Raw genomic sequence first — 288,358 nt, forward strand, 5'->3', positions numbered from 1 at the left:
GATGCCACCCTGTGTTTAAAATATAGGGAGCAATTCATGATACTAAAACAATATTATGGAATTTGACACCAGTGCTAAACTTAGAAATAAATGATGACATGTTTCAATGCTCCAACTCATTCCATTGGAACACAGGAATACTCTGGATGAGAATGGGAAGTTAGGTTTTAGTCTAAGTCCTGTTACTAAGTTCCTTAGTTCTATGACCTTGGGTATTCTAGTTATTATTGTGGGTCAGGAACTTGGGAAGGGCTTAGGCTAGACAGTTCTCACTTGGGCTCTCTTCTGTCATTGAACTCAGATGTTAACTGGGTTTAGAATCATCTAATGGCTCAGCTGAGCTGGACGTCCATGATGCCTCACTCCTGAAGTTAATGCTAGTTGTCATCTGGGAGCTCTGCTGAGCTGTCATCTAGAATACCTACATACGGCCTCTTTAGCTGGCAATGTCAGGACAATAGAGTCCTTACATGGCAGCTGGCTTCTCTAGGGTGAGTGTACTGCATGGACATTTGTGACATAGTCTTGGAAGTCATGTAACATCACTTTTCTTATACTCTATTGAACCAAGCATTTGCAAGTCACACAAATTCAAAGCAAGAGGACATGGTCTCCCACCTCTCCATGGGAGCAGTGACAAAGAGTTTTGTGGTAATACTTTAAAACCACCACAAACAAACACTTTACAGTATAGGGGTCTGTCTCTCATCTGTAAAATAGGACATTATCGCTAAGACTTCTCTAGTACTTAAAATCCTTGAAGCAGTTTCCTTTAATTATCTTTATTTATTCACATCAATGTTGATATGCCGTTTCCTTTTTAAAAATATTATTAAAAAGACTATAATACATAAAATTAGGGAGGAAAAAACAGAGAAAAATGTTTCCTTTTCAATACCCTTCTAATTATTTTACATTTTGAGTTGTTCTCTCTCTCTCTCTCTCTCTCTCTCTCTCTCTCTCTCTCTCTCTCTCTCTGTGTGTGTGTGTGTGTGTATGTGTGTGTCTGTATGTGTGAGTGTGATGATCTCACCAGTTCATGATTTGGGAACTTTTTTCTCAGAATTAAAAGAGCCAGGAAGAGTCTGGAATGTTGTTATAAGTGGCATCAGTTGCCATTATAACTAAACATACCATGTAGCAGTAAAATGTAATATTCTAATTAAATTGTAGTGGTTATTATTCTTAGATTACAAACTCAAATGTGCAAGAAATATCACAGGAACACAGGAATACCCTGGATGAGAATGGGATGGTTTAGAATTTATTTTCTATAAATCTGCTTAATTTTGATTCTTAATCTCTATCCTGATGGGCTCATGGAAAATTCAGCCCTTATTTTTGGAACCACCTTCCCCACTAATTCCTGAAGTTTTCCCATTGTTCCAGATTTTATGCAATGAGAACCAGGGGCCAGGGCTTGGGGGGTTTCTGCTTCTCAGTTCTCAGTGAAGCCTGATTTTCCCTTCAGAGGCCCATTATCCCAGTTGCTAGGTTTGTTCAGGTCTGCCTCTCCTCTGCTTCCTTGCTGTGCTAGGGACTTGGGTATTTTCTTGGGAGAAACTGAGTACCACAGGTTTAGATTTGCTTCTCAGTGCACCATGGGCTTTTCCTTTAAAGCTCACCATGCCCTCACATTCCTGCCCGGAAGAAATGGGCAGGGGCCCTCCTCTCCAGGGAACTCAACTGTCACTCCTTCAAGTTTGAGGGATTCTCTACTTTCTATTTCTTCCTTCATCCAAGCTCTGTTCCTGCCCTTTCCCCAACAGACTTGGTTGCCTATCAATTTAAATTATTAACCTGAATTATTAGCAACCAAATAACTAGTTCACTTAATCTTCACATCTTCCCTAGAGAGGAAAATATTTGCATTCCATCTTTCTAGTGTTTCAAAGAAAGGGAAGAGGAACAAATTGATTATTTTTCCATAATGAGAGTGAATGTTCACATCCTGCCACAGAAGAATGTATCAGGCTTATTTATATGCATTGCATATCCTCCAGTATAATAAAGGGAATCACACTTCCATCTGATAGTTTTCTGGAGTCTGTGTTCAACCATTTCCTAAATCTCCTGGGTCTGATGGAAGAACAGCTTCTTTCATAGCTGATAACACTGAAGAAATACCAAAAAGAGAACAAAATGACAGACATAGGGCTTATTGTTGGGATGAGATAATGCAGGCCTGATCCCTTATTTGCTATTTCAAATCCAAAGCTCTAAAAAATATAAATAAATTTCCTAACTCATTTGGTTTCAAACCCTGATGTCAGGCTACTTATATATAGTTGCTACTTATCCCATTTAGGGTGAATATTTATGTCATATGGCAGAAATTTTAATGTGTTTAATTATGGAGATATCACTTACACCACTCCTTAAAGTCTCACCTAATATCCACCTTGTCATCTTTCGAACAATGCCCAAATGTCTAGATTTCTAAGTCTATCTGACTCTGAAGGTTTTAAATAGGTTTTGGGAGAAATGTATATACCAGTAAGTTTCTTATTCATGATATTTCTTTGCCCATTCAGTCTAAATCATGGAGAATAATACAGTGGGGCATGATGATTTCTAGGTAGGTTTGCTAAACTGAAAAGGAAAGTTTTCTTTGAATTTCAAAAGCTTGCAGTGGACTCAAAGCAAGGAGGAAAACAGGTTGCATCAGAACAAGGCTTCTTCCTTCTGTTCCCACCACTGAGTCTAGTGGAAAATTCCCCAGCCGAAGGGAAATAAAGGAACTATGATGAGGGAAGAGATCCACGGGGCTGAGAATCAGCAGCTTTCAATGGTTAGGAGCAGAGTAAGGCTACAGTTCTCCTTGCCAGCAACCTTGCCAGCATGTTTAAGTGAAAGCAAGTCTCAGATTGCACAAAAGCAACTCTACAAACTATTTTATAATCTCGAAAAAGTCCCAAATCTCTCCTTAGGTGATGTCATCATACTTCACACTTGAGACAAAATCAGCAATATTCTAGAGGTGTGAAATGTAGCAATTTTACAGTTGAAATCTGACAACCAGAATCTTTCAAATCAGTACCTGAACACTGTTTTAGGAGCAGACCTCAAATATCATTCTGAAGGATCCAGACTTCTGGGCCAACTGGATTCTGTTCATATGAAGATAGACGCTTCACAATGCTTCTAATCTATTCATATATCTTGTATACTAATGAATACCTATTTCACCAATGAACACCTATTTGTACATCCATTATGATAAAAAAAAATGTCTCCTATTGATAAATAAAGGTAGGTAAAATATTTCTAGTAAAGGTCTCTGGAGTGTGACTTTTGATTATATACAAACTCACCATCTTTGGAATATTTTTTGAGATTGGAGTACCTATCCATCCTAGCGCTGTATATTAAAGTTATCATCCATATACACACACACATATATATTTAATGTATATGCTAAAGCATTTGACAGTAAAGTACAGACTACAATTCACTATCTGAGGTCTCGTGTGGGTGACCCCTTTTCAATTTCCCAGGGCACTCAGGAGCCCTTCAAGTTGGACCGTGGGACACAGGCTACCTAGAATGATAATGGCATTGGTATTTAGCTAAAATCCTTTCAGATTCTCAACCTCCACACTTGAACTTGTTTGGGACTGAATGCAGTCATCTGAAAGTCTTTTCCTGAACTGCGGAAGCAGTGTACTTTCTCCAGCTCTTTCTGGTGGGCAGAAGAGACCCTACTTTAGGAACAGAACTGATTTCATTAGAATGCCTCTTCACTATAGGTCCCCTCTGGAGTACGCTGCGTCATGATTCCTGCAAGAAGTGTCTCTGCCACTGGCACAAGCAGTGCAGGAAAAAACTGTTAATGCAGGCGATATCTTGGGGTTTTGTTTTATGAGACAAGTATTATGTTGACAATATGGATCCAGTGTTAGAGAATTATATCAATCACATATGAATATTGTGTAAAGAAATTAAATTATTCACAAGTTTTACAGATATTGAATGTGATTTCTTAAAATGCTAATCCTGAATTTAAACTCAAATTTTGGACATTCAAAGTTTTAACACTCAATAATACAGAAGTGATTAAATTACAGTCAGAGGATAATCATATAGACAAGCTATACAGACTATACTATGTGTGATCTAATATTATGTTGAAAAGAATCACAAAGAACATACAGTTTCACCCTGTTTGAAAAATATTTTATGTCTTACTCATGTGTTTATGTTCATTAATTCATCATTTTTGCGTTGATATCTTTTTAAGTTATTTCCCATTTTCCAGCATTATTAATAATGCTACAATGAATATCTCTATGTAAGTTGGTATTAGTATATTTTTTACTTTTTAAGACAGACTTATAACATGAAGTTATAAATATTTTTATGGTTCTTAGCATTGCTGGCCAAATTATTTCCCTAAATGACTGTGTCTATTTTTAGTCCTACCAACAACAAATGAGAACATGTATATCATAGCACATTCATTGGTTTGTGTATTACCACTCCGTTAATTTCATATTCCGCTATTATACATCATTATTGCTACCACTGCATTTCTTTTATTCATAAAAGGTTAAACTTTTTTCCATATATTTATTTAGAAATTATAGTTTACTGCTGAGAATTATCTGTCATATTCTTTACATATTTATCTCTAACACCTAAATGATTTTATGAATTATATTTGCCACAAACACTTTCCCAGCTTTTATTTATTTTTTTATTTTGTTAATGCGTACTTAATACATCCACATTTTAAAATATGTACGGAATTAAATCACTCTATTTTCTTATGAATTCTCCTATTGCATTCGTTTTTAGAAAAATAACTGTCTTTCTAAAGATCCAATAAATGTCTAATTCTATTTTCTTAGGAATTAAATCACTCTATTTTCTTATGAATTCTCCTATTGCATTCGTTTTTAGAAAAATAATTGTCTTTCTAAAGATCCAATAAATGTCTAATTCTATTTTCTTAAAAATTTTCTGTGGCATTACTTTTTAAGAGTTAATTATATGTTCTCTCTAGAATGTATTCAGATATATGGTGTGGGCTTGAGAAAAGATCATCTATATGTTTTTCTAATTGTTAAACAGATGCCCCAGCATCATTTAACATGAGCATGAGGGTGAGACATTTTCATGTATGTTTGCCTTGTGTTACATTATTGAGGACATAGTAGATTTTTCCCTGAAATGGAAACTACTTCTGGACTGCTTTGTTCCATTATCCAGATTCCCGTATAGGTCTGCTATAGCTGATATTACTTCTAATTAATGTTTATAATTTTCGCATCTAGGTCTTTAAAAATATTATAGCTTTTGTTGTTGTCACTGTTTACTCATTTTGTCATCCATTTTCCTAAATTATTTTATTATGAAAAATATTAAAAATCCAGCACATACCCAGGACCCATACCATATATTCAGAGTTGGTAAATGTGTTTTCATGCTTGATTCAGAAATTAGCCTTTTACTTAAAAAGAAACAAAACATTACAAACATACCATCACCATCTGTGGAACGATACTTCTTAGTGCCCAGTCTCTGTCCCAACTGACCTTCCCAGAGTTCACCCCTCCTATGGTTTAAATGTGACTCTATTCTAGGTAGTGTTAGTGAAAAGTTAAGCAGCCTATGACTCAAGGTTAGTGTATGGCTCTAGTCTTATACTCTTGTGAGGAATATTTAGAAATCAAAATCATACTTACCCAAGGAAGAAAATTTTTCTGCACCAAGTCAAGTCTAAATTCATTTTTTAAGGAGAAAGTTTTCTTTTTTTCTTCAGGGGCACATTTACTAACCAGAAGAACATTTAACATCACAGTTTCTAGCATATGTTTGAAGATTAAAGATTACTTAGGTGTTTTCTCTAAGACAGAGGTTAGTTGTTTTACATTTATTATCCAAGTGTTCCTTGAAATAAATTATCTCCAAGGGCAAATTAATGCACTTACCTGCCAACATTTCCTTATGTTCATAATTATTTACTGGGCGATTATTGTGTGCTAAGGCTCCAATGGATATTCTATCTTAATTTAAAAAAATGCATAGAGATATATAATTACAAATAGTGATATGTATATTTTAAGAAAATCATAGAGAGCTTATCCCCTTTTGGATAGGTGGAGGACAGGCAGAGAAGGCATCCCTAAGGAACTGAGACTCAAGCTGAAATCTGAACTGGAAGCAGAAATTTAATTAGGTAAAGAGGAAAATAACATTCTAGGAAGAAGGAGTGGTATGTCCAAAGGCTTTGACATGTAGGGTGAAGGGAGGGTGGGATCTGAAGGAAAAATCATTTTTCTGGCCCTCAGTAGGAGGGAAGAAGCACAACATAAAGCTCGACTACATGGGAGTTGGAAGAAGGCTGGGCTTTGGCAGCCACCTGCAGAATTTGATCTTTATCCTGAGAATTGAAATCACTTGCCTCTATACAGCTTAACTATCAGGACTGAGATCACTTACGTCAACATGATTTAACTGTTTGTTTCAGGAGATTCTAGCTCAGAAAGTCAAGATTGTAAATCAATGAACGACTTTACTGTTTGCTTTAGCAAATTCCTGCCAACCAATTTATCCAGACAAACACTTGACTCATCTCTCCCATCAGGCAAAAGAGTGCTCACCTTCAGAAACGACTTGCTTATCGCATAACAGCTTATTAATCAGGACTTGAGTCAAGACTCTCACCTTGCTGTGCCTACAAATCCAAAGCTATTACATGATGAACTGTGCCCTGATCAGTTTGCCTTGAAAGATCCACCTTCACCCACTTGAGCACAGACCTACCTGAAGCCTGTAAATATCCTCCTCCAACTTCACCCTTCTGAGATAACGCTAAGGTTCTTTTAAGGCAGTGTTTTTCCCGCACTGAGTAGGGCTAATTAACTTTGCTTTGTTTGACCTACAGGTTTTCTGAGACCCAGTTCTTGATGCTTTTGTTAGCTAAGTGACTGTGGGATGCCAGACACCGTCAGATTGGTAGGATTAGCCCAAAGTAATTTTTTCCTCTCCACATTACTACAAGAAAGTGAAGAAGTTTAGAGCTTGGGCTCTGGGGTGAGGTAGATTTAGATTAGTCTCTTGGATCCACCACTCACTCGTTTGATAACCTTGAAGAATTTTCGTATTAAACTATCTGAGCCTCAAGTTCAATTATAAAATCGGTATAATAATAAACCTCACCTAATGGGGTTTTGTGATATATAAATAAGACCATGTAAATGTACTAGCTGGCAGAGTACTTGGCATGTAGTACAGACTCAGTGAATGCTAGCTATTGTTAAAATCATCCATGGTTTTCTGCATTAGACGATTGTCAAACTTGTGGAATTTGGCCATGAGAATTGTCATAACTGCAGGACTAATGGGTTCAAGAAAGGAAACCTGTATTATTTTTCTACTTTTGGCTACTGTTTATTTTAAGGGCATGGGTATCTAGTGCTTCATTTGTTCTTGACAGTTATAAAGGGAGTGGACAACAGAATGAGAACTGAGACCTCTCCTTTTTCTCTACTTGTGACTTGATTTTAATCTGTGTTTTCCTTTGTGCTGTTAGATAAGTTTTCTCAGTAGAGCCAGTCAAGAGTCCTCTTACCGGAATGCTTCTGCTAGACTTCACTTCCCAAAATCAGAAGCTTCCTGAAAGGGGGCTTTGTTATACCTCCAGTTGAATTAAGCGAGTTTAATTTAATTTTCCTTGAGTTAAACTGTATAAAATAAATCTTCTACAAATTAGAACACATCAAACCAGTTGTAAATGATTGAAATGAATTTCCACGAGATCAAGGTAGCTCAAATGGAATGTGATTGAAGCGAAGAAACAAAATTGCTTCAAACTATAATCAGGCCAGCTCGAATTATAGTAGGTGGGTTCTGACCAGTTTAAATCAGGAGGAATCAAACTGGTCCTGAAGAGGTTAAATTTAATCTAATTTTTCCCATTCAAAATTGGCTTTAATTGAGTTAAGGGGATTAAGACATTTCAAGTTGTATCAAATCAATTTCCAGTTGGATTCGATAAATGTAATTGGGGTAAAACTAACTCTGCTTGAACCAGACAGACTTGAACTAAACTGGATTCCAAATAGTTTAAATGGAATCAGACTTTATCAACCTGGGTTAATTTCTGAGCTGTATGAAAACAAAAATGCTTTATGAATTGGTGCCACCCAATGCATGTGTTACAGTGGCAAAGTCTGTAAGTTGCCTACATATTCTCATATTTTTCTTTACTACTAACAGAACTGCTTATTTGGTTATGGAAAACAACATATGTAGTTAAATAGATGATGATGATGATGATGATGATGATGATGACGACGACGATGATGATGATAGATGATAGACATAGATAGATAAATGATAAACTCATTAAACAAAAATTTAAAAACTGTATAGCTCAGTGTCCCCTATAGAGAAATGTGGCAAATGAGGACATGGCGGATGGGCCTCTGGGAAAGTCAATTTCTATTTCTTGCTGCCCGAAATTTGGAGGAGATGTCAGGAACCACAGTGCCCAAATTACAACCACAAGTGAAACTTGATGATTACATCCATCTCTAAGGATGCCAGAGTTAAAATGTAGAAAGATCCAGGGTCCTTGACAACATGGTGGAGGTATCATCCATCTGTTACAAATCTCAATATTCACCAATCTTGCCGAAGGCTTTAGCTGCAACTGCTTGTCTTGTACTCTCTACATGACGGCTTCCTGGGGCCATGGAAGTATGGTCAGGATTGTCAGGGAGCTAATAATGGCCCTTGGGACAGCCCTCGATTAATTAATTTACCAATGGATTAATAGTCTATCCTCTTCACCCATCTGATGGGAAATCTGAGTTATGTTCTACGCCCTTTCCCAGAGGTCACGGCAGGGTCCAGCCTCTGTTGTTCATAGCATTAAATTTGCACATTAACGTTCACTATGCTGATTTCCTTCCCTTCTCTGTCTCACTTTATTCCCCAAACATTTTAATCCCAGGAAATGAATAGGCCGCTTGCTCTCAAATCTTTGTCCATATCTGCTTACGGGGTAACTGGTTGTAAAACACCATCTCTGGATTGTCCACCTTGGGACTTCTTTTGAATGAAGAAAAATAAACCACTCTAATGAAATCAGAATTATTTGGGTTTTCTGTTACATGCTGTTGAACCTCATGCTCTGATCCAGTTAGCAACGTGATAACTTCCTTAAGTTTAAATCCCTTGATGTTATTGAATCTTTCTTCAATAAAGAACCATTGTTGAATATTAAAAGCCAGAAGAGGAATTTAAAAGTCTTGTGACTGAACACAGTCCGATGGCTACTAGAAGAAATATTGATAATTATATCTAAACACTTATTTTTAGCAAATAAATGGCCTCTACATTGTCAATTCTAAAGTTCATCTCAGTTCTTACTTGACCCATCCCCAGGATTTGATACGATTGATCACTCCCTCCTTCTTAAAAAACGATTCTTTACTTTGCCTCTGCCAACCACTCTCGGTTCTTTCTCTGTCTCCTTGGCTGCTCCCTTCATCTTGAACTGTTGCCCCAAGGCTCAATTCTTTGCCTACTTCTCCTTTACGTCTACAGATACTCTAGATCGTTGCATCTAATCCAAAAATTAGAAATAAAATCTCTATTATTATGGCTTTCAAATTTATATATTTGGCCCAATTTCCTTCCACCAGTTGAGACTCATAAGTAATTATTTATATCAGGTTGGCTGACTTACAGACAGCTCAAATTTTCCATGACCAAAACCAGGTAAAACCATTCTTCCTGAAGTTCTCGTCTCAGTAAATGGCAATTCCTTTCTTATCATTGCCCAGGCCAAAAGTACATGAAACTACTCTTAATTTCTCGTTTCTCTTTAAACACTCCACTCCATTAACCAATCCTAACAACTTTACATTTAAGTGCCTCTAGAATCGAACCTCATTATACCTTTTCCTTCACTATGACCCTAGTATAAACTATCATGATTTCTTGTTTGAACTGTTAAAGTTGCCTCCTATTTGGTCACTCCAAGACCATTCTTGCCCACATATACCTTATCCTCCAAACAGTAATTAGAGTGATCCTTCTAAAATATAAGTTGAGCCACTCAATACCCTATTTATATTCCCTAATGTGTTTCCATCTAACTCCTGTAGTATCCAGCTACAGGGCCCAGGGTACTGACTCTTAGGTATTTCTTTAACTTAATCATCTACCACTCACCCTTCCCTCTGCTTGAGCCATACTGACCTCCACGTTGATCCTCACATGTACCACTTCAGGTACCAATGTAGCTCTTCAGGCTTTTGGCTTACCATACACTTCACCTGGAACACCCTTTCCCCAGACACCCACATGGTTCTCTCCCTCACTTCCTTAGTCTTCATCCAAATGCTACCTTACAGAGAGACCCTGACAAACCAACTTTTCTCCAACAACACACCTCGCTCTCACTTTTATACTATTACTTTCGCTTTTTTTTTCCTCCAAAATACTTATTACCACTTGACTTGTTACACATTTACTTGTTGGTTGTCTGTTCCAACTAGATTGAAAGCTTCAGAAGAGCAGGAACTTTTTCTATTGTATTCACTGCATATCCCCAGAAACCAAGATAACTGTTCAGAACATAGTAGGCACAACTATCAATGTGTTTAATGAGTAAAAAAATTATAATTAACCATTTATTGAAAAATTCTTCACCATTCAGTCAATACTTGATTGGGTTTCCTATATCTTGACATTTTAAGGGGGAAAAAAATGGAATTTTCAAAGTATCTGACAGCGGTTGTTTTTTCATTGATCAAGGAGCTTTCATCTCTCAAAAAAAAAAAATTAAAAAAAAATAAAAAAGGCTCTCCTGAAGCTGATCTGTGGCTACTGTGTTTCCCACGGCTTGCCTAGTAGATGAAGAAAGACTAGACAAGAAGTAAATCCATACTGTGGTCTGTTTTTTCCATTTAATCAAAAAACTAAAAAGCAACTTGAAGCCTGCTCTCTCAATTATTTAGCAAAAATGCCAACCAAGTCTAATTCACTTCACAAATGTATTGGTACAGCTCAGTAAAGAGGAGGTGACAGAAAAAAAAACCACTAAGTTTGTGCTAATGTTGCTTTTTATTTCATGAAACTCAAATTATTGCGAACATCAATTTCAGGAACATTTTAGAAAAACATTAAGACAAAAAGGCAATGAGAAATGCAAAACACACACACAAATACCTATCATCAGAAATTGAAGTGATTCAGAGAAAGATTAAAATGTTCTTTGACCAATGGAGATATTAAGAAACCATACACCCCAAAATAAAAATATGAACTAAAAGCAAAGAATACATATCTGCTTTTTACGCTTCCAAATTTAAATGACATAAATTAATAACAGAGTATTAAAAGATTATTGAATGTGCTAAGTCTAATACTTGAACACTTGTCAATCAATTGCTTTCCAAATCAGAGCTCTAATTAGATTCATAATTTTACCTTGCTGAACTCTGAACCCATAACTCTGAATTCTGTTTCAGAGTTATTTCTTAGTTAAATAAGATTCTCCTAGAACTCTAGGACCATGATCAGAGACAGAATTGCAATCATCCACTCCAAGGAGAAATGGAGAAGGTGTTTACACTGGAAGGTTTCTAATTCCCAGACCCTCTGCCCCAATATAAACTACTTAATCATCTACACATTTCAAAGCCTGAGAAAGGGAATGCTTTATCACCCTGGACTTCATTCTGGTTATTTCCTACAAGCAGAGAGCAAGCAAAGGAATGGGCCCCTCAAGTTAAAAGAGGTACATATTTAGGGACATATATCTAATGTCTATGCCCAACTCACGGCACAATGACTTTGAGAAATGAATTAAGACTATTGCTTTCATTGAAAGGGCCATGCTAAAATGTTTGTCTTTTATTCTTATCTCTAAATAACTTAGAATAGATAATAGTTAATTTTAACTTTTGAGAATAAACCATTCAGTCTGCATAAAAGATACATCTTTAGAAAGTAAACATCTTATATATTTTCTCTTCTAAAAAATAACTTTGATATCTCTCTGATGCCTCTAAACATTTGTGCTACCAATGCCACAGCAATATTTTCAAAGACCAGCTCAGGGACCACTGACATATTAGATATTCATTCCTTTGCTGCAAAACATCACAGTGATGATTCAGTCATTACAAAGTTTCATTAAACATTATAAGGTTCTCAGATTTTACTTTGCCTCAGAATCACCTGGAGGGCTACTTAAAATACAGAAGGCTGGGCCCCACACCCAGAGTTTCTGATTCAGTAGGTCTGGCATAGGGCTGAGATTCTGCATTTTAAAAAAGTTCCCAAGTGATACTGATGCTGCTGGTCTAGGGACCACTTTGAGACCAACTGCTTGAAATTATTAATGTGTGTGTTCTTTAACGAGCGACGAAAGCTTAGAACTGGGGCCCTACATAGTACTTACTAAACTCTCTTCAATTCTCTATCCCATGGACAGTCTTCAAGAAAACATATTTTTATAGCAACACAGTAGTGCCCAGGGAGCTACAGAGTCCTTAACACTATTCGCTTAGCATTATGGTTTTGCTGGGCCTAGATGGGGTGCGTTTCCTATTTCTTCCCAGAAGGGCTATAATTCCCTATGTGTCCCCAGATGCCCTGGATCTGTAACTTTCCCCAGGTCAGGACTCATGCCTCTGGGGGACCATAAGCCACAGCTACATGTCTCTACCCAGTAGGTCGATCTCATCCAGGAGGAAGTCCATGTCCTCGCGGCTCACTTGAGGGCTGATGACCACCTGACGGAAGAAGTTGACCTTCCCTCGGTGGGGCTGGTAGCCCAGCATGAGGCTTCCCTTCTTCATCATCCTCTCCTTAATGGCTGGGGCCACCTGCATGGGAGAGGACAGGTGGAGGTGAAAGGCCAGTACACAGATGCATCACAACTCATTGGACTCAGCCATTTGATATTTACCAGGCATCCACCGCTGTGGGTTTTATTCCCATGTACACAACAGGGTTCACAGTAATAAAATCATCATCATCATCATCATCATCTACTGAGAACTTATGACATGTGAGAACCAATTCAAGTGCTTTAGATACATGGATTCAGTTAGCCTTCGCAATAACCCATTAAATAAGTCATTAAAATATTTGAAAAAGTGGGCCAGATCTATCTCATATATAAAATTATTTTCTATAAAATCGGTGTTGTATTTTGGTCTTCCTGAGGGCCAGCAATGTGGGGGAGTAAAAAAGAAACAGTATGAGTTTGAGCATTAAGAGGCAGAAGGTTGCTGAAAAGTCCTTCAGTAAAAAATAAGTAACTTAGGCCAGGAATTTTCCATACTATTAATATGCCCATTTGTAGATGAGGAAATTGAGGTGCATGGAGATTATGTAAATAATATGAGGTCCCATGTTCAGTAAGTGCAAGAGCCAAGATTTAAAACCAGGCAGTTTCACTCAGGCCCATACTCTGCCACGTAAATTATTACGTAATGCTGCTTCATTAAAAACAGATCAGGTATCCTCAGGGGTCACAGTCTCAAAAGCGTCAAATGTTACATTACCAAATTTGTCCCAACTAAAAAAAATACTCTAGTTTTTCTTGAATAAATTCTTGAATAAACTCTTGAATAAAAAAAAAAATTAGTCATAAATGGGGGGAAAAAACCACAAAATAACAGCCTTGCATTGATAGTCTACCAAGAAAAACACTAATACAGGTATAATGTGTAGTTCTATTTTGAAGACTAACAGTTTATTAGTTTATTAATAGGACATATGTGGAATATAAATACTCTGTTATTAAGAGGTATAAAGTTACTAATAAAATTGGGAAGCCCATATTTTAAAGATTTCCAGCTAACGTGAGAATGGGCCCTGATAATCCAAATGCAGATTTTTCTAAAATTCTAATGTTTGAAGAAATTAGTCCAATTTAAGAGCCACATAGGGAAAACGAGTCCATTTTCAAATCAGTTGTATGACCACCCAAGAACTAGGTTATTACTTTAAAAATAATTAAGAGTGTACTTTTGCTGGCTTAGAAATACAAGCAAAGGTTTTCTATTTTCATTTTCTTTTAACTCCTTAGAAATTTCTGAGCATGTTCTATTGAATATGTGGAAAATAAATATAATGTGTTCCTGTCTTCGCTTTCTCAGAAAGATGAGATTTAGCTAATCCAGAAGGGAGAAATGCATACATAAATAACACCAGGCACAATGTGCTTGAAAATTACTTAGGTGACAGGCATCAATGTCAGTTCCCATGAGCCTCTCTCTGAGCATGGCCATCCCGCACCTCTCTATTTTTTAAATATACCTATGTTTTGTCAGATACCCCCTTGAAGCCATGCCAAATGACTTCATTTGACACTCGATCTGTTCTAAAACTTATGGAAAAGTTGGGGGGTTTTAGATCCCTGGAGATACGACGTGTTGGACTCAGCCTTAGAGCCTTCTCGAAAGATATTCAAAGATAATTTTAACTAAGTACGTTTTTCCTTATGTGCTAATTTTGGTAAATAAACTTTGCAAAGCATGGACAACACTATTCCTACAACAGCAAAACAAACACCAATTAAGCACAATCACATTGCCATTCCAGCAAAGGAAAGGAGTTCTCTTAGAGTGTGAGACAGAAAATATATGAGCGTGAAAGAAAAAAATGTAGAAAAAGAAGATGAAGTCACAGATCGAGCTGGGGAAAAATGTGAGCCTTCATGTTCTATAAATATCTGGAAATGTGTCACAGATTTTATTCTGAGCTTTTTAGAGATTAGACAAACAGGGGTAAGTAAACATCTCTGATCTCTTTGCAAAGTTTAGTGACACGTGGTCAGTGGATCCTGTAAGTTGGAAGCTAACAGATAACTCTCTATTATGCCTGTGCATATCTCTTTGAACCCCTGAATTTGAATGCTCCAAGTATGTTTTCTTCCAAAGCCCTTTATGCAAGTCCCGTTTGTTATTAGAATTATAAAATCTAGTGAAATGATATGTAAGCCAATGGAAGGTGAGTACAAAAAGAGAATGCTTTTCATAAAAACTAAGTTGAATCCTTTGGGAAAACTAGATAAAAGGGGACTACTAAACAAAGCCCCAAGTTAGGTTTGCTAAGAGAATTGCAAAAGCTTTTAAACAAAATCTTAAAGAGTCCAGACTGAGTCTACACACAGATAGTACACAGGGGCCTGCACACTCACTGCACTTAAAGAAACCTGAGCTGGATATGATAGGTGATCCTTGAAGAGTGTAGTTTATGCAAGAATGGTGGAGGCTCTCGAATCATCAGACCTTGAGTCAAGAAAAGCCTCACTTGCTTTTGGAAGGCATTCAGAAATCTACTTGATGGGGGTGAGGGGCGGAACTTTACATCAGAAGGTGGGGAAATAGAAGCACATAGATGTGCTTTAATTTAAAATGTTTGATTTCTATACACATCACATGTTTTTCTAGGATTATTTGCTTTTACTGACCAATCTTTATCACCTTAGGTAGGGTTTCTAGAGTGAATATGGATGTGAATGGGTGTGTGTGTGTGCATGCATGTGTGTAATTTAAACTTCTAACCTACCATTCGTTGCTCATTTATTGCTCTTAAAATCCTCCTACTTGGTCACAGAGCAATGCGGAACCATGGTATGACTTAGGCTCATGGTATGACGAAGGCACATTTTTTTTAAATCATAGAACAAGAGGCCTCTTGATATAGACTGAAGGTCTGAGAGCAAAACACATTAGTGCCTGTGCTGATGAATATTAGGAAGACCTGGTCCACCTGGGACAAATGTCTGGCCAGGAAAACCACAGACTATCAATTTTAGAGCTTAGAGATTGTGATTCTGTAAAAAAAAACAAAAAACATTAAATCAAAACTCCCTTCATATTCATCTTCATCCTCCTCTAGGTACACAGGGTATAACTGGCTCTGGTATGTTTTAGCCAAATTTAAATTTAAATTTTAGCCAATTTTAAATTTAAAACAGGTATGTTCTTGGCTCAAACCTAATTTGCAGTGTCTATTTCTGTTTACTTTTCAGTACCTCTATTCTTCCCCCAAAGTGCTATTTTGTGCCTCACGTTTGGAGAGCACCAGAATTTTGATTCCAACTCATAATGCGTCAGAGGCTCACATGAGGCTCTGTTAGATTTGCAGTTCTTATAAGCGAACCAAAAATATTTTCTAATGTGCATAAAAAAAGGTAACAGAAGAGTCCTCAATATTTTAATATAAAGATATTTTTGATCTTTAAATTCTTGCTCTTGTATAAGGCATAAGACTGTGCTTCCATGGACAAAATTATGGTATAAGAACCAAATTTTTAGGCCACATTTTGTCACTAACGTTCAAAAATGATAAATAAATGACTAAATATTTATGTGACTCGGAGAACCAGCTAAGCGAGGGTTTGACAATACAACACATTTTATTTATGTATCCATGCATACAAGATTAAGTTCTAGAGAGAACTACTTCTAAGCAAGAGGCCTCCTTTCTCTATGAATACTTTTTGGGGAAAAGAAGCCATAAGCAACATCGAGGTTGATATTGATGGAATCTCTGTCACAAGTTATAATTGTAGTAGTAGTTGTTAACAAATTTTTTACCAGCTCTTTACAATTTGCAAAGTGCCTTCACATGTTTGATTCCCATGAACTCAAATTAAAGTTTATTTAAAAGACACTCATATATTTGCAATTTAGGCACCAAGAATGCTCTCATTAACAACCAGCTTATCACCTTTGCACTTAAAATTAAGTCAACCATGTGCTATTTATAAAGCTCCAGGCATAATCCAGTGCTCGGTAACTTGGATAGTCTCTTTTGCTGATCGCAGCAGAGAAACAGTATAATCTGACAGCATGAAATACTCGTAGGGGAAAGAAAATATGCACAAACCAAATGTCTCTCTATGGAGGGAGCATGCATGGAGGAAAGCAGTTTGGCAGGAGTGTGATTCCTTTCCAGCTTTCAATTATTTTACTGCTGGTTTTCCTTCAAATTGTAAATCAAGTTCTTTTCTTATGCCTCAGTGCACTGGTCCCTGCATCTTAAGTGAAGGAAGATCCTGACATTTCCATTTGGTTGCACAGGAACTTAATCGACACGTTTCTATGGGATTGCTCCCCCCCCCCCCTTTAAATAATGCTCCAGCAATGATTTAGTCATTTAAACAGATTTTTGTTGTCATACCCTGAAGCATTAAATAGAATTCGATATTTAAAAGTTGCTTAAACCCAGAGAAAAAATAAATAAAACAACTCCGTCAATCTGGCCAAGGGTAATAATTTGATAACGTGTAACCAACCAGGCACCATAATAGCTTCTTATTAAAACAAAATTGTAATGTCCATAACATGACATTTCTTTTTAATTGCTACATACTTAATATTAACAGCAACACTTTTTTTTCAACATATAAAGTGTTTCTCAAATCATCTGCAAGGAAATCTATTTTCCCAATGCATTACATACATACTTTTGTGACATACAACAAAAGTGAGTTACTAATGAAATCTCATTACTAAATAAAAGTGAAATGAAAAAGACGTAAAAAATACAAACCCAGTTTTGTTGTTTTATTTTTAAATTCAACAGTAAATTTTCTCTCTTAGGTTGTCACGAAGGTTTCTAAATAGTGGTGGTGTCCCCCAGTTCAAGGATCTGCATGGGCTGGAGGCCACACTTCTAGGAGTGATGCTGTCTTAACTCCTTCGCTCCTCGTGGGTACATATTACTTGAATCACAAATCCTGTTATTTTGCACACTGATTTCTGCTTGTCGGCACGGTCGCCATCCCATCTTGAATAGGGTTTTGTATCCCACCACACCGCCATGCCAAAGTTTACCTAAGCATCTCCCAATTGTTAAATCTTGGAACTGCTCCCATGATGATGGCATTTCGGTGAAACCATGGACCCCATCACGGAAGCCCTAAATCAGTTCTTCAAAGTCTAGTCCAGAGATCGTAAAAGTAAATGGATCGAAATGTCCTAGACTTTAGGACCTCTATACAAATTTTCCCATTATTTGCTATTAAGGTAAAATAGTCACATTTCATCTATAAACATGGGGCAGCATAACATTCAGGGTGTCTGAGAAGACACACCCACAGTTAAAAAGGTGATCCTTTTGTAGCAAATGTGAGAGGCAAAGAATACGTAAGTTATTACTATGACTTTAGACAGCGATGCATTCAGAGCTTCTAATGAATCCAGAGAGATTTCACTAAATTCTCCCCTAAACCATAAACTATGTTCCTCAAGCTACAGAAATGAGAGCTGTCTCCCCAATTTCAGTTTAATTAATCTACATTCCATTTTCTCCAAGGAAGCAATGATTCATTGAGGAGGAGGAGGCTAAACTCATAATAATTTGCAAATCTTGTGGGTAGAGCAGGCAGAGTAAAAACTGAAGAATAAATCATGAGTTTTATTATAATTAACATTTTTTGTAAGAATATCTTGCCTAAAAGAAAGTTGCATCAGATGTGGAAAATCATCTATATTTTTTTCTCTACATAAGAAGTCACTTGAGTTTTTAATTTCCCTATATTTACACTAAACTTCATATGTATTTAGCTTCTTCTGAATTCCCTAAAACAGAATTTATAACCATATTAAAGCTACTCATTGCAATACATGGTTAAGCAAATAAACACCGAGAAAGCAATATACTGAGGGCCAATATAGCTGCTATACTTGAATGTTAGTTGTTCTAGGTCTGGGGTAGCAAACTTTGTCTGTAAGGTACCGGATAATAAATATTTTAGGCCTTGTAAATCATACAATCTCTGTTGCAAATACTCAGCTCTGCCACTGTGATATGAAAGCAGGCCTAGACAATCTATAAACAAATGAGCATGGCTGCATTCTAATAAAACTATCCAGGGGCAATGAAATTAACATCATGTGATTTTCACATGCCATAAAATGTTACACTACTTTTGATTATTTTTCAACCATGTAAAAATGTTAAGGACATTCGTAGCTCCTAGGCTACACATAAATATAAGCCAGAGTTGGCTTTGGACATCACTTACTGACTCCCTGGGTCAAAATTAAAAAGATATTGTTATGGGATGTAAAATGTACCCCTTCAAAAGAAGAAGTACGTAGAAAATTATGTCCATTGGGCTTCTTTCAGAAGTTTTACATTGAGCCAAGAAATGGTAAAGGTTTTCTTGACTCTCCTTCTTCAGAAGAGCATGAAACCAGAGCCACAGATGGGCGGACAACGATGCCACTTTGGCTCTCTTACAGCACAGTTATTTTTGAACAATCACAAAAAGGAACTTGCTTTATACTTCCCTTCCAAATAAGCTGGGTTCCGAATAAGCCTCACCGTTTGTGTTACCTTGAGATGGTTCTTCTGAGTAGGATATTAAAATCTAGCTCATGGAAAGAGTTCGCATGTCCATACTCTGTGCCTGGCACTCAACCCAAAACTGTTTCTGAAACTTAAAAAAACAAACGAGCAAACTACATATCTCATTTCCTCATTAAGTCACTTTTTTTGGGTTAAGTTAGAGGATTTTCTGATGCCAGACAGAGATGCAGTGTACATCAAGGTGGGGGCCAGAATTCAGGGTATACAAAGTATCAAGTGCCAGAACTTAAATTGAAGAATCGTGGTCCAAGAGAATAATCAGCATGCATACACCATTTGGAGCACTTGGATGGGCTTTCTGCTTCAGAGAAGGGCTCAGGCCAGTGCAGTGGCAGCCTAGGAAGCACACAAAGTTTTCTCTGCCTCGCTGAACTCAGGATATAGTCAACACAAGCTGAAGACCAGTTAGCCATCTGAGAAAAACTGCCCTGGAGAGAATGCCCAGTTGTGCAGATATGGAAAAAAGAAAAAAAAATGTAATCCCTTTATTTGTTCATTAATTTCTCTGATATCTGTCTCCATAAATAAAGCATCATGATGGTCCTTTCATGAGCCAGTGAAAGGGAAGGTCATCAGAACACCCACATTGGTTCACAAAGTCTAAACACAGATTTACATCTCTGTTTTTCTTTTGGCATCAATTTTTAAAGAAAGTATATTATCCAGTGGGAAAGTGTATCTCATAAATTTCTGATTATGAAAGAGCTCAATATATGTCATATATAGGAACTTCCTAAAACTTAAATAAACATTTTTATCTTTCAACCAGATATCTGAGTTTCCTCGACTGTAAATAAGAACTGGCTTTTCCGTCACACATGCAACTCAGAATATATAGAGTTGAAATGGGTTTTGACTTACGCTAAATGTATATCCTCCAATTTGTAACTTCTGTGTTACCCAAAGTGGTTATTGCTAAATGAACAGCTGTTGAAATAATACACTCCTTATGGCCTAAACATACTATAGTCCAGAGTAGAAAGTGATTTCTTTAGTCTTATATAAAAAGTTCTTTATGATAATGGTTAGCTTTACACGTTTAAAATGTAGTAAATGAAATCTCTCACTTGATACAGATAAAACAGTTGTCACCTCACAATACAGAAACCTTTCCTTTGTATTTCCAAATATATTTGAGTAATTTGTTTCTTGCCCCAAATGTGGTATTCTATACTGAAGAGGCATTTGCCCTCCCAACGCGGTTTACTTTCGTTTAAAATTTTTTTCTGATTTCACAGCCCTGAACTGCAAACACTTTGGTTATGCCTGCTCACACAGTGTCTTCCTCCCATCAAGGAAGAAACCTGCCAGAACGACGACACAGCACCTCACAGTTCTTAGAGCACCTGGCAATGCAAAGCGGGGAAACTAAAGCCTTCTTAATTGTGTCTAGGTATCGTCTAAATTTCTGCTTTTTTATTTCATACTTTAGTCTTAGGTAAAATGATCCTATTTTTCTGTCATTTTGTCAAGTTACATGTTTTCCTTTTGGAATAGGGAATAGCTAAAGAATGTTTTTTGTTGTTGTTGACAATGACTTGACAAGTACAGTAGAGGCTGATTCTCCCATCGCTCTGTGTAGAAGGGGGTCACACTACACAATTTGGTACGTTATCTGCTGGGGCAATTATTTGTTGATGCAGGATTTAGAATACTTTCTTAAAATCCCAATCAAATTAAATTACTGAATATGTTTTTTCTCTTACTTTTTTAACTAAGTATTTTGGCCATATAGTCTTATTAACAAAAGAGATGCAAATGTTTACAACTTAATTCAAAACAACACAATGCCCTTCAACTACTGACTGGACAAATAAATGGTGGTACATCCCTACCACAGAATACTATTCAGCAATAAGAAGGAATAAACTACTGATGCAACATAGACGAATTTCCAATATATTATGCCAAGTGCAAGAAGCCTGACTCAAGAAGCTAATTACCATATGACTCCATTTATCTGGCATTCTGGAAAAGGCGAATCCACATGCATGGAGGACAGATCAGACAGTGCCAAAGTTTGGGGCTCAAGGTGAGGGGCTGACGACAAAGAGGCAGCCTGGAGCAATTTTTAGAGGTGATGGAATTGTGTCATGTGTGACTACAGTGGTGGATTCATGACCACTGAATTATAAATTCTGTCCTAAGCTGAGCCTTTACATGATTTTTCTTTATATCCCTCAGAGCCTAACAGAAAGCCCTGCCAGCAGCTAATGCTAGGCTCTTGTCAAAACTCGCGGTACTGTAAACTTTAAAAGGTGAATTTTACCTGTACGTAAATTTTTAAATAAACAAATGAGTTGATTTAAAAAACAAAAGAGGTTCTGAGAGGACATGTAGTTACATGAGATCAGATGAATAACTTGAGCTCCCAGTGCCCCGGTTTCCTTATCTCTCAGCAGAAGATGATAATAATAGTACATTACTTCTTCACAAGACTGATAAAATACAGACTATGATACTATAAGTACAGCATGTCATACTGTAAAGAAACAGATAGGGCATGGTGGACATTAATATTCTTATTCAAGAAAAGTCCAGAGCACAAACTCTAGAAAAGAAATGGAACTCAAAAGTGGGATGTTTCTTTCCAGTTCTGCCACTAATTACATGTCCTTAAGCAAAACACTTAATTTCTCTGTAGGTCTGAAATGAGAAAGGTCATGTTCACCACTCGAGTGCAAAGGGTGAAGGTATTTTAGATGCAGGCACTTGTCGCTCTTCTTCACGGTAGACTAACAGAAACTGTATGGCTCAAGGTTTTTTGGAGACTCTCCAACACATCAGATCAAACATTCAAATGCATCCACCATAGTTAATATATATAATTCACATATAACTATAGAAGATTTCAGTTGAGTCGTGGTGACTAACATAATCTTACATTATGTTTGATTTTGTCATATTTCTTTTATCTTTTGGAGCCGTTTTTAAAAACTAGTAAATATTCTTATATGCCCCTTTCAATATATGTCCCATGCTTGGTTCACATTAGTGACAAAACACCCAGTTCCCTCAGGGCAGACTTAATTTATACCTATAATCATCACTATCAGTGAGTTTAGATGCTAAGTTATGTAATTTAGACTAACCATACATAAACCAACAGACTTGAGAACCAATTCCTGAAATTCTGTGTGACTTTTGGCAAATATATAATTGCTTTGGGACTAACATTCCTCTTCTATTAAGAACTGATAATCCCTTGTAGGATTGTTATGTAAACTAAATGAAATAATATATATGGATGCAGCAAGCATAGAATTTGTCATCTGCTAGGCAATCAATAATACAAGCTGGAATTATTAATTTCTTAAAATGAATTGTTTTTAATCAATTTACACTCACACCTGGTCTTTTATTACACTACTTCATTATTATCTCTTGAGACATGAGCATTTGAAAGTGTTGTGAAAACATGACTTGTAATTTATTCTTTCTCTGAAAAGCATCTAAACGGTATTTAAACAATTCTGAGAGTGTGAGTTAGCAGCTTTAGAAACCAAATCTTGTACCTCGGTATGCCACTTCTGTATTAATCTTTTATTTTAGTTCCACGTTTTCTAACATTGACAAAGTAAACAACTTTTTCCCTTTAACATGCAAGACAGTTTTGATCATCTTGGCAAATTTGTGGGGTGCAGGGGGCAGAGGCAAGGGCAGAAGCTTTCCATTGAAATGTATTGTGCACAAGAATGATTTTCTACTGTATTCTAGAAATTTCTAGAATTCTGTATATTTTGTAAGCGTGAGAAGTTTTCAGAATACAGAAATATTTTATAAGAAAAATTTATTTCTTTGGACACGTGAAAAGGTCACATACCAAAAAGGTCATTTGTCTCAATATTCATGACCTTGTGTCTAAAACTGTATGGTCCCTGTGCTGTCCTGATACTTCTATTTTTATCAAAGAAACACTGAAAGGCACTATTAGGTGCTTCCCAAATGTGTCTGATGCTACAATCACCTGGATCCAGGCCCTAATCCAGAGCAACTGAATTTGAATCTCAATTGGATAGGCTTGGTGGTCTAAACATTTACCAGGTACCTCAAGTTCTTGTTATCATGACTTGAGTTTAGGAATATGGTGAATGACAGTGTCTTAGCTAGGACTTTGGAAGAAGTTATGGTAGGGTGTGAGGTCAGAGGTGTTTTGGGCAGGAAAAAGACAATTTCGAGAGAGGAGGAGAGAGGAGACTGGGAATCTCCCCTTTTCGAACTGTCTATGTCAATTTTATAGTAAAATAAACCAGCGACCTTCAAGGAAGTAGGCAGCCAACTTTCCTGTTAATCATAAAACCTGAAAAAGTGTTCAAAACACTTAACCATGGCTCAGGACACAATAAAACTCTTTGTTTTGATTGCTTGAAGAATCAATTTGCCTCTTTCAATATATTTTCCACCATCCCTTACATATTCCGCCCTCCCTGTCCAATTCATACTTTACTCTTTTGCACAACCCTCACTCATTTCCCCTAATATCTGTCCCCCTATAATTTAGAGGTGAGCTGCATTGGTGTAAGTCTTCCAAGCTTAAATTATGAAAAATTGGTGGTCTATAGCCCATAAAATCCTATTCTTCTGAGAGATCAGTTCAGCTTGGCAGAATATGAAGAATTAAGCCACACTGACTGGACATACCTATTCTCAAATATAGATTTTTACCCTTATTTTCCTCCAGAATATATCTCAAAATCAGACATGCACAAAATGGAAAAGTATTTCAACTTAAAACATCCCAGTTTTACCCTTTCCAATGCAGAAGAGCAAAGCCACAAAAGCAGAGTTTAAAATCCCAGAAAGACCAAAGAACACGGCTTCACATTTGGTGTTTACAACGTAGAAATGACGATGACAGCAATTCCAATAAACCTAATGTCAGTCATATATTCAAGGCAGCTGAAATGAATAGTCATAAAAATAAACCACACTGAACCAAACACTTTAGCTGAAGAATGGACACAATAAACATTTTTCACACTCTATAAAGCAAAAATTTAATACTCAATTGTGTCATAGCAGCCATCAGGGCTAATAGCTCCTCGGTAACTGTTGTGGGCCAACTCTCAAATCTTTGCCCCTGTTGGGAGATCTCTACATTGTTCCTTAAAATAACAAGTTATTTGGAAATTCTCAGCCAGGAGTGACACCACTTCTCTAGGGTAATTTGGAAAGGAGTGTGAGCATCTTGGATTGTCGTGATGATTACGGAATGCTATTTGCACTTTATGTCTGAAGGTTAGAAGTGCCAAACACTTCACAATGCTTACACTAAACCTGCCCATGGAAGACATGCCTACCCAAATGCCACGATGCCCCTGCTGAGAAACACTGGTCAGGAGCCCCATGGGCTCAGGAATGCCTCCTACACTTTGTCTTGACTTCTCTGGTCCTTTCAGTTTCTCTCACAAGTTATTAATCTTGCTTTGGTCCAGAACAAATGACTAAACTGATGGGTCAGCAAAGTAAATGAGATCCTCAGAGACAAAAAGTACTTCCTTGTGGTTTCTCTTAGATTCTTTTTGTTGTTGTTTTATTTTTATTTTTTCTAGCTTTAATGATTGGCCAATAAAGATCATATGTATTTACAGTATATGATGTGATGTTTTGATGTACGTATACACTGTGAAATGATGACTCAAAGATTCTTAACATATTCAAAGAGTATCACTCAATCTGAAAACGGGACAATCCCAGGTTTCAATCTAGGTCTTCTGGGCAGTCGTCCAATTTTTCTAAATGCCACGTATGGCCATTTTAGCAGGGACACAGCTTGGAGGCCCTCAAGTTGCTCCCAGCACTACCGCCAACGACCGGAAGTAGATCGGGTTCCCCAGCTTTTAGCCACACGGATGCTCCGCTCATATCTCGCGCACGCGCTCTGGCATAAGGAGCACCACAAACACTGTCCAGAGGATAAAACATTCTGATTCCTTTCCCACAGGTTTTCTCAGGGTAACTTTCTTTCCTTTCAATATTTGGCAATGGGCAATTAGCAGCTGAAATTCTGTCTTTGGATTCATTCCATGTCAACAAGCCTCTAACAGTGAATGAGGCTGTTTGGGGCATAACAAAAAAACCTCGATAGAGGTACAGGCACAGATGTGGGAGGTGGTCCCTGTGTTGGCACAGCAATCATTTTAAGATGTAGAACCTGTGCATTAGGCTTGGGAAGCTTAGCTTCCTTAGTAGCAGAATTATTGGTTTTTAGAATAAATTCTGGGGCCTGACAAGGCAGGGAGAAAAAAAAAGGAAGTGATCCCATGGCTCATGTTGCTTTATCCTGACAGATATCTTGCTCTAGTACAGTCGCCAAGGCATCCGAATTATATCTCAGAGAGGTCCCAGCAGCCTGAACCCACCCACCTGCATTCACCCACCTGCATCCTTGTCTTGTTTATAGTTTTTGGCACTGATTATTTGCTTTCGGAGTAAACAGATTCCAAATTGTCTTTTTGATCTTTCTGGGGTCGAATATAGATATTCATTGTCCATCTAAGAGTTGCACACACAGGATGTACTCCCGCTTCTCCTTATGGTTTTTTTTTTTTTAACATCTCTATTTATAAGTAGTTCTCATATCACTGCACTTCTTTAGTCAGCTCTAGTGCATCCTGAAATGCCTGGTTTTTCAACCTCAGAGGCAAAACCTAAACTTTTAAAGTCAAATGTTTCATGTACCTTACTTTTTTTTTTATTGACTCAAAGAGAGCTACTATAAAGATATTTAAAAATAATTATTGTTCCTGTATCACTCAGAAAAATATTAATAAAATGTTAAGCATTAGGTGTTCCTCATTGAAATCTATGTAAACACTCAAAGTTTTTACAATTAATGCTATAAATATTAATCGACAGCTTTTAACACCAATCCATTTTGATTAGTAACAAAATGGTTTAGGTTTGCACTTTTTGAGCAAAATAACAAAAGTGAATTATATATTCATGTTTATGGAGTATGCTCAACACTTTTTTACCTAGTGTTTAAAATTGGAAGTTGTCTTTTTCCTTGAAGTCATGGCATTCTGATCACATTCCAGGGGTCTTTGGGGATTAAATCGAGCCCCACTTTACCTGTCGTATACTTTGGAGTCCTGTGTAAGAGTTTATTTGACAAAATAAGTTTGAATTAGGTTAGCAATGTATTTATTACTATTATTCAAGATCTATCATTTTGGAATATCTGAAAAATAGCCATCGAGATGTGGGTTAAGGGAACGATTCCGTCAAGCCCTGTCTGGGGCTCTCAGAGTCCACCATTCTTGACTAAGTCAAGAACAGTCAGAGAGAAACGTGTTGCTTTGCTAAAACTAAACTTCTTTTGCTTAAGAGTTAAGGATAAGTCATAAATCATCAAGTTATGTTTAAGCACAGTGACAATAAACAACTATCTTATTTAATTGAACCTTAAGTCTGTCCCAAACACAGCTACCTAACAAATCCATATTGCCTTCCAATCAAAGGGCTCTTTTGTTTCTCTCGGGTAATCATTATTCCAATCCTGTGCTCTCATGGCAGTAAGTCCCCAGGTTTTCAACTTATTCACTAGCCATTTGAATGTCTTCCTTTTGTGAACTGCTTGTTCATGTTCTCTACCTGTTTTAGGTGATCTTTTTCTTATTGGTTTAGAAGGATACTTTATTGTTAAGAACATCAACTATCTGATTCCTTTACATGTTGTGAAGTATTTACTGGCTTTTAATTTTGATTCTAGTTATGTACAGTTTGAATATTTATATAATCAAACCTATCAAATATATATACCTATATTTTTTTCCAGCATTGGTATTATACTTAGAAAGACTTAATGCACACCAAGATTAAATAAATATTTGTTTTCTTCTGATTTAGTTTTGACACTTAGAACTTTTAATCCATTAGAGCATTCCATTTGTATCGTGCATAAATCAGATACCTTCCTCATACTCCATTGAATCAGCAATCTCAACACCTTTGATGGAATGAGCCTGCCTTTCCCCAGCATATATTGGGAACAGATATGATTCCTATGAATATTTGGGCCTCTGCTTTCTATACTATAAAGTTGATATGTATATTGTTAAGTGTAATCGAAGCTATTTTATTTATTGTAGTCTAAAAAATATTAATTAAAATGTTTGAGAGGGAAATTTCCTTGTTAGTCATCCTTTTAAAAATGTTTTTACCTATTATTACCTGCTTATTCTCTTAGATGATATCTAGAAACATTTTCACAAGTTAAAAATAAAATTTAAAAAATACCGTCTATTAATATGATTAGAATTATATCAAGTCTGTCTATTAATTAGAGAAAAATTAATGTTCTCATCTAGAATTATGATGTTTCTCAATTTCTAAGTGAGGTAGTTTTTTAAAAAACAGCTACCAATTCTCTGGCTCTTCCCTCAAGGACACTTCCTGAATTGGAGCGGATTTGTGGCAGATTAGTTAGCAGTAGGAAGCAGTGGAGGCTGCATGGCCTCCAGAGTGAGGTCAGAGAGGTGTAGCGGTGTCCAGCTGGTTCTTAGGAACACTCACTCTTTGAAATCCAACTATCTTCAGCCCACCATGCTATGATGAGTCCCCGGCCACCTGGAGAGGCGCTCTGTTTATAATCCCAAATGAAGTCCGAGCCAAGGGCCAGCAGTAACCATTAAACATGTGAGTGAAGATGTGTCCAGAAGATTCCAGCCCCAGCCATGGAATCACCTTTAGCTATTTTAGTCTTCCTAGATGAGCAAAGGTCTGTCTGAATTCCTAACCCACAGAATCCATGAGCATAATAAAATGGCTGTTTAACGTTGCTGCTTTTGGAATAATCTACAAAACAGAAATTGTTACTGGAACATTAGGGTTTTTTTTTTTTTTGTGGCCTTAAAATTTTATAGTTTTCTTCTAGGTACTATATTTAAGTTAACTCAGTTATCTTAATATATTTTTTGCTACTGAAGTGATGAAATTATTCTGATTTAAAAGCTACCTTCTGATATAAATGTCAATTTTCTAGCTCCTAGTTTCTTACTCTTTATGTAAGAAAAAACTTTTTTTTAATATTTAAATTTATACTTCCACTATAGCAAATTTCTAAGCTTTTAATCTGATGTCCTTGGGTTGTATAGATGCAAAATCACGCAATCTAAAATGATTCGGGTCTTCTCCTTTTAAATATTTCAAGCTGATGTCTTTTTCTGGTCATTGCCTTGGCTGGCTCTCCCAGAACAACACTCACTCATAGCAGTGAGGACAGATGTTCCTAATTTGTAACTGAGATTAATGAGAAGAATTTTCGTATTTAATATATATGTTCATCTAAGACACCACATAAGCAAGCAAAAGAACATAACCACGAGATAACCTCTAAGGCTTAATGTTAATTTTGGAGGTCATTTAACATCTGTATATATTTTTAATTTCTAAGTTGTTTTTTTTTTTTAATTTTCTTTCTTGCTCCATTTTAAGTGGGAGGAATAATTTTGGATTGCTTTCTTGATTTACTTGTTCAGAGATAGGCGGAAAGTGATGAAAATGCTTTTTAAAACGTGCTTTTGCTTAGCTTTTGAAATAATGAAGTTCTGCTGAATAGAGCACTAAAAACGGAAAGAGCAACAGGCACCATGCGCTACACCGGCTGACTAATCCATCCCCTCAGACAGCTTTTGGAGTCCACGAATGCTACCTGCATTAAAGTTTTCAATCTGCGTGAGTGGATTATTGTGTGGCTTCCTGAAATAATCCTCTCATCTTTTAACACAGTTCTGACCCAGTTTGGGGAAGTATCTTTAATATCTTGTTCTGCTTCACTGACCTCCAGGCAGAATAGCCAGAAATATCTGCATTTAACAGACAACTTTCATCTTCGGGCTCACAAAAGGGTTAGCTTTCTTTAAAAAGGAAATTGAAACTTGTATCACAAGGCAGCTTTTTAGGTGATTTTATTTCTACTTTAGAGCCCTGACAAATAGAGGGCAGAGATCTGGAATAAATAAAGTGCCTCAGAATAGTGCGTAAATCAAAAGCTGTTGACTGGACCTACTTTTACCTCACCATCGATTATTTGTCAAGTCATAGGCACTCACCTTAGAAAGAAAAACAGAAACACATGTGTGGAAGACGACGTGTGGCTGGGTTGCCAGAACAAAACACAGAACAATAATCCACCCAGAAGACGAGTAGGATCGTAAAATGTTTACAGAAAGGAATAACTCTTAAGATTTTAGAACACGCTGTGGTTACCTAAGTGATGCTTAGGAGGATGGATGTTTTCTAGTTGGCAGATAGAGGGTTGATTGTTACAGCTTGCGGTTGATTTTATTATTGTTCTCAATTATTCAAAGGTCTTTTCTTGCTATGAGAGAATACATCCTTGCCTTCACCTGGTATCCTGTAGCAGGAGTGTGTATTACCACTCCATGAACATGTGACACATTCTGAGAGGGAACTTTAAGAGCTGTTGTGTGTTTCCACCAGCCCTTTTCTCCTTTCTCTTTGCTGTGAGAATGGCACGTCCCAGAGGGGGCTCCTCTTTCATCCAGGATGAAGACCAAGGGGCGGAGCAGAGCTGCCACTGATCCACAGTAGATGTGAAATGCAATGAAGAAGTAAACGTTTGTTATCGTTAACACTGAGATTGGGAGGACAGGATGGACGAGACGCTCACTTGTTGTAGGAACAAGTAAATTGAGAAAGTAATCCAAGTGAAACCTAATTAACATGACACAAACTAAGGTATATTAGGTTAGATCTTGGATTGAGTCCCACTTTAGAAGAACCCAGGTAACTCTTTTTTGTTTGAAAGTTTGGCTCTAACTAATTTTCCCTGCATTAGCCATGAGAAACTAAAGCCCTCAACCCCAAGGATACCACATACTGAGATTTTCATAGGCAAAGTCAAGGTGACAACTTGATGAGGCTAAGCTGTTGGCCAATGAGTATCTGCCTTCATAAAAGTGGTTTAGTCATGTAGAGAGAAAATATCAATCTATAGCACTGGGGTTGGTAAACTTTTTTTCTGTAAAGGGCCAGGTAGTAAATATTTTAGGCTTTGAAGGCCATACAGTTTCTGTTACAACTACTTAGGTTATAAGTAAAGGCAATCATAGAAAATAGAAAATATATGCATGTGGCTGTGTTCCAATAAAACTTTATTTACAAAAACAGGCAATGAGCTGGATTTTGGCTCTTAGGCTGACCCCTGCTACAGCATAAGAAAACCTAAAAACACACAAAGAAACAAACAAACAAAAATCCTAAAACAAGGCTAATGCCTTACAACCAATTTTATATGGTTTTGACATTAAAAATACCCAGTAGTCATTGAAGAACATAGATAACTCCCTGGTTTTCCCATATACATAAAACAGAGATGGTAACAGCCACTTTATAAGGCTTTTGTCAGAATTAATTAAAACAAATATAAATTGCTAGTGAGTAAGCTCTCAATGAATTTTGGGTCCTCTCATCTTTCCTTGTCCTGCTACACAAGATTCAGAGTGGACTCTCAATGAAGGCCTATTTAATATGTGCCAAATTAACGAATGAGGTCGAACAGTAAGAGGTGAAGCAGAGAATCCTGGAAGTCAACATCCACTGTGCAATTGGTTTGATAAGACAAATGTATGGTAACCAAGAGTAAATATTTATATTTGTCATGATTTACATGTCTATTAATTAGATTCCTAATTATATTGACCTGACATGGAAATACTTTATTTTCCATTCAGGGGTGTATTTCAAATAATAGATAATACTTCTGTATTCTATACCAAGTCATGAAATTCCCAAATACAGCTCTGTCCTACTTAGACAAAGGGCAGAAAACAAACTCTCAGTGCTATCTGCTCAATTAAACAGAAGTCAATTTTGTGATTTATTGGACTCAGACTGGAAAGTCAATTTTTTTTTTTTTTTTAAGCAACGAATCTCACTATGTTGGTCTATGTTCTGTTAAATATTTTTCTGTCATAAATAATCACGGTTAAATGTGCTCAAGAGCCTATGGACAAAATTCACTATGGGCCATAACGACAATTATTGAGAAAACTCAACCACCTTTTTCTCTTTGTAAACTTAAATGCCACCAGAGAAAAATCACGTTTATTTTTCTAAAACATTTTCTGCCTCATTTAAAAAATTTAAATTTATCTTCCAGTTCTCCTCTTGGAGTTCACAAATATTAAAATACTAAAATACCCTCCCCACCGTCTTTCCATTTCTTCTACTACCATAATAATGAACTATATCATTAACAACCACATAAAGTCTTTTCTATTCACAAGATGGTTAATCTGACATGCATCACATAGATCCCTCACAAGACGCCAAGGCAGGTATGAATACTTTCCTCCTGAAATGATGTAAAAGTAAAGGTAGAAATATTCTTTTGTGGAATCTGGGTATATGTTCAAGGAGACATGAACCTTATTCACAGAGTAGGGAAGATTTTTATGGCAAGTAAACTTGCTCTGAGGTGGCAGTATTGTTGTGTGCTTAAATAAATATGTGGGAAAGGGGGGACAGAGAAGGAAAATGACAATATTTATTTAATCCTAATGTTGACAAAATTCAAGTGCAGTGGTGGGTGGAGACAGTAGCATTTGCACCATGCCCTGAATCATGCTCTCTAGTGTTTCTGGAACATGGACAAATTCCCTTGGAATCACCTGGAGATGCTTGTCAAAATTATAGATTGTAGGATACCACCTGCTGTAGATCAACTAAACCTCCGTTCTCTAAGAAACTGAGCCTGGAAATAGAATTTTTACCATAATTTTCCTACAGTTCTGATGTGAAACCAAATATGGGAATGGCCTTACTAGAGGAAGGTGAAGATCACAAGAGATGCAAATAGTCCCCATCATCGGTATTTCTGTGCAGGCACAGAAAACGCCAACAGGTGTGTCTCATTGGACAATAAAGTGAAAAGTGGGCTAACGTTTCTTCTGAGAAGCTTCTTTCTATTTTACACTTTTCTCTCAGCTGAGAAAACTTTCTAAACCTGGATCATCAGACTTATCACACTCAGGAATACCAACAAATAAAAATGAGGTATAATTTGGGATGTAGGAAAAAAAATTGTCATTAAAATAATTGTCTACGGAACAAAAAGAACTAATCAAAAACCGACTCACAAATATAGAAGAGGATCTAGTGATGGCCGGAGGAGAGGAGGGTTGGGGGGCTGAGAGAAAGGGGTGAAGGGTTAAAGAAGTACAAATTAGTAGTTGATAGATGGTACAGGGATGGGGAGCACAGCATAGGGAATGCAGTCAGCACTAACGTAATGGCTAGGTGGAGGGCCAAGGAGAAAAAGAGCAATCAGGCGGATCATTTTATAAACTATATAAATGTCTAATCAATGTACTATATGCTTGAAACTAATAAAATTAAAAAATAATAATGATTGTCAACAAAAATTGCCATTAAAATATTTGAAAAAATAAACCAGATCTATCACATATATAAAATTATTTTCTATAAAATCAGCATTGCATTTTGGTCTTCCTGAGGGCCAGCAATGCGGGGGAGTGAAAATGAAATAGTGTGAGTTTGAGCATTAAAGGGAAGAAGGTTGTTGAAAAGAACCTTAGTAAAAAAAAAAAAAATGTAACTTAGGCCAGGAATTTTTTATTCTTCATCCTCCCAGCCCCGTTTGGGTACCTTGTAAAATTATAGCAGCTATATAAGGATGTCTCTACAACATGGCGCCTTTCAAGTTCCTGCATTTTTCTCTTTGCTCTTCAGATGATTTTCATTATCACGGGCGAGAACTAAGCCTTACACATGGAGCATATCATCAGGCCAGTCAACTTGAATCAGGCTCTGCTCTGTTTATGTTGACAGCCAAATGGTCACAATTAGAACCAGGCTGTTGTTCCCTCCCAGGGATCTTCACACCCAACTCATTGGGTTGCCTAAAAGTTCTTTTCTTCCTGGAGCTGCCTCTAGACCTCAAACATGTCATGAAAAAATTCAGTCTCTTTGGCTACTGACAATTAAGAATTAACTGCATATATAGCTGTCAGAATGATGATGTGTTTAGCTATCTGAATAATCTAACAGAGAGGAGAGGAGAGAGTGAGAGAACTGAGATTAAGTAGAGTCTGAAACTAAACACACTTAATAAGTCTGATAAAGGATAAATTTATATCTATTCATACACATTATTGGACAGTTTTATAGAATCTTCAACTCTAGTTTTTGAAAGATAATCTCCGATATCTTTTGTGAATCAAATGCATTTTTCAGTATTTTAAAATAAAACCCATTAATTTATCATTTCCTATTTAATGAAGACTCTAAACATGGCCATATCTAATGGAACATGGATTTACACATGAGGGCACAGGTCTATCATATTCTGTAAATATTTTCTATTCATTATCTATCTTCTAACCCACTCAGTGAACCTGGATGTCAGTTTCTGTAAGGACTGTGGCCTGTGGTTTGAACTGACTGCATTCAGCAGGAAGTTAAAATGAATTTGTTCTTGATTCACAGGGCCACTAATGATGTGTCTAGCAAAGCTTCCTGCCAATCACACAGAAATGCTTTCTGTCAAAATCACCCCAAAATATTGACAAGTGTGGCCTGCAAAAACAAACAAACAAACAAACAAACAAACAAACAAAAAGTTAAACAATATGCAGACCTAATCGCTTATTGGACAGTGAAAGGTCCAGTTATTCTTGAAGCCAGAGGAAGGAAGCTAGGTCAGTCACAGAGGGACAGCTTTGTGTTTCTCGACTTCTTCCTGGACAGAAGCAACGGTGTAGACTATGAATTGATTTGGAACACCACCTAGTGAAAGATGTGAGGAAGTGCATGAACATAGAAAAATCCCAAGTCAGATTCTGATTAACCTGATTAAAGGCTTTCTTTCAGGCTATTTTAAATGGTGTGATTTTTTTTTTTTTTTAAGTTAGGGCAAAAGCAAAACAGAAGGCCCACTGTGTAGCCCAACACAAATCAGATTCAGCTAATAACCTCATCCGCCTCTTGGGACAGAAGAGCCAGTTTCCTCTCTTAGCACTTTTCCATTGACTACTATAAGAACACAAGAGAGGCCCCACGGAGTCAGCCCAATCAATAGTCTACATCAGCCAGAAAGTCAGCATTTGGGAACGGCACCAACGGGTTTGTGAAGAATGATGCCAGGTCATCGGATTTTCAGACATGCATTTATCAGCCACGGTGTGAACAGTGTATATGTCAGAAGCTTTAGCTATCAGAAAATTAAAAATGTTTCTGGACCTCAATAGATTTTATCGCCAGAAAATCAGTACCAACAGTACCTATTTCACAGTGTGCTGCACACAAAAAGCACTCAATAAATATAACATCATTCAATAGCTAGAGGTGGCAGCTAGAATTTTTAACCAGGGAAGAAAGTTAAGTATAATGCAACTATTAAATTTTGAATTTTTCTATATAAAACTGTTTTCATTCATTCATTCATTCATTCACTTGTTCATTTATTTTGTAACCTTTCAGTGTTACACCCCTTGGTACATTGATCTGTGTGCTCTTGGCATTGAATAAAAGTTATGTGACTGTCTCTAAACTTCCAGTGGTGGTGGGGGGAAAGCAAGCAAAGCAACAATAAAGCCCCCAAGCTCAACATTGTGGTACTTTTACTATAATTGACTAGTTTCCAATGAATGTTTATACATCTCTTTCTGACTTTCAAAAAACCTCACTTCACCATTCTTGGTTGGAAGCTGGCTTTGTCATTTCTAGCTGCAGCTCTGAAGTTACACGTGAGTTTGCCAGTTGAGGCACCATGGTTTCTATGAGTAGCTGATTTCAGCTACTCTAGATGGAAGCAAATTCTGTTTTTGTGTTGCTCATGTTGCTGGGTTTTCCTTTTTAGGTGAAGAAAAAAAGCCTCCATCAGGTCTCCAAGCCTCAATTCGAGGCCACTGGAAAGATAGTGACTTTCCATCATGTATCTTCTCTCTCCAATCAGAAGACTGAACAGAATGTGGGTGGCTCTCTCACCTTCTCCTTCTGACTCTTCCATTGCTTGACAAAAGGCTAATTAGCTATCATTATCTAAATCTGGCCATTCACTGACTAACCCATGCTTATTCTTAGCAACAGGTGACTCCTGGGACATTCTTCAAGAAGCCAACACTTTAAACCAGTTGGACTTACATCGAACCTGGAGAATAAAGGAGTTTTCAAACATTTCAATTGTGCTTTCCTTATATTTATTTGTGGCCCTTCGTCTAATAGGGAGGGAAGATTTTTACCTGGTAATAAATTCTCCATCTGTTAGATAATACTTTAAAAGCACCTGCGGGCAGGTAGAATGGTGTAATGCCTCTTAGTGGCTTAGAACTTCACAGTCCATTGTCACTTGCTCTAGCTCAGCACCTTAAACAAAGATACCACTGAGGCACTCTACTGAGGAATAATTAGGAAAAACGCATCATCTGTCAGGGAGGGGTAAGAAAATATGAAAACAACTATCATATGAAACATAATGGGTTAAATATCATAATTGAAGAACAAAATGTGATGGAGATTTAAGCCAATGATGAGGGAAGATGGAAAAGAATGCTTTGGGCAGGAGATTTTGTACTTTAGACAAGGTCCAGAGTATTGCTGGCACTCAATCAGTTGTGTGGTAGGTAGGCGACTTCTTATTAATCAGATTGAACTACAAGAATTTGCAAGCGACTCTTTTTCTTCTTCAAAGTTAAAAGCCCATATAACATCCCTCTCACTCCTGCTCTGACATGTTTTCAAGAACGAGAAAGAGTTAAAATTACAATCAAAACAGCTTATGACTAGGGATGCTGATTTGCTCAGAGGAGTACTGATTTATGTATGTTTTTCTGGTATGACTATTAATAGCATTCACTTCACTTTCAAAAGAGTCCTGAGTTGGGCAGTACGTTCTCTGGTCACCAGACACACAGCGACAGTCTGCCTTAGAAATGCTGTTTAAGCGGCACACATGGGTGGGACGCATTAGCAGCGTCCCCCGGATCCACTAGCATGTCAGTCTCTCTCCGGCCAGGTTTTTAAAACGTCTGGTCTACTGAGAAACCACACAACCAAAGGTGAGGCTGTGTGAAATGCATAGTGGCCACCGAGTGGGTACCAATTTATATTTCCAAATGATGGAAAAGTTTACTGGATAAAATTTCCCATCTCTCTCTTCCATTTCCCCCAACACCAATCTTCTGCCACAACTGCTAAATGAATTGCCAATAACAACACACACACACACATGCACACCCCATATACAATGCACATGCATATATGTAACCTTTTGTGATTTCATATTGCTCGATTTAAATTAGTATCTTCTTCGAACTTCAGTTTCAGCTCGAATCAAAATAAGTGCTAATTCACTTGTCCGACTTACACAGTTCATTTTTTTTACTTACAGGCCCTGATAAAGCCTATAATAAATAGAACATGATATGTTTTACGTATTTTTGGAAGACATGGGTCATCAATTGCACCGCAAGGTCAACTTTTATAGCAAACATAAGAAGGTGTGTGTTTTGGTGGAGAAAGAGCTATTTCATAGGCAAACTGAATGTACCAAGCAGAACAGAAAAAAAAGCCCTCCAGATTTTGAATGGAGGTGTCTATGGAAAATAGGCTAGAAGGAAAACCAAAAGAGAAGTTATGTGAGGAATTATCTTCTCTCCCTCCCCAACCTTATTTTTACATGTACCGAGGAACTCAACTGGATTTGTGTTGCACTGGCGCCCCCCAATGGCCTTACCATTCCACTGCTCGTGGTTTTAGAGGAAAGCCCTCCGGAAACTTTTTCACAGGCTTTCGCCAGGGGCTGGAGAGGAGGATTAAAAGGCAAGGCTTAAACCTAGCTTCCCTCTTCGCCCCCAACCAACGTGTTCACAAGTGAATGGCAAAGGGCAGCGAGGCCAAGGATGAAACAACAACAACAACAACAACAACAAGGCTTGCCTATGGCTGTTCGAATAAGATGGACTGGGATTCTGAAATTAAACCCAGCAGGCGGAACGCTGCCCCAGGCCGCCGGCCGGACCGCTGAAACGTCTTTCATTACAGCAGTGACGGTTTCTCGCTCCACAGCACGAAGGGACCGGACTGAGCCCCTCACCGAGAAACTTGAGCAAAAGACGCAGCGCCGCTGTGGTGCTGCTCACTGGGCTTTCTCGGATAATTGTAGGGTTATTACCATAAAACCTACTGCCATAAAAAACAACTGTTTGGTCTTTTAAACTTCGCGGAGGGCATAGTCACGAACTGAGTACTAGCCCGGGCAGGCATGAGACAGAATTGAACTTCCTTTCATTCCGACACGGTAGGGCTTACTTCTGCCTATCTGACAGTTAGAGGGTGCAGTTCACACAAAACTCATAAATGGGGTGCTTTGCATAGAAATGTAGAAATTTATGGTACAAGATGACAGGACCAACAGTGGAGTCTGTGCCACAGCCAGCCTCAGCTTTTAGATAATGCCCTCCATCTAAAATTACTACAGTTACTGTGAATTTATGATAGCCATAGAGATGAGGATGAAATGAGCCACCATTTGGTTCTTTAAGCCACCAGAACCATTCAGAGACCCAGTCTCAAGAAGTTATAAGTGACTCTCTCCCTGTCCTTTCTCTATTAACCTCCAGAAGGGCACGAATGTTCTAGAAGAAACTTCCTCCATCTCTTAGTTCATTTATGGGTTTCTAGAAAGTGTTGGTGTCCAAAAATTTGTTGTGAGATGTTAATGACATGTTAAAACAATCCAAATGTTGGGAGTGTTTGCTCTATTTAAGTTAACAGAATAACTCTTTCATAAAGTCTCAAAAAATAAGTGTTAAAAATGGTAGATGGAAGCTAGTATAACTAGAGGACAGCAAACTGGTAGGGCCCTTGAACTCAGCTGAGAACTGAGAACCTTCATTCTCGCCAGTTTACAACACCCCCATCATCAGTATGTATTTCACTATTCCATTTTAAGCATATTCAGATTCTTAAACGAAGTCACAACAGGCATCTTCTTAAACCAACTACTCTTTAAAAACAGCTGTCACTGACAAGAGACAAATGCAATGTTTTCTCTTATTGATGAAACAGCGATTTACTGCCTTTGTGATTTCAATCTGTTAAATAACCCTGTAAAATATTAACCACACTCCAAAGCCCCGCCCATGATCTCATGTGAGTGGAAGGAAATTGCCTTCAGATTGGGTGAGTGGAGACAGTTGCAATTTACATTAGACACTTCATACATAACAGCATTTTTTTTTCTGACTTTTATTCCTTCGATTCAGAAGTCCTAGAAAGCAGCTTTCCAAGTTCCAAATACATCTTTACAAACACAAGGGACAGGTTTGTATATATTGTGCATTTTGCTTATTTATCTTGGCTAACTGGGGGTTTTACTTTTGTTTATTTTTATATTTTCTTAATTTTAATTTTTAGGGGAAACAGAGTATAATACTCTCTCAGGTAGTCCTTTTTTTTTTAATCCTTAAAGAAACCAAATTACTTCTGTTAAGGAAGGATGGTTTCTTATAGAAGAGCGATTAATGAGAAACCCTTTTCCCCACCCACCACTGAGTTCATCAAACAGAACAAAGACCAACAGACTTAAAAGATAACTTGTTTGCCCTTCTCCTGAGCAGAACTTAAATCCATCCTCTTAACCCCATGTTTACCTGTGGCATGAGGCTTACAGGAGATCCCAGCTGACGTTTGGGTAATAATTTGAGGAAACCAAAGTTAATCTAGCAGCCCAGATATAGACTACCATAAAAAAAGAAAACAATGAAAATCCAATTTGCTTCTAAGCTACTAAACCTATAATGGTATGTGCTCCTATGTATGCTTTACCTAATTTATAAATTGCAAGAAAACAGGCTGTTTCCTTGTATATTTTAATCCATTTATAAGATCCTTCACTCAGTACCTTAATGTTAGTGGGCCCTGCAAAAAAAAAAAAAAAGTAACTGCACCCTTAACTAATCAGAGAAGAGAAAGCGATTCTTTAAAATGACATCAGTATTCCATAGGAACATACTAAAAATCATGGCCATCCACAGAATTTCCTCAAGTTGCATCTGAGGGCCACTTGCCTCACCAATTTTATTTTCTATCTTCCAACTTCGAATGATGAATTCAAGTAGTGACACACAGGCTCCTGCAAAAAAGCATCTGATTGAAACGTGGCCTCCAGATGAGTAAAATCCCTTTTAATAAAAAGAGAAACAGAGGTATATGGGTTTGCATTTGAAGTATGACTCGGTCCTTTTTCTCTTTATCCATGGGCTACGAGTCCAGTATAGCATAAGAGTCAGGAAGTCCACTATTTATTTTTATCAAGACGTGCAAGCCTTTGGGGGAACAAAATATAATTTTGTCCAACTGATAAAATAAAAGTTATTAATTAACATTATGTGACAAATTCCTTCAGGATAAAAAAATGGAGTATGTTGTAGCTACGATTTGAGAGTATATTTAGCCATATACTAATGATAAGCATTATGAAAACTAGGACCACAGGAATATGGCAACGAGTGGCTCCTGGAGAATGCCAATGATAAACTCTGAACCTGAAGGAGCCAGACAGCGCCAAGAACATGGCGTCCAGCTTCTACAGATCAGCTGACGATGATCAAGAGTGTATTATTTCAATGGCTAAATATTTAAGCTTCATGGAGTAGAAGATGTTTGACTGTAAATAAGCCAAGAATACAAAATTAGAAGGAAAAAAAACACCCTGCCTGTGAAATTATACTGCAGACATAAAATCCCAATTGCCTGAGAACTCCAGTTTTTTAAACGCTGTGGTTGACATAACAAATTAAGCAGTGTAATGTTTACTATGTTTCAAGAGAGAAACTGGCACATGTAAAGATGTAATTACCCAATACATTTTTCTAAAAATGAATCTTAACTCTGTGCGATGAGGGGGCAACTCTGCAGGGCACTGGTTGATTTTCTTTTTCTTTTGTTAAAACCGTCTCTTGTGTGCTTGAGAAGAAATAAAAATTGAGCTTCTTGGATTCTTAGGCAAGTAAGGTAAGACTGTGGATGTGGAAACACTTGTCAAGCCATAAAACACTTTGTAATGTATAAAGTTGTAAAGAAAGTTGTGGAATGTGTGCAAATATATGACTTATTTTCTATCCCTGTACTATTGAATGCAATGTGACTTTGACATTCCTCCCATCAAGAGGTAGAGTCTATTCCTCTACCACACCTCTACCCAAGCTGTCTGTTTCTTTGCAACGTTCTCTGGTGTATAAAAAATGGCAGACATGATGCTGTGCTCATTCTGAGCCAATGCCTTGGGAAGTCTTGCAGACTTCCATTTGCTTTCTTAAAATCTTACCACTGCCAGGAGAAAGAGCCCAGAATGGTTTGATGGAGGATTAGAGATCATTTGGAGGAGAGCTCAGATGCTCCAGCTGAGACCACCCTAGTCCAGTGTACAGCAGAGAACCCAGCCATAATCAGCAGAGCTGCCTACCTGAAACACGGCTGACTGCAGGTGTAAGAGGGAGCTCAGCCAAGGCCAGTAGAACCAACCAGATGATCTGTAAATTCATGAGGAGTAACAAAACCTCACTGTTTGAAACCACTGATTTGCGGTGGTTTGTTAAGTAGCAATAGCTAACTGATAAAGCATTATACAGGTACCCCTCAGAGGTCTTGTGGGGTCAGTTCCAGATGACCACAATAAAGTCAGTATCACGATAAAAGGAGTCACACAAAATTTTTAATTTCTCAGTGCATATAAAGTTATCTTTAAACTATACTGTAATCTATTAAGTGTGTGATAAGCATCAGGTCTAAAAAGACAACATATATAGATTAAATTAAACAATCCTTTATTGCTAAAAAATGCTAACCATCCCCTGAGCCTGATGGAAAAATGGCACTCACAGACTTGCTCAATTCAGGGTTGCCACAAACCTTCAATTTGTTAAAAAAAAACAAACAAACAATATTTATGAAGCACAATAAAATGAGATACAATAAAATGAGGTGTTCCTGTAGCTGCCTACGAGTCCTTGGGAACATGATCAGAAAATGTGTGAGTCCTGAGGATCAATGACAACTGCGTTTCAGCATTTCCCTCCAGCTTCCTCGGCATTGCCGGGGTGGTCAAAGCGACAGTTCCTGGCTGACCTCAGGGCTAAGGGGGAGAGGTTCTGATCTCAGCAGAGAAACTGCTCTAAGTTCACAGAACACCATGTGAACGGCTGTGTTTCTGCTTCCAACATGCGATCTAAAAAGAAAATAAGAAATGGCCTCCTACATCCTATCGAATCCCTCTGTAAGTATGCTGCCTCAGTAAGAGCCAAATATGCAGGCGGGCCTCTTTTTAAATATAGCTTCTGAAATCAACCTACCCAGTCTCACATTTAAAAATCAGCTGATACAGGAAACCAGTGAGGGATTAGTTAGCGAAAGTAGAAAAGAGAATACATCAGAAGCTAGAGCATCAGAAGCCTATAAAAACCGTAAATGCTCAGGAAAATGTGCATGGAAAGTGAAAAGATAATTTAAAAAGAAACAAAAAGGTAACCCATCAAAGTCTTCTTTATAACCAAGTGTGTTCTTGCTCACAGAGCTCTAGCCACATATAGCCAAGACTAATGTAATACCATTAGTGAATATTCTGAGGATAATTACTGGCCCATGGATAAATGTTTCCCTTTATTTATGCTTTGTTTGCATTTTGTTTATTCCCCATAGCTTAACCTCTTCCACGGAGTATGCCTAAGCACAGGATGAGGGCCTAGAACTCCAGTCATTCAATTATTTCTCATAATTAACAGATCAGATTCACAAAGTTATGAGAACTTGAAGGAATTGTTTGGCTCCTACAAATATATCCTGACCCTTGCTTAAAGGATTCTCTTTTTATACTATACCTTCTGGATACCCGGCCCTTCCTCTTTCTTCTTTATTATCAGAAAACACCAGCAGCAAAGCTGTTCGAACTACCAATAGACCAGCAAAAACTGAGAAAAACATTTGAGCTTAAGATGAGAAAGCCAGATACCTATCAACAATGACTACAGATGATGTTTACTGAGTACTTTAACATGGACTGAGCACTGTAGTGTTCATTCATTATCTCGAATTTGTCTTCTCGGCAATTCCATTAAACCCATTTTACAGCTGCGGCCTGGCAAAATACAATAACTTATCCCAAAAGTCTCATAGCTAGTTATTAATAGAGCCAAGAGCAAAACTAAGTTGGTGATACCAAAGCACTCTCTCCACAACCACTTGAATCTCAAGATTTGGCTCCACCCAATAATCTTTGATTTTGAAAATAACGCTTATACAACATGGTACAACATACCAAGTATTGTCAGTTGCATGAACCAAATGTTTCATCTTTCCGAGTGAATCCCTTCACTTGGCAGTGGCTGGTCCAGCTTCCTGCAGAGTCCCTGTTGATCTGAAGAGTTTTTTCTTCAGGCCACTCTTTGCGGCCTCTCCCAGGTCTGCTCTTTGTCAGATCACCATTGTCTACACTTTGCTTTTCATTCCGTTTCTTCACTTCCCTTTATCAAGAACCACAGTGTCTGGGCTTAAGAACTTCAGGATCGGACTGGCTCTGCCACTAGCTAACTAAAACTAACTAACTAACTAACTAACTAACAGGAGATGTTGGGCAAGTAACTTACCCCTTCTGAGGGTAATAATAGAATTTACTGCATGAAATGGACTAAATCTACTGCATGAAATGGACTACACTTATTAGCAAAGTGTAAGATAATATAGCAAATGCTCAAAAATGTTACAGAAAAATAAGTACAGCCTTCCACGAACATACAGATTTGGAGGGGGAAGAAAGTTAAAACTATGCCTAGATTCTCAATGCTGAGAAAAAGATCTCCATGGTGACCCCATTCAGGAGGACTCCATTGTATGTACATAAAGCAAGTCATCTTTATCCTTGTTTCCTGCTTTACAATTCATAAAATACTTTCATAGACAGAATTCTACACAATCCTTGCCATAAGGCAGCACTTTATAAGACCTGGTACAAATGCCACCCTCTCCATGAAGTATTCCCTAAGCTTCCTGTAGAAAATTTAGGGATTGATTTAGCCCTAGAGATCAATCCAATCTCTTTCTAAATAAAGTCCCTTTTTGTACTACAGAGCCTTATACATTTTCAAGACTCCCTTGCAGCTAAGGTGTCTGATGTGATTGACAGCCAATAAGAAGCACTTGTATAAGCCATAATTTCATAATTGACTTCAGTGGGAGAAGAGGCATAATGACAGGATCCACTTTTGCCAAGCAGATTACACCGGAGGCAACTGATTTTAGTCCTGACATCTCTTGCGGAAGATTCACAATTCAACCAACAGCCCACTTCAGACTAGGGCAGGAGCAGCAGCTCCCTGGGAAGCTCAGTCCTGGGTCACAACTTTGAAACAGCTGTCTGTTTAGACCTCCAATGTTTATGCAAGTCTTTACTTCTCTATGAATCCCTTTCTTCTTAAATGAGCTAGAGTATATTTTATTTGCTGCAGTTGATCCTTAAGCAATCACTTAGGAGAGGAATTCTTCTTGGCCTCCTTTCTGTACTCATGCTACTTTGTTCCTGTCCTTAATTTTTGTGACACTTGACTTTTCATTATGGTAACTTTTCAATATGTGTGTTACTTCTTCGAATTGAAAGATAATTGACAGAGGACATTATGTCATTTCCATCCTTGATTTTTACCTTGGTGCTTCACACTGCATTTGGCACCAAACTTATGCTGAATCAAAGTGAGACAGGTTCCCACAGTAAAACTGTGGCAGGCGAACGACTGATTTTGAATTATCACTAGGCTTTATTATTCCATGTTCTATATCTTGTTAAATTACGCCTAAAGTGCTAGTTTTAAAAGTAACCATCTTTGTTTGTGGTAGATTAGGTAACGCTCCAGAAATATTTATTCTCACCTCCTCATTTCCATAGGAGTAACAAACTTCCCTGCTCCATTGATATTGATTTTGCCTATATGGCTTGATTTGTGGAGGAGTATAATCTCCACCAACTTTTAGTGTTGGGTTCAGTTATGTGATTTGCTTTGACCAATAATATGTCAGCAGACATGATATGACAGAGAGACTCTTGAAATGCTCTCATGCAGCTGGGCTTATGTTCTTGGGTCTCTGTCACTGTCATAAAAACATGCCCAAGAGGGTCCACTGCTCCAAGGAAGAGCATGACGGAGTCATATTGCAGAGCCACTCCCGGCTGAGTCCAGCCTAAATTAGCCACCCAGCATTTCCCTCTTCCTCTGCTCATCTGCAGATGCATGAGCAATAAATGCTATTGTTTTTGCATCACTGAGATTTTGTGGTGGTTTGTTATACAGTATTATTTTAGCAATAAATCATGTTCCTAGAAAGGCAAAAAAGGAAATTCTCCCTTTCAAAGGTCGGATGCATTAGAAAGAGAAGGTGCATCTTTTATGAAGTTAAATACTTCCCTCTCACACCCCCTTCCCTCACTCCCATCTTCCTCATTGATACCCATCTCCTTCATTTCTATACATTGGCAAGGCTCTAGCTACTTTCTGACTTTACCTTCCCTTTTCACTCTCCTTGTGCCGTATCAATAAATGTTACACAAGAATTTTACTCCTCTTCCTTAAGTCGTCTTCTCTCCTTTAGGTATCATTTTCAGGGACCTGTATCACTCTCTGTAGAAAGCTCCCAAACTCTATCCCTGGTTCCCAAATTTTCCTTAGGTCACAGCCACAGAGTTCTAGCTGCCAAAACACTGTCTCCAATTGGTACTCTTCCTAATAGTTGTCACATGGTACTCCCAAAGCCACGGCCAGCAACTTCTTCAAACTTAGTCTTCTGTTTCTTCTTTCTTTTATTGACCATCTCTCAGGTCATCCATACTCTTAAGGTTTTTTTTTTTTTTTTTTTAGGCAAGGCAACCCTTGGTTAACCTCACAGATTGCAACAAGGACCTGGTCAGTTTATAATCCTTTATTTTTTTATTTTTTATACCTACAGAACCTGGTCTTCATAGGTGGTCTCCCATCCAAGTATTAACCAGGCTCGACTCTGCTTAGCTTCCAAGATCAGACGGGATCGGGCTTGTGCAGGGTAGCACAGCCATACATTCAAAAATCTTAATATTAATAGTTAACTTCCTCTCACCAAACCAAACTAAAAATTTAGTAACTGCCAAACACCTTGCAAGTGAATTATATGTGTTTCTGATAAGTACGCAAAGAATTTTTAGGTTTGTGGGAATTTGTAAGTAAAGGAATGCTATTTGGAATAATTTTGTAAAGCAAGGAGTGACTTTGGTAATGTGACTTTGCCCTGGAATGTGTTCTCAATTTTCAGGATTTTTACTATACACATTTTTTTTTTTTTTAAATTAAAGGCACAGCGGTGATGGACTCACCTATATTTAAAAAAAAAAATAGTGGGAATTTGGGTGGGGGAGAAGGGACGTATGGAAACGGAAGCCATTCCCACTATCAAAATTAAAGGCTGGTATCTTGTGTTGTCCTATTAAAAAATCAATGCCTAATAAAAATGTAAGCAGTATTAACCCAGACTAGCAAAACAGGGATTGAAATTTATCATGCAAAACAAAGACCATAAAAATTTTGCAGGTTGATTTCTTTTTCCATTCAGAAAGAATACCACACTACCAGTTTTTATACCGGCATTTAACAAAGAACCTCCAAAGAGATCCTGGGTGTAAATCACATACTGTATGCTTTATTAATTGTTTTAGAAGATTCTAGCTATCTTCCAAATCTGGTTGAATTTCCATCTCATTGTGTACTATTAACAGATGTTCTGTAATAATGGATAGTGATGAGAATTCTGAGCAAAGCCCCCAGGGAGAAGCAGATAGAGCTTATCAGAGCACCTTACCAAGTTGCAGAGCTAAAAATGACTCAGAGAATATTTATTTGATGAATTCTAGAAATGAATGATGGCTATGTTTACCAAGTTTCTGTGAGGTTTACTGACAAAACAAGTGGTCAAGGCTTCTTCCAAGCACCCACTGTCAGGGGCACACACACATTTTCACATTCCATTAACTGCAGAATCTGGGGTTTTATATGTTTATTTTTACTGCATGGTATATTTTAGTTCTTGCTCCAGCCAAGATTTTTTGTGCAAATGGAAATTGAGTGAGATTCCTTTCTGACTCTGTAGTGACCCTCATTCTTTAACCCCCAATTTTTTGAGTCTAGACCAAACTTTATCCATTTGAAAATACCAATGCTTAGCAGACGACAGTGATGTAAAAGGGGACTAGAATGAGATTTTCAGAGGTGTGTGTGGTGGGGCGGGGGGATCAGAGAGAAAATGACTTTACTGGACCAGCGTTAAGCTGAAAAATCATATTCCAACACTTATTCTACACTATACCCACCATAGAGTATGCGCCCATACACAACTGGGGTAAAACCTAACCGTGAGGTGCTATCAGTTCTCGGGTAGCCTCAATAGGGGGACACTTTCATAGGAAGCAGAGCATGTTTCAGAGATAGATAGTAGAAAAAAATCTGAACTAAAACGAAGAGAGATTTAGCCATCTGCAGTCAGAATTATATATTTTGGCATTTTAATTTTTTTCTGCATTCTGAACTGATGACAATTGGCCAACAGAACATCCTTCCTGCACATCAAAACAGGCTGTATAGCAGAAGCCAGATTAAAAAAAAAATGATCCCAGTGCTTCACTCCAGACCAACCCAATCACTCTCAGGATAAGTAGCAGTCATATTTTTTAAAACTTCTATGGGTGAGTTAATGGGCAAAGAAGGTTAAAAAAAACTACATCTCTAGGAAATCCCTATAAACATATAACTCAGTCACCCAAAGGGGTAACACATTAGTTCATGCCCTTATTTACTGATTCATTTGCTCAGCAAACATTTATAATGCATCTACCGTGTAACAGTAGCAATGTGAGAAAATGCAAAGATGTAAGAATACTAAGAATCACCCTCATTATGAAACACTCAGTACGGTGTCAGAACTGGCTTCATGAGTACGAAATCTGTGCCTGTGCACAGGGCTCCGAGCCGAGAAGAGCTGGATGTTTCATCCCGTGCTCTGCTATCACCGTCTTGAACTTCTTGATCCTTTTGGAACAAGGGGCTCTGCCTTTTCATTTTGCACTGGGCTCTGCACTAGCCAGGCTTGAAATATCAAGGATCCGATATGGCTAACCCCAGTGGGACACACTGCCCCACCTTCTCCATCTCCCCTTCCATCAGCAGTATCATTAATACAAACAGGTGCGTCTTTGTTGATAACGGGGTTTTTTTAAGGTATCGTCTTTGTGCTGAAATGCATCGGCTATTGCCTCCTATGGGTAATTTACATGGTCTGATCCTCCCTCCCTTCCCTGCTTACCAGTCTTTTCCCCCCCCCCCCCCCCAAATGTTGCTGTCTTATGGTAAATGCCAAAACAGGGTACTTATACTCGAGTGTCAGAAAATGCTTCCTGGACAAACCGAGGGGTCAACAGCCCAATTTTAAGGTGGAGCCAGACACAAGAATTCCCTATAAACTAGGCTGAAAGCCATAAGTGGCTTAGAGAAGACTGGATCGTAGCCATATTCCTTCATAGGAAAGAAGTAAATATCTCTGAGGCGTCGAGGAGGAAATTGCATGTGAGGTAAGCTGTAAAGAATACTGAGGTGGAAGAACACAGGAGCAAGACGCCAGGGACAAGGGGCGCAGTGCGCGAAAATGCGAGGTGGTGAGAATACTGACATTCTTCTCCATTACTAAACACCGAGCACCGGGGCTGGCTTCGCGGGTCTGGGGCCTGCGCGGCACAGAGGGGCCCACACTTAGAAGGGCACGTGCTTGTTTTAATGCTCTGCTGTCACTGTCAGATTCTTGATCATTTCTGAAAAAGGAGCCCTAGATTTTTATTTTCCACTGGACTCTACAAATTATGTACCCTGTCAAGCGATGTGTTTGAAAAGACAGTGGTAGGCTGACTTTCCAAGTACAGACGGGGGCAAGCAGCTCAGCTGGCTAGAGTACAGGGGACATGAGGATGAGCAGGAGATAGAGCAAGAAGGTTGAGTTACACTGGATCGCTGCGGTCCCCGAATAATTACGGACTCTTTCCCTTGGGACAAAGGGAAACATGGAGTGACATGATCAGGGTTGTATTTTGGAAAGTTTATTATTATAATAGTGCATACGGTTATTTGTATTGGGGACAAACACAATAAGGCATGAAAAAGACACCTGAGGCTCACATAGCCCTTCAAGCATGGGGTAACAGGATTAATAATATTGAAAGCTAATGTTTATGAGCACATAATCTGTGTCAGATACTGTACCTGGACTATGCTGTTTAATCCCTATCTTAAAGGGTTAAGATAGCCCTTAAGGTAGGTACTTTTTATTATCCCTATGTTATTGATTTAAAAAAAAGAGAGAGGCAAAGGTAGTTTAAACAGCTCGTTCATGGTTACATGGCCAATGAGCAGCAAAGCCATCATTTAGTTAGCTCCTAGACCCAGTGATCTGAACTACAACAAATATCTTAACCAAATGCCTTTTAATTTAAAAAAGTGTTCTAAAATACATGTAAAAATGTTTAAATATAATATTAAAGAGTGCTGTTTTTAAAAAGAACCAAGAGGGTAGAGTTTTAGCAGCTTTGAGAATCAATTATAAACCAGCATTATTTAAAACCTTTTGTTCCTGGCACAAAAACAGAAACACAGATCAATAGCACAGATTGGAAAATCCAGAAATAGAATAAAATGTTGTAAAAAAATGTAACATATGATAACACAAGCTTCCCATAATAAAAAGTGTTAAGAAGAATTATTTAATAAATCAAATTGGAATAATTGGATAATAACTGGGGGAACTGATCAGGTATGATCTGTATTTTTATACTGTATACAAAAATAACCTCTACATGGATTAAGGAGTTAAATACAAAATATTAAATGACAGAAAACCAGCAGGAGATGGAATAGAATATTTATCAGATTTGTGAAAGAACGGTAACTTCGGCTTTGAAGCAGTGGAATAAATCATGAAGGAAAAGACTGACAGATTTGAATACATAAAAAATTTAAAACTTCTGTACAGTGAAAACAGCAAGACTAAAATAAAAAGGACATTATACTGAGGGCAATATTTGCATTCCAACTGACAAAGAAGGCTTTAAAACTCAAACTATCTCTATATATATCCTCATTCAAAATTATAAGAAAAATAGATCTCAAAATATAACTATGTAAGATTTGGAAAAAAGATGAATACACAGAGGAGCATAATCAGTAGAGAAAAAAATAAAAAACTGTTCAGCCCACCAAAAATTAATACAATAAAAATAAAGCAAACCTAAGATTCTTCACCTTTCTAAATAACATTTCTTCCCAGTCTGGCAACATCCAATATTGCCACAGTTGAATGGAAACTGTGTACTCATTCTCTACTCGTGGCACCATAAACAGATAACCACCTTCTTAAAAATCTGGGTCACAATACATAGCCAGAGTCAGGCTCAAAACCACATTAATTTTCATAATCGCAGTCACATACCGAGCACTTCATCTTCTGGAAATAATAAAAGCAAAAGTGGACGTGAGCGTGAGATGCTCATCCATTATTGTTTTTAATGGCAAAATACTGGAAACGACACGAGCGCCCAAAATTAAAGGAATGGTTTCATAAGCCGTGAGACAGACTATTTTATAGGGAAAGATGTCTTAAGCTTTTCCTTTAAGAAGTTTAATCCAAAGAGATGACAATAGAGACAGAGGTAGCTTGAGGTGAAGTGATATTAAGAGAAAATCATGCAATAATTCCTTTAAGGGTGTCAGAGCCTGAGTGTGTTCATCAATTCAGGGGAGCAATATATGAGATGGGGAAAAAAATGAAAACGTGAAAAGGAGAGAGAGAGAAAAGGAGAAAAGCGGAGAGGGTTGGCGGGAAGGGACAGAGAGGGAAGGTGGTGACGAGGAAGTCCCAGGCAGGACACTCGAAGTTGAACACGGAGATGAGGAACATGCCTCCCTCTGGAGTAAAGATGAACGAGGAGAAAGAGAAACACGCTGGGAGTGAAGACGAGGGTCAGTTTGTTCCTCTGGGAATGTCCTACTCCCGCGAGGCGAGCCTTTCCTGGAAGCCTTGACTCCAGGGATGCTGTGATTCGGACCATTTCCTACCAGCGCTGATTGAGCCAGCGGTAATGTGTCACTTCCCAGCTAGCAAAGGAAAAGTGAGCACAAGTGCCACTAGGGGGCAGGGTTGGTACTGGCAAAAGGACTTCAAAAGATACCGGACAAAAAAAAAAAAAAATCTTTCCTTCAACACAGGGTCCGTTCTTTGTTTTGCAACAATGAATATAACTTCCAGAGCATTTCCTTATTTCCTTAGTGCCTGTGTTATGAGTATGAACTTTGCTCCATAAACTCAAGTGCCCAAGAAAGTATAATTACCTAATATCCTTCAAATACAATTAAATGTAACTTCAAGCCACTGTCCCTATTAGGCCAGGTTAAAAGACAATCTCAGTCATTGCCATGAGCCGCATAGCCCCAAAGGTCCCGCAGAGGTCCTGGGAGTCTTATCCAGTGCTAACTTGTAGGTCCAATAATATGATACACTCATGACCGGAACCAACAGGATCCCTTGATATGCTGCGACTACGAAGTCCTTATCTGTTAAGGATGGGCAGATTCCAACAGCTGGAACACACACACAGACACACAGACACACACACACACACACACACACACACACACACACACACACACACGAACCTCCTTAGGGCACTCAAAGAAGGGAGGCTGGGAATCACCCCTCCCTGCGGAACTCTGGCCTCCCGCTCCTCTTTCCGCTCCTCTCTCCCTGTGCCTCCTGTGCCTGCCTCTCTGCTTGCGAACTCCTTGCCTTCCTCTAGGAGTCTCATCACTGGCCAGCTGAGGCTTTCAGAAAACCTAGGAAGACAGATATCTTCAAGAAAGACCTGGAGCCCAGAGTCCCTGTCTAGTCCTCAGGAGGTAGAAAGGAGAAAACATAAGAACCGAGTACACTCATCTACTTTGTACTGCCACGTTTGCCACAAGGTGACAGTTCTTAAAACTTATTTATAAATCTGGCAGCACATGACAGTGAGTTTTGATTTGTTCCAGCAGATGAGCCAGAACTTGGGCATCCCTCATAGTTGACGATGGGCCAGGGAATGACCATCAGATTGGCTGCCATGGAGGGACAAAGACAAATAAGGGACATACCTTAACCTCGAAGAGCTTCCAGTAATACAGATACAGAAACAGGTAAGTGTGGACTCATAAATTTAGGTAAGACTTGCAAACCAAAAGCCTGAAGGCCAGATCCCACTGACAAACATGTTGTCCAATCTGTCCATAGAGCATCTCTTAAAAAATAAGAAGGCCTGCCACCCCGGACCTCCATTCCCACATGGCAGTCCTCATTAGGAGCTAAGCAGGGGCTGCTACCTTTCGCTGGGGCCACTGCTCTCCAGTTTTTCAGAGTCCCCATCACCCCCAAATGTATTATGCCCAGTCTGATGTAACGTCTATAGGCATTTGGGTTTTCGACCCCTGAGAAAACTAAATAAAATTACTCAGGACACAGGGGTGTTTCATACAGACTAATTAAACTTCTGCCTTTCCTCAGTGCTCACCCTGACATATCTGGAAATTTGGAATTATTTCAAAAAGGCTTTAAGATTTGAGTAGAGACTAAAGAAACTGGAATATTTAAGTGTAATCAGCTGGGTTCGTATGTAAGTGTTAGAGACAAGGCCAGTTGTGCTCCTGGCTTAGAGCTAAGTATACTAATCCTTATGTGCTGAACAGTAAAACTAAGGTACAAAAATATATTTGTGAAATACAGATATTGCAAAATGCAGTTCTGTTCTTTGGCCCCATTCGCCATCGCTGGTATCCAGAGTTCCCGATCAGCCAGCCAGTCGCCAGCGAGCAAGAGTACACTGGTGTGAGTGAGCTGAGGGGGGCCACACGCAGAAACGTTCTTCTTTCAGAACTAGTGTCGTCCTGACCTCAGGCCTATGAGCTCAGCCTCAGGCTACAGAGACACCCGGCTTCATTTTGCTCAATTTTAATTTTCGACAGATGGGCCAAGCTCAGAACTTCTTCCATGGTAAATCAGAAAAGCCCAACAAAAACAAGAGAGGGGAGTCCATTAAACATAGGAGAGAAAAATAAAGGAAAGAAAAAGTAACTTTTAACAAGGACATCTTTCCTGGTCTGTCTTTACTGGGGAGTTTAAGTTACTACCCATGAAAATGCCTCTCTATGCGCCTGAAACTAAAATTTAAAAAACAAAAAGCAATATAAATAAATTTAATTAATTAACAACAACGATTTAAAAATTTCATTCTCTGTGTTGAAAGGTATTGCTTACTACAAAGGGCAAGTCATCAACTTCTGCATTGTGTATGCATATCGAATAAGAATGTTGTTGGAATATTTTGCTCGTTAAAACTTTATAAATCCAATAGAGTAAAGCTCTTTAGAAAGACTATAACTAAACAACTAGGGAAGAGAGATGAGCGTAAAAGCCATAAAAAATTCAGAGTTCCCCATGTCCTCAGCAGAAGGGACACCTCAGATTTCCCAGCTGATTTCAAAAAAAAGCCACACCTCTATGAGACGTACCTAAGTGGCTCCTGGACCCTTAACTGCAGAACGACACAAGGAGAAACTGATTACAAATAGTAGTATATCTGACAAATTGTAAATAATAACATCTCTACCTGAGAGAATACATAAAGTAACAGCATTCTATCTCAGGTCTTCATAGTTTTGGGGAAAAGAATACAGTATCTACAAGAAACAGGAAATTCATTAATTAAGCATTTTTCTAAATCTGCATTCTAGCCACTATCGGAATTAAAGCCTCTCAGGTCACATTCAGAAATAGTTTATTTAAAAAACACTTCTAAACTAGATTTTCCTTACATACAAATTTTAAAGAAAGTGCAACTTTAAGATGAGTGATATCTACTAGGAAACAGAATTTTTGAAGCATATACTATAAGTTCTATATCATAGTGTTAAAAAAGAAACTTGTCTTTGAAAATTAAAAACAAAACAAAACACTGTTGCACTTTTAAAGAAATGCATGTTTTTAGTTCACAATCTAAAAATGAGTGATTGGATATACCAACGGCACAAATGTTGATAGAAAGACAATTAGAATCAGGATTCTCAAAAACAGACAGAAGCTCTCAAAATGCATTTAAGTTCTTATGCACATTTGTGAACACACACACACACACACACACACACACACACACACACACACACACACAGCAGAACATCATGGAGCATAGCAGAAGGCACCAAAGCCCCAGTCACAATCCCAGGACATCTTCACTGTGAGGCTCCCACAGAAGCACATCACCCTATCCAGTCTACGCAGTCTCATATTCAAGTGCTGTCTGTCAATCAGAAACATACCAAGGAGAACACTACGTTCTGTCTAAAGATATCTGCAATACCATATCAAGTTATATGCCAAGTAAGCAATAAAACAATAAGCCCACCAAGTAGATTCTAAGATTTGTTCCCCATCTACTGTTGAGGAGAAAGGGGTCATTTATAAAGTTGTAAATGACTAACATTAGTCACAAATCTACAGGTCATTAAATAAAAAGAGTTGAAATGACTATGCATGAGTACAAAAAGACAACACATTAATTACTGTTAAGAATGTAAATTTTTTTGGCATAATGAAGAATTATTCATAAAATGTCAACAAAGGAGAAAATCTTCAGAATGTTGAGTAATGATGAAGCAAAACAAACTGATGGAACTTTCAATTACATTCTCTGGGTCTTGCGCTTTTCAGTTTACCTCTGCAGGCAATCCCCAATGATCTTGGCTTCCATATCTGATCACTGGGGTGAGGCATCAGAAGAAACACGCACACATTAACTGATTTTAGGCAATCACTTTAGAGAGCAAAGTATTACTCCACCAAAATGCTGCAAGCTTCAGGGAGCCCTGGGAAGCCAGTTGAAGTTCTCACTACAGACCACAAGTGAAAATGCCACTGAATTTAAAATCAGTGCATATAGTAGGGGTATTTTAGTAAGGAGAGAGAAACAGATGGAAAAGAAGAAAAATTATATATTACGTCTGGGAATAAGTCATGAGAGAAAATAGTTTGTAAACTAATTAATTGATTGAACATTGTATAATCATGGTCTCCAAATAAAAGTATCCCCTGTGGTGTAAGAAGAAAAGACGAGAATATCTCCTAATAGTTAACAAATTTTAATTCGTCTTTTAAAAAACATAGTTTGTGGATTATACACACACACACACACACACACTATATAAAGTGATACATGTTGATAATTCACACACACACTATATAAAGTGATACATGTTGATAATTTTATAACAGTCAACACATATTGGGGTGAATGCTGAATTATTTTTTTTAACTGTTAGGAGTTTGTGATCAAAACTTGGATAGCCTTTATCTAGATAAGCACTCAAGTAAACCTATGGGTTCTATAAGTCAGTTACTCAATACTTTGGTTTATTGTTATTATTGTTGCTATTTTCACAAAAGCAATATATATTAATTATAGAAAATGAGGAAATTACAGAGAACTACTAGAGAAAGGAAAAAAATCACCTATAACTCTCTACTATATTTTGGTGCTTATTATCTATCCCTTATCTGACCATACATACTTTATCCGTGTTTAAGTATCTATATATAAGCATATAATTTTTCAAAATTATAAAACTATAGCAGCTGTCTTATAACTTTTTCATAAATAATAAATTATGAGTATGTTATTTAGGAACAGAATTTTAATTATCTATACATTAGAAATTTGCATAAAACTACACACTAATATTTACTTATTCTCTATAGTTGAATATTCAGGTTCTTTTAAAATTTTTACTATTTTAAATAATAGCTATAAACTTCTAAGTAGCTTTACTGCCCCCATAATTCTGTAACTATTTCTAAAGGAGATATTTCTATAAGTGGAATAGCTGGAAGAAAATAGGTGCCAATTTCAAATACGTGACGTGTTACAAAGTTGGTCTTGTACGAACATATGTGCCCATTAGCAGTTATGAGTTCCACACCATCCTCACCACACGAGGCATTACCATTAAAACCATGGTAATTTGCCAATTTGATTAGTGAAAGCTATCTATTACCTAGTTCCTAACCAGTTTCCTAACTAGTAGGAAAACTAGTGAAACTCCCCTGTTTGTTTACTCACGCAGGGGTCTCAGTACCAGAAGCCACAATAGATTGCGTTGAAAATACCTGAGGACCAGACATGGAAGCCACTGGATGCCAAGCAGATGGGCCTCAATTTCATCTTGTGGACCACTCATTCCCAAAGGCAGATTTGGACATTTGGGCAGATATTTCTGTTTTCACAATGTTTAGGAGTTGCTACTGATGTTTAGTGGGTGGGGACCAGAGATGCTAATAGCTCTGCCATGTGCCGAGTAGTCTTGAGCTATGAAGAACTATCTCATGTCTTGTATTTTCAAATGTCCTACTGGAAATGCATGAGCTGAGAAGCCCGATTACAATTATCCAAGCCCATAACTTAACTCTATTCTACATACTAATGCAAAATATTGTGCCCATTTTTAATAAATACTGTTTTCTGCTACCATGTACTCCAAGAAGGAAATATTTTCTTCACAGTTTTACTAAGGGTTGTGTACCACTTTTAAAAATCACATTGCTAATACCACACTATTTCTGTTATTCACATCATCAAGATCACCTTCTTATAACAGTCTGCGTTTGTTTATGGCTTATACTGTGATTCTTAGAGTACATGTGAGAATCTTATCACTTCCTCATGTCTTTTAATATTGTCACACCCAAGCATTCATATAATGAAATCCATGTCTTTATTATAAACTAAGTTATTTCTGCTTCTTGTTACATGTAAGGCCTTCTATTGCCTTTTACTAAATTACATGTAGGTAGGTCATAGTTTCTACTGTTTTCATTTTATGAAAGTAAAGGAAATATTAACAATATTTATTCTAAACAGTGGTGATTGGGTCTCTAAGGTTGAAAACTGCGGCTGCAGAGAACAGGAAGCTATTCAGAAGCTTCCAGCAGGAGAGTGACATGATAAAGCAGAGACGAAGGTATGAATGTGCAGCAAGTAAAAAATAAATGGGAAAAAGACGTGGCAGGAGGCAGAGACCAGAAAATAGGTAACTTCAGTCTGGGCAGGGAACTAATGAAGACCTAGAATACCAATGCCTCAAAGATTCAGAAAGAAGAGCATTTTATAAAGGACATCTTAAAAAGAGAAGTCGTTGGAACCCAGTGATTGAATATAGTGTCACAGAGTGACGGTCATAGTGTTATCAGACTACAGAGTGATTGTGTTCTCAAAAACGGTCTCGCACATGTGCAAATACCTTTGTAAACACACACACACTTCCGTACTCTCAAACTCCAGAGTCATTACCAAATAATTCCTCTCCTCTCCTGCTGTCAAAGGGAAGACTTATCACCCCACTGATTCTGAAATCTGACAGCTCAACCTGACACTTGGCTGAATCTAAGGGGCAAAGCCTTATTTGGTTTATGTGTTTGTTTGTGATCCTTCATCCACGATAGCCCCCAAATAAATTTCAAGTGTGTTTTAAGTGCATTCCAGGCTATAAATCATATATTGCTTTCTCATACTACAGTAAGCATAAAACCACATAGATCAACAGTAGATATATATGCCTCTTTTCTTTGCCAAGTTCATGCACACACACCTCCACAAAGAGAGAATGAAAGAGAACTAAGAATCTGAGAACCAATGATAATTTGTCTGCAGTGTACATGTTTACTAACCAGAAGCAACCACAACAATTAAAATAGAGTGAAATTAGACTGGACAAAGGAAACATGGTAGTAAATGGTAGAAACACACTTCCAAAACGAAGGGACAGAGAATCATGGATCTTAACCATAAGAGAGCCAAAGCTGGCATATACCGAGGATAGAAGAGTGTGTCCTGATTTATATTTAATTTTAGGTTAAGAATAAAAGTGTATTATATACCGAATTATCTGATTTTAGTTTCTATCCGCCTTCAGTTTTGAATTTTCTGATAATAAATAACATCAATATTTCTTTAAATAATGGAAGAATGAACCAAAAATATTTCCAAACATAATAGGACTATTTAGTTATCTAGATCCGTGTCTGTACATCAGTATCAAGTCAGTAAAACACAAGTTATCACATTCTTGGTTGCTTTTCTTAACAATTGAAATGTGAAAAAAATGGCAACAATTTCCATATCGACTCTGAGCAATATTCCACCCATTTCACCAAAAAAAAAAAAATAAAAGAAAGTCTGTCGCATTCCATCAAAGTAGAAAATGTCCCTAGAAACCTCACCATTAAATTCTCACATTGTCCAGTTCTTGTTTCTTTTATGGGTTACTTACCACCTGAAACGTATTCTTTAGCACTTTCCCATTCACAGTGTGTGGCAACAGTGCCAGACGAATCCCAAGGGCTGTGTTAACTAAGCCCCGAAGGGGTAACGGAGGGCTTGTGTCGGCAAAGGCACAGATAATGCCATCCCTCTCCCCCACCTCTGCTGCCCAATCTCAGGTTTGACAAAGGCAGAATATTTATATATTGGCTGTGTATCACGCTACAGTGCAGGAGGCTTCCTGAGCCATAAATAAATAGAAAATGACCTGAAGTTAAAAGGAGATGCTGCAGGTGAGGGTATAAGTGGCTAAAGCTTAAAGGATCCCTCTTCCTCCTAATTGGGCACAAATTCCAAGCTCCTTGTCATGCAAGACTAGGCGCCCATGCCCTACCCTCTGCCTGCTGCTCTCATCTCACCTCCCACTGCTGTTCCTTTGTGCCCCTGTGGTCTCTGAATCACACCCTCCTCTCTTAAGATTGGGTCATTATGATGTCGTTCTTCCTGGAATCCACGTCTTTACAACTGTTCCCTACTTATTGCTGAAGGCTCAGCTCTAGTGTCGCACATTGGGGTAGATATCCTTTCCCTCTGCTTTCACTGCAAACGGAGTTTATCTACAAGTAAGTCCCTGCTAGTTATCTTATGATTGTCTCTTTATTCATTTCTCCCCCAAACCCAAGCTTCTTAAAGGCAGGGACTGAGTCTGTTTGATGTTTTTATCCCCAGCGCACAGCATGGTGAGCACTCGGTAAATGTTTGTCGCTGCCCTGACTGGGAAGTTTTTCCTTTTCTTTCAAAGGGCAATTAGAAGGGCTATTGCCTATTACAGCTGTTAAAACTGTCATTGATTTCCCCTGTTGAGGGTAGGGAGAGGGTTGCAAGTGACAGCTTTTACTAACCAGAGTCACGAATCTAGCTGTGCTTGAGAGGGAAGACACAAGGGATAGACGATTACCTAACTTGGTACCAGCTGCTGTGAACGCTCACTCTGTATGTCAGGGCCACAGAATCCCCAAGGGGATTCCCACTAGTTCACTGCAATATACACTAAGTCCATGCAGCAGGGGAGTAGGATCATGAGACTTCATAGCGCCCATGGGTCTGGGTCAGAGGCAGGATTTAACTGGCAGTGCCATGCTAGGAGAGGTGTAGGTGAAGCACAAGAGTCCCCTAGAGCCCGGGGCTCCCCTTCACTCTGCATGGTCAGTTTGCACCAGATGTGTGTGAAGACACTTTAAAGCAGATTTTGTTCAACGATCAGTTGCAACTCATTACTGGCATCTCTTCTTTTTTATCACGTAGGCCCCTTGGGCATAAGATACAAGGCCTTTGTTGGTGGAAAGAACAAGAGTGCCAGATTTAGACTTTCCCCATTATCTCCAACTGAGGTGAGGCAAATAGTCACAGACATGTACTAGCATAGCTGAAAGAAGAAACAGCAGTTCATCATATAACTTTAATCTTGTGTCCTCTTACCAGATCACACTTTCTGAAGTGCCCTGTGAATTAGAACTTCTAATAAATTCTATATTTTACAAATAGCATAATGATCTTGAATTTGTGTATGTCAAGTATATCGACTTGTTAAATAATGTTTACAACTTTTTTGGCATGACAGATTTTAATAAACTAAGAGCCACGTCTCTAGTTCCTCAAGAAGTTCTTGCAAGTACAGAATCATTAACAAGCTCAATAGGCAATGGCATTCACTCTATTTCATTGAAAGGAAAAATACAAAACTTACCAAGTTAAGTTTTGCCCAGAACTCAGGTCCTTCTTCCATCTCTCTGAGGCTCGGCGGAATGTACCAAAAACAAATATTGGCATATTCAGGCTGAAGAGTAAGAAAATTTGAAAGTTGTTTTGTAAACCTAAGGTTGATTTTAGAACACAATTAAACTCTTTGCTAGTTTCTTTGAGTTATCATGTCTGTATTATGTTGATAACAAATCAGAATCTGATAGCATAGACAACCATCTGCCCTCCTTCTGATAACAGCCTATCAGGAATTTTTCTTCTCAGTCAGGTGCACCTAGAGGGTGCTTCCCTCTAGATAAGAGATCAGCACAAGATCAAGAATAAATACAATAAAGTTTGAAGCTGACTCCACCCAGTTCTGATGCTCAGAGCCTGATACATACATGCCCAGAGAGGCCCGAGTTCTTCAGATTCAATCTTAATCCTAAAATTATTACTTATACTCATATCCTTCCAATAATGATAGCCAAAGTTGTCTTCTATTACCTGCTACACCTGACATGCAAAAATCCCTGATTATCTGTGAGTTGATAACATATGACATAGTTGGGTTTCACTTAACCAGCCCTGCCATGATCCCTAGCCAGTTCTACTTTGGGAAGGGAAAAAAAGCATCACCTGGACCCCTAGATCACAAGCATCTGTTTTAAACATCAGTAAGAACGTGAACCAGCTAGAAGCCTTGCTCAGAATGGGGATTCTTCCATCCTTGTGCTTGGAATGCCCAAAGTTTGGCCAAGTTCATCACAGAAAAGTCTGATGAACTGGCATTTTAAGAAGCATCTCAGGCAATTCTGCAGTAGGTAGTGCATGGTCTGTGTGTGAGGAACTCTGATCTAAAGTGGTCGCAACCCAGTCACCTCCTCCAGTAATCTGCTTTTCTATCAAATGTGATTTGGTTAAACATTGGATAACATTCCAGAACAGCCTTTAGTCCAGCCATTGTCACATAGACAAAACCTTTCTCCACCACACCCTTCATCCTCACTGGACAAAAAAATAAGGCATGCCAAAGGCAATTACAAGACTTGTACTCAATGACCAGGTAGTTTGGGACGTTAAGGCTTTACAAATTACCTACACAGAATTGTGTTTAGTAAAAATTATGAGTCATGCCCACCAATCAGCACCATCCTTGTCTAATTCTTAGCATGGACAGTATTTCTAATGACTTTCAGTTTTCCACCACAAACACATTGTGCAGATAATAACCAATGTCATAATAGTTCTCAGTAACTATCACAGTTATGCTTCAGTATTAGTATAAAGCTTCAAAGTATTTCAGAAAGGAGAAATAGCTACCACCTAATATCTTAAAATCAAAACTGGTACTATATAGAGTTCTGATTTTAGTGGATTTTAAATCACAAACAAATGCCCAGAAATATTCCCAGCTCAACAAGATAAGTTCTTGTTCTGTTCATGCTTTTACCTTTGAAACCTGTAACATGCTTATTAGATTTGACAAAGAAAAAAAGTCTACAAATCTTCAAAATATAGAGTAGTTTAAAATGGAGAACTATGTAATTCGACTTGACTTCCACAAATATTAATCACAAGACTACAACAGTCTTTACCTATCTACACAATTTATGCTTGGAGTTCTGACTTATAATTGATTTGTTCTCTCTAGAGTTTACTGGTCTTCAAAATTCTTTAGTAATTTAATGTAAGATCTTTTAAAATAAAATAACTGTGGTTTATTAGAAAGCAGAAGAAAAGTATACTTATTGTGTGTCGCTAGGTTCTAGGAATTCATGTCTTTATGTTAACAAAGATGTTTTTCCAGATACCATTTATTTCAGTTATCAATTTCTCGCCTCTCAGCTACAAAGCCACCCTTTCTCTTTGTCTGACAATAATGGAGGTGGACTCTATAAATATCTCTCCTTGCCGTCAGGTCCAATCTCAGATTTATCAGCAGAGGGTGCTAGAGAGACTCTGAGAGGGAAAAGGTATCTTCCTGGTTCTGGTGTGCCCACCTTCTGAGCCTCCTGAAGTGTGCGTGCTTCTTTTCAGCAGCATTGGTGACCAGCAGCAAGTGCCCCCCCTGCTATCTTCCCCTAACGCCTCCCCTTTGTGTAGCTTCATGGCAGACTAGCAGCAGGTAGGCACCCATAAATGGCATTTTCTGGTACACTCCCCTCAGGTGGTTTCATGGGAGAGAGTAGCCCGTGAAGCACCCTGCCTTGCATGCCTTCTCTGGCACCCCTGTGAGTCGCTTGAGTAAGTTTTGGTACTGCCCTCAAAATGAGTTCTCCCAGCACCTCAGAAGGCGGATTCCTAGAGAACTGCACTGGTGTGACACCTCAGTGGACTTCTCTGCCATCCAGTGACTCACACTGTGCCCTCTGCAGCCCAGCTGGATCTCAGCCCTGGGAGCGAGCAGCTCTGCCTTGGTGCTCCATCTCACTTGTCGGGGCGATGGTTATTCTTTATATCTGCTATTCCTGTATTCATTAGTTTTTTTTTTTCTCTCTCTCTCCTGTGAGGCATTCTCCCATGACTCCAATCTCCTGGTAAATTTTTTTTTTTTGATTATAGAACAATTCACAAATTTCTGTGTCATCCTTGCACAGGGGCCATGCTAATCATCTCTGTATTATTCCAATTTTACTATATGTGCTGCTGAAGCAAACACGGTAATTCTTTATATTGCACTTTCTCACTTCAAATGACTGTGCAGTTTTTGTCTTCTTCTTGAATCATGATTAATACATCATTAAATTAGTTAGTCCTTTTCATTTGCATGGCAACATTATGAGTCACTTTGCAATAGTCTACCTGCTACCAGATCTGTTCTGTATTTTTTTAGAATCTAGAACTTTTGAATCACCTTTTAAAAATTTGCTTCCTTTAGTAAGATTCTGTTTAGGTATCTACCGAGTGACATATCCATCATTTCTTTTGCCCGGTCTCTTTTAGAATGGTGTGGCTTCAAGACTCTGACATTTGAATACTTATGAAGTCCTTCTGACACGTCATTTTATTGAAGGAAATTTGGTGCTCCGCTTGGTGGCATGCCTTTATTGTGGTCACTTCCAAAATTATTAAAGAGTTGGAAAAAATATCCCTTTACATATTCACAAAAATGCATTTGAATTATTCCAGAGTGAATTTCTTCAAGAGACCTCAGCACTGAAGAGTATTTTAAGAGTAGAACCATTCACAAGCCACTTAATTTCTCACAAAAATGAAAATTTGACATCTTGGGTGTCTTAGGAACACATTTAGTATGTTCTCCAATACCATGAAATTTAGAAGGCATAGAAATGAATCCAAGTGTCTAAACCAAACAGATGATAGTGTAGGGTACAAAAACCTGCAGTAATAAAAAGCATTGTCACAGTCTTTAAAAGTTCATGCAGAAGTAGAGAAATGTCACTAAAGAAAAGATGGATATATTTTATTCTGATTTTCAAGAGAAAAAAAAAAAGATTCTAAGAAAGAAAGCAGGTGTTTTGATGTCAATTCCGGCAAAGATTTGTGAGCACGTGATACGAGGTCCCTCAGGGAGAAAAGTCAATGGGCACCACAACGCGGTAGCTGGTATTCTCTAAAACTGAGTCACGTCAAGAAACTTAATCTTCTTTGCTTACAGTGTCGTGTAGATCACAATAACAGTAATAATAATAAAAAAAAAGCATCATGAGTTTTTATATGGATAAATACAGAGTCTAACACATAAATTGAAACAATTGATCATGCGAATGGAGAATGGAGAAAGGAGAAACAGTGGATATTAAATGACTTCAAGCTCATAAGTTTTAAATAGCTGATTAGATTACTAAAGATTTCAAAAGCAACGATGAAGAGAATGAAAAACTCGAGTTTTGTAGTCACTCAGATTTGGTTTGAATTCCAATTTCACCAGGTTTTTGCTTGGATAAGTGTCAAACTCTTCTCTGTTTTACCTTCCTAATGTATAAAATGGAGAAGACACTGTTTGCCTCACAGAATTGTTTTGATGCATAAAGAGGTCATTTATTTCCAATATTTAGTATAATATATGGTATACAGCGGGCACACTCTATTAGTTTAGTATTCTATTATTTGGGATCATATTGATAGAAAGAGATCCTTTTCAAGTGGATAAATGGCCTCACTAAAACCTGTGAGACACATCACTTTGTTAATTTCTGCATACAATATTTGAAGGGGAACATTAAAAAAATTAGAGCATGTCCAAAAAGGGCAACCAAAATGTTCAATTTAATAAAAAAAAATTTATATATTCCAGATATTGGAATAGACATTGGGATGAGAATAAAAGGACTTACACTTATATATGCATATCCCCAGGAAATCAAAAACTAGAAATGACACTAGGTACAGGCAGTTAAACTGCAATGTAACAAACATTACAAAAAAGAAATTTCCCATAACCCAAGAAACACCCCTGGCAAAGGGAATGGTGCACAGGCAGAAGCCAGTGATCAAGGAGGATAGCAAATACTTGGAATGAATAGATGACAGAGTATACTGAAGAAAGGTAAAGTTGGAAGTGAAGATAGATGACAGTCATTTCATAAAGGGCTTCCTCACATGCCATGCTTGGGAGTTGGGCTTGATCCTAGAGGCAATGGGAGTTACTGGAGAGTTTCAATCTAGGGAACAGATTTCATTTTAGAAAGGCCACAGTGGTCTGTAGTGGCTGGAGGGGTCTGAAACTAGAGATGGATTAGGAGATAGTGCCTACTTCAGAAGTGATGGGAGCCTGAACTAAGGCAGTAGCTATAGGAGTAGAGAAGGTACTCAAAATACATATACATAAAAGGGAACGGAGACAGCAAAGATGACATCAAGAGTTTTCTTTGGATGGATCATATTGCTAATGGTTCAATGAAGAATGTAGAATTTGGGTAAGAAAAACTGCTACACTTCAGATTTGGAAATGTTGCATTTGGAGTACCTGTAGGAGTCTAATTGAAAATTCCAGGACATGTCCACCTACAAAGGACTAGAGTTTAGGAGACAAGATAAGAATGGAGACATTATTGAGGCTATTGATAATAAAGCTCTAGACATTCATAAAACATTTCAGGGAAAGAATGTGAACACATGAAGGGCCAAAGACAAAGGAGTGAAGAACATTTCAGGGGGTACCCAGATGAAGAGATCTTCATATAGAGACTAAGAATCAAAAGTCACATGGAAAGGAGAAAAACTGGGAGAGAAAGTCAAAAGAAACCAAGACAGGAGAGAACTTCAAGAGGGATGGAGTGGATAATGTCATAAAATGCTGCAGACATACAACCAGATGATTACAGATAGTGCGATTTAGAAATTAGAAGGTTGTTGAGATCTAATAAAACTATGCAAAAAGGGAATTATCAATTGCAATGTGCTTGATACACATTAATAGTAGGGTTCAATAAGTATTAGAAAATGAGTAATTAGAGCTTTCTGGGAGAGGACTGTGACTTCTCTGACACAGAAAGTGTTCAGGCAGAGGTTGACCACCTGTTACAGATACTATCGGAGAGGTTTCCTTCACTGAGCAAAAAGTTAACTAGATGTCCTTGAAAATTCTTTGTGACTCGGAAAGTCTATAAAACTTAAATAACTCTTCCTAATGTAGAACTCAGGAAAAGAAAAGCAAAAACTTGAATAATTAGGACTCTCCCAAGAGATCAAAATAATATATGTGAATGATAGTATAAAAATGAATATACCTCTAGGAAAACATCTAGTAGATCTTAGATGCAACACAGGAAAACAGAGGTATGATTTTCAGGGGCCTATGAATAATGCAAAATCCATTTGAAATGATAACTTTCAATTATCTTTAAGAAGATATGCATTATTTTTGCTCTTTTCTGGAACAGATATTCGAGTACCGGACACTTTGTTTTGTTGTGTTCATTTACTACTTTCAGTGTTGTACTTAACACTCTCACTGCTATCTGCTACACAATGAAAATGTATACAGTGGTCCTCCCTTATCTATGGTTCCATTTTCAGCAGTTCCAGTTACCCACAGTCAACTGCAGCCCAAAAATATCAAATGGAAAATTCCAGAATTAAACAATTCATAAATTTTAACTTGCAAGCTATTCTGAGTAGTGTGAAGAAATCTCATGCCATCCCACTCTGTCCTACCCAAGATGTGAATCACCCCTTTGTCCAGCATCTCCACCCATTACACCGCCCACCCATTAGTCACTTAACAACCGTCTCAGTCATGGTATCACAGTGTTTGTGTTCAAGTAACACTTATTTTACTTAATAATGGCCCCAAAATGCAAGAGTAGTGAGTGATGCTGGCATTAGGATATACTAAAGAGAAGCCATTAAGTGCTTCCTTCATATGAAAAGGTGAAAGTTCTTGACTTAATAAAAAAAGAAAAAAAAAAAACCGTACGTACGCTGAGGTTGCTAAGGTCCACAGTAAAAACAAATCATCTATCCACAAAATTGTGAAAAAGAAATTTATCCTAGTTTTGCTGAGAGACCACATTCATATCACTTTCATTACAGTATATCGTTATAATTATTCTATTTTATTACTAGTTATTGTTGTTAATCTCTTACCGTGCCTAATTTATAAATTAAACTGTATCAGAGGTATGTATGTGTAGGAAGAAACGCAGTATATATAGAGTTCGATAATGTCTGCAGTTTCAGGCATCCACTGGGGGTCTTAGAACAGTATCTTCTGCATATAAAGAAGGGTTACTGTATATATAATTATAGACTTCGACTTTTCCTAAACTGAAAGAATTGCAGTTATACAAACATGAGCTCCAAATGAATCTCTGTATCTTGTAAGTATATATTAGGATTACATTTAATCAATCCAAATAAAGCATTTGTTAACAAAAAGAGGCTAATCAACTTGACACATGAAATTCAAGGTCTAAACTTACTTTATTTCTGCAAAGAGAATACATAGGAAAGAGGCGAATGCAGATGTTATTTAAACATCCTCATAAGTAGGCATTCTGGAGTATCACTGAAAAGCCACTTCCACTGCTTTTAGGCCATCTGGCTGCCATAGATGAAATATCCAGGGCAGAAGGCTACCTAATGATTAAAATCCACCTCGAGTTTCATTACAAGAATATGAAAGTATGTGGTTCCAAAAGAGGATGGTGAGACGGTACCTTCTTCAATTTTTAAGTCTTTAGGAAGAATATATAACTTCTAAATCGGTACATCTTTTTTCTCACCACTTTTTGTCTGTCAAAAACTGTGCAGCTCTGAAGTGTACAGCAATTTCCATAAGCAGTGTAGCTCCCATAGCCGGAGAAATAGAGAAGGCAATTCAAACTTAAGAAAGTAAAGAGGCAACTCAATCTCAAGAAAATAAAGATGGCAATTCAAACACAAGAAAATTAAAAAGGTGACTCAAACTCAAAGTCAAGCCAAGTGTATACACGCTGATGTATCTCTAAAAAATAGACATTTTCTTACATAATCATAATGCCATTATCATGCCTAAGAAATTATTAATAATTTTGTGGTATTATACAATGACCAGTTCATATTAGAAATACCCCAACTGTCTCAAAATTTGTTTTCTTACGACTGGTTTGTTCAAACTAGGATTCCGACAGCTGCATGCGTGGCGTTAGGTCGTTACATCTCTTCCGTCTCTTTCAACCTAAAGTGGTCATTGCAACTTTCTCTTTTACTTTTCTTCATTCCACCGATCTGTTTAAACCAGGTCAGAGGTCTTGTGGAGCGTCCCACATTGGAAATTTGTCTTCTTGCTTCTTTAAAGTGTTACCAGAAAGTCATGTGAATATGGATTCTTTTGCTATCTTTTGAAGTTCCTTTAAATCCCTGTTTTTCAGGAACTTTGGACTCCTTTGTAGCTAATGGTGGAAGCCAGTCAGAATTCTCTGGAGCTGGGTTTTCCAAACTTGTTTGAGGACCTGGACTACTGCAACGGTCTCCCAGTTTGTCTCATTTATTCTTTCTTTGTCCTCCCTTGATGCCCCTTCCTCGCCATTCCTCTCTAACCATGACACCCAGTGCAGTCTTTTAAAATGGAAGTTATACTCCTGTCTGCTTAAAACTTCTCCAGTGATTACACTTGTAATAAAAGCCACAGGCATCACCATGACCCACCTGACTCCAACCGATGTGGTCTCTGGCTACCTCTCCAACTTCATCAATTATTACAAACCGCGCCCCACCCCCCTTGCTTAATACACCTTTTGGCTCCTCAAACACATCCAAGTCTTATCAGCTTTAAGCCTTTGCCATCATTTATTGATTCTACCTAGAATGCCTTTCCTTCAGCCATCTGCAAGGCACGTTGTTTACCAACTTGCAGGTCTCAGCTCACACATAACCTCAGGGGGCCTCACCTAAACTACTCAGACCAAGCAATCCATCCTCCTCTCACATCCTATTTTACCATTTTACCCTGATTATTTCCATTATAGTACTTACCCCATCAGTATCGTCTAATTATTTATTTCTCTCTCATCAATTTGTTTTCTTAAGACTTCTCACTATCCGATATTTCCTATGTGTTAATTTGCTTGTTATTGTTTGTCGCTTGTTATTTTAATGTACGCACCATGAGAGCAGGGGACTTTCCTGCCTTGTATTTCCAGTGCCTGGAACTGTGCCTAGCACACAGCAATTGCTCAATAAATCTTGCTAAATAAATGAATAACAACAAAAAATAGCCAGATTGTTTATATAGGCTGTAATCTTTACATGATATTTACATTAGGTTAAAAACTGCTATTGAGTATGTGCTATAAGAAGATGTAAGAGAACCTCATACTTTATATTTCTTAAAAATCAGAATAATATTCCTCATATTTTCTAACCGCATATTTGAAGGAAAAAACCAATATCTCTATCTATGTGACCACCTATTTCTTATGTATAGGAGACACTGTAAACAACAAAATGACTTATTTTCCCCTTGTTCCAAAGCTAATATGCTCCCATTATTTTATAAAAAGAGAAAGCTATATGCATTATTGTTTATTCACTTAATTGATTTTTTTCATATGCAGACTCCACTATAGCACAGTTGAATATTTGCAGTACAATCATTATGCAATTTATATATCAAGAGAGAGGTCATAATTTATTCAGCATTATCCTTGGTAATTATTATTGAGCACTTTAATTTCCGATACTTAAGGCAAGTGTGTTCTCTGAATCCAACAAAGAAAAAATACTCCCTAATAGAGTAAATTAACATAATGGACCCTGTGAATTGAGCTAATGACTTGTTTCTAAGTCTGCAACACAAAAACCAATGAAATATAACAGATTAGAAAATTACCACCTTCATCACTGTTGAGTGACAAAATCACAAGCACAATTCTGCAATTACTTACTTCCATCAGTAACTTGAATCCTTCTCTTTTCTTGATTTCTTCTACTAGGTACCTTTAAAAAAAAAGTCAATAATATTTATAATTTGCAATCTAAAAATTCCACGAACATGACTGATATACAACAAAACTGTTATTTCTGATGCAGAGACAGGGCTTAGAAATACAAGACTTAGAAATAAGAGTACAAGTATAGATATAGGTATGGATTTAGACAGATACTTCTGAAGCTCAAGGAAAGGTATGTTTTTCGATGAGATTATGCTTCTCTCACATGTTAGCATCAGACTTTAACCCTTTTGTAAAATCCAAAAAAAGTAGATTGGATATATATCTCTGATCATATGGGCTTCATATTCTTATTCTAGATGGGGATTTAGCGTAGGGACTTAACTTACTTAGCTGGCTTGGGAGGAATGAGTTTTTGGTGTATAGTATTGCTTTTAAGTTCATTCAAGATCAAGGAAGGCCAGGGTCATCTTTTTCAAGGCCAAGACAGAGGGAAGGAGGATTGATTATTGGTATCATGAGGTTGTAGCCATCAACAGAATGTCTATGAATTCATCTTTAATGTCAGAGAAAAGAGAATCATCATGCCATATGCAAAGGGCACAGACACATGAGATACAGAATTTGATCAAGAAAAAAATAAAACTACATTAAAAATGTAAAATAAATTAACATTGACACCTTTCCCCTGGGCTTGGTTATTGTCTATATAAAAAGAGAAGATTTCTGAAATGATTGGTCTTAAAAACTAGTGATTTGATCAAGAGTCTGAAAAATCTGTAACACCTAACCTAATATTTCAAATTTGTGGGTCAAATATAAGAAAATGATTGGGGGTGCTGACAAAAACATATTTGCAAGGGTGTTTATTTCTATTGTGTAATAGCAAAAAAAAAAAAAAAAAAGGAAAGAAAATATGAGGAAGGAAGGAAGGAAGGAAGGAAGGAAGGAAGGAAGGAAGGAAGGAAGGAAGGGAGGGTGGGTAGGGGGGAGGAAGGAATGGAGGAAGGGAGGGAAGGAAGAAATATCACACCCAGCAATGAGGACTGGCTTTGAAAACTATGGTCCAGTCATATGGAATTATGGTACAACCATATGGAATTTAATCACATCACTAAATTATGTATATTCAATTAATATTTAAGGAAAAGAAAAAAATGCTCTCCTTAGGCCTCAGTTCCCTTACCTGTACAACTGAAATAACACACTCTGCTTTTCCAACCTCAAATGTTGGTGTAAAAATTTTTTAAAACATATATTAAAAAACTGGGACATATACAAACTGTGAAAATGGGGGTAGATATTATCACTATGTTCATTTGCTAAAGGCCATTCTAGAATGTTCATATGGAATACACCAGTTAATGAGACTCGGTTGTTTCCCCCCACACTTATTTGTATAGTTTTTTGCAAAAGGTTAAATATTGGTGTTTAGCATATAGATTATATCATCTTTAAATTATACAAAATATTATAAATATCCTATCATTATTAACTAGATAATATATATCATTTATTGTGAGAAACAGTTGTGTCCAGAAACACACACACACACACACATGCGCACACTCACAAAGTTTGATATTCTGCATACTTCTTTCCCTGAGTATTTTTTTAGGAGATGCAGCTATAAAGTTATGAAACTTTAGCACACTGTCTAAGTTACAGAAAAAGCAATTCCAGTGGTTAATAAACATTAGAAAAGTTGTCTGCACAAAGATGTGCAAACTAAACCATATTGTCCATGTGATACTGTAAACAAATTTTAAGAGAGACAATACCGAGTCTAGTGACATTGTGACAGAAAGCTGCTGCAAGTCTTTAAAAATTAATAATAGTCATATCTTCTGATTCAGCAAACCACTTTTGAAATGCTGATCTACCAAGAGAAAATCAACAATACTAAAGATATATATATATATATATATATATATATATATATATATCATACACACATACACACACACACATATATATACACACAATACATATGTGTATATACATGTTTACATACATGTTATTATATCTAAATCTATATGTGCATGTGTATGTATACAAAATAAGTAGAAACAAGATTAATATCCAGAAATTGGCAAATGGTAAAATAAAATGTATTATAACAATACAATGTAATATGATGCAGCTATTAAAATAAATGGATTATATCTACTTGGATTAAACCACAGGGATGCTTATGATACATTAGCAAGAGGTAAAAACAAAGTACTCAGAAATGTGCATAATATGATTTCACTTTTTACGAAATTATAATAAAGAAAGCAAAACTCATCCCTGTCCACGATTATATACGATCACAGAGTAAAGTACATAAGGATACATAAGGAATTGCTAACTCTTACCTAAGGAGGAGAAAAACAGGAGGCAACAGGGGTGGCAGAGATTATTAACTCTCTTTTCACACTTCTTTGCAAAGTTTCAAAGATGCAACTTCTTGTATAACTTTTGAAAAGGAACTTAATAAAACATAAAATGGAAACAGACACATACCATCTCCATCTACATGAGGAAAGCTTGCGGGCCATACTTTCTCTCACCTTCTCAGACAGAAACATACAGGCACTCTGTTAACTCAGAGCCAAAGCCATGATTTCATCCTGAGGCAGCCCTACACTAATCCTGGACAGCCAGAGCCTACAAAAAAGGTTTGCGTCTCCAGAAATCCTGGCAATGGCTACAGAGGATTCTAGTTGTATAGCTAATCAACTCTGTGAGTAGGCAAATTCTTTAACCATCCTGCGCCTGCCTCAGTTTCCTCATGCATGTAATGGAGATGTGAAACTAGACTGGTATAATCCTTCCCTAACAGATTACAACTGTATAAAACTTACGCTACCTATAGTGTTAACTTAAAGTATTTCTGTCAAACTGGCTAACGCTGCTCCTGGGAGAATGGCATCCTAAAACAGAGCTGAACCATTTCAGTTAAAACTGCTTCTTACAAACCATGTGGACCTGGGGTTTGTGTCAGGGTCATTATCCCCACTGCAGTCATTCTCAGAGACTATAAAGCCCTGTGTATCACTCCAACTGAGTTGAGGATAGAGGTGATTTGGGCGAAGAGTTGCTATTATAACAATAATAAAAGGATTATGCCAGAGTTCCCAAACCATGTTCCATGATATACCATGTCAATAGTTTTCCTATGTAAAAGGGTTACATTGTCAAATAGATTTGAACGATGTTGGCCATATCAGATAGATTGCTGTTATCTACGATTAGAAGTATACTTGGCTTAATACAAAAGGACCCTTACCGAGCTGGTCAGATGGTTCTATACTGTCATGAAGAACTAGGTGTTTTCTATCATTTCCTCCTGCGACATGCTCAGCATTAGCTAATCCCCTCATGGCTCCCAGATGCTGGCCACAGCTCCATACATCACACCCTTACACAACTGTGTCCCAAGAAGAAAGAGAAGGAGCTGGAGCACAAGCATTTTCTCTTCATTTCTCTATATGTAGGTAAGAATATTTTCCCAAGAAGTCTTCACAGAATTCTTCCTATATCTTACTGACAGAAGCTGAGTCAGATACCCACTCTTAAATTAATTATTGGCAATGGGTATTAGGTTGTACCATTGCTCCCAGCTGGAATATTGCTACCTAAACAAAATCAAGGTTCTCTTGGCAAGGAAAAAGGGAGAGTGGTTGTTGGGTGAACAATTAACAGTTTCTGCATACTGGTTAAAACAAAGTTAAAATGTTTCTATATTACAAGCCCCCTCAGAGCCTTTACGGTGCTAATGAACAACTGAATCTCCAAGAGAGGAATAACAGAGTAGTTAGCATTTCCCCAGCATATTTGACTATGAAAACATTCTTTGGAAGAACATTTATTATGATCTTCTGGAAGTCTATTATCCCACAGAGTGTAGTTTCAAAAATGTTAATTTAGAAGTGCCTCTTCTATAAGGTACCTTATGCTCTTCTTAAATACATGCTTAAATGAAATGAGTTTAGGGAGGGAGTCAACATAAGATGTGAGTCACTTCTGCCTACATTCATAGGGATGATTTATTCTTCACAACTTTTCTTTTCAATATATTTGGTAACGGCCTAAAGATAAAATACATTTTTTAAAAACTATTCTTGAATGACGCCAGCCGAAAAAAAAGATGCACATTGAGTTTTGGGACATAATGCAAGAACCATAAGTCACTCCAGGTAAACAGGTTCGAAAAGAAACGATAGTGTCATAACACTCATCACTGTCCTTCCCACTAACCTTAGCAAAAAGAGAGGAGAGAAAAAAATACATTAGAAAGAGTTTTCACCAATCCTTCCGGGCAAAAAACGCATTGCATTAAGACTCTGGCTTTATTTTGAAACATGTATTAATGATGATCTTGCTCTAAAACACTTCCCCTTCCTTTGATTACAAATGTTCTTCCAACATTAGAGACCCATAATTTTCCGATTAGTTAAATGAGTTTAAGACACACTTTTGCATTTTACTTGCCCTTTCACAGGATCTTCTTTCCTTTCTGGACATTGCCTTTCTAGTCCCTTTTGCAATTCACCAGCCACTTAGCATCTTCCTGGAGCACTCTGGACCAAGTTTCTCTCCCAGTCTCATCTTCTCATTTGAAATTTCTTGTAATGCACAGAGCCTTGCATAACTCTTGAGAGTTTTTTTCCACCTGCTTTCGGTATGCTCTGCATATACTAAGACATTGCATGACTTGTGTGATTCATCACAGATACCTACATACTACATTCTCTGGCAACTGTGATTTTCTTTAAAAAAAAATTACTAATATGAAAAATGAAAACGCTGGCCCTTCCATAGTCTCATAGACTCTCTCCATCTTGTCGCCTAGAGAAATACACTAGCAAGAAAGCACCAGTGTGTCACTGCTCACCTTTTCCATACTGACAACAATAAACCCCTCAGTATTCATGCAAGTCGGTGAAATAAATTCCATCGGGGAGATTGCAGGGATTGTGTGTCAAGGGAATAGATAAATGATACGCTGGAGACTTAACAAAGTACCAGAATGGGGAGTTCGTGAACTGTTTGTTGTTGTTGAAAAGACTTATAAACATGACTCTTCCCGATTCACTTTAAAAATTACCCCTTAGCAAATACTCCTTTAACCTGAGTGCCATAACAAAGGCCTAGAAGGGGCCCTCGGCAACAGGGGGCCCCGGGTGCCGTGAAACATTTTCTACTTTCCTAGTCAGAAATCAGAGATGCACCAACGCCTGCTTTGTGTTGGAGGTGGCAGTTTTAAACCTCACCCCTCTAAATTTCAACAGGACTTAAAAACTGCATGTTACTTTGGGTTCCCAATGTTACTGGTTTTCAAACCTGAGGAGAAGTAAAGTTTTAAGTCATTAATAATTCTTGAGAGAAATGTACTCTCATCTACTGGAATGACGAGGGTGAAATGAAAATTAGGAAAGCCTTAAAGATCTTCCAGGCGATAAATTTTATCTTCTTGCTGGATTTCTGACAGTTCATAAAGTAGGAATCACTGTCCTCTTGAAAATGTTCTTGCTTTCCCATGGGAAGAAGGAGCAAGCTGTCTGATCAGGGAGATAGAAATCCACTGGTACCTCAAAATCTGGTCCTTAACCCATTTGCTGTTTGCCCTCAGAATACTCTCTGGTGGCCCTTGTGGCTGCAGCATCTACCCAGAGATAACTCGCAGACTACAGTCCTAACCTTACCCCTAAAGTTAGCCATGAAATGTCTCACTTTTATTATTATTTTTGCATCTCTCTCTAGTATAGTGATAGTCTTAGAAACAAATGACACCATTCTATTTATAGCATTCTGTTTTTAGTCATGGTATTTCCATTTACAAAATACAGTAATCCTTGATCGCTACAAATGTCAAATCCCAGGACACGCAGCATTACTACCTGTGATGTTAAATTAATGCTGGCAGCGAGCTACACTTTTTTCCCCCCTAAACTGGAAAAGGGTTAAATCTTAAAGTCAAGGTACGAATTTCCAAACTAAGCTCCGTTTTGATTCGGGAACATGAAAACATCGTTTCTATGGAGTCAGAGCGATCCTGACTGCAATGGGGAGAAGAGTTTCACAGCTTTTCCATTATTGAAAAGACCTGACCTAGGGCCTAGGGAAATGGAGATCTTAGCTACATTAGGCTGCTGCTAACAGATGTGGACCCCAAACAGGAACACAATCCTCGTCGGCAGCTTTACTTTGCTAGAGTTCTAATCCACTGAAGGACATTCTATATCCTGAAAATGAAACAGTATTTCTTGGAAATTACAGAAATTATGCCAGGCAGAGACTTCTGTCCACAAATGAGAATAATTTTTATTGGGTAAACTCTAAATAAAGCAAGCGGTCTAGGGTCAGTGGGTGTGCTGGAAAATGGCATTTTAACTCTTACCAGTCAGTGATTGGAATGGAGTATGCTGGCTCACATAATCAATGATGTTCAAGAGCCAGACTGCGCTGGCTAGTGAGAGTCACTGTTAAATATTCAAGAATATTGCAAACCACAACTGTTGTCAGCTTGCAGTTTTCCACAGTAGGAATGTACACTGTGGAAACTGACAAATATTATAAATAGGGGCTTTTCCCCTCATCCTGAGAGCCAGTTTACCAGTACACCACTGCACATGGGCTCAAACAAACAGAACAGCTCCCAGAATTGAGAAAATGTTTCATCTTTTCTAAAGAGCAGAACCAGAAACCAACCAGCCAATTTGAAAGGAAATAAAATCATGAAAAAAAAAAAAAGACCTTATGTTGCTAACTTAATACAATTCTTAATCCTAGAAAAGCTTTCTCCAAGTTTGTAATTTCACATTCATTCCAAGTGACATGTGTAGAAAGACTCGGCTCTTGCTTGGTACTGGGGTGGGAGAACATCCTAGGAATACAGTGCTGGATATCAGCAATGTGCAAAGTTAAAGGGGGAAAAAAACCTATTACGAGTAACAGCATGAAAGAGGAGTGATTATCTTCCAAATATTTAAATATAGGTCACAGTCTGCAGAGATGCTCACTGAAATGTTAATTCCATTCAATTCAACTTGACAAATATTTACAAACAATAAGTATTGTTGAATTGAATTGAAATGTTAACATTTATCCTCCTGTGATATTTCTCTGCAAAACTTAGAAAATATCCTTTGACTATAAATTAAATTCTGCCCTGAGATGAATGTTAATTTTATAATACATATGATGATCAAATATTTATATCTAGCCTCTTTCAAGACACCTGTTATTGAATTACTTAGCAGCTTAGATAAAATAATGTGGAGGTTCTACCACACTTAAATAGTATGAGAAAATACAGAAAATTTAACAGAGCTTTCTGACTTTTATTTTAATTTAATGAGCAACCGTGAATATTTGTGGTAGACAGTTTCATTTTTTTTTACCACTAGGTAGATATCACCCTATTTCTGATAGAGGCGCTTTAACCCTATTTCTACTAAAGACACACTCCTCACCTAGTTTCAGTACATAGTCTATAGGAGGAACTGACAGTCTCCTCAGTACCAAGAGAGGTCATATGACTCAACATGACTAATAAGAACATGACGTTTCCCTGACGACACACTGATTCAGAGATGGACACTTGCCTCATCTGAAAATAATTAAAACTTTCCTCAGGATTGTTGAGAGTGGAACACTCTCTCCTTTTGACCTTGAACTCGAGCCTGGGAGGATATAGATCTAAAACTCCTGGCAGCTAACTTCTTACACAGGAATAAACCCAACATGAAGGAGGGCACGCCTGATAGATGGAGAGATTGAGGCCTCGTGATATTGTTTAGGCCCCTAGAATAAATCATTCCAGAAGTCATCACTACACTAGCTTATAAGTAACATGAGATAATAAATTATCTTTTTTTTGTTGTTTGTTTACAATACCTAGAGTTAAGGTTTCTGTTGCTTATCACCAAAAGAATCCTGATACAATATTTACGGATTTTTTAAACTACTTCTTAAGCTACAGTTGCCAGAATTGCTGACTTCCTACAGTCTTCTGAAAGCACCAAAGCCATCTTTGTACCTGTCCTTATATCCAAGCCCTTTGTCATGTAATCTTGCTCTTCTTCCTGCAAAATGTCAGTTTACTTCCTGCCTCTTGACATTGAGCTTGGCCATGTAGTTTGCATTGGTGATTGGAACGCTAGTAGATGTGATGCAATCAGGAGGCTAAACCGGGCTTGGCTTATTGGGCTTCTGTCAGCACCATCACAAGAACGTGTTCCAGCAAGCCTGCTGGTCCAAGGAAGATGCGAGACAGGTGGAGAAGAGACCCAGACCTTCCCCCTCTACCTCACAGCCACCATCGTATGAGATAAAGCCGCCCCAAACTTGCAGACCTCTTAGGAAAAAAAAATGTCGTCCTAAGATACTGGGTTTTCAGACAGTCTGCAGGGCATCACTGTTGCATAGAATGTTGTACAGAGTGCCCGTACGACTCCCAGTATAGAAAGAAGAAATTGTTTTAAATCTCTAAGGACATACTTTAGGTTTTTGGAAGTGAAACGTCAACAGGAAGTGAAAGAGAGATTATCTAAACTAGAGGTCACATGACGCCTATAGTGGCCAAGTATATAAAAAAATAATAACTAAAACTCATAGGCACTGTTCTCAGTGTTTATAAATATCGGTTCATTTAATCCTCATAACAATTATTTGAGATAGATGCTGCTGTTATCTCCATTCTACTGGGATGAAACTGAGGTACAGAAAGGTTAGGAAACTTGCGCAAGTCATAGTTGGTACATGGTAGAGCTAGGTTTGCATCCCAGTTGCTTGGACTCTATGCTGTAGTAAAATACGCCAGACAAAAAACAGCAGGGAGTGGAGAGGACTCGAATTCTCCAGAGAGCTGCACATCATGTTCAGTGGTTTGTCACCATGTGGGAATGAGAGCATTCTGATCTTTCGGTAGATGCCAAAAATCTAGATTTTTGACAAATCTGTTTTAAATATTTTAAATGTTTGATTTTTTTTAAAAAAAACATCATGAAGGTTAACTCTTTAAAGTCCAGGTCCAGCAAATCACATTTAAAACCAAGTTTGGTCACGAAACCAAATCTGGTCATGGCCTGCCCATCTGCACCTACTGACCCAGGCTTAGCAGCAGAGCCCTGTTCAAGTGGCAAACATAGAGCACCTATATCTCAAGAGCTTTTCTAAGGTCTTTGAAAGTGGTTTCAAAAGTTTCGTCTCTCATATTACAACACAGCAAGCAAGCCAAGGCATTCCCACGTCACTTTTACCTTTTGCCTTTATATCAGGCCTGCATTTTCAAGACCTGCTTTTCGGGTCCTTGAAGTCACCGTGATCTCTCTCACACCCGGAGGTTTGGGCTGTGTGTCCCCTCTGCCTGGCTCACTCTTCTCTCCTTTCTTCACTGAAGGTCGCTTCCCCCAGGAAGCCTCTGCCGATACTCCTCAAGAATATACCAAGGGACCCTCCTGAGTGGTCTGGAGCACCATGTACCCCTCCTTACCAAAAGTAGGTTCCTTTGTATTTTGTTTGCTTTGGTGCCTGAATGTGTCTCTTACTAAGCTAGGATCCTGGGGGGTGGGGCTAAGACTGCTGTGTTCATAATTCCTCACATACAGTAGGTGATGAAAAAGTGGTTATCGGATGAAAGGAGGACACATACAGCCCTTGTAAATATTACTTTCATTGGGTCTATTACAGACAGACGGACATGGACACACACACACACACACACACACAGACACACACGTACCTAGATAAAGCAAGAGCACGATTAACTCTTTCTTCAAGGCCTACTGTGCCCAGGGCCTTCCATGTCATCCAGAACTTGAATGCATCTGGTCTCCTACTACACTGGATGGACTTATCTCCTGTGTCGTAGCTGACATCATAGAATTTATCCTGCTGGAAGAGGTAAGATGCCTTGGCAGAGTAGCATTTCTTAAGAAGATCCTTTTGGATAAAAGAAAAAGAAGAAGAGGAAAGAAAGGTTGTGAGACTGTCAATTTTTAAAATATACTTGATTCAAAAATCAAATACCCACAAACATAACTTGTATGATATTCTACTATTTTGTGCCAAAGGTCTTTGGTCTTATTCTAGGACTGCCCTACATCAGAAGCAATAGGTATGTAGTAAGTTGGGGACACAGATTACCCACTATATTTCCAAAAAATTCTCAGAGTTGGGAACGCTAAGTCCATCCTCAACAAGTGTACTGATGAGTAATGAGAAGCACTGAGACAACTATGTCACCATCTGTATGACATCAAGGTGGACCGATTTCTTAAAATGAAAAAAAAAAAATCTATGTATAACTCATTCAAGGCTCCATAATGGGAGAAAAAACCTCTAACATATTATAGATACTTTATACAATTTCATAGGCAAAAAACTAGGCTTTTGAAACCTTTTCTTTTCAACTCATATCATATCGGAAAGGGCAGAAGTGACAATAACCCATGGATAAAATATCTGAGAAAAGATCTGTAGAAGAGTTAAAAAAGTGCCAACAAGTTTTAACCACCACAAAATATCGGCTACAATTCCAAAGAGTTTTGGAATTTGTATTTACTAACTGGTTACTTCTCGTCAAGCATTGGGCAATAATTCACCAGTTGATTATCATTCTAGAGTCTTTCCTTTGACCTCAAATGATTAGAGTTTAAGCCCTGTTGCCCTCAAGGTCATTTGATATCTGCAAAATCCTAGATTTTCTAACGTGTTCTTCATAGCCCCCATAATTCCTCAAGCATCTTCATTCCCAGAGAATACCTATTAGAACCATTTGACCCCCACCTAGCAAAACTCAACTACTCAGTGTTCCTTAACCACTAGATTATGTCCCACTATATCTTTGCTCACACACCTTGCTTGACCTTGTCTCTATTTTAAGATAATAACTGACACATTCAAAAGAATATATCCAGCATAAGTTCTAAAGTTTACTAACAGCAAACATTTTTCCCTCTTTAACTAGATCTGCCCCTTTTTTGGCTTCATCTCAAGTTCTCCTTTCACTCCAATTTCTTTATCTGCTCATCCCATTGGACCCACTTCCTCCTTTTACATCTGGCTGCATTCATTGGCTTTGCTCCTTCCTGCACTGAATGAACAGTCCGCATGTATCCTCTCCTAGTATGGCCAAGCAGGTTCTTGAGGGCAGGAATCATTTCTTATCTAGGTCCATATCCACAGAGTTTCACAATGTATTGGGCACAGAGGACCCTAAGAAATGAGAGTAATGATAACACTCCCCACATTCCACATTTCTCTCACATTCCCCTGACATGTAGTACAATCAGAATAAACACAGATATATAAACATCTCATTTGGTGCATCTTCCAAACCTCAACAATGCAAAACTATCAATGCTGTACAGGAAGCTACAGAGAAACTCCAAAAAATCATAGAGGTCCTAGAAAATGATCCCTCTGAACAGAAAACTTATTAAATGTATTCATTTGACTGACCAACTTGTACTTAGAGAATTTTAAAAATCTAAGGTATCACATTCTAAATAAAAGCATGTATTTGCTGTCTTAATAGTAATATTGTCTTGAGTGGACACTAATCTGGATATAATGTATTCCATTACCATAAAGCATGATTTTATACAATGTAAAAATATATATAACAGCTATAACCAAGAACTCCAAAATCCCACTTATCCAGTATCCAAAATAAACTGAGTGTAATATAATAATTAAAGAAATACTAGTAAGCCTTCAGTCTGGCTCTGGTGGATGTTATTAGCAGACGTCAGGGAAGAGTAGATTGCTCTGACCTGAACATTATTAAGGTAGAAAGAGCACCTTACTCTTTAAGCTACTTTCACTCTATCAGCAATCTCTCAACTCTGATCACAGCTGCCACCACTGCATTTCCCAACCCTCAAATGTCAGGAAATTTGGTTATTGTTTCCATAGCAACCGCAGCCTGACCATACATCATAACATTAAAAGGCCACTGCATATATTTTAAGGACAAAGCATGCACACACGCACTTGTACTCGCATCATGATTATAAATTTACTTTCGTCAACCATGAAAGATTCCAAAAAAATTCCCAAAGCAGATGAACTTTGCACATGTCTTGGACAAGTTTCAGTGACTTATTCTAGTGGTTGAAAGGGAGAGGAAGCCCATTCATTATCAGAAGACAAACTGCATCATCAGAGGCGAATGGAGAAGAGGAAAGCCAAGAAAACATACAGCAGAGTGAACGACTATCCTGCAGCAGTGACACTGTTAATTTCATTGCACTGAAAAATCCTCCTACCTTGGGAAGGTTTGGTAAAGAACAAGTGGAGGCTTGGGATTTACTTCCTTGAAAATAAATGAAAACTTTCCCCCCAAAAGGTTTTGCTTTGCATTTTAGTTTATGTTCTTGTATTAAAATGAACGAGATGTCTTTAGTTTGAGATACACACTAACTAAGGGAAGATGCTCAGATCTCCAGAGAAAACAACATTTTGGAATAAGTATAATAAAAGTTTATATTCTTCATGTTTTTAACTGTAAAACACTTAATTAGTTATTATTGCACTATCAAAGAGAAGGGCCATGTTTATATTGCTCATCTTTTTACACATAATCTTAGCAGGAAAATAAATACTAGTTATGTGAATTCCAAAGACAAGTATTCAATGAGAATACTAATTGCTTTATATTGTGATATCATCTCAAACAATTCTCAAGAATTAGTACACAATGTATTAGCATTCTCAAAGTGGCAAGTGAGAGAAATGCAATCAGAATAGCTTAAGTGAAAAGGGTTTTTTTTATAGGTTCATATTTTTAAAAATCCAGATATATATATATATATATATATATATATATATATAATATTCAGACACGGTTGGATCCAGGATTAAACTTGGAATCTGTCTTTTTCTTCTTGTTCTAGTTTCTTCTACATTGGCGTCATTCCCAAAGCAGAAAGCTGGTAAGAAGGCTTGGAACTGGGGCTTGAAGTGGGGCCTGTGAGCACAGAGGGAAGCTTCGTTTGGAGAGAGATGGGAAAGAGAGAAGAGACAGCCTCTGCCAGTGATGTTACCCAAGCAATGAGATGCTGTCAGCCTCCGTCTGAACCTTCTGCTGCTCAAAACTAGCAGGAAGCCAATTGGCAAGGGAGCCTGGGAAATGTGGTTTGCAGGAGTCAGGCCCTTTCAGAACAAGGCAGAGGAAGGCTGAAGAATAAATTATGCAGTAAAGAATTAACTGGCAAATGACAAGCACACTGCCTAACTACAGAAACAACTTTTTTCACCATTTTTGTTCATGACAGCTAACTTAGCACATAATCACAATGGTCAGAACCAACATTTATAAAGTTCTTACTAAGCGCTAAGCACTGTATATGTACAGACTCATTTAAATCTCATGTTCTATTATTTTTGTCAATGCCAATGCACTTGTGAAGAGACTGCAACACAGCAAGGTTTGGTTAATTACCGAAGATCATGTCCCTAGTAAGCAGTTTCACACCAAGGCTGCTTGGATTCAGGGCCTCAACTCTTCACCCTCTACTCTCTACAGCAAGTACTTAAATATATGTGGATGGCAGTGCTCCATAAACGCTTATTAAGAGTTTTTAAAGAGATCAGTGAAAAAGAAAGCGGCAGTAGAGAACTCAATGAATTTAGAGGTCAAAACAACTAACACCTGTCAGACTCTTTTTCTATTACTACCATTTCTGGTTTATTATTGGCAATATCTTGTCGATGAAACATTTTGAGATTTTTCTAAGGACTTGTGACTCTGGTGATAGTTAAGGATATCACTAAAAACACACAACGAATCAGTAGGTTGTATATTTGCCTTGTCAAGATCAGTCATCTTCGATTTCCACATGCCAGACCAGACTCTGCAGTCTCTTTCCCAGAAGTCGATGACCACATGGGTCTACTTTAAGTCTTCACTCCTTGTAATCACGTGTTCAGCTAAGCAAACAAAAGCTACCAAGGACTCTTCCCATTTGGTTCTTCCCATATTCTGTCCCACATCACCATTATTTAGATACAAGAAACTGCTTACACTTAATGCTTCAGAAAATGGGTGTATTAGTTATCTTTGTATCAATTAATTCATTCCAAAATTATGTATGGAGGACCCATTTTATGACAAGCACTATGATGCTAGGAGTTTGGGCATATGACCCCATTGGAAGTATTAAGCATCTAGGCAAACCATTTGTTAACTGAATGTGCAAACTAAATTTAGACTGTGAATAGTAGAAAAGCTGAGTTGTAATCTAGAATGTAAAAGTGAATTAAAAAAATAAAAATGAATTTTTAAAATGATTATACCTTCTGACACTGGCTTTATTTATTTATTGAGTGAACATTTTGAGAGGCTTAATGTATGCCAAAAGCTGTGCTAGGCACTGGTGCTGTAATGGAAATAAGTTGCTGTCCTTAAGAAGTTTAAGCTGAAGACAGGGACAGGAAAATAGACAATTAGAGTAGAGTGCTAGAACAGGGGAAAGAACAAGGTCTAAAGAGCATGAAGAAGGATCATCCTTTACTAACTTAGAGATGTTAGATAGGGCTCTTCAGAAAAAGAGATGTGACACTTGAGAGCTGGGAAAAAAAAAAAAGACACTTAGGAAAAGAGAAGATGAAATTAATTCAGTATGATTGGGGCTAATTAATGAGGTAGGCCATAGCTAGGAAGGCTGTAAAGGTAAAGAATAGCCAAGTCGTCAAGGATCTTAAATGCCACGGTAAAAATGATTGCTCATGGAATTTCCATATTACGAATTGAACTTCATTAGTGTTCTGGCAGAATAAAGTGCGAATCAGCAGATGTGGATTCTGCTTTTGATTTAGTCACTTGGTGTCAGAGCTCAAAGCAAGTGACTTAACGTCGTGGGCTTCATTTTTCGCATTGACCTAATGAAGATACTTGCTCTACCCACCATACAGGAATACTGTAAAAATCTGGTGACATAATGTTAACTGGTAACATTTCTCAGTCTTTGGCCAAAGTCTTCCCCACCACCTTTTCTCTCCTACATATTCCTGTACCTCTGGCTCTTCCAGCTGCCACCACCCATTCTCCCTTAGATTTACTTCTCTCCCTAGGAAAACTGCAGAATAAGATGGCAGCTCTAGACTTCCTTCCTCACTGTTTATGAAATGAGCATATTACGCCCCTCACCCATCTCCCCTTTTTAATGGAATGTATCTGCAAGTTTATAGTAGAACATGTTAATAAAATAAAAATTTATTAAAGCTATTACAAAAAAATCTTAGAGCAATAGAAAGCATTACCCATGGTATTCATCCTCCAAGTGGAGTTAAGCCTGACTTTGTTTAAGCTATCGGACATGATGGGCTTCCTAGATGTGGGTCTTTCCAAGTCTCAGCACGATTGGCACAGAAGACTCAAAAAGTAGAGTATAAAATGAGAGTGGGCAAAGGCATGTACTAGGTGGACTGAGGACAAAAGAGCCATCGAACAACCAGGTGTATTTTCAGTTTCCTTATGCAGACAGGGGAACGTGGGTATGTTGAGTGACTGCTGAGTCGTTGGTTGGGTCGAAGGAATAGAGTAAGCAAATAACAGAAATGTCAGTGTTATCAGACTGAAACATGGAAAAAGTGAGTGTATTAGGCTGAGCCATGAATAGTCAAGAAATCAAGAAAGAGAAAGCAAGAAAGGAAAGGAAAGGAAAGGAAAGGAAAGGAAAGGAAAGGAAAGGAAAGGAAAGGAAAGGAAAGGAAAGGAAAGGAAAGGAAAGGAAAGGAAAGGAAAGGAAAGGAAAGGAAAGGAAGGAGGAGGAAGGGAGAAAGGTGGATTTGGGAGAGAAAGAGAGAGAAGGAGGGAGAGAAGGAGAGAAGGAGGAAGAAAGGAAGGAGAGAGGAAGAAAGGAAGGAAGGAAGAAAGAAAGGGGAAAAAACAAAAATGTCCAAAGCTCATCTGCTTTGGGAAAAAATCAGCCAGGCCTCAACTTTGTGCACTTCTACTCACAGTTTCTGCATCATGCTCTATTTAAGTTCATCTGTAATCCAAAGCAGGTGTCCTTTCATTTGTGGATTCTTTACACATCTTTTATTTTTCTGATGACATTTCTTTGATCCCTCTTTTTAGGATTTATAGATTTAATTCATTTCCTTCTGTTGTAGCTTTTCCATTCTCAGTAGCAGTAGAGAATTGTTAAAATCACTTGATGTTGCATCCAGCTTTAGAAAGGAATATTTTTGATAAATGGCCACAGTTTTTCTTCGAACTCTCCACCCATCCATTTTTATTTGCCTTCTCTGCCATTTGAAAGGCTGGATTCAGACACATCGTGCTTCATTGGCTGCTTCAGTGTCTGCAGCAGGTTCATGTCCTGACTTACAGGCTTCAATTCCCAGCTCTGAATAGTTTTTTGGTCAATTGATTCAGCTTTTTTTTTTTTTCCTATTCTACTCAAGCATTTATTTCTCAGTCATTGGTAGCACCTACAGATCGGCCTCTGCCTCTGTCTTCAATTAATTCTCCAATTATTACTCCCCTCCTTTCCCTCATCACCTGTATCTCCTGGAAGATGTTAGGCACCGAAGTTCACTGATGCTTAAGGTGATTGTGCCTGAATTTCCGAAAAACTGGTGAACTGTTTGTCCCACTCTCTTCTGCCATGTGGCGACATATTTGAACTTGCTGTCCTGACATTTGGACATTTCCTTTCATACAGTCCACAGTTGCCTTCCTTGGCTCAAAATACTGTGTCCTATTAGCCCTGTTTGCAAAGTTGCTCAATGGACCACCTGATTGTGTTTCCAGAAAGTTTCTGGGTGCTGTGTGCTAAGTCCCCAACAACAAAAAAATGTGACTTCCTCTTCTGCTTCCTTCAGTTCTTATACATAATGCGTTTTAACTACACAGAATTCTGTGGAGTATGTTCCTAGAGAAAACAGCAATTCATTTATGATATTTTGAAATGAAAAGTTTTGTATGATACATCCTTGCATTTGTCCTCTTCCTTTGAGCTGTGGGTTATTATTTTTTTTTAATTTCGAAGTTACTTTTCATAGCTGAGTTCAATCTCTCCTTTCTTTAATACATTTGACGTACTTCTAAAAATCACCCTTTTCCACTCGTGTATTACTGAGTCGACAAACAGCTCCCACCGCTCTGGGCCACAGCTCCAGGTAGAAGTGGCGCAGGGGGGCGCCCGACCGTTCAGGTCCCGTCCCAGGCGAATCCCTTGCTGAGGAGACTTCACACCTCTTAAGGCCGCGGCCTCCCCTGGCTCACCTCCCTTCTCCGTTTGTCTCGCTACCTGCTCCTCCTCCCAGTTGCTCTACAGCCACCTCACGGCAAAAGGGAGGGAAGACAGAGCAGCGATTCTGCGCATGCGCTGGCAAAGCTCAGCCATGAACCTCAGGAAGAGGGGGAGGGACTGCTACCCAGGGGACAGGGCCCGAGCTGCCCGGGAGCGCAGAGCTTTCTCGATGGTGGTTTTCATATTAGCATCATGTGAACTGCTAAAAACAATCATAAGAGACAGATAACATTGCCTTGTAGATTCCCTGAGACTCCATCCTACCCCACAGGTGGGCTAACTCCAGCTGTTGTGTTTTCTATTCAAATGGCCTGCCTTGGCTCATGCTACAGACTTTCCTAAAATCTTGCAAAGGTTCACCAAACCCAAACAAACGGCATCTGGCCTCTGCGTGCTCTGTACCTCTTGCGGCAGCCGGCCTTGGTTCTCTGCTGGGCCTCTCCAGACACCTCCAAGCCCAGAGTGGTGACCATCTGTGGACTGCTTGGTGGCTCCTGCCAGGTGTCCCTCAGTAGGGCACAGGCTGAACCCGGACTGCAACGGGACCCCTCGCAGGAGGACCCTGGGTGGCACACCCGGTGACTATCCTTGTATGGAGGCAGAGCACCTCTGGGGGCCACATCTGAGGACAACACACCCAAAGAGTAGACTGGAGAGGCACCAAAGCCCTGCTAAAGTGAACCCCACTCCAGAGGGTCAGCCCCTCGCTGGCCAGTCCTCACAGCGAATCAGCCCAAGGGTTAGTCCCACCCACTGAGGTGCAAACAGCAACTAGGGCTCAACTACAAAGGAGGGCACACAGAGCCCATACAAGGGACACACCCAGAGCACCTGGCTTGGGTGACCAGGGAAACTGTGCCCCTGGGCCCCGCAGGACTCCTACTACATAAGCTCACTCTACTTTGAAGGGACATGTGCATCCATGTGTTCACTACATCATTATTAACAATGATAAAAAATAGGGAGGCAACCTAGGTGTCCATCAATGGATGGATGAATAAAGAAGAGGTGGTACAGGTATACAATGGGGCATTTCTCAGCCATAAAAAAGAATGCAACAACATGGATGGACCTAGAAGGTATGTGCTGAGTGAATAAGTCAGACAAAGACAAAGGCCATATGATTTCACTTACATATGAAATCTAAAAAACAAACAACAGAACAGAGACAAATTCATAGATACAGAAAACATTTTGATGGTTACCATATGGGCGGGGGATTGGGGAGTAAAAAATGGTAGTTACAAAATAGTCATGGGTATGTGAAGTACAGCATAAGGAATATAGCCAATAATATTGTAATAACTATGTATGGTGTCAGATGGGTACTAGATTTATTGGGGTGATCACGTCATAAGTTATATTAATGTCTAAATGCTATGTTGTACATCTGAAATTAATGTAATATTCTATGCCAATTGTATTGAAAACAAAATCTTATTATTTAAAAAAATTATAGGGGCCGAGAAGTTTGATACAATTTGTGGAAACCACTGGCTATCCTGGAATACCTAAGCACTTTGTCTTACTACCAAGGCCCTACTTCTACTTCCAGAAAGCCTCTTGGAAGATTCCAGAGAATTTTATTAAGTTCTAGACCTATAATCCAGAGAGAAATTTTCAGAGAACAGAGTACTTTAGTGGTAAACTTTAATTCCTCTATTTTCTTCTGAAGTATAATCTTCCTTATATACCCCTAAACAAGGGTTAGAATGAGCTGATTTGAAAATAAGAAAACTAAAAGATATTTTTAAGAAATGAAACTTAATAAGTTTAAGCAGTTACGGTGCCTACAGGAGAGAGGAACATTGGGCTCAGTGTCTTAGTATGTGTTTCTATAAATAAATAAGAAACATTTGATAGTGCAGAGATCACTGGCAATACCTCTGCATGCCCCACAAGCATTTAAAAATAGTGCAATTTGGCTTCTTTCTTAAGTCAGATGGTGATTTTCTAATTTTCTCTAGGCAACAATCAACATACCTTCTCTGTTAAGGATAATCTACAACAGTATTTTTCAAACTGACTATGACTCACAGTAAAAAGTTATTTTAAAATAATGACAGTATCCAGCCTAACATGCATGAAACAAACAAAAGTTTAACAGTTAAAATGCACACTGATATTTTTTATTCCATTCTATTCTGACTGTTCATTATAAAGAAAAAATGAAAAGCTGATCTGACTTACAAATGACTGTATAACTCAATTAGTACAGTGGTTCTTAACCCCTGATGATATTAAAATTATCTGAAGAGTTTAGGGAAAAAATACAAATGCATGGCCCTTACCAGACCGAAAAATTAGAATCTCTAATATGGAGTAAGGGCAATGTTATTTTTTTCAAGCTTTCCAGGTGATCCTAATTTGGAGCCAGGATTAAAAAACACTGCTCTGATGGGTCTTGACCTTAAGTTGAAAAATCCTGATCTAGCAGTTTTAGTCAGCATTAATTCATGTTGAGACTAGAGAACTCTGACGTGTTGCCTTTTTACAAGAATGTATAAACCAGGATGATTATCTGATTTCTTTTTGTACTATTAGTGCCCATTATCAAACTTATTTGTGTGTGACTAAAAGTGAAGAATGACTTTATTCTATGCACTGAAATAAAGATAATATTGGTTGGATACAGATAATGCCAGAGTCTTAATCATCTTTGAAACATACTCATAGATAACGACATGCGAAAAGGCCCCCACAAGCCTACTCTATTCAATTTTTTGATTTGCTATGTTTTGTAATATGGATCACAGCATCACTTGTTTTTTGAAAGTTTAATCATATCAACACTGATATAAACTTTCCTCGATCAATTCTGATGGGAGGGATTATGATCTTTGCTCTTCCTACGTTACTTCCAACTCTGAGTTTCTATAATTCTATTTGATATATATTTATTTACAGCCTTTGTTGTTGTAAAAGGGATTTAGGGCAGCTTGCAAAAATACAATATGATAGGATTAAGAGAGAAAGGGATGAAGTGGGAGAAAGAAAGAAAAAAAGGGCAAACCAAGAAAGATGAGGGAGGTAGGAGAGCGGGGGAAGGGAGAGGGAGAAAGGGGAGATCTAGGCCAAGAAAAAATGTGATGAAGAAATACAGTGAAGCTTAGAGTGATACATGTGCCCAAATGGCATGCTGGACAGAGAGGGAAGGGGATAGATTATTTGCTATTTCTTGGCACACCTGATAACGTGCATATGGTAAAAGCTTCTAGTTGTCATTTGCTGCTTCTGAGCTCTGAGCATTTACTGTATATCTACATCATTTTGCCTTATTGTGTCACCATTTCGTTCATCTATAAATTGAAGACAGTAATACTTCATGGCAGCCCACCTCCTGGGGATAAGTATTCATGGCATAATGTTTAAGTGAATGTCTGAAATTTTTTTTTATTAGCACAGGACATATTTCTTCAGTCTAGATGGCTTAGTTGCATCTCTCCAAAACAGGTGGACAGACATTTGAAAATGGTGTCTTTCAAACTGGACAAAACAGACACAGAGCCAGTGTGTCGCTTTGGACTGAAGCTAGAAGAACAATTCCATAGCAGAAGCACGATACTTAACAAAATCAATCTATGTGTCTGGCTTATTGTGATGCTTTTAACGAGGGCCTGGTTCCTTTTCAAATGGAGTTTTACACATTCCGCAACAAGGACACTGGTCTATATTTCTTGGAGTTTGAGCGTCCTCCAGGGGTCTGGCCTCTGAGGCTTGGAACAGAGCTGAGAGACTGATTTTATATGGGGGGTGGGGGGTGGGGAATGCTATGTAGGAAGGTAATTTCTGAAACACAAGTTCCCTGAGCATCTTTGTATAAATCCTTTTAGAGAGTTGTTGGATATTGTTGATATTACCATAACCACAGACAATCATACTTATAACTGGCCTTAAATAAAAATTTAAAATGAGTTAGAAAGTGCTTCATAAAAGCTTTGAATACAACCCAAGATGTACTGGACAAAACACTTTTCTCGAAGACTCCTAATAAAATACATAAATGTGCTAAAATGACAAAGAATATTTCCACTATACAAATGGACGTTTGTCCAGACAGAAGAATTTGTGCCTTCATGTGTCATTTACTCTTTAATTTGGACATAAAAAGTAATAAAAAAAAAAAAAGAAATTACATTCACTGAGCTCCCACTACATGGTTGGCAATGTACTGTACACTTCTGAACATGATCTCATTTATTTCCTCAAAAGAAGACATGTCTCCTTTTTGCACACAGAATACTTGAAGTTCAGAAAAGTGAAGCAACTTGAAAAAGTTACACAAAGCAGTCCCACACAAGGGCAGAATTTGAACACAAGTCATGCTGGGCTTCGAGGTCCATAGGTGGATTTACTCACCGAGAAATCATATTTAATCCCAGAATTTCAACTATGGTTTCGGAGACTGAAGAAGGCAAAGCCTTCTCCTCTGTATGTTCTAAAACATGGATGGGCAAACAATCACTGTAAAGGGACAGAGAGCAGACATGTTTAGCTTTGTAAGCCATACAATCTGTGACAGAACTACTCGACTCTGTGGTTACAGCACAAAAGCAGCCATATAGGCTACTTAAATAAATGAGTGTGATTATATTCTAATAAAACTTTATTTACAAAAGCAAGTGTCAAGCTGGGTTTAGCGAAGGGCCATAATTCACAGACCCCTGTTCTAAGACACATCTCTGAGGAGACAAACTCAGTAAGACAACCATTTCCAAGTTTGTAGAGGTAGGAGGAGCTAAACATTTACATAAAGGCTCCAACCCATTGTCTTTCATTTTTTATTAAGGCAAGCTTTTAATCCTTTTAGACAATAAATGTGCAGCTTCTAAAAGAGAACAGTTTATTTGGAAAATAAAGTTACTATGGTTTATTTTTCTTTTTGGTTTTGAGAAATGCTTTATGCAAATTCCGTCGGGAATAGCATTTGATGATCAAGACTCACACTTGTTTACAGTTTCTAATTTCCTTTGTTTTCCCCAACACCCAAAGAAGAAAAAGAAATTATTCTGTGACGAAACTGGTTAAATCTGGGTTCACTTCTGTTTTATTTTAAGATCGTATTTTATCATTTGTAATGGATCTTTGCTGAAATAATGTGGCAGGAAGGAATATGAATCTCGAACTGGGAGATCATTAAATGCCAACAGCAAGCAGAAGCTCTCATGGTCCAGGAGCAAAAAAGGAGGAGGGAGGGAAGGCAGAAAAATAGGCTTTCTGCTGGGTTAGAAGAAGAGGGATGAGGTGACATCTAGGATTCTTGGGCTCGACTGGTCTCTAGGTGTGAAAATTATATTTTCCAAACAAAACTCTAATTTAATGAACTACAAGTGTCCTGAAGGGGACATTGGACCAGGTGTATTTAGAACAACCTTAACTGCAAATCCTGGGAGCAAGTGACAATATCTACAGAATTTCTGTTCACCCTGAGCCAGAAGAGAAGTCAATGAGGTAAATCTACTGGCATGGTCTGAGGACTCAACTGAGTTAAGAGATTGACAGGTCAGCTTAACCAGCCTGTCTGGGTCTGTGGAAAAGAGTTAGAATAAGCAAAATCATTAGCAATAGTATTTCACTTTGTACTGATTCTATGAGGATTAATCCCTCAAATTTTGTCTTTCTAAATCAACATTTTCTATTTCTGTATATCACTGTGACTTTAAAATTCAGAGCTTTGGTTATGATACAAGGTTATTCCATTATCTGTCATCTGGACTTAGGAACATATGAGCTGTGTGATTGAAAGCACAGATTGTGGTGTGAGCCTGGCTGGTTCTGAATCCAAGTGCCATCCTTACTAGCTTTATAGCCTGGGGTATGTTATTTATGATTTCTGTATTTAGTTTCTTCATCTGTAGAGTGGGAAAAACAATAGTCCCATCTCATGAGACTGATATGGGGATTAAATGGGTTACTGTATTTATCCATTCGATATCTGTCCATCACACTTGCCAAGGCCTGCATTGGGCATAAGAACAGCTAAGGAGCTCTAGTTTGGTGTAGCTGACAGGCTACTGGTTTGACCAGAGAGAACTTTGTGATACATGCTAAATAAATGATTGGATAGAAAAGAGGCCTCTAACGCAGCCAGAAAGCAACTTTCCCCTTCTCCTGAGAAAGCTGATGCTTAAGTAGAGTTTTATGAGAGAAAAGTAGCACTCAGGTTGGCAAAGAAGAGAGTATCCAGTTTTCCATACAGAGGAAAAGACTTGCCTGTAGAAAAATAAATGTACTCTTAACGTGATATCCAAAGCCCTCCACATGCAACCTGAGATTGCTTCCTAGCCCCACCTCCCAGCACATCCCTTCCCAACCCTAGGCACCCAGCACATGTCTCTGCCTGGATATTGCCTCTCTCTAACCCCAAATCACACATTCTTAATCTCTGACTGTTTAGCACTTGTCATAAATCAGAGAATAACTACCATACATCATGGGGTGAAGGCTTTACCCCTGTCCCATATCCTATCACAAACATCGTCCTCAAGCCTAACACTGCTCAGTGTACCCTCCAGAAAGACACTGTGGGCTGATAGGTAGAGGGTCCCAGACCCATAGTGATCTAAAGTGAACCACAAATATCTTCTTTCTCCCTGCCTTGCAAAATCCATGAAATTGGTACAATAATGAGGGACAATACGTCTTCTCTATGATCTCATCTACCCTAGCACCAATGAATGACATTTTTGGTTCTAAATAATTATGATACATGCCTTCAATACAAGCAACCACCTTTCTCAAGAATGCCTAGAGCAGTAGAGGCACTGCAGAAAAAAATCCCCATATAGGGAAAGTTAAACTCCATGGGCTCCCATTAACTCATTGTTAAACTGTAAAGCCACGATCAGACTCTAGAGTACACTTAAGACTCCTGGCTCCACGAATTCACGCAAATGATGGATGAGCCATTTTCCAATTACAATCTTTTTAAATTAAGGAGACATTTGAAGAACTCCACTCCCCTGGAGATTTTCCTCTTAAATTTCAACTGAACCCTTTAAGTGAAAGGGGCCCTATAACTCTTAAAATTGCAAAATAAAACTTACTAGAGTGACTAACCCTGGGATGCTTGCTATTGCTACCTCACGGGCAGAAAACAATCTTTTCCTTATTATATATAAATTACTGGTTCTCACTAGCTTTTAGAAAAGCTATGTATTTCATTGCATTTCACTACATCTCCGGCAAGATGGATATTGAAATGGCACAAAGATTCTGACAGCACTCTAAATGAATGCATTGGTATTTCTGTAACTGGATGTCGAGGGTTTAATCTGCACCATGGTGCTGTCTAAAACTGGTAATAAAACAGAGGAATAATATGTCAAAATAAGATCCAAAGGACATATAATAGTGACATGTGCTACTCCATGACAAGAACATAATGAAATGTACTGGGAAGAGTGTAGCCTTATAAAAAAGAAGCTACGAACTTCTTTCTGACAATTGCTGTGGAGCTAGAGATGGGGAAAATATAATCCCTGTTCCCTGTTCTTTTCCATTTATGGACGAGGTTGAAAACTCAGCAATCTGTTAGTTCATTGTCACAGCAGGAGATTGAAGACATTTCTAGTAGACACAACTTGGGCTCTTTGCCCAGTTCACAATTACCCATTACTTCTCTTCTCATGCACAGAGGTGGTCACCTTACAGCACCCCTTTACCCCAGTCCTATGGTCCCAAATGACTATCATTTTGGATGTGCAAAAATATACTTTATTTTTCTGTAGCCAAAAAAATTTCTGTTTCCCAGCCACATTTATTTCTAATGCAAAATATTTTATCTGGTCACTTCCAGAAAAACTTAAATTAAGTCATCTTTCAGATCATTCAGACATAAAAAATGTTTCCTCTGAGACATTTCTTCTTGCTCTTTATTTAACATTATTGGGACATTCACAAATGCCACTGAAAAAAGTTGCCAGGTAAAATACAAGACATCCTATTAAATTTGAATTACATATACATTTATAAAACCAAAAATTTAAGAATAGCTTATCCAATATTTTAGATATATTTATACTAAAATATTATATATTATTTATCTGAAATTCAAATTTAACTGGGCATCCTGTATTTTCATTTGCTAAACCTGCTAATCCTATTTGGAGCTGGAGAGTGAACATCAGCTTCTTCAGGGTGATCACGGCTGTCCTTGTGCTGACTACCTGCTCCATTCCCAGCTCATTCCTAGGTGGCCTATAGACCTTCCATGGCCTCTGTTTGTCATAGTACATGAGTCATGCTCCTTGTTCCGTGCCCCTACTCCCAGGCTCCCTTGTGTCTTCTTGTCCATTTTTAGTCTCCTTTGGATGATCTCCTTGCCAGCCACTCTGAATCCTTGCAGGAAAACCGGGGCTATCTCAGGAATTCTTATGTCCAGATATAACCACCTGCAATCTATTTAATTCCTGCTTCCCCCTGTCGACGTGAGAGATAGGAGAGGAGAGCGCCTTCCCAGCTCTGAGTTTCACCGAGAACCTGAACCAAGAGATGAAAGAACCTCTATGCCCTGCACTCACAGGAAAGTTCTATCTTCTCTTGAATTCCCTGGGTTTGCACATTTATATTTAACACTTCCTTCCTCTTCAAATGCTTTTCTCCCGCCGCAATTCTCAGGACTGTTTACTTGGGGAGGAGGGGGAAGGTGCAAACCAAAAATTTATTCTGGTTGATAAAATATCCTTTCAAGAGTCACTGTTGAGTTTAAAAGAAAAATCTATCACTCTTCATCTCTGGTTTCATTCTGATCATCAACCAATGGTAAAACAAACCAGAATTTCATAACATATCTTAAGCATTTGGAAGGTTAAAATAACTTTAGTAAATCACTCTTGGCTCAAAGAGTAAATCAAAACTGTTATTATAGATTAATTGGAAAATAATTTAAGTGAGAACACTCCAAAATAAGGTTTATGGAGCTGAGGCAAAGCTGCCGTGTAAAACAGCATTCTTACAGAGCAAAATATGAAGAAAGGAGACAGAGAATAATAAAAAAATTTAATAAAAAATGTGAATTGAAAAATGAAGGCATGAAGTGATTCCTAAGAAGATTAGATAAACAAAATCAGGAAAAAATATTTTAAAAATGAATATTTCAGGCAAAGATATAAGACAAAAATTAGATAAAAACAATAAGGGGGTGGTGTATATTCTACTAATATAGTTGAAGATCTCAATAAAATATATTAAATATTTAAGAAAATACATTATAAAAATTGATTCGAGGAAATTCTTAATAGTTTAAAAAGATGGAAAAAAAATGAGCACGTAATTAAAGTATTATCTCCCCAGAAATTTCTGAGCTTGAGTTTTATTAATTTTTTGAGCATTTCTAAAAACTGATGATCTTATGCTATAGAAATTATTCTAAAGCAAAGAAAATAGTTCGCAACTGGCACTCAAAATACAATCAAACCAAGATGAAACACACATGCATAGGCATACACACACACACACACACACACACACACACACACAGTAGACTGATCATGTATATATAGGGGCAAAAATCTAACTATACAAATCCATCAATATATTAAAGCAATTTACTGCAATAAAATGAGGTTAATCAATTATGTAGAAAAATCTATTAACACATTTAGCTTTGTTCAAGAAGTAAAATGATAGATTTGCCTTATTAGATAAAAAAGGAATATGGTAAAATTCAATGCTCATTTATAGATAATTTCTCAAGAGGATTTATAAAGAATGTATATCTTAAGGCAATTTTAATAAAATTACAAAGAAGACAAAAGTGCCTTCTATTTACTATTATTACTGAACATATTTTTAGAAATTCTATCAGAGTATTATAATTACAACTGATATGAAGCTTAGATATTACGAAGAAAACAAATATTACAGTTATATATGAATTTGATTACATATTTAGAAAATGCAAGAGAATAACATTAAATCTCTCAATAATAATTTCTGAGAGATTTAACTTTATTTTCTTGCATTTTCTAAATATATGTAATCATGTGTGTATAAAGGGGTCAAATATATGGTAATGAAAGGAGATTTGACTTTGGATGGTGAACACACAATTCAATATACAGATGATATGTTACTGAATTGTACATTTGAAACCTATATAATTTTATTAGCTGATGTCACCCCAATAAATTTAATTTAAAAAAATTAAAATGAATAAATACTTTAAAATTGTCCTCTATACCAGCATTCACAGTTAGATTTTTAAAAAGACTCTATACATAATATTAACAAATATAAAAATTTATAAATAACCCCAGCAAAGCATATGCAGATTCTCTATAGAAAAAAAAAATCAAAATTCTATGAAGCTGAAATAGTTACAGGTAAAATAACATAATGTCTGTGATTTTCTTTTTTAACTCTACAGGGAAGAGTAGAAAAGGATAGATACGAAACTAGATTATTCATGACTGATCCTTATTGAAGGCATGTGATGGGTACATTGTTGTTTATCTCTGATTTCATATATGTTTGAAATTTTCCATAATAAAGAGTTAGAAAGAACATTCGCGTGAAATAGAAGAGGTCTGAAGAAATAGAGAGATATCATGTTCCTCGATAAAAAGGCTAAAATAATGCAAAGATATAGTAATATATTAATATACATCTAACTAAAAATTTTAAATGCTTTAACTATGGCTGGTGGATTACAAGCAACTTTTATATTCCTCATTATGTTTGCCTCTATGCTATTGTGATCATATATTGCTTTTAAAGTGGGGGAAAAATACTGATAACTGATATTTTAATAGTTGACTCTGCTGCAACATAGTTTTCTAGACCACTCTCTTTAGCAGGATTGTTCTCTGACCTGATCTATATTCCCCAAACACCTCCTTTTAACTATATTACATAATTACATAGAATTTATATTTTAATTATTTGCTCAACATCTATTTCTCCTACTAGCCTTTGAGTTCACTTAAGATAGAGATCATATCTTTTTCTTCTAACACAGAGGAGACTGAACAAATTTTAAGGTTGAATGAAAGAGGAATAAATTAATGAATGCTTATCCTCACTGGCAGCACTAAACATAGCTGATCATTAAAAAAAAAAAAAAAAAAAAAAAAAGCCCAAACCAGACATGTATCAGTAGGCTTCAGGAGACAGTTTGAAGGTGTTCGGTCTCAACAAGGGCAGTAAAGTAATGTGTTCTCTTGTTTAGGACACAAAGGTCTCCTCTCTGAAATGGAGGTAAAAGTTATACAGAGAAACTTCAAGCCTTGATTCTGGATGGCTAATTCTCCCATATGCTCAGAAAAATGAAAATAAAATCTTCTCTGAAGAAAGATAATGTCACTTCAGTTTTCACATTATTCTTAAAGGTAAGTTTTCAAATAAAATATTCAGTACATCATCAAAGATTAGAAGGCTAGACAATATGAGAGCTAGAAATCTCAATCTCTCTCTGTCTCTGTCTGTCTGTCTGTCTGTCTCTCTCTGTCTCTCTCTCACACACACACACAAAACAAAAACAATAGAAATAGAACCAGAAGGAGTCTAGACACTAGAGTTAATAGAAGCAAATTATTAAACTATCTTTAGAATGTTCATGGAGGTAAAAGCTGATCTTAAAAATGTTAACAGGAACTTAAAAAGACATATATATGTGACAAAGAATCGGTTAAATATTATAAAACTGTAAAGACACTAATGAAGTAAGAACACATGGGAGGATGTTAATAGCAGATTAGACATAGCTGAAGAGAGAATTGGTGAATTTTAAGATAGGGCATAAAACTATCCACAATGAAGCATAGAAAGACAAAATTATGAAATATACAAATAGAGTAAGAGACAAAAACAGTGAGATGGTCTAATACACACTTAATTGGAGTGCCATTAAAAAAAAAAGGGGACAGAGTCAATAAAATGGATAGTTTTTAAAACGTATGAAACATATCAATCCACACATGCAAGCCCAATAAAGCCAAGGCAAGATAACCTAAACAAAATTCATATTTAGAACACTACACATAAATAGCAGAAAGTTAAGAAAAATTTGAAAACCTTAAAAGAAGCCAGATAAATAAGTCATTTTACCATCAAAGAAATGGCAATTAAATCGTTAACTTTCTAATACAAACGCCAAAGATCCTCCCCAAAATTATAAAAGGTCTGAAAGAAAATTATCGACAGAATCTTATCCTCAGAAAAAAAATGAAACAAAGGTATTTTTAAAGAAGTGAAGTTTAACAGCAAATGCCACATTTTGATCCACTATAAAATTCCTAAATATGGTCTTAAATGAAAAGAAAAATTCAAATGAACAGGATAAACAAAGAAACATGGATATGGACAATAGACTAGTGGTTACCAGAGGGTAGAAGGGGTCAAATATGTGGTGACAGAAAAAAATCTAACTATGGGAAGTAAAAACACGGTGTAAATACATATATGCCTTACTGTTAAAATGTACAGCTGAAACTTACCAGATTTCATTAACCAATGTCACCATTAAAAAATGAATTAATTACAAAACAAATAAAAAGGAAAATTATACTAAATGAAACCTCAGGGATAAAACAATAAAGACATACACACAAAAATAGTCATAGAAAATGTTTGTAAAAGCCAAAAATGAAACAACCCAAATGTCCATCAATATGAAATGGATAAACAAATTGTGGTGAAATACTCATATGGAATAGTATGAAAGAGTGAAAGTGAACAATCATCATATTGTGCCATGACCTACATGAATCTTACAGATGGTAAGGTAAGTTTGAGCAACAATAGCAACAAAGTCAATCTGAAAAATACATACCACGTGACTTCATTTATACAAATTTCAAAATGGCAAGAGGAAACTATATGATCCGAGAATACGCAAATGCAAGGCAAAACTAAAAAAAAAGCAAGAAAGTCAATAACAGGAAGGAGTACATGGGGAATTTCTGTTCTTTGCCTTAATCTGTGTGGCAATTACCTGATTAGTCCTATTATTATAATAAATTAAAATGTTCATTTACATTTGGTGCATATTTTACACTTTTCTTAAATTTTCTTAAATAATTAAATTTAAATTTCTTAAATAATTAGATTTTCTTAAATGATTAAATGAAATAAAGACAAACGTCTTCTAAACTCCAAAAGAGCCCTCGGAATAAACAACCAGAGAAGATACTGAGTTCCTTTTGCAATTAACAAAACTCCCTAATTATAATTTACCAGCAAAACTGCAGAGCTTAAAGACAGGTACATTTGCTGCGTGAGTGTAAACGCACATGTGCTTGCATGTATGAGTAATATGTACCTTCATTATAAAAAATGTAGTGACTATTTTACAGTTTTCATTTTTCTACTCAGTCCACAATTTATTACATGCAGTAACAGTTTCTTTACAAATTAGGGTTTAAGTGCAATTATTAAAATTCTAAATAAAATAAATACATATTTACCACCTCTGAGTTATCTACAAAATTAGAATACTTCTCTTATTCACATGGACTTATACTGACATTTTGAACTGCCATAGAAGAAAATCCCGGGGCGGGGGGGGGGGGGGAACTGTCTTCCTGAAATTTTTTTGGCCTTGAAACAAGCTAGAAAGCCTAATTAGGAGTATTAGGTATGTTCTTAGATATCTTCTTTGGAAAATAATAAATATGACAACTAGAATTGTGCAAAGGAAAACAAATGGAATAATTCATTCCAAGAAATCAAAAGAGTCCCAAGTATTATAATAGAAAGTAGAAATGGAAGAAAAGCCTTGATTCAACAAGTAATAGTAAAATAAAAGGAGTGGGGGGGAGGTGGGAAAGGGAGATGCTTTCAATACTTTTAAAATAAAATGCTAAAACCGAATTTTGACCTACCCACTGAAGCAGGTGTATCATGCTAATTATGGCATAAAATTTTCTATTAGTTTCATTCTAGGTTTCTTTTTATGCCCTTATCCTTATGTTTCTCATTTCCCTTACATTTTAACTTATATAAATTTCCTACTATTACGGGACTCTAATATGTTTTGTCACAAAGCAGAAAGAAAAAATTCAATCTATAAATAGAATCCGCTTTCTGGGATATTTTTCAATTGCTAGATTTTATTGAATCAGAGATGACAAAAGGACAAAGGTAGAGTTTCACATTTTTTTCCTTTTTGGCCATTCCTTAGAAAATCTAAAGCCTTCTGTGATGATTGGCAGAGAAGCAAAGGTTGGGGTCTCATAGTGAAATGGGATGGCGGCCATGAAGAATGAATTATTTACCTGGAAGGGTATCAGAGAGATTCACACACTCTTAGGGTTCCCCAAAAATACACAGGCAGAAGATATTAAATCGAGTAGTGGGCAGCACCCTAACTCATTTAAGTCAAACTGCTGAAATAAATGTAGCTTAATCAGTAAAACCAGGTGGCAGCCACCCAAAGGTCTGAAGGAACTCAAGGATGAAATTGGAAAACTCTTGGCCAAGATGCTGCATCCAACATCATGCACAGCCAGCGACTGCAGACTGCAGATGTCATTCTGTTCATTAGAAGGGGTCAGAAAAGGACCCAGGGAACCTTAGAAAAGCAAGTATCTTTTCCGCTTGTCCAGTCTCCAAAAGAGAACAGCATCATTAGACTATAAAACAAAAATAACTTCCTAGGGGAAAGACAATATGCTTTCTGAAAAAAGAAAGCATGAGTCACAGATTTATTATTGGTCTCTGAGGCACATAGATAAAAGGCCAAATGTTGACACGGTTTAGGGTAAAGGCTTTTTTTAAAGTGCCAACATGAAATGGGATGTGAGGAGGTAATGGGCACATCAAACCATAAGGATAAGACAAATAATTTCTACACCCTGTCAAAAAAAATATCCTTTTGTACTAGCAAGAAGAGATACTCTTTAAGGCTTGAAAGAAATGATAATGGACACACTACTTCATACTGGAAGTAACAAATTTAGAACACATTACTATTTGATAGTATTAGAAAATGATATAAAGTAAGTTCACTTCAGGAAACATTTTTTCTGAGCCTTCTTGATTGTCAGGCTTTGTACTAAGTAGTGAGCCTAAAGCAATAAATAAGACTCCTTTTGGCCCTCCAGTAGCTCACAGTCTACTATATAGATGGTTACATGAACAGAGTAATAGTTTCTGCATTGGGACTTGTGCTCATTTATGACAAGATGCTGTTACTTAAAATCAAGTAGTATGATAACAATTATGAAATGACACACTCCTTGGAGCCACAATTCGCAAAGGATTTAATATACTAGGCTATATGCAGCATGGATCTAAAAGAAAAATGCAAATTCCTTGGTTAAAATTAATGACAATTGCAATAACAACAAATAAACCCTAAAACTCAATTTTATTGTTTTGTTTGGTGGGGAAAGACATAATGGATCTTTAACACATGCAAACGCTATCACTGGTCATTATATCTCTTTACGTCTTGGAGAAGGAAAGCAGACATAATAGGGGTGTTTGTTATGGTCAGTAACACCGTGTGTGTGTGTGTGTTTATGTGATGCATACATATATACCTACATATGCACAAATTTCCAAAAGCTTCATGAAAAGAAAATTAACTTTCATTTATTATAACTTAAAAAAAAATAGCTATTTACCAACCATGAATTTGATAGGTTTTGCCAGTTTTATGCAATACCTAACCTTCCTGAATAGTCTAAAAAGATTTTTCTCAGCTCAAGCAAGAGCATAAAAGATATGGAGAAAAATTTTGGCAGCATCAAGCACAAGAGATTGATATCTCTCCTGCAAGTCAAATGTTTCTACTTTCTAATCAGTTTTAAATACATACCCCCTCCTTTTTTGCTACATTAGCTAGGAAGCTTTCATTCCAAAGAAATTTATAATGTACTTGTATAGGGGGAGTATAAGTGTTCTCTGGCATGAGAGAAAAACACGTCTTTGATGATCAGATGGTTCAGTATTTTCAAACCATCTAATGGCACTTCCGTAGGAACTCCACGAGGATAAACAAGAGCTAAAACAGACAGCCCCATTAGAGGAGATATAATTTGTTCTAGGTTTTTCTAATAAACCTCTTTTCTCTTCCTTCTTTCTTTCCTTGCATAATTTTTAAAAAGGGCATAGAATAGTTGTCATTTGCAATGTCAATTATCATTCCAAATAGAAATTTGAATGGACTGAGAGATAGCATATTTCTCAGTGTGGTATTCCAGAAGGTATTCTGCCTTCTCTGGGGGGAACACATAGGGAGATTATATTAATAGCCTCCTTTTTCTTTTCTCTTCGTATAGCAGTGCTGGACCTACAGTATTGAATGGATTTCCTACTCTTCCTCCTGCAACTCCTTCTCATAAAAAAAAAAACTGGGACTACATTCCGAGCCTTTAGCAGAATGAAGATGGAAGGAAAAGAATTGCCAGCTTATCTCTTTTCTTTTCTATCTTATCATTTGAAATCTAAGTAGCCCAGAATTGCATATCAATACTTTTATCCAAAGAAGATCCCTGAGAAGGAATTATAATACATCAATAGATAAAATTAGAAGGAAACTGTTTATGTGTGTGCCTGTTAAGTGTGGGTGTCCAAATAAATGTCTTACCTATTAAATGGACAAAGCTGAATATCCCTGTGATGTCAGGGATCCCTCTAACACACACACACATACACACATACACACACAAAAACATTCATACTCTGTTAGTGAAAAGGTAAGCAATTTTTAGAAGGAAAATCAGGGGAAAAGTATTAAAAACCATCATCTAGCTTCATCATAGCTCTCCTACTTCTAGAATGTATTCTAAGGAAAGAATAAAGAACATACACAAATAGCCTCAAAGATGGCAGTCAAATCTGTAATAGCCAAAACTTAAAACAATCTAATTAGTCAATGATGGGGGTAGTCAAGTTAATTATAATATATAAAAACTATGGAATACTATGCAGCTAGTAAAAACGTATAGAATGTATACAGATGTGAAACAATGTTCAGTTTTATTAAACAAAAAAATTATGTTAAAAGCAAAATACATTACATTTTTTTAGATTAGGAATATGTGTACACATGTACATTTAAATGTTTAATATGCATAAGAAGAGATATAAAAAGCAATCTTCAGTTATTTGTATTGTCTCTTTTTCTTCATCTTTCTTCATATTTAAATTTTCTAATTTGTCTATAACATGCACACATTTCTTCTGAAATAAACATATAAAATGGATAAAATTTAAAAAAATTCAGAGTATCAACATACTCTTTATAAAAGAAATGTCCCTTAAATTGTAGCTGCTAGGTTAAACAGGAAGTCCTTGTGAGGTAATATTGGATGACAATGGTGGGTCCAAATAGAGAGGAATAATCTATACATGAAAAGTCACCTGATTAGCATGTTTTATGTTTTCATGTATCTGTAAGTTTTTGTAAAACTAAAACTGAGATTTTTCTGCATCCATGCAATCGATTCTTTGGAATATACTGCCTTTTATTTTAGATCAAAGCATCAAAATTGTCTTTGATCCCAAACAGCCATGCAGATCCAACATCTATATTTGAAGTCAACCTATTTATAATAACAGATATTTTTTTTAAATCTCTGATTTCCGTTTTTATCCCCATGATGCAAAGGTTAGTTAGTGATAGTACCACTTTCAAAGCAATAGCTCTGCTTAGTTTCTGAAGCAGCCTTCTTTACTAATACAGGAAATTAAAAATGCAAACACCATAAGCTAATCAATCAGGAAAGCAGCATTATTCATGTTATGGCTTTGAGGTTACAAATTAGGGAATTAGATTTTTTTTCCCCTTAACAGAAGTATGTTCACTAAGTAATTTGCTTTCTTTTAACTGGAGTTATCTCCTTCCATTAACTGGAGAAGTAAATTCAAATTAAAATCCCTATTTGTCAATTACTGCTGGAGGCATGCTCAAGCCTGTGTAAGGACCTACGCAATAAAGCTCAACAACTATAATTTTAATCATTGTTATCTCAAAGTTCTCAAAAGGAATAATTCAGGGTAGGGAAGAAATTGGAGATTTCTAGTTATTGCTGACTTAAAGGCAGATACTTCTGATGATTTTTAATTTATTTAATCATTAAAAATGTCAGTGAATTTAAATTTTCCTAGACACTGGGGATATAGGGGTGAATATAATAACATAGTCCCTATCCTCGGACAGCTTCCATTCTCAGGAGAGTGAAAGTTAACACATGAGCAACTGTAATTACAAATCACAATGAGTACTTCTGAGGAAGGAAGCACAGTTGGAGAAAAAATGGTGGGGAGATGCTATCTTGGTGAGTCTGGCCCTCTTCCTTAAGAAGGTGACATTAAAGCTTTGTCTCAAAGAATGACAGGCACTCGTAATACCCTTCTCTGGACTTTGTTAGCATCACTCCTTCCTGATTTTCCTACTATTTTCCTGGCCATTCTGAATCAGCTTTCACTGTGAATTCTTTCTTCTTCTATCCAATTTTTAGACTCTGATATTCCTCAGAGCTAAGTTATACGTCCTCTTCTCTTCTCACTCCAAAGTTCCTCCTAAGGCAAATTATTCCATTCCTATGACCTCGAAAATAATCTACATGCAAACGATTCCCTAATATAATTTTCCATGCTAGACCTCTTTTCCTAACTTTGGATCCATACATCAATGGCCAACATGACATCTTCACTTGAATATCATGGCATAGCAATTCAAATTTAACAGAGCCAATGCAAAAATCAATATATTTCACTTTTGAATATTCTCCTCCTTTTGTAGCCTCCACTTTTCTAAACAGGACTATTCACTGGGTTGCCGTATCACTAATTCAGGAGTGACAACCATGACACCTCCCTCTTCCTTATCTCTTAATACTGGATGATAATGACAGGTACTGGTAATTCAGCCCTGTCAAGTTGATAGCTAAACTATCTATTAAATTGTATCATGGTATTCCATCTCCTCTTCCATCAACTTTTGCTTGTATACTATAAGCCTTCACTTGCTCTTGTATCCATTTTTGCCCCCTTCCGATTCATTGTCTTAAATGCAAATCTCCTTAGATTACACCCTAGTTTTAAAATTCTTCCATTGCTTTGAAGATTAAGTCTAAAATCATTTAAATGGTCTCTAAGACCCTGCATGTTTTATCTACTCCCTAAACTTTTAGTCTTATCTCATGCCTGTCTTAGCATTACTCTCTGTGCTTCAGCAACAATATACTTCTTTCAGTTTCTAAAATAAAAAGGAACTTTCTTTCTTAAAGACTTTGCACATGTTGTTCTTCTATCCAGAACATCTCAGATCTCCATGCTATATTACTGCAGAGCACTACTATTCTCTGTATCAGATAGGAGTGCATTTGGCTGCAAGCAATAGATTACCCAAGGGAAGTAGTTTCATCAATAAAGACATTTATTACCTGTTATCACAGAAGGTCTGGAAATTGGCATTTCCAGAGTTAGTACAACATTGCAGAATCATTATCCAAAACCAAGACTTTTCCCTCTGCTCTGCCATTCTGTGCACACTCACTTTTTGATTCAGGACCATTGCCTCATGGTCACAAGGTGGCTGTCAGAGCTCCATGCATGATGTTGTCACACAACTGCATTCAAGGTAGGAAAAGGGAAGGAGTGCTCTCCTCTGTGCGTGTCACCCCTAGCAGAAAGTAAAACCTTTCTCAAGAGTCCCCATCGCATTTCCCCATATCATTTTGGCCATATCTGTGCCATAGGGTGATTCTTAGCTGCAAGGAAGACTGGTTACATGAGTATTGGGGCATAGACGGGAAAGAAGTCGGATTGGCTGTAGAATGCATAATCAACAGTGTCTGACACATTCTTTGGAGCATTTATCAAAGTAGTAATTAAAGAAGTAAATAGGTATATTTTGTTCATTGTCTCCTCAGTGATATTATAAACTCTTTGAAAATAGGAGATATGTCTGTTTTATAAGCCCAGCATGAGCACAGTGCCTGGCCTCCGTAGGAAATCGGTTACTGTTGGTTGAATGAATGAATGAATATGAAAGAGAATAACAGAGGCAGCAGATAGATACAACAGAGACAGAAAACTGCCTACACGAAACTTGAGTCGATTGTCATATCTCATGTCTCATGGTTCAACTCTTTACTCCAGTTAATTTGAAGTCTTTCACCAAAAAAAAAAAAAGAAGAAGAAGAAGAAGAAGAAAAGGCAACTTTTGAAAGTGCTCAGTTCTTTGCACAATGAATGCAATTTTTCTAACTTCTTAATTTTTGCCATGTGAGTACACATGAGTATTGTTGTTATTGAGATCCAGAAATGAATTCTTTTTTAAAAATATACTATTTTAATCCCCGTTATAGAGTTAGATGATGCAGAAAATTTTAAATTGCTTCAACTACATACATATAAATCAACTTTTGACTAAATCGCTCAAATATCATTCAACGGGAAAAATGTATAAAAACTAAAAAATTATTTAAAAGAGCAGTCATAAAGTTTTGGGCCTAAATTTTCCACTCCTGAGAGCATCACACCAACAGATAAGGATGTCACTCAAACTGGCTGATTAGAGAGAAAGAAGATATAAAATGCCTGGCACATAAAGGATGCTTGACATATATTTGTCCTTATACCTAGACCAAAAGAAAACCTAGGTGTACTCCTAACTTCGTCGTGTGTTAATTGTGTAACTCTGGGTAAGCTGAGTATGTTCTTCGATTCACAAATAATATAGTAATCTCAAACTACCTTTCAGTCATAACATGTAGTCACTCTACAATTTAAAACTTTAAATGAAAAAAAAAGTTAAGTGGCATTGAATATAGGCAATAGTAGCCAGCCTAATAAGACATGAAGAGGTAGATTAATACTCCCGACAGTGTTGCTATCTACAGATGCTGAATCTGTTCATAGTTTCTGATAAACATCTTGTATGGCCATCTTAAAACACAAAGGGCACTGCTATACAAATACCACAAAATTTTTTAAGAGAGTTGTAACTATCTACATATGCAAGACTAGGTTTCAAGTTTTAAATATGGTTTTCATTTGAAATAAAATTCCTCAAAAAGAGAAAATGACTTTAGCATTGGCAAAGGGAGTCCCCTAAGGAAAAAAAATGCAAACAGATGGCTGAGAAAGATCACCCACATGCTGCACACAGATCTTGAGGAGGCATTTCTAAGAATGAAGTGGCACTTCCCAGCCTGGGCCACGTCCCACAAGGATCCTTATTTAACCTACAGAAAACAGAGTTTATACCTCCAACCAAGAAGAACCTCAGCAATTCCTTTCCCACTTGCCTCACAGCAATCCAGACTAATTTCCAACTCTCCCCAACATTCCAAAAGAGGCAAAGTACCAACCACTTGAGACAATCCTCCAATAAATCAGTGTTCCATGATCGGCCCTGAATTAACATCCTCCCATATAAATGGGCTGTTAAGCCCCAGCTAAGCATATTAAGCATTCAATTTAATGTATGACATACATCTGTTCCACTTTCTCAGTGAGCAGATAACTTAAATCCTAGACTTAATCAAGAAGAAAAAAAAATCTTGGCAATGTTTAAAACTGAATTTTAAAATATAATCCAAATAAGGGTGAGTGAGACTATTTTGCTGTAACTAATGAGATTATATAATACCTAAATCAAATTCACACAATTACCTGAGCAAAAACCTTAGTTCTTTTATCTGAGTCTGTTTAGTTTTCCTTCTGATGCCATCAACATATCTATATCTGGCCCAAGGCACCAAAACATAAGCAAAAAATCCTCTATAAACACCTGTAATTTAACCCATCTCAATGCCCAAAGGTCATAGAGAAGAACTCACAGATTTGTCCTTTACAAGGAGAGCACAGCACTGAATTCCAGCCATCAGCATCTTGTGGGGGTTCCAGGCCACAGAGTCAGCTCTGTTATGTAAAACGAAGAAAAAGACAGGGTCGGGAGAGGACCCAATTAGTTTCTACTGGAGAAAATACTATCATTAGCAACACACACATTCGGTACTCACACCCAAGAAAGTGCTAGAAAGGAATCCTTGTTTGAGTAGTTTAGAAAGTTTGAAGCCCCCCCCCCCCACCGCCTTTAAGTAAAATAATTACATTGTTTCTTTGTTTTCAGAATGTCACATAAGTAGTCAAAGTCCAAAGAGATTCCTTTACCTGTGTAACAGGCACTGCATCTGGGAAACTACATTTACCTGTGGATGCCACGCAGAAGCCTGCGGTGCTTTCTTGACATCAAGGCTGAGCCGCCCCAAGAAGCCTGTTGAGATATTTATACAACCAAAATAATGTTATTTGTTTACCAGCCAGTTGTCATAGAGACCCCTGAGTGACAACCTCAATCTTAACCTTTTAAGTCAATGTTAACCAATGTATATACTCCAGGAAAGTTTGATTACCAGCTCTACCAAGGCAATCAGAGCCTCCTCACAGCAGATGGGCTCCAACTGACCCTCAGGATTTAAATTCACACATCATGAAGGATGTGTGAATTTATATTAACCTGTTGAGTTGTGTGTGGTCAAAAAGAGGTTTAAAAGACACAGTCCAGACACTCTTGAATCTCAGAATCTAAAATAGGTGACCTCTTTATAATGCTGAGATTCTACCGTACACAAGGTACAAATGCTGATAATGAGACAGGGTAAGGGCCTGGCATGCTGTATAATAAATGCGGCACGTACTTGACGAGGTGAATAGATGGCACCAGAGGAACTCATAGACAACCAGCACGAGCTAGGTGCAAGGTATCCTGTTATTAAAAAATCAGATCTTTTCAGCCAAGTCACTTTCAGAAACATTTGCAAATCAAAAATGTGAGAGTGAAAGAAAGGAAACCTGAGACTTCAGGAAGTTATTCACTGGAAAGGTAAATAGGAGCGAAGGAGAGGGGAATTGAGAATAAGGAGATGAAAGGATACCCCACGGTCAACAACTTTGGAGGGGAGGGAGGAAGAATCAGGATGGCCCCGGAAATTAAGCAGGCTTCTAAGTTTAATTTTAGGGCAGTGATTGCTGTGAGAGAATGTGAGGGGACCGGCTTGGGCTATGTTGGATGCTCTCCAAGGCTGTTTACACCACACAATATTGCATTGGAAATGGAGTTATTATCACCGTTTTTTTTTTTGTTTTTTTTTTTTTAACGGAAAAGTTAAGGTTCAGAGGTGGTAGATAAACTGCCCAAGGTCTCACAGGTAATAAAACCAGATCTGGGAGCCAAAGCTCATTATTTTTTCAAGATAGCATGATAATTTAGGGAGGGTGATAAGTTGGCCAAATGGTAGAGGGCAGCATGCAGAAAGAAGTGGCAAGATTGGGTGCACTGTGGATATAGAAGGGGAAAGAAATGAGTATTGCAAAAGCTGAGCCTAATGGTGAACAATAAAGAGTAACCTTACGTCCCACTTAAAACAGCTCTCATTCAGCGCTGGAACTATGCTGAGCGAGTCACCTAGGGTACACAATTTAAGGAGGAACTCAGCTCTCAGAGCAGGGCTCTCGTGTGACTTAAGAGCGAATGCCTCCTTCATTCAAGCCCTAGGAACCTCACTTTGTGTCACCTTAGTTCCAGCCCTGCTTTCACAGACTCCAATAATCCCATGGGTTCCCCAAAATTTATGAGCTGAAGGTGGTGTCTGTGCAAATCCCAAAGATTCCCAAGTACGGGAATGCTCAGTTGGGGCTGTCAGTCAAATCCCCTTCCTGCAGCAGTCTCTTCCCCAGTGGCATTCGCAACGGTCCACGTGTGACTAAAGCCTAGCAAGAGGCAACTGCCTGCAGCATCTAGAACAACTTTATCCTGGCCTACTAATTAAGGATCTTCAGTGCTGGATTTTGAGATGTTGACCTTCACAAACATGAAAATAACTTACGTATTAGGTTCTTTTATTTCCATCACACACTCTAACCACTAAATTGCCAACTTTTCTCAATCCTTCCTTCCTCAACTTCTTTGAGAACGTACCAGTGACAAGTAGGGGAAGGATTAATTAGGACTTGGACACACTCATTTATTCTCGCTCTTTCCACCTGCCTCACATACTACACTTGCACCTCTTCGTGTCTTGCACTACCCACAGCCTCCTCTTCCTCCCCCAAAGGTAAACAATATTCTCCCAATCCTGTGCGCTGGACTGAAGTTTTCAAATCACATGAATTCTTTCAATGCATTAGTTTGCCGGTTTACTGGTTAGTTCATTGGTTTACGGAGTGGTCTGGCTGGGTTAGGAGCAGCTCATCCACAAACTAATTCCTCAAAAGAAATGAAAGGAGAAAAACAACCCACTATTGTCAATGTTCTACTTCTATGTGCTTAACATTCTAAATCCAAACTCCAAAACTTGCAAAAACATCAAATGAATCACCTAAATGATGAAGGAGTTTGTTTTCCATTTCAATAAGGACCATCATTTATTGAGTTATTACTATATGTTAGGCACCACACAAGATTTTCCTTACATTTTTTTTCTTTAATTATCTAATAAATAAATAGTAGGACCAATCCTGAAAGGGAGGTGGAGGCAGGGGCAGAATAGAGATCCGGCAGTATGTGAAGCTCATGACTTTAGATAAAATGTTTACTACCCCCTGGGACTATGAATGAAACGGGGATGAATGTCTTTAGGAAGCTTTGCTAGGTCGGTGAGGCTTCATAGCAGCCATAGCCTCTGCTTCAGAGAAGAGCTGGACCAGCCCTGACATCTGATCTGAGGCACAGGCTGGAATAATATTTGCACAAGAGGCAAAAAATTCCAACAAAACTGAAGTTTTTTTCATTCCGTTGTTTAAAATGCATTGCAATTAACCAAATTTAAGACACTGTCAAATGTAAGAGTCGCTATATTTTTGTGTACCACTAAGGAAGAAAAAAATGACTTCAACATACCAATTTCAGACATGCTAAAAATGTTTAATAAATTACAGTATATACGCAAGGTGATCTGTTTTTTTTTTTTTTTTTGGAAAACCCAGAAGAATAAGCAATCATAATTAAATTTTTTTAAAGAAATAAATACATTTTCAATATATTAAAGGATCTTTAAATTATTCTTTAGAAAGTTTTCAACAGGGCAAATAATTATTGCAATTTTATTAATTTTTATCTTTAAAATTAATAAACTATGCATGGTATAAAAGGTTTCTTCAAGAAAAGCTACATGCCTCTGTATCACATTTTATCAACAGATTTGATACCTGCAATATTAAAGGATGGTGAACTCTGTCTCTGGTAGAGCTAATTTCTTTAATAGGTCAGATAAGCTGTTGTTGTCTAATACTATAGGCATTTGCTAGATGCTTACTATGTGTGAATAGAATAATTTGTGTGGCTGAGATATTTCATTATAGAAGTGTTGCTTTCAAAAATTCAACTTTTAATTTTAGAAAACCTAAAGAGGTTTTTATTCATTTATATAAATCACAATTCTCTCCAAGCCCCTTAAATCTCTTAATATCATTTCCAATTTATAAATTGCTGTAGTTACTGTTTTATGTAAACTATATAATCCATATTTAATGTTTCTTTTATGAAAGTAGAATTTTTAAGCATAAATGCTGATGTACTTTATTTTTTTCCCTTATTTCCTCAGTTACAGAAGTACTCATTTTATATTATCTTTTAGGACATAATGTATTATTATGCTTTTAAGTCAATAAAAAACAATAAGATATAAGTCAAAATGTAAACAGATACAAATATTACAATGCCATTTAAAGACGTCACAAATAATCTACCTGAAGTATTGCTGTTGTTATATAATAGAGCCTATAATTCTAGTGAGTTTGTATTACTGCTGCTTCTACCCTACATTAGCATACATTGAAGGAAAGCCGTGAGTTGTTGAAAAATTCTCTACACATCATGTCATAGACACTTTACTTTGAAAGCGTGAAATCATCCAAACTGTAACGTTATGTGTAGGTATACCCTCCAAATGCTCAGTTACCTTCCATTCAGCAAGTCATAATTATAGCCCTTTCTTTTTTCCGAAGGGGCTAATGAACCATTCACTCGCCAGACGGAAGCTCCCTAACGTCTCATCAACATGTTCAACAGCCCTTCTATTAGGGTGAATCAAACTAATTCACTCTTAGTTAAAAAAAAAAAAAAAAAAAAAGTTCAACAGCATTGATAACTGGCTGAACTCAACTTTTTAACATTAGATAAATAGAACGTTAAGAGTTAACTTTAATTAAGGAAAAATTTATTAGGAACAACCCCAAGACTTACAAAATTAATTAGGAAAAAAAGCCAATCCTTTAAGTTAGATAATTATGAAAAGTATAAGTTATCCCTATGCCTTCCAAATAATTATCTATAATAAATCTAGGTAAAACCTGCTTTAATTAGGGCATGAAATTTTGTAGTGCAGCTTTTCACATTTTCTGGCTGACTGGAATCACATAATTTTAAAGCTAGAGGATACTTTACAGACCACATCAGACATTTCCCTTTTTACAAATGAGGACACTGAAGCCAAGAGGACTGAGGTCACAATAAAGAAGAGGCCAACAGAATCCAAAACTCAGTCTCTTGACTCTATAATCCAAAATGCGTCCCTTATATGAACAAGGTTGTCTCAATGACAGGTTCGAGGGAATCAAAGAAAAATGATTCATGGGAGAAGAGGAAATAAAATCGAATCCGGAAAACAAACAAAATTTATATCAAGTCTTAGAATCATTTTCTTTGTACCTTACACAAAATGACATATCTATTTCCCCTAATTAGAAATACACATTTAAATAAAAAAAATAGCTGAGGATTTCACAAAAATCCTTCCCACCAAAGCTGCAAAAAGACTAGGAAGTTACACAGATATGTGCATACAGATGAACTTACATCCACGTGAAGCCAAAGGCCATGCCTCTCACAGACGTCTGCTATTTCCTCCAGAGGATCAAACGCCCCCAATACCGTTGTACCAGAGGTGGCGCAGACAAGAAATGGTGCTGCTCCCTGTGAGAAGGACCCACACATAAGAATTGTCAACATCACTTCTAAATTTGTCCTGTAATAGGTTGGCAAACGTAAAGGTGATATATATATATCCATAAATTCATTTCTTTGGAAATAATCATTAATTCAGTGAATGTTTTTAAACTTCTCCATTATATAGCCTCTTCTTATAAATAGATTAAGGAAACTGAGGAAATGCTGTGACAACACTAGTCCTTTGTCCCAATTTGGTATGATCCTATTTTTATTCTCTCTTTCTGTAGTATTTTCTGTTCTTATATTTCCCAGATAGAAAGTGAAGAGCCTCATCCACGTTGGCAAACTGCCATTCTGCGTGATTTCTACCTCCTTCTTGGGGAGAGTCATCAGGACCTCCTGGTGCCAGCAGGGTTACCCTTCTCCAAAATAAAAACACATGCATTTGGAAGACAAACAATCAGCTCCAGGGACAAACCACACAGGCCTAACTGTTTGTTCCCTTGTGAAGTAAGTGCAGTTATAAAACAAAAAATGTGCTCGGGTACAAATCTGGTGTCAGAGGGATGGAGTAACCTCAATGGGGATACTCTCTCCAAAATAGGTGCTGCGACAGAGAAGTCTGTTAGGATATGCTAGAAGGGAGAACTTGAGTCACTCCTGTCAAATTTTTTTCTCCTTGTATAGCTGATGGCGGAATCTTGTAGAGTGAACAGGTGCCAGCGGGAAATGGAGAGAAAAGGGAGAATGTGCGGACATTTGAAGAGGAAAATGGTAATTCCATCCAAGCTAGCCAGCAATGTGGCCCCATAAGGGATTTCAAGGCAACCAGGTAGAGGAGGGCCCGTGAGGTTGAACAGACCCATGCTAGCATGTCAGCAGAGATGTGCTGCTGGCTGAGGAAGTGCCTTTCTGACAAAGGTAGGAGAGGGGGAAGCAACAAGAAACCTAAGATTCTAGAGTACCCGAGGAATAAGGGACAAGGACATTTACTGCCTATCAAATTAATTTTTATCTCCATTTAGGATGGAGTCATTTTTTCCTCATTTTTATCCTGAGGTGCAGTTGTTCTTGTAAAATATGGTTATGTCCCCCTTTTTCAAATTTGCTCTTTATTTTTTAAAAATTTATTGATTTAAATTAGCTTCAAGTATACAGTACATTGGTTAGACATCTATACAGCTCATAAAACAATTCCCCCAATTGCTCCCTCCCTCCCCTGGCCCTCCGCCTAGCCACCATATAAATGCTAACTGCATTCCCTCTGCCGTGCTCCTCACCCCTGTGATCAACTATCAACTACTAATTTGTACTTTTTTAACCCTTCACCCCATTCTCCCAGCCCCCACCCCTTGCCTTGCTGTCCACTACCAAATTGTCCACTATATTTGTGAGTCTGTTTTTGATTAGTTCTTTTTGTTCCTTAGATTCCACATGTAAATGAAATCATATGGTATTTATCTTTCTCTGTCTGACTTATTTCACTAAGCAAAGTAACCTCTAGGTCCATCCAAGTCATTGCAATGGTAGGATTTCATTTTTTTAATGGCCGAGTAATATTCCATTGTATATATGAATTTCTTTGTCCAGTCATCTGTTGATGCATTTATATTGCTTCCATATCTCAGCTATTATAAATTGTGCTGCAGTGAACACAGGGGTGCATAGATCTTTACAAATTAATGTTTTGGTTTTCTTTGGATAAATACCTAGAAGTGCAATTACTGGGTCAAAAAGTATATCCATTTTTAACTTTTTTGAGAAACCTCCGGACTGTTTTCCATAGCGGCTATATGGTTATGTCCCCTTTTAACGTCAGGGGTCGTTTCCCTTGAAGCAGACTCGCTCCAATTTACCTGACCACTGGCAGAAATATTATTTCTCAATGGGACAGAGACAGAGCAAGGCCACTTGGTCCACATCTCAAAACTGAGATGCACATGAATCAAAATGATGGCACGCAATGAATTTATTTGCCATTTGGGAAGATCGTTGTGACACATAGAATCTACTCCTAGATTTAAGGTGTCTTTAACAGTTGAGCTTTCCTCATAAACGATATGACATCCTGACAGTTGTGAGAAAACAACTATGCAAGCTATTATAGCTTATTAATGACTTTTCCTCACCTTTTTAACAATCTAGCTATAAATATCAGACCCAGAAATTAAACTTTTGCAATCTGGAGTTAACCTTCCAGATTTTTTTTCCCCTTTCACATATCTCATGTGATTAATGAGAAAATCCAATGGAAACAGTATTGATGGCATGCTGCCAATGAGCTGTAGTCTCTAAGAAAGTTTGTCATTTCAAACAGTTACACACAAAAATACTTTCAAATATTCAGTGGTTATACTAGTTTTATCTTTTCATAAGCACTTTAGAGCTTCTGAGGCCTCTGTGGTTTTCGCCATCTTTGTAACGGCATCAAGTAAAGGTCACTGCTCAACAGATTTTTAATGGATTGCGGTTGGCCAGGGAATTGAATCTCAGCAGCAAAAAAAAAAAAAAAGCTGGTATACTATTTTCTACATCTGAAACAATCCAAGTTAAAAGCATGAAACAAAACAACTAGATCTGAAGCTACTGCAAAAAATAAAATAGTCGTCAGCTATATTATTATCTCAGACTGGATGCAAGGTTTGTCCTTAGTGTATCGAAGCTCCAGTGTTAACTAATTTGAAAGAAAACTGAGCAGAAACACCAACTCTCATTCCAATGCCCTACTTTTAAATGTGCCTAAAGCAATTTTAACTTTCTAAAAACTTCTCTTTTCAAGTTCTCAACTTTAGAATATGTCAGTTTTATGTACTTTAATTGTCAAAATAAACACAAAGTTACACAATGAAAATAATGACTGCAGTGGAATAAAACCCATCAAATATGCTAGAACATGAGTTCTTAATAATACTAAGAAAAGAAAGAAAAGGTTTGGGCTGTCATTAGGGAATGCTAGGCAATCAGCCCATTCTTCTGAACATTAGCAAATAAGGGGAAAGAAGAAAACACTTATCCTGCTCTGCCTTGTGCAAACTGTGTCCTTAGGGAAACCAAATAGGGATGAGAGAACATTTTCGTCATAGTAGTATGCCTGCCAATAAACGAAGGAGGAGTGAGAGAATAAATTAGAACGTCACCTAATGTAGTAGTGGGTCTAGCCAATGGCAGCCAAATCCATGAGGTGAGAGGCTGACGCAGAGCTCTGTGACAACAGACTGACAATATCGGAACCCACCAGTCGGTGTTGCCACAGAGACAGGAGACGTCTCCTGATGGAAGGACAAACTTTATCCATGAATCCCTCCTGTTAAAAATTCCGATCTGAATCTGATCTAGTCTCAAGATCTAGCTACCAAGTTATAGGAAATAAAGAGAACAGATGGGCAGTACAGAAGAAGGGGGGAGGTTATAGTTTCAAATTCTTGTTGTAATCTACAAAATTCATAATTTGGAAAACTACCAGGGCAATGAACTTGGTTTCTTCAACAGATCAACTGCAGGAGTTAAAAAAAAAAAAAAAAAAAAAAAGGAAAAGGGGGAAGCTATAGACAAGAAAAACTTTATGTGATGAATCGACCAAAAGCAACAGAGAGACAGACCTTGTATAAACACTTATTCAAACGAGCCAAGTATTTTTTTTAAAGTAATGAGAAAAATTTTAATGTATAGTAGATATATGATGATATTAAGAAGTTATTATTTCTTATAATGGTATTGCTTTAAAAATACATAATTTTTACAGATTTATTGAGCTGTTTACAGATCAAATGATATGATGTGTGGGGTTTGCTTCAAACTAATCTTGCGGTGGTGGAAGGGGATAAGGTATAGATGCACCAGAATGAAATATAAGCTAATGGCTGTTAAAATTGAATGAAGTGCACATAAATGCTCATTATATTAGCGTTGGATGTATTTCAAATTTTCCATAATGGAAAGTTCAAGATTCAAATAAGAAAGAAGAGAGAGAGAGAATGACAGAGAGAGAGAAGGAAGGAAGGACGGAAAGAAGGAAAGAAGGAAGGGAGGCAGGGAGGGAGGGAGGGAGGGAGAGAGGAAGGAAGGAAGGAAGGAAGGAAGGAAGGAAGGAAGGAAGGAAGGAAGGAAGGAAGGAGGAAGGAAGGGAAGAAGGGAGGGAGGGAGGGAGAGAGAAAGGAAGGAAGGAAGAAAGGGAAGGAGGGAGGGAGGAAGGAAGGAAGGAAGGAAGGAAGGAAGAAGGAAGGGAAGGAGGGAGGGAGGGAGGGAGAGAGAGGGAGAGAGAGGGAGAGGGAGGGAGGAATGAATGAATCATATGAACCATACAAAAGCAACTTCTGTAGAAAAAGATAAAACTAGGTTTAAAAAAGATAAAATTGGAATTTGATATCTGTTGTTCGCAGCAGAACAAAAAGGTTGAATTAGAAAGTTACCCGAATCAAAGAAATCTGATAATCTATATAAAACAACTATCGAATCCACTTGTCATCGGAATGTTTTAAAAAAAAATAAAGACAAATGTAGATCAAAGGACACACCTGAGACCAAAACATTTGCAATTAAGGCAAAAAAATTTAAGTACAGAATTTTAAACCAAATACAATAATCTGCATACCCTGGATAAGGTGATTTTTATAAAAATTTTTAAAATATAAAGAGTAAAGTGGCAGAAAGATAATATGAAAACTTAAACTTAAAAATAAAATATTCCTTAAGAGTGTGAAATCCTATGAGGGGAGAGATACTCAGATCCCAGCTCTGAAGCTGGGCTTTTTCATTTTTCGGAAATCACATCTGACTTTGTTGCTACCTGTCATAAAGGAGAGTAGTCTCAAGTTCCTTCAGCAACGAAGACTGTGGTGAGATGGGAGGGGGCAGTGAAGTAGGTGCCCCTAATCCAGCAGGCTTAGAGTCTGAGAAACAAGATGGCCGGCACCACGACAAGAACGCATCTAAAGGCAGGTGTCAGGGCCAGCCCTAACTAGAATATAGCACCAGGGCCGTGCCTTGCTTTCCTCACCAACAGACACGTCAGCTTTAGTACATTCTGGCAGCTCAGAGAGAAGGTTCTGCCAGAGCTGAAATACTAGACTGAGGCCCAATACAGCGCTACAGTTATACATGGGATTTGGGTGAAGCAACCCGGGAAGAGAGGTTGATCAAGAGTCAGGAATCACTCTGAATACAACCCAGAGACAATCGGTTTGGCCAGCAGAACTCTCAGTCAGGGGTTCTGTAGGAGAGTGGCTGCAGGGACCCTGCAGGAGAGGCTAGGTTCACCTTTTAAGGCTAATTCTACGCAAGAATCCTGAATACAGTGATGTCAGTGTTTTTAATAGGCTTCAGCCAAATGGGATGAAAACACCTGAGCAACTACACAGACCATGAAGAGCTAAGCACCTGGAAACAGAGCATCTGTGAGTGAGTTACCCTATTTTAACGCTAACATGCTCTATTCTCAGTCCCACACCTAGGAACAGGTCTGGTGGCTTGCATTCCCTCCCTGGCATTCTCTCCCTCATGCCCAGACACATGCACACATTTTCTTTCCCTCTTTCTTCTCTTTTCCCTCTCACCTCTTTTCTGGCTTGCCAGATTTGCTTCTCCAGTTCATCAGGTATCATTTTACCTCTATAAGACACAGATTTGAGACATTTGGTTACGTTTAGTAGTACACAGACACCAGTACTGCTTTTTAAAAAGTATGAATTTCCTCCTCTGCCCACCAGGCTTCCGGATCCTGTCCCCATTACCTTCCATCTGTTTCCACAAAGCAAACATTCTCAGTACCGATCCCAAGAAAGGAGGCTGCCTTCTTCATGGAGTAATGACACTAAATTTAAAAGGACAAGGAGGGAAGAGAGGGACATGAATATGTAGTATGAAAAAAATTATTGCTTATTATCTAAGTGAGTGTAAGTCACATGGCCAAGCCCAATCTTTGGAACATTATCTCATAAAAGAAAGAAAAAGTGGTAATTTAATTGAGTTCCTTAGTGGTTGAGAACAACTGACTTTGGTTGGGGGTCATAGAAACCAGGATTTAAGTCCAAGTTTCCCCAGTTACAGCTATGGAATCTTAAACAAAAAAAAATGTGCACTACTCAAGCCTTTGTTTGCTAATCTATAAAATGGGCATGCCAGTGCCTAGTTCATCTTTGTCACAGAATTAAATGGGTCAAGATACGTAAAGGGCTTAGCACAGAGCCTAGCATATGGAACAAACTTGGTCACTAGAGGTTACTGTTTTCCATAACACTGAGTGGAGTTGCTTTTGATGCTACTAATAAGACTTGGTATTAATGCGCAGAGAATCTGGTCCACTTCTAACTCGAAACCCTCTAAGGAGTGAGCAAGACTCTGTCTCAAAAATTTTAATCACAGACCGCAGAAGAATTTCATTATTTTCAAGAACAATGAGTTATAAATACTGATCAGACACTTGATGAATCTTGCTTAATACTGAATGTAAAACTAAAATCAGACACACGAGAATGTGACTAAAATCGAAAGAACAAAAGTAATAATAATTTATAGACACATTACTTTCTGCAGTCCTGGCATAAATGGGGCTAATGGCTCTGGAATTAGGCTTTGTCAATTTCTTATTGGAAAGAGTATATGTTTTAGATTGTTGGGCCTTTCTTCCCTACTATATAAAGCCTATAAAATCATTAACATTCAAACACTGGAGATGTCAGTCTTTATACATTAGAGTGGACAGGTGGTCAATTAATTCTTTTTCATGCCAGAAAAATTAAGGTGCTAAAGGACATTATTGCACCAAAAAAAAACTTAGTAATTTAATTTGTAGGTATGAATACATTAAAAGAGTAGTCATGCCTTCACACTTAACTTGATATATTCTCTCAAATGTGGTAATTTTTTTCTTCTTTTGTCAAGAGAGTTTTATTGTAAGCTCTTTTTTTTTTTTAACTCTGTAAAAATAAATGCAGAAGTAACACCATCAGGAAAAATAAAACCATCCTAGGTAATTAATTTCCAAATATCAAATAGGACATGATCAAAATGCCTGAAGGATGCATTCATTTGGGATGTTGCAAGAACAAATGCATAGAAGTAATAATGTACACGAAAACGTAGTTAATTCTCTACTTGCTACATCAGTCTGCCATAGCTAAGGTGAAATAGCTAAGGCCAGTTATTTCCCAACAAAGATTTGGGCCCTGGCAACCAAACGGCTATAGATTTCATAGTGATAAACAGTAGCCTACCCCACTGACATGTGCCAGTAAGGAAAATCACATTGCTTTGCCCTGGGAAACAGCAAAATATCCCCAAACAACAGATCTGTTCAATAAAACACTGGTAATCAGAATAAGGATAGTTTCAGCGGAGCTATATTTGGGTGCCTCAGGGCAAAGTATAGTCCAATATCAATCTCAAGTGCAGAGGAGGCAGATTAAAAACAGACTGTAAAACTGAAGTCTAAAGATCTGAAAGCATCAGAGGAAAAAAAGCCTGGAAGGGAAAAAAAGAGAGAGCAATGCTTCAATACGCCGAGTAGTTTCAAGAAAAAACCTAGATGGATAGAGTTCAGAAGTAACAGCTGCATTTAGAAACAAACAGTGGCTGCTCCCATTGCTGGCAGAAGATAAGTCAGCCATTCTAAGACCCAGTCTCCCCCCAGGTTTCATTTGTCTGCAAGAGACACAACAATCTCAATGGGTGTTCACGTCTATAAAGATAAAACAGCAGGTGCCTACGTGAAAGACAGAATTGCACTGATGTTCTCCTTTCTGGTTCCAGCAAGGATTATTTCTGTGACTTTAAATTTCTCAATGAGCCACTGCTTTCCCCTCCCATAGACTGTGTTCTGGACACTTGGACTCCTTCTAGTGATGACTAGTCTGACACTCATATTGGCTCTGGGTGGTAGGGAGAGCAAGGTCTGTGAATGTTATATGTTAGAGAATGAAGAAAAGGCATTTACAGGGACTTCTCCAAGAACACACAGCTGGTTCAGTTTCTAAAGAAGCAGAGCCAACGTCCAGGTGGACTATTCCATGCCCTCCGTGGCATCCTAAGAGCACCCGCTGACCTGTGGAGATGCCTGCAATAGCAGCCAAGTCCAGGTCAGTCTTGCCTAGAGAGCAGGGCCAGGAATAGGGTGAGCGAATGAGGCACTTTGGATACAAAATTTAAGGAGGCATTACCTAAAGACATGTACCCTGGACATCTCATTCACCTCGCCCTAGCCTCCGTCTGCCGGAGGACAACGGATCACTGGCCTGGGAGCAAAAAGAGTTTCTTTTCTCCCTTCACTCCTTAGTGGCAGACAATGATCCCTACTTTATACTGTTTCCCCAAACGATTTGAATTACAAACTGAGGATTTCTACAAATTCAAGGGATTCATCTTAACTTCTAATTAAGCCACACATTTATTTACTTTTATTACTTTTTGAAAAAAAAAAAATCCCCTTCTTCTTGGTTCCTATTTAGCCTAGAGGGGCTACCTTGGATAAGCTGACAGTAAAAGGATCTCTGTCATGACTTTCCGGGTCTCCATCTACAGTTGAATTATAGTCGAAACCCAAAATATGCAAAAACACATTCAGTGGTGGGTACATATATTCTGCATCTGATGGTGCAAGGTAATGAACCTGGTTAATGTGGGGCAGCATAAGAAGCGAAAAAGTAAAACCACCTAGTGGACGATATGGGAAAATAACCCCAAGGCCATAGACAAAGATCTAAAACAATAGGAGGGAGGGAAAGCAAAAAGATTAACATTAAGGTTTAAGACCATTTAGGAAACAACCTTATTTAATTCTTTGTTTTTAACTAAATAATAATTATTATTTAGTTATTATTTATAGGTTATTTAGTGGTGAAGGTGGTCATAAAGTATGAATTAAAATAATGCAAATGCTATTCTGATTCTCTTTGGCAAAGCAGGGACAGAAATGAGCTGTAAAGCAGAATCTGGTTGGGAGTGGAGGTTGAGAATATGTAGTCAAGATTATAGCGTGTGTTCAAAGTTATGGAATTTTTCTGTGGGATTGGCATTTTTATGTAAAATTCTTTTGTGTAATCTCTAGCCCCAGTGTGGTGGTGTTAGGTTCACATTAGGTCATGAGGGTCAGACTCTCCTGGGATTAGAGTCCTTAGAAAAAGAGGAAGACAGAGAGCTCTCACTCTGCCCACAAGCACGAACGGAGGAAAGGCCAGGTGAGGACACAGTGGTCCACAAGCAGGAAGTGAGCTCCCAGAGAAATAATTATCTGTTGTTTTAGCTACCCCATCTATGATAGTTGGTTATGGCAGCCTGAGCAAACTAAAACGCACATCTAGTCTTGGTTTTCTGGCTTTTTGCATATATATCTCCATCAGAGATTTCAAAAAAATATTTAGTGTTGGTTTCACAACCATGTAAGTGTTCGATTTCTTTCCACTCCCAATTTGCCAGCTACACCTGTGTTACTGATTTTCCTCAGGCATTTCCTTTTTCTAGGCATTCATAGAATCTTCCCCCTTTCCAGGGCAATTATTCCAGAAAAGACCTCTAGCAAGTTTTAAGTCAAATAAAGAAGGAAAAAGGCAAAAGTGAAAGCAGTGAGCTGATAGCATAGGCCTTTTTAATCATATCCAGCTTTCCTAGGCATGTAACTAGGAATTCGAATGCAGGAGGGGCTTTGCATTTCTGATATGCCTGGGTTCCCCAAATTGAAAAACCAAGGGTCGGAACCTAGAGAGGAAAACTCTACTCCATAAAATTCAAACAGCCAAGTATTTTTCCCAGATGTCCGTGTTCCTATTCTTTTCTTGCTGCAGGAAGAATGCCTAATGAAGAAGGGCCTTGGGGTGACTGGGTGAAGAATCTCAGCCTAGATGAGTCTCCCACGTGCCTCCCAACACCCAATGCCAACTTTGCATTTAGTGCTGAACTGACCAGAGCAAAGGTCAGACAGGACAGGAGGAAAACATGGGAGTCTCCAGGTTTTCTTCCACTGCTGACCTCTTGGTGCACAATTTGTCCTTTCATGATAATGAAGTGACTTTTTCTTCTTGAAAGAAAATAACAAATACAGAAAAGCCCAGCTGGAAATAACACAGAATTTTCCTATTTTCCCTGTATCATATGTTTGACAAGAGACGTAGGGTTGTTTCAGAAGGTACCAAAGCTAAATTCTTCCAGCCAGGAATATGGGGCAGAAGCAGTCGTAGAATGGAGAGAGGCACCCATTGGAATCACACAAAAATAGAAAAAGAAAAAAATAATATCTTCCTAATAAGATGGCATGTAAGCTGTGGGATCTATTCTGTCATTATAGCTGGATCATTCTCCTCCTAATAATATTAATAGCTAATGTTTTTGTCAATGTATCACGTGCCAGATGCGACTTTACACGCATTAACTCGTTCAGTCTCTGCAACAACCCACTAACCAGTAACTACTAAGCTCTTGTGGCTGCTGGGTTGCATTAACGGCCCCAAATTGTTTACTGCTCCCTGTGCCCATACCCTTTGGCAGACGGCTTTGCAGCAAATCTCCTTAACAGAGAGAATATTTTCCTGCTTCTTGGATTTGGGTTCCTAAATGTGACTTAGTTTGCCAAGAAAATGAAGTAGAAACGACAATGTACCAGTTCTGAGCCCAGGGCTCAAAGAATCCTGGCATGTTTCCATGCCGTTTTTTCCTCTGCATCACCGACACAACAGCACACCTGGACTAACTTGCTGGAGGGTGAGAGACAATGGCGCTGGGAGGACTCGCTGGAGTCATCCCAACAAAGCTGCTCTTAGATCAGCCATTGGCCAGCCAAACCCCAGCCAGGTAAGGGAGCACAGCGAGAGCAGCAGAGCTGCCAGCTACCCCGAGACTTGTAAGCAATGATATATAGTTATAGTTCTATGCCACTGGTTTGAGGATCATTTGTTAGATACCAGAGCTGATATGCTCATTTTTATAAATCAGAAAACTAAGGCACAGAGGAGTAAATCAACTTACCCAAAGTCACTCAGATAGTAAGTAGTAAAAACGAAATAAATCCAGGTAGCCTACTTCAAAATCAATGCCCCTATTCACAATCAGACCTTCTACTTTGATGGAAAATAAAATGAGATAGAGGACTGTGGCACTATCCAATTGTGTGTGTGTGTGATATGTTCACTATTAATGAATATCTCCCTTTCTTCTTGAAAAGCCCTTGGGTTAGCCATTCAAAGCGATCCATTTTATAAGAAAATGTGAGTAGAAGACATAGCCGAGATCAGTATCAGTCATCTAAGTTCTAATAAATGAGATACTCAAAGAAGAGATTCACAGAAAGAGACAGCACTTTCGAATTAAATCTTCTCTTTTCCTAAACAAAATGTTACAAACTATAAATTTTAAATAAAGGTGATGTACAAAATTGGGTGGCCAATATCGAACCCATCAGAATTTCTTTTGGAATGAAATACGATGTTACATTTAGGCATATTAGTCACATACGGAGAGGATAAAAGCACATCAGGAGTCTACAAACAAACAAGCCCTCTTAAATAATGCATTCTTAGAAAATCTATATCGGACATCAAAAATAATTTTTTACCTCTGCAGATGTGAAAAGGATTAATCTTGGCAACCCAGACAGCCCCTTTTCCTTAATATCAGGACAATATTTGTATCTAGCTAAATTCATGGCATACATATTGGACACTGAACCACCTGCAAAAACAAAATTGAAATGACATATTTATAGCATGAAGTTACAGCTCCCTAAGTGCTGACTCCAGTGGAAAGCATAAATGGCTGTGTCTGCTCTAGCCTAATGACAAATCACTGTGAAAGTCATCTGAACACCGCACCCCCACCCCATTACTCTTACACACTTCCTAGTCTCCAATTCCAGCAATTTCCAATCTCAGCAAAGTGAGAAGTTCTGGTCTATTCTCTTATTCCAGTTTTTCCAGATTAAAAGTTTCTATCTGCGAGCTCTACACCCAGGTACCCACAGTTAATAGTATTCTTTTTATCTGTCATCTGATCAATAAAATGACAGTATATGTTCATCTTTGGCTCCAAAAAAGGACTAGAAGATAAACAAAATGTGATTTAGGAACCTTCTCAAATAAAACTGATTTAAAACCTTAAAAACTTTTTATAGCCCTTCTAAATTCCCAATAGCAGAAAAATTTATTTGTGTTAGGTACGAATCCTCATTTTGTTTAGCATTTATGTCATTTATTTAGCATTTATGCAAAAAATGATCACTCTGGAGAAAGGCACAAGCTAGAGTCTCCCCAAGTAGCATTATTTCTTCAGTTATAGGAGAGAAGTAGTATTACTAATATGTAACTTTTTGCAATGCGTAAATCTGAAAAGAGCTGTTCCTCCTATAACATATTAATACATTTGTAGATGCTTGTAAGAGAAGGGAGATGGCAATAACTAATTGTACATACCTGGGTTAAATATTCCATCCCCTTCTTTCCAGCCAATAAATTCAATCATTTTCTTCAGAACCGCTTCTTCCACTAATAGAAACACTGGGGACACCTCATACGTATAACTAGATAGATATAAAAAACACTTCACTTCTATGACTAGAGTCAAACCATCCCTTTGGTGTCCCAAGAAATGCACATAGGGTTTTATTAAACCAAGAGGCTGCTGAAGTGTAGTACAGTCTTTGGAAATGTATCCATCGGAAATAGAGAAATACACAGTTAGTGATAATGCTAGTTGTGGTTAGATAAATGCCAGTAGTTAGTGGCCTTAGGGATATGCAAGCTACTGGAGCGGTCTCAATTTACAGAAAAGCTTCAATTCCATTGGGAGAGATAAAGATAGAGCATCTGGATCTTTGTGTTAGCCATGAACAGTGGCCCATTTATCCTGTGAATGCTGCTTTGGATGCGGGCTAAAGAAAAAAACATTGTCATGGTAACCAGGTTTTATTAGGTTACTACTGTGGGTAACCTAACAGTCAGCTCGAGAGAGTATACTTGGATAATACTCATCCTGAATTACACCTTCCTCCACCACACACCTGAGTTTATACAAATGGGAAATGCTCTGAGGGTCATCTGTTATTACAGGATGATTTCACTACAAAGCACTACCCAGATCCCCTGTCGATGAAGGATTTGTTGCTCCAGATGGAAGGTTGTCGTCAAGGCATTACTACGTTAGCTCCTTTAGAAATTGCCCTAGCTGCAAGGAGCCATCCTTCCTTAGGTCACGCCCTTTTCTGTGCTAGTCCCACCTGATGACTGGTCCAGCTGGAGGTATAAAGGCCTAGCCACGAGAGCCCAAGACAAAGGGCCTTTGCAGCTCCAGATGGGTCAGCCGAGATTGTCATTGAGCCAGCATCGCAGCTTGGCTCCTTTCCTCTGCCCACTTCTGCCTCCTTCCCCTCCCAACACTCATGATGATCCCAAGGGTATTCCTTAATAAACACCTTCCTCATAAATTCCATCTCGAGCAGCTTCCCATGGAACCCAAACTAGGACAGTTACCACGCCCAGTTTTGTCATGTTTGAGTCTCTTCACAACTTGAGGGTGACCAAATATCTATAACATCCTTCTCTAACAATGACATGCTTACAATAAATTGTATCTGAATATGTATGTATTCTAATATGTAAGGTAAGCAGACACATTTAAAGTTATAGTCACAGAATTTAATGTGATTCTTTTAACATCTGGAAGGGAAACTTTGGGAAGGAAGAAAAAAAACTACTATGTGTCACCCTCCCGTGTGGCAAGCACCTACAGACATTATGACATTTTCAATCATTCTAGGAAACCAATTTACACATATCAAAAATGTGGGGGGAAAAGTATATGTGTATATGTGCACCTACAAATACAAGTGCAATAATCATTCACTTTTTTAGAAGAAAAAAAATAATATTAAACCTGTCTTTGAAAACTGGCTCAACTGTAAACCAAGGAACAGGCCTGGAGGTGGGGGAGGGCAGTGCAGAATGCTCCCGCGGCTCCGTCACGTTTTGAGTGGATTGTTCAGCTTAGCAGCAGTTTAATACTTCAAAAACTTCTAAAGATTTCAGTTAAAAGAACCCAGATGAGACGTTAAAAAACCCAAGATGTATAAGGAAATGTTCAGAAAATTGTGTAATTTTCCTGTCTCCTGAGTCATCTACCACTTTAACTCTCCCGCCCACTGAAACCTGGTTTCATCTCGCATGACTCCACCCCATGTTCTTTAACTGAAGTCACCCATGACACCCACGCTGCAGATTCAGGGGACACGTCGTAGTCTTTGTCTTAGTTAAATACTCGACGACGTGTGACTCTGGACACACTCTCCAGCGTGGCTCCCCTGCTTTCCCACTTAAGCTTCCCTTTCTCCTTCCCCACTGCAAGCTGATCCTCCTTAACGCCCACTCCTAAGCCCTCGTCTCTCCTCGCTCTACACTCTGTCCCACGGGCAGTGCTTCTGTCTCCTGATCTGCTGTTATTCTAAGTGTCTCCACTTTTTCTCATTAAAATCACCTGTAGGGCTTTGCAAATATGATGCCTGGGAGACACCCACAGAAATTCAGATTTAATTGGTCTGGGGTTGGGACCCATGGCTCAAAATTTTTTTTTTTAAAAAGTTCCCAGGTTGCTTCTAATGAGCAGAATGGGTTGAGAATCACTAACTTAAGGAATTTCATCCGTGCCCACTATTTCAACTACCATCATTCACCAATAGCTTCTGAATCAATACCTTTCATACAGATAACAGAATTTCAGTCCCATTTATCTCTCAACTCGGTTGGTATAGACCCTTGGATAGCTGGAAATTATTGGGAATTCAAATGCTCACATTGAAAATTGAACTCTTCCTTTTGTCTTTTTCATCACGTATTTAAAAACTGGTCCCCTTTCCAACGCTTCTAATCTCAATAAATGACACTACCATCAACTCAGCTATGAAACCCAGAAACCCGGGCATCATCTCGTAAATCTCCTTTGTGTCCTCATTTCCGAGATCCAATATATTATTCAGTCTTTTCTGTTTTATCTTCTAAATACATTTTTTGGTCTCTATTTCTACCTCTCTCACCTAAGTCCAAGCTACTATAATCCCTCTCCTGACTAAGGTAACATCCTCCTTATTGGTTTTCTCTAATCCTCTCTCCACATTTCCAGTGATTTTTTTCAATAAGCAAATGGCACCTAATGATTTAAAAACCTTCCATGGCTTTCCATCGTACTTAGAATAACTCACGAACATGGCCCACAGAGTCCCGCCTGTCTGTCTCCTATCTATATCTCCAGTCTGCTTCTTTAGTATACCCCCGATAGCTCTATCACCAAACCCGCACCAGCCCTTCAGTTCATAGCATGTGTCATGCTGTCTCCTGCCACAAGGCCTTTGTAGATGCTGTTCTGTCTGTTTAGAACTCATCTTTCCTCTTTTCACCAAGTTATTTTTCCTCACCCTTCGGTTCTTAGCTGTAACTTCCTCAGAGAAGATTTCCTAGAGCACCCAACTAAGAAAAGTTATCCCATTTGCATTTAGAGCATCATGCACCTTTCCTTCTCGTGAAAATTGGAATTTTAGATTAATTTGTGTGGCCATTCTGATTAATTTGCAATGGAGCATCTCTCATTAGATGTTTTTGCTTCATGAAGGCAAGGTCGAGGTATGTTTTTACTCAACGTGTCTCTCTATCACTTAGCACTGGTGGCTTTTCATGCAGGAATAAATTAAAAGTTGCTTACTCAATTTTCTCATCAGTTGAGTGGAGATAACAATGCCTGCCTTATCCCCCTCACAGTACCACTATCAAATCAAACAGCTCTTTGAATACTGCTGTCATAAGACTGTTCCATTACTCAAGATGACACTGCACAAATGAAACCATTAACTAGAAATTTATGAAATAAAATTTCATATACTTAAAAACATCTCTAATGCATGTTCAGTGTAAAATTACAGTAAAATGGTACTTACACACTCGGGTTTAACGCTTCTGTCATAAATCGGGCCACCAAGGAGTAATAATCAAGTCCAGCATACAACTGGTTGAAAAATCTTGGATGGTCTATAAATTGAAACAGAGTATTTAACTACACAGCAATAAAAAAGGAAAAAAAAAACCAATAGAGTAATAACATAAATCTTTTAGACAATGAAAGGAGGTGGACACAAAAGAGTATACACTGCATGATCCTACATACACGACATTCAACGTCAGGCAAAGCTGATCTATGGAAATAAAGGTCAGAATTCTGGGTACCTGTGGGAAGGAGATATTGGTTAGGAAGGGGCTTGCAGAGCCTCTGGAGTGCTGAAAATGGTCTCAGTCTCTATCTGGGTGATGGTTACCTACATACACAGATATGTACAAATTCATCCCTCTGAGAGCTTAAGATTTGTTCATTTTACTGAATGTAAATTATACTTCAATTTAAAAAAAAAAACTTTCAAAACCTAATCATGCACAAAGGAAATAAATTAGAGCTCTTTTTTACTGAACAATATGTTTGTAAGTAAAACTTGAGTAATCTTTAAGAGTTTTGGTTTACCTGACCCAAACCAAAACCCTTAAGAAATGGGTTATTTGAACATTGTTTGTACATGTATCAAAGCCTGTTACCTTTATTCTCTGAAAATACTGATATTAGCTTTACTAAATTTAAACATATTTTACTCACCAACAGGGTTCACTTCATGCGACTGACAGTGAATGGCCTTTTTATTTTTCAGATTGGACCGTTTTTCATAATGTAACTGGCATTATGTAGATGGATTAAGATGTGATTCATTATGCAGCTTATATAAACTTTCTGATTCAACCTTTTTCAACGCAAGTTGCCTTTAAGACTCAAACAACCTCGGTTCTAACTTTTTTTCTTTTTTTCTTTTTTTTTCCTCCTATAGAAGATCTCATAAAGGTTCTTGGCTTTACACGGTGTGAATATTCACACTGAATGCCAGGCTAACTGGCTTGACATTCTCAATGGTTGGAAGCCCAGCATGACCAGGAACAAAGAGGCAGGAGGTCTATTTCTAACTTTGAATATTTGGGAACCATTTCGGTCAGTGACCTCTCATTACTACTTACAGCTTTGCTTTCGCTGGTTTCCCTCTCTTAACTAGAAGTTCAATGAAAAACAAAAGTTTCAGCAGAAAAATGTCTTTTTAAATAAAACATGGAAAACTTCCTCTAATCTGGCAAAGGAGAGCAGACATTGCTATAAGTAATTTTAAGATTTTAATTTTAGTTCTGTGTTAATTTATGATTGATTTCATTGGTAACATTATGAAAAATATCCAGTAAACTGAAAAATCTACTGTATTAAATGTCATTCTACACTTTTGACAGGCACTATAATAATAAGATATGCATCTCTGCTTTTGAAAAGCTAAGCGGGTTTTTGATACATATACCAGACTTTCCCAAGAGAATATAGACTAATTATTTTTAGCCAGGATTTTATTATGTTTCTTCCACTAAATTTAGTTCAGTGTCAGAATTCACAAAGCATAATGCCTGTATGGTCTTAAGCACTAGATTACCTTTGTATTACACCTGGAAATACATTTGGAAAGTATTCTCCTACTTTTGGAATTTGTTCACTGAGTATATAGGATATTAACAATCAGTAAAAATAGTACTCAGAACAAAACTGATATGTTATTGCATTTACAAAGATCACAGTGGTTAAGCAGTATTATAAAACTATCACAGCAAAAATTTACCATATACATTATTCATTTTTCTTATACCTTCCTAAAGATTTTTACTTTTTGATTCTGCTAGATTTGATAAAATAATTTGGTAATTACCAATGGCCAAGACTTTGTAAATATCTTTCAAACAAATCTATTCCTATTTATGTTAAAGAGATACCCTTGCATATTCTGGACCATCAAGATTTAAAATGCCTTACAAATTCTATAATCAAAATATTATTTGCCAGTTTGGATGAACATAAAAAATAAGTAGCAGTCAGAATATATGGTCTTGATTATAAATGGAGGATGGGGATTACCAAGGAGTAGATAATATTTATATGTGACCAGTAACAGCAACAGTTTTTCTATTAATCTAATTCTGGCTTTTATGACAAATCTGTAATAAAGATTAAATGAACCATATAAAAATACCAGAACCATTATTTTTTGATTCAGGTTTCTCATCCCATAAACACTGTCACACTCAGCTCTACCATGATGTAAATACATGCTGAAGAAAATGTAAAGACTTGTTAGAGGTACAGGTAAAAGTAAGTAAATTAAAGTTCTCACTAGTTTTGACACTGTAGCGGATAACATCCTGGCAGAGTTCCAGCAGCCTGTGGTGGGGCTCTCCTGTGTCTCTCAGTTCCAGATCAAGAAGTTGTTTCAGTTGTTCAGGAGGCCGCCATTCACAAACCTGGAGGTCCAGCAATGGCACAGTTAATTGAGCACCCGTGAGAGCCAAGTATTGAAAGAATGTTAGAAGCATAAACCCTACCTACCCTTTTGACACTTCTAGACAAGTGGGAGAGACAGGGATTGAAAGGTGTGACCGTAGTTCAGCATGAAAAAAGCTATCACAGAAATGCAGAAATCACTGGAACAGGTGAGGGGCCCCATCCTAGGTTTGGAAGGTCAAAGATTTCCTGGGGGAACCGATATCTAGATTGTTAAATAAAATAAGAATAGAGTGTACCAAGCAAAGATTAGGGGATGGGGTAATGCAAGGGACATTCTAGGTGGAAATAACGAAGTAGCAAAGGCTGAAATACGTATAAAGGAGCTCATGGCACATGGGGAGAATGAAGGAAGTTTGGTGTGGCTAAAACATGGAGTGTGAGGAAAGGAGAGGCAGGAAGTAAGGCTGGAATGCTAAATAACTTCCAACTAGTCTCTCTGCTTGTTCCCTTGCCCCATACGGTCTACTATCCACCAAGCACAGAGGGATCCTCTTAAACCGAAGCCATGGCCATTCCTCTGCTCAAATATCTCCAATGGGTCCCATGTCTTTCAAAGTAAAACTCAAAGTCCTTACAATAACCTAAAATGATCTGTATAATCTGCTTTCCTTGGCAATGTTTCCTTCCTGGTCTCATTGAACACGACTTTCCTCCTGACTCTGCCTTGCCACTCTGCCTCCTTGCTATTTCTTAAACATCCCAGGCATGCTTCCCACCTCAAGGTCTCTGCGCTGGCTATGCCCTTCGCCTGGAATGCTTTCCTCCAAATATTTTCATATCTAACTTCCTCACTTCTTTCCAAGTTCTACTCAAACGGCACCTTCTCAGTTACAGCACTTCTGGTCGCCTCATTTAAAATCTCAAGCTGCACATTATCTCTATTACCCTCTCTAACTTTTTCTACTCTGTTATTTTTCCATAGCACTTATGACCTTCCCACATTTATTATGTCCCATATAATCTCCATGAGAGCAGAGATATGGTCTGTTTGCCCATTCGTCCCAATAAGAGGATGCTCAATAAAAATGTGATTAATGAATAAATAAATGAATGAATGAAGAAATGAACATGACCCATATCATGTCAAGCTTTATGTGACATATTATAGAGTTTGAACTTGGCACTAAGGAAGTCATTGGAATTTTTTGGTCAGGGGAATGGTATGATCATATTTGTGTTTTGGACAATAACTTTAGTTGCTATGTAGAAACTCCAAGTAAAATTGGCAATAAGAAGTGACCATAATAAATCAGGCAAGAGGAGAAGATAGGCTGGATGAGGGTAAGATATCACAGGAATGAAGTATTTCTAGAGATTTTAAAAATGCAGAATCAATAAAACATGGAAATTGATTTCACAGTGAGGAGGAGGGACAGAGATGACCAGCATGACCCTGAGGTCTCTAGCTTGCTTGCATATGTGAGTTGATGGTCATGATGGGAAGAAGCACCCAGTAGTGGGTGAGGTGGGGCTGACGAGTTTTGAGAATATTTAGTTTAAGGCTTCTCAGGACATCCAAAAGGAGTGTAGCAGTTGGTCTAAAGCTCTCGTGAAAGATCAGGAACAGAGTTTCAGGCATACACTGTGAAAATCTCACAGAGATGGCATGGCTCAGACCGAACACACAGCTAAGGAGAAAAGGTGCAGGATCTCACCTGAGCAACACTACACTTAAGAAATGGACGAAGGGAGAGGCGCTCATGGGTGAGGTGGAGGACTCGCCAGAGAGGAAGGCAGAATCCTAGAAGAGTCCAGTGCTATTAAAGCAAAGAAAAAAGAATGTTCTAAGGAGAACATCCCTGTCAAGTCCTGGTGAGAAGCCAAATTAGATAAAGATTGAGAAGTGCTCATGGGATTTATCAACAAGGAGATGTTCTTGGCAAGAGCGATTTGATGTAGAGGTGGGAATGGAGGCCAGATTGCCGTGAAGTGAGGGTGTAGGAGGTGAGGAAATAGAAGGAGGGACGGAGCGTAGACAATCTTTAAAAAGTTTGGCTGTGGAGGGGAGGAGAGAGACAGGGGAGTAGTCAGGAAGTGAGGCGACTAGGAGGTGGGAGGCTGGGGGAAGTAGGAGGAATACCAAGTTGTCCAAGAAGTATGACATTTAACTCTGACGTTAGGACTACACAGGCAGAGGCAAATCGGCAGTGACCGAAACAATTAAAAAGAATAACTACTGATACACACAACAGCACGATGAATCTCAAATACATTTTACTGAGGGAAAATAGCGAGATTCAAAAGGCTACTTGTGGTATGATTCTATCTATCTGACATTCTGGAAAAGAGGAAACTACGGGGACACAAAACAGATCAAAGGCTGCTAAGATCTGGAGGTGAGGGCAGGGGCAGGCCTGACTGCAGAGGGGCACAGCAAAATCTGGGGGGTGATGGAACTGTCCTTATCTTAATTGTGGTGATGGTTGAATGACTTCACGAAACTCAGAAGAGCAAAAGGAGTAAATTTTGCTGAATGTAAATTATAATTTAATTTCAAAGTGGAGGAGGCGGGGACTGAAGAAGCATGTCTACCAAAGAGGGCACTAGAGTAATAATCTCGCGAAGTGTGGGGGTGTATCTGCAAGTTGCCTTTAAATGGTGTCCTGCTGGATCGCTGACAAAGCAGGCTGAGTTAATGGCATAAAAACTTCGCCCCTCCCTCAATCTCAACATAGCTTTCAATCCAACGTCACGTGGCTAGCCGGCACATCTACTATATTGTGATTGACTTCTGGTTTATTAATTGAAAACTTAGGATCATAAGCCCCGCTTCTCACCTGATCTCCCATTGGCTCTCTATAAACACTTCTTTCTAGGCAAAAAGGTCCCCTTACTATGTTAAATACATCTTGTCCCTTTGCAACTCTCTTTCTATTAGTTACCTTCCTGCTTTTTTTGACACACACAGGTTGATTTCTCTGCCCATCAAAATCTTATTTAACCTTCACATACCACATCAAAGCTCAAGGTGCCCTCTCCTCTGTGAAATTCCCAAAGTCAGCCCTGGTCACAGGCCGTTTATCACATTCTTACTGGGACTCCCTATTCTCTTGTTCAATGAAAACTTATCCTTTCAATTAGATTATAAATTCAGTTCAAAACTGAGCCTTTATCTTATTTTCCTTTATAACTTCCAGGGCCAAATATAATGCCTTACCCATAGCTAACACTCAGTTAATATTTAATGACTGAATAAAGGTCAATTTAAAAAAAATCTTACCAGAGGAATAGTGTGCTCCAAAGTTAAGCAGGTACAAAATATTTCACACGTACAGATAAGATCAGAAAATATGCAATTATAAATATACAATCAGGAAATATCATCAGTGATTTTCACCTTGAACATAGCTATTCAAAGTTCACAAGTCATTTCAACCTATTTTTCTATTAGTTTTCCCAAATGCATGTGATCAAAAATTCAGAATAAATACCACTTCGCCTTCAAAATGTTTTTTAAAATGACATTTATTTCTGACTAATAGAATTGGAATAAAAATCTCTTCTATACAGCCATTTGTTGATAATCCAATTCCAAGAGGAAAGGCGATCAATGTGATAAAGAGTAATTTAGGGATTTAAAGAGATATATAGAGGAGTCGCGCAGACTCTGAAGCCAGACTGCCTGGATGTTAGTGTCAGCTCTGATACTCATTAGCATGTGATCTTGGGCAAAGTACTTGTCTTCTTGGTGCCTCATTTTTTCCCTCATGACTAAAATAGAGTTAATAAATAGCACCTGGCACATCATAAGTATTCTTAAGAATAGATGTTATTAGTAGTGGTTCCCAGATCATTTTGAATCTGATTTCGAGCCAGAATTTGAAACCTAGAACCAATAATTGGTACCAGTCAGAAGTCATACTTAACAAGCCAAGATTTCTAACCTCAGTTCAGACAAGTTCCTCGTATGGATGCTCAGATAAATTTTAAAACTTTTCACACCTTTGTCTACCTTCTGCCAAGTTTTTATTAGCTACATACAGAATATGAACCAAAAAATGAAGAGCAAAGGGTATTTTGGAGAGTGTATAAATCAGACATCAGGTTATTCACAGTCTACATTGTTATCTAGGGTAGAAAGCTTGGTCCCTGCACTTCACAGCCTCATCTGCATAAGCTCTGGAATCCCAGGGAAACTTCCAACACACGATGGCTGGCAAGTTAGGAGTCAGCCATTCCAGGAAAGCAGATGCGAGAGGGGGCGGGAGGCGGGTGCAAACATTGGTATCTGGGTAGCCCCTTGAAACAAAGGTACAGAGAAGATGAAAGTGTGTGCTTCCCGTTTCCCTTACATCTAGCCATCCGGATTTGAAAAAAAAAAAAAAAAAAAAAACTATCTTTTCCATTCCTGTGATTTCCTATAGGTGCTTTTATTTACCTTCTCGTTGATATCTGTAGCCTTCGAAACCACCTGTTCCATTATCAGCCTACAGGCCTCTTCAACAAATTTTTCTCCTGCTTTTGCATCTGTTGTGGGACCATTCAGGACGACCCCATCCACGAGAACAGCGCTCCTCTTACTTGGAACCATCTCTTGTTGACCAATATCTCCTGGAAGCACACAAACAAATTCTGTTCAATCTAATTACGTCACACACACACATAAAAAACACACGAGGGTAAAAAATGGATCACGTCCCAAATTCAAATGGTGTTCTTTCTTTTAATACATTTGCATCATTGAAGCTGACAGTTCCTTATGATGACCAATAGCATGATGGAGTTAGGAGAAAAAAACTTATATTTTCCATTCATGTATCAACTTGTTTAGGATCAGAGAGTATGGTGGAGATCAAGAAATATAATTTTAACCCATTTTACTCACTCTTGCAAACGCTGTTCAAATAAATGCACGAAAAGATCTTGTAAACACAAGCTCATGTTTATTTCATGAACACACACTCTCTTGTAATTTTTTAAGGATTGCCACATATCTCCTTTTAGTAAGTCATTCCTAAAGAGGAAAAAATAATACTGACATGTCATTTCTCTTCACTTTTTAAGCCTGTGTTTAAATGGCTTTCTATATTACAGTCAGTGCTTTGTCCTCCTTAAATCTACTCAGCCATTTCCTTCTGAAAGGAGAATAAAAGAAAGTGAGAGGCATGACGGTTTGTGTAAACCCATATTTTAATGCCACTAAACTTTTCAAACTTGTAGTTTAGGCACAGGTAGAAAACTAGGACAGAAAACATTTAGGACTGCATACTGCTCGTCAGTGACTAAAGGTTAAAAGTCAGCATGGAAATCTATATTTGAGACTAAAGGTTACTGCCTACCCAAAATAGCCCTCCATAAAAATAATTTTGGCAACTTAATCCAGATATTCAACCACTGTCTGCTACAGGCTTCGATTCAATTGTATTTCTTTTTCTAATCAATATTTCTCTCTTCATAATGTTCAAGTTCATTTAGTTGTAGAAATTTACAGAAACGATTTTTAAAAGTATTTTCAGAACCACACCTAGCACAGTACCTTACTTATAATTTGTAAGACTGCCTTAAACATGCTGATGCTCTGTCTATATGTATTTCAAATATTTTTATACTGAGAGGTCTAACAGTATGAACATTTATTATGCTGTTGAGTCTTCTCCAAGTTAAATGTTTTGATGAAAATCTGTGGTTTATAAACCCTTTAATTCTATTACTGGAAAACTCAAATGGTGTCCACAAAGGGAGGTGAAAATGTCGCAGGAAGTTTCCCCACTTGGGGAGACAGAATCTGCAGCAAAGGCTCAATCTTTTACCCTTAGACTGAAAACGATCCAGAGGTCCAATGTTGAATTTTAGTTCCATCCTTCACTTTCACTTATCTTTCACTTGAAAGGATGTATTTAACATGGTTTAGGGCTAAATGTTGAAGCCCTAGAATTGCACTTTTAGATGGATATGCTCTATAGCTAAAGGCACTTTTCTCTTCTCAATTTTTAGGTCCTAAAAATAAATTGGAAAAGAGGGCAATTATTCAGGGAACCCTGGTTATGTTGGAAGGCAGTACTATTATTAACCACACAAAAAAAGTTAGGTTTTTTTAACCTCATTAGTAAGATTTCAGGTTTTTATTGTCCAGGGAATACCGTCCACTCTGTATCACTCTCAGATCAGTTTCTCTCTCTCTCTCTCTCTCTCTCTCTCTCTCTCTCTCTCTCACACACACACACACACACACACACAAACACACACTTGAAAAAATGTCACACACCCACTTGCAACCAGAATAGCAGTGAAATTGGAATTAAAATCATCTCTGTCTCCACAGCAATCAATTGAAGAAATGCCCATAATTCATATAATTGTCTAGAAGAAAATGCCATAAAAATTGGATATAGATTATGTCTCTTTTCTTGATAGGCATGTTTTATTTCTATTGCCAGGTGTGATAATGTGCCTCTCCCCCCTGCCCCCCGTGCATTTGCCCAATTTGGAAAAGACCCTCTGGAGATTGTACAGTAGGTTAAGCTGTGGTTGGGGATGCATGCCCAGGACTTTTGATTTAACTGCTGGAGTTTTTAGTAGTTAATAATGAAGTCTTTCAATTGGAGGAAACTTCCATGAAGAATATATACAGAATCTGACTGCTTTTTATCACTCTGTCACCTACAACCATCAAATGCTTAGTCTCAGCCATCATCAAATGCTTAAATTAGTATAGTGGCCTCCCAACTAACCCCTAGCCTCTACCCATACCCTGCAAGTCGTGAGGACTATGCTCAACATAGTAGCTCCTGTGTTCCTTTGAAAGATAAGTTAGATCACATGACTATTCTACTCAAACCATCCAATGGCCACTTATTAAACCAAAAGGCTAAGTCCTCTTAATGACCTCTAAGGGCATAAACGAGCTGCTTTCCCCATTATATCTTGGACCTCAAACTTCATCTCTTATTACTGTCCTCTGAGCCCACAAGTTCCATCCACTTTGGCCTCTTCACTAGTCTTAGACTCTTTCCTTAAACATCAGCTCCTCAGCGAGGTCTTCCTTGACAACCCTGTTTAAAACTGCAACCACTTCTCTGCCCTACTTTCTTTTTCTGCTTTATTTGGCTCAAGAGCAGCGATCATCATACGACATACAATATGTATTTATTCTTTTATTTGTTTAAATATCTGTCCATCTGGTGGAGGTTAAACTCTATGAGAACATGAGTTTGTATCTATTGGTTTTACTTTTGTGGCTGCTTGTAGAAGTCTGATAACTATTTGTCAGCTATTAAGTACAGGAAGCCAACCAGCCGGTGATAATGTCCTCCTCCTCTGAGACACCACTGCAGGTTACCAGACAAAACTGAGCAGGAGACACCTTTGGCTAGGGATGGGGCAGACACAGAATGTACTGCAGGGGCTAGAGAAGAGATGATGGGGACTGAAAGAAGAACCGGGGACGCAGGGCCTTCCAGGGAGACCTGAGCTTGTGGTCCCTGGATTACCAAAGGGAACGTGGATGAGAGGCTCCACTTTCCTCCCCTCCCCACTCACTTCCTGCTGCCACTCTCTCTCTATGGCCTCTCCTTCCCTACTTTATAGTTATCTGACTTCTTAGAGCCAGCCCATCACCGAGTCTCACTCCAGGAACCACAATTTCAAATGCGAAAGTCAGTCGACCCCTAAACACTCTGACTTCTAAATTTCCACTAACTTCTCAACTCCACACCTTCCAAAACTTTATATAAGCACAACTTGAGTTTTATTCAAAGAGATGTACAGCTCTCCCTTGCATAACAAACAATAAATTTAGCTTTACATATTGTTTCAGATATTGAGAGGTGGCCTCTTCCTTTGACATAGGATTAAATGAATTAATACATATAAAGACTTAAAATGGTGCCTGGTACATAGTGTGCACTCGGTAAATGTTATTAGTATCATCTAACTAAATAGATATTAGCTAATACTGGTAGGAAATCAATAATGTTTATTAAATACATAAATGCATAAGAACAAAGTGATATTTACACGTGAAAGTAAGCTGTGACAGTAAACTATGTCACCTGAAAGGGAGGTCTCCTCAGAGTTGTCATGTGACTATGGCAATGATCTCTAGAACAAGTGGCTGGTGAGTCACCCCTATGGAGGAGTGGGAAGAGGGGGCCACAGTGGTAGGGGACTGCCCCTGTGAAGAGAGTAGAACTTCCCGCCACAGCGTCCAGGACACAAGATGACAGTCAAACAGGTTAGCCCACACTGGGAAGGCAGCTGTCCACACCTCTCACCTTGTTGTCACTTTCCACCTGCACTTTCGTTAACTGTGTACAGGTTTTATTCCTTGCACCAGATCATAAACTTCCACGTCCCATTTTTCCGGACAGCCCAGAAAACAGTTCAGCAGTTGGCACTGGCCGGCACCAATCCATAATCCCCTGCATGACCAGGTGGCCTAGACATCAGGAGAGCTGAGTCTAGTCTCACTTGGTCACTATCAAACACTCTGATCCTGGTACGATATGACCTTCCTGTGCCTCAGTTTCCTCATCTATAAAACAGGAGACAATCTGAGAAAAGTGCTTGGCTGGCTACCAGAAAACTCCTGGGAAGACTAATTCAGATTCAGTTTCCTGAATTGTTACTCAAAAGATTTTATTCCAGCTATGGCCCAAAATCTCAAATTTTAGAAAGCACTCTAACTTATACTAATAGTGAGGAAATATAGCAACATGCAAGTGGATTTAGGAATCACTGTTCTGGGTGATCTCTAAGGTCATGTTAACATGTTTTGAGTGTAAACGATGTAGACATTTGGGGTTAAGGCTAAGATTATAGCAGAAGTTGAGATAGCAGAGAAGACTTCTGAATTAAAAGACTGATCTCTTTGAATACTGCCATAATAAATAACAATAATAACTTTAAAACTTCATCACTTCTTAAGTAGCAACTCCATTGGCAGGCAGCTAAAATTATCAGATGTGCATTTCGTGTCATTTCTATAAGGTTTACAGTAAATGGGTAGACAAAGCAAATCTAATATCTCTTCCACAGGACTCTAATCCAAAGATGCAAAGACTTTTATCAACTCTCATCAAGATTCTTTTTTTTTTTTTTGCCAGTTAAAACTGCTCCAGTTTCTTCAATGGTTTCTAATGTCCATGGTCACTAGTCTAAATCAGTTTATTTCTATTTTACTAAATGTAGTATAGCACAAAACTCTAGGTGGGGTCTCACCAGCTCTAAATATGATGAATCCATATCTTTCATGCTCTGGTCACCATATTCCATCAGTAAAGTTTCCATTAGCACCCTGATCGATTCCAAAGGGTAAGTTTTGAGACCAGGCAGATCCTGGCTCCAACTCTTAACTACTGACTGCTGTGACCTTACACAAGTTACTTCACTTCCTTGTGATCCAGATTTCTCCTCTGGCAAATGGGAAAAATCACCATGCCTATGGCACTGAGTCACCGAGAGGTTTAAATATGACAATGCATGCAAGCTGCTGAACAAAGTGCCAGGAACAGAGTAAGGAACACGGGAAGTGGTAACTACGAATGTGACTCAGTCTGTGTGAACTCTTTTCTGGCACCAGCATTACACGGTTGGCTCAGGTAAAGGTTAGAATTAATAGCCTTGGATCTTTGTGAGAGAGTCCGCCAGTGAGAGCCAAATTTCCCATCTTAGACGCTTATTGTTAAGAACAAATTAGCAATCGGAATATAATACTTGTTTCCAAATGATAGAAATGAAGAACAGTGGATCAAAAGTGAATCCAGGCATCTGGTTGGGAGATGACGGAGCTCTTCAGAGAAAGTGTGCCAAAGACATCGCGTACCCGGGAAAATCTTACAGGTCAGGACCTGGAGACCGAGTGAGCCAGTGCAAGATAGACCTGAGAGTCAAAGCTTGGCGAAAGAGGGCTGTACTAATTAATAAATTAATAAGGACTTACTATGTGTCAAGCACCCAGCCTGGTGCCAGGGGGCACAGAAATAAATGGCACAGTGTCTCTGTTTTTGAGTTGTGACAAGTTTAGGAAGAGAATATTTAGGAAGCTGGGGGGAAAGAAAAAGAGAGCTGAAAAAAGTATGTTGAAGAAACATCCATCTGCTCTGGAGTTAGTTCTAAGTCAGGTATCTCTTCTAATCTCAAAAAAGGAGATGCTATTGTCAGATTCATACATTGTTTGCAACCCTTCTAAATTTCACATGCATTTTAAGACACTTTTGTTGTCTTAGAAGTAACATGCCAATAAGAGGGTAACTAAGGAAAACCTATAAGGAAGAAGACTGTAGTAAATAAACAAATATTAAGAAATAGCAATAATACAAGGGGGTGGCCAGAGGAACTCCAAAGATCTGGGCAATAGCTACAAATATAGAGATTATGTTTTTGAATATAGCTCTGTGATTCAGTTGAATCATAGAGCCTGCTTAGAGACAGAAGAATTTCCAAAATGCAACCCACAAATAGGAAGTCACAGGTGTAAATGCCAAAACTTTGCCTACAACTTTAGTCAGGTAGCGATGGGTACCCAAAGGGGGGGGGGGTGGAGAAAAGAAACTTTAAATCATTTGTTTAGTCTCATTTTGGAGTTAAAGTCTTTACTTAGTAGAAATGCACAGTGATCTGATACATCTCTTATTTATATTTTCTGACATATTTATTGACTATTATGTGTAAGACACTGGGTTAGGCACTATGGGAGACTGAAACATGAATCAGACAGATGATCTCAAAATCCAAAAAGAAAAATGAGACATGTTTATGAATACCTACAATCCTATTGAGAAGGTATAACCTGTGATGCTTGAAGTCAAATAAAACACACATTAAAATTCCTGAGGACTTCTGAATGTGAGAAGCAGAAAATCCTCTTGGATTAGATGGTATTTAGAATGGACCTTCTTTCATCCATTTGGCAAATATTTATTTAGTGCCTATTATGTTCAGAACATTCTGTAAGGTATTGGATGCTAAGCAGTGAATAGAAAGACACAAATTAAATGTATTTGGGTTGCATGGAAATAGAGTTAATAAAAAGTCTAGCAGGTAAGTAATTAAAATAATTGCAGACTCTAATAAAGGCTCTAAAGGAAATTACCTGAATGGCTTGAGAGAACAAGGGGGAAAAGTTGTTTAAGATCTGATAGGGCGAAAGTGTTTCCGAAGAAAAAACATTTGAATTGAGATGTGAAAGAACAGAAGTCGGTTGTAAAAAGACATGGAAAGAGAATAGTCCAGGTGGAAGGAACAGAAAATGCAAATAACAATAAATTATACTCTTCAAGAACTAGAAAGAGATCAATGTGACTCAAGTGTGAGAACAAGTGTGAGAACAGTGACATTTGGAAAGGTAGACAGGGAGCATTTTGGGGAAGGTATTTTATTCTAAAAGCAACAGGAAGCCACTTGAGGGTGTTAAACAGCGAGTAACATAATCCGGTTTACACTATAGAAGATTACTCTGGTACCATGTGGAGGATGGACTGTCAGAGGGCAGGTGTGGAAACAGGGAGATTACTTAGGAAGCTCCTGTAGCCCAGGCAACAGAGAATGGCAGCTTTGATCTGGAAGGTGGCAGTGGAGATGTCACAATGTTGCAATATGGGAGACATTTTGGTGGTAAAGCCAAGAGGACTTACTGAGGAACTGGATGTAGAGGGTCAAGAACACGAAAGAATCTAAGGTGACGCTTGGGTTTGGGGCCTGAGCCACCAGGAAAGTGGTAGGGCTGCATACTGATACGAGGACCCCTGGGAAAGGGCAAGAGGAGGAAGCAGCTGGTGACGTGTGGGTGGAGAATCAAGATTTTCGACTGGTTAGTAGAAATTGGTTATGATGGGGTTAGAAACAAAGGTCACGGCAAGGACATTCATGACAAAAATAAATAAATAAATAAGCGGCATGAAGTAGGCCAAAAATTGGATGTCTGTGTCCAGGAAACCCCAAGAACTGCTGTTGGTCTAAGGGCAGCATCTGTAAATGGGAAAAGTGACTGTTGAGAAGGTGGCACGGGGACCGATTTTGCAGGAACTTGAATGGAAACTGCGGAATTTAGATGTCGCTTGGTAGGCAACAGGAAGCCACTGAAAACTTCTGATGGGATAAGTGCTTTAGAAAGTTGAAGTGGGTACTGGCGGAGAGTTAGGATGGGAAATCAAGAATTGGAGGTGGGGAGATACGCTGGCAATCATGCAGGCCAGGGAGAGGGCTAACAGACAAGATGCTGGTTTGTACTTATTTGAACTTCTCCCCTACAATAGTGTCACTACAAACTTGAAGCCAGAAATCCCATGTCTTTCTCAGGAGCCCTGTAATCGCCCATGGATAAGATGGCTTTCCTATCCCCCGGGAAGTCTCTGTTCTAAAACGATCTTCAGATAAAAAGGTGACAGAATAAGAGAGGCAAAAATCATTTCGTGCATCCATGCATCGGCTCCTTCCTTGCAAAGCACGGATGAAAATACAGCATTTCTGGGAAGTGGCACGTCCTCATCTCCCACGGTTTTATTTTATGAGGTCGTATTGTGCTAGCATCTGGGGTGCCAAAGGACTCAGATTCTGCTGAAACACCAAGGCAACCCCTTGAACAAAAGTGCTGGGTCCATAAACATCATCTATTCTCCTCAGAACAGTCTCTAAAACCACCAAAAAAATAGCTGTCAGTGGCCTGTCAGTAGCCAATGCATAGTATACCATAAACCCTATTTATTTTTAATTTCAAAAATATTTTCCTCTCACTGAGCACCAGGCCAGGAATTGGTAACCTTCTGATATTTTCAGGACACTAGGTGTTCAGAGACATCTACTTCTACTGCTTGAGTAAACATTACTTGACAAGCTTTGAATGCGGCTATTGTATGTCTTAGCTTGTCATGTTGATAGGCAGCTCTTGAAACCACCCCCTACCCTCCATCATACCTTTAAACCTTAGGAACTTTTCTGATGGGTACAATTTAAGTTTGCAGGGATTTGAAAGCAGTTGGGCTCTAGCAGAAAACTAGATTTGGCATTCCCATCAAGCAAATATCAGCCTGGGCTGGAGGACTTAGCTGTGGATAACGTGCTCTTATTTGGCCCCCAGGAGGCTACTGCACTGAGGGCCTCTGCGTTCCCCAGGAGCTGGGGGACATATCCCTTCTCTTTCATTAGGCACTACCGGTTCCTGTTGGCATTTCCCCCTATGCCATCTTGGTTCCTTGTCCTTTCTGACTCTTCATCTTGCTTCTTATCTACATGTATTTATAAAACATCAGATTCTACTTATTGTTTTATCAGTGACTTCTGTGTTTTCCAAAATTTAAGGCTGAGTAGGCAGATGCCTGTTCTTAGTTTGCTTGTTTGCTTGGGGCATTTTGGGCTTAACCAGCATCTGAACTGGAACCGCCCTTCCCCTAGGACAGTCTTGGCAGCTCTGTCAATTAAGGTCATCCCTTTTTGTGGGTATCTCCAAGTCCCAAGTATTCCAGATCCCCAGAACTGCTTTGGCTTTTGTCTTATGCAAGTCCAAACTATTTAGCTCTCTCTCCAGTCCTGTGGGTTCTCCAAGATCCTTCCAACAGCCTTCCCCTCTTAGCGAGCAAGCGTCATTCTGTGTTCTGTGAAACTAGAGAACCATAACTCTGAATAACTCCAATACTCTGAATAACTTGGCTTCTTTAGCCGTTTCAACTAAGGAAAGTTAAAACCAACCAGACACACCTTCCTAACTATACTCTCTGGGGCCGCAGAGTTTCCCATGTATTTGTATTGTTCTCCAAAACTTGGAGGTCACCCAGTTACTGTCTGAAAATAAATGTTTTTTTCTCTGTTTTTAAAAAAATCATTCCACTTCAGTATAAGTCTAGATGTTTGAGGTCAATGGATAGAGTACTGTCTAAGCAAAGAGTCTAGAATAATACTGCCAAAAAGAAACAAAAAGCAAGCCATTTGTGTAATTTATCTTTCTAGTAGTAGCGTTTCTAGTAGTAGTATGGCACAGAGGAAACTAGAAGTACAATTACGCTTACAAAACAATAGCAGTTAACATTTCTTGGATACTTACAATGGATCAAGTATTGAGCTAGGCGCCTCATATGAATTAGTTTATTTAATTTTCATAATAAGGCTATGATGAAGATATCTTTATTAATTCAATCTCACAGATAGGGAAATTGAGGCCAGAAAGATGGGAAGAATTGCCCAAATCACACATCTGATAGGTGTTAAAGCCACAATTAATAGCCAGACAGCCTGAGTTCAGATATCATGTTGATTATTACTACATTTTACCTTTTCCACAAAAAACAAACAAGGAGATATTGCTTCTTCTGTCTTATCAATCACACTAGACTATTCGAACCCATTTTTTGTATTCCTAAAGCAATAAGTGATTATCTTGGAACTATGTATCAAATTATAATGTGCTGCAATTTAATACATAGTTTTAAAACCAATTTGCTCAAGTGTTGACTTTAGGATTTTAAATGTATTCCACTTAACCAGCAATTTAAATGAAAATTTAAATAAATGCTATAAATGGTTGCCTCATTTGCATGATCTGTTGATTAACTCTGATAGGAGCCTCATCTGTGCCCGGGGTTCTGCCTCCTAGCCCAGGCCTCGGGCAGATGATCCAGGTGAGTGAGGACTATGACTCTCACCTCCTTGACACCTCACCACACATGCTGTGACATTCACATGTGGCCACCGTCAAATGTGGAAAACTTACCAAAACTCTTTTGTGGAGTTTACTAAATGAGATTGGAAAAAACATACCGAGAAGCTGCTCAGAATGGCAGTAAGACCTCTCCAAGGAACATCTCAAAGTAAAAATAGTCTAAACTCCATGGTGTTTCTTACATAAATTATTGTGTTTAATCTTTACCACAGTTACACGAGTTATACACATCCCCATTTAACAGATCAGGACACTGACGCTCAGAGAAATTAGGTAACTTTTCCATGGCAAAAGGGCTAAAAGGTGTCAGAGATCACATTCAAACTTAGGTTTATCTGATTGCTGGTTTATGCATGTAACTACTATTCTCCATCTTCTGGGAGATTAAGGAAAGGGGTAGTGGTGTGCTGGTAAACTGGTTTCTGAAGGAAAGACCCTGGTAGCATTTGCCCATTTCTATAATATGAAGACTCCCTTCCGGCCAATTTCTAAGTACCAATGGTATTCTCATCAGCTAATATGAGGTGACTTCAGCATCATGGAACAGGGAGCTAGGAAAACAAAAGTTCTTCAATAAGGAAAAGTACTACTAGTTAACAGAAATGGGGTAAGGTGATTCTTCAGGCATTTCATGCACGTGTAAGCTACCTGATTTCTAAGTGCTAGCACCTTCGTCTCTGCTTGCGGACCTTTCTATTTTAGCCAAACCTACTCCGCCCACTAACGTGGCAAGCCTGAAGCTATGAAAAATTAATACCCATATCTCAGCACCCCTCAATCAATAACTGATATAAATTCATGTATAAACATCCAGCACTCTCGTTGTTTTTACGGGATAACTGTGAAGTGCTCATTCTTCACTAATGCCCTGAGTTACTCAACAAAATTAAGGTTTGGTTACCCACAGTGACACCTTGCTTTATAATGTATTTTCTGTTTTTCTCCCTAGGACAACCTTCCATAGTTACTACTTATACTCAAATGCCTGACTCAGGGTCTGCTTCTAGAAAACCAAATTGAAACAAATGACTGCTCTTTTTTGAAATGGACCAGACAGACACTGTACTAGGCATTTACGTTAAATGCTTTTACACAAATCTTCATAACGCCTTATGAGACAAGAATGATACCCACGTCTACAAATATGGAAATGAGGATCAGAGAGGTTAATAAACTTGATGATATAGTAAATAGCAGAGCTGAAAATCAAACTGTGATTGATGCAATGTCTCTTCTCTTTTCACTAAACCACGCAGCCTCTTTCAATGGGGAGACTGGACTAACACACATGAAATAATAAAAGAACAATTAACTGCTAAGCTGACACATTGTATGGAACACTTCTGGGCAAAACTGTCATCACACTTATGTTCCACAATTACTTTCTAAAATTCTCTTTTGTTGTGCCATCAACTTGAAAAATAAGGCCACCGATGAATATTAGGAAAATGAATTTTTCATAGATTTTCTTTCTCTTCTATCGCCGTTTCATACAAATTAGGTACTGAAATAAAACTGAATTGATGGTGTAATAGAATACACCATGATGAAAATACACATGAAGAAAATATGTTCTTTGAATACATTTTTTGGCCCGCATAGCATCTGAAAGAACGGATATGTCATAAAATACCAACTAAGTCTCTATTGATTTTGTAAGTCGATACAGAGTATTAGGATATCAAATGACACAGCATCCAGGGTGCTGAATTAGGAAGAGACTTACCAGCTAAGAAACTCAAATAAAGGAAGGTCTTAGCAGTATATTTAATTGGCAAAAATTGAAATGTGGAAATTTAAGATCTGTCAATGCTGCAGCTAAAATCACCAAAACAGATTTTAATATTTAATGATGACTCGCCAACAACAAATAATTTAGGTAGTTGCTCTGCAGTGCTTCCCATTTAAGACGTTCCTAAATGTTGAAATTCTTAAGCACTGCACCAAGACATCCCCGATGCCAGTGGAAACAAACATAAAAATACAACTCTGATTTAATTGGTATTTTGCAGAGTTGATTTCTTACTTTTAATTATTTGCTCTGACAATATTCACAGAAAGAACTCTCTGGGATTTGGGATGCGGGTGTTCTAGCCAGACTCTAGCCCTGCAGTTCTGCAGCTGCAAGTAATACTTTTCAACCTCCCCGGCTAAATGATGCTCTCAGTTAAATGGTACCCTATAAGATGACTTGCCACTCTATCAATTATTCCATGGCTAAAGCCCATTTTTCAATTGGTTCATGTAATTAACATAAATCATATTCCAGCATTTCTAAAAGTGGTCTTCATCAACATTCTCTGTAACTGTGTATTCCCATGTTTCAGGACCTCCATGGTGGTGGCTCAGGGAAGGCAAAGATGGAGAAGATGAGCAAGTGGCATTTAGGCCCATGAAGCCTACTTCGGGCACAGAAAAGCTGTTTTATCTCAAAAGCCTCTTTGTACTATTTTGCTTAAACAAAGAGTTTGTAGGTGTGAATGAATGGAAGAACACTTCGGCTTCAAACTACCATATGACTGATTGAAATTTGACTCCCATTGCTTTTTCCTCTTTAAAAAATTGAATTTACCTACCAAGCCTCACCACACTACAAACACTTCATCAGCAGACCTGAGGCCCAGTGTTGTGTGTGCTTATCTTTAGCATCTACATTCCCCAAAGAGAGTGCCGTTGTCAACGGAAGTGGCTGAAGCAACCAATCCCATTTGTTTCATGGCTATTCATGACACCAATACGTTTACGGCATGCAGGTATGCAGAGAAAACGGAGTAGCTTTATTTTGGTCATCAGTTAATCTTATCTTCCCCATGAGTCCCCATTGCTGAATAGAGGTAACAAAATTTATATTATTTAGTCCAACCCGCTTAATATTTGGTCAGACATAATAAATTAAACAGTTCCTTTAGGCAATGCTCAGTTTTATTGTGTAAAACTGCTTGATCGCTCAGATTTCCACTTCCCCCTCTCCTGATACTGTCCTCGATGGCTTCTAGGTGCATGGGGAGAAAAGCAGGTGTTACTCAACTTTAAAATGGAAGAAGAATGGTAGGGTTCTTGGATCAGTGTGGTGTCCACTGGTGCCTTGTATCAGAGCAATCTCGTTTGTCTACATCTTTATTTTTTTCCCACCTGGCAGTCAAGGCTGAAGCATATTCATGGTCTCTTCTCTCTCACCCTGTTCAGACACTAGAGGTGCTCTCTGCACAAGGTGGCCTCACTGTGGCTGCTGGTGGTGCTATAGACATCTCCAGGCTCACAACACATCTCTCGCCAGCTCTCCAATAGCGAGCAGAGCAGGTTTGTCACCTGGTTTCCGCCTTCATGCCATCAAAGAAGGATCCTTGGGAAGATCAAGGAAACTCAATCTAGCTACCTTCTTCTGAGGATAAGAGGGTCTTTCTGAGTCACCTTCATCCCTTGAAGAGCGAAATCCAGCCTCTCCCTCTCCATCCAACTTCAGTAAGCTATCGCTTTTGCTTTGAAGAGGTTCCAAGGTGGCCTCCTTCAAGAAAAGTTGGTAAAGACCTCTGCTGTTGTCTTCAGTGTTTCCATAAAACTACTTTATAAATAACACACTGCCCCTCCCTGCCCCTGGACTCTGATCCCAAATAATGAGAAATCGAGATCATGTCTTTTGGCACTTGTTTCTCTTGTTTCAATCTCTTTTTCTCTCCGCATTGTTATCTCATGTCATAAGTGGAGATTTTTCATTAAGTTTCCTACATTTAATTTCCCCTTTTTGACCCTAGATTCATGGAAAATCTTTAAAGGTACACAAGGGTATCTTCTCTGTACTATGGACAAAACTCTATGAGTTTGTCTTCTAAAGGGGAAATAAAAGAATTTAGAAAGCCCTATCTCAAGGCAATAGCCTGGCTTATAAAACCGCTGTTTTGAAACTCTTATTTTGTCCACTGGAATCTAGACAGTAATAGTCTTTCTTTTTGCATTCTACCTGTAAAGATCATAATATCTCTCAGGAATACAGCTGCCGGCAAAAAAGAGCAGGTACTCAGAAACAGCAGAAAAGCACAGTAATATTTTTTAAAAAATATAATGTGCATGAAACTGCTCTAAAATTGGATTGTGGTGATGAATGCACAATTCTGTAAATTTACTAAAAATTGAATTGCACATTCAAACAGGTGAATTTTATGATATGTAAATGATACCTCAGTAAAGCTCTTTTAAAAATCATGTAAAGTGTAAAAAAAGTGAAGCACAGTTGCTCGGCTTCCTGTAAGGTCTGCTATGAACCTCATAGCAGCGCTGCTGATGGAAACGGTGGAAACAGAACAATAAGGGGAGAAGGCGCGGGCGTTATCTTCTCCACGAGGGATAGAGATCAGTGAGTAGAAAGCTATAATTTTCCTTTAAACTGGAACTTACCGGCTAACTGTTTACATGTTATCTCTTCAGCAATAGAATATTATCAGCATCTTTAAATTATGAGCATGAACTGTAATTAATCATGTATGTGTTTACATAAAGTTTCATTCACACTATTAACCATTTTTAAGTTTATAGTTCACTCTACTACATATGTTCACATTGTTGTGAAACAGATCTCAAGAACTTTTCAACCTTGCAATACTGAATCTCTATACCCATTAAATATCTCCCCTATGCTCCACTATTCCTCCAGAACCTGGTAACCACCATTCTTCTTTGTTTCTTATGAATTTGACCACTCTAGTACCTTATATAAGTGGAATCATACAATACTTGTCTTTTTGTGATTGGTTTAGCTTACTTGTCATGATGTCCTCAAGTTTCATCCATGTTGCAGCATGTGATGGAATATCCATCCTTTTTAAGGCTAAGTAATAGTCCATCGTGTTTATCTACTTATCCATTGATGGACATCTGGGTTGCTTTCACCTCCTGGCTATCATGAATAGTGCTGCTATGAATGTGAGACCCTGTTTTCAATTCTTTTAGATATTTATCCAGAAGTGGGATTACTAAATTATATGGTAGTTTTGTTCATTTATTTATTTTTTGAGAAAACTCTATTATGCTTTTCATAGCAGTTGCATCATTTTAGAATCTCACCAGCAGTGTAAAAGAGTTCCAATTTCTCTACGTCATCCTTAACACTTGTTATTTTCTGTTTTGTTTTGTTTTTTTTTTATAGCAGCCATCTAAATGGGTGTGAGGTGAAATCTCATTGTGGTTCTGATTTTCATCTCCCTGATTAGTGACATTAAGCACCTTTTCATATACTTATAGGTCATGTGTATATCATCTTGAAGAAATGTCTGTTAAGTCTTTTACACATTTTTAATTGAGTTATTTGATTTTTTGCATTCAAGTTGTAGGAGGTCCTTATATGTGACTTGCAAATATTTTCTCCCATTTCATAGGTTGTCTTTTCACTCTGTTGATTGTGTTCTTGATGCACAAAAGTTTTAGGTTTGATATATTCTCATTTGTCGATTTTTGTTTTTGTTACATATGCTTTTTACATCATATCCAAGAAATCATGGCCAAATCAAATGTCATGAAGATTTCCTGTATGTTTGTTTCAATGAATTTGGTAGTTCTGGGTCTTAAATTTAGATCTTTAATCCATTTTGAGTTAAATTTTTTGTATGTTGTGTACAATAAAGGTTCAACTTCATTCTTTTGCATGTGAATATCCAGGTTTCTCGACACCATTTGTTAAAGAGACTACCCTTTTCCCATTGAGTGTCCTTGTCACTCTTGTTGAAGATCATTTTACCACATATATGGGGGTTTACCTTTTGGCTCTCTGTCCTATTTCAGTGTTCTATTTTTCTGTCTTTATATAAGCACCATACTATTTTGATTACTGTAACTTTACAATATGTTTTGAAATGAGAAAGTGTGAATCTTCCAACTTTGTTCTTTTTCAAAATTGTTTTGACTATTTGGGGTCACTTGAGATTCCATATGAATTTTAGGAGAATTTTTATTTTTTAATTTTGGCATAAAATGCTCTCGGAATTTTGATAGAGATTGTGTTGAATCTGTAGCTCACCCGGGGTAGTATCGATGTCTTAATATTGTCTTTCAATCAATGTACATGAGATGTCTTTTCATTTATTTGTGTGTTTTGTTTTCTTTTTTATTCAGTAATATTTGTAGTTTTCAATGCATGAGTCTCTCATCTTCTTGGTTAGGTTTATGTGTAAGTACTTTTATGCTATTATAAATCTTAAGAGTTTCTTAATACAAATTTTAAGTGTTTTTCTTTTAAAGAGATTAGCAGTGAGACAGTCACTTATGAAATAAACATCTTGTATTCCACTGGTCTGACTCCTTAAATTTTAAATATCCTATTTGCTCACTGAATTCTAGTGCTCCTGTATCTTAGTCTATCAAATTTTGCCATTCTACCACCAATAAGGAACAGGAAGGGAACAGCAAAGATGTATTCCAAGGTATTCTTTTATGTCTGAGGACCAACACTTGTTGGGTCCCATCACCAGGTTGAAGGGCCCCAGTCACAAAACCACAGATAAGACAAAGTTAAGTATTTAAACCACATCTGAGGACTTGGGACAAAGCTCAGCTAGGATGGGGGAATGCCTGCTCTGTGATAATTCCTTTGCATGAGAATTTTGTGATGTATTTTTCATAAAATGAGTATCAAGTGAAGATCCACATTGAGGGTCTCTGTGATTCACGCCATGTGTCAATCTGCAGTGCCTGTTAAAGGGATGACCCTTAAAGCAGTGATGGCAACAAAAATAGGACCAACTTTAGTTCCCTAAACCCACCAGGGATAGGCTCTGCTCCTGGATAGACTCAGGGAGTGTTGAAGTCGAGCGTCATCATTGAATCAGTAGCAGAAAAAAAATCTATCTACCTTCCATGCTATATTTTTCTATCATATTCTCTATTTGTGCTGTTTCAGCTTTCAGCAAAAGAGCCCTAAAAATCACTGTCCCCTTTTCAATTACTCTTTTAGTCCTGACAGAAGTCTAAGATCTCCTTTCCTCATGTTACAATATATTTGTTATTTGGTTTGGAGGAGTTATTTAAACAAAATCTTATTTGTGATAAATATTTACTGACGGAGTAAGGTAGGAAATACTTATCTTCAGGGTGCCAAGTATTTTACATATGTTCTCATAAAACTCCATGAGGTAAGCGGTGTTATCTTTTACCACTTCCATTGTACTGGGGAATGAACTGATGCTCAGAAAGGGGCCTCAAGGCTTACAGAGTCAGAAACTGAGCCTTGATCTATAAGGAGCGCAGCTCAGACCTTTTCCTTTCTCCTCACGGCTCTGACAGCAACTTACTGTTTGTCCAACAGCAATTCGACCAAGTGCGAATTGGTCAAGATGACCATTTGTCAAAAAAATATTTCTAGTCATTGGATTTCTAAGGATGGGTAAATCCTGTCCACATTTTCAACTCTGGATTATGCTTTAAAACATTTTCAATAGTTTTCTAGAATTATAGAATTCTCCCTCAATTTTTTTTTGCTTCTATAGTTTTAATTTTAGCCAATTATTTTTTTCTCTCATTTGTAATAAAAAAAAAATGTTGAAATAACCTGAGTATTCAGCAATAGGGAGTCAGTAAGAGCACATTTACATTCCAATGTAAGCATTTGTTTGAATAATAGATATGACAATAGTGCCTAAGTAAGATGATAAAAACCAAACCAGATGAATACAGCTGCAAAGTCTGGCCTAAATTGAATGAGAAAAACATTTACACCAAACCACACCCATTCCCAATCCTTTCCCCTACCAAATTAATTTTTTTATTGTCAGAGCAATGCAGGCTCACTACAGAAAATACAGACAAAAAGAACCTAAAACAAAATCCATTATCCGCCCATCATACACAACTACCTTTAATCCCCAAGTGTACATTCTTTTAGTTCTAGTTCCATAAGTGTAAATGAATTACTATTTTTCAATAAAATGGGCTCGTACTGTACAAACTATCTGCAATCTACTATAATTTAAGTAACCCAGCATTTATATTTTTCAAACTAAACCATATTTCTAAACATTTAATGGACTCTGACATTTTCTTACTACTAATGGTAGAGAAGACATAATTAATAAAAATTAATTAAGAGATCAAAAATAAAATAAAACGAAATATAAAAATTTTTGAAAAAAGATTTTAAAAGACTTAAAATATTAAAAGTTTGCAATACTTCCTATAATGCTCCCAAATTACTAATATCTGAACTAATTGGTAAATGAGAGCATCAATTTTCAACCAACTCATTACAATGCTTAGTGAAGTTAAGTCAGGAATTAAGGACCAGAATACAAGAAGCTCAATAAAATGCTTTACTGCCCAATAATGCAAAGCTTAATAGACAAAATGACTGCATGCGTGTTTCTGGAATTTAAAGATTAGACTAGGGAACGTAGCATAACGAGAGGGCCAAGAAGAAAGAAGGGCTAGATGTAATAAACTGGAGTTCAATAAAAGGCAGTCTTCAAAAAAAAATGTAGAACCGTGAGCATAAAGGCAGCAAAATTCATTTTGTGGAGAATTCTATAGGTCAAATGGCCCAGATTCTTCAACAGATAAATTAACAACAACAACAACAACAACAACAACAAACAATGACAACAACAACCAGGAGGGTAAATCTATAAATTAAGACCTATCGCAATTTTTCAAATGGGTAAGACTAAATTATGACACTTAGTAATTCACACTTGGATGATTAAACCATAAAAAATGCAAGAAAGTAATTACTGTCAAAGCCAAGGGGATGGTTACTTACAGGGGAGGGAAGGAGCTATAATGGAAATGAGGCACAGAAGACATGTGTCCCTAGGAGGACATGTGCCTCTAGGGTTACAGAAAAATTAGGTTTCTTTATCTGGTGGTAGTTCCAAGGGTACAGAATGATAGCTAGTTATTCTATATAATCAACCCCTCATAATCCAAAAAAGAAGCTGAATGAACACAAAACAAAGGAAGTGGAGAGAAAAGGATCGTGCCAGAATCCATGAGCGTCAGGGGCAAACAATGCGGAGGGATTCTGCTTTCGAGATATTTTCTTTCAGGTATTTTCCCCTTTTCATAACCATTCTACCACAGTGGGATCATATAGGGGCACCATCTTCAAATCAAGAGATTAGGACTTTGGGGGAAGAGGTACAGCAGGGCTGCACAACAGAGAAGGGATGGGGTCTCAGGGACACTCAGTGAGGTTATTAGAGTGCCTGCGAGGTAAAATCTCAAAAACAAGGTAGGGATTTCCTTGAAGACTTGAAAAGGAGTACCCCGCACAGAAGGGGAAGGTGATGCTACTCGCGGATCCTAGGAAAAGAGGCCGACGATCCCATTGCTCAGTTAGAAAATGGAAGAAGCAACAAGAAATTAGAAAGAAAACGTGATCGAGATGCTCCCCCCAGGGATGGTGTAGAAGCATTGTAAAGTCTGCCAAGAATATAAATATATATAAGGTTAAAAGTTACTCATTCACACATCTATTCTTAAAGAACAGTGAGTTATAAATGTGTGTGTGTGTGTGTGTGTGTGTGTATAATTTTGTTGTTGTTGTTGTTGTTCCTGGAGCTAATTCTGCAAACAAAGAAAGGATATTCGACAGCAGTCATCTTGAAAACACCTCAAGTACATACACAAAACAATTAGACACACTTACAAATTAGGTGTTTCAAGTACCTCATTGACCTCTACATCCAATTTTCAGAATATAGTAATATACTGTCAGACAGTATATTATTATTCTGTATATTATACCTAATCCTCACAATAATCTTAAGTGGCGGGTGTTTTTATTCTTACTTTACAGATAAAGAAACTGAGACTTAGAGAGATAAATTATGTATCCAGAGATACACAATCAGAACAGGCTGCGGGCCAGAGTATTCGCTATGCATTTTTCTCTTTCCTCTGTTCCATCAGTTGCCCACAGAGAACAGGTATGGTCCACTGTGTGTCGCCTGCTCCCAGGACACAGTCTTCTAAAATGAACCCATCTGCCCTGGCCTAAGAGAAATGTGACCACTGGTAAATCTGCTCCAAGAGAAGGGTTGTTAGAGAGGGTGTCCCATAGGACATAGTGTTTTTCATTCTTAGCAACCAGAGGGTTCCTGCCACAGGGCAAAGCCCAGGTTCTTCCACTGAAAAAAAGCAGTGTGAGCCTGAGACCTGCCATTAGTATGAACTCCTTAAATACTGACAGTCTTTCCTTCCATCTTTCCAACCTAAAAGAGGAAAGAATGCTGCCGTCACTTAGAGTCACATTCCAGGGTCCTCTCCAGCATTCTTCCTGTGGTCCCTGCATAGACAGGCAAATGATGCCGCTCCAGGTCACTTGTGGACATTCAATATTATGTATGGCCCAGTAGGAGGCAGCATGGGCCAGGAGTTAGGTGTAAGGGCTGTGAGCACCTGGGTTGAATGCTCGGAGATAACAGGCACCCTCTCAGAGCCTCAGTTTTCTTAAAAAATAAATAAAGCAGACAATAATAGTTCCCCTTCCATTGACTTGTTAGTGATTAGTGATTAAGGAGGGTCAGATAACATAGTGCTTGTAGCTCAACATAACAGATAGTAAGTGTTTAATAAATATTAGCAATTCTATCCTAAATGAGGGACAATTCACTGGGTGATACATTTGCCTGCAGTGGGTTTCATTTAAATGATGATAAAATGGAGTATATAAAAAGTGAAACAGTTACAGAGAGAAAGAAAATGGTTAGATTAAAGGACCAAGAAATTACCCAGAAATTTTGTTCCTCAATGTCATGGTTTTAATTTTATTACAATATATAAGACTTTTGACAATATGTAAGCATAAGCTTTTCAACAACAACAACAAAAAAATCTCCCTTCCATTAAAACTTGAAAATTGCTTTCATTTTAGTAGTGATTCAACAAGAATCAAAGCTGAATAAAATAACAATAACTCTGCAGGCTAAATGATGTGGAAGGTTTATGTAATTATTTCAAACCTTAGGGGAAAATATTATTAGAAGCCAAATAATTCTTTACTTTAGTGGAATTAAAATTTGAATCTGATGTAATTAATTGCCTAAACTCTTGGATGTACTATGGCAAGACTGCAAACTGTATCAAAGCATGAAGACTAGAATTAGCATGCTCTACCTGCAACAGGATCCCCTATGATGTTACTACATAATGTATAATGTGTAACAGAGATTCTACAAGTTCGTTTAATGCAGGCTTATCATTGAACATTATATCAAATGTCACCTTGCATAATCTTGAAATTTACTAAGTCTGACAGATATATAACCTGTATTCTTTTAATATGTCATAGCAAACATTTGACACTATTTGGTATTGTTAGATATATTATTGCCTCATCATCTGCTCAAGAATAACAGCAGACCAAGCCTTCTGGTATCCTCCAGAATATACTTTGAAGATTAAATTCACACTTCATTCTTCATATATGGCAATTACTGAAGTCCCTACAAGCTACAGACATGCCTGGTTACAAGGACACATGCTTAATTTAGGAAAAATAGATACCTTTTTTTTTTAAGTTTCTGTCGGAGTTCTGATAGGGTGTGTGGCTTTAAAACAGAAATTAAGGTTAAAAACAAAGCAAAACAGTGCAGGACTAAAGTAGTAAGATACAATTATCCTGCCAATCCTTGCCTCAGATAAAGAAATTTGACATATCATTATGAACTTAGTGCCAGATTGTTATGCTATATAATGAAAACAATAATAATGAAACTTTATATATATATATATACACATATAATTTTAAAGAGAATCCAGGGCAGTTGTGGTGGGAACATTCCTTGGGACTATAAAAGGAAGAAATGAAGTGTTTCTTGCAGCACAATAGTTCTTGCCTTGCCAACTCTGAGCAAATTCCCCGCCCTAAAAATGACCGATCCGCAGGGAAGCTAAGCCAGCGTACCTGACGCACACCTGTTGCTCTCAAAGCCCCCAGGGGATTTCAACTCAACACAGCTTCATTAAGCCGTATTTAGTACAATCCAAAAGGGTTACTGATGCAAAGAGGAGTTATTCCTGGAGGAACACTCCTTCTGAAAGGTCAACAACTAACTAGTTAGTGAAAATAGTTGAGCAATGATGACCTTCAAAGCCGCGATCCTTAACCAGGAGTACACGGAGACGGATAAGGAGTCCGGCTCTAAATCTTCGCAAACATCTAAATGTGTATGTATAGTTGAATTTGGATGGGAAAGGGGTTCAGAGTATTTCATCACACGTCCAAAGCAAGCTGACACCCTTCCTTCACAAAAGCTGGTGATTGTGGTTTTACAGAAGGGCCAAGTGACATTCAAATTAAAAAGTTAGTTTGGGGGTTTCTGCTGCCATGATGTCTTCTTTAAACAACGGACATCCGGGTCCCCCACTCCCGAGCTTCAGTCTGAAGTACATTATGGCATCACTCACTCTGTAAGACCGAGGTGCCTCTTTCAAGGTCTGTTTACAGAGCAGTGGGTGGAGGTGGGAGGGTGGGGTGTGATGTGGAGCACGTCCCAAAGTATTAGCAAAATCATCTTTCTTTCAGGGAAGGCATCCCCACTGTGTCTGGGGACACCGGCATCAGCGCGCCAAGCAGTGAAACACCAATATGCGTTTTACTTAACAAAACCGCATAGTGCGCATTACGTTCCAAGCGCGGTTCTCTGCTCTTTATCTGTTAACTTGTTTATTCTAAAAAATAAAATAAAATAAAAAAACAACTCTAAAAGGTGCAGAAAGGAGGGCAAAAATCCACGAAGAGGGGCACTTACCACCCACCCCAGCCGCCTTACAGGGAAATAACCCTCCTCCTCGTCCCCCAGGTCAACCAGCACCGCGGAGGTTAAATAAAACCCACGTGGGGAGCGGTTAAAGACTAAAGACGCAGCCGCGCCAGGCGAGTCGTTACCGTCCACCGGGTACTCGTGGTCAGGGTCGCTGCTCATCGCTGCTCCCAACTCCGAGCTGCCCCCGAGCGCGGCTCCTGCAGTCTAGGCGGCAGCTGCGGTTGCTGAGGCAGCGCCCCCCTTGGGGACCCGCAGGTGCGCCCGGCAGGCGCTGGGCGCGAGCCACTGCAAAGGGAGGGACCGAGACGCGCTCCGCAGTCCTTTCACTTTGCCATTCGAGGTTCCAGTGTCAGCCTCCTGAAGACCGTGGCTGTGTTAAGACTTCTGCGACTGACCGCATGCCACTGACTTGACCCGGGGCCAGGGTCCCTCTGCCCTCGCTGGGAAGCAGTGGGGGCAGTGTGTAGGGGCGTGGGTAATTTGCCTGGGTGGGAGGAATGGGCAGGGAGAGCCCCTGCAGCCTTCCTAGGGTAGAGACTGGGCAGGGCAAGCGAGTGAGTCATGGCCTGTGATCTTCCCAGCTTTTTGGAGTAACCACCTCGCAGGGTCTGATCTGGCCTGAGAAGCCCTAAGCTAAATATGACGCCTGCTCCCGGCCACCAGCTCAGGAAACCTATTTCAGGACATCTGAGGTGAACAGAATCTGCTCCTACCTATTCATTCAGTACTGCCTTGACATTTAAGAGTTCTACAAGCGAATGAATTCCTTTTCCGGGTCAGATTTCAGACTTTTGCCTCTGCATAACTCCAAGTTTGCAGAAGGGAAAGCTGGTAGGCACCTCGTTGCTAGGTGGTAATGAGCAAAAGGAGATGGTGAGTTAGAAAGGTGAAATATTTGTTTGGATTTTAGGCTAAAATTTTTTCAACACTGTGTTTCTTCCAGCAAGCCCCAGGATGTTGGGTGTTAGCCATGCTCCTATTGTAAATTTAAATTTAATCAGCAAGTACTGCTTTTTTGTCACTTCTCCAACGAGCTTTATGTTTAAAGTTAAGTTCCCTTTGGAGCTTTTAACTTAGGCTGTTGATATGATAGAAGCAATCAGTTAATGCCACTTCAAAGCACATTTATGACAACTACACGAGGGAACTGCATTTGTAATCCTGATCCTTCAACAGGCTGGAAAAAAAAAAAAATCCTGGTTTACTTTGCGCGGGGCTCAGCATCATTACTTAGCAGGTGAATTATTTCCTCTGGCTAGCATAAGCCAAGTCCACATCTGTGAAGACAGTGCACACCTATTCTCGCCAATTAGAATTGATTATTCCTAATATGCCTGCAACTAGATTAAAAATAGTCAAGTTAAAACCCCGCAAATTTTATAAAGTTTCTGAGACCTCCTCCCCGTCTACTCTTTTGTCTCCAGTTTCACTAGATAAGGGACTGAGATCCAGTAATGAAAGTTTAAACAACATCAGGAGTTAACCTCTGGTAACTTTATTAAAAAATACTCGACAGTATACATTCTGGAAGTTTTTTATTTTTTTTATTTTTTTTTTTATTTTTTACTTTTTAGCATTATAATAAATGAATCCTCTCTAGCACAGAACAGTGATCAGTGTCAGCTGCTGGGAAATTATATATCTCTCTGTGTGAGACCAAACAGGACCAGCTGGGACCACAGAAATGTCAAGTTACAGACCTGGACAAGGAATTCTGCTTCCTCATCTCCTGGTCCCAACCAGAGAAAGTCATTCAAAATTTCTTAGAGTGAAAACAAGAAACTGCTCTATGAGCTCACCTCTTACTGGCTTATCTCAATTTCCATATTTATTCCTAAACAAAGGCATTGTATTCTTCAATTACTGGGTACTTCCCTCCTGCCTGTTACTAAGGATTTAAAGAAAAATTCTGCCTTCTGAATATCTTAATGCAGTTGACAGAGACAAGCTTAGAGACAGCTAGCCTTTCTTATATGTTTTATGTTCCTTGAAATATATGGGGCATCAAGGAGCCACAGTTGAGGGCATGGCTAACTCTATTTGAAGGAGTAAGAAATGTCTTCAACCAAAAGTGACAGTTTTCACTAATAGTAGTTGCTATCATCTTTAAACATGTATTATAATCTGGGCACTGTGCCAAATGCTTTTCATACATTCCCTCTTTTAATCCTCATAAGAATGAGAATTAGTATTGTTCCCTTTTTACAGATGGACAAACAGAGGCTTAGCTTACACAAACACAGAGGTAAGGAGTTTCAAACCCATGATTAGAGTGTAGTTCTCTGTAATCACAAAGCTTGTACCTAATTTCTACACTGAATTGCAATGATTAGCGAAGGTACTTTCCACAGTCTGTAGTAAGTTTTTCACCAAAACCTTTCAGAAAAGTGAGTCCTTAGAGAGTATAAATATTTGGAAAATGAATACAAGTTTATCATATGGAGGGAGTTGAGGAAATGAGATAGAGTGCTAGTTTTTCAGGCAGAGGGACCAACATGAGCAAAGTGTTGGCATCTGAACCATCATCAATAATTGGGTTCATGTTTCTTAGAATGGATAGTGGGAGCTGGTAGTGTCCAGAGATAAGGGTGGGAAAGGGAGCAGGCCCCAGGTCCTGAAAGACCTATAGACTGTTTAGAAGCTAGACTTTCTCCTATAGGTAATGAAGACTCAGAGGAGGGTTTTAATCTGGGGCCAGATGGAAAGAGGCAGGTAGCATACAGAAGACAGCTGGAGGCAGGGGTGGCCATGTGGTGAAACCAGAACCCAGGAGACCAGTCATAATAAAATCTAGGTGAGAGATGGCAAGTACTGCCACCAGGGCAGAGACAGTAAGAACTGTGAGGAGGGACATGCAGGAGGCAGTAAATGGGAAGTGTGCAAAAGCTGCGCACGGGCCCCTGGCTGCATTTCCACTGCCGAAGCCAAAACCCAGATGTCAGGCACCAACCAGGCACTGAATAAGGAACTGTTAAATGAATGCATCAACAGGACTCGTGCTGTGACTAGATCTGGAAATGGTGGAAGAGCGTCTAACAGGCTCTCATCTCTTAGTGTTTTCCGGAACTCTCTAATCATTAGACTCACATAGGGCACTTAACTAAAATTATAGATTCCTGGCACCTTCTCTCCAATTCCTAGGTCTGTGGTGGGAACCTGAAATCTATATTTTTAACAAGCGCTATTGATTAGTGGTGAGAAACTAATTATTAATTTGGGAAATCCTGCTAAATTGATTAAAAAACCATTAGCCAGGAAGAACAAAAAAGGGTGCTGTGTATGTCAGTGAGATAATATGTGATCTGGGGATGTGTATTTCTTCTTCTGTTTTGTTTAGAGATATACCTAGGCATTCATATTTGTACACTACAGGACTTACATTATGATTATTTATGACACTGAAAGAAATATATGTCTATGTTATAAGCAGTGTGGCTCCCACCTGCTATTAGAACCCCTGGATAATAGGCTAAGTTTTCTGGAAAACCTGCCATTGGCTCGTGCTTTGGGTTTGATTAGAAAGGTGGTGACAATATTTATGGAATGTTACCTCTTGGAGTGTGATCAGCAGATCAGTACTAGCCTCAGAAGTGCTCATAACTGGTCCACAAAAAGGTAAAGACAGAAAATGAGGGAATCACTTAGAAACTATAATAGAAACAACCTCAGCACTACTGACATCGTGGACTTGGTGACTGTTGCAGGAGCTGTTCTGTGCATTGCAGGATGTTTAGCAGCCCCCTAGATGCCGGTGGCATCCTCCTCCCAGTTGTGACAACCAAAAATGTCTCCAGACACTTATAGATGTCCCCATGAGACAAAATGTTCCTGGTTGAGAACCACTGCTTTGTAGCAATTTGACAGATGAATTTTATGTCTGTTGTATCTAATAATATAAAATATAATTGGGGCTTGCATTGTGTATGCCTTTTTATTTCATTTTTTTAGTAATTTGTCATATTTTATAATTAATTTATGACAGATTAGAAAATTGGTTCTTCCCCACAGATAGCTTTAACAAAAGGTCATTGTTAAAATACAGAGCAGTTCATAGAAGGAATGGTATGATCTTGGGCTATCTTAAACCTCTCTGCCATAATGATCAAGTCATCACAAACCAACTTATTAAGAAATTAACCAGATTTTTTAAAAATGTGTTTGCTCCTATAGCCTACCATGGAAAACTTGACAGCACTCTCACCATTGCTAAAAAGAAAAAACAGCCAGAACTAGGCTCTCCATCCTCCAGTAAGAGTAAGTTGTTCTTTTGTGTTTCCTGGGACAGGTGAGAACTTGCTGGGGAGGGGGTGGGCCAGCACAGAAACGACCCTAAAATTCTTCGGACAGAAAGGTCTAGGTTGGAGGACACAAACTGTTAGCCGCCAGCAAAATCTGGCCTATGAACACATTTTATTTGGGTCCCACACTGATTTTTTAAAAAAATCAACTACCAAACTGCTTTTCTTTTCTTTTATGCCTACAGCACCTGGTCTTCCAAGGTGGTCTCCCATCCAAATACTATCCAGGCCCAACCCTGCTTAGCTTCCAAGATCAGACAAGATTGGGCTCGTTCCGGGTGGCATGACCACAGATCAAACTATTTTTCATAAAAATCCCATTCCTAGCATCTCTTGAAAAATTAGAACCTTTTGGCCAGAGTGGCATGTCTTCCCTCACTGTGTTAATCAGCTGAAACTGGAAAGCAGCTACTATCCTTAGCCCTCTTCTTCTGTCCCCTGATGCAGCCACTTCCTGGCGCGTGTAGACATGTGGTTGGCAGTGCCTGGCCTGTGTCTGCAAAGCAACTCACCTGGATAGTTGAAGAAATGAAGAGAACAGAGAATTTGACCTTTGAGGGTAGAAAAAGATGGGACCAGAGACTCCCCGAGCTTGGAGGAGGGCATGTCAGAGGTTCAAATGATCGCAGTAACTAGATCCTGGCCCAGGTTCTGGGCCACGGAGATAGGCAGGCTTCAGAAAGGGCTGGCAGTGTAGACGGTTCTGTAGATGGGTACAGATGCCTATGCCTGATCTTTCTGACTGTTCCACTGGAAGCTGACTGACAATGATCCTAGTCTGCCAGGGCAGTGATGACCCTCACTAGCTGGCATGCAGGGCCCTCTCTCATCACCAATTACTTGGTCTTATAAAACTTAAGAATCCCCTGCTAGACAATGCCTAACCAACCTGGCAAGTGAGTGCTCCAGCCAAACATAATAGGCCTTAGGAAAAAAAGTAACTGTGATAGTGATTGCATGCTGACTGCCAGGGAGCAATTGCCATCTGTTAGAGAAACACTTAGTATCTGCTGCGTGCAGGCTCTGAGGCTACAAAGACAGATCAGGCAAATCAGTGGTCTTTGCTCTGCAATGCTCTCAACTGAGGGATGGAGACAGATGTGTAAAAAGGTTATTAGGACACATTGGGTAAGTGCTGTTTCAGAGGAGAGAATTAACTGCTGGAGCAGCCAAAGCATAAGTAACTTAGCCTCTGCTTGAAGAAATTGGACTTCTCAGAAGAGACGGCATTCAGCTGGGCTGAGAAAATGAGGCAGAGTTTACCAAATGAAGGAAAAAAGTCATTAGCCAGAGGAACTGGCTCGTGCAAATCCAGAAGCCTAGAGGCTCGCTGAAAGGAGCAGCAGTTTCAGGTGGCGAGAACAGAGGGGGAGTGAAGGAGTGGTGGGATCTGAGGAGGAGGCTGGGGCGAAGGAGTGTCTTCAAGTCGAGGTGTTCGGACTTGAGCTTACGGGTTGGATATTGACTCAACAGAGGTATGACATTATCGACTTTGTTTCTAAGGAAGTCAAATCTGGTAACACATTAAAGATAGACTAGGCAAGAAGAACTGAAGGCAGGCCAGTTCTGAGGTTCTGTATAAACTTGAACTTCGTAATGCGGTAGGGAGTCATTTTCTAGAAAGTTCAAGACATGCATTAAACATGGGGGTGAGATAGAAGGAGTCGAGGATGACTCAGCTTTCTGACTTGGAAGACAGGGTAGATGATAAAACTGTCAACAAAAATAAAAAATAAAGAGCTAAAAGCATTTTTAAGGAGGATACATAAATAATGAGTAGTTTAGAATAAATCTAAAATAACCGTGGGACCTCAAGTAAACTTATGCAAAAGATGCTTAAAAATAAAGTACTGGCGTTTCAAAGAGAATGAGAATGAGATATTAGGACAGAGATTTCACAAATGATTGATGGAGCCACATGACAGGGGTTCTCGGGAGTGAGTGAGCCGGCATCTGGAAAGCACTTAACAACACACAGCACACAGGAAGTGCACAAGAAATAAACACATTTATTGTTTTTATTCCACACGTTCTGTCATAATAGTTCTGTTTACAGCTTACCCATGAATCACCTCTTTGTTAAAATACCAAATTCCATGGCTAAAACTGGAGATTCTGATAGAGTTGGTCTGAGGTGAAGACCAAAAGACTGCATTTTGGACAACCACCTCTTCTTCCCAGGTAATTCTGGTGCAAATGGGCACAAGGAAAACACTTCCAGAATCATCATTCTGTAGGATTAAGCCCACCAAGCTTTCTGTGCCTTGTTCCCAGCTCTGCCCACGCATGGGAGGGTCAAGATGGCTATGAGGTCTCTTGAGGCCCTCATAAGAGTAAGCAATGAGGAGAAATAAAGGCTGCCAATTAGAGCTAATTGCGAATATTTTTAAACAACTTTTGCTTTTAAAAACCCTTGACTGTCAAGGTACTTTCACCCAAGTTAGTCATTTGTCTGCCTTAATTGCTACTGGTATTTTCTTGGGGCCGGGGGTGGTGGGGTGGGGGTGGGGCAAGAGGATTGTAAAGAGATACATGCGTATTTGTAGGAACTAACTTTCATGGTTATGAAGCAATTTTTTAGTGTATTTATAGCACAGTCATTACTGTGCATGCTGGTTTCAAACCTGACATTATAAAAACAAAAAAACAAAAAAACAAAAAAACAAGAAATGTAAGAAATGTAAATGGACTCAGCAAACCAAACATTTTCTTCCAATTGGGTAGTGGTTCTAAAATTTTAACTTGACTACTCAGCACAAGGGATGGTTATTTACTTTCCTAAATAAAGGTAATAGAAAAATGACTAGAGGTGAAATCAGATTCCTCCTGGCAATTCTCTGTAAAGAAGGATAATTGAAAAGGAGAAGCCAGGTGTCAGGTCTCCTGTATGCAATGCAAATGAAGCTCACTTGCTCAGTTTTCTTCTGGGCAATTTTTAGTTAACTTAATGTGAGAGCTGGCTTTTAAGTTATTCCTGGGTGGCATGGGGGTGTCCCAGGTCCTTCTGCTAAAGAAAAAAAGTGGCCTGGAGGGTCAACTTCTGTTCTCCCCAGACCCAGAGCAGATTCGTAATTACTTATCAGGGCTCTCCGTGTTATGTATTTAAAATATTTTAGCTTTGCTGTTTAAAAGACTTCCATAATCATTGACCTGAGGTTACAAATGGGCTATCTGAAGGCAGAATTGGCCCACAGAGGTATTTTCTTTGGCCTGAATAGTGTTTTTAAAATTTCTAAATAGTTGCCAGTTTTTTTTCTTAATTGAGAGTTTTCACATTAAATTCAGATCTCAACTTCTTAAAAAAATACGGGGTCATGACCCACATTCCTGCATGATTACAATGAGGTGCCAAGTACTCCCTTTATACAGGAAATGTATTCTCTGACTTAATAGCTCTGGGTCTAAATTTCTTCATCTGAAAATAGTGGTAATAATTATGCCTTGCTTATATAATTGTGATGAGCGAAGGAGCTAATATATATAAAACACTTAGTGCCTGGCACATAATAAGTAAGTGTCACAGACTCCACCCGGCCCAGTTTATTAAAATGCCTATCAGGCCCTCATATGCATTTGCCTTTGTGACCCTTGCTATAAGCCATGCAAAGATAGTAGGTACTACTAAAATTTCTGGAAAGCAAAGGAAATCGAAGAGACCCAGCATCTTCCTTCCCGAAACTGCTGCCCCCCACCCCACCCCACCCTGGGGAATTCAAGATCTGAGGAGAACCAAGACTCAATCACTGAGGAAAAGATGTAAAGAGGCCAAATGTGTAATACGTTACAGACCTTGAAACACTTTCACTGTTAAACGCTGTAGTATAAGTTTGAAGCTTTGAGATTTTCCCTTTTGTTTATTCTGTCTCTCTTCTCTTGTGGGCACAAATAATAAAGGTCCTTAGAAAACCTCCAGCTATTTTGGATGTGTTTAAGAGGAAGTAAATAAAAGGTCCAAGACAAGATCATGCCCTTGAAAAACTCCTAGTAAGAATAGTCATGTGGCATCAATCATGTGAAGGGAGCCGGGGCCTGAACACCTGACCCAGGGGAGAAGGGCCTGGTGGACGAGGTGTGCACCAGCCCGGGCGACACTGCTTTGTCACCAAGGTTTGACCTGTGTGACTGCGCTGGGTATCTTCCACTTATCTCCCCGTCTCCACACTTCACTACTCTGCTCGATGCCCCAGCGAGGCGGACCTGTGAGGACTGTCTCATTGGGCTTCTCTCTCCTGTGGTGTCCAGTGGGTTCAGCCAACGAGGGGCTTTAGTGGGAGATCAAAGAGAGAGCGGCACATATGAGTCTCCTATGTTCCCTCCTCGCTGGTTTACTGCAGGCTGTTTGTGTCTCCCCACCAATGACCACGTGGCTCCTGCCACACGGCCCTCTCCCAACAGCTTTTCTCTCTGAGTTCCAGTACCTACTCTCCTGCGTTCTCGCCTCAGGCAGTTCAGAAAGGCTGACAAAGGATCCCCACTGTTGCCAGCCCAAGGATACTACAGCATCCTTCACTGGTTTCCCTATGTCTGCTGGCACCATGACAACAATCCCTTTATTAAACTCTCAGTTGCTCTAGTGTAAATGTAGCATTGGCTTCTTGCCAAGACCCTGACTGGTAAACCTGTCCACTTTGTAATACTCATTACCACCTATATCTTGCTTTTAAGACTAGGCCTTTCACATTTTTCAGAATCTTGTCCCTTGGGGTAGGTTATTAGATTTGATTCCATCATTATCTGATAAGCAATGCTCAGTCACTTGTAAGGGGTAAATTAAGTAATGTGTTACAATATTTAATGTTAACAGTAAATTTTTTTACAATAATAATATTAATCTGTATAAACTTTTATCTACCATTACCTTGAAGCAATGAGAAAAAAAAAAGGTCCATCAATGGATGAATGGATAAGGAAAATATGATAATACAATGGAATATTATTCAGCCATAAAAAGAATGAAATTTTGCCATTTACAACAACATGGATGCACCCTGAGGATATTAGGCAGAGTGAAATAAGTCACCCAGGAAAAGATAAATATCATATAATCTCACTTATATGTGGACTCTAAAACAATAAAAAATAAAACGAACAAAAAATCTCCGAGGTTCACATATACAGAGAACAGGCTGGTAGTTGTCTGAGGCAGGCAGCTGGGTGTGGGCAAAATGGGTGAAAGAGTCAGGTACAAATCTCCAGTTATAAAATGAGTAAGTCATGAGGATATGATACACAGCACGCTGACTTAGCTAATACCTTGCACTGCGTATTTGAGGGTGTCTGGGAAAGTGGATCTCAACCTAAGAAAAAAAAAATGTTTATAACTGCGTATAGTGACAGATGCTGAATCGACTATTGGGGTGTTCACTTGGCAATATATACAGATATTGTATCATTATGTTGTATACCTGAAATGAATATATGTTATGTCAATTGTACCTCAACAACAAAAAAATTTTTTAAAAAAGGAAAAAAAAAAGCCTCAGTTCATGTGCCTCCCTTACTGCCTTGGGGCACAGGACTCCGACCCCGCCCCGCCTCCCCCCCCCCCGCCCCCACACACACACATATACACCCTGAACTATGGAGCGCACATATTTGGGTTTTCAAGTATAAGGGAGAGTTTCTACATAACGGAAAGTAAAGGACAACGTCTACATGAAAGGAGAGAATAAACTTGCTAGTGAAGGGGCAGAGCTGCGCGGTCGGCTATGGTGGCCACAGGCCACATGTGGCTTCGGGGCAGCTGAAATGTAGCTGTTCACTGAGATGTGTCTCCAAGGGATGCCTGGATCTCATTCTCTGCTCCAGAAAAGTCAGCTGTGCTTGCGCCCTGCAAAATCGTTAATCAAAGCAGGACAAGAACAGGCATCGTATTTAATGAAGAGGAAGAAATGCGAGGGAGGCAAGAGCAAATAATTTGCTAAGGTAAGAAAGTAAATATGTCAAGGGTAGAGAAACCCAAAGGGAAGATGGAGAATTCTGAAAATTGTGGCTGAGAAACAGCTTAGTAATTAAATCAACACTTAGTCAACCTACCTAATTATTGTAACATATAGAAGGTGCTTAATATTCAGGATCTTTAAAAAATCAAGTTGTGCATTTTGTAAATTCCTCTTAAATTAGTAGGTGGAATCACCCGACTGAGAGAGTTCATCTAATTCAATGAGGGGGAAACTGAGGATTAGGAAAGCGACAAAGTCACAAAGTTAATTCCAGTCAGGACCAAAATTAATCCAGGTATTTCAACTCTTGATCACTCCCCGCCCCCTGCCCCCCACCCCGCCCCCAAACAGATTAAGACAGACAAAGAGGCAGGAGCAGCCATTCACCTACAGAACCTTAAATTTCTAGAAAACCAGTAAGCTCATCCCTTAGAGAGTTTGGAGTTCCATTTAACTTTTTGCTGTTATCATTAAGTACCTTATAAATACAAATTAGGTTACTAGAATCAGATTTTCTATCAGTTAGAGTCTGTCCCCACAGTAATTAGCAATCAGAGCCAGGTCCATGTGGAAAAGACAGTGGTAGCAGTGAAGGGATATGGGAAAGGTAGTGAGATGAGCTCTCACCTAGTAGTTCAGACACGCCCCACAACCTATTATCAGAGCAGGCTCAGGCTCAGCTCCAGCTGGGCAGGGTCCCGTACCAGGAGGAACCCTCTCATGTTCCCTGAGCTATGAAACTTTTTGCCCATCCCCAAGCACCCAAAATCTTCTGTTAGCACTTTCCCTTGGCTTTTCTCTGTGCTTCTCTGTCATTGCTGAGTCTGAAATCACATAAAATCGAAAAATATGCAGATCAATGCATCTCCTGCCAATCACAGTGCTGGTGTATTTGTACCTTTGGGGATGCGATCACCTGATTGAGGGCTATTTCTTCACCAGCATCTAAGCTCTCATGGGCCAGGCTCATTTAGGTTTTTCATTCACCACTGCTCACAAGTCCTGGCAGGATATGGGCATAGAGGAGGCTTGCTGTAAGCACTTACTGAGAGAATGGGTGACCTCACATTCACAGAAAAAAAGAAGTCATCAGACAGGTTCCTCACTTTCCCCATCAGCCTCCAAATTTGCCTGAAACTTTTCCACTTTTTTCTCTCTTCCCTCCAGTTACAGTATAAAAAACATTGGTCCTAGCTCTGGGTAATCCCTCCACTTGTATTCTGGGTTACAGCATTTCTACCTTTTCATAAATCTTGCTATTGACTAGTCCCAATCTAGTCCATTTCTTCAAACTTTCTCATTCTATTGGCTCCTTCACATTAGAATGTAAAAGTACTTTTTTTAAAAAAAAATCTTACACGTAATGATTGATTTCACAATTATTAAGCTAATGTGCCCTTTTCTAATTTGGAAGAATATTTAATTTCTCATTTAGGAATCTCTAACCCACCATGATTCTTTCTGGCGATGTCCCTACTTCAAAGATAAGTAATGGAAGGAGGCCTTGAAATAGGATTTGGGACACTTAGAAGCAGAGGCTTCCATTGTGCTTGAGTTATCTGGATTCGCAGGGAGTGATGGAGAGAGAGATGGGCCTATACTAAGAAAGATAGAAAGACAGACCAGAACACCCCCCGCTCCCAGGACACATCTTTGGCACATGTAGGCCTTTGCTGGACACAGTGTCATGCATGTGTGTATGGACTGACTGAGCTGTGTGAAGGGGAACTTGGGTTGTGGAGCCTGGCACTATTCTTCCTCTGCAGCTCAGAGTGCATCACCCTCTGCACGCATGTGGCAAGTGATGGGGCAGCAGTGGCTCTACCACGTTTTAAAGAAACCCTTTTCAAGCTACCATCTTTTCTCGCTTGTTTTACTGGTAAACTTGTCCACATTCACTGTTTTTGTTTCCTCACCACTTATCGATCACTCTTCGGGTACCTTGCACCTCACAGAACATTATTTTTCCCAAAGTCACCAATGACCTTATCAACAAACCCAACTACTTATAAGTACTGCCTTAACTTCATGTCTCAACAATATTTTAGTACTGTGACTAAGTGCTGACTATTATCTCCAACTGTGTGGGGGGATAAGAGAGTGTAAGAGGTGAGGTGTGAGGGGTGGGGAGTCCAGGGGTAGGGGAGATGGGGAGGAATCCCTAACCCCTGCATTATGCAAGGGTCAACTGTGTTTAAAAGTATAATCCAAGAAAACAGTATGGAGATTCCTCAAAAAATTAAAAGTAGAACTATCTCATGACCCAGCAATTCCATTTCTGGGTATTTACCCAAATAAATCCAAAACACTAATTTGAAAAGATATATACATTCCTATGTTCACTGCAGTTCTATTGACAATAGTCAAAATATGGAAACAAACTAAGTGTCCATCAACGGATGATCAGATAAACAAAATGTGTTATACATATGCAGTGGAATATTACTCAGCCATAAATAAGAATTAAATCTTATCATTTGCAACTACATGGGTGGATCTAAAGGGTATTAGGCTAAGTGAAATAAGTCAGACAGAGAAAGATAAATACCATATGATTTCATTTATATGTGGATCCAAAAAAGAAAATAAATGAACAAACAAAACAGAAAGAGACTCACAGATACTGAGAATAAACTGATAGTTGCCAGATGGGAGGGAGATTGAGAGGCTGGGTGAAAAAAAAAAAAAAGGTGGAGGAATTAATAAGTACACATTGGCAGTAACAAAATAGCCATAGGGATATAAAGTACAGCCTAGGGAATATAATTAATAACACTGTAGTAACTATGTATGGTACTGAGTGGGTACTAGACTTATCAGAGGGATCACTTTGTAAGTTATATAAATTTATAACCACTGTGCTATACACCTGAAACTAATATAATATTGAATGTCAACTGTTAGTTGAAAAAAATTTTTTAAAAAGTTTTTTAAACATATCATCCAAAAAAATACCCCAGAGGGAAAAAAAATTCTGGAGTCTACATATTGAAAGGCTCACTATGTGCCCAAGACTGTCAACTGCAAGCCATAACCTAAAAAAAGTTTTAGACTTTAAGAGATAAAGGAAAAATAACGTGAACCTCTTGATAAAATAACCAAGTCATTTGCAAAAGGTAAAAAACTGGGTTTCCATCAGACTTCTGAACAGCAACAAAGCCAAAAAAAAATCAATATTTTTTTTGAAATTCAAAGAAAGTGTGAACCAGTTTTTTTTAAAATCCAGTTAAACTTGTAGAATCAAATTTATTTTAAAAAAAAATTAAACCTGTAGGCACTTAAGGAATATTATACTCAAAAGTTCTTGAAAAACTCTATTAGGAGATGACCAAGAGATAACTGAAAAAATGTTGTCTAAATTTTTAATACATTATACGCATACATAAATATACATATATTACATACATATTTGTGGTTCTAAGACAAAAATAAAGTGGTGGTAACAGTGAGAGTTTGTGAATGTTTTATGTTCTGATAAAGTTGAAGCAGCACAACCAAAAAAAAATGGGAGAAGGGAGGGAGAAAGGAGAAAGTAGAATAAGCGCATGGATTGTCACATAGGTAACACGTGAGACACAAAGGATGTCACGAAAGATGCAAAGGAAACAGTATGACCCTAAGCACGGAAAAGGGAAAATCTGAAAATATAAAAGGTATTAATATATAGAATAATATTAGAACAAAAATACGAACCCTTTCTAAACACCAAAAAAAAAATAATAATTTTTTAAACAAAAGCCAAACACCTAGAGAAAAATAAAAAATAAAAAATAAATAACAAAATAAACACAGTGTCCAGCGGACAACACATAAGCAAGAGTGACCTTAAAACACTATAAAATAACGTTAATATAGATCTTATGGAGACTTATTAGTCTTCACCCCCTAATCATTGAAAATATACCTTCCTGGGCACATGTGGAAAACCTGATATGCTAGTTTACAAATAAAGCACAATAAATTCTACAAAGTAGAAAGAATATGAACAGCATTCTCTGATCAAATGCAGTAAAACTAGAAATAAATTATAACATTAAAAAAGAAGAAAGCAGATACCCTAATCCGGAAATGAAAAATCTCTATAAACAACTCCTGTAATACAAATCAAAATTAGGATTTCTAAATAAAATAGATCATGAAAACACTAGCTAGTTAGTGCTAGGTGAAGATAATAATGATCGTACTAACAGCAATGATAATAGTTTATCTATTTATTTACTACTGATTGACTACTTAGTACTTGATATGTGAGCCAGAAGTTCTTTCATATATTTAATTTAGTTCCATACATATATACATATAAACAGTGATCACACAGAAATATGTATTAGTGATCATGTATTAGTTGGCTTGGCATGCCATAACAAAGTACCACAGACAACAGAAATTTATTTCCTTACAATTATGGAGGCTGGAAGTCTGAGGGTAAGGTGTCAGCCGGACTGACTTCTTCTGAGGTCCCTCTCCTTGCTTAGAGGTGATCGTCTCCTTCCACTGTGTTTACATGGTCTTCCGTTTGTGTGTGTGTCTGCGTCCTACTTTCCTCTTATAAGTGTACCAGTTATATCGGATTAGGATCCACCCATATACACCCACTAGACTTTAGTGCCCACTTGAATGCCCCATCTCCAAATACAGTCACATTCTTAGGTACTGGAGGTTAGGGCTTCAATATATGAATTTTGGGAGGGAGACACAATTCAGCCCATAACAGATTAGAAGCACTTTTTAGTTTCTTTCTTCTCTCGTTTTTTCTCTTTTCTTCTTAATTCCCTACTTTGTTTTTCATTACCACATCCTCACATAGCTCTCTCCTCCCCCATGGTAATCTGTGCATGAATATTTCCATTTCCATGTTATTTTTCCAGCTCATATTAACTATAAACACACATACACATTAATTTATACACATGCATGCATACATTTGGGCTTTTAAAATGTACCAAAATGACATGTATTATTCATCCATTTCTGCATTTTATTTTTCTTCCTTAACCTTACCTCATGAAAACATCTCCATAAAAAACTCCCATTCATTCTGAGGGCTGTGCAATATTCCAAGGTATAAATGTTCCAAATCATTTATATGTTCCCCTGATAGTTTTCTGGGCACTAGAAATAATACTGTACAAACACCTGAGTGCACACGTCCTTGTGCACTGATGCTTTTATTTCTATGGGATGGATTCCAGAAGCGGGGTTTCCGGTTTAAAGACTGCACATAGTTTTAATTTCAATAGATGATGCACACTGGTTTCCAAAATGGCTATAACGCCACATCCCCCATGAGGCAGGAATATTATCTTCCTTTTAAAGCTCAAGAAGCTAACGTGCAGAGGTCAATACTGTGCTCAAGCTCATCAATGGCAGAGCTGAGAACCAAACTACACCTGTCTGGCTTTCAAACCAGTGCTTCTTACACCCTAATACGAAGCTTCCCAAAGTGACTGGCATCTGTCCTTCGGCAACCAGCTTATGTGTATTTCGGGGCACAAAGCTGTTTTTCTCCCTGATTCTCCTGTCCAATCAGCTAGAAGTGCCCTCACTGCGGCCTGCTGGGGCACAGCTGTACTATTTACAACATATAACAGCCTCTCATAAAAGCATAATGGTGTACATTTTGTGAGAATAATGATACTCCAGGAGCAGAAGTGGCTACTAGAGATTGATGTCACTAAATTTTATCTGAGAAGTCACAGGGAATTGCTAATACAATGAGAAACATGGAGACTCTTCTACCTGATGACACACATTATCCAAGTAAATGCTTTATGAAGGTAGAGGGGGAAAGAGAAGCAGGTGCTACGGTCAGTTTTGTGATCACACCTGTACCCTTTTAGTTATTATTTTTGTAAAGAAATGTGCCATTCACTAAGTCCTGCTTATTTACTAGATTTTTGAGAGGGAGGGAGAGAGATGAGACAGGAAAGAGGGAGAGAGAGTGAAAGCAGCATTAATCTAAGAACAAACAAGCTGAAGCATCTTTCTGTAGCTGTTGCCTGCTGATTCATTTTGGGGATCCAATTAAGCCTCTAGACACGGACATTGGAAAAGATTAGCTATAATAATTCAAACATCTTCACTGTAACAACATCCTTTCCAAATAAACTTGATAGAAAACAAACAATTTTTTGTTTCGACCATAGAGGGAAAAATCAGCATGGTATTTGAATCCTTTCATGGTGTACAGGAAAGATGTTCCACCTATGTGTGAGTTCCGGCAGGAGAGACGTGAATAATAACATTCACTTTCCCCTCAGAAAAAAATAGACTAGAGAGTAGTCAAGATGACATGGGAATGGGCAATTAGGCCTGAACCATAAAATTCGACAGGTCTAATTTGCACTTGACCATGAGCACATGAGCAATAGAACAGGAATTTATGGGTGTGGCAGACAGGAAATTTGTAGAAAAAAATAAAAACAGAAAATGTCAGAGTGATCCAGTTCTTGCATGATGGGTCAATATTGTGTAATCCCTCTAACCATCAATTTTCTTTTAAACAGTTTTTTAAATAACAGATTTTGTCTTTTCCTTTAATAACTGTTAAAGTCACTAGAATAAATGCTTTTGTCTGAATTTAAAAATACTCATGAAATGGAGGTTAAAAAATAAAATATAGAATCTATCCTTGGATTTTGAGCCTATGGGTAGTCTTTTTCAATTAGTTCCATATTTGCTTCATTTTATGCCACTATTTGTGTAGTTTTCTACAGGGCTAATGATATCAATGATAAATACTCGCGTAGCATCTTCAACTTTTTCTAAGAGCAGGCTTTTCACAGCTTCCCAATGGGATAGACAAAGTAGGTGTAATTACCCCCAATTTGCAAGTGTACAGATCCATCAAGTCACCTACGCAGGGTCAATTAGCCAGGAATAGACTTAAGAACTTAAGCCTCCAGATGCCTAGTCCAGTCACACTTTACAAAGGGCAACTTAGAGTCAAAATCTGTGAAAAACCCAAGTACTGGGATGACTACGCAACCACTAGTAGTGCTACTGGAGAAGGATCACAAAGCCCTCAGCGCCATGATGGGATGGCAATGCCTGCCCTGGGGGAGGGGAGGGGCACGTTAACACATGCTGTGTATTTCCCAACCCTGCAAGCCCCAGGGTCCTTATTCTCCATTTTGACCATAATCTTCGCTTGCATCCAGCTCCATCAACCTAAACTTGTGGTCACTTCCTGGACCATAGTTTTCAGGGATAAACTATATCTAGCATCTCCTTTTAAAAAAAAAAAAATCTCTGCCTACAACCTCCTCTTTTCCCATCTTCCTGAGTTTTTGTTCCCCCACCCTTGCTCTTTCACTTCAGAAACACCCCCCAATTCCACTTTCTTGCCAGTCTGCGTGACTCCACGAACCACTAATTCAATTACTCTTCTAAGATACTAAACTCTTTTGCTACTCTGTCTTTTTAGTGAGCTCTGTTTGAACATTTCCTGCTGTGAGTCAATCCAACAAGTTTTTTTCCAAGCCTGAGCCCTGCTGAAATATAAATGTCTCCATATATAAATCTTAGTGCCACTAAAAATATTTGATGTTCAATTTCAACTAGTGCATCTGTATTGCTTTTCAAGCCATTTGCTCCTCATTCATCAGCAGAGTGTCATGCTGCAAGTCATTATGCGTGTACGTTGCCCCTAGGGTCGTACAATGTGGCGGTGTTATTGGTCAGCATCCCTTCTCATTCCCATCACAGGGTATTTCAAACCTTCAGAACTAGCCTCAAGTCACCTACCAAATATCCAATTCCTGCACCCATTAAAAAAGATAAACGTTGCAGCTCATTAATAATTTGAAATCCTCACCGAAGGTAGGCCTCATTTTCTCAACACTCAAACCTAAAGAATTGTCCACATCCAGTTCCATCCTTTTCTCCTTTCTCGCCTCTAGTCATGGGCCATCTATTCTACACCTGTTCCATCCTCCTGTCAAAGCTCAAGATATCACCCTTCCTCAGACACACCGTGCTACATGAATCAATTCCTTCCTGAATCTTAAACCTCTCCCTCTCTATTGGCCCCTTCTCCTTGACTTACAAACATGTACAAGTCTCTCATACTCAAAAACAAAATAGAACACACCTTCGTGTAGCAGACATTGTGAACATGCCATTCACATATCTTTAACTCCTTCCACCTCAGGGTACACCAGCATGACTTCGAACTGTTGGTATCTGCATCTTTTTGTCTGAGGGCATTTTTTGGACACCAGGACTGATCTCCTTTTATTCAGCAAGCTGAAAAGTTTCATGGAATTAATGAACTGCCCCCTACCTCTGGAGCAGCCTTCCACCAGTGACTAATGGTAATTGGTGTGTAAATATCCCAGCTCCTAACCCATCAGATAGGATAAACTCTAAGGCATATGCCTATTATTTTTAACCAAGAGTTCTCCAAAGGATTCAACTCCAGTTGTAACTTGCTTAAAAATACATTCTTTTTTAATGCTTCCTTCTTTCCTATCTCACTTCAGTACTTCTCTAGAAGTATTTCCTGGGATTCCCTCCCAAATAAACTACTTGCACTTGAATCAACATTTCAAAGTCAGCTTCTGGGAAACCCCAAACCAAGACGCCCACCCTTGATTCTGTCTTCATCTAGTTGCTACACACCCTTTCACTCCTTCACTGCTAACGTTCTCGGAAAATAATCATATCACGAAGAAATTCCATTTTGCTACTAATACAGAGAACTCGAAATTAAAAAATCAAGGGCTTTGTTTTTTGGATCGAAGTTGCAAACTGCTGGACTGCTACGGCAGAGCCACCACGTCAGCAGGGACATGGGCTCCTTCTGTCCTTCTACTCAGTCACCCATCACATGCCCTAGGCACCTCGTGGTCCCCAAATGGCTGAATCCCCTCCAGGATCACCTCTGAGTTTGAGGAACAAGGACCAGAGATGGATGGGTAAGTGGAGACAGCCCAAGAAACTTTCCCAAGAGCGCCATCCCACGGCTTCTTCTTACATCTATTTGGCTAGAATTTAGACAACATTTAACTTCAAAGGAAATTGAAACAGTTTTTTAAAAACCTAGGCTTTTGTTTCTTCTAACAATACTGGGGTTCTCTTATAAAAATTAAAAGATAGACATTGGGTAGAAAAATGCCATCCTTACTGTAGGAGTCTATATAACCAGTTGCAATTTTTCAACTACTGTCATCCGATTTCCAGCGCTGTGTTAAAAATCTCTCTCTAAACAATTCCTCTTATAAACAATCGACAATCATCAGTCCATTTCTTATCGGTGTCCCTAATTTTTCATTGACTCCCCCTATCCTATGTACCTCATTTGTACACATTTCCTTGTACTGAATTTTAAAGTCCATATTAAACCTCTCAGCATTCCGAGGTAAACAGTTTTATGCTAAAGCTAGTTAAGAAGAAATAGAAAAGATAAAATGATGACGAGGATCATGTCACATTCTGCCCAGATCTCCTCAAATCTCTCTTTAGCATTTATTTACTTATTTATTCTATATATGCACATGTCCACATCCAGCCTGGGACACTGATGTGCCTTCACTTCTGATAGTTTCACATCTGAGGACTCCTTTTAACCTACTGGAGCCCACTCTGCCCGCATGAACAGAGAGCTGGGAGTGCTGGAAGGATGTGTCTCCCTCTCTGGGTGTAGGAGATAAAGCTCTAGCTCCCCTGCCTCAGAAAGGGACAACTGTGATGCATGCCACATAACCCAAAGCTTCCTGTGGGACCAGGCTAACGTTACCTGCTGCAGGACTTCACCTGGGATCACACCTCCGCCTGCCTCCCTCCCGCTCCCTGTCCTGCTTCCTCTCTCCCATACTGGTCGTCACTGAGATCACTTCCTTAACAAATCACTTGCACGCTTCTGGGGAATCAATGTTAAGACAATTGGGTAATAAATATTTGTTGGACAAAAGAAACTAGATGAAACCAAACAATTCTTTCAAGATGTATTACTACATTAAGATAGCTTCTGAGGTTTCTATATTATCTTTATAAAAATTAGACTGTTGTTTCTGCAAAATACTATTTTGCTATAGTTCATGAAGTCTAAGAAACCTAATTGTAATATTTGCTTAAATGCAGTTTTTCTAACATTTATTCATAAACTATAGACAAAACCATGTAAATAATTTTAATGTAAAAACTATGTTCTGTACTAGCATTCTTAACTTTATCATTTTGTGAGAATTATTCATTGTAGTTACAGATATTTTATAAGCAGTTTCCGAGTAACCTCTCTGGAGATGCCAGAAGATATAGACATATTATCTTTGTAGAAACCCATTCTTTCTTTCCTGGAGAAGAAAACACAAATGGTGCTGAATTCTCCCATGTCTATTCTTCCTCCCGTGTGACTGTGGCAGTTGTCAGTACATTGTCTCACAGCTCCAAAGTTAACCCTTTTTGCCTGTTCTGTGATAATGGAGGTCCACCTTGCGGGTAGTTCTGAAAGCCTGGATGATGTTAAGCCTCGTCAGTAGAGGGCACTGAGAGAACACTGGAGGAGGAAGGGGTTTCCTCTTCCTGGTTCTGGGGTGCCCCTCTTATCCTAGTTATGTTCCTGCGACATGGGTAGCTTTCTGGCGGTGTCCGCCATAGCCCATAGCCGGCAGCAAGAATCACCTGCTCATGCTGGAGTTCAGCAGCACTGCTAAGGGCAGCTAATGAGTTCCCCAGGCACCACCTCATTTTCTGGCTACTTCCTGATGCCAGCTTCTTCCCAATGAGTAAACAGTATCCCACCAAAATTTTAGGGAGCATCCCAGAACATTTCTAGCCAATTCATCAGTTGTCCCAGCTGGCTTTCCAGAAAGTCAGTGGTACCCACCCCTCACCGCCCTCCCTGGAAGTTTTCTGGTGAGGTTCCTTGGCATTCCAAAAGGTGGGTTCTCTGCCTGCCAGCCTCAGCATCATCCTGCTGATGCTGGACACCACAGCCAACTTCTCTGCCTCTAGTGGGCTTTGACTCCACCCTTACCAAGAAAGTCTGAATCCCAGCCTTCGGAAGAATCCTCCCCTCCCCCGTTTGTTCCTTCCTGGCGCACCCTCCCTCAGCCCAAGGGTATCTGTAAGAGGAGCTTTTTGCCTCCTCTTAGCTGATTCTGTTACTCCATTACCCTGTTAATATTTTTTTTATATTAAACTTTCCCTGTTCTGTCTTCTAATAGGACTCTAACTAATAGTAACAAAGGAATGCAAAATACCTAAATCTTAAAAATTAAAAGTTCTCTAAATGTGAGTTCTTTGAAGTTTTTTTTAAAGACATTTAAATGGGCTGTTCCCTTTAAAACTCTTTTTTTTAAAAAGTTATTCTTATATACTTTAAATGCTTTTCAATTTGAGGCAAAAGAAACTGCCGACCCCAAAAATGACAGCTCAGATTTTTTATATTAACCATGTGGTTATATGGCCTTATGGCTATATATGGTCAGCATAAAAATACATGAGCTGTCACTCTTGGAGTATCTACCTAGTGCTCAGTACTTTCAAACAAACATCACATTTCTCAGACGAGCTCTGCAAAGTTAGCATCATCATTTATGTCTTAGAGATAAAGAAAAACTGACTCAGAGATGTGAAATAATTTGCCTAGTGTCACACAGCTGGTGTGAGTTCCAGTTGAGACTTAAACCCGTATGTGTGGATTCAGAGCCTCTTTCCTTCTTCCACAGCATCTCAGGCAGGAGCAAGGTAAAATGTTCCGGAGGGAGGGAGAGAGGGAGGGACAAGAAGAAAATGTACTCTCTGTCTCTCTTTTGGCCTTTTGTATGGCATTACATCATTTGAATTAAATTAAGTTTATCACTTGACATTTAGGACATCTACAAAAACACTGTTTTAGGTGGCTCCTGGCTGAGCCTCTGTTCCAGCTAGTAACCTCATTCAAAAACAGAAGGAATAACTCCACCATCGTGGTCATCACCACAACAGATATGACATCGAACAATTGTTAACATTTAGTGAATTCCTGTTATATACCAGGCCCCATGCTAAGCATCCTCTGTGCATTATCTCATTAATCACTGCAATTACCCAAGGAGAAGATACTATTCTGTTTCCGCATAAGGAAACTGAAGCTCTTCTTAGAGATGTGAAGGGACTTGCCAAGGTCACAGCACTCTGCTTGTAAATAGCAGTGCTGGGACACTAAATCAGGCCCTCAGACACCCAAGCTAAACTCCTAAGCATCACGGATGCTGCATCTTTAAGGAAGTTCTGTACCCTTTCATGCCCAGAAGGCACACAAGATAGCAGCGCGGATCCTAAAGAGACAGACCTAAAAGGTATTTAAAAATCCACAAAACCAAAAGGCATAGTCAAATGATAACATTTCCTTAGAGAAGCAAAGTAAAAGTCACCCCCAGGATGAAATGTGCCTGCTGATTTGGGTGAGAGTGGTAGGGGGAAACAAGAAAGAAGGAAATAGTAAATGGCAAAATATGCACAATTTCACACTAAATTGAAATAAAAAATAATAAAGCGACCATTGCACTCAATTGGGGAAGCATCAAATGGACCATCATAAAGAAAATACGGTAATGGTGAGGCTGTTGAACAGAATCGATTCCCCAACAACCTGGAGAGATGTTTGCCTCCGATCATAATGCATGTCCTCCACTAAACAAGCCCCTACACACTAAGTGGGGAACAAACATTAGCTAGAGAAGGCATTTTCAAAAGGAGAGCAATTGAATTTTGAACAGCAATGAAACAAGCTTCACAAGAGTTGGTTTCAAAATTAAATGGCTGGTATGATGTTCACTTTGACTCCTGGTGCATTAAAATACAAAATGCTATTCTGTATGCATTTCCACAGCGCATTTCTCTGTAATACTGTGCTGCTTTGACAAGCATGTTATGTTAGAAGGAAATAATAACCAAAGGGAGGTGAGCTGCCTGGGGACCTATCATATGAGAGTCTCTATGACTTGTTTAAAATTATCCAAATATCAATGCAAAGAGATGTGTCTTGCATCTCTCCCCTAAACTTTGTCTGGAATCTCCTGGAGAGGCGATTGCTTCTCAAAATTCTGAACCCCTCCAGAAATTCTGAGGAGACTAATATTCAGTTTTGAGTCCTCAGCTTCAGAAACTCTCCACCTTGGTTCTGCATATATTAAATTTCAGAACAGTTTCCACTCTGAAGTGATGTTTCCTCAGAATGGCTAGTCATTTGTTGGCTGACAGGTCATTTACTTTGAAGCAGGCAGTAGGACACCAAGTACTTACTCACTCCCAGCATCTTGTCTGCAGACAGGTCTGCACAGAAACCATTTATGGTAGGTTGTTTACCAATACGGCCACAAGCTTTTTTGCCTCTCCCTTTGCCTGTGGTTTTGCAGCTCCACCCAACAAGAGTTAAAAGTTTTTTCACCTCTTTTTGACTTTTGTACCTGCCTTTACCAATAAAACATGGCGGAAGTGACACTAGGCTGGTTGTGAACCTGGGCCTCAAGCATCTGGCACTTTTCCACTCACTTCCTTGGCCCGTGACTCTACCACGTGAATAAGCCCAAGCTGACCTGCTGGAGAGTGGGAGACTACATAGACCAGGGCCTAATGAGCCTAGTCATCCCAGACAAAGCCTCAGAGATATGAAATTGCCCAGCCAACGTCAGCAAACCTGCCCACCTAGGCTGCAGCTATTTACAGGAGCATGAAAGAGCCCTGCCAAGGCCAGGACTCCCAGCTATGCCACAACTAAATTATTGACCCATGAATGAATGAAATAAATGATTTCTGTTTTGAGACTCTAAGATTGGTGGTTTTTACATGCATAATAGGTAACTGATGTACCATCTCAGAATGAATTTTGTTACCGGTAGGAAGCCTGCTAACTGTCCCTGGCCCCAACACTAAGAGCTGGGAGAGTCCAGGCTATGGGCCAGACGAATGATCGTGGGCTCAAATTCTCTGGAACTGGTGCTAAAATTGGAGCTTTTACAGAACAGAGTTCAGAATGCTCTATAAATTAGATCATGCCCAGATGCAAGATATAAGTCATAAGCATGATATCTAAACACCAGATACCGGTGACTATTCCAGAGGGCACACAGGGGCTCATGAGTGGGAAATAGGCAGAAAGTAGAAGACAAAGAAAGGCAAGGTTTTTCGGTCACTGCCTCCTGTGCTGGTCACATGCTCCATAAGCACAGACACTATGCTTAGCTTCCTCACCAGCATCTGGCGTACAGGAGGAGCTCGAGAAATATTTGTAGAGTGAATATGTGGCCTGACAACTCATACATGTGACTACTTGCCTCTCTGCATCTGCTCTTGAGTAGACAAGAAGCATGGAGCTTTCTTTTTAGAGGGGATATTCCCAAATGATCATATAATCCACTACTTAAAAAAAAAAAAAAGATTTGTATAGCACTTTCTATATGTTGGTACTGTTCTAACCACTTAAATAATAATCCATTTAATTCTCTTAACAGCCATATGGGCAGGCATGAACTTTATCAATGTTTCCCCATGAAGAGCCAAGGCATAGAACATTACCTAGTTTGCCCAAGGACACACAGCTGGTAAGTAGCAGAACCAGAAATCTGGCTCTCAAGTCTGTGTGCTGATATCTCCTCATGCTGCTTGTCTTAAAATCATAGCAACTAACACAGAGGCCTTAAAGAGTGCTTAGGTCAACCTGTTTCTATAGATGGGGCCATTTAGGCCCAAGAAGCTTACATGACTTTCTCAAAATCACACAATTAATGGCAGAGTCTGGACCAGAATATACACCTCCCGACATATAGTTTGGTGTTTTTCCCTCTCTATCACACTTATAAGGTGAAAAGCTATTTCCTGGGCATCTTTATTTCCAAAGGGGTTCAGATTTTTGAAACATCTTAAACTCCGAATGTCAAACCCAAGAAGGAGTGGCAACTAATAGGAAGAGTGGTATGGAAGAGAAAGAAAAAAATGAATACAACAAGTGGTAGACTTCCCAGTCCATAGATATCCCAGTTATCTCACAATACAACACAAGGCCTTCTTACACAGACCTCCGCCAAGGATTCCTGGAGCCTCAAGGACTCACGTTTTTGTTTAGCATGTATGTGAAGGTCTCTGGTGGACGAATACAGAGCCTCTGAAATGTTAGTGTGTCTATGAAGTACCTGGGGATCTTATTAAAGTGAAGATCCTAATTAAAAAGTGCTGGGTGGGGCTGGAGATTCTGCCTTTGTCACAAATCCCTGGGAGATGCCAGTGCTACTTGTCTGCGGACCACACTTTAAGTAGCAAGGATCTAGAGCCCTTCTGAGAGAAAGAGAGAGAGAGAGAGAGAGAGAGAGAGAGAGAGAGAGAGAGAAGAGGGAGCGATAAAGATGAAATGAGAAAAGAGACAGAGAAATGTTTAGAGAGCACAGTCTCTCATTCATTTATCTTTAAAATAAGTAGATTCAGCAACCTGGTGATTCCAATTTCAATACCAAGTAAGATTCTAGGATATTAATGAAATGTTGAAAGTTAAATTTGGAAAAAGGAGTAAAAAAAGAAAAAGAAAGCTGAGATCACCAGGTCCCACTGTGGGCAGTGTGATCAGACTCCTGGACAGGCCTGTCAGAGATCCTGTAGAGACAAGGCCTTTGAACTCAGTACGGCATTTGTCAAACTCTTTCTTGATTTTTTTAAAAGAAGGTCGAAATTTTGGCTCAGATGACAGCACGGCAAAGTGGCTTTATGAGTGGTTGATGTCCATCCCCCAAAAGGATGGCTTCAGGAGCCATGTCAGGCTGGGGGCAGCCCTTCAGCAAAAGGCTGAAGGATTCCCATTCAACGTGTTGTTGTGTTTTATCAATGACAGATGAAGATATAAAGGATGTATTGGTCAAATTGAAAGGGACATAAAATCCAAAGGATGACAGAATTATTACCTAAGGAGATCTCAACATTCAACAACAAAAGCCAGTGTTAGCAGGTTGAAATTTAATAATGTTTATTATCAAACATTCAACCAAGAAAGTCAAGATGAGGAAAAGGCAAAAGCATGTGGCTAACACAAAAGTACGTGAAAAAAAGATGTGTCCATGGACCAAGTGCACTTAGGGGCACTTGTAAGATACAGATGAATAGAACCCTTCCCTCTGAATTTTGTCATCAACCTCTCCTGTTGTGTGAAGCAGTAGCTTAAAGATTTTTCTCTTACTGTAAATCCCCTATGATCAATAATGTAAGAAGCTGCCAAGGCTAATTTGATCTGCTGATTTGATTTTAGGTACATTAAAACAATTACTTTTCCTGAAGAGAAGAGGGAATGAAAACAATAACTGCATTTACAGTTTAGTACACATTCACCGTGCTGAGGCATCACTCCAGGTATTCTACATACACTAGCTTATTTAATAGTCACATTGTCTTTTACAGGTGAGTGCTAATAAATCCTCATTTCCTAGAAGGGGACACTGGGGTCCAGCGTGGTTAAATGACGTGGCCAGTCACACGGCTGATGAATATCAAACACGGGGTACAAACGGAACCCACAGCGCTGAGTAACACCAACACTCGCTCTCAAACTGTCCGGATAGTCCAACAAAATGCTAAATGTAGGGTTTCATTCTGGTTGCCATGTTTTAGGGGAGCATTAGCAAAATTTAGTCTGTGTCCATAACACAGAGTCATTGGTCAGGCCAGGAAAAGGACAAGCGTATGATATGAGGCCCAATTAGAAGAAGAGGCAATTCAGCCTGTTCCAGTAGATGCTTTGTAAATGTTTGCTAAAGACTGACTTTTGCTTAAAAAAAAAAAAAACTTTCATGGTATCTTCTGTTTTGGTTATCTATTGCTACATAAGAAACCACCCCAAAACACAGACTTGAAACAGTAACAGTCATTTATTACTGTTTTCTCTCATGGTTCTGGGAGCTGACGGGGCTTAGCTGAGTGAATCACACTCAGGATCTCTCACGTGGTTTCAGTTATAAGATGATGGGGGCTGGAATTATCTCCAAAGCTTCTTGCTCACTTGTCTGGTGCTTGAGTTGTTCAGAAACAAGGAGCTGGGGTCCCTCAGGCATCTCTCTCCCTCTCTAGGTGGTATCTCCACGTGGTCTTTCAGTAAGGCAACCTCCAGGTGGCTGGACCCCATGTATGGTGGCTCAGAGCTTCAAAGGCAAGTGAGAGATGAATCCAGTGGTAGCTGTAGTGCCTTTTCTAACCTAGCCAGCAAGTCACACAGTGTGACTTCTGCTGCCTTCCTATTGCGAAGTCAGTCACAAAGGCCTGCCCAGTTTCAAAGAGAGGGTACAAAGACTCCACTTCTTGAGAGAAGAGAGGGAAGATTCTGAAAGAGCTTGGATCATAACTATTAGTATCGCTACCTCTGTAAAATACAATTGGCCATATTCACCTAAGACTATTGGGGTGGGGGTGAGGGGCTGGAATTGTTCTTTGAGGACAGAGACGGCTGAGCTAGGCCAGGTTATAGAAAAAAGTAAAATGTAGACAGCTTTTGGTTCAATAAAGGAAGATGTTTTAAAGGTGACTATTTTTTTTTTCTGCTGCTGAAGTATTAAGTTGACTCCCAGAACCTTTCTAGGGACTGATACAGTAAGGTATGTGATGCCTCTGGCTCAGTATATCCAGCAGTCTGCTAAGAATACCAATTTAGGGGTCAGTGGCTAGACCAGGAAGCCTTTATGGAGCCAGAGAGGTCAGACAACAGGGCAAAGCTAAAAATTAAAATTAAAAAAAAAAAAAGAAAATTAAGGAGCATGAGGCCCAGGCTGCAAGCAGTGGGCATAACAAGTTTACTGCATCTAGCAGAGACCTGAAATGAAAATTCAAGTTGGGGGTTGGAAATAAGAGTCTGAAACCAGAGAGGAGCAAACACGTATATAAGTAAAGTAGATACGGATCTAAAGATTTGGAGGAGTGGCTGAAGGAAGGCAGAAGTGACCTGAGCAATAAGAACACACCATAACTAGAGCATGTTTCACGTGCCAGCTGAGGATTAGTCATGCTGATGGGGGCGGGTGGGGAGGTCAGCCTGGTCTATAATAGGACGTAGACAGGAAGACGTAAGCCTCACCTGGAGGATTTGAATTAAGATGAACAGCAAGGCACCTTCTGAAGCTAAAACTAATCAATTTTCATGAGACCAGGAGTCATGGTAAATCACAGCCAGTCTCTAGGCATTTATAAATCAAAAGTGCTACCCAGGCCTCTCTGGGTGCTATATGAGTCTTGACAAAGTAAGTATTCTCCGTCCTCTGATAATTTCTAATGAACAATAGTCCCTGCATGCCATCTACAGGCTGTAATGATGCCCATGCAGGCAACCACAGTTCCATGACCTTACATATCAGCTCACTACATGGTTTTAAGATGGTTCATTTATTTCATAGTCAAAATCCATGTCTGATGAACAACCCAGCACCAAGGAGCCAAAGCATGTCTCCTGCAGTGCTTGCAAAAGCCTTTGTTCAAACTAGGTTTGGTACATGGAAGAGAAGTCACAATTGTATTACATTAATCTGTCCGTCCATCCATCCATCTGTCTGTCTATGTATCCATTCATTCATCCATCCATCTAACTAGCTATCTAGCTGTTTCTAGGAAAGTTAGGTACTTTTAGGTAAAATAACACAGAGACAAAAAGTTAAGATATAACTAGTGATGAGCAAATGCAGATCTGAATCAATAAAGAAAATTTTATCTTGTCCCACCAAAAGTCAAAGGCACTGGCTGGCTTTTGTGGAAGGCCAATGAGTCAAGCGTGTAATCAGTCTCATGCGTGGGTAAAAAAAAAAAAATGGGTGGAACAGATGAAATTGTAGTGATTGTCCAGAGACCCAGAATGACACAGTTTGGTCAATAAGCCAGGGGCCCTATTTTGTACTGAAAGCAACGGGCCACACGAAAACCTCAGGCCTGGGACGTCCACCATAAGTAATTAGGCTCTGTTCCCTCTGTTGTTTATGTGGTGGCCCATTATGCCAGGCCTCTCAGCTGCAAAGCACATCAATCTAGGAGCAGATACATGAATTTAAATCCATATTTAGATACAGTTCAGTAGATGGGCAACACGATTCATGGTTTCAGCTTAAAACCTCTCAAGCAACCTAGTAGCTATCCTTTACTACTTGATGTTCACTTTCCTAGAGAGAAAACAGTGGGGAAAAAAAATAAAGTCCCAAGTTGAAACAGTAGTTCAAAGGTTCCAAAATAAGAGGTGTAGATTGAGACCGAAACTCCCATCCCTGCTTTGAATTATACAATTTTGTAGTTGGAAGTGGCCTTATAAATCATCTAAACCAACTTCTCATCTTCTCAACTGATGCCATAGAGGAAAATTTACATATATCCTGGTCATTTCTTTCTATGATAAAGCATTTCTCCAATGTAAACATGGAAGAAGAATGGGAAAAATAGAATTTGGGCTTGCAGAACATTATTTTCCAGACCCTGCTATAGAATAATTGCCATATCACTTTGCTGCCCTTGTGGCATGACCTGTTGAGAAAAAAGAAACACTGTAGATCAGGAGTTCTTAACCCAGCAATGTCTTAACTAGCTCTGGAACCTTCTCTCAGGTCCCTTTCTGTTTTTCTCTCTTTATCCCAGAACCTGCCAGAGTTTAGAGCACGTGGTTGATGCTAAAGAAATGTTTGATGAATGAATAAATGCACTTAAGCTCTAAACTTCCATACTTCTTTACATAGTAATAAGAAAAAAATAAGCCCTCTTGAAAAGGGAAGTTGCTTCATCTATCAGAATATGAATATATTAAAATTCCTGGATTTCTGTTACGATAAATGGACGATAATTTCACTAGAAATACTTCCAAAAAAGGCAATTAATTTAAGGGTACCCTGATGCCCCAGAGATGTTCTTTCATATCATTCATTTAGGAAGATTAATACTTCATTTTTATTCACTGGAGAGTCAAGACCCCTGGGGACATCTTTAAAAATTGATCTCCCCTTAAGCTTCGGAGATCCTTGTCTCTCCAAGTGAGGTATTACCTGGAGGCTTGTTAGAAATGCAGAAGTTCAAGCCCAACCCCAGGGTTTGAATCTGCATTTTAACTAGAACTCCAGGTGATTTGTGTGCAGGCTGAAATTCGAAGAATGCTGCCATAGATCAGTCCAGCAAGGCTGAGATCAATGGTGAGATGCATCATTCCACTTTACGGTTTATAGTTAGAACCTGCCATGTGCACCACATACTTAAATACCCAAAGATAAATACTCGGTAAAACAATCTTTAAGAAACCTTCAGAATTTTCCTTAATTGTTACATTAAGCCATATGAAATTGCTGCTACTCAATGTTTTCAAACTACAAAATTAGCCATTGGCCATATTTCGATATAATACCTATCATTTAACAAGTGCTTGTAATGTACCAGGCTTTGTGTTAAGTACTTTGGCAATGCTTATTCTAATTCACGAAATACTCTGTGAGATAGATATGAAGTTCATTTTATAGTTAAGGAAGTTAAAAACTAGAAAGGCCATATTTCCAAAGTTACACAGCCAAGAATGAAAAAGTTCAGGTTCATACCTAACCCTAACCCCAAGGTCCATCACGTCTCAAGATGTGAGCCTCAGACCATCACATAAGAAGTTTATTAAAGTGACTATTTCTGGGTACCAGCCCAGACATACTGAATCTCAACCTCTGGTATTGGTGTCTAGGAATTTGTATTTTAGTAGTATGCCTGAGAATTGGACATGTTTTATTCAAGGACAAATTGAATCCTACTGTTTTTATATGCTGCTTCCTTTCCAATTAGGTGTCAGAAGGCCATTGTCATAATAATCTAACTCTCCCTAGGGCACAGTGACCATATATCCAATTTCCCCAGGACAGTCCTAGCTTATGAACATCAGCATGGTACAATTATTAAGAGCTCCTCCTTTGATTTGCAAAAGTGTTCTGGTTTGGATAATAAATTACATGGTTGCCTACATTAGGGAGGAAACTGGGCAGCATTTCTCCCAAGAAAGCATCAGAGGTTCTCTCCCCATTGGGCAGCTCTCTCGAGCTTCTCAGAGAACTAAGCAAGTCTGACTCTGCCCCAGGTATGTCCAGTGCCCTGAGCCTCACTCTCCCCCACCCCTCAGCCTGGCCTCCTGAGCCTGAGGCTGCAGCCCCAGGACAGCAGCGGCAGGGAGGGTTCCAGCTGCACCTAAGGCATTCGTACTGGGATGCTCGAGCTGGCTTTCCCTGGATATTCTCGTTAGAAACCCTTGAGCAGTTTGATTTATGCTCTACTGAGAGAATTACCTCTTTTCCACTTCTCATCCTCCATGCCATTAGGGTGTCCTTGCCTGAGACTCGTTTTCTATGCCTTCATGGGTTGTGTCCCCACTAAGCCATGAGAACTGGTGGATCCCAGTGTGTGACACAAGCCCAGGCACTGAGTGACGTCCCAGCAGATGCTTGCTGACAATCTCAATGAACAAGTTAATATAGTTATCAGGTTATTGTCCCGGGAGCAGGTTTTGACAAATTAAGGAGAAAGGAGAATAAGAAAATTAGTGGGCAGAGAATGTAATTCTATCAAGGCCTTGAGGGAGCTCAAAAAGAAAAAAAGCCTGTAGGGTATCTGCAAGGTCAGGATACAAAAAATAAATTTATCTTTAAAGAGTGTTAGCTTGTTTTCAAATAATGTGCTCAATATATTCTCCTTTAGCCTCTAGACACCTTTTCAGGTTAAGTGCCCCCAAATTTAAAACAATGGGTTTAATTAAAAATGTACTACAGAGCATCGAAAAAGTCTGCAAACACAAAGAAAATAATCTATTCGTTATACCTTTTCATTTTAATATTTTGACTCATTGCTTTAAATTTACGGGGACTTTTATCTGTGAAGATAGCTAGCTGGAAGTTGAAGAAAATATAACTTCAATACTGTTTAAAAATAAGTTTATCTTATACATGATGGTTATTTTATTTTTTTTTATTTTTGGGTGGGGGGCTTTTAAGGCTCTTTATTGTAAGCTAGTACATTATTCAGTCTCGATGTGGCCTATTCTATATCCTTAGTTCTAAGAGTTATGTTCAGCTAGTCTTCGGGTGGTTCTCCAGGCTGCCCGGTCTAGAATTTCGCTGGGAGGAGGTGAGCACAGCGAGTCCCTGTGCTGCCATCTTGACCAGGATGTGTGACGGTTCATTTTATGTGTTAAGTTGACCAGGTCACGGGGAGCAGATACTTGGTCAAACATCATTCTGGGTGTGTCTGTAAGGGTGTTCTGAATGGGATTAGCATTTGAATCTGTAGACTGAGTAGAACAGATTGCCCTCTCGAAGGTAGGCAGGCTCATCCTATCAACTGAAGATGTGAACAGAACAGAAAAGCTAAGAGGGAACTCCTCCCGCCTGACTGTTGAGTTGTGACATCAATATTCTCCTGTCCTCAGACTGGAACTTGCACCATCAGTTTTCCTGGTTCTCAAGCCTCTGGACTTGGACTGGAATTACACCACTGGCTGGTTTAGGCCTCTAGCTTGCCGACTACAGATCTTGAAACTTCTCAGCCTGCATAATCACATGCGTCAATTCCTTATTATAAAGCCCTTGGCTGTCTATCTGTCTATCTACCATCTATCTATACCTGCACATCTGCCTATCCTCAGAGTCCAGAGTGTGTCTCTCTCTCTTTCTCAGTGTATGTCCAGCCAATCAATATATTACACAACACCCTCAAAATGTTCTAATGGTCAAATAAATGAGAGAAATACTAGATAAAGGCAAAAAAAAAAAAAAAAAAAGGTTTTGAATCAGAACCTTTAAGATGATTGCATGCATATGTGCCTCAAAGAGAGCAACATAACATGTAGATTTTCTCTGATTTTTCACCGCCGATTTCTCATTCCTCCAGTTCTCTCTTTTTATTCTTGCGAGACTGATATTCCAAGAAACACTGTGGGGAAAAGCTGTGCTTAACCCTTTCAAAGTGCCCAGGTCTGATCATAAAAAAACTAGCAGCAGGCGGGACTTTTGAGGTGCTTTCCATAAATCGTATCCCAGGGCCTCCATTGCTTTTCCATTTAAGTTCCAAAGATCTTATAAATATCTGTTGGCTACACTTTCGTCATCATAAAATGAGATTTTTGTCTCTTTCTATAGAATCTGCTTCATTGGGACTGAAGATCATTATACAAAATGACTGGGATTCCTGGCTTTGAAGCTTGCCAGCTGTGTGACCTCTGGCAACTTCAGTTGCTAACTTCTCTGTGCTTCACTTCCCTATCTGCAAACTGGAGATGATAACACTTATTGTTAGGATTAAAGGAATGAATACACATGAAGTCTATATAGAGTTATGCTGTTTAACAGGACAGCCACTAGCCACGTGTGGTTGTTTCCACCAAAATTAATTAAAACTAAATGAATTTAAATTTCAGCTCCTTGGTTACACTAGTCACATTTCAAGTGCTTGATAGCCATGTATGACTGGTAGCTAGGCTACCTTACTTGACAGCACAGAAGTGATATTTCCATTGCCACAAAAAGTTGTAGAGCCCGAGCACTTAACAAGGGCCAGTTTTCATTTTCCAAGGCCCAAATAGGTTCAGCTTAATTGATCAGATCCTTAACTGTTCAGTCAGATCGCCCTCTAGGAGACAAATACAAACAGTTGGTTCCTAATCACTCTTTGCCCTCTCTTTTCTTTATCATCCCATTTCCCTCCAGAAAGAAAGAGGTGAATAGACGAGAAGGGGGGGGAAGGAAGGCAAGGAAGGAAGGAAGGAAGGAAGGAAGGCAGAGGAGGAAGGAAGGAAAGGAGAAGGAAGGAAGGGAGAGGAGAGGAAGGAAGGAAGGAAGGAAGGACAGGAAGGAAGGACGGAAGGACGGAAGGAAGGAGGAAGGAAGGAAGGTAAGGAAGGGACGAAGGACGGAAGGTGCAGGAAGGCAGGACGGAAGGGACGTGACTGCCGGCAGTCAGGCGAAGTCGTAGAGGCCGGAAGTCCTCCCTTCCTTTCCTTCCTTCCTTCCTTCCTTCCTTCCTTCCTTTCCTTCCTTCCTTCCTTTCTTCCTTCCTTCCCTCCCTCTCCCGCCCTCCTTTCTCCTTTTTTCCCCTCCCTTTTCTTCCATTTCCTCCCCTCGTTCCCTTTCTCCCTTCCTCTGTCTTTCTCCCAACAGAAGGATTGTCAGAGAGTTTCCTGGCCCCTTATCAAAATTTGACACCTGCCTCTTTGCTATTTTGTTTTCCTAGTCAAATACCCTGCCACTCCAGTGTCACTGCTGCATTTGAGCCTGAGAGCTCATACTATTCTCATACTACCCTCTGGAGAGGACCCACTTTTGTGAGTCAGAGAATTAAGCCTGTCTTTCCACCGACTTTATCCTTTCTCTTTATCAAAGTGAAAGATTTTAACATACAATGATATTGTAATAACATCGTACTATGTCAGATGGTTGCTGGACATATAATGGGGATCACTTCTTCAGATATATAAATGTCGAATAACTATAGTATCCACTGGAAACTAATATAATATTGAATGTTAGCTATATTTAATAAAATCCTTTTCAAAAGAAAGATTTTGACATAGATAAGTGTGCACCTACTAAGTTATGAGTAGTAGCAAATGTCACTGTAATGAGATCAACCGAGCAGGATGACCATGGGCTGCTGCCTAGGCCTTAGAGAATCAAGCTGCAGAAAACTTTCTGTTGATAATACTCAGTGTAATAAGATGTGACCATCGCTTCTTTCTAAAAGGATCATAATGAATATTGATTCTTAGTTTTGGAGTCTGGCTCATTAAAATACCAAACAGAATTCTACGGGGGAATGAATTATATTGATCGGCTCATTTTGTTTTATGGGTTTGTTTCCTATGTAACATGTAATTGTATTTTATAGTTGCTATAATATGCAACAATTAAAGACCTAATTTCGCTAAACAAGAATTGGCTTATAAATTATGAAACATTCTCCCCTGTCAAACTCCTGGACAATTAAACAAAATTTTAGCAAATTCTATCTTTGTAGATTGTTTTGTATTGGGGTGGGTGATAAAAAAATTAAAAAGAAATTTTTTTCCCCCTTTCTGTCACTTTTTAACTTTCTTAGCAGTTAAGCCACTAGTAATGAGTATAGTGAATTCAGACAAGGCTGTTAAATTTTTGCTGAGGTCTATTAAGCTGTCTCTTTTTTTTTTCCTAATTATTTTGCTTCTAAAGTCTCAAAATGAGTTGCCATCAGTTGTGTGATGGCAAGAGCACAGGTTCTGGGAATATTTAGACTTAAATTTAAATTCTTCCTTTCCTTCCTCACTTCAGTAGATAAACTGTGCCTCCATGCACCTTGATTCTGCACTTGACCAGGTAACGTGCCTTGGTCAACAAGATGGCTCTCTGTCAGCATTGCCCTTAGATATGAAGAAAGACACAGATAAAGATATCAGTCAATATGCTGAACGGTTATGTATACATCGGCAAAACGATTCTTCCTATCTGTAAAAGCCAAGTTTGCTGAGACAGGAAAGGAGTAACTGCTTAGAAGGTAGCTTTTATACTATGAAACACAGACTGAGAAATGATATTTCTACAATAGGGTAGCCCTTTAGAAAATAAGGTAATTGATAGAAGAAAGAAGGATATGGGGGGAGGTGACTAAAACTTAGATGCAAGAAATCTTTAAGGGCCCAGCTGACTCCAAAAAAGAAATGAGGAGAAAGCCTAAATAGGATTTATGTTTTTTCTTTCCTTTGTTTAAACTAGACTGTACAACTCGCATAGGGAATCCAAGCATATCATGGCAGATTCACAGTGACTGACAGTTATCATGGTAGATGGGCTTAGAGTAGTTACTTCAGTGATGGGTAGTAAAAATAGGAGATGGGCCTGCCCCTTAACCCAGGGAATCCTTGCACTTCAGCACAAGGGAGTACTGAGAGAGCTAGAAAAGCAGGAGAGACTGGGGGGGGGGGGTGGGTTGGACAAAGAGTGCACAGAGATAGAGAGAGCAGGACCAGACGCCAGGGCTGAGCAATGGGAATGTGGCTTACGCAAGGAGAATGGGATCTTTTCTGAACTAAAGAGCATTGGACGATTAAACCCCTAAGTCTCTATTGTATTTGATACTGTTCAAGGCAGGAGCATTGCACGGGGAAATCTCTGCATCTGGGAATGACACTAAAGGTCTTGTGGGTAATAAATAACAATTATAAAAGAGCTGGAAAAAGATCCCACAAGACAGGGCTAAAAAGTCACAGGTGAGATTCAGCGTTGACAAATGTCTGGTAAAATGTTTCAAGAAAACGAAGTTCTTCCACAAAACGGCATCGATAGTGTCTCTAGAACTAATTAATTATAGATGATTCAAAAGAAGCGTATACCCATAAAGACAGAGAAAAGGGGAAAGGCAATGTTAGAGAGAAGATGAAAAATACGACGAGTGGGAAGTGAAATGAGAATGCTCAAGGTCTACAGAGAAAGACGCTGGCGACATGCGAAGGGATTCCGACTGTGGAACCCAGAAACACTCAGGAACTGGAGCTGCCAGGGGAAGGACAGGGCTGGAAGGAGACGGGCTGGTATAGAGTTTATATGAGGAATAGTCAAATACCCAGATCCCAAATCCTACACCCTTAGCCATTAAATGGCAATTGATTTCCTACCTAGAAGAAAGATGAAAGTTTTTTTCTCTGAAGAAACTAAGCAAGAGTGGCTCTGGTTCCTGTATGGTAAGGCATTATATTAAAAACATCTACGTAACGGGCAGACCCCATCCTCCTTCCTCTACTTGCCAAATGCATGGTAGCACACAGGCTTGTAAACACTATGCTGGTAACCGCAAATATTTCCTGTGTGTAGACCAGTTTATAAAAAGATCTACAGATCCCCCCAAACCCCACCCCCCCAAAAAAAAACGGCTTACTCCTTGATTTGGCTTAAGTGAAGCAAAGAGGTTTGACAAGCCTTACATATATGCAGAGCTTCCAATCAGCTTCTTAGTACTTCGTATAACATGTAATTAGATCTCCAAGAATCGCCTGATATGTGCGATCGCATCAATCAAGCTCTCAACATCAAAGACTGAGACTGAATTGACTACACGCAATGGCTGGCCAAAAATAATAATGCCTTAAATAAAATAAGAGTTAATATCGTTGTTAGGTAATAAAGTCTGAAAGCAGGCATTCCATGATGGTTCAGACTCCGGTGGTTGGTTGTCCTCTGGAACATAGGTTCCTTCTATGAAGATACCAGAAAACTGTTTCATCAAGCTAGCGCCTAGCTTCTTACCTCAAATAACCTCATGGTCCAACATGGCTACTAGAGCTCCAACCACTGTGCTCAATCCCAAGCAGTAGGGAGGAAAAGGGCAGAAGGGAGAAAGGCCAAACCACCCAGTTGAGTCGATAATCTTTAGGGAACTTGCCTAGAAGCCCTACAAAACATTTCCACTTACCTTTGGCCAGAACATACTCGCATACCTAGCTACAAGGAAGGCAGGTAAATGTAGTCTTTCATCCCGGTTCATATCTGCCCTGAGTTAAATTGTTCTATGGAAGAAGGAGAAAGTGGTTTTCTGGTGGAATCATCAATCTCAGAGAGATACACACATAAATACACACACTCATGCACACACAAAATGAATAAAGCAATTGGAAAAAAAACAGCATTGAGATGCTGGGAGCAGAAGAAAACCTTGAAAAATAGTATTTTCAGAAAGTTCGAAGATGTTTCACTCATGAGTCAAGAATATATTTCAATTTAAAAAGAAAAAGAACAAAAAATAAGAGCTGTTTGAAATTTAAAGTATGGTGGCTACAAAAAAAAGGGGAGAATGAATTGAAAGATACACTTGAGAAAATCTCACATAAAAGCAAAAAGATTAAGAGATAGGACAGTAGAAAAGACCAGGAAACTTGAAAATCAGTCCAGAGAGTTTAATATCCTAATAATAATTGTTTAAGAAAGAGCTATCAAAGAAAATTGAGGGAGGTCAAAAGATAATAATTAGAAGTTTTCTCTCTTTTGAAGGATATGTGTTTCCATTTAATAGTGCTCAATGAATCCAGTAAAATAAAGGAGAAAAATTCATACAAGGTATTTTATCATGAAATATCAGAACACCAGAGAGACAAGCTAAAATTTCCAGAAAGAAAATTTTAAAAATTCCCAAAGCAACACTAGAAGATGGAAGATAGAATTCAAAAGAAAAATGTCTTACATAACTGAGGAAAAATTATATTTAACCTAGACTTCTACAGCCCGCCAAACTGCCAATCAAATATGAGGTTAGAATACCCACTTTCAGGCATAAAGTGACTCAAAATGTTTACTTCCCAAGCACTCTTTCCCAGAAACAATTAGATGTTCCCATTGGAATGGGGGAGTAAGCTCAGAAAAAGGAAAATGTGAGACTGGGGAGACACAAGATCCAACATTCTCGGGATAATGACAAAGGGGGGTCTCTGGACATCAGCTCTGCAACAAACCTAAGGAGCAACCAGTCAATTTTAAGAGGGTGATAGAATGCTCCAGGGTAGATGGAATTAAGCAAAGACATTAGAATTGATGAATATGACCATCCTGAGAGAGGCTTGAAGTTTCTCACAGAGGAAATTAGTTTACATCTATAGGATAATTTGAAAGCAACAAAATCATAAAAGTTATTATCTTCTTTTTTAAAAAGCCCTGAAAATTTGTATGAGAAAGGATATATAATACACAGTGACCCATAGCTAGCCTATAAATAATATTTACAAAGTTGTAATAATGTAGAATGTTAATTTAACCAGAAATTGTGATATTACCATATTAAGAAGATAGGTTAGGGAAGTTTAGGAAGTAAAGGGGAAATATAAATTTATGGAGTTAAAAATAGCAATTAGGCATATAATTTAGAGAAACAGAGGTAAACACGAAGAGAAAGTGCTAAAAACAATTGGGACCAGTTGCCTCTGTGGAGTGGGACTTTCAGGTAGAGGATAATGTAGGTTACTGCTATTTTTCATGATAAACATTATGGTGGCACCATTTGACTTTCACAGCCATAACACCAATTAATATGACAAAAGAAAAAATATTAATTATCTATGCAGAAGCAAACAAAACAAACTAGTTCTATAGTGACAAATTCTGGGCAGCACTTGAAGAGATTTGTATAAAAAAGAAAGGGGAAAAAAGGAACTGTCAACCCTCCATGTAAGCACAGCTTCTGCTTCTTGTACTCAGATCCCACTTGTATTTCTGTTCATCCTGCTCATAAAATCTTTGTCAAAGCAAGAAAATACCCAAGCAGAGGTTTATACTAATGTAGGAGTCAAGCTGCTTCACCATGAGGTAACTACCTTCTGTCAACAAGATGCCCCTCCCATTACCCTAAAGCAAGAGTAGCAAGAGAATAAGATCTTCCGTCTTGGAGGACAAAGGCTGGGGAGGACACTGCTAACGTCTAACGTCATGAAAGTTTTGCCAGGATGTATAAACACAGTGCCAAAGGGGTAGAGAAAGGAACAGAGGACAAGGGTATCCCCTATGCCTTTTCTTCATCTTCTCAAGTATGAAAAGCACGAACTTAGAGAAATGAGATAAGTCAGTAAGAAATACATTTAATCAGTTCTATTGATTATAATTATGATCATTGTAAAGATCTGAAATATTTCATCAAGAAAAACCCAATTGGTGAATTGAATGATATAGTCAATGCACGCAGAAATATAGATCAATCTCAAAAAAGCATTATGTTGAGTGAAAGAAGTCAGAACGGTAGTTACTCATTTTGCCACTGTTCTTTAAACTGTGCATGTGATTCACATACTCTTATATTTCCCTATTTGAACGATTCTGGGGGTTCACTTTTACAACATTTGTGAAGTATAATACTTCTACCTAAAAAGTACTCCTACTTATGGAGGTTATTAACATTTGTTGAAAACCTACTTTATATGTATCATCATCATCATCATACTAAGAGTAACACTGAATTGGTTGCCCTTGTTCTAAATTAAAGATTAGAACATAGAGGCTCAGACACAGGAAATGGCCTTGCCCACGGTCCAGAGATACACGCGTGTGGAGTTGACCGCAGTGTCTTTGCTCTTTTGATACCATTGTATTGTGGGTAATTCTGTTCTTTTATTTTAAGAGACATTTCTAAAAGGAAACAAAAAATTATTTAGATTTGGGTATAGCACACTTTCAGGGAAGGCAGCTAAAACGCTCCTCTCTCAGAGCAGCCTCCCCAGAGGGCACCTCAGAATCGACTTCAGCATTGCTCTTCCTTCTGCCATTTTTCATTCTTCTGTATAATTACATGCCTTGATGTTTTGAGAAGTTCCATCCTAGAAATTAACTTCATCAATGATACAGAAAAGTTTGGCTCTCCTAGAGGAATACTAAATGAGAAAACAACTAATCGATGAGGAGTAAAAGCCAGAAATTAACAAAACTTGCAGGTGATGGTTCAAACTTCAGGATGCATTAGATGAATTATGTAGGGCATTCCTAATGAGCTGCACCAGGATTTGACTCTTGCCAAAAAAAAGTAGAACCTTGGTGATTTATTTAAAAGACTTTAAAATCATTTAATCGCTGGACCAGGCTCCAGAGGTGATGTGACCCACCAGAACAGTCCCTCTTTCTGAAGTATAAAGAAATAAATAAAAGGAGAGAGAGAGAACTAAAGTTCCATCCTGATCACATGACTGCCTCACTCTGATTCTTTTAGAAATCTCTTTAGGTTGGATAAATGGCAGAATTCAGAATCTACCCTCTTCCCAGCTAGTTTCATTTTTAAAAGCATCAAAATGAAGCCTCCGGAACGGAGATAAGTGCTGCAGCAGACAGCTGCAAACAATTACTTCTTAAAAACAAAATTGAAAAACAGACTAATTAATTTACAAAGTACAGGGTGTGCCAAGAGTGCAATAAAAATCCATCCCACTTAGCGTCCACTCATGTTTCAGCAAAACAGAGCATTTGCAAAGTGCTGTAAATTAAATTATAAGGCAAAACGATGGTGCTCAATTCTCAGATACTCAAATACATGTTTGAGTATCTAAGAATTATATGTATGTGTGTGTGTATAGATACATATGAACAATTAAACTAAAACCATTCTTAATGTAACAGAATCCTTAATAAGTAATTGGTAAGCATCTATATAGCCCATGATACTAGGACTATACCTATGAAATTCTTAAGTTCAGTTGTCCAGGCGGCTGAGATCAGGGTGGTATCAGTGGATGTGGTGAGGAGGTTAGATTCTGGATCTACTTTAAAGGTAGGACCCACAAGATTTTCTGACAAATGACCGTAAGTTATGAGGAAGAGGCATGTAGGATGACTCTTTGGATTTCTAACTTTGAGCAAATAGAAGATGGAATCATCATAATGTGAGTTTAGACACGTAGAGTTTGAAATATCCATTGAATCTGTAAGCAGAGAACTAGAGTAGGCAGTTGAATATATGAAAAAAAGAGGAAAGATCTAATATTCACTGTGGGCCATTTAGTTGTTGTACTTAATATTCATTACCTCATTTTCTACAGAAGCCTAGAGTTAGGTATTTTACCTCTGTTTTGTTTGACATTGTTTAAGAGATAAATATTAAATAGCAAAGAATTTGAACAACTTTGTCAAGGTCATGCTGCCAGTACACAAGGAGGCCAGGATTCAAATCTAGGCTGTCTGATGCCAAATCAAAGCCCATGCCTTCTTTGCGAAGCCATGCTGCCCCAAGCCAAGGTCTTTTGTATCTTTTTACTCCTTGGAGGAGTGAATATTTTACCTACTCTCATTAATTAAAACATAGATTGCATGTTCTGGAGACCCCAAAAACAGCGGTTAAACAAAACCATTGATGCCATTTCTCTTTCTATGTAACAAATTGGAAATAGGAGGTACAGGGCTGTTGTGGCAGCTCTACTACAGGACATCCTTTGGGGACCCAGGCCAGGCTCCTTCTGCCTTCTTGCTCCACCATCCCCATATTTCCTTTATCTAAAGGGATTGAAATAGCTGACTGTCATGGCCATTAACCAAAAAAAGAAAAAAAACAAAAACAAAAAAAAACCAGAATGGAAGAAGGGGAAAAAACCACTTGAAAATGGTACGCATCATTTCTATTCACATCTCACTGGTCAAAACTTAGTCATATGGCAACTTCTATTTGCAAGGCAAGCTGGGAAATATTGTCTTTATTTTAGGCAAGCAAATGTCCAAAGCTAAAAAATGAGGGCTTCTAATACTTCTGAGAGAAAAGGTGGGGAAAAGGAATCAGAGGACAGCAAGCATTATCTGCTCTACGAGCTGGGCTAGATCTCTTCTAAATGTCTTACCATGAACGCTTATGCAACAAGTTTACTTTATGTAGATTTGAATTTTAAAATATTATTAAAAATCTCAAGGTATGTATGAATTTCTAAAATGCTAATTCTTTCTGCCCCTGGTTCCTGGCACAGAACTCCTAAAACCTCTATAATTTCCTAAGTGATAGGAGCACTAGCAAGCATCTTTTGTTTTAATATTTGGTCTTTGATTCCAGTCCCTGACACAGAGTTTCCAAATTCCTTGGAATTTCCAGGTGACAAGACAGTCTTTTGTTCTAATGTGGTGATTCCTGGTGGGCTCCTGGGTAGCTTCAGGGTAGGGGATGGTCTCCAGAAAGATCAAGCCATGATTAGAACCTTGGATCTTTCAGCCCTACTCTTCATCATCCCAGACAAGGAGGACTAGAGATTAAATTAATGATTAACTATGTCCAACTAATAAAGCCTCCATAAAAATCTCCAAAGTCTGAGGTTTGGAGAGCTTCTGGGTGGGTTGAATGTACCCATGTGCTGGGGGGCTGGCTCACCCCAACTCCACGGAGATAGAAGCTCCTGTGCTCAGGACTCCAGAAATTGCACCGTGAATCCTTCAGCTGGCTGACCATCTATATCCTTTATCATATCCTGTTGTATATAATAAACCAAAAAATTTTAAGTCTATGTTTCCCTGAATTCTGTGAGTTGGTCTAGCAAGTGATAGAACCTGAGGACAGAGTCACAAAAACCTCTGGTTGTCAGCCGGCCAGTCTGAAGCATCAGTGACAACCAGGGACATGCAACCAGAATTTGAGGTGGGAAGTGCAGTTGTGTGGAGTCTGCACTAACTCCAATTAGTGTCAGAATTTAATTGAATTGTAGAACACCCAGCTAGTGTCACAGAAAATTGCTTGTTATTGGGGGCGGGGGTAGGGGCCGAATCCACACAGCTGGTGTCAGAAATGCGTAGTGTGGTAGTAGTGTTTGTGTAAAGCAGAAACAGGAGAGAGTTTCTTCTATACAGATGGGGACAAAGTGAGTCGTAAACTGTGTTTATACTATTGCCATTTGGAACCACCACTTTAGCTGGTAAAACAAAATACCTGTGTCATTCTTGCCCAGGATGAGTCTTGAATGACATGAGTTTTGAATTATCAGATGCTTTCAGTAATGCATCTGTCACAGAAAGTGTGGCTGTCCAATAATTCTAATTTCCCTTTCCATGATCCAATATCAAGACAGTTCTTTTATAGAAAAGCAACTCTTGTCAAAATAGCTGCTACTTCTCAAATCAAACTGCCAATTTAGGGAGATGGGGTCAAAAGAAAACAAGATTCTTCTTCTACTTCTCTCTACTTCTATTATTAAGTAGAATAACAATGGGAGTAATGATAATCAAGAATGAGAGAAAGAATAAACGACAGTCCCAAGTTTCTAGGGACTTTCTACATTTCTAGCTCAGAATTCTAGTCCAAACTGAACATCAAATTCGTATATATAATTGTCACCACTTGGAAGTCTAACAGATAGTGCAATCTCAAAACGTCCAAAACCAAATCTTTAAAACATCATACACAGCTTACCCATCTCAGGTGGGTTGTCTTTCCATGGGACAATTTGGGACTCTTCTCAAACCCACATCCAACCTGTCAGAAAATTCTTTTGGTTCCATGTTTAAAATACATCCATAATCTGATAACTTCTCACCACATCCACCAACATTATCATGGGGCCAAACACCATCTTCATCCTGGTTATTACAATACCCTCCCATTCTATCTGTACCCCCTACAGTCTACTCCCAACAAAGCAGCCAGCGTGATGCTTTTAAAACCTGACTAAGATTATATTTTCCCTCTGCTCGAAAGCCTCCAGTGCCTTCCTGTGTGCTTCACGGAAACTGCTAGAATCTTCACAGTGGTTTTCAATGTCCCAGGACTCTCATTTCCCACTACTCTCTCCTTTGTCACTGAAGCCATACAGGGCCTACCTGCTGTCTCTGAAATAGGCAAGGCATTTCCACCTGAAGGACTTTGTTTCAGTTGGTCCCCTGCCTAAAATGCCCTTTTCTTCCATTTGTCTTCTTAGCTCACTCCCTCATCTCCTTCAAGTCTTTGCTCAAATCTCACCTCAGTAAGGCTGACTAATCCCCTATTTAATACCTCAGCTACTCCCCGACCTCAATATTCTAGATTCTCCTTTATGCTGTTCTAGATTCTCCTTTATGCTGTTCTTTTTCTTTCTTCCCACAATGTTCAAACGTTTTACTTATTTTCTACGTTTACTTTCTCTCCCCACTGGAATGCCAACTCCACATGAGCAGGGGTGTCTGTGTCTGTCTTATTCATCACTGCATGCCAAGCCTAGAACAGTGGCTGACACATAGTAGGCCCTCAACATACATTTGTTGGCTAAAGATTTTTAAGTAAAAGTACCTTATCAAGCAAACCAGAAACATTTCACCCTACAGACCCTTCCAGTTTTGAGAACAGCAACATAAGAGTGCCAAGCATTTCTGCTTAGTCCACACCCTGAACCTGGCCTTGTATTCTCTAGTTCTGCTGACCTTCCTACCATCCAAGTTCTCACATCAGACTTCTCCTTAAGGTCGAACCTGGTCTTCATGGGTTTTAGAAGAAATAGTACCTTTCCTTTAACTTTTGTTTTTAAGATAATAGTATCAAAGACCACGCAGTATGAGTGGGGACACTGAATGCAGTGAACTGGACTTGCAGGAGCTGGAATTCTGCTGCAGCTGCTATTATTTTAGAACAGTTAGAATAGGACTCGGGCAAGTTACGCAGCTTACTTAGTAACTTAATAAATCACGGGGACTTAGTTTCCTTGTTTGTAAAACCCAGGATGCTAACATCTTTATAGGATGGTTAAATGGGTGTATAAACAAAAATTGTTTAGCATAATGCCAGGCACATAGTAAATGTTCAATAAATGGTAGAGATTACTAGCTCAGATTTCATACCCAGATCACTAAGCTAGTAGTATAATAGGCATTAAAGTCTGAATATCTGGTTTAAGAAAAAGACCAGACGATAAAAATGAGGGCAGGAAAATCAAATGGTTCTGAATAAGCAGAGGCATTTTTTTAATTTAATGTTCAGATTATGAAATATATCAAATACAGGAAAGTAGAGGGAGTAATATAACCAAAAGTTTGTGGGCCCGCAGAAAAGTTTTCACAAATACTTATATTTAGCAGGATGTCAGGCAGGTATTTCATTTTAAGGAAAAAAGTAGAAGTGCCTTATGTTCTCCTTTCCATTCTCATTCCCCTCTCTGAGGAACTTAGAGTACACCCTTCCCTACACATTTTTATATTTTGGCTGTATATACATACATGCATTATTGTTTTAGCATACATACACACATTAATAAACAATATTGTCCTATTCTGTTGTTATATGTTTGTATGTTTTTGCTATTAAGTGCTCTCAAACTCCACAAGAAAAGTATAATAATGTATATATTAATCTTTCCTTAAGTTTTTGTGATATATTCACACTAGTTCATATAGTGTTAGTTCTACAAAGCTCGGTCAGTATACTTTTCCTGGAAAGGGCTAGATAGTAAAGGGATAAATAGTCTAGACTTGCAGGCCATCCATTCTCTGTTACAACTATTAAACTCGGCCGTTGTAGTGTAGAAGCACCCATATATTACGGAAGTGAGTGGATGTGTCTGTGCTCCAATAAAACTTTATTTGCAAAAACAGATGGTGGGCCAGACATGACCCAAAGGCTATAGTGTTGAAAGCTTGCTACATAGTATTTCAATGAAGGAACATGCATCAATTAGGTTTTTTTTTTTCAACTTTTATGATACCTCAAGAAATATAAAGTTAGGTTATTACTCATTTTTCTCTAAATCAGGCCATGCTTCAGTGAAGAATCTTATAAGTGCTCCCTGTGTACCTGAGTGAGGACTCCTCCAGATAAGCGCTTCTATAACCTTTAATGTGGTCATGATTCACCCAAGGATCCTGTTAAAATGTACAGTCAGTAGGACCTGGGGCAGGCCTGAAATTCTACTGGTCTAACAAGCTCCCAGGTGACACTAATGCTCTGGTTCATGAACCACATTTTAAAAAGGCTGGCGAGACCACAGAAGTGAAATTGCTCAAAATTATTAGATGTTATCAAATTGCTCTTCAAGGTGGTTGAACCTGTTTACACTCCCAGCAGTATCAGATGCCACTTTTCATTTCTATACACTTTCCCCAACAGTTAGAATTTTCAGACTTTTATGTGTCAGCAATTTGAAGGTTATGAAATTGCACCTTGTTTAAATTTGCTTATCTTCAATAACTGTAGGTTGAACATCTTTTCATATCTGGCATTGCTTCTCTGTATATATCTTGTTCACTTATTTGTGGTTTTACTTGATTTGCATGAACACTTTTAAAATTTACACATTAATCTTTTGCCTGTTATATCCTTTGCAATTATTTTCTCCCAGTCTGTTTCTCTTTCAGTGTTCCATTTACTATACAGAATATCTTAATCTTAACATGCTATAATTAAACCATTTTTCATTTTGTTTGTTTTAGAATTTTGTTTAAGAATTTCTTCCTATGCTCCAAAGCCATAAAGATATTCTCTAAACATTTTTCTTTTCACATATAGCTTTTAATTCATTTTGAATTGGTTTTTGTGAATGATGTGAAGTAGGGAACTAATTTTATTTTTTTCTAAATGGAAAGCTAGTTCTTCCAATGCCATTTACTAAATAGCTCATGCTTTCTGCACTGATTTGTAATGTTTTCTCTATCACTTATCAATTTTATATATGTGCGTATGTGTGTGTTTGCAGATTCTATTTAGATTTATTATTCTTCTGCACATCACAACACTGTCTTATTTGCTATAGCTTTATAAGCCTTGCTATCTGAAAGGGTACCTTATTCTTCAAAATTGTTTTAATTATCCTAGGTGTTCACTTTTTAGCTTTTCTATTCACTATATGTACATACAGATAAGTGCACACAAGTACGATAGAAGTATAGCTCAATAAACTTTTACAGACTAAAGAGACCTGTAAAATCAGCATGCAGATGAAGAAAAGAATTTTGCTGGCAACCCAAAAGCCCCTGCTTTGAAATAGAGTATCAATTTCCTTTTCTTTTTTAAACTGCAAACTAATTCATTTTGTAGATGAGGAAACTAAGGCCCAGAAAGATGACATTTCCCATGAGCCCAGAAAGAAATTTGCTGTGTTTAATCCCACTAACCATATGCCTTGTGTCTGTCATAGAACTATTACATTTAATAACGACCCTATTAAATTGCTTCCTTAATAAAGATCATTCTGTGTCAGCAAATCGTGGTTTCCTATTGTTGTGATTTTTTCCCTCAGGTTTTGCATCATTTCATAGAAAATATTACATTTATTGTTCAGAAAACTTAGCCAAATTACTTCTAAATAGCTGAATGGTTGAGACACCTTAAAAAGAGAGGTAAAAAGAAAACCAGCCATTTGCTTTCAGGAAAGACTCGAAAATCAGCAATTTGGGTTACAAAGGGAAGAAATTCTAAGGGGCTTCATTTCAATAACTGTACCTGGTTATTAATGATGACCCTAGGTGTTGTTTAAACATACATGTTACGGGTGTTTAAATGACATGTTATGCCAACACCCTCGTCAACAGCATGTGGAGGACTTTCACACATACTGCACTTAAGGCAAAAAGTCACAGTTAATTTACGGCCAAGGACACAGCTAATACAAGCAGTAAATAAAGTCTTGCTCTGAAGATCAGCAGATTAAGAAGGATGTTGCCACACCGGGAGTACTCAAGTACATAAGCTAGCACCTCTTTGTTCTACTTCTGAACCTAGGCCAAGACCTAGCATAGTATGAATGGTCAATGTTTATGGAATAAATGAACGAATGAATGAATGAATGAATGACAGGGATGCTAGAGAGAGCAAAATCCTTTACAGAGACTTCTTAAAGTTGTTCTCATTGCTTTCACTCTTTCATTTCTCCTATTTCACTAAGATGATAAAAGGAAAGGGTGAGGAAGAATTTCATGAGAGGAATTTGAATAATGATTTTTTCATGGGAAAAAAATTGAGGACCAGAGGAACAAAATTACAGGACCAAACTGTATATTTTCTGGTAAAGACAACAAATAAACAGAATTTACAGATGTTTCCTTACATTTTTATAGCATCTTTTAGAAAACCAAATTCATTATTCTCAAAATGTGATTTTCAAATTTACTCTTTTAAACGAAAACCAGACGATGGGGGGGAAAAAATTCATGGGTGACTCATCCACAAAGGGCTCACAGAATTCCTGCTGGGGTCTCATTCTCACTCTTTTGTGACCCTAAAATCCTCCCCAGTGAGAACTGGTTTCAAGTGGCTGTTGGAAGAGGGAAGGAGGGAAGACTCCACTCCCTCTTGCCTACTCCCAACCCTTCTACCTAGGGACAGTTTCTTGAAATTCCTTTTAATGAAGTACCACAATTTTTATTCCATAAAAATATTTAAAATAAAAAAAAAAAACAAAACTGTTGACTTAGATTCACACAAAGGGGTAAATAGCTTATCAGATCTTTTCCAGAGAGTAGGTTCTGATAGCTAGACTCCACGGAGAGAAAACGCACTGCAGCAAAGTAAAACAAATGCTGCCTACTTTACATTTTGCTTGGGGCTGCCCTGCCTCTGAATTTAGTGCCGTCTCTACCAGATTAGTTCCCAGGGATTTGTTCTGAGAACTCCAGCACTGTCCCATTCCTCCACTACCTGAGCCTTACCTCCTCCTCTCTCAGCCCGCTTCGTACTCCGAGATGTCACTCTGCCAAACGCAATTCTGGTTTGCCTCCTGTCTATCTCAATAAAGCTACACTCTGGAAGGGATAAAATACTAAAAAAAGAATCGTTCTGATAACAGTAACCCAGCTGAATAATAAAGGGCTCAGTTTTCCTAAAGATAAGGACACTGGTTGGTTCTGGGCGCAGGCTCCGAGTGGCTATCCACAGCAGGTTTATAGGAGAGTATTCTCAGGGTCAACACCCTCGAGGGCCTGACGGGAGCACAGTGGGGCAGGGCGAGAAGCTGAGCTGCATTGCAGCTGCAACACAGGTCTCAGCCAATCCAACAGGGAGAAGCACAGCTGAGACGGCCCTTCAGAGCTGTGCTGAATTAAGGCAAGAATACTGCCTCAGTTTGAACCCGGCACTGACCAGCCACTGAATGAGGTCTGTGCCTGAAAGGAGGGCAAGATTTTGGACAGATCTTGGGCAAGGCAGCTCTCTGCAGCAGAGGCCAAGTCCCAAAGAGACCAACTGGCTGAGGCCATCAGCCACCAGCACTCCCAGCAACTGGAGAGATAAGTGCTTCAGTCCTGGAGGGGATCTTGGTGGGGTGCCATGTCATCCACTATGATAAGTCACTGCCTTTTAAAGGACACGTTGGAACAAGGGCTCAGAAAAATTAAAAACTGCTCATTATTTTATTAGAAACTTTACCAAGATCTCTTCTTTCCAGATAATTATGTCCCCTATAGTAATGTTATCCATAGTTTTTGAGTTGCCAATTCAACACACCTAGATCAATCTGCATTTGCAACTGTCACACTGATAATAACTCAGTGCAAGCATCTGTCTGCATCCCCGTGTGGCCAAACCAACAAATTAAAATGTCTGCAATGTACATTAACATAAATTACTTTTCTGTTATTTCTCCTTTATATTTCAGTTTAAAATATGTGCATAAGTAATGATATTCATATAAATTTTATTTCAGGATAGTAAATGAAGCCTTATAAAATATTTGATATGAAAAAGAGAGAATTCGTTTTGAAAAAGTAATTTAGGATGGGTACTTGCCCTAGAGTAATTCTCAACCCTAGCTGCCCATTAAAATTATCTAGGAAGTTGTAAAGCAACTTGATGACCGGGCCATGCCCCAGACCAATTAAATCAGAACCTCTGGAGATAAAGCCCAGTGATCATTATTTTTTTTTTGAAATTCACCAAGGAATTACAAGGTACAGATAAAGTTGAAAAATCTGTTCCCTAACACAGTAGTTCTCAAACTTGAATGTGTTTTACAATCACCTGGAGAGCTCATTCAATCACAGATCGCTGGGCCCCAACCCTAGAGTTTCAATAGCTCTGGGAAGGGACTGATAATTTGCATTTCTAATCAGATCCTAGGTGATGCTACTGTTCCTGGGACCCACTTTGAGAAACAGTGCTCTGGAGGCTCTGCCTGCAAGACCAGAGTCCCTCACCACATTTAGCGACTCTTCCTCGTTCTCCATGGTCCCCCTTCCCCTTCAACCATCTAGAAAATCTTAGAAAAATTTCTCTTCATCCACCTCTAGAAAGACCCTTTCCCTTCTCTTGCCACACAACTGTTTCCAAATGTTACGTCTTCTCACACTTCTGAGCAGCAGCCACCAGCTATCAGGTAAAATGACCTCAAACTTCTTCCATGATTTTTTCATCTCCTTTTGTTTTGAATTTCTTTGTCATTCTAGGCATGATTCTACAGATTGCTGGACTAGAAACACTCCTGTGAAACAGCAAAACTAATTGCTTCTATTACACACTTCAATCCCAACATTTATGCTGTTGGAAAGCAAATGCACTCACCTTTTCACACTCACTGTTTTTCATCCTGAGATGGGCTAGGAGCAGCTGTTCTTCTCCACTATACAGCAGTTTGCAGCCAGGATCTAGAAATGCATTATATTTGTTATGACTTAAATCAAGCAGCATCAATAAATAACGTAATGATGGGCAGCCGTAATTTGGCTACAGTCCTCTCTTAGTCCTCCCTGAAATCAAGGAGGCACAGTCGGCCCTCTGTAGGCACAGATTCTTCATCCACATATCGAAAATATTTTAAGTGTTACATTGTTGCTGTTGCGTACTCCATTAAGGCCTAGGACAGTTGCATCTGTACTGAACAAAACACAGACTTTTTCTTCTTATCACTATTCTCTACACAATATAGTATATCAACTATTTACATATCATTTATATTGTATTAGGCATTAGAAATAATCTAGAGATGATTTAAAGTATAAGGGAGGATATACATAGGTTGTATGCAAATACGACACAATTTTATACAAAGGACTTTGAGCATCGTGAAATTTGGCATCCGAGAGGGTCCTGCAGATACCGCCCCAGATACTGAGGGAGGACTGTATTTCACAGGCAGGTTTAAAATAAGATTTGTTTAACCTCCCCGCCCCCCTTCCTGCAGTCTTTCAATGGGACAGAGAGCTTTGCAAAACTCATATTAAAGATTCATATCCTCAATGCCAAACACTAAATCTGAAAAGGCAGTTTGAAATTCAGATAAATATTAACTTTCTCATTGAAAAGAGCCTGAAGAAAAAGAAGACCAAAAAGTCCTCATTTTCTCTAGTAAAAGAAAAATATTCACACAATTTCTCAGTTTGGCTAAGATTAATAACTCATAATCTGAAGATATTGGCTTCTGTTGAAGTGAATATCAAGATCTACTGACCTGAGGAGTAAATATTAACAGAGGTGAAACTGAGGTTAATAACAAACCTCAAGGGATAATACATCTTTATATTTGCTGAAATAAAAAGTCAGCCCATATATCGCTCATACATACATTCAAAACCTCTTTAACCAGAAGCTCTGGAAATCTTTTTGCTATGACAGATTACTTAAATATATGGCCAAATTTCCATTTGTATTAACATTCTCTGGGTACCGAGGCAGCCAGAAAAGCAAAACATTAATCACCTCTGAGGGTCATCAGTAGCCAATCAAAAGGCAGCCACTTATTTACATATGAGGTCTAATTGGAAGAGACTGAGCTTAACCAGCATCTAATTCTTTTCAATCACACTAAAGTAGCCAGTGTTGCTGTGACTCATGCAAATATTCCACTATCTAAGAAGCCCGTCTTTTCCCCACATACAAAATAAAAACAATCTAAATTCCTAACTTCAGACAAATCCAAATAAATATGCTCATTGTCAACAACAAATTTCATAAAATGTTAAGGAGACAGTTTTTTAAAGGTAGGAAATATAACTTTACATGAATAAAGGAAATATAACTTTACAGCATCTGAGCTATGATGACAGAGGGCCAGTGTTGGAATTCTGGCTCTCCCACTTATTTGTTCTTATCAGGCAAGTCATTCAACTACTTGGTGACTTAATTTCTCATCAGTAAAATGAAGATAACAACAGCACCTACTTCATAACATTATCGTAAAGATTAAATGAGTTAGGACATGTAAAGTACTTTAAGGTATGCCCAGAGCATAGTAAGGGATATATATGTATATGTTTTAGAGGAAAGAAAACTTTAAGATCATTTGGCCCCAAAATCTCAAACCACTGTGGGTACCTAATCTTGCTTGGCCTGAACCACTGATTTTTAAGCATTGCTACTATTGATGTTTATTTATATTTATATTTATATAGTTGCGGACATCTAAAATTTGGGTGAATTCCATATACAATAATCGGTTTTCTTGAACAAACTTCAAAGACACATGCATACTGGACTTACAGTCTGAAGCCAACAACTGAATAGTGTTAAGGAGCAGCTGCCTGCTACAGGACAGATCTTTCCACCCCTTTCACAAAGTATGTGCTTGCCACTTGCCACAGTCCCCACCACTCTCTATTACTCCCCGTCTTGAAGCTAAGTGCCAATTGACAGGTATTATCCCATTAACACTCTTGCTTTTCTTGTAGAGTATAAAAGAAAGAAAAATTTATCCTCACACTCATGTCTTCTTTTAAATAAGAAAAAGAAACAAAGAGCCACATGTTCCAAGAAAAATGTGAGCTACACCTACTTTTCTAGAGCATAAAGAAGATTTCTAGGTTTAATATGCCAACAAAGCGTGTCTGTAGCAAAAGAATACAACTTAAGCTGTCCTTAGAAAGACAAACCATAAGAAAAACCATGACTAGAATGTGGAAAGGATGCTGAGGAAAAGCTTAATGATCTGTAAAAGACACTGAAATTTCAATAGTAGCTTTTGTGAGTGTGAGGAAATAACAGGTGGTGATGCTGTGATATGCAGTAATGTACACTTTTAACGTTCACGTCACCTGGACCGTGTGTGTAGGGATTTGTATTTCCGACCCTTGACCTAAGCCAATGTCGTTATTGTATAAATGAAGGAACTGAAGCCAGAGAAATTCAGGGATTTGACTAATTTTAGCATACTGCTTGGAGGAGGGTATGAAACCATAACTGCACCAGAACTTCATTTCTTCAGCCCAACTTTTTCCCTAATTCGAACTGGCTTTGTCTGGTCTACAGGACTATGACTCACTTGCTTTCTTTCAATCAGATCCTCCCACCTTTGCACAACCGCACAGTCACACCCATAACATTAAGCCCTTAGAAGGTTAGGTTTCTGTCAGCATCAAACTCTCTTAGGAATAAAGCTTCGGGTCTATCAACCATGAATAGGGTGGAGTTTGGGTCAAATTAAGGGTAACATCTTGACCTCAGTTGTGTTTTAGCCTAGGATCCATGAAGGTGGAATGACCTTTTTGGCTACATCCCCTCAAAACCAGACAGAGAGGTACTATGACTGAAATAAGGACTCGATACAACAATCGGCTGCCTCCCAACTCCCTTAGCTACCATGACTGAGTTTTCACCTATATAACCTATTCCCTAGAGGCCATCGGGAAGCCAGGCCTTCAAATGCTAGCTCACCTGCATCCCCAGGCTTGCCTCTATTTCCTTAAATAAACTCTTACTTTCTTTGCTGTAAACCCCTATTTGTGTCTCGTTTGGCTTTACAAGTGCAGGCAAATGATCTCCCTTTAGTTCAGTGACAAAACAACCAGGGTTTCTTGGCTCCATTCCATGTCCTTTCTGCCATTCAAGTACAAATACGAATGGTTTCCAATGTGACTTCACGATGATCCTCAAAGTGAATATACATCCTCATGTGAACTGAATTTCATCTCAACATCTTATGAGGTTATGGAGAGAGGTATTTAAATTCTTTCTGTGTTAGCTCTCCAGTTAGAAAACACTAATCTTAGTCTAGGAATTATAATTGTCAAAAATGTTTAAAAGATAGAATGTTTATTCTACTAGATCCTGGGTCAACAGACCATATAAATGAAGTTAACAGTCACCTAAGGCCTTAATGACAGCATATAAATGTTAAAAATGAAACTATAAAACAACTTAAACAGTACATATACATTTGGTGACGTGACAGGACATCTCATCAGTTGCCAGAAATTTCTCCATTTTCTTATTTCAATACATGTGAACAGTCTTCAGTTCCTTTCAAGAAAATGTAGCAATATTTTTATAGTCCAGTTTGTAAATCAACGCCTTCTTCTTTTTCTTTATGGTTGCAAAGTATTTCAGATTTTACTATATATTATTGTTCTGGTTTATCCCTTTGTGATGGTTAATTTTGTGTGTCAACTTGAATATGCTAAAAGATGGCCAGATATCTGGTAAAACATTTCTGGTTGTGTCTGTGAGGGTTTTTCCAGAAAAGACTAGCTTTTGAATCAAAAGACTGAGTAAAGAAGATCTGCCCTCACTACTGTGAGTGGGCATCACAGAATCTGTTGAGAACCAAAATACAACAACAACAACAACAACAACAACAACGAAAACAGAGAAAGGGTGAATTCAATCTTTACCTGCTCTGGGACATCGGACATCAGAGTTACTGGTTTTCAGACCTTTAGACCCCTGGATTTACACAAGCAGTCCCCTCTACCCCACAACAGGTTCCCTGGTCCTCAGACCTTCAGTTGGGCTCTCCTGGTTCCCCAGCCTCAGACAGCAGATTACAGGACTACTTGGCCTCCATAACCACTGAACCAATTCCTATGATGAATCTCCTCATATATACAGTCATGTGCCACATAATCACCTTTAGGTCAATGACAGACAGCATGTATGACAGTGGTCCCATGAGATTATAAAGGAGCTGAAAAACTCCTATCATCTAGTGACATCATAGCCATTGTAACTATCATAACATCTTAGCTGTCATAATGTCATAGTTGTCGTAAAGTCGTGGTGCTAAGCATTACTCACGTGTCTGTGGTGATACTGATATAAACGAGCCTACTGGGCTGCAAGTCATATAAAAGTATAATACATACAGTCATGTACTTGACAATAAGTGACTGTTACCAGTTTGTGTATTTACTATACTATACTTTTCTGTTATTTTAGAGTACTGTACATTTTACACACACACACACACACACACACACACACACACATATAAAAGTTTCCATAAAACAGTATGCCGTTATATCAGCAACAGCCTCATATATCTAATGTTTACCACATCTATTGATTGCATCACTTCCTCTTACATCTAGGGTGTTCTATAAATTTATGTAGCTTAAGTATACAGTGTTTATAAAGCTTACAGCAGGGTACAGCACTGTCCTAGGTCTTTGCATTTCCTCACCACCCACTGACTGACTCCCCCAGAGCAACTTCCAGTCCTGCAAGCTCCATGCATGGAACGTGTCCTATACAGTACCATTTTTTATCTTTTACATTTTATTTTCACTGTACCTTTTCAAGATATGTTTAGATACACAAATACCATTTTGTTACAGTTTCCTACAGTATTCAGTACAGTAACGTGCTGTACAGGCTTGTAGCCTAGGAGCCACAGGCTACGCCATATAGCCTAGGTGTGTAGTAGGCTACATCATCTTCGTTCATGTTAAGTGCACTCTATAATGTTAGCACAGGACAAAATCACCTAATGACACATTTCTCATTGGAAATTGTCCCATTGTGAAGAAGCAGCACATGAGTGTATATGATGTACATACATCCTATTGTTTCTGTTTCTCTGAGATCCCTAACTCTCCCCTCTTCTCTATCCTTCCTACTACTGTTCTAAGCAAGGCCTTCATATCTCTTCTTCTACCCTTCTGACTTATCTCTGGACTGTCAATCTTGTCCCCCTCAAGCTGCATAGAATTCTACAATTCAGATCTGGCCTTATCATTCTGATTAAAATCCTATGCTGTGGCTCCCTAGGAATAGTTTTAGCTCCTGTCCCTCTAAGCTCTCCCTGATCTGTCTATAATCTCAGGTTTTCTTTCTCTCATCTATAGCCTATGGTTGCCAGGCTGCCACTAAGGTGTTTTTCTCCTCAGTGCTTTGCTCATGCTGAACCCTCTGCCCAAAATATCCGTATAGCCCTGCTCTTTCTCCCTTTTCCCACTGGGCTTACTTATTTATCCTGTAAATCTCAGGAAGCCCCACTTCCTCTAAAGACTCAACCAGCTGATCTGACAGATGTATTAACTGCCCCTCTCAATGCTCCCTTCACACTCTTCATACTCGCTGCATTGCTTTCTAAGTACCTATTTATGCATCCGTCTCCCCTATGAGAAAATATGAATTCTGCCAGGGCAAGGACCAAGTCTAATTTATGTCTTTATTCCTAGAACCTGGCACAGTTTCAATGTAATGGTGATACCTCAGTGAATTTTGGTTGAATCCATAAATAGCTGAAATATATACTTATACCCCACGCCACACACACACACGCTTTCTCTCTTTTTCTCTTTCTCTATATATGTATATATGTATGTATATGTGTGTGTGTGTGTGTGTATACACACAATATAGACATATGTGTTATATATATCAGAGAGATTAGGGATAGCTACTGGAAGATCTACTATACTAGCTAATGCCTCAAGATGAATTGATAAACATGCCTGCCTAGAAAAGAGAGGGATTTAAAGAGCTTAATGAAGGATGAGTAAATTTGAAGAGTAAAGGAAACTAACAAGTGGCATAGGTTATTTGCAGAAGCAAAAAGAAAACAAAAGAGTGATGGGATGTGTAGGTGATGACAGAAAGAGGTAAAAGTTGATATTTACTGATAATTTGATGAACTAGCTACATACTTTAAGCATATTAACTAATTTAATATCACTACATAGATACTATTATCCTCTAAATGAAGAAACTGAAGCTGAGAGAGCATAAAAATATTCCCCGGTTTAAACAGCTCATAAAAGGGGATTTGAATCTAGGTCTGTGTGATTCCAACACTAATGTCCTTTCTGCCACACCATGTTGCTTCTAAAAGTAGAGATGAAAAATTTTGTTTTGCCTTCCATATTCCTGGACCAGAGAGAAGAGAAGAGCATAATCGGCATCTCCTGACTATTGAAATAATATTAAACACTTATGTAGCGCTTACGATGAAGTTTGCACTATAGTGAGCGCTCTGTATACACTCATTTAATCCACGCCACAGTCTTGTGACAGAGACCCTGCTGTGATCCTCATCATTTTACAAATGAGCAAATGGCAGCACAGAGAGTTCACAAACTTGCCCAAAGCCACACAGTTGGTACGGGGTAGATACTGTATTCAAAACGAGGCAGTGTGGTCACCGAATTGATGCCTTTGGCTATTCTGCCTCCAATCACCTCCACGTGGGACACAGGAAAACCAGCAGTGTCCGGAAGAAAAAAATTTAGAATGCACAAAGACTTCCTAGTCACTCCAATGGTTTTCACTATAATTTTATGAATAGGAAAGTAGAGGTTTATATCTTTACCCCATTACACAGGTAACCTTCACGAGACCTTTAACTTTCAGCTAAACTTGATCTGGAAGAAGCCTATAAGTCATGCCATTATAATTTAAGCTCCTATTTCCTATAGGTAAATGGGATAAGGTTTTATTTCTGGAAAGTCATTATTCCATTAAAATACCAAAATGATCATAAGAATACATGAAGGAACACAAATATAAGTTTTTGTAAATATTTCTTACATTACAAAACACTTAATATAGGTTTGGTTTCCGCATGTACTAGTCTTGTTGAAGTTTGTTAAAATATAAATCGATGAAGTTTGTATTAAAGATAAATTATTTTTCCTAGCAGATTCCCCTGTAGCAAGCACAGGCATATGTCACGGCTTTAGGCATCTTAGGCTTGAATTCAAAATTAGAGTTATCTGTCTCAAAAATTTTATTGTAATTCAGTGTCAATGAATGGAAAATTTTTGCATAGTAAAAGCTGGGAGAAAGACAGTTTTCATAATGTCATTTTTAAAATGATCTCTTGCTCTTCCATTTTAATAAGTCCATGGACAGTGACCTCTGCCTGATCTGTCAGTATTGCTATGCTCATTATTAACTGCCCTCTTGGTTTTGGTATTTTGGTGTTCTATGCTACTAAAACTTTAGGCGTTTTTATTGATGGAACACCATTGTTTTAGAATTTAAATAAATCTAAAAATTATTTGCATATTGATTGCCTACTTAAGAGTTTTTCTGCTACATTAAAATTTTTTTATTGAAAAAGGTTTTTTCTTTAGAAAGTATTTTTCAAGACCTCCAGAACCTTCAAGAAAGAAAAAAAGTGACAATTGATAAGGTAAAGCTTCCTTCACAAGAATAATTCTTATCTAGTTTCAAAGGCTTTCCAAATAAATGGTATATAAATCTGACAGTTTTGAAATTGAAACAGGTAACTCTGCTTGGAGTGTCAGAAGTACAAGATAAAACCAAAGAAGACACGGATAAACCAGAAATGCTTTCTTTGAGACAAAAAATACAGGACTCTCCCTCTCTCCTCTCTCCCTCTGTCTGTCTTTCTCTCTCTTTACACACACACATACACACACAAAGCCATTTCAACAGCTGGAAAAATCTGCACAAAAAGATCCTCACAACTCTTTAATTATGGTATCAATTCACATTGCCTCTATTTTATTTTCAGATTTAGTCTTTAATTTTTTTAAAAAGAGCCAATTACATTTTAAAAATTTCATGATTAATTACTCCATCTTTCTCATGTGCTTTTGAATAACATTTTGTTTATTAATTTTCTGTTATTGTGTATTTAGCATTTATATTTTAATATAGTTACAATTTTCTAAACATTTTATAATGTGTTTATATGTTTTTAAGTTAGAAATTTATTTCTATCTTATGTTATTTTATTAATCCTGAGCATGTTCTGAAAAAGTAGTAACTGCCAGCATTACACGAATTACCAAAATGCTATAACTGTCAATTAGCAACAATCAAGAGCTTTCTAAATGTAGGTTTTTTGGGTTTTTTAACTTGAGGTAAGAAAAGTGATCAAAATGATGCTATACTTACCAATAAAGCTACTGTAGAACTCCTGTATGTCATTTAGAATTAAACTCTACTTACACTATCTCTTTAGAACAATTTCTCAAATTTCAATATGTACACCAATCAAAGGAGGATCTTGTTGAACTTCAAGTTCTGATTCAGAAGGTCTCTTTGGGGTGTAAATTATTAACGAACTCCCAGGTGATGATGATGTCGCCAAACCACAAATCACACTCTGACTAGACCCCATATCTCACTGTGTGGATTCAGGTCTTCTCAAACGAATGTTAGCGATCACTGCCAGGTAGGATGGTTTTTAATTCTTATGACTTGAATGAAGGGAAGAGGCATGCTGCAAACTGTGAGGGAAGAGAGGTGGGGTGATCTGGCCCTTAAAAATCAGCAGAGGATTGGATTTATATGGAAAAAAACTGAGAGTTATAGATTCTTGTGTAGAGAGATCTAGGAAGCATTCTGGTCATGGAGTGCACAACAAATTGAAATAGAAGAAACTGGCTGAGAATGTTTCCAGTAGCTTTCAATCAATGGCACTGAAAGAATATGGAGGTGGAGCCAGGCCCCCTCCCCCAGCCCCAGATCTCGTGCTGCTCATCCACCTCAGAGGAGCAGTGAGCCTTGCCCAGAAATCCCTCCCAAGTTTTGGGCAGCGTGACCGGCAGAAAAACAGGACACCTGCATTCACGGCCTTCTTTGCCATCTCAATCCTCCGGGAAGCTCCTTCCCACCGTCCTGACTGGGTTAGGTGACCCTCCTGCATGCCTGCCTGGCACCCATGCCTCTTCTTTCAGGACACTGGTCTCGCGGCATTATAACCATGTTTTCTTGCTTTTATCTCCCTATAAACCCCGTTCTCTCTGAGGGCCTGGGCTGCTCCTGACTGTCTGTTGTATAGGTGGTACATAGCAGTGTTTAGCCTTTGGTGAACACTGATCACTAAATATTTATTCAGTAAATGAGTGAGACTTTGAGCAAGTCACTTCTCTGAATTCTTTTCTCCCTTGCTGAGTTTGGGGATGACCTGGAACAGAGCGAACCTGCAGCCGTGCTCCCGCTGCTGTCCTCCTGCTTTCCTTTCAGCGTTGACGTCTGTATTGAAACGGCAGGTTTAATGCCTGTCCTTTACCCCAAGACACTACTTAACCTGCTGTGGCTCACACGGGGCTCTCTGATGAAATGCGGGTCTCATTCCTGAATCAGGGAGCAGACCCCACCCGAGCAATGAGTATTCTACCTAGTTTATCTGTCTTCATTAAGCTCTTTGCTCAGGTGGTGCTTAGATTCCCTCAGGGAGTGAATTCTCTTCCAAGGAAGCAGAGAAGTAAGAAAGTCTGAACGTTCCTTGGCAGTGGCATAAGCACACTGGTCCCTGAGTTTCCCCAGCTGGAATGGGCTGCAGGCAGCAGGGCTACTCTCATAATCACCCAGGATGCACCAGGAACTCCAGTGCCCAACTCACTTTCTGTGCCCTCCTAAGCAAGAGATCATTACTGTCTGCAGGTTTCACTGTTCAGTCCGAGGCAAGAGCAGCACAAGGAACAGCTTCCATATGCAGAACCAGCAGGGAGTCGGAGAAACTCTCATTAAGTTAAATGGTAAACACTGTAAACAAATTCCTGTCTTAGACATGAGGCACAAAGGCGTTTGGGATTATCAGTGGTTCACCCTCCCCTTTGCTGACCTTCCTTATATTCATCCTCTTGTCCCAACCAGCAGGAGTCAGGATGGTACTATCTTGGGTATTTCAAGTGTCATCACTTGGGCAACTCATCCCCTACATATTCCCACTTCATGGGAAGGAGCTACCGCTTCATGTCAAAGGATGTGCAAACACAGTCTCTGGGGTCCCTACGTGCTCCAAAATAGTGCTTTAAATAATATTGAAAATATTATATTTCCATTTTGATAAAATTGTGTAAGTGCATTAAATGCCTGTGCTTGCAGTTTGGTTTATGATCACAGTGGTGCCACCATGTACCTTTGACAATTGTGGGCTAATGACAAGGGTAGAGACCAACTGTATGTATACGCTGAATAATTTCTTCTTGCCAAGTAAAGGTCCGGGAACTTCCTGACCTCCAAGAATTATGGTTTTACAGAAGTTCTATTACAAAAGAGTGGTGGGAAGTGGGTCCTTCACATGGCATCCTGTAACACAGGCCATGTGAGACGTGTGAGACGATTTGTGCATTTGCACAGTCATGCATTTATTCGAAATGGCCATCTAGTTTCAGCAAAATAGCATCATTCATCCCACTGAATTTATGCCGTCAATTTGATTCTTAATGGTCTTATACTTTAAAATATTTTCCCCTCTAAAGAGAGAATCTATATGTTAGTCAAGCTTGAGAAACAACGAACCTTGTCTTTAGAGATGTTAACCACTCCATTTCGAACAAATTCTAACTCAAAGCAGCATAAAGAGATACATAGCTGATTTCGAATGAAGGCATCGTCTATAGGGGACTCTGCTGGTCTCTCTCCCAGGTCCCCTTTATTAGGCCAGTACACCTGGCCCCCAGCTGCTGTATATCACGGCTGCTAATGGCTCATAGCTGCCTTCTCTAGAGGAACCGCTTTCAGGCAAAAGGGAGTCCATGTGAGAAATTGTATCTTCCCCTTTCTACTGGGGACATCCCCAAAGCCACTGACTGGCTGACTTGGGGGTATAAAAGGTCAGTCCCCTTGCCTCAAGATGGACTCAATTCTATGGGACACTTCATGCTCCAGAGTTCCCTGTGGGATTGGGCAGATGCCAGACTCCAGATGAGATCACAATGTTCCTTAGCACCTTTTATTCTTATCTCATTTGTCTTTCTTTTTCTCTCCTGAGAGCACATCTCTAACATCCAGACATAAGACAAATTCCTGTCTTAGTCTCTGTTTCTAGGGAGCCACACCTAAGACACACTTCTAATCCATAGAAAACCTACTTGGCACTTTACCATGACACACATGAAGTCTCTGTTGAAATGGTCCCTTCCTTCTCTCCCCATTACCACAAATAGAAGACATCTACCTCCTTCCCCAGAACATGCTGGAAAATATCCCTAATTGAGGTTTAATAACCAAAGAACTCTAGCAGATTAAATTTGAGGATTTCCAACAAATAGTTTGTGTGAAAATCTCAAAACCAAAATGACTTGGTTTAAATATTTCTCAGTCTCCAAAATCAAACAACTCCTTTTCAGGATCCAATTTTAAGAAACCTTCCTCTGTTCTGAGAAACCAGCATATCCCCAGGTACTCACTGCTATAGCAAACAACCACCTTTGTGCCCTGGAACAAGTACACCTGCAACCAGGTATCCACCTTCATCCACAGTGACCAACTCTCCCCATTTGGCAGAAGCAACCTGGTCTCCAAGAGTGGAAAATGGAATTCTCCTTGTCAACCTCCACCATATAATGTATCATTTCACGAAGCTTATAGGATCAGTTAGTTTTTTTTTTTTCCTTTCTTGTCATTCTATAGCCTTCTCCACTCACCCCCTGACCAAGAAAAAAGAATTCATGTAGTTAAAACTGAATTAATAATAACAGTAGCAATAGTGACTAGGTACTGAGCACTTGCTGTACAAAGAACTTTATAATTACTATCTTATTTAACTCTCACAACTTCCCCGTGAGGCAAATAGTACCTCCATTAAGTTAAGATCACATGACTAGTAATGACCTCAGGGCTTTTCGGCACTATTCCTTACTTTCTCATTTATAGGACAAAGCATGTGAAAGTATGTATTTTTTTTTTTTTAGTAGAGATTTCACATGGTTCAGCATTACCTAGAGTCAATATACTATGAATTTCTCACTTCTGATGACAGTTCCTTGTTACCTTGATGAGTTATTTAAACTTGTCCTTTCTGTTTCTCCAGGTGAAGATAAGACAGGGAACTACCCCATTTATAATGTGTATCCTTCAGTAGAATGGTAATGTGCTTAAAACAAAAACATATCCACAATAATAATAATAAAACAATTGTCGAAGTTCAGTTACAAGTACATTACGGTTCATTCTACTGTTATGTCTAGTTTTGTGTGTGTTTGAAAGTGTCCATAATTAAATAAAACACAACCACAAAGATTTAATTATCTTCTCAACCAATACGCAGTTCCTTTATAATAGAAAAAGTACTAATGTATTTGCCATATAAGCCTACTTACCTTATAACTCCATCTTAATATAACCTGACATTAAAATTAAAAAAAAAAAAAAAAAACAGTCCATGTATTAGCAAAATTGGATCTGGGTATGAGGTACAGAAATTCTATTAGATTGGCTTAAACAAATTAGGGTTAATTTTTTTCCTGTTACAAGAAGTGTGGAGGTAAGCAGGCCAGGCTTTTACATCAGGTCCATGACATCATCGATATCCCAGTCTCCTTCCACCTTTTTCTTTATTATCCTGGGCATTTGGTTTTCATCCTAATGCTCATGCAATGGCTGATGCACCTTCAGGTACCATGTGTATAGTCCAAGTAGGAGGAAGGGGACAGAAGCTACAGTTTTTCCCTAGTGATGATTTATTTAGGAAGACAAGTCCTCTTTAGAGTTCAGCCTCTATCTTACGTACCAGAACTGTAAAACCTGTCCACCTCAGGTGAGACTGGAAGTTTGAGTATCTCATTCTCCAGTATTATAGCAGCATCTCTTAAGTAAAATGTTACATCAAATTTCGAAATAAGTCATGTCTTGGTTCACCTGGCATAGTCCTGGTTTACATGAGTAACACCAGCAAAATCATTAACGAGGTTCTCTTTCAGCCTCAAGTGTCTCTGTTTGGGTGATAAATTATATTGTTAACCTTTCTATAATGGAGAATGACAAAAGAAATGCTGAGCAAACCGACCTTTAGTATCTGTTGTACTCCAGTAACCAAAATAATTGAAAATCAATGTAAATCTTAATTTACAGTCTTTCATGAAAACACCAAAGCAGTGGGTATTTATAACACAAAGCTTAATTTTCAGCTTTTCTTTCCTGTTTCTCTAGCTGTCAATATCTTCAACATGCATGGCTGATGCCCTAAAGTGCCTCTTCTCTTCTATTCTGAGTCCATAAAATACTTTCTAATTCAGTCTGTGCAGCCCCCCTTCCCTCCTCTGCCATCCCCTCTCTGGCCCAGGTCTCACTGTGTCCATCCATTTAGCCTCCCATGGGTTCTTTCACTTTTCTTCTTACCTCACTTCCATGGTAGAGTAAGCAGAAACAGTTGCATCTTCCCAAGGGAAGAAGCAGTTGCCACAGTTGCTGTTGACAACTATTTTGTAACGGGGTGAGAGTCTGAAACAGAGCAGGAAAGAGCCTGGAGGAATGGTGCTGGAGCCCTGAGTGCCCACCTATCAGGGAGCCCATCCCAACCACTGAGCTCCAGAAATGTGAGAACAAATCCCATTTCAACCCCATTCAAATCAGGTTTTTCTTACTTGTAAGCAATGACATGCTCACAAATACACTAGTGTCTATGCAACCGGGAGGGAGCCCCAGGATAGAATCTTTTATCTTCTGATGGTAGTGTAAAAGAGGAGCAGGAGCCACAATTGTTTAAGTTAATATTTTTTTATTCCTGTTATCTGTTAAGTTAACCTATGTTTTTGTTCTTTTTATAACCGTATAGTTGGAAACCACGATGTAATTGGGTTTTGTGTGGTTTTAATGTTTTTGGGGAGGGGCCCCTTTAAGAAATTTGAGAAAGAAAGCAAATGTGCTTGCTGTCCTTTAAAATGGATAGACACCAGTCATTCTGTGTTAAACCATTTTAAAATCAAAGCCAGTGCCTTGTGAAGCCAGTGCTAATGAGGGAGAATAGTTTTTTTTTAATAGGAAAAATACAAAGTTGTATGTGTACATGATGGGAAGGTGTCAAGAGTATATATGGACCCATGGGGAAAAAATAAAGCAGAGCAGATGGCTGAGGCATTAACTGGCTTCAGAAAAAAAGAAGCTTTGGTGAGAGACTCCTCTGAAGGTCAAACACTTCTGTGGGCACTGGGTAGCAACTACAGCTCGCAGAGAGATTGAGGGCCATTCCTCTGATAAAGCGACATAATGAATGGAAGGGGACTTGGTGTCCAGGAGTCACTAGAGGTGATTCTCTAGCAGAAGCCTGAAGCACAGGGTTCAAATGGCAAACCCTCATGCCAATCAGGCCTTTCTACTGTGGGCAGTCCTTCGGAAGCCATGACGGCCCAGAGACAGAGGCCGACCTTACAAAACGCATTGAGGAAAGATTATTGCTCACTTACAATCAAAGGTAGGTTAAGAAGGAATAAATCACAGTAAGTTTTTGGAAAGACTGTGTCAATCTCTATCTGGTACTGTTTCTTCAAATCTTGTTCTCTATTGTAATGATCTCTGATGCCAAAAATAAGTATGTTTAGATTCTTATGCTAAATTTTTCTTTTTTTCCTTCTTTCCTTTCTTCCTTCCTCCCTCCTTCCCTTCCTTCCTCTTTCTTTCTTGCTTTCCTTTCTTTCTTTCTTTTTTGTTTGAAATAAGCACTATTGATGGAACCTTCTTCTTTATCTGACCTGTATGCCATTGACACATTGCAATGGATAACTTAGCTATTAAAGCTATACTATAATCATAAGCCAGTGCTTATTAACCTGGTGATCCTCAGCTGATGTTCTGGCATAGGACCTGCCCATTACATCAAACCCTGTTAAAAGGACAAAGGAAGGAAGGAGGAAATGAGTAGAGGAACCCTATGAAAATTAGTTGTGGGAAGTGGTGCTGGAGGAGAGTCAGGAATGAGAAAAAGGTCAATGGAAAAAAAGGAAGGAACTATCACAGAAAGTAAGAGGATTTTTTGTATTAACCCAAGAATGCTGAGGAGATAAATGAAATGCACATGACCTGCTTTGAGCTGCCAGCTCAGGAAAACAGATACCATGTAAACACACATTCTATTTATTATGTTTCTCACAGGGCATATGAAAAGGGTACTTAGTCATTCCGTAGCCAAACAATGCTCCATTGTCAAAATCAAACTGGATTTAAACTATTAAAGAACTCCATTCACCCAGAGCATTTGTATATATGGCAAAGCTATTTAAACCAGTGGATATAATTTTCAAAGGGATTATTATGTTAATTACTTCACATTTGTTCTGAGTGGCAGTGGGATGGTGAATGCAGAGAAGAAAGCAACAACTTGAATTCTAAGGCATACACCAACGATCCAGAATGAAATACTTCTTTTCACTTATCGAACACCAGCAATGTGGTCTGCATTGGACATAATTTATGTACCATTCATGACTAACTACCTTGTAATCTAAATAGACAGACACATCCCTTCCCAGGAGAGAAGAGCAGGTGCCAGCCAGCAAGATACTGAAAGGTATTCTTTTCTTCCTGTGGTGTAATTTACGAAAAGCCCACCTTGGTGTGTATCTGCTAAGAGGACTTATGAAGTCAACTGGCTTCAGGCAACCAGTCTTCATCTATCATTCTATGCCTCCCAAATAACACAGAAAAGATTAAACTTTATTTTACTAACTAGAGAGAACCCTTGGTACATCTGTAGGCAGACGCTAGAAATATTGGCCCAGTGATATGCAAGAATCAGCTCCAGACAATCAAGGCTCCTGCTCAATGCCAAGGGTACTCCTATGATATCTGCTTCCTATATAATTCTTCTTCCTACTCCAGCAGTCTCAGAAGAGAAGACTCTAATACAGAGGCATTCCTGGCAAGGTCAGAGTCATCTCCAATTGGAGAGTGTTTTCATTAGTGTTATCTGTGTGCGATATGTATCTAACATCAGTTGGGTTTTATATATTTAACTCATAGCAGTTTAAGCACAATTCCCATTATGGCAAGCTCAGAGTTCCTAAATCAACAAATACGAGTCAAAGGCCAAGGAAATAATAGAGATTTGGACTGAAAATTTTACATAAAAGTTACACAATAAATACTGAGGATCTATTTTGTGCTTTCATAGTAATAGACTCAGATGAGATTCCTCCCCAGAAATCTGAGTCTCGAGAGGAGATCAACACATCAACAGCAGGTAACTAAGACATAGCGAATATTTAAGATGTGTCAGAGTCTGCTCATTTCAGTCCAGCTGCACAGTAATAGCATGAGGCACACACTAATGTCCCCATGATGCAGATGATAAAACTTGAGACTCAAGGGGAAACGTCCCCTGCCCAAGTTTACCCTGCTGGTAACTAGTGGGACCCCGATCATACCCACTTAGTTTAAAAGATTTCTTAAGACATGAGGAATGGGGTGAGAGGGACTGTGTGTGTAGGCGGGGGGGGGGGGGGTGGGGTGGGGATGGTGGCGGGGGGGGGAAGGGGGGTAATGTCACAAGAAGGGAAGAACCAGACAAGGTATCCTGTGCTGTAATCCCTTTTCCACCACTTTACTCTATTTCTCCACTATCCCCTGCCCTGCTGAATTCTTGGAAAGCAGGGAAGGGTGATAAACAAACAAGCAAACAAAACCTTGTTTTGAGAACTAACAGCCATGGTGGGGGCGGGGGTGGGGGGGTGGGGGGGGGAGAGGGACCCTAATGAGAGAGCAATATCCCAGCATGAACAGGAGCAAAAGAAATGTCTAAGAGTATGTTAAGGTTAGATGGTATCTTCCAAATATTCTGACTGATTCACAGTAAGAAACATGCATTATATAACAACTCAGTATGTATAGATAAATGAAACCAAAGCTTCATAAAAAAATAGCTATTAGTCAGGTTCTCCAGAGAAGGAGAATAGTGCGTGCGTGCGTGCGTGCGTGTGTGTGTGTGTGTGTGTGTGTGTGTGTGTCTGCAGGGGAGGCTGGAGGCTGGAGACCCAGGGAAGAGCTGACATTGTAATTTGAATCCATAGACTCTCTACTGGCAGAATTTCCTCTTCTTCAAATGAGGTGAGTCTTTTTCTTTAGGTCTTCAACTGATTGGATGACATCCACCCACATTATGGGGGTAATCTGCTTTATTCAAAGTCTACTGATTTAAGTGTTAATCTCATCTAAAAAGTACCTTCACAGTGACATCCAGACATTTTTGACCAGCTATCTGGACACCCTGGTCTATCCATGTTGACACATATAATTAATCATTACAGTTCCCTTAACTATGTGTGATATACTCTGATATTTTCCTTTCAATTCTCTTCTACTCTTTTGAAATTCTTTTTAATGCTGGTTGTAAACTACTAGATCAATTTAATGGCTCTCTCAGAAGACGCAACCTGAAAATCTGAAACACACTAGCTTGAGAGCCTCAGATAGCCTCACAGACTTTCCTGTGTGACGTTGTGGGGTCAGAGCAAGATGTCTTTTTGCATACTAGAGGCACAGAAGAGTGGAGTTTCTCAAAGCCCAAAGTGGTAGAATATAGTCCCTGAGCCTGAGAGTGGCATGGACATAGCTCCACAAGTTAATAGATTTGACAAAGTCTTATGTTTAAGAAGAAAGAAAGACGAAAGTGACCATCATAGAATGATAACTACAGACGAGACAGTAACAAAAAAATCTCAGTGGACACAGCATAGGTGATGATAACATCAATGACAGCATGACAAGATACGGCCCTGATGGCAAAACACAATGTAATGCCTCCCAACTCAGACAATTCCACAGAAAGAATAGCAAGCTGAAATGGCTGAGCTTTATTCCTATCACCTGGCGGAATGAGAACTTGATATGGAAGTCGTTCCGTTATGTATTGTTGCATTAAAAAGCCTTCCCAACCTGCAGCTTAAAGGAACACCAGTTATTTCACTTTTACCCCACACATTCCTGGGGGTTGGCTGTGCTCAGCAAGGTGATTTTCATTCGGGTCTTTTATGCAGGTGCACACAAACAGTCACTAGGGCGAGAGTCATCTGAAGACTGGCTCGCTCAGGTGACTGGTGCCTGGCCTGCACAACCCCAACGGCCGAGGTAGGAACAGCTGAGATTCATCCAGCTCCTCCCTCTCCATGTGGTCTCTCCAGCACAGAAGCTTCACAGCAGATGGAGTGTGAGAGCCAGGCAGAAGCTGTTCTGCTTTTAGGACGAGGGCTTAGAAGTCACATTGTCTTACTCTGCCATACTCTAATAGTTGAGGCAGTCACAAAAGCCTGCCCACCGTCACAGGGAGGAGACAGATGCTCCACCTCTTGATGAAGGAAGAGCAAATTCTAACACTGCACACACAACCAGAAATACCGGTACAGCGGCCATTTTTTGCACATAAATTCTGTCCAAAGAATTTCACTTAGAGGAAAAATTAATTTCCTACAAATCCAAGTTGATGGATCTGATATTTATATCTACATACTAGTATCCATTTGAGTGAGGCCCATTCTCCATCCAATGGCTGAGAACCACTGATATAGCCCAATGCCCTCATGGTACAGCTGAGGAAACTAAGGCACAAATGGGGTCAACGACTTGCATAAGATCCCACAGGCAGATAATGTCAGAGTAATGCCGATCCCAGGTCTCTGAGCCCCAGTTGAACTCTCTCTAGTCTCTTTCTGCCCACTGACGTTCACATGCTCTTTTCTTGAGCAGAGTTGTGGGAGCCAGGACGCATGGAGTCCTTGCTCTTACATATCTAGTGGCAGAGGTAGTAGAGGTCTCTATCAACAAGAGCCACACTGCATCCAGACATGGAATGGAAGGCAACACTACAAGGGTGCTCAGATGTGAAGAAAGCAAGGACTTGCCCCCACAATGATGTTCTAAACACGACAGGGGAACCCATCCATCAGAACAGACAGCACCACGAACAACTGCTGTAATGGTGTTCCAGCTGGATGCTACCTTTGCCTCCTCACTGAACTAAGTCAAGAAGATATTTTCTTCTGTTCAAACCCAAGACCACACACAGTCCAAGTATTCATATCTTTGGTATAAGAAACTTCAAACTTGAAATCCTTTTGTTCTAGGAGAAAATAAAATATGATTTTTCTATTTGCTGGCAGGAAAGAATGTTGAAATCACTCCTTAAATACTTTTCGGAAGTTAAATCACTTCTGCTGAGGAAAAATGATGAGTCAATAGAAACTAAATCATGATCAGATCGATCAAATTTTTCTCAGTAAAATAAGTTTTTAAAGGGAGGGCACAGTGTTTTGAAGAACAGGTTTCCTGGAAATTTTATATTAACAATCATCACTTTCCTGTACTTAAGGCTTATCTAGCTGTTGTTATGGAAATACAGGATGTCCCATATGCATCAGTGTAATTTCACTGCAAGATTAACCACGAGAGCAGTAAAAACCCTAGTTAAAATACAGCACTTTGGTAGTCTATTAAGTACAAGGGGGGAAAAAAACAGGAAGGAATTTGCATTGATGTCTTATATTTCTAAAGCTTTGGTTCCAGTGGGGAAATTCAGTTTGACTACCTCTCCCATCTGGATGAGCATTTAATTGAACAATACAGACTTTGGAGAATCCCAGCATATGAGAGCTGGAAAAGGTCTTAGAGAAGATTTGCTGCCAAATGCTTCGCTTTACAGGGACGGTTCTGAGGCTCTGAGAGGAGAAGCGACTCGCTCAGTCACAGCTGGCGGAGTGAGGACTAGAACCCCGAACTCTCAATTCCAACGCTTGTGCTGTCCATATTACCACCCATTTAAACCCCCTTAGAAACATTTTAGTAAAGACAGGAACCACAGTTAGAAACCAGAGAATCCCAGAGGTAGAAGGGATTTTCACAGACGTCTACTCTACCTCTCCCGTACTAACCCCCACTTGTGGCAATAGTCTCTATGTTTGATGATGTCTGGTTCCCCTACTTTGGTTCATAAGGTTAATTAGGGTTGTATTACTAGCTTAAGGCATGCAGCATGTGACTCCAGCAAAGCCAATCACTGGCGGTGCGACTCATTCCACTGTGACTGGTTCAGGGATGGGCACATCGCCCAATGTGAACCAATGTAAAACAATCATATATATATATATATATATATATATATATATAAACTTCAGAGAGTGTTTCATTTTCTCCCTCATTCAACTTAAGGGGAGAAAATATTAGACTTGAAGCGACTGTAGCCACCTTCTCACAAGTTGGATATTGAGAATAAAGCTAGTATATTGAGAAGCAGAGCCAAGAGATGAGGGAAATCATATACTAGAGACAGCGTTCGACCCATGAATCTAGTCATATCTGAAACTACTGATGATTATTTAGTTACATGAGCCAGTAAAGTCCACTGAGTCATTCACACAGGTAGTTTATTTGAAAGATGGTCTCAGGAAATATCAGTGAAGGAGTGGAAAGAAGAGGCCAAGAAGGAGAAAAGCCAATAAGGAGTGTTCTATCAAGCAAGTAACCACCATGGGCAACTATAGCTTAGTCCTAGAGGAATCAGCACAAAACCTCCTCCCCGCAAGAGCTATCTCACCTGAGGGTCAAGGGAGCTGAGGTGTTCCTTATACCAACCCTCAAAAGTCATTGTTTGAAGGATATGAATTATTTCCTAGGCACTTCTGGCCTGCTACACATGTGGGCAGAGCAGGTTCAGGTGGCCAGAGAAAACCTGCAGGAAAGAGATTTAGGTGGTGATCCTGGCAACTGGAAGGACCGGCATGCACAGAAACGGAAGGGGCCACAGGGACACAGGTGAGGCTCTGAGGAAGCCTGCTGTACTGCCAGGTGCAGTATTTCTATCTCCTTTTTGACCCACAGCTGAATGAAGAGGATTCCAAGGCCTCAGAGGAGGGCAGAACCACAGGACCTAAGGAGCCTGGCTTCTGACATTATCCCCTGGAAGGCTGCTCACTGGCCAGGAACACACAATTGGACTTTTCATTAGCAAGAAATAAACAATCGTACCAAGCTACTAAAATCTGAAGATTGTTCGTTACAGCAGTTAGCCTACCCTGACTAACACAGAAAGAAAGCAGATATTTGTGCAGCAAACCATGTACATGGCTTAAATCTTGGGATCAGTGGATGGCAGATGATGCAGCCAATCACTTTCTTGCTCATAAAAATCTGTGAGATGCCAAGTGAAAAGCCCTTGAGACTCCAAAGGCATGACAGGCAGGCTGACCTGAGAAAGAGCCTTTGGAATATGCACAAAAAGAAGCCCGGGTTCAGAAGTGCAGAGGGTTCTTGAGGTTTATCTTGTGGCCACAGTGTTATAGCTTGCTCTCCAAGAGAACAGACCTGATTAAATCTTCCAGCCATTTAGGTGCCACGGACCCATCCAAGACTGCAGAATAAATCTCCCCAGGTGGCAGAGACCAGCACTAGAACTGTATCTGAGCTTTAAGCACAGTGACAAGGGAAAAACACATTCTCATCTATGGCTCTGGCTCAAAAGGGAGGTCGGCTTTGTGGTGGCTGCCCCAGTGGGGCCGATGATGACAAGGGTGTGAGGAACGCCACGCAGGGAAGAATCAGATGGTGTTGACTGGGGTGAAGGGTTCATCTCATGCCAGGACAAGCCACCGGCCCTCCTTCTCGACAGAGGGCATTTGTTACTGCAAAGCACTCGCCAAACACAACGCAGTGCTGTAACCCATTTAAGGTCCTGACAGCCCCGAGAGGGATCATCACCCACACTTTTCAGATGAGAAAATTGAGGTTTGGGGGAGAAGTTCTCCCTGCAAGGCCAAGAGCCAGGGAGTGGCTGAGCTGCCAGCCACGGAAACAAGGCGTGTTCTGTCACGGCACGCTTGCCCCTCTGAGCATCCCCTGCACGCCGCACGGACGTAGTAAGAAACCGAAGGTACCGGGAACTTGTGGGGTTGGCAAACGTAAGAAAAAATCTCGTATCCACCTCATGTCCATTTGAAGTAGTCATCAAAACATTTTATTTCTCTAAATAGTTAAGTAAGTTAATTTATGTAAACAGTTACCTAAACATTTTCTTTCAAAGACTTGTGTGCCATAAACAGAGTTGTCGTCTAAAAGACATTCTGCCTAAGGAAGAAACAAATGTACTACATCTGCTTTGATACTACATCTGCTTCTGTTGTGTGTTGTTTTTGCCATTCTCATAAATAATTGGTAAATTTTCACTTGCTTGATATTTTCACTTTTTCATGTCTGGTCTATCTTTCCACCCCACTATCCCTCCACCCTCCCCAACTACAATGCGAGTGACAAAACACCACATCTCAAAAACCTTCCCCAGCAACTGCAATCCTCAGGAACTACCCCCGCCCCCTTCATCTTGCATTAACCCCTTCCTCCAGGACAGCCTTCGCCCTGAGGGAGACCACCCTGCTGATCACCCTTGATTAAAATAGCCACCATTTGTAAAACTACAACTCACAAAGCAATCTCCCCAAGGTTAAGTCATCTGGTTTTTCATAGTAACCCAGAGAGGAAAACAAGATAGGTATCATTCACTCCAATTTCAAAAGAGAAAACGGAGCCTCAGAGGGGATAAGCACCCTGTACTCAAGGTGATACAACCGGCAGATAGTGAGGCAGACACACAAACCATGTTTTTTATCTCTCCAAACTCCATATTCCTGATGCTAGATAATGCTGCATCTCCCTCCGAGGCAGCTTGTGAAGTGACCACAGCCCACCTTATCCCCAAGTGCCAGCTCTGCCTCCTGTAGCTACCAACATCCACAGCAGTAAGCTGGGCAGACAATGGGAAGCCACCTCGACATCCCTCTTCTAGACACCGAGACTGTCATAGAGACAGGTGAAGAAATGAGTAGAGCGGATGGCTGGAGAGCAGCCCATGGGACGCGGCCTGCTCACACAGGCACTGCAAGATCTTCTCTGGCTGCTCACAATTCCCTCCAGAGTTCAGAGAAACGCTCTGGGCCCTAAGAGACTCTGGAGTCAGACATGTGAATGTTTGAACTCAGCTCTGCTGCTTCTAACACCTTCAGCAAATTTTAATCTCTCTAAAGTTCTAAGATAGAAAAGATAATAATAACACCGTAGTATATTTTCAGCATCAGCTGAAGCGGGTTAATAAAGGGCTTAGGATAAGACCTCAATAATAAAAGCTATCATCAATATTTATAATTTATATAACTCCATATGGTCATATTAATAAAATACATACATAAGACAATTGTGTCCTACAAACAAGATGTGGAAGGACAAAGAAACAAGAAAAGGTACCTAAGGAAACTGCCAATCATTACTATTTTCTGTATCACTGTACAAGTATTTAGGATTGATCCTGTTTCTTCCTGCTCGAAATTTTTCATAAATAATAAGATGGAACCTAGCATCATTCCTCGTGTGTGAAAGGAGCTGAGGAAAATGCACATGTGCCACATGAATTGGTTAATGTCCATCAGCCTACTCATGACTGTAAAACTGTGCTGAGGGAACTCTTGGGCTTGTTCTCTGATGAAGCAGTTCCATCAAATCCTTGGGGCATGGAGATTGCTCAGGCACCAGTCAGAGATAAGACTAAGAGTTTCTCCAGCATGGCCTCCAAGGGTAAAGAGCTAAGTGATTATGGGGAAATGTAAGTCTGGAATTCCAGAGTAGCAGAGCTCCTAGACCTGCATCGCTCAGGGGAAGCCTGGATTCTGTTACAATCATAACCCTTCAAAGGATGCTGACAGTCTTCATCTGGTACCAAACCTCTCAATTGAGATGTTTCAGCATGAGGAACCAGAGTACTTAGAGGGACTACATATGAAAATTAAATGTTGTGTCCACATCGAGTTTGCTATAGAAATCTTAGAGGTTTGACTTTGATAGCTTAGAAAAAAAAAAAAAAAACCTAGAAAATGAGAAAAAATATTACTTTGAGAAACTAAATCATCCTATCTTAACTAAAAAGTAAAAATTTTCTGAACTTGGAGGGAAAATGGAGAATTCATTGTCCATTCTCTGTATATTGGCTGCCTTCTCTTTTCCATATGCTATGCTAAGTTTTGAGAGTACAGAATAAGATCAAATTCATACCCTCAACAACCTTACAGTCTAGTGAGGGAGATGGATATACATTAAAGTATGGTAAGTAGTAAACGAAACTGTGACAGATTATATTTTTCAAAGATAGTTGGAACAATGTCTCCTGGCTCACATGCTCTCTTCTAGAACCTTACATTCCCTCATCAAGAAGTGGATTCTAATTCCCGTGCACTTAAATCTGGTTACTTTCTTCTAGCCAAGAGAATACAGCAAAAGTGACCCTTTGCGACTTCCCAGGCTAAGCCTTAAGAGGCAGTGTAACCTCTGCCTTGCCCTCTGGAATACTCAATCTTGAAGACTTCAGCTGTCCTGGAAGCAGTTTGTCTGCCTTGAGGACCTCGTACTGTGAAAAACCCCAAACCAGTCCATTTAGAGAGACCACGAGGAGAGGCTCTGAAACCACATCAAAAGAGAGAGCTCTTGGCCAGCCGACAGATGCTGCAACACCCGCCCCCCCACCCCACACCCCAACCCTTGCTCTTCGGCCACCATTTACCTGCAACTCTACGAGGACCCTAAACTAGAAGCACCCAGTTGGAGCCTTCCTGAATTCCTGACCCTCCACGTCTTCTACTATGTCGATCCCTGTACTGGGGATATGAGTCTTTTGACCTTGTGTCATTGAGTGGCTGAGAGTTCTCTGAAGTGACTCAGCTCTAGACATGATTTGAAGATCTTATTTGCTCCTCATTGAGCTACGGGTTTTTTTCTAGAGATGGACACAAATCTTTTCAGCTCTCAAATCTCCCAGCCTCCCTGGGGTTCTAGAGAAACTTCCCACCTCCCAGAGACACAGACAGGGAAGAGGACTCAGGGATACACTGGCATCTAAGCTCTTTGCTTTCCCTATAGTTTTCTATAGTTAAGTTCAGAGAATCCTTATTTTTCTAGCAAAGGATAGCTTGGATATTTAGCTGGTCTTCAAATGTGTTGTCTGTGTCCTTCATCCTTAGGCTTTGAAAACTGAAAGCCATGAATTAACTCCTTTGTTATCTGTGTTCTGCAATGGCATTATTGAGACAGTGTATCAGTCAGAACAGGTAATATAATGCTTTAGGAACAGGTACCCCGACACTCGGTGGCTTGACACTGCAAACATTTATTTCTGTCTCTCTCACATCCAACATAGCAGGAGCTCTGCTTACCTGACCACTAAGGACCCAAGGCAGACTTAAGCTCCCCCTCAATATGTACTTCCACAATCACCTGTCAGGGCACAGAGAAGATGTCAAACTGTGCACTGGCTTTTACAGCTTCTGCCAAGAAAAGACATGTCACAACAGGAGCTGAAGAGGTTCTGCTATAGAGGTTATAGGAAACTACTGAGGGGAAGAAAGCCTTAGCTTATTTCTTAGTCTGCTCAGGCTGCCATAACAAAATACCACAGACTAGGTGGCTTAAACAACAGAAACTTTTCTTCTTACTGTTCTGGAGGCTAGAAGTCCAAGATCAAGGTGTCCACATAGTTGGCTTCTGATGACGACTCTTTTCCAGGCTTGTAGATGGGCAGCTTTTCGCTGTGAACTCTTCTTTGTGTCTGTAAGGAAAGAGACAGAGAGAGAGAGAGAGAGAGAGAGAGAGAGAGAGAGAGAGAGAGCGCGTGCGCATGCGAGTGAGCTCTGGTGTCACTTGTTGTAAGGACGCCAATCCTTTCAGATCAGAACACTAATATTATTATCTCATGTAACCTTAATTACTCTCTTACTCCAAATATAGTTACCTTTGAGGTTAGGGTTTCAACACAGGAATTTTGGGGGACACATACATTCAGTCCACCACAGCTACCATCTTTGAGAAGGGTAAAATCTGGAGCTTGGAGCTATGACTCCTGTAAGAAAGGAGTCAGCTATAACTAAAACAGAACTATAAAACCTTGGATATAAAAACCCTTTCTAAATTCTCTGTGTGACTTTTAAAATAGAATTTACTATCTAGTAATTTTTTTTTAAGTTTTCATTTAGCTGACTAATCAGCAAAGCTTAAACTAATGAAAAACAGTTTTGGTGCCTGTCTGTTTTGCACATAAGTTGTAGTTTTCAATTGATATAAAGGTAAAAGGATCACACTTTTTTCATTACAAGAATCTATGTTTTCCTATCTGAAATGTAAACCCCCACTTTTGATTAACTGTAGCTCAGATTATAGCGTAACATCCTTAAACAGGCCAGAGGAGGAGACCAACAGTTCATAAACTAATCCAATGAAACTGAACATGAATTTTCTGCAGGGATTTTATGCGTGTCTTTGGATCTCTCCTCTCGAACAATGGTTTTGAGGTGGCTAATATGATTTGCTAGTTCTTTTTCTGCAGAAGTTTACAACAAAACTAAATCAAATAAAAGTGCTTCTGAATGTTTCTAAACCTAAACGTGATGCAGGGTATAGTGTGTATATTGACAAATTCTGGCCAGTATATCCAACTAATAATAAAACAGAAGCCATGACAGGAAAGGAGGAGAGACAGAAAGCAAGAGAGTGAGAGAGAGAGAGAGGTACAGGCACCATGTCTACAGCAGTCCAAACTTTGATGTTCTATTTCCTCTGTATTGAGCATCTCAATTCGAGGCTATGTCACAGCTGGTGTTCAGTAACAGCAATATCTGGGCACTTTTGCAAATGAGCAGGTCTACCCCAGAGAGGCCAATTTATGTGAAATAATTTGCATGGAAGTTTTTAACTCATTGGAAAGCAGCAAGGGTAGGTTCAGTCCCTAGCAACTGGGTGGGGAGATGAAGGAGACAGAGATAGGGTAGTGCCTTCCCAATCTGGCCTCATGGACCATGGAGTCACTAAGAAAAGAACTTTCTTCCTCATCCTGAATCCCTGTCGACCGAAAATTTAAGATCTACTCTCTCAGAAGTGTTTTCCTCTTGGCTCCTCCCTACAAGAGGAGAAGTGATATATCTGGGTAGTGAGACAGGGAATGCATCGAGAACCGCAAGAGCTTTCTCGGGTCTCTGTCTCCTCACCTGCCCTGCTCTCCCTGCAGTAAGCCCTGTAGGGAAGACCCTCCCTGCAGGGAAAGATCTGAAGACATCTAGAGTTTTTTTCTGTGTCTGGATATGTAAGTTCAATTCAGAGGGAAAGGACAGAAAACCCATTTGACCCCATATCTGTATCTCGCTCTAGTCCTACTACAATAATTCTTAACCTTCGTATGAAAATATTAATATCTAGTTCTTGCATAATGCTTACAATGTGCCAGATTCTGTTCTCAATGTTTTACATTTATTGATTCATTTAATTATCATAAAACCCTATGAGGTATGTGATAGGCCTTACAAAGACGTTTATATCATAATCTCTTAAACCTGTGAATGTTTGGTTATACGACAAAAGGGTAATTAAGATTGTAAATCAAGTAACCCTAACATAAGATTACCTCAGATTATCCAGGTGGGCCCAGGGTGCTCACGAGGGTCTTTGAGAAAGGAAGAGGGGGGCGGAAGAGCTCCTCGAGGAGTGAAACAACCTGGGAAAGGCCTGACCAACTGTTCCTGGCTTTGAAATGGGAGGAAGAGACCCATGAGCCAAGGAGTACAGGCAACCTGTAGAAGATGAAAAGGGCAAGAAAACAGATTCTTCCCTAGAGCTTCCAGAGAGCCTCAGCTGACGTTAGCTTAGAGAGGCCGGTTTCAGCTGTGACCCTCAGAAATGCAGCATAAACAACCTGTATTGTGTTTAACCACGAAGTTCATGGAAATTCGTTACAGTAGTAGGAAACTAACTCAAAGGTATCCCCACCAACTGGTTGACCAAATCAAGACAAGAAATATTAAGTGACCTGTCCAAGGTCACGCCCAGTCCGGCTGCTTCCAGAGTCAGCCTTCTCGATCACTATGCTAGCTGCCTCCAAGTTCCTTCCTCAACTGGATTAGAAACGGGTGGAACAAGAGGGGGCAATTAATTACTACCTTTATAAATCCAAACAGGGGAGAAAAGATAACAAACATTGTGTAAACATTTACAACTCTGGGCATCTGGTATGTATTCTCGGATTTGATCCTAATGATCTCATGTAGTAAATGTAATTATTATTCCCACTTAGCAGGTGAGAAAATCGAGTTCTGCAGAGGTGAAGAAGTTTGCCCAGTGTCACATCATTAGTAAGCAGTGACGGCAGAAGTTGAGCACTGCAGACTCGCAGGCAAACCATACCTGCACGTATACTGGTGGACCTGAAGCAGCTTTCCCAAGACTTCTGAGACGCACAGACATGTGCGGTTCTGCTTCAAGGCCCTGATGACAAAACGTCACGGACTGGGGAAGGGGCATTTTCAGCTCTCGTACATGGACGCGGCCCCACACTAAGGTTCATGACTGAAGGCAATGCGGCCAGGAGGCCATGGACATCTGAAAGACATAGTAGTGCAGCTGTTCTGGCTTGGTTTGTGATAATACATGAGACATTCCCAGAGGTTGTCAGAAATACCTAGGGCAGGAAACTGAGTCTTTGGGAACGAGTGGGTGTCAGAATCAAGAAAATATGAGCTAGCATCTGTACTGGAATTCTATCCATAGCTGGTGAGTTCAGGAAAAAACAGATACATTTTCATCGGTGAGCTGTTGCTGTGCTACTTACAACCCAAAATTTCAGCAACATCCAACGATAAGCACCTAATTTCTCACACACATGCCTGGAGTTGGTCTGATCCAAGGTGGGCCAGGCTGGGCCTGGCCTCAGGCCATGGGTCCCATGGGTCAAGTCCGAGTCTGCCCCACGTATCGCTCATTATTCTCGGCCCAGCAGGCTGCATGGTAACAGTAGATGTGCAACACAGAAAGGGGAACATATGATGCCTCTTAAGGATTATGTTTCACGTGACAACGTCTACCTCCTTTGGTCACATCAAGTCACGAGGCAAAGCCCAACACCACCGGGACAGAAAAGCATATTCTTCCCACGGAGGTAACAGGAGAGGTAGGGAATATTTGCTGACCAATAATTGAGTCTGTCGCAACTGTCACGTATCAAAGCCTATGAGAAGAAATAGACACTTCAAAATGGAGTCCACAAACATCCTCCCAGTACAAACACGGAGGTTCTTGCTTCTGTTCTGTACAAGTGGTGAGCGGTGCTATCGGAGAAAGGCAATATGGCATTCAGTGACCTCGACTTCAAACATGCGTGGCTGTCTGCTGAACCTCTTGTACGTCTGTACTCAAGTGACACAATGCCCCTAAGGGGATCTAAGTTCCCAGATGACATGGTGTCCACTCACGGTGACAGAAAACTTTCACATGGAAATGGTGCTTTTACAGTACATTCTGTGAGTGTCAGGCCGGGTGTCCTGCAGCCACACGGCTGTCATATGCAGACTGTTTGAGAATCCCTCTACCTGCATAATGGCTGGCTCACTGCAAACTCATTACTCTAGAAAGAGCTTTTGAGGTGTGCTGAGCTCAAAGGAAAATAAGGGAAAAATTTTTTTTTCAATTACTTTCTCTCTCAACTGAAGACTGGACAAAATAGAGAAATCATGAAGCCCCGAACTGTGTTGTTTTCATGATAAAGTTAAGAATGTGGCTTACAGATGTTAATGAACCTAGGAAGAGATCATAATCTTTGCAAAAAGAAAAAAAAGCATATTACAATTTTGCAAATTATTAATATATTAATCATTTATGATTAGAAAACAGGTTATCAAAAATAAAATGATAGATTTTCTAGTTTGTTATACTAAAGGAATCCAAGCTTCCCTCTCCTGACTGCCAGAAACATCGGCTGAGGAAAGAACTCAAATTCCTCTAACAAGTGAAAGACATGGCACTAGCACTTTCATAATACTCTCATATTTTTTCCTTCATGTTCTTTCACCTTCAAAATTAAAAACAAATGAACAAAAACAATGGTAGGCTTTGCCCTTGGATTGTGTTAGAATGAAGGACATCTCTGATTCTCTACTAATTAGTTCTACTACTGACTGCACTCTGCACCCACCAAATTTCTGCTCGGTAGGGTACAATAAAAAAGAACATGCTTTGCAGTCAGGCAGACCCTTGGCCGAGTCTCAGCCTCAGAACTGAGATGTTGATGCCTGATGTAATTCAAGAGGTCATTTTTGGATATCAACGATAAGTTCCGAAAAGGTAGTTATCACATTGGGAAACTTTTAGTCTTATCACGAAATTTTGCTCTTCTTATGCCTATTCTGCAAGGTGGACCCTGAGTTAGAGCACATACTTCACCTATTTGCTCCTTGCATTAATGATAGGATGGTGGCTAATCTGTAAATGCCAATGCCCAGGCAGCTATTCTTCAAGCAGGGACTAGGCAATGCTGTTCACAGTCACAGACAAAGGGGAAGAGAGCTGAGGTGGGGATGGAGAGGGAACCACACACTGGCTCTCAAATGCTTCACTCCAGAGGTAACACACATTACCTGTATTCACAGCCCATAGTCGGGAATAGTCACATGACCCAGACTCCTCGTAAAGGGACTGGGAAATGTGAAGGAGCAAATGGATATTCACTTACCAGTAAATATCTCTGCCACAAAGTGTTTCAAGAAAACCAAATCTAACCTTTAATCACCCTGACCACATGCAATTTTAGTAGGGCACTCATGTCTCTGAGTAAGTCAAACAGACATACTCTAATGCCCTCCCACCTCTCTAATGTGATTATTGTTTTCTGAACTCAACAATGAGACTGATTTTAAAGTTCAGAGGAAATTTTTTATTATTAAGAACACATACAAAAGATAAAGGATAGTACAATGCGCTAAGATTAAGGGAAAAACCCTAAAAATGAAAATCCTGGAAAACAAAAGTCAGTAGGATGCCAAGAAGAAAAAAAAAATTGAATGATGTCAAGTTTTAAGAAAAATTAGAACACAGTTATGAACTGGTAGCTTCCAAGACACATCCATAGCACAGATGTGTTTCATTTCACTTACACAAGGTTTAAAAGAATGTTTTGATTAACTGCCAACATTTTAAAATGTAAGATTGTAAATAAAAATTTAGACTTCCTGCTTCCGTTGAAAGAACTAAAGAGTGGGCAACACTGAATCACCAACAGTTTTTCTGCAATGCCTGGCATCAATTAGTTGGAGGTGAGGGGTCATTGCTCCCATTTACCCCAATCTCTACCAAGCCCTCTTCATTCATTTGTAGCACCTGATGACCCCACTAAGTGTGTGAATTTTCAACTTTCTTATCTAAATGAGCTGGTCCAAGTTCTTGCCAGCTCTATGGGCAATGATGCTGTAAAACACATAGAGCTTGTCTGAAACAAAATCACAAGCAGGCATCCCCAAGCTCCATTACAGGTGAGCACAACCCTTTTGCAAGGAAATTTAGCAAGTCACAAAGGACTTTACAAATGTCCATACTACTTGATTTTATAATTTCACCCTAGAGACCCTATCTTACAGGAACATTCCGTACAGCCTTTAAGAAAAATCCATCATAACTTTATTTATAATGCAAAACAATTGGAAGCCACTAGAAAGTTTATGCTGAAATCTTTAGGTAATCTACACTATGTATACCCTGTGGACTCTAATGTATAGATAACAGACAAATATTAATTAAGGGTCATTCCACTAAACTATAAGACTGTACTTGGCAAAAATATTAATTCCTACAAATCATATAAATTCATACAAAAAGCAACTGATTAAAGGAGACCAAGGAGACATGCCTATTAAATTCAGTGTGTTATCTTTGATAGAAGTCAGTTTGGAAAAATATTGCTGTATAAGACATTAATTGAAGCAACAGACAAAATATAAACTTTTATCAGATAAATATATTGTATCAATATTAAATACTCTGAATGTGACCATTGCACTGTGATCATATAAGACCATGTGTCCTTGTTCTTAGGAGATACTGCTGAAATATTTAGGAATAAAAGATCATAAAGTTTTTAACTCAATCTCAAATGATTTGAAAAAAAACAATATTAATAATATTTGATATGTAATAGAGATAGAGATAATTCAAGTGTGGCAAAATATTAACATTTGGTGAATTTGGGTGAAGGATAAATGAGTATTTATTGTACTATTCTTGGAGTTTAAAAATTTTTCAAATCAGAAGTTAAGAAAAAGATACTTATCTAGAACATGTTTATGACATAGGATTAAATTAAAAATTTAAACTACATAATCATGTATCTAGTGTAATCTTAATTAAGTTACTAAAATCTCTCCCTATAGAAAACAGGCGTGGAAGGAAAGTATGGGAACATTAACGATAACAGAATTTGGTGGGTGGCCTGGACTGGAAATGCTTTTTCACTGCCATTTTTTTTTTCTATATTTCCTTCACATTTTTAATAACAATCTATCACTTTTATAATGAAAAAAAAATTACTTAAAAAAAAAACTACCAAACACCAAAGGAAAGAAAACAAAGTTGTTTTTTTCCACCTCTCCAACTTTGAACCTAAAGCCAAGATCCAGAGCCATGACAGAGGAAATGGGTTCGAGCCCTCAGCTATTAAGTTATGAAAGACTGTTTCAGGGGCTGCCAAGAGACCTTTAATGAACACCTGTCTGAGACAGAAAAATAATAGTATTCCAGGCTAAGGACATAATGTATAATTTAGCTTTAGTGTCACATTGGGACCTCTAGGTGTATCCCCAGATGTAAGATTTATAGCCGAGCTGAGGAGTATTTCTGAATTTGGCTGAATCTTCATGGACTTGGACTTCAGAGTCACATGCTACAAAATAGCTACACTTAACTTTGGATCTTAGGTCAAATGGGTCAGGCCTAACTGATTTATAAGCCAGCAAGCCTCTTTCATAAAAGGTGAAGTCAGCATTCTCTCAGTTCCTAGGAGGGATCCTGGCCTAAGACATCTCAGCAACTCTTCCTGACCTTCTTTCAACTAGCTTCTTCTAATTGAGCTCATTGTTCTGTCTTTATTCTCTGGCTCTTATTCTCAAAACCTAAGTCCTCCCCCTGACCTCTCCTAGAACAGGAGACTGCCTCTCTCTTGTCTGTCTGAAGCAACTCAGCAAACTTAACAGTCCTCTTCCTTCCTCTGGCCTTGGTGGAAATTATCCTATAAAAGTCTCCCTTCCCTACATTCCACTGCCTCTAGGTACTCTCTCTAAGCTCCACTCAGTCCTGCCTCTCACCCACATCCATTACGCTACCTTGCCAGAACCATGTGTCTCTGGAATCCCGGCTGGCCAGCTCCTCCCACCCACAGGGGCTGACATTCTGACCATCCTCAAGGTACTCCTGGCTGAGTGAGAGCTTTTCTTCAGACCCTAAGACCTCTGTCTTGGCAAAGCCTAGTTTCTAGCTTGCCTACACAAGAGAAACGGCTGTCAACATTGCCAAGCCCCCTCTAGGAGACCAGAGCCCTTCTCATCTCCTGCTTGGGGAGCCTCTCCTGGTGGTTACAATGATTCTTAGGATTGACCATTCTTACACTCCTTTCTAGGCCCTCACCCTGCTCACCTGACAAGAATATCAACCCCCGTCATCCTAGAGGCTCCCCACTAGGATTATACGAAGGTACAGGAGAGCAAGGCACTGAGTTAAAAGCCTAGAGTAAGATGACCTAAGATCAAATCCTGCCTCTGCCACTTACCAACTTTGAGACATTTTGTAAGCTACTCACTCTCTCTGTGTCTGTTTCCTCATTTGTATAGTGGGAATATCTGTATCTATCACATGGGGTTATTTAGAGAATTAAACAACTTAAAATATCTAAAATGCAAAGAACAGTGCCTGGGATATAACAAGCACTATCTAAGAGTTTTTATCACTGCTCATGGCTCTGTATGACCATTGTCCTGGAACACACACCCCTTGACATCCAACTGTTACACCCCTTCTTTGACATGTCTAGGGTTTAGAAATCTTCAGAGGGGCAGGCAGCTCCTGTGCCTGGGGTCTAGTCCCCTTGGAGATATCTTCAGCCTTCCCTGATTGTGTTCTGCCACCTCCCTGAGAGCTCCCAGAGCTCCCAGTCATGCTCCTGGACCCTTGGAACAATCTGGGTCCCAGTTTTGGTCCCCTTTGTTAGCATTGCTGCTTCTCAAAAGACCTCTCCCTTTTCCTTTCACTTCTAAGATATGCAGCCTACTCTCCTCAGTGGGTATAAAATCCCAAAACCTGGGCCTCTTCAGGATGCTACAAAGCCTGGATGCTCATATGAAATGGGTGAAGACAGTGAGGTAAAGACTCTCTGTGGCTCTCTCCATGTCCACTTCCCACCCTCCAGCTCCAGAATCTGCCCTGCAGGGGCGGTATCAATGGGCTCCTATGCCTTTGGAGTGGAGTAAGCGAAGGGATACGACGGTAAAGGTCATCAGTAGGTCAGAGGGCAAGAGAAAGGAGAAATTGGGAGAGTTTATTCCCTCCCTGACCCTTTGCAGCAGCTGGCTCCATTTCTCAACAGAAGGTCACAGCACTGGTGGGTAGCTCATTCTCATTCCGATCATTGCTTTTCTCCTTGCCTCTTTAGGCAGAGAGGTGGTAATATCTTTTCCTCTCTTTTTGGTTGCCCTTAACATTGCCCACACCTTCAGAAACAGTTCTTGCTAAACTCCCTTCAATCATCCTTGTTAAGCATGCTTAAAGAGTTACTAATATGAAAGGAAAAACATAGGGAAAATATAAACATTAATATTTAAATAAATGAGCTGCCATAGTAACTACCATGCATTTTGCTCTTACTGTGTTCCAGCCAGTGGATGCTACTATTATTACTATTTTACGAGTGTGAAAACTGAGGTTCAGGTAGATTAAGAAACTTAAAATAGTAAATAGTACAACTGAGATTTGCATTCAAATCTAACCAGACTCCAAAGTCCATGGTTTTAATTATGATACTACAATGTATATCTGCATGTATGAGCAGTTGGGTGGAATCTTAATTTGCTCAGGCTGCTGTAACAAAATAACACAGACTGAATAACTTATAGGCAATAGAAATTTATTTGTCACACTTCCGGAGGCTAGAAATCCAAGCTCAAGGTGCCAGCATGATTATGTAAGAAGAGCTTTCTTCCTGGTTCATAGCCACTGACTTTTCACTGTCATAAGGCACGGATCCCATTCACAAAGGCTCTACCCTCATGGTTTAAGGACCTCCCAAAGGCCCCACCTCCTAAAACCGTCATCTTTGCGAGTTAGAATTTCAACATGTGGATTTTGGGGGACATATTCAGACCACAGAGGGTACGTTCCTCAACAGTCTTTGAGCCATTTCATGCTCCCCACTCATAACGGTCCCCAAATAACCCACATCCTAAAATAAATTACTAGCTGTGTCAATTCTCAAGATAAAGCAAAATGCCCATGTCCCGGGCTATGTAGTTTCTACTCCTATACATAGGCAATCTAAAGCCATTCACCCCAACTCACACGCCCTTAGTTTGTGCCCTTATCTGTAGATCGCTAAGAAAATAGAAGCACTTAGACATGCTCTTTCTCATCTTTATATCAGCACAACTACCACACTCTGTCTTTCCTCCCTATTCAACGGATGAACTGTTTTTCTCCTGTCCCTTTGCCACATCTTCTGCATCGGTGACTTACTTCCTGTAGCTGACCTTTTACAACATGTTCCAGTATCTGCCATTCTTAAGAAAAACACTTAATTCATTCCGTATCTTCCTCCAGCTACTACACCCATTTTACTTCTCCCATTGCAACAACATTTCCAAAGAGTTGTTTTCGGTGGCTGTATTTCTTCACAGCCCACAATTTTTTCTAAAGCCGCTCTAATTTCACGAATGAAGCACTCTTCTTAGGGTAATCTGTACCTCCTTATTGCCAAATGCAACAGTCGCTCCATTTTTCTCACCTTACTCATCCTCTCAGCTCTGGGTAGCTGACCAGCAAAGACAGAGAAAATCTTCCAAGCAGTCAGAAACAAAAGACAAATTACATAAAGGAAGGGAAAAGAAGATTTACTATAGACTTTAAATCAGAAAAAGTGAAGCCAAAAAGACAATGGATTGACAACTTTAAAGTGCCAAAAGAAACTCTTAGAATTGTGTGTCGTTTTGCTCCCAGACATCACCATTAGCCAGCAGGGCATGACACATTTAGTGTGCACTCAGACCCAGTGCTCTAAGACCCCAGCTGAGCTTTTGCTGTGTACACCCAAAGCCTACTTCGATGGTCACCTGGCCTCGCCACTCATTCAACAGCACCAAGCTCAGAAGAGAACTCTTCCCATTAACACAGTGGTTCTCAGCCTTAATGCTTGCCTGGGGAATCAGTGGGAGAGCTTTAAAAAAGTATGCACATTTAGGCTGCACACCTCGAGATTCTGATTTAACTGTGGTGAGGTGTGCCCTAGGCATTTTTTTTTTTTTTTTAAATTTAGCCAGATCATTGCAGTGAACAGCCAGGTGCTTTGCAACCTACTGTTTGAATAGTATTTTTTCTCCTTTTAAGATAGATATGATTTTAAATACCAACATTATGTCTTCTGTTAACCACTATTTAACAGCTTCTTAATTGTTTTAAAGTGGTAGCCAGAACTGTCTTTGGCAAGATTGCTCTCACAGTTGGATGCACATTGGTATCACCTGGACAGTTTTAAAATATTCCATTAAAATATCTTTAAAATAGGCCTGAATCCCCAGAGATTATGTTTTTCTTGGAAAAGGTGACAGTCTGGACATCTGGATTTTTATAAGTTCCATGGCTCTTGAGATTTTTAGGCCTAAGTTCATAATGAGGAGCTGAGAAATTCTGACCAGAGGTCATCATGGAGAGCCAACAAGAACAGGGTATCAGATGAACCCCAGGCCTCTCTAGTCTGATGATGTTGGCCCATATTTGCTCAGCCACTGTTTTCTCAAAAGAGCATCCTTAAGCACCCCGTGACCCACTGTATACCAACGTCCGGCTGGCTACCTGTTTTATGTCAAGAGCTGCTTTTTAAAAACACCTCACAGGTATTCCTCTGCTCACTAATGTCCGGCCACAAAATGGAAATCTCATTCTATCAAAGATGAAGGGGCTGTCAGAAAACAAATGGTTGCTGCTGTGGAGGTGTGCTGGAGGAAGGTGGCACAGGCCCATGCGGAGTGTGGATTGATTGAGTCCTGAGCATTGCTATAAGGCTGTCAGAATATTCAGCAACTGTCACTGCTATTTAAAAAAAAAAAAAAAAAAGTCTAATTGCTGAGCTGTGCTGTCCCCCTCCAGGATACGCTCAGGGTTGAGTGGGAAGGTACTTCTCACAGCCTAGAACCCTGTCTTCAGCATTAGTGTAACCTCCTTTGCTTAATTAAGCAGCCTCATTACCACGATTATACCATTCAGCTACAGGGAGGATTTAATTGATGTCCAAATTCGAATGTTAAGTTCCACTGATATCTGTCCTCTTATATTACTACTTCTGGGGCTGATAACACAGCCACAATTTTCCTCATCTTTGTTTTCAGTGCCTATTTCTTCTTCTTTTATAAGGTTCAGAGTTTCTCAAAGAATGTCCCCCAAATCATAATTTGCATCACCTGAGGTACCTGTCAAAATCTCAGATTTCTAGGTTTGCCACAACCCCACTGAATCATGTATTTAAGCCAGGAGCAGATATCTCTGTTCTTAACAAGTACGCCAGGTCATTGTAAGGATCGGGAGTCACTGATCTGAGGTGGAATCCAGCAGCCTGGGAATCCAGGCTTCCTGGGTGCTGGTCCCAGCTTAGTTCACCAGTTGAAAGACTTTGAGCAACCTCTCTGCATTTAGTCTCTTCTGGAAAATGGAGTTGAGTATTACCTACCTTATAGAATTGCTGTGAGGATTAAACAAGCTAAAATAGATAACATGCGTAGAAAAGTGCCAAGCACATAGTAGGTCATCATTACCGATTTATTCAACAATAGATTAACTTCATGAAACATCAAATAGAGGAACCCAAATGTTTTTAAAAATGCTAAAAGTGTAAGATATATGAGCATTAAAGTGCTGCAGAAGTTGAGATACTGTCAGTGTATCTGAGAGAAGATGATCATTAAAGTCAGATTGAGATAGAAACGGGCCCTACCACTAATTGAGAATTCACCCAAACAGATTGAATTCACCTGTACAGAGATTGAAGCCAATATTATTACCTAGCTGTTTTATTAAGGTATGTTCCTTTTTAATTTCATTATATATTATATATCATATTATAAAGATAGGTTTCAGAAAAATTGAGCAGATAATGCAGTTCCCAAGTATCTCCCCCTCCTATGTATACACAGTTTCTCCTATTAACACCTTGCATTCCTGTAGAACACTTGTTACAATTCATGAGCCAAGAGTGATATATTACTATTAACAGGATCCATAGTTTCCATTACGGCTCATTCTTCATGTTGTCAGTTCTATAGGTTCTGACAAAGGAATAATAATATGTATCTGCCATTATGGCATCGTACAGAATAATTTCACTGCCATAAAAACGTTCTTGCTCCGCCTGTTCATCGCCTTCTCCTTCCCCTCAAATCCCTGACAACCACTGACTTTATCATCTCTGTTTTTTCCATGCTATCATATAGTTAAAAACACGCAATCGAGCTTTTTCAGACTAGTTTCTTTTACTTAGCAATGTGCATTTAAGATTTCTTCATGTCTTTTTATGGCTTAATAACTAATTTATTTTAATTATTGAGTAATATTCCATTGCGTGGATGTACCAGTTTAGCTATTCACCTACTGAGGGGTGTCTTAGTTGCTTCCAGTTTGAGGCAATTATTAATTAAAAGCTACTATAAACATTTGTTTGCAGGTTTTTGTGTGGACATGTTTTCCATCCACTTGGGTGAATACCAAGGAATGCAATTGCCAGATTGTGTGGTAAGACTATGTTTAACTTCATAAGAAACTGCTAAACTGTCTTCTAAAGTAGCTGTACCATTTTGCATTCCCACTAGCAGTGAATGAGAGTTCCTGTTGCTCCACATCCTCATCAGCACTTGGTGTTGTCAGTGTTTTGGATTTTTGCCATTCTAATAGATGCGTAGTGGTACCTCACTGTTGTTTTTATTTGCAATTCCCTGTTGACATATGATGTTTACATATTTCCTTTACATATGATAATTTATCATGTATAACATTTAGTGAGGTGCCTATTCAGATCTTTTTGCTTATTTTTTAATTTGAGTTGTTACTGTTTTTTGTATATCCTTTGTCAGGTACCTATTTGGATGGAAGTCCTTTACTGAGTATATATTTTGCAAATATTTTCTCCCAGTCTGTGGTTTGTCTTTTCATTCTCTTAAGTATCTTTTAGAGAGCAGAAATTTTAACTTTAATAAAGTCCAAATTATCAATTTTTTCCTTTCATGGATCACGCTTTTGGTGTTGTATCTAAAATCTCATCACCAAACCCAAGATCACCTAGATTTTCTCCTGTATTATCTTGTAAAAGTAATACAGTTTTACATTTTACATTTATGTCAATGATATATTTTGAATTAAGTTTTATGAGAAGTGTATGATTTGTAAAACCAATACATATTGTATTTCTAAGAACAGATTTCCAGGAATAGAATTTCAGGGTCAGAGGGTTATGTAATTTGGGTTTTAATAGGTATTATCAGAATGCATGTTCACAAAATGTGTAAATACATCATTTTTGTATCATAAACACATGGATAGAAACCTTTACCCATATTCTACTTTAAGTTGTCACTCTTTTAGTCATTTTCTCAGTCTGATGGGTATGAATGGATATCTATTCTTTTTATTTCCATGACTACTAGATGAATTTGAGAATATTATATTTGTTGGTCATTGGGGTTATATCTTTTATTAATTATTTACGCATATATTTGGAATTTTATTCTAATCTTTCTATTATTGATTGGTAAGAATTCTGCATATCATAGATATAATACTTTGATTACTATCTTTATTACAGTTATTTTTTTCCAATCTATCTTTTAATTGATTTTATTTATGGACCACTTCATTCTTGACTTGATTTCTACCCAAAAGCATGAAGCATTGGCTAACATGTGTAGGAAATATTTTAACCAAAAATATCAGAGTCAAATGAATGACAGGACCACTCACTCATAGAAGGCTATAAATGCAATGGATCAAGAAATCACAGAGAAACTGAAGTCATTCTGCCTGTAGAAGAGAATATTGGGCAGGTGGTGAGGAGGTAGAGGAAAGCAAGAGCTATTTCAAATGCTGTCATGTGGAAGAAGGATCACATTAATTCTGAAATGTCATAAGTGACAGAACTATATCAAAGAAGGATTACAAGTAGGCAGAATTGGGCTAGACGTAAGGAAGAAATACCATAACAGTCAGGGCTGCACCAGAATTAAATGGTTGTTTATGATTTAGAATATTCCATAAAATTTCTGGAGATGATCAACAGAAAAATGAAGAATGCCTAGGAGGAGACATCATGGACAAGTTTCTATCATTCAGAAAAACTGAAACTAGTGAGGTGTTTCAAAGAAAATGGGGGTTTAATACAGATAATTTGGTGATCACAAAACTGTTAGAGGACTGGAGAAGTTCAGCTTCACTGATACAATAAAGTAAGCTAGCAAAAAGAAAATGTTATTAAGAAAGTCATTTGGAAGAGAAAATACATTTACATATTGAAAAAAATCTGCACAGTTCAAACATGTGTTGTTCAATGCCCTACTGTATAGTTCATAGGCTTCTAGCCCCTGAAATACATAAGAGAGGAGAACAAACAGCATCTAGTGTAGGGCTTGAGCATCAGTTTGGGGTACAGCTGGAGGGGTGTACTTGATGCTTCATGGCCTGCTTAAAATTTATAAAAGTGGGATCCCATAGCATTCTGCTCATGACTTCCTTCTGAAATTGCTTTTAGAAGACTGTTTTATAATAACAACCATCACAACACTCTTCAGTCTTTTCTGCTCTATCTTTGCAGAGTATGAACAATGAGCAACATTCTAATTACAATGGAAACCCACCTACTCTATTGCCCTTATACATTCTGTGCAAATTGTATTTAAAATGATGTCATTTCATTGAGGGTAACCATCTGTGTGACTGCTAAAAACACAAGCCTATTATTCAACTCAATCAATATGTATTAAACAGCACCTTTCTATGAGTTGTTAAGAGTATTTTTAAAGCCTAGAACATGCAACTATGCACTGCAATGTTTCTCCTACCCAGCCACAAAATCACCATAGTGGTCTCTGGATAATAGGGAAATGAGGAACAGTGGCTTTCTTAGTTGAGTTAATCACATCACTATAGGTGAGTGGATCTCCCACCTCCACCCCGTTTGTATAACTAACTTTAGGACCAATTCTACAATGTCATATAATGAAGATTAAGAATCAATTTGAATGAAGAAAGGGACAACTTACAAGGGCAGGTCAGCAACACATAAATTCATATGGCACTAGGGCCTGGACATTTTTGCCCAGTGAGTAACTCCCCTTGACGCAATTTCTGCGCTAGCCCCCTGCACTGGGGACACAGGGGCAATTCTCCTTGTGCACATATGTGAGAGACTCCCTGGAGTACTGCCTATGATTAAAATTGCTGCATTGAAAGTAATTTCCTCATATGGCTTCTGAAGAAGTGACATTACATGTTTTCTCATTAATTCAAGCATCACGGTTTCAAACCAGTTAATTTGGGCCAATTTATAAAGGAAATTACAGTTTTGTAAAGCAAGATGTCCCTTTAGAAAATCAGCCTGCCACCACCATTCGGAAATTATAAATATGACAAACTAAAGGTTGTTCATCAAGCATATAAATCAAAGACAAATGAACTTGTGTCGAGTTTGAAAGATGCTGACAGAATCCTGTTAAAAGAAGACAGTACTCTAAAAGCGTCTAGAATCACCAATGAAAATGAAATTGCATTACTCTATGAAGAAGATTATAAGAACTACAAAGTTAATCCCATTTCATCCTGGTGAAAACCTCATGGGGGCTTCTTCTTTGTGTACCTCTATTAAGCTTTTTATTCCACTAGCGAGTACAACGCACTTATCTGAGCTTCTTCCTCCCAAATTTGTCTGATCTCTCATCTTTTGACACAGGAGTCAGGTCCACATTGTGGTCTGAAATCTTTCCTTGCTGATTCCTGTCCTCTTATCTTTCAAAGACATTATCCCCAGTAAATTTCTTGTACTTGTAACTGGGTCTTGGTATATTCTTCCTCGACGGCCTAAACGAACACAGCCATGGCATCTGCTAAACACAACATGGGCTTCATCCCAGAGGAAGTAGCCCATCCTTCTTTTTGGTTGTCCATTTTCACATTGCTAGAATTGGCAAGAGAGTATGATACAAATGTTTATTGCCATGCGGTCTGGATTTGGGATGCCAGGTCTTTATATGAGTTGGCTGAGAAAGCTGCCTCTCTGCAGGAAATCTGTCTCTTGAGATGATGGAAGGCCCTGGTCTTATAGGAAGCTAATCTTAGATGTAGCCTCTTCCACTAGAAGAAAGGACTCCTGGTTCCAGGTGTCCAGGTGATCTAGGGTAACACCCAGGTGATTTGGAGAGAGTTCTATTCATTGTACAATATACAAACAAAATTGCTCATTTTCTTCATACATAATGGTGGTCCTTCAGAACAGCTGTTAATTAGGCACCCTGAATTCTACTGCCCTCTATTCCTAATTTAGAACACAGCTATATATGCATTTCCTGCTCTTAAAAACCTTCAATTAAAAAAAAAAATAATAGTCTCAACTGGAAAGACAGACACTGTCCCATGTGAACCACTCTGTGCTCCAATTCAGAAAACAAGTTTTGCTTGTGAATCACAAAACTATTATGTTTTGCAAGGATTTACTTTCCTCCATTTCCCCTCAAAGATGCTACCTCAACCCTTTTCCACCCTTAATACCATATAACCATCCTTCCTCCCTCCCTCCCCCTTACTCTACTTGTATCTCCTGGTGCCAGGAAGAGTTAGCACAATTCCTTGTTTTAAACAGCTGGTTTATTCCAAAGAGCAGAGTGGAGTTCTCATATCCCCATATTCATACCTCTTTGAGTTGGGGAAAGAGGGCAGAGAAACAGAGACACAAACAAGGTAAATTGTACTAATCAAAATTATAGCAGCTTTTCTAGCAAGAGAACCCAGTACCTGGGTATCTAATTTGGGTACCTCAGCTCTTCTTCTAAAGCCTAAGCACACAGCTTCAAACATGAGACAAACAGAGAACCATGGCAGCAGAACCATGGAGGAGAGTGGAAGTCATGGGGATAGTCTAAAGTCTTATTTGGCTCATAATATATAGAAGGCAGCCAGAGATTTATTTGGTCCAACACTTCCACTTACAAATAGATAAACTGAGGTGCTATAACTTATAGAGCTATACAACTAGTTGTGAGCTACAGGAAATAAGACCCAGCTCTCCAAACCCCTGATCTAGTACTCTCTCCTCAATGCCTTATTGCTTCTTGGCCATTTAACATTTTCCAGCCTCACTTTTACCAGATGCCTCTGTGTAACCCCCTCCAAGGACAAACATAAAAGGTGGCCCTTATTTCCTTTTTACTCACAACAAAGATATGACATAGTCAACAGGCATCATATGAACTGTCAGCAGAACTATAATCTGCTACCCCTGGGCCTATTCCTTATATTTTTATAATTTAACTTGCCCTCTTCTGACAGCCCCACTATAATCTGCATTTATTGCTTTCTCCAGAGAGGGAAGAAGCACAATTTATAAAGTTGATGAGTAGCATTGAAATCCTTAGTTTCAATAAGCGAGAATTGGCCGTAGCATGCAAGTACTCCTCTCCTTGAATCAGTTCCTCTACAGTTATTACATGTCGTAGGTTGAATTACTGGCCCCTTTATTTTATCTCTTCCTGAATCCTCACCCTTTTCCACGTCATGGCAACTTTGTCTTGTCATTTTAGCTAAGCTGGAATGATACTACCCCAAATGTTCTCTGTCTGGCCCCAGATTCAGTGTGTCATAAGAAAAATTTACATGAGTTTTAGAAAAAGGAAGTAAACTGTCTATGTTCTGAAGGTGGGTGTGGGGCCTGGCACTGTTGTAGCTTCTGCAGCTCTCACTGACTTGCTAGCTCCCCTGGTTGGCATGGAATCATAGCTAGCCCACAGCTCCCTCAGCTCCTGTAGGAAATACTCCTTCATCTTCTGCAGCTCTTGAGCTAGGTGTGTGTGCAGCTTGCTACACCTACCAGCAAGGGCACCAGCTACTCTTGCAAGTCACCCATGCCTTCGTATTTGGACACAGAGATTGACACAGGTTCCAGATGGTCCTTGCTCTCACCCACATTCTGTCTAACTTTCTTTCTCAACTGCTGGCCCTGATAACCTCATGCCCAACATCAGATACAAGACAACAGCTTTCCATTGACTTCTTAACCAGCTCGCACAATTGCATAAGGCTTAATCCCTATAACAAATCTCTTATTCTATATAACTCATAGACGTTCTGCTTCACTAATCAAACTCAATTATACATCATTGACTTTGCAATTACCCCTACCTCTACTGGCTGAGTAAATTTCCTCACCTCTTGACTTTGCATCTAGCCAGGTGACTTGCCTTGATATGACACAAATTGGGACTTGCCCAGTGGGGCTTTCCCTTCTTGCAACTCTGCTATCACCATGAGAAGAGCTCTGGCTAGCTCTTGGTCCCAGGAGGAAGACGAGATTTATTGGAGCATAGCCACTTGAGCCACTGAAGTCTGAAGCAAAACTGCCCAGACAACCCGAGACCCACAGTGCAAAGCAGAGCTGTCAATCCCAGGCCAAACCTAGATCAGCCAAACACCAGCTGACCCACAAATGTAAGGATAATAGTAAATACTTGTTTTGTTAAAGCCACAGAGTTATGAGGTGAGTATTGTGTAACAAGCATCTACAATGGGCTCAAGAAATACATAGATGAGTGAGACTCAGATTGTGGCTTTAAAGATTCCTATCATCTCTGCTGTATTTCAGTTATTCCCCAAATAACTAAATCAGTTCTGAAAGGCAGTATTTCTACCCAGTGATGGCAACTCAGGCTCTAGTATTCAACAAAGGACACATTTTTTTGATTCCACAGACCATTTCAGGAGGTGACCACAAAGATAAAACATTCAGTGATGTTGGGGGAACTGTATGTTTTGTTCAGCTAAATTATCATTATCATCACTATCATCTTTATTTTATTTCAAGCCTTTTGACTATTATGTGGAATAATTATAGCACTTCCATTCACATTTGTGGCTCTTATTTTACCCAAACTGTACATTATTCTTTTGAGTGTATGATCTAAAAGAAAAACTGAATTCTCAAGTTATATTGTTCTATATATTAGGTCCATTTTTTTTTTCTAAAAGGAACCTTATTAGTCTCATACTTTATAAAATGAGATTAACTTTTTTTCTATGCATAAATTTATGTTACTGACCTCATCTTAGGCTAATAATTCCAATGATTTATAACATGCTTAGTAGCATATGATATAAATTCATCCATTTATCATAATAACTACATAAGCAGGATTTTAAAAATATTCCATTTTGTGGTTGAGAAAATAGAGATAAAAATATTAAGTAACTTTCTCAAGGTCACAGACCACAGCACAGACAGGATCCAATCTGACCCTAGATTCCAGGCTCTTCACCCCAAACTCCATAGTCTCTTCCATCTGCTCTTTGAAGCAAGGATTCTCTGTATATAGGACATATTGATGCTTAAAATGAATCCCCCCAAACTAAACATTCCTTAAAATAACTGCTTTATTCTTCTGAACCTTTAGCCTTGGCTCTCCATTGTCTTTAAGCATACTTTTTATCTAATAAATGTCTTCTTTTCATTACACGAATTTCATTAATTTGAGCATCTCATGGGACTGACAAGAAGTGATTATTGCATTCAGGAAATTGGAAAGGACTGGGTTATAACTTTGGAAGCAAATGGAGTGTGGGGTGTGGGGGATGAACAGGAAGGAAAAAGAGGGATAAGTGTCATGCAGTTTTCTCAATTTCTGCCGTCCCTCCTATTGGCAGACAATTACCAGAAGGCTCAGGGGGTGATTGCTGAGCTGCCAATATGGAGGTCCCACAGGGAACTGTAGATTTTTCCCATGACCATCTCATTAAGGAGAAATGAATGAGCAATGGCAGTAGCTGGAGATGGAGGTGAGATGAAGGAATGTGTCCTGCATTTTTTAACTTGAGGCTCCCGGAAACTTCCCTTTGCTCTGGTTATTTCTGGGTAGCCACATAGGAAGAGCAAATGAAAAGCATCCTTCAAACAAACTCAGGAAGGAAGCCTAGTGGCAGGACTTCAAAGGCCCTGCGTCATCATTTTCAGGCCCCTGTGGACAGGTGTGTTCCTCTGAAGCAGAGCATTCCTCTTTATTCACTCGGTGACTTTCTGTGAAACTACGTGCTCACACAGGTCTCTCTAGCTGGAGAAGACTGCACCCCTTGTAAAGGCCACAGGAGCCAGGCTAATTTTTGTCCTGTCATTTGAAACAATTCTTATTAGTTCTGTCCTGGCTTTTGCCTAACTGCCTCTCCCTGACGCCTGCAATACATTAATGCTATAGGTGGCTGATGCAGTGATTTGGCTCAGCACTTACAACTCAGTATTTAAAGATATAAATTTCAGTGGTCTCCTAGCTGCCCTCCTCCTATTTCCTCCTCTCCCCTCCCATCCATTTCTGGTGCTGCAGCCAGAGTGTTTTTCTAAAAACATAAATAACATTATGTCATCTGCTATCCTTGCTGGAAACCCTTTTAGATACCAAGCAAAATAATTCACATGGCCTTAAAGGATGTGCAAGGAAAGGCCCCTGCCCACCTCTCCACTCTCAGGGTTGACTAATCTCCCCCTTGATCTCTATCTTCTACCAAACCCACTTTTGTTAGCCTAGAACTTGATCCCATCACAAGTTAATCTTACTTATCTTTTAGGTTCTGAGCTAGACAGTCTCCATTTCCCCTCCAGACTCACTCTTTACCTCAACCTCCCTAACCTCTACCCCAGGGGGCTAATCTGTATGACTACATTAATGATTTTTTTTTGCCCTCTTGCCTATAAAAGAATATTGAAAAAAGAGAATAGAGTGATATCAGGGCTTGCATCTTCTGGATTACTGTTTGCAGAGGTCAACTCTTTGTAACTGTCAAGGATGCTGTAGTGGTCAGCTATTGCTAGTTAACAACCAAACCTCTCAGTGGCATAGGACAATAAGTATCCAGTTCTCAAGTATCTTTACGTCAGTTGTTGGGGAGGGAGCACTGCTGATCTAGGCTGCTGTAATAATAATTCTTCATATTCTGGAATGATGATTTTGCATCTTCAAATCATGGGCGAAACTAACAGCTAAAGTGTTTACATCCACAGCATCTCTGTGTTTTTGCAGGTTCCTCAGACATTATTACAAACCCTCTGATCGCAAACCACAACATAAGCTTTGCTTCGCCCTAAAGGGTAGGTTTCCACATAACCAGTTCCCACCACTGCAGTAATGAAGGCTCTCCTCCTTCTTTTCCTCACTCCTTCTGCCTCAGCACTGACCCTGGCACTTCTCCACCTGGCCTAGTGTGGCATGGCATATATGGCCCTCTTGGGAATTATCAGTAATAAACTCTTCTTTTAATGGCATTGACCTTGTTGTCACTCAGTCATACCTATAAATTAAATCTTAGGTACATTTTACTAAAGAGAACAAGCCCAATCACTCAAGTACTTTTGATGATTTAATTACGTCTCACCTACTAAACTGTTAGTGCCACGTTTATTTTGCTAGCCTTTATATTCTTATCATCAAATAAAATGCCTGGCATATTGAAAATTCTTAATAAATATCTATCGAATGAATGGATAAAATAAGAAGCCTGCATTAAATGCAACCTAGTGCCCTAACGCAACCGGGAGCAGTTGGAGCTATCAGAGGGGCTGTTCTATTCTTTCTTCGGATAGAAGAACTTCAAAAAGACACTGATTTTCTCTGAAGACAGAGATGACTGTGAATGGTCACTATAGAAAAGTAACGAATTCTCATTAAATGTGTACAAAACAGCACTAACACCATTAAAATCTGACCCTGGCTTACTAAGGCATCGAAGATGCCGAGGATGCCTGGGGATGCTCAACAGATCCTCACTGATCAACTGGGAAGTAGAATGAAAGTGGAGATTTCCTACTTGCTGGCATTCCTTGGCTTGTAGTCATATCACTTCAGTTTCCACTTCAATTGCCACATTGCCTTTTCCTCCTCTGTGGTGAAATCTCCCTCTGCTTCCCTCCTACAAGGAAATTTTGAGGTCCACTTGGATAATCCATAATAATCTTCCACTTTGAAATCCTTCACTTAATCACATTGGCAAAGCCCATTTTGCCACATAAAGTGAAATTCACAGGTTCTGGGGGTCAGAATGTAGACGTTTTGGGTGGAGTGAAGGAGGACACTGTTAAGCTTACCACTGGCTCACATTACAAAAAAGCTGGAATAATAAACCCACTCCTTAAAAGTATGAGAATCATTAGTAACTGCATCCTTCATATTCTCCAAGCCACTGTGTTTTACATACCCTTCAGTTATGTGAGGAGGAGAAAGAAGCAGCAGGAAACCTGGGAGAGTGAAAATTACAGAAAGATAGCAAACAAACAAATAAATAAAGAGTGGCAGTGGATAAAAGGAAATAGTTTTGTTGTTACTGTTTCAAACAGAATAAAGAACATCTGAGGCTTTATTCTTACTACTCTGTAGAGTAACAAAAAGAACATTGTTTTCAAAGAAAGAAAAAAATCCCAGAACTAATATTACTAGCTTTATAACTTTTGATATTTCACCTTTTTTTTTTTTTTTTTGGCTTATCATCTTTTCTTTATATGGTTGTGGACATTCCATTCCATAAACCAGAGAGCATCCAGAATTAACACAGTCTTGGCATACTGTGGGCACTCACTGCATTTCAATTCTTGCTTTCAAAATTGAGATTTGCTGGATAAACTGGCTTTATCAATGTGTTATCTTCTGTCTTAAAAGTTAAGGCGAACCTAGGCACCAGACAGGTTGTCTTCGGTATGTTCCTAAGGTGGAAACAACCCTGTAATTTCCCTTGTCCTGAGAAACACTTCGTACACTAGGGACTGGATCCTGGAGAACACGTTTTTCTTAAGCCAGGGAGCAGGCGAAAGGAGGACTGCTTCTCATCTGCCATGGCTAGCATATGCTAAAGGCACTTGATGAGAAACTGTCTGAACAGTCAAAAGTCTGAACTTAGCTGGACACAAGTGTGAAACTATTTAATTTTTTTTCCCAGCCATTCTTTTTGACCGTTCTCTATTGAATCTCCCTTCCTGCTGCTAATCTTGGGCACATTTTAAACTTTTCAATTGTTTGGCCATCTAAAAATTCCAACTACTTTAAAACTTGAATCATATAGTCAATTTAGGAAAAGAAAAAAAAAAAGTAGGAGGTGATAGAATTGTGGGGGAAGAGCAGCTGCAACAAAACTAGCTCATGTCCGAGCCCTTTCACCAGCCTCTTGTGTTTTCTTGCTTGGTAAGAGGCCCCATGATGGGGAAGAAGGAAATGGGATGAGATTAGGACCAGTGTGGCTGGGGCGAAGATGGGTCATTCCTACCCGAAGCCTGTTATAATGGCTTGGTGCTAAATGTTAAGCCATCCTCCATCTCTTCTCTTGCCCAATCCTTCTCAAAATCCAAAATTTGGATTTTAATTGCCTGGAGAGTATCTCTACTTGGGTGTTTTATAGAAACCTAGACAAATAGAAAATTAAACCCTTTGACTCTCCCTCATCTGTGTGCCTCATTCTGAATTTCCATTTTTGTCACCCTGCCATTGCATTGCCAATTACAGAAGCTATTATATAGTGATTATTTATTTATTTATTTTTTACTTATCTATTCAAAGTCCTTTTCATACTGCCACTACCTATAACCTATAGTAGTCTTACCTGGCCGACATTCCTGGTTGATGAATAGCAGAGAAACTATTCAGCCATACTCATGGTGAGCTCCTATCTTCTTTTCACATCAAAAGCAGAGGTGCTGTGGCTGTGCTCTCTCTTCACCCTGCAATCTCTCATTCTCTTTTCCACCTCCTCAAAAAGACACAGGACAGCAAAATCAGCAAACGCTACAGACAGACATCCAAATGCACACCACCCTAAAAGAATACCCTGCGGGTGAGAGAACATGCACAGCACTCCCTCCTAGGCTTGTAACTCAGGACTTTGATAATTCCCTCTCCCTCTTCCTATACAAGTTTCCTGCTTATATAGGATTAGCGAGAAAACACAGATGGAAAGGATGGCCAGAGATATGGTTTGGGGCAGAACAATAACTTAGCTTTGCATTTAAAATTTTATTTTTAAAATTCGCATACAGTAAAACTCATTGTTTTAGGGAATATATAGTTCTGTGAGTTTTGACGAATACCTAGAGCCATATAACCATCACCACAATCAAGGTACAGGACAGCTTCATCACCTGCAATTATTCCTGCATGCTTCCCCTTTATAGTCAAACCCTCCCCTCACTGAAATCCTGGCAACTAATTTTAAATCTCAGTCTGTAGTTTGATCATTCTAGAATACCATACAACTGAGATTGTATATGGCTTTTTAACAGGCTTCTTACACTTAACATAATACAGCAGGTCCTCAAATAACGTTTTGTCAATGTTCTTTCAGTATAATGTTGATTAAATGCCATAGGAACTTAACTTTTATTAACAGTTAGCCTATGGAAAAATTGGTTCCATTATAAGTTGTTTCACTGCAGTTCCAAGAACCTATTGATGACACGATGTTAAATAGGCATTTATTGTACATTTAAGAGTCGTCCACCATGTTGCTTCCATCAATAGGGTGTTCCTTTACATTGCAAGTAGTACTCCAACGTATGATTATACCACTGTTTATCTCTTTACCAGCTGGTTTGTGTCCAATTTTTTGACAATTATGAATAACACTTCTATAATCATTCACATATAGGTTTTGGGAGGATAGCTAGGTCACATGTCAAATATATGTTTAACTTTATTGTCAAACTACTTTCTAGAGTGGCTACATCACTTATTCCTACAAGCAATGCATGAGAATTCCTTTTGTTGAACATCCTAACCAGCACTTCAAACTTGAAACTGTCAGTCTTTGTTTTAAATTATAGAAATTCAAATAACTATATAGTGGTATCTCATTGTGATTTTAATTATCATTTCTTTAATAATAATGATATTAAAGATCTTTTTCATGTGCTATGGTCTGAAAATCTGTCCTCTTAAAATTCATATGTTGACATTCCAATCACTAAAATGATGGCATTAGCTGTTGAGGCCTTTGGAAGGGACTTACTAGGATTAGTGCTTTAAAAAAAAAGAAGTTCTAGAGCGATCCTTTGCCCTTCCTACCATACGGGGACACAGGGAAAAAGATGCTGGCTGGAAACCAACGAGTGGGCCTTTGGAATAATGTGACCATGCTGGTGCCTTAACCTTGGACCTGCTAGCCTCTAAAACTGAGAAATAAATTTGTTTATAAGCCACCCAGACTGTGGTATTTTGTTAAAAGGCCTGATGGACTAAAACAATGTGCTTCTTGAACACATATATCTTCTTTGGTGAAATACCTGATCATCGCATGCCCATTTTAAAACTGGGCTGTTCTTATTGTTGAGTTTTGAGAATTCCTTTATATAACCTAGATATAAATCTGATTGTCTTCCAGGCTGTGGCCTATCTTTTCATTCTCTTAGTAGTGTTTTTTATAGAGCAAAATACTTTATTTTTTTCTATGAAGTCCGGTTCTTTTTTTTTTTTTTTCTTTTATGCGCTTTGGTATTATAGCTAAGATCTTTTGGCTTAACTTAAATTAGAAACATTTTCTCTTCTATTATTTTTTCTAAAAATTCCATAGTTGTACATTTTATATTCTGGTAATTTATATTTAGGTTTAGAATCCATTTGGACTTAATTTTTGTATAAGATGGGAACCTCTAATTTGAGGTTCTTTTTTATGTATTTGTTTATTTTGCACATGGATGTCCAACTGGTCCAAAGTCATTTGTTGAAAAGACATCTTTTTTTCATTAGATTACCTTTGTACCTTTGTAAAAGTCAATGGGCCACATTTTTGTGAGTCTCTTTTTAGACTTTATTTTTATTTCATCGATCTGTGTGTCTGTCTTATCACCAATATCACATTATCTTGATTACTATGACTTTATACTATGTGTTGAAATCAGGTACTATGATTCCTCCAAATTTTTTCAAAATTCTTCAGCTGTTCTCATTTGTTTTTCCACATAAATTTCAAAATTAGCTTGTCAGAAAGACTAATGTCTAGATTATATATATAACTCTCATAGTAATTAAACAATTCAATTTAAAAATGAGTAGAAAACATGAACAGACATTTCACCAAAGAGATCTGTAAATAACAAATAACCACATAAAACAACATCTTTCCATTCCATTCATTTAAATCTTCACTTTCTTTTTTTTTTTTTTTAGTGTTTTATAGTTTTCAGCATGAAGATTCTGTACAAATTTAGACTGAATCGTAAACAGTATTAGCTTTTAATTTCGATTTCCAGTTGTCCTTTATTATATTTTTAGTATCTACAGAGTTTGTAATGATATACCTTCTTTCATTCTTGATATTGGTAACTTACATATTCTTTCTATCATGGTTAGAATGGCTACAGGTTTGTCAATTTTATTTTTTCAAAAAATCAGCTTTTGGTTTCATTGATTTTCTCTATATTTATTGTTTTAAAATATTGAATTTTACTGATGTCTGCTCTTATTATTCCCTTCTTTCTGTTGGTTTTAGGTCTTATTTATAGTTGTATTTCTAGTTTCTTAAGTAGGTATCTTAGAATATAGATTTGAGACTTTTCAACTTACCTAATAAAAGCATTCAGTACTATTAATTTCCCTCTGAACACTGCTTTAACAGCATACCATAAATCTTGACATGTTGTATTTTTATTTTCATCCTATTCTATATATTTTCTGATTTTTCTGGCAATTTTACCTTTGACTCACTGATTATTTAGAAATACATGGTTTCATTTCCATGTATTCAAATATTTTCCATACATCTTTTTCTTATTGATTTTAAATGTGGTATGGTCAGAGAACTTTTTCTGCATTATTTCCACTTTTAACATTTGTTACAATTTTTTATTGCTCGGAATGCTATATTTCTTAATGAATGTTCCATATGCACTTAAAATGTGGACTCTACTGTTGTGGGTAAAGTGTTCTAGACATGCCAGTTGAGTTATGTCGGTTGATAATGTTATTCCAGTCTTTTATACCATTGCTTATTTTCTGTCTACTCTTCTCTATTAGTAAGTGAGAGAGTAATTAGTGTTGACATCTTACTGGAATTTCTCAGTGTATTTGTGTGGATTTGCCTACTTTTCATTTTAATTCCATCAGCTGCTGCTTCCTATATTTTGAAGCTTTGTTTATAAGTAAATATGTATTCAAGGTTCTTTTTGGTGATTTGATCCCTTTATCATTATGTAATATCCTTCTTTATCCTTAGTAATTTTCCTTGTTGTGAAGTCTATGATGTTTGCTATGAATATAGTCATTCCAGTTTTCTTTTCATTAATGTTGGTTTAGTATATTTTTCCATTATTTACTTTTTTAGCCTACTTATTAAAGTAGGCTACTAAAGAACAGCCAAGAGTGCAGTCTTGTTTTTTGTTTTTGTTTTTTTTGCTTGTTTGCTTATCTAGTCCAATATTGACTGTCTATTGAATTTATGTTTAGACCATTTATGATTAATGTAATTACTGGTCTGGTTTCATTTATAGTTAGCATTTTTATTATTTATTTTATGTTTGCCCTTTTGGTTTTTGTTCCTCTATTCATCTTTTCCTGCTTTCTTTTAGAGTATTTTAATATATTTTAATATTCCATTTTGATTGACCTATTTGCTCTTTGACTACCTCTTTTTGAATTATATTTTCTTATGGGTACTCTGGAGATTAAAATATACATACATAAATTTTCAAAGTAAATTTAGTTATAATACAGCTTCTATAAACAGAGAATCCTTACAAACACATAGATCATTTTATCCACCTTCTTTAATGTTATAGCTGTGGTATACATCTGCATATACTGAAAATCAGCCAGACTATTTTATAGTATTTGCTTTCAAGAGTATCTTAAGGGAAAAAAAATAGTCTATTATATTTCCCTAGATATTTACTACTTTTGTTGCTCTTCTTTCATTCCAGAAATTCCAGACTTTCCTGTGTATCATTTTCTTTTAGCCCAAAGAGCTTCCTTTAGCATTTCTGTTAAATCAAGTCTGCTGGCAACAAATTCTTTACTTTTTCTTTATCTAGAAACATCTTTATTTTCTTTCCATTTTTTGAAGAACATTTTCACTGGATATACAAGTTAACAGTTCTTTTATCACTTTGAAGATGCTGTTTCGCTATCTTCTGTTTCCCATGATTCTCATGCAATAGTCACAGTCATTCAAACAACGTGCGTAGTTTTGAGTCTTTTCTTGTTTAGGCCTAACTACCCTTCTTGATACTGTAAATTTATGTCTTTCATCAAATTATGGAAGTATTCAGATAATATTTCTTCAAGTTTGTCTTTTCCCTGCATGTCTCATTTTCCTATCTTCTGGTACTTCAGTAATATGGGTGGTAGACCATTTGATGTTGTCCCACAGGAGACTGAGTCCCTGTTCATTTTTTTAAATCTTTATCTCTATGTTATCCAAATTTGATCATTTTTACTGATAGATCCTTAAGTTCACTGACTCTTTCATCTGTCAACTCCTCTTATTAATCTTAACCATCCAATTTTTTTATTTCAAATATTATATTTATTTCTCAACTTTACATATGTGTGTAAATATATATACACACAATTTCTTATTCGTGCTGAGATCTTTTACTTTCCATTCATTTTAAGAGTGTTTGCCTTTACCTCATTGAGCATGGTTATAATAACCTCTAAAGTCTGACTGATAATTCTAACTTCTGTGTAATTTCATGTTTGGCATTTAATTTTTCTTTAAAATTTTGCAAATTTTTCAGTCTCTTTTTTTTAGTAGTTTTGATTGGATTGTCTCTGAACATTTAAAAAATTATGTTGTGAAACAATGGGTCCTATTAACATCTTTAGGAACTTGTCGGAGGGGAGGGTATTATTGTTGTTATAGTATGCAGTCAACTCAAGTTCAGACTGCATGTTAGTTCTCATCTTCTATGGATGGTGGTTTCAATATAAGCTGAGTTTTCAAAGCCCTCATTGTATTGTTTGAGCCTGATTCACTCAGGAGTTGACCTGGGACTTGGACAGGGATTTATATTATTCAGGTCTCAAATGCCCTGTTGTTTTGAGAGAGGTATTTTCCATCCATGTACTTCTTGAGGATGAACCTAGGACTGACGTCAGTTCATACACAGAATTAGGGAACTGACTTTTCCAGCGCTTTCCTGATTGGAATTTCATACACTTTTTATCTCTGAAGGGGACCTTTTTGGGTCTGAGAAACATGGTTAATCTCCTTATATACTATAATGTATAAATAATTAGATACCAAAAGAGTAAACATTTCTACTGACTTCTAAAGGTAACATGGGATACTACCCTTAACACTGCTGGAGGTAACTGAACAAGATTTTAAGATAAATTTAAATTATCATTGGGGAAGTCTGCTCATGACCAGGAAAAACTAGGAGCATAAATACCTTATATATTATTTTAAATCCTCTATTTGTTTAACAGTGTAAAGTAAATGCTGGTCTTTTTAATCTGTAAATATATATAGGTAAAATAAATTCACCAAAGTGGCTATATCCTTGAAATTTAATAGAATGAAAATCATTTTTTATTGAATATTGAAGACTTTTCTAGAATTGAGTTTTCCTAAGATGTAATTTCACATTCTACTCTCCTATGACCTGAGCTAGAACCCTTTTAGACAGCCTTGGTATTTGTGATATGGAATATTACCCTTAACGTTGATGAGCTTTGGCTTAATAGCAAATGGCTTGCTAAGAAAATTGAAAAGTAAAGGTCTTTGTAATATTATGTCCAATAGTACTAAAAGGCCAGTGGATTTTCTCCAGAGTTCTTAGATACCAGAAAACTTCCTATAAATGAGTATTTATATCAGTGGCTTAGCATAGACATCTATTCCCTATAGAGGGAAAGAAAGAAAATTTAAAGTCATGATGTCAAGTGCTTTTCTAAAAAATTAAAACCAATAGTTAAGAAGGCAAAACAACACAGGAAATAGTATGTGGCTATATATGGTCTTTAGATCATTTTTATATTAGGGGTAAAAATAAAAATTACCTAAAAGTTTAATTATAGGGAAATAATTAAGTGAATTATGGTATATCCACTCAAGAGATTAATATAAAGCCAAAAGAAATAATGTTTAAAAGAGGTTATACTGGAATAGCAAAGTCTATATTTTTCCATAAAGTCAAAAATATATAGTTCATTTCCTATAGATACACACACGTGTGTATGCATCTGTGTGTGTGTGTGTGTGTGTGTGTGTGTGTGTCATAAGCTTGCTTTACAAAACTAACTCTAGGGAATAACTGTCAGCTTGGAAATATTTTAAGGGCTTTATGAATCAGCTGTATAGCTGAACTTGTCCATTCTGTTGTGATATCATAAAACACAAAAGTCAAGTGTAGGTAGCCAAAGAATGATTATGAAATGAGTCACTTAAGCTCTTAGTGCATAACTGAGCTTGACTATAATGGAGTAAATAGCAACTCACAATCAATAGAATAGCTTAGAGTGAGAAATGTCTATGAGTTCACATCAGCCAACAGCTCTGAGAACTCAGGAAAACAGATGGTATGGCTGGGTAATTCCATTTTATATCAAGGAGAGCAATTTAACCGTGTGCCCAATTATCATTCAGCATGTTGCTTGAACCCAACCCAGAAATTCATAGCAAATTTGGGCTCTGGAGAAATATCACCTTCCCTATCTTCACCATAAAATGAAAAATGAGACAAAAAATGAGGAGAGAAATACAATATAAACCTGGTAGCAAAATTAGGTTGGTAAATGTCCACCAAGAGTTAAATGGAAAAACAAGTGGTAATATATTCATAGAATGGATTACTACTTGCCAATCGTAAGAACAAACTATTGATACATACAACGACATGGATGAATCCAAACACATTATGTTGAGGAAAAGAAACCAGACACAGAGAGTACATGGAAGATGATCCCCAAATTAATTTATGATCACAGGAGGCAGATCATTGGTTTCATGAGACAGGTTGGAGGCATAGGGGGAACTGACTGCAAAGGGTCACAAGAAAACTATCTGCTGTGATGGTAATGTTCTATGTCTTGATTGTGGGTGGTGGTTATACCAGTGTTGAAGGAGAGGCCAATTTTTACCTCTATCCCCTTAGCATTTTCTGGCTGAAGCTGAGAATTAAACTGACATAGTCAGATTAACAAGAAAAAAGCATACAAATTTATATAAGTTTTATATGACGGAAGCCCTCATGAAAAAGAAGACCCGAAAAAATAGTAGGACATACAGGCTTTTATAGCAGGTTGAACAAAGAGAGGCAATTGTGGAAAAGTAACTAAACTATGTGGGATGGCTAGGAGATAAAAATAATTTTAACACAGACCTATACAAAATTCTCTAGGTCTCAACTTCTTGTCCTTGATGATAAGAACGTTACTTTCCTTCTGGTACAGGGAAGACATCTTTCATATAGAAATTTCATATCCTGCTTTTAAGAAAAAAGAAAAATGATCAGTGTTTTTCTTATATTTGTTATTATTCTAATGTCTTTAACTGAAATTATGTCAAATGGCATATTTGGGGTGGCACCCTTTAGTGTATATATATCTGTCAAAATTCAGTGAATTACACATTTAAAATAGGTGCATTTTTAGTCTATGAAAACTAATACCTCATTAAAATTTATTAGAACTTTAAAAATAGGTCAGTAGCACAAAAATAGAGAACAGTTATCACATACTGAATAGAATTATGAAGTTCTGTTACAGGGCATTTTATTTACAAGCATTTTCTTGCCATGTGGAGGTCTGAGAGGAGTTGCCTAAAATGATTGTTCTCTATCTCAACTGAACATCAAGATCACCTGGATATCTTTTTAAAATTTCAATTTAATTGCACTGAGCTGTAGCCTGGGCATGGGGATTTTTCAAAGCTCCCACGGTGATTCCAGTACGTCATCAAGGTGGGAGACCATGGAGGTCATCTGATTTCCCTTCTCAGTGCAGGGCTCCTCTAGCAGAGAATGCCACACTGTGGTTGAGCTTCCTACCCTTCAGGTATCCCAAGTGTTTCCTAAGGTCAGGGAGGTTCCTAAACTCAAACCATGTAGGGTCTGATGTGGCACTGACCTGGACTATCCTATTCCAGAGAAGGTTCTAAGAGAAAAAAAGAATCACTCTCACATGTTCACCTGGGCACATAATGGTCACTGAATTAATTAGCTAGACTCAGCTGGTCCCAAAAAGCAAAAATGAGTCATTTCAACCCTACCATTTGAGAACTAGTGATATACTCCTTCTTCCACATAAGAATTAGGTGGGATTGGGTCCAGGGAAATCATGTATTTTACCTACTTAAAATGAGGGAGAAGAGTGAAATATATCAGAACAACGAAATAGATGCCAAACTCAGTATCTTTTACCGGCCCTCTAAAAATGGAGGAAGGAGTAATTATACTGAGAACTGCTATTTGCCAGGCATTTTATATACATTATCTCATTCAGTCCTCACTATCCCATTGAATATCCTGAACCGTGGGTATGATTTTGCCCATTTGGTGATGAGGCTATTGAGGCTCAGAGAGGTAATTTACTTTGCCCAAGGGTCACAGTAAATGGCAGAGCCATGTCTCAAGAATTCACGTTCTCTAAAACTATGTGTACTCTTTCCACTATGCCTTTCTGCTTCTTATTATCTTGAAAACCAATAATTTAAGAGTAGCTATAATGATAGTAATATTAAGAGCTTTCGATTTGCTAGACACAGATCTAAGATATCTATATATATCTATATATCTGTGTATGTATCTTTATCTAGACCCATACTTATACCTAAATACAGATATATAAAAAGGCATTTAATCTTCAAGACAACTCTAAGAGGAAGATACTATTATAATTCTCACTGAATATGAAACAATTAAGGTGCAAAGAGGTTAAATAATTTTCTCAAGAGCACAAATCTGCAGAAGATAGAAATTGTTTAATGATAATTCTCTCCTAAAAATCAGCCTAACTAACAATGCCAGCTAGGAAAAATAAAAAAAAAAAGATAATAGAATTCTGCTAACCTAGCTTTCAACATCAATGCTCAATACAACTATGATTATAAAATACTGCCTCTTTCCTTCGAATTCTGTGAACTAGAGATAGTCCATTTGACTTCAGCAATTATGGTAAATGGGAAAGGATAGTTACCGCAAACTCGGATTTGCAAGATCAATGTGAACATTATTACCCATCATTTTGAAAATCATGGATTAGCAAGCTGGAAAAGTACTTTTGACAGCTTCTGCAGCAAGAAAAGCAACGCATTGTGTCTGACATGGTGAAAAGGGGCTGAAGAAAGTAGTGCTTAGAGCAAGGACTGACTGTCAGTTAGAATTGACTATGAAAAAATGGCGCCTGCCTTCTTTATCAGCTTCACTTCCAAGCAACAACCCACATGTCAGGGCTTCACATTTCACCGACATATGTGAGTTCTTACTTCGCGAAGCCCTGCAGGGCAAATGCAAGCGGGGAAATGTGAACTGGGTCTACCTTGCCTCATACATCATCAGCACAACCGTTGGCTGAATTTTCACTCTCAGAAACTCTTATCCCTAAGAATGCAATCAAAATTGGAAGAGAACCACAGAATCCATCATACTAACAGCATTTTTTATGTGAATGTATTTATGTACATATATTCACAGTGGTGGTATATATAAGCAGGCATTATTACTATATTAAAGAATGATGATTTAAATGATAACTAATGAAGTTTACCAATTTAAATCTGTACTAGTTATAACAAACAATTTGTACTGCACTTAAAAGTCACCCACAAAATAAAAATAAAAATAAAATATCATAAATAATAAAAAAAAAATAAAGTCACCTGCATTCATTCAGCTGTTATGCACACCCTTTCAAATCCAAAAGAGACTGCTGTCAGTCTGAAGGTGTGGTCCCAGGGGCCCTACCCTCCCATGTTTACTGGTCACCATCCCTGGTTGGCAGTGAGTCTTCAGGAAAGGGAAGTCCTGAGGAGTCTCCCGAAAGGTCAGGGTGCTTCTCTGCCCCGCCTTCTCACCTAGCAGTGCCAGCAGGCGAGGGCAGACCACATCCCCATGGCGGGTAGCCAGTCTGGGAACCTCAGCTGTCCAATCGCCAGGGGAATTCCATGCCTCCTAGATTCCATTTTTCTAGATAGAATTTGTTTATGGAGCACTTTTTCTCATCAGGATATAAACAATGACAAAAATGTTTTAAAATATTCTATTTTTTCCCTGCTTTTATCCCTACTTTATCAAATCCACATTTTCTGTCTCTTAACAACATCGTGGGGAGATTCTAAAACTATTTAGTCAATTTTCAAAATTAAAATTGGTCAGGACCAGTTTTAAATTTCTGTCTTGTAACCATTTCAAATCTCTCCACTGCCTTCCACCCCCAGTAGACTTGTGGCTGAAGGCACAAAATATATGTGTATGTTGGGGAAGGGGGTGCTTTACACAGCCCACTCTCCTCCCTCCTAGACTCCATCTATTCTGAGGTTCACAGGCTGAGAAACAGAGGAACAGGCAGAAGAGGAGGCAGAAACATCATCACTTCCTTGGCCATGGAGACCTACCTTTCTCTAGACTTCACTTTCTGGCCCTCAAGACCTTGAGACACTGTGTCAGGACTCCACGTGCTTGTAAGACAGGGGTGGGTTCTTCACAGAGCCTTGAAGTTTCTCTCTATGTCATAGTTTTACAAAGTGGGGGTCTAGCTCCATCTTCCCCTCACTACAGCAGCCCCACCATAACCTTCGCCCAGTGGTGTCCCCCGACGGCCTCTGCTGCTAGGGTTGCCTCACCTAGCAGGCATTTCTCTAGGTGATGTATCGGAACAGTAGCGTAAGCCCGGCTACCCCATACAGCAGCCCCTTCACCTACGCGCTTGTCTTTGCCAAACCAAATGGTTTGGAGCACAATCAGCTTCCCTGCCTCTTCTTTTTCTGCCTCCTGAATCTATTCTTCCTGCTCGGTGGGCACAGGGCTGAGCAGCAAGGCCACTGCCCAAGCAGATATCCAAGCTGAGAATAAAAAACCTTCCAGCAGAGCAGATACCACCAACCTTTCCAAGTGTTCTCAAGAAGGCTCCACCTCCCTTGCTTTAGACAGGAAAACACGCCCCTCCTTCTCTCCTCTGTGGGGAGAGGGGAACCTCTCACTCTCCGCAATGCTCTCTCCACAGACTGCTGACAAGGACCCTCTTCTCCCTGCAGTCTTCTCACTATATAGACAGAAGGGAGAGTGAGGCTGGGTTACAAACAGGTGGGGGCAGAGATACTTCTGCCACATTTTGATAAGCCCTGGGTTGGAAGTGTTTTAACCCTGAGGATGCCAGATAAAATACAGGACTCCAAGTTAAATTTATATTTCAGATAAAGGACAAATTATTTTTAGTATAAGTGTAAATATTGCAGCGGACATTCTTATTTAATGAATAATTTTCTGAGTATAAGTATATCCCTTGCAATATTTAGGATATACTTATACTAAAAGTAATTTCTTATTTATCTGAAATTGAAATTTAACCAGAGAGTCTGTATTTTTATTTGCTGATTCAAGCAAATCTAGGTGGGTCCCAGGTGGTACTCCTTAGTAACTCTATTCAGAACGCAGGGTGTTCTCGTTTCCAGTTTTGGTCCACAGGCAACATTCTGTGACAAAGAAAACGACCTATCAGTAACCCCTTACACGTGGTTTTACTTCCAATCTTCCCTCTTCGTGGCTCGAGGGTCGCTCTGCCCTCTCTTGTCCATGCCCTCTTGTCTGCCTAAAGTCCCACACAGATTCTTTGAGAATGTTCCCTCCACCTGGGGGAGGCACAGGCCCACCATCGTCAAGAGTCGCATACCTGCTCTGCTTGTGATGACATCGAAACCAGCAGACCTTCAAGCACTTCCAGGAGATGCTGAGCTGCTGCTTTGCTGCTTGAATTCTGTAGAGGAAGAAAAACTTTCTTCTATCCTCCTAGGTTCTGTGGCTGGGACTGAGAAATAAAGTGACACGAGACAGATAAACAGGAGCAAAGCATACAGATTGATTTAATGGTTTTTACATGTACACGGGACTCTTCAGAAAGAAAAGTGAAGACCTGAAGACGCCATTAGGCTCAAAATCTTATACCTTTTTACACAAAGAATAATAAATTGAGGGGAGGTGACAAGACAAAGTGTCTTGGACTGTGGGCAGTACGTTGTGAGATAGTGACTAGGAAATATATGGGGGAAATTAATGGAAATAAGGGTTATTTTAATAGGTTTGTTCATGCAAACCCATGTTACCATCAACTCCCAGTCTCTTGTGATAAGAGTGTTCTTTTCTTCCTGGCACAAGGAGTGTACCTTTCTCATGGGAAATTTTATGAACTGCTGCTCCTAGGTGGTAAGGAGGAGGTTAGAGAACCCTTCCTGCGTCTGCTATTTCTCAAGTGCCTTCAGCTCAAAATAATCAATACTCTAAAGCTGTATATTTTGAGGTGCCATAATCTGATCCCCTTCAGTTCACAGCCTCAAGAATTTCGAACCACTTACATAGACATTCACATCCACAGTTACGAGTACCGATGCCTACTTGGGGTTTGATTTGTTTAACTCAAATGGACCAGACAGAAACCTCATTAACCAAGAGTTGTCTGACAACAGGAAGCCCTAAAGGAAGCCTGAAGCAGGAGTTCGTTCGGCCACCGCCCCCATGCAGTGGACAGAGGGGGCTGGGACATCTAGCAGCAGCCAATATGGCAGCTGATGTGCAGCATGGACTACATCGTTTCTTCTGAATGCCTCAAATTCAGATCTGCATGGTCCAAACATCCTAGCCCTCTGTGCATTTTCCTCCTGCTGAGCCCGTGGTGGAATGTGTCAGTGCTTTGCCCGGATCCCCTCGGGTCCCTTTTACTGTTTCTGGGTGTCCCTCGCCCAGTTTCTGTTTGAGTTAGCTTTAAACAGCCTGCACGTGTGACTGATTTTGGATCACTGCCCTCAAGCTCTTGGAGTTGTTTTGACCACACAGAAGAAGAGCATAAATGCCAGTGTCTACCTCACCCCTGGCCGTGGGACACTTGGCCAACGACTGGTGGGTGAGGAGACTGAAAGTCCCGTTCTCTATCTTCGTAGAGAGACAACTCTGGTTGTTGTTCACGCCTGGAACTCCCCTGAGCATTGAGACGGAAGCTGTCCTCTGTGGGTTTTGGCCATTAGTGACACCTGCTGGGCTTTCTCCCCCTTCCTTGCCCTTCTCCTCCCATTGCCTTCCTAGTCCTCCTCATAGGACTGCCCCAACAAATCACTGGCACGTGAATTCTCTTGTCAGGGTGTGCTTACGGGGAAGGACCCAAATCTAAGATACTCCCTTTTGACCAGGAGACAGAATAATACAGAGGGGACAAAACACGCTGGAGAAGCCACGGCCCCTTCTCCTCCGGCATTGCTATCACGAATCTCCACTCATGTGCTCCAGCTCCCCCTGTCCCTCGGCTGGAATAAAAAGCCCTAAAAATTCAGAATAAAAGCCCTAAAAAATAGAATAAAAAGCTTTCTTTATTTTTGAACATTTATATGAATAGATTATTTTAGAAAGGAATGAAGATTCTAATACACTTATAGAAACTATAATAATTAGCTCTAAGAGGAAACTCAAGGGTTTCAAAGTCATGATTCTGGCAGAAAGAATTAAAACACTTGGAAAAAACATCAAAATTGTAATTTTCTCGAGTGGACAATTGTAGAAGTGTGTTGGGGGAGGAGAGCCACTTTCTAATTTGGAAAATTTCTAAGAATCTCATGCCATACTGACTAAGCATTTTAATAAAAAACTCCAATTGAAATTAGGAATGTAGACAATTAAAAAGATTTTCTTGCTTTTAATTTTTTACTTATAAGAGGATCATATTGGGGCAATCAAGAAAGCCACATTCTATAATGAGTGTCTACGTGCCTACGATTGAGTTGGAATCTACTGAGGGAACAGTGGGAATAAGAAGGGGAGGTAGCCCTTTCCCACTACCTCTGACGATGAAGTCAATACCTCTCTTGCTGCCTCCTAGATGAGGCAGCTGTCTTGTTTGGGTTCTTCGGAAGCAGAGCCTGAGGCAGGGATTCTTTGGCATGTGAATTAGTGAGGGAGTGCTCTCAGGTGGGATGCAGGATAAGGCAATGAAAAGTCTAAGCAAAGATATAGTTTTAGGTGACTCTAGGTGATCCCACAGTGAGCTCCTTGAAGTAAATTGCACAACAGCTGCCCTGCCTAAAGGCTGGGGCCTGGGCTTTTATAACCCTAGTAAAAATGATTCATTGGCCATGACTGACTCACAGGGGTGGGGTGAGGTGGAAGGTATGATCACCCAACATCTCTGGTATGGCAGCATCAGTCAAGGAAAGACAGTCTCTGGAGAAGGGGGCAATTGTGAGCCATTAGTAACCAACACCCACAGCAGCTGGGGGTGGGCCAACCTCATAAAGGGATGGGGGCACCAGGTGGATCTGCTATACCAGGCTACCTCAAACCTGTGTCCCAGAGGAAATGCCACTGCAAAGTGACTGACAAGCTGACCTAAAATGTGCCTCCATATTCAGTAGTTTTCCAGTAATTCTCTAAAGAAGGAAACCTAATCTTCGAATCATTACATTCTATAATTACATGATGCCAGTGCCCAACTGAAACAAAATGAATTTTTTCTTTTTGTAATTTAACATTTCAGCCTTTATTAAAAGATGTGTATCTCATCATCTCCAAACTGCTCAGCCTCCCCCTGGAAACCTCACGAAGGCTGTGGCATCTCCAGGGCTTTGCTCTCATTGGATGAAACCTTGCTCTGAAGAAGCCAGATGGGGTCAGATGAAACCTGTTGTTTCCCAGCTCAGCCAAGGGACTAAGCCCCTGACAGCAGAGATGAGCAGTCCAGTCGGGGTTTTGCCCTTGGATACTGAGGAGCTTTAGAAGAGGCTTTCCAGCATCTGGAGATTCTGTTAAGTATCGGAAATCATAGAGTTTGTTTCTGTGGGAGACTTGAGTCACAGGAGGTCAATTTGAGAGCTCCACCACTGTGGCCATCTCTGATGAGTAGAGGAAAACCCTGGATCCATGTGTACATGTCCAGCCTCACCAGATATCCTGCCATGTGTGTAAGGAGCAATTGTGGGGAATAGTGCCATTGCAGGTGTGAGGCTGTGAGAGGTGCCCGGCTGATGGGACTCATTCTCTGGATTAACAGAATACCTCAGGCACACCCAGAAAGTTAAAAAAAATGCCACATGGGGCATCCTAGACAATTCAGCGGCCTTTTCAAACTAAACAGCCACCCTCTGAAATGCTGCATTTTGAACTGGCCCGCTGAGAATCAGCCAGCACTGACTTCAGAATAGAATGAAAGGGGGGTGTGGTCCTTTTGTCATCATTTCCCTACAAGACAATTGTGCCTATTTAGCTCAGGTCTGTGTTTAAGAATTCACATCACCATCCTTCCCACTGAGCCATTGAGCTAGGCGGGAGCTGTGTGTGCAGACCATTTTCATGGGAAGGCACATGAAAGGGAGGTGAGGTGGGTGGTGACTTTTGTTTGAAATGAATTGTGTTTGAGAGCCTTTTGAAGAACAAAAAATAGACCTATTTATTGACCTAAAGCCATCCGTGAAAAGGATGTGATCTCCAGCACAAAGAATAGAATAGAAACTCCTCAATATTGTAGCTATCTAGAGATTTAAAAAAAAAAAAGAAAGAAAATGGAGCTGATAAGACTAATTCTTCATCCACAATCCCAAGGCAGAATCCTCAATAGTATTATCTGTTCCTGGGCCATATATTAGATAGATAGATAGACAGACAGACAGACAGACAAATAGACAGACAGACATAGATGATACAGAGACAGATGGATATTAGTGATATCTATATCAGTGATATTAGATATAGTTGATACATAAAGATATAGAGATATATAGAAGGGGAGCAGAATATACTGCCCCAAAATATGCCTCTTTGTTATAAGGATTATTTTAGGCTGATTATATTTAAGAAACAACAGATACAGGAGAAGCTCTGAAACCTGAGTTGAAGTTAACCTTTTGTAATAGACATCTACATTTATATGGGAAATCTCCATTGTAAGGGTGTCCCCTCCACCGTACCTGGAAGAAAAAGATTACTCTAAACCTCCAGAAACTCTTATTAATGCAGAAGGCGATGACTTAACCAGACACTGAGTGCACTTTAACATTGGAGAGAATTGGATTCTCGGCCACAGCAGCCTGTCATCAAGTTGCTCACAGCTTGAAGTGTAGGGTGGTTTGTGGCTGAGGAGCAGTCGCCAGGATATCACGTAGTCCTCCATCATATGCAGCTAGTCAGCCACTAAATACAATGGATTTTCCCCTGAAATAACTCATAACCACCCCTCCTCCCTACATTTTTTTCTCCACTTTGGGTTCAGCCTTCATCTCTTCCTATTTTGATCACACTATTTTCTCCACTAGCTTCTCTAACTCAGCCCTCTCCTTCATCATCCCATCTGCCAGCTCACTGACAGACACAGCTTTCACAAATCGTGAGTCATTTCACTGTCCTACTCAGACACCTGAGATGACTTTCTGTTCCCTACTGACTGATGCTCCCTTTCTGGCAGTGTTGTCTGGCCTCACGTCACAGAACCAAAGGCCACCCCAAATCTGCTCCCCATCTCATCATCTGCCTCCCTTGCACATCAGGCCACCTTCATCTGCACTGTCCTCCCCTCACCACACTTAGCAAAATCATATCCAAATATCAAGGTCAAGTTCAATTTCAGGTAGTGTATTGATATACCAACTGTCATCAGTCATTGCTAGAGAGCTGCTCCCAGAGAGCATTAACTCCCCAGCACTTCTGGCCCATTAGCAAGGCCAGAGGCAAGAGGAAGTTCCAAATGAAAGAAATGCAGGGGCTGGAACCTGGAAATCTGATGATGTAAACTGAAATGGTAAGACTGAGAGAATATGGACAGGGCACTGCTGGCATCTGCTACGACAGCCATAAAGTTTGTCACCCAAAGTAGGGCACTTTTGAGAGTGAAGGGAAGTACCATTACCAGGGATAACAGTAAAAGAGAGTATTTTGCTTGGGATAACAGGTAAAATTCAATACTGTCCTGGGAAAATTAGTATGTATGATCTTGCATCTGTAACTGTGATTTTTGTGTCTGTTTTTCCCCCCTCTCCATGATCCTATAGGCTAAGTTCTGTGGGTTTTAGTTATGTGTTCATTGAAGCTAGCACAGTGCTTAAGACATAGTAGATATTCAGAAAATATTGGATGGCTGGACCTAGGACAGGGTTGCCACCAAAAATTAAGAGTTGGGTACCATCCAAAGAGCATAGGCTCTGAAGTCAGATGGTCCTAAGCTGAAACCCAAACCACTCTGACTCACTGTCAGGCCTTGGTATAGATATGACACATCTCTGAACTGTGTTTTCTTATCTCTTAGTTCAGGATGATGATAACGCTTCCTTACAGAGTTATCAAACATCAGAGGTGACTTATAAAAAAAGCACTTAGTACTTAGTAAATTGAACTACAGTAAACTGAACTTCAATTTTATTATTATATAAGCTAATAATAATACTATTGATATAATTTTGATCAATATCCCTCAGGTACTTAATTGGGACTGGTACTGTGTTGCCTCATCTTAGCATTTTATTTTATTCAATGTGGTTGTGATTCATTTTCACATAACAGATGAATTGAGCCTTCATGAAATGCACTTCCATTTATGGAGAAAAGAATGCTGGAATTGACTGGACATTCTATAAATCAGGAGTGGATATGAATTTTGAAAATGGAAAATATTTATCAGCAAAGAAGTTGAGAGGGTAAGATCCTGCATGAGTTAATACCTAGACTGGCCAAAATCAGAACATCCAGACTAAACTTCACTGTTTCTTATAGTTTAAAAGGCTACGAATGACAAGGCCTACCACCTTGGAAGTAAACAGATCTTATACTGAACTTCTGAGAGGTGTCGCTGGTTTATTACCATCACTTTTGCTTTTGACGTCTACTGGGAAGACTGTCTTTGTAGTCATAGGAAAATGAGAAAAATAGAGTAGATAAAGGGAAGAACTTATGAGCCTAGTTATTATCTCTCTGTAATTTGGAATTATATTGTTTTACTTTGCAAGGAAGCATAAGAATACCAGATTCACGTTATACGTACAAATGAGCAGGGGATAAGTATGAGGCAAAAATAAAGAAACCCATCCTTTCAACCTGCAGAGCCTGCTATGACCTCCGCGTGTGGGGAGCCCCCTTTAACTTATTTTGTCTTATTTATTTTTGAATATAATATATTGCCATAATTTTAAAAAGTTAAGAGACAATGGTACTAAAAATTTATAACAAAATACAGAGAAAACTTGTACCACTCCTCATCCAAAAGCCTCACTTCCAACCAGCAACCAACTTCAATAAATTTATATATTTCTTCTGGAATTTACTTCCATATTTGTAAATACTATGTGTGGAAGAAATGGCTAGTTTCTCCATATCCATTCTCCATTCTTCCATAAAAATATATACCCCAATTTTTAGCTGAGCTCATCACTTTCAGAATAAAAATTTTATTTTCAAACCTACTTTTAACTATATATAGTTGTACAATTAAATCCGGGTCAAAAAGATGAATATAAAAGCATTACATGTAACTTTCAGAAAACTGGAAACATATCCTTTGACTGCTCTTCTCTTTACGCTGTCTTCTTGATGGCTGGAACACAGACATCACAGTTGGAACCTAAGCAGCTATGCTGAACCATGAGGTTCACTTGGGAATGGAAGACTGTCTTGTCAGAACAACAAGAGGAGGAGACTGGGTTACGGAGAATTTTATGCAGCTCTGGACTAGCTAACTATGTTGGGTGAGGGTGAAATAAAAGCTTTCACTTAATTAAGTTCACTGTTATTTTGTGTTTCTGTTTTTTACAGCTAATCAAAGCCTATATTTTATTATTATTTCTTCATTTTCCAGTTTTGGAAGATCTGTAACATTAGATAAATATCTAGCTTTCTTATAACCTCCATCCCTCCACCTAAATCGCAATTCACTTCTATTCTAATATTATGGCTGTGTAATTCTTGTTTACTGCCAAACTAAGTAGTGTACTATAACGTTGCTTTTCTCATACGACTTTTTATTTCATCTGGATTTAATAATTGCTTTATCTTTTCATTTACTTCGTGAAAAACTATGGCTAGTTTTTCTGCATCGCCCAATAGCCTCTTAATTCATTTTTCCACACAGAGAAATGTATGCAACAATCTACCTGTTCTACTTTTATCCTTTGGACTCTCCCTGCTATAGCCTTTTGTCCCCCAGCCCCCGGGTCTGCTGCACAGCTATAGTCCAGGGCTTTCCTGTGCCTCACTCTTATGTGGGATTCTCAGTTTCCTTACTGTCAAGTCTTCCACAATTTTTGGTTTGTCATTAATGTGGAGAACTGCTGCTGGTAGCTTCCTACGAAAGGATGCCTAAAAGGTAAATTGCATTTAACATCTGTCTGGTAGGATACAGACACATGGATGGCCCCGGGATTTCTTCAAGCTTGCAAGACCCATCAGAAAACCAGGAAGAAGTGATGCTAGTAGAATATCACCCTTTTTCTCACCTTCGAATACAACTGTGCTGCTGCAGAAGAATATATCCAAGACAGGGAAACATACTCTCCACAATGAGCCTTTCCAGAAAGAGGTAAGAGGCATTACTGATACACCTGGATGCAAGAAATCCAAGAATGGCAGGTGCTCCTCTTATGAGTGTGCTGCCTTTCAAAAATCTGACTTCAATTCTATTAACTTATTCCTCCAGGACAGAAGATGTTATGTGGCACTTTTTCTACTCATCGCCTAGAGTGAGAGAATCTAAAAGCAAACTTCCCAGAGCTCATTAGCTGTGTAATTAACCACATAGCATTTTCAACTCAAAATCCTCCAGTAATGCACAATAAAATCAGTAGATAAAACAGCCCAGCAGAAACAGGGCATCCCTGCTAGCCCAGGAGACAAGCGGACAGGTGCATCTCTGAGCATCCCAGGGTTTGCCTTGCTCTTCCTCAGCTTCCTCCTCAGTCTTTGATTTCAGAATGTCAAAGCTTCAGAGCTTTGAAAACTCCAGCCCAGGTTTTGTGCCATTTCTCATGCAAGCTTAGATGGGTAGCTTAGAAAGTCTGTTTTGCTCCAGGTAGAAAACCAGCCATGATGAATTAATCCAATACACTTTCTTGTTTTTTAATTTAAAATTGTATCTTGAGGTGTATTTGCTGAAGGCAAACACACAAGCAAGCATCCAGAACGTGGAAGGAGAGGCTACCTCCCACTACTTGGCTCTCTTCGACCCAGAAAATAAAGCTAGTGATATTATTGCAGTGGAGTCTCAGCAACATCAGCTAAGCGACTGAGAAGGCCTCTTTAATGGTTTATAATTATAAACAGGATTCCATAAGCACAAAGTGACCCACATGCTCCATCCCTAAGGACTACAGAAGAGATGGTGGAGAGTTCTTACGGACTTTTGGCAGCCTTGGTGTCAGCTCCCTGTTTTCAAACAAGAAAACAGCAAATGGTTCTTTCCTTTGCCTTTACCTCCTTCTCCTGCTATTTCTCTTGCATTCCCTTCGAAGTTGGGGTCTGCCTTTGTGCTAAGCCAATGTTCCCTCAAATGTATATATTCCCCCAAAAGTTGAAGCGATGTTTCTTGAAAATATAACATTATGATTGTGAAATACATGTAAAAAAGATAGGCTTCACCTAAGTTATCATCATCGTAGGGACTTTTTAGATCTTAAATGTGTTAATTTATGATAACTCTCCAAGATCAGCCTACTGAAAGTAGCATTTTCAAAACTTATTTGACCACAAAACCTTTTATTTGGGGAGAAGGGTTGAGTATGGATATTGCCTTATATTTCACAGACAACTGGTCTAAGCAATGTGAATAAGAGTACTCAATTCATAGGGTTGTTGGGAGAATTTAAGCATTAGAATATAGAACACAGTAATATCTTGAAATATATTTTTAAATAAATTTTTCATCTTGGCTACTTGGTTGACTAAATAATGGCCCCCAAACACATTCACATTCTAATCCCTGGAACTTGTAAATATGTCACCTTATATGATAATTAAAAAAAAAAGTCTCTGAAGATGTAATTAAGTTAAGGATCTTGAGATGGAGAGATCATCCTGGGTTATCTAGATGAGCCCAGTGTAACCACAGGGGTCCTTATAAGGACAAGGCAGGCAAATCAAAGTCAGAGAAGGAGATGTGAAATAGAAGCAGAGGTTGGAGGAATGCAAGGCCACAAGCTAAGGCATACAGGCAGCCCCTAGAAGCTGGCAAAGACAATAAAATGGATTCTTTCCGAGAGCCTCCAGAAAAAAAATGCAGCCCTGTCTACACCTTGATTTTAGCTTAATAAAGCCATTTTGGTCTTCTTATCTTCAGAACTATGAGACAATAAATTTTGTTGTTATCTTAAGTCACTGAGTTTGTGACAGTCTGTTACAGCAATGGGAAGAGACTAATACAGGTTATGTCGACCTGTTGCTTTCCAGCTGTTGCAGTTGAGGAATCCGTCCCTTCAGGAGAACAGAACTCAGACAAGAACAGAGCATTAGATAGTCAGCTTTTGACATTCAAAATAGGCTCCTGGAGCACATTCAAAGACGAAAGCTGGGACTTTAATTTTTAAAGACCTGTGATGTTTTTTGAGAGAAAGTGAAAACAAGTGATTGCTGGTTCCGAAGATCAAAAGCTTGTATACACAAAGAATCTTAATGTGAAAGGAGAGAATAAATTCTGAGAATTTTGTCACCATGCAGGGGGAAGATAAAAGCCTAGGGCATAACCCAGAAGGCTGTGCAAGCGGACAAGACTGTATGTAAAATGTAGTCATCCTGTCCCATAGGGAAAATGGGCAGGCAGATGTGTGCAAAATGCTAGAAAACAGGATAAATTCAGGACATGCTGAAGGTGAAGGGGCTTCTACCTCAACTCACTCCAATACTTCTAAGAAAACCTGAGAACTCCTCAGAATGTACCCCAAGTAAACTAAGAAGGTAAATGAAGGCATGTGGGTTTTATGCAGAAACAGCACCTGAGGCCTATGATTCCTTGTGCCACAGTGCAGGGACCCAGCAGAAAGGGGCCTGTGGTCAGGAGGAGGAGGATGTCAAGTACACAGACATCATAACTGCAGCCCATGGCTTGGTCCACGGACAGCTGTAAGCACGACAAGCATGCAGCAGGAATTAAGGCCGCACTCTCCATAAACAAGAATAAGAGAGCTCAGCTGAGACCTGTGAGGACAGCCGATGGAACGGACCCTTCGCTTGAGGATGCGATGCTGCGTACTCAGCTTGGAGAGCAAGAGGGAAGGGAGAACCCCCAAGAAAATAGATCACCCTCAATAGTGAGTTTCAACTTTGAATTAACTAAATTTCAAGACTGAACTGATGAGTATTGATTGAAAAAGAAATTAAGTTTTAAGCCAGAAGAATCTGAGTTACCTTGACATGATAAAAATTTTCCCCCATCACAAAGAGCAAGTTAAGTTTGATTACTGAGAAATAAATTGAACTACACTGTTGTTCTTATAAGCTGTGAGTGACTATGAATTTTAAGCCTGGTACATGTGCATAAAGCAGATATCTATTGGTTTTGCCTGCCCATTTTAAGGACTGTTCTGCTGGTAATAGCAACCTGATTTTTCTTTGGGGTACACCCCTTCCCTGTTTTTCCCATGTGCTTTGAGCAGGCTGACATCATCTCCAGCTCTGGGACTGGGAACATTATCTAGGTCTATTCAGTTAGAATATTCTAGCCTTGTGTTCACACTAATCAACTCAAGGAAAGAGAAAGGACCCAAGCTTCATTCATTCCAGCTAGAAATTCTAAAGGCTTTTCTTGGCACCATTGGAAATGAGATTCTCTTTCTGTTAGGATTGGTAAACTGAAAAAAGGTGGAAGAAAGCCTGAATATCTGCTATCTTTCCAAAACAAGGGCAAACCTGCCTGAAATTAAAGCCAATCTAGAGAAAAGAAGTACCCAGAGATTTAAAGAGAAAGCTACCAGGAAACATTATCTGTCCACCTGGATTCATTCATGCTCGAATCTTTTTTTGCTTAAGCAAACTACGTTTCTTTCACTAGCAAATATAGAAGCCTGAGTAAAACATAGAGGTATGCATTTCCTGTGTATTCAGGACCACAAAGAAATCGGCCTAGCTAGAGAGCAGAATCCAAGGTGAACAACGGCATCAGAAAGGCCTGGACAGATAGGATAGCAAGTATTCTGAAGGCTCCTGAATGCCAGGTTCAGTAATTTGATTTTGGTCCAATAAAAATAAGCAGCCAGAGCAGGTTGAAGAAAGAAGTGACATAATAAAAAGATTATGTGGAGGAGACTGGTCTGGCAGTTATATGCCAAGACTGATAAAACAGGGGCTCCTAACCTGGGATCTGTGTACCTGGTGGAAAAAATGTAAAAACTTTGTTTACATTAATCTTTGATTGGAATGTGGCACATTCTTCTATTTTGAATGTAGGCAACAGACTTCAGTATTATTAGTAGTACTTGTAAGTTCCTCAGCATGAAAGTAATGAATATTTTTGTATCCCGTTACAGTTATTGCAGATGTATAAAAGCATCATTTACACTCATCGCAGCTTTAAATTACAGTTGTTACTGAACCTACCACTAGATATTGTTGTCTGAGGCATTAATAGAAAAACACATATATTGCTATAGCATATGTTTGTGTGTGGGGAGGGGGTCCTATTTCAATAACTGTATTTTAATACAATTGGTTGACTTTGTAATTCTACGTATTTTCCTTTGTTCATTTAAAATCATTTGGAGGAGCTCTTAAGTTGTGCCAATGAGGCACAAAAAAAAAATGGCACAAAATTTATTACAAATCTTTGCATTAGAGGATGCAGAGGGTCTGGAAGCCAGGAGGCTAGTGAGGGGTCTATGCCACAGTCAAATCATGAAACCTTGAAGGCTTCAAGTCAAGTCAGGAGGAAGCATGGAAGGGAAGACATCTCCAAGAACCTCTGGAAATTTTTCAGCTGCCTCTACAGGTAGTCAGACAATAAAGGAAAATCTAGGAGAGCAAGAACTCTACATCTTCAAACCTGAATAAATGGAACAAAATGAGTACTCAACAAATGACAAAATGATGAAAATAGAAAATTTAGAATACAGAGCAACTTTAGAGTCTCCAAGATAATGGCAGGATTTCCCAAAGAAATATTCCATAGGAAAATCAAAATACCTAGTGAGAGCTCAGCTCAGAGGGCAAGGTGGGCAGGCTTCCGGAAAGGCTTCGGTGTGGAGGTGAAGGTATGAACCCGAATGTATTCTCTTGAGGATGTAGACTGTGGAAGAAACCAAGGACCTGCGTCATCGGGATTCTCCCATCTGTGCCTTCCTCTACATATTAGCTTTGTCACCCTCAGGCAGCAGCATGATGACACTAACAACTCCAGTCCAGCACCCTCGCACGGCATCTAGCAGTCTCCGGGGAGAGTGAGCTTCTTTTTCCCGGAGTTTCCAGATGCTCATTCTGCTCACACCGGCTTCGATCAGGTGGCCCCTCTGAACTACACATCCAGATCTGTAGATGAGTCCCCATCTACTTGTCACCGTATAAACAATAGCACCTTCTTTTCATTCTGAAAAGTACTCTTGTATATCCTGGTACGATTTGTATCGCACAGTTTGTATGACACAGAGTATGGCCATCCTTGCCTGAACAGTCACTGAGCAGAGTGGAGTGACCTGGTCTATGTCCACTTTAGTCCTGGGATTTGGGAAGGGAAGGAATCGCAGAACAAAATCAGGACGGAAGCTGGACAGCAAAACCCACAGATGCCCACTTTAGCAGATGTGATGAAGTAGATTCCTTAAGCTGGAAAAGAAATATTTATAACCAGGCAAAACTTAGAGAACTAGTGAGACATCAGGAGAAGAGACTAAAAAGGGGACCTTACGAGAAGTGACTAGCTCTTAGTAAGTTGTGATTAGTTGTCTCGATTTATTTATCCTGTATCTCCTGGCAACCTTTAGCACAGAGCCTGGAGGTTTTGAAATGTTTTAATTAAAAACAAAACATCAGGGACTACCAGCCCTCAATACAGAGAATAACCTGCATGTTATCAGCTATAAACTTCATCGAAGCTAGTGTACAAACAACTTACTTTTTTTCTCTATTTCTCATTTGAACCAAGTTCTCAAGCCACGGTTTCTGTCAAGAAAGAAAATCATATTGTTTTCTACTCAAAGTAACTCAGAATCTTCTCAATTAAAACTTAGTCAATTCCGGATTTAATCCATGGAAGATCTCTATTCAGGACCAGCTATGTAATTTTGGGGGCCCATTGCAAATTGACAATGCAAAGCCCCTTGTTCTAAAGTATTAATTTCAAGACAGTAATGGCAGAGCATTTAATTAAACACAAAGCCCTTCAGAGCCTAAGACCCAGTACAGATCAAAGCCATGAACCCAGCCTGTCTCTTCTCTCTCTCCTTCCTTATACACCATAAGATGAGACCTTTCAATACTCTGCCTTTCCCTCTACCCAGCTTTAAGGGGACAGTTTGACACTTTTACTTGTAGATTATTTCTCAGGAAGGAGGTCTCTTCTAGATCAGAATCTTCATTTAGCACTTATGCTACGTATTTCCATCATTCCATCATTGTCCCTTGCTTATCACTCTGGGGTCTGTTTGTTCTAAGTTCTTTCTCATTTTTTTTTTTTTTTTTTACTCAAATGGTGCATGATGAAACTTTCTCTGACTTTATTGCATATCCTAAATTTCACTTTTCACCCTGGCAAGTGAATAATATCTTGGCTGCATGTAAGATTCTTCAGACACAGACCTTTGCCCTTGAAGTGTATATACGCATTTTACTACTATCTTCAAATTAGCCATATTGACAAAGTACAGTTCAAGGGAGTCGAATTCTTTCTTCTGTGTAACATTTTTTTCTACCTTGAAGTTTATTTAATTTTTATTAAGTTTTTGGAGTAGCATTGGTTAATATAATTGTATAATTATCAGATGTACATTATAATTTGACATCTATATATTCTATTGTGTTTACCACCCAAAGTCCGGTTTCCTCCAGTTTCCTATTTAATCCTCTTTACCCACTTTACCCTCCCCTTACCCTCTATATTTGACTCCCTTTACCGCACCTACCTCTCCTCTCCTCCCCCACCCCCTATTCTCTGGTAACCACTAGTCCATTGTCCATGTCCCTAAGTATCTGTTTGTCCTGTTCATTTGTTGCTTTTAGGTCTATACCCTGCATATAAGTGATATCATGTGATTTTCAACTTTTTCTGTCTGGCTTATTTCGCTTAGCATAATTTTCTCGAGGTCCATCCATGTTGTCACAAATGGCAGTATTTCATCTCTTCTTATAGCTGAGTAATATTCCCTTGTACATATGTGCCACAGCTTCTTTAGCCAATCATCTATCGTAGGACACTTTCGTTGCTTCCATATTCTGGCCACTGTGAATAAGGCTGCTATGAACATCGGTATGCGAACATCTTTTTGGACATGGGTTTTCAAGTCTTTGGGGTAAATACCCAGTAGTGGGATTGCTGGATCATATGGTAGATCAATTCTTAGTTTTTTGAGGAAACTCCATTCTGTTTTCCATAGTGGCAGTACCAATTTGCAGCCCCACCTGCAGGGTATGAGGGTTCCTTTTTCTCTGCATCCTCTCCAACATTTGTTATTACTTGTTCTGTTGATTATAGCTATTCTAAAAGGTATGAGATGGTATCTTTTTGTGGTTTTGCTTTGCATTTCTCTAACGGCTAGCAATGTTGAGTATCTTTTCATATGTTTGTAGGCCATTTGCATGTCCTTTAGGGGGAAGTGTCTGTTCAGGTCCACTTCCATTTTTTGATTGAATCATTTGTTTTATTGTTGTTGTTACTGAGTCGTATGAGTTCTTTATATATTCTGGATATTAGGCCCTTATTGGATGCATTGCTTGCAAATATATTTTCCCACTGAGATGGTTGTCTTTTTACCTTGATGATTTCTTTTGCTGAGCAGAAACTTTTTAGTTTGATGTAGTCCCATTCATTTATTTTAGCTTTTACTTCCCTTGCTTTTGAAGTCAAATTCATAAAATCCTCTTTAAGTCCAAGGTCCCTGAGTTTCATTCCTATGTTTTCTTCTAAGCATTTTATTGTTTCAGGTCTTATATTCAGGTCCTTAATCCATTTTGAGTTAATTTTGGTGTGCGGTGATAGACAACAGTCTAGTTTCATTCTTTTGCAGGTGGCCTTCCAATTTTCCCAGCACCATTTATTGAAGAGGCTTTCCTTTCTCAGCTGTATGTTTTTGGCTTTTTTGTTGAAATTTATTTGCCTGTATAAAGATGGATTTACTTCTGGACTTCGATTCTGTTCCACTGGTCAGTGTGTCTGTTTTGCTGCCAATACCATGCTATTTTGATTACTGTCACTTTGTAGTATAATTTGAAGTCGGTAGAGTGATGCCTCCAGCCTCATTCTTTTTTCTCAGGATGGCTTTGGCGATTTAGGGTCTTTTGTGCTTCCATATAAATCTGATGATTTTTTGTTCTATTTCTTTTAAAAATGCCAATGAGATTTTGATGAGGATTGCATTTAATCTGTATAATGTTTTATGAAATATGATCATTTTAACTATGTTGATTCTTCCAATCCAAGAACACGTGATATATTTCCATTTCTTTGTATCTTCTTCAATTTCTTTTAATAGGGTCTTGTAGTTTTCATTATATTGGTGCTTCACATATTTCGTTAGATGTATTCTTAAGTATTTTATTCTTGTTGTTACAATTACAAAAGGAATTACTTTTTCCACTTTTTTTTCTGACACTTCATTATTAGAGTATAGGAACGCTATGGATTTTTGAACGTTGATTTTGTATCCAGAGACTTTACTGTATTTGCTTAT

General features: G+C 38.9%; 1 protein-coding gene, 1 non-coding gene and 1 pseudogene across 8 annotated transcripts; all 3 read right to left on the reverse strand.

The window, feature by feature from the left end:
• Positions 1–11,072: 11,072 nt before the first annotated feature.
• Positions 11,073–237,697, reverse strand: GADL1 (glutamate decarboxylase like 1). 7 transcript variants are annotated; one of them, XM_016140785.2, is made up of 18 exons: positions 237,519–237,697; positions 235,561–235,673; positions 223,454–223,555; positions 209,765–209,847; positions 135,725–135,897; positions 131,177–131,303; positions 128,876–128,966; positions 125,370–125,476; positions 124,517–124,632; positions 118,710–118,789; positions 118,533–118,587; positions 112,888–113,004; positions 108,242–108,306; positions 107,870–107,951; positions 78,605–78,804; positions 68,866–68,917; positions 59,538–59,627; positions 11,073–12,851 (listed from the first exon to the last, which is right to left on the reverse strand). In XM_016140785.2, the coding sequence occupies exons 5-18, from the start codon at positions 135,875–135,877 to the stop codon at positions 12,678–12,680; spliced, it is 1,509 nt and encodes a 502-aa protein (XP_015996271.2). In that variant the 5' UTR covers positions 135,878–135,897; positions 209,765–209,847; positions 223,454–223,555; positions 235,561–235,673; positions 237,519–237,697; the 3' UTR covers positions 11,073–12,677. The 7 variants fall into 7 exon arrangements, with proteins under 7 accessions (XP_015996271.2, XP_015996270.2, XP_015996267.2 ...); XM_016140784.2 differs by lacking the exons at positions 209,765–209,847; positions 223,454–223,555; positions 235,561–235,673; positions 237,519–237,697 and adding exons at positions 136,172–136,300; positions 158,805–159,186; XM_016140781.2 differs by lacking the exons at positions 209,765–209,847; positions 223,454–223,555; positions 235,561–235,673; positions 237,519–237,697 and adding an exon at positions 158,805–159,186.
• On the reverse strand, positions 62,086–62,192 carry LOC118602300. Its single transcript, XR_004950651.1, has one exon. It is a non-coding gene; the product is annotated as a U6 spliceosomal RNA (small nuclear RNA).
• On the reverse strand, positions 163,157–163,275 carry LOC118602552 (annotated as a pseudogene).
• Positions 237,698–288,358: the final 50,661 nt, after the last annotated feature.

This window comes from Rousettus aegyptiacus, unplaced genomic scaffold (assembly GCF_014176215.1).
Source record: "Rousettus aegyptiacus isolate mRouAeg1 unplaced genomic scaffold, mRouAeg1.p scaffold_m13_p_4, whole genome shotgun sequence".
NCBI lineage: Eukaryota > Metazoa > Chordata > Mammalia > Chiroptera > Pteropodidae > Rousettus > Rousettus aegyptiacus.

Coding starts and splice junctions, on each gene's coding strand:
- GADL1 (XM_016140781.2), bottom strand. CDS start 158,841: ATGAGCAGCGACCCTGACCACGAGTACCCGGTGGACG. Junction 118,790..124,516: donor TCCTTTTCACATCTGCAGAG/GTAAAAAATTAT, acceptor TTTTAAATTTAG/TGTCATTACTCCATGAAGAA. Junction 113,005..118,532: donor TCTGGCAAGCCAGAAAAGAG/GTGAGAGGGAAA, acceptor TCCTTCTCACAG/GGAGCAGCACCATTTCTTGT.